Source organism: Struthio camelus, chromosome 2 (assembly GCF_040807025.1).
Source record: "Struthio camelus isolate bStrCam1 chromosome 2, bStrCam1.hap1, whole genome shotgun sequence".
NCBI lineage: Eukaryota > Metazoa > Chordata > Aves > Struthioniformes > Struthionidae > Struthio > Struthio camelus.
Window position 1 is genome coordinate 131,470,505 of NC_090943.1, and position 243,793 is coordinate 131,714,297.

The following is a 243,793-nucleotide window of genomic DNA, read 5'->3' on the forward strand; positions in this document are numbered from 1 at the left end:
GGTTTCCTCACGTGGACCTCCCAGAGCTTCATGGAAATTATAGATGGTACCAGTTCCTCCCTTCAGCCAACCTATTCATCACATATTCAGCCAAGCACATCAGGGTAATTTGGGGTCTTGGCTACATAAAGGAAAATGAAGCTGGATGCTTCATATAAATGAGTCAGTTTTTTCCCCCAGTTGACTATGTGACTGTCTTAGAAAGCTCTGATCTTGGTCACTTAACTCTGCAAAGTATCTTGTGTGCTTGAATGCCTATTTACCTTTCAAATACTGGGCCAATATCATGAAACCAGATGGAAATTCTTTGAAAACTGAGTAAAGGATAGAGTTACTCCGAAGTCAGTGCCCAATGAGCTGGGAGTTTAAGAAAAAGAGAACCAATTGAATAACTTTTTTCCAAATTTGGTATGTTAACAAAATTAATCCAGTATTTCCTCCGATCATCATAACCATATTCTTTTTATTTTCTATCTGTTATTAACTAAAAGAAAACAATGATGTAATTTGTCAGCCCATTAGTAAAAAGCACATTTTCCTTTGTCTGCTATTTTTTATCACCTATTTCTTTACACTTACTCCATGATCAAAACATAACAAAATGCAGTGTTCCACTTGGAGGAAATATTCGTGCTTAAACTAACAAGCAGTACATTCTATTCTGATGTAATTTTCTGTATACATTGCATAAACATACCCATATTATACATTCCAATGCAAAAGACATGAAAATATTGTAGTATCTGCTTTCCTTATTTTATACTATCTTAGCTTTCGTAGTTTCCAATCAACTGGTATTTCTCAAAACTTTTTTAATGAGGGAATGTTTAACTATCGTAATTTCCTAGATAAATACTTCACTAATATATACATATGCATGCATATTTATTCTTTCTTTTGATCCTCCTCAGCATTTTTATAGTACATTAGGAGCTGTACAAAATTATTATTTATGGCAGTAGGTAAACCTCTCATGGTTTTGTTTTAGGCTGCTATGTTCATTTCTATGTTCCTAATATAAACCAAAGATAGCTGAAATATGAGATAGGTGTTTTTTGATGTCTGCGTATAAAATCCAGTGCTACATGAAATCACTAAATGTATGACTATTGTAGTAGATGTAGTATCAGGAAAAAGAAACTTGCCTATTGCTAATGGTGAGGCTGTCCCAGTTGTCTATCAGAGCACATAAGCAAGTGCTTATTTTTATGCACAGAAGACAGCAGAACAAGCAATAGGCCTGAAATAAAGCCCATATTTCCATGGTGGATGGCAGTATTACGCTTCTTCCAAATGAAGAAGCTCTCAATGGGCGCTAAAAGGTACATGCAATAGGCATTACAGATCGTATACGGAAACAATCGTAATTTGCACATATATTGGTATGATTCTCACATCACTGCTGTATATAGGGAAGGTGAGAGCCACAACGATCAGTTGTACTGAGAAAACTGAAGGAACAGAAAAGCCACATCACTATATAGACTATATCATATCAGTGCTGCTGTTCTATAGGGCAATTCGGAGCAGAAGTCTTAACTGTAGGTAGTTTGAACTGACTTTTAGAGGAGCCTATACGGTGCTTTAGCCTACCTAGTCTACCGCTGGTCTTTGTGAATACATTCCCGCCTATCCATTAAAATAATACATTACCCAGATTACCTTGTGACTTTATCACTGTAGTTAGTCCTGTGCGCTGTAGTGCATTTGTGGCCATCTCCGATGGACTTCTCTTTACTTCTGAAATAGATATATTACATGTCCTGGTGATGTGTGTCTGAAGCCTGCAACTTTCTTGTGACTTTTGGCAACAGTATTGGTGTACAAACGTTATAAATCTGTGTGCTAGGTTTTACAGAACAGGACATTCAGAAATGATCACAGTATTGTGGGCTGATTTCAGCTATGGTTTTGATTAAAAGCTTGATAGAAACCTCAGAAAAATGACAACATGGTTCCATAGATAAGCTCTGCAACGTTTATATTCCACTTCACTGCACTGAGTTGATTCAGGGTGTATTTGCTTTTCCTGGCCACAGTTTAAGTGCTCAATAAAGTTATATTCTATTATTAAGTGCTGACTCTTTTTCCCCAGATGAATGGGTTTTGGTTGTCCGGAGAGATGAACTCTTTTGAAGAGGATGAAATATACTGAACTGAGTAACATCGCAGATATTGGGCTTTTGCCCTTTTATGGTATAAAGAAAAGAAAAGCTTTTTCCAGACCTGTGGCCTAAGATTATTTTATTCTTTGTGCAATTTCTTATGAGCCTTCAGGAAAAATCAGAGCATTTTTCCTAATGAAAAGGGTTAAATGTACCTTTCTTTCACAAATGCCCGTGAAGCAGACTTGACACTGTTAACACGAACCAGCAATGTAAATGAAAGGCTAGCTTGGTGTGATGATAAAGAGCTGAACAAATTGAAATTTCCTTACCCTATCATTTAGCAAATTTTGTGATTTCTAAATGATTAAATAATTTTATATATTCATTCTGTGCTGCTTAACTGATCACATGCTATTAACAAACGATGAATCAAACATGCATGATGTGGCTATGTATCTATAGAGCCACTCTAGCAGGATTCTGAACAGTACATTGCCTATCAAATAGCTTGGGATCAGGCTACTAAGTGTTCAATTTCTATTCGCTATCACTACATGACTATCTTAGTGCCACCTGATCATATTAGAAATGGTAGGGTAGCAACATTATCATCCTAGGCTTCATCACTGCATACTCATTGCATACTTATCATTTACCCATCTGAAACAGTGATACAGTCATTAGCCACATTGCACATTTAGGCCAGATATTGGCTATTATATTTTTTCTTTCTTTAACCAGAGGGATTACATATAAATATAAAACAGACACTGTTGCAAGAGTACTGGCAGAACAGAAAATATGACTCTATATTTGGAAAGACTCTCAGTAAGGAAAAATACATGTTGGCAATATTGTTTGATCTACATTTTAGGTGTGGGCTTGAGGATACACTTTGAGTGTAAACATAACATTCATGCAGGAATGTTCTCAGAAATAATTCTGTATGTCACATCTTTTTCTCTCCTCCTGTACTCATGCCAAATGCTGGACATTTCGGGAAGAGAGAGAGAGAGAGCGTACACGCACAACTAATACTTCCCAAAAGGCTCAAAGACTAAGAATAACAAAATTCCATACTCATACCTACAAAATGAAATTATCAGTGAGCAAATATCTGCCATCATTGAACAGGATACATCCTGAGAAAGCCTTCACCTTCCACCTGCTAGTGAGAGGACTGAACAGTCACAGGCCAATACTAAAGAGGAGTATGAGGACATCCTACTGACACAGAAACTAGCAGATGCTACTTCCTGTGTCCTTGCCATAGCAGCTTGTTTTCACCAGGAAGAACATTTACAGTCAGCTAGCTGTATGTCTTGCCCTTCAACTAGCAGGTGCAGGGTAAATAGAGTGCACATCTCACAGTCCAAACTATTGAAAGAATGACCTGTTCTCCTTCCACCTGGCCCTCTCCTTCGTTCCTATGTCTATCCTGCAGGACATCCTACTACCTGCAGGAAGGAAAATACCTCCTCCGGTTTCATGCTGCAGTCTTCCCCTCTCCCAAGGGATTTGTGACTGACAGCCTATCTCACTGAATTAAGCAGTAAAATTCCCAATTGCTTCCGTAAAGCTAGAACTTTTATCCTTGGAGTAGATCATCAGCTGGACATAAGTTTCAATTCAGTTCAAGGCAACTATTGTACCAGATGAGGATCTTCCCTGATATGTCTTTCCAGGCAAGAAAACTGTTCCAGTCCCATTTTACCTGTGCCTGCTGGGTCTTGAATTGCAGCAATCTGGCAATGGGAAAGCTAACAGCAATGGCCCAGTTTTATTATCAAATCTAGAATTCTGCACTGAGTTCATTCATCTGCAGAACATGACATTCCCCACTCTCTTTTGGCTTTTCAGCTGGAGGTGCACTTCTGCAAAAACTGATAGCTTGAGCATGCTGCTGGGAGTTTACAACTCAGTGCTGGCAAAGGCCAGAGCAGCTAATTTGTATGCAGTTAAAAAGGGGGAGGCAGCATTAGTGAGGTAAGATAAAATAGGTGCTGAGTCCAGTAAGCAGCAGTTGTAAGATCAAGTCATCACGTAAAACAGTCCACAGACGAGTAGGGGCAGGATCAGTGATCACTTTAGATTGAATCTGCAAATCATGAGGCCCCTGCAGGCAGTATAACAGCAATAACTATAGGAGGCCCCAAAGGCTGAAGAGCATACAAGCTGCAGATTGCACATCTGCATGCCTGACCCGCACACTTGCATGCATGCACCAGTGCTGCTTCAGCACTGGGATGTGCTATACGGTAGTGCTTTTGCTTCAGGGTGGGAGGAGGATCCCACTGACAGAAGATCTGTAGCATAAGCAAGCAACGTTTGTTTGTCTCCCAGCTTCATCATTGTGGCCTGAGAGATGACAGGCTGAAAGCACTAGGAAGTGCAAGCTGCTTTATGTAGGGGGAAAGACATTGCACAAGAAGAGGCAGGGTTTCTTTGCACACTTTTGTCAATACAGTTGCTTGTTGTTGCTTTCCTTTTGTCTTCATGCCTGGTTTTACCATTGCAGAGCGAAGGACAGAAGCATTAACAGCTCAGCCCTCGGACCCACGCCAAACTGCTTTCATGAATAATTCTTTCTTGTCCTGACCCTCCCACTACATGTACTCATGCTCCTTGCGGGCCAGTGAATTTTATCCTCACCAGTTACTGCTTTTACCAGTTTACGTTTCCACAGGGGAGATGGCCCCACCAAACATAGGCCTGCTGAACTGTTCTCTCCAGCTCTGCCAAAGGGACCAGTGTTTCTTCTTCAAATTAAAGCTAGTATCTTTTGCATCAGCATCAGCTCCTGTCAGCACTGCCTCTCTCCCAGAAACTGCCGGCAGTATGTGCACAGGCCGTGTTTGCACAGAAACATCTACGTGGAGTAGATTCCACGCAGATATTTGTACAGCCCCTGCTTTTATCAGTCTCTAGGGAAGATATATCAGTCCAGAAAAGAAACATCTATATGGATCCCGGTCCGAAAAAATATATGCATCTTTTCTGGGCCTTCAGAAAAAGATGCTGGAAATTCCGGGTGGCTGAAAGCTCTTTCCTGAGCACACCAGGGTGCTCTTAGTGGGTGCCTTTGCCAAACACAGTCATTGATACAAGTCTCGGAGATGGTAAATGTTTTGGCTCAGATTCCCCATGGCCTGTGTTATATTTCCATCTCAAAGACATGAGACTTGTATTCATGCTCCTAATCCCCTAATCAAATCTCATTCTGTTTGTCTGGATCATATCATAACATTCTGGTCTACAACAAACACACTTCTCAGTAACAGCGAACTTACTTCAGCTGCATTCGTGGGGCCCCAGCCCGGCTGAAGAATTGCTCTACAGTTATAGCAAATGGAGTGGTACCTGTGCCTGCTGCTATGAAAAGGTTTAACAAGGTGGATTGAAAATATTATTGGAGAATGTGGGCTGTAATGATTTTTACCTGGTGGGGAGTTTTTTGACTGAATGTTGTTTTATCATTTCAAATGTTACTTGTGGGAAGGGAATGTCACAGCTCGCCAAGAGCTACATTATGTCAGCTGCCATGCTCTATAAACAGATTACACACACCTTATATAAACAAACTGTGGTTAGCTAATTATCCCGAACAAAAATACACACATAGAGAAGAAAATTCATTTCAAAATGATTAATTATATAAATTTTAGTTTCACTTCAGCAACATATTTCCAATATCCCCATGTGTAGCTGCAGCTTAATAAAACTGCCTATAAGATTACCACCATCTAGTTGGTTTCACAAGTTCAGATTGTTGTACAGAATCATGCCATGTTGTGAATTCAGTACTAACCACATTATAAACTATGACCTAACTTGGCAGAGAGGATGTATATATTGTAAATAGATATTATGACAGGTGTATCAGCAAGTGCCAACAATCAACTATTTAAAAATATACAGTATCAAATGGCTATGGCCATAAATAAGCTAGAAAATTATAAGTGGCTTATTAAAATATTCAGCAAAATTTCTTTATTGAGAAGTTCATTTCTCATTACCCATATCATCAAGTAAAATTTTAGAAGTAAAATGCTAAGTCAGGCTAATGCATTTTACTCTCTTTTTCCACAAGTTATATGTGGTACATGGCCATAGATCCTTGGAAAAAATGGCTTGAGAGTACTACAATTACCTTTTGCAAAATAAGACAGAGATCAGTAGAAAACGGCACATCACTGCCTTGTATATGTCTTCCTTTAAGCTTTTAAAATCCGCGTTAAAGGTATGAAGACTAACACAAATATCACTTTAAGAAAAAAAAAAAAAAAGATATAACATCCAAGTAAGATCATAGAACTTTCTCTAAAAATAGGTTCAAAGCATGATTCACTGGACTTCCAGGACCAAGAGGCTCAAAGGAAGAGATTAACTAGTAAAGTTATTGATTTTAAATACATACTTCCCAGTGCTAATGTACAACATTAAATACAGCTAACAACTTAACTGATGTTGATATAGCCTACGAATGGTCCCCATATGTGGTTCCCAATTATGTGTATACTGGGTAGTATATTTATTTCAGCGGTAAATAAAATCTTAATTCAGCAACCCAGTGGTTTACCGATAGGACATGCGTGGATATCCAGCTTTTAAGAAAAACATTCATAGTGGTATTCTTAGCCACATTACAAAATCCTGCAGACAGAGAGTCCCTCACAAATTTCCATTGGAATTCCAGCCTAATATGGAACTCATGGGATATAATAAGGATTTGATTTTGTGACATCTAAGGCAAAGCATTGGTTACAATCTGCTAGAAGTTTGGCAAATCAGTACAGAATTCACATCATCAGCATATTCTGCAATATAATAAAAGTACATACCGGTCAGGTCACAAATCTCATGGAGTGTCACACGTTAAAGCTAATTGTAGCAAGAATTACGTCAATATAGCATACTAAGATCTTAGTTTATTCCAGTTATAGTTGAAGGCTAGTGTTCTCATGAAAGCATTACTTAAGAGAACTGAAGCACTAAATCTAATTATGAGGTACTGGAGTTATTCTCAGTTCTAAAAGTTTGTTTCACGTTGTTATACCAGGAAGTATTTACAAATACATAAGAAATTATTACAGAGGAATGAAAACAGAACTTTCCATTAACTTCTAAGATCACAGTTAGATGAGTATACTGCCTAATTTAGGAAACCTCTCAAAAAAAGAAAAAAGAGAAAATTATAAAAGGGGAAACATTACTTAAATATTAAAGTTGCAAAAATTAAGAAAAGTTAGGATAAGATTGCCCATGTGGCTAGAAGCTACTCTCTTTCTGCAAGTATATGAAGAGATTGTGAAATTAAAGACAATAATGTACTATTTTTTCTTCAGGGCCTCTGTCTGATTGACTGTGGAGAGGAGATCATTACCTAGTGCTAATCTGAATGTGGGTACCTATTGCTTGCAAAACCTCTGCTTGCATATTTGCTGCAGAAGTCAAAAGAAACACAGGGTATGGTGTAGTGAAGTGTTGGGAAAGAGATGTGGTTCTCACAGTAAGTTACTTTTATGCTCCCTGAATGACTAGATTCACCTGCCCCAAAGTTCCTAGCTGTTGCTCACCAAGACATGATATCCAAATACATCACGGTGGTCACTTGGTTGAAGTTGCTTATCACTATGTGTTCAAGTCATGACCCTGGAACTGGGGACCCAAAATGAATGCACTAGTTAAAAAAAATTTTTTTTAAATCCATCTTAGTATTTTAGTATTTAGATTAATACTGTTTGAAAAATCTTGACAATCTTTTTTACCTCATGGCATGTTAAAAAAAGCAGTGAGGTTTTTTTAAAGTATTTTTTTAATCTAAGTGATGAGTTTCACAGAAACCACTATGAAGGGAGTAGCAGGGTTTTTTAGCAAGGTAGTACACAGCAAGGCCGGTAGAAACACAAAGCAGAGAAATGATCAAATGGTTGTTTATTAAGGAAGTATTCCCTACACTGAATAAGCTAGAGATCTTGTAGGGAAGAGGTACATGATTACAGAAGTTACAGATAATCTAAAAACAAACCACTGGAAGATTAAATTTATTTTGAAAAAATAAACCTTAGTTCTGGTATTTTCTAGTTTACAACTGCGTGAGCTTGCATCCAAAGGCAATCTACTATGTCTGTAATTTATTTGCTTTGGAGGGATGGGTTAAATCTATAACTGAAAAACAAAATTCTCTCCTGTGTATTCTTAAAAGGTGCAATCCTAGGCAAGATTTTCAAGATTCACAGCTCGAACTTTATCTGAGCTGCAAGTGAAAATATTAGTGGGTTGTCACTTGTTACATACACCAGGTGGAGGGGACAACACCTGAAGTTTGGTCGATAAGTGGCTTAGATATATATCTGCTGAGAGCAGAGAACCAGGGAGACTAAGGAATCCCAGGCTCAATACTCAACAAGTTCCCTAGTAGTGATGGTTTTTTTCCTACTATTCTCAAACCCGCCCCAAATTTCACTATTTGTTCCATGTTCTTTTCATACTTAAGCTAACCAGATATTCCTTCTCCCACTTCATCCACGGCTTTCAGTGGCTGCTCCAGGGCTTTCCTAACAGGGGAGACTTCCGGGGGTGTAAACACAATACATTGGAGGCTTCAGATTTTATGGTTTTCTCCCTAGTAGTTTATAAATGAAAGGGAGTTTTGGATCCAAATCAAGGTCTGCTGGAGACTGCAGCTTCTCTTTTCCCTTCCCCACTTACTACACCACCTCAATAACTTCAGGCAGGAGTCACAAGGCTCCTGCACTCTCCACCCCATATCACTTGCACCCCAGAAGCTGTAGCCTGAGGATGAGGAGAATATGATGCACACTTCCAAACAGTACCTGAAGCAATCAGCTGCCTCTGTGGAGTGGCTCAACAGAGCAGAACATGAAAAGCGAGAAAAAACACACGAACTTGGGAGGCAGATGAACGAGGGTGAGCATGCAGCTAAAATACGTAGGGAATAGGGCTGGGGCTTGCAGCAGAAGAATAGAAGAGGTAAGGAGCAATGGTAGGATTTGTGATTGGAGATGTGTGAAAAGAGGGAGGAGGACATAAGGCTGATGATGGAGCAATGGACTTAACGTACAGCAAGCTATCTATAAACTTTACTTGGAGTCTTGCCCATATTTAAATGACTACTTTCTTGTTACCACATACTGCAACACAAAAATAAAAGCTAACCAATAACTACAAGTTACCAGTAAATATTCAAAGCAATGCACTTATTTTTCATGAGTTACTCCAGCAAGGTAGGCAAAAAGAGAAATGCAGAGAGGCAAAGCTCCACTAGTCCAGGATTTCAATGCAGGCTTGCCTGACTCCCAAACACACTCGCTCTTTCTAGCCCCACTGTGCTCTGGTTTTCATTCAGCATATTTTCTATGTCAGGTGGTTTCCAACAAAGCCATTTCATGAAGCTCTGATCACGCGTTATCATCTGCCAGCTGCACCATGCAGCATGTCACTGTTCTCGGCACAAGGAAGAAGGGAAAGAAGGCTTGCCTGTATGCAGTATTTTGGTCTTGTGCTGCAATCCTTTCTCACCTGTCTCCTATACATATATATGTGCACAGAATAGCAATATTTAAGGCTACTTAAGTTTATTGATTCATAAGGACAGAGAAAACCAATTTAGTCACGGAATACAACCTCCTGCATATGAGAGGCCATATTAAATCCTGCATCTAAGCAAGTGTTGGCCTTTCTAACAGTATTGCCTTACTAAAATACCCCAAATACCCTCCCTTCTCCAGCTGTTAAACTTCTACTGTGGACATACAGTGTATCATTTAACATTATCCAGGAGTAGCTTAAGGGTTAAACTACAACCTTTCCTTCTCCATAAAAGCAGGGAAATCTCTAAGCAACTGACAAAAATCTTCTTAGGAATTGTTATGTTCAGCAGTAACAGCTGAAAGCATTTAGTTTATGAGCCAGTATTCATCTTCAAAGACTTCATTCTGCCCAGAAAAGAAAGAACAAGAGATCAATTAAGATCTCATCCAGTGTGCTAGTAACAGTGGGAAACATACCTCACACAAGTAAAATAATCTTGGAATACATCCTAAGCAAATCAAAGTCTGATTTTCACTTTCTTACCTTTCATAGAGTGTACAGATGCTACTTCACATGGAGATGACCAATTTGGGGGAAATGTGAACAAAAAGAATTTGAGGTACAATTGTGAATAAGGCAATTAAATGTAAGTTTCATCATTATTTAGCACACATTGTCCAGGTGGCAGATGAGCAGTCCTTCTCCTCTTTTATAGTGAGATGTCATTCCTATGCAAAACCTACCATGTACAGAGCCCAAAAACTGCATGTGGGACACTTCCCCATTTAATCCGCAGTGCCAACTCCATGCAAGCTGTCATTTTTATGTTAAACATGGAATTAATTATAAGATTATAAGATTTCATAGCAAGGGTTATAAAACTACTGTTTATTCATCTGAAAACGCTTAATTACATTTATTTATAACAGGTTTTCATATTTTGTTTAGCACATTCCATTATATTCCATGAAGAAATACTGTTCCCTTTGACATGGGACCCAAGCATAGGTCTGGGAGCCATGCCTGAATTTTCCTGAAGATGAAAGTTGCTCAGCTTACAGTCCAGCTTGGCTTGCTGTAAAAGTTCAGACAAAGACTCTTACAGTGGCGAGAATTTCCTCTAACCTCTGAAAAGAGAGTTGGTATAAGCTCCTTTCTAATTTTAAAGGTAGTCAAGAGCTGGTTTTCTGCATGGAGAATAATGGGAACAGACACTGGTTTTCCACTGGTTTTCTATGTCAAATTCAGACCATTTGCAAAGGCGGGCTGTGTTTTTGGGGGGGGTCCATTTTACGGCCACTGTAAATTCTGTGTTCCAAAGTCCTGAGACTAAAAGGATTGATGTAAGAAAACGTATAACATGTAACTGCGGCCCTTATAAATCTTAGCTGCACACAAAAGAGCAAAGAAAATAGAGACAGTGAACAGACTTTAAGACCAGAGGAATAAAAGAAAGTTTACTTAGAGGAGGCTCACTACCAGACTGGTTTGACTTGAATGACATTTGTAATCTGTAAAGAGGCTATGTTATGTGAGGTGAATACAGAGAAATATTCCTCGGGGGGAGAGAATGCTTTTTAGAGCTTTCTTGTGACTCTAAAAGTACTTTCTACTGTGGACTAAGATGCACAGCACAGAATTACAATTCTAAAAGCACTTACAAAGATTGAAAGTAAATAATCCAATAGAGTATGCACCAACAAGCATATCAGGTAAATTATATCGGTCGCAGTTTATTTGGCTATTTTTAATGAAAAAACTTGGTTAAACTATTTAAATAAATGAACCTTTCCCCTCTCTGGTTCACTGTGCAAGCAAATGCTTCTGCTAGCACAAGGCAAGGGAAAAACAGGGCAAAAGAAAGTGGCTGGACAAGACATTTTCAGTCCTATCGTGTCCACTGGGTTCTATCAGCTCAAAATAGAGATGCGACTACCGCAATAATCCAGTTTTGAGTCCAGGCTTTGATTTTTCTTTTAGGGCAATAATTCAAACACCATATGGTTAATAAACAGCATAAACATCTCCATACTATTTTCAGACATATTCTTCCACAGATTTTTAGGAGAGATATACCTAAAGATCTGTACTTGTAAGGCCTTTTAGAATGCTCTTTCCAGTCCTCATACTTACTGCAGGCAGGCAAGATCCTTTTCAGCAATTCAGTTTAGACAAGCTGTGGAGAGCCTCTCACAATATTCTTCTGCAAGGAATAAAGTCATGAGCACATTTTGGAGGAAAAATGATATTATTGTGGAGAGAATTGATTTGAACTACAGTAGTTAACAGAAAGTTAATTCCAGAGCTCTGACTTTGCAGACACAGTTAGAGCTCAATTTGGTCTTAGAAATGAGGAAAGTGGTTAACCGTTTCCAGCTGGGCCAACACAACAAGGCCACTTTCAAAAGAAACTTTTACTTTGAAATTTTTAAAAGAAGTGACACCCATAGGTCTTACTTTACCAATTCTTCTGTAAGAGACCACCATTACATCTTATTTTTACATGTAAGTACATATAAAATCATATTTCTACTTGGGTCTGAACATGTTTACACAGTCATGACGGTTTTGGAGAAATACAGATGTTAACGTCCTGCTCAGTGCAGGTGCATTACAGTCATGCTTTTTCTTTATAATAGCATGATTCATCTCATTTAAGACACAAAAATGAAGACAAAAACCACAAGCAGTGATGTGCTACATTTCAGTATCCTGTATATAATCCCTGCAGGAAGAATGCCTGCATAGTTTATAAAACCTTCATCTTTTTTATCCATTCTAAACTTCCTGAGAGTAATTTTATTAAATACGAACAACTCCCAAAGAATTCTTCTCCTGACCCAAGACAACTTCTTTTTCTTCCCCAAAAAGCAGATTGATAAGAAATCCTACTTGCACGTTCAGCTTCAAAAGCCACTAGACATTTCAGCATGTGGGATGGGTTGATGCTTTTGGCAGGATATATTTCATTTTATTGTAAACTGTGGAAAAAGGCAACAGCACCTTGAAATGGAGCAGCTGTTAATATTTGTGGCAGCTATTGGTATGGTTTTTCACTAGTACATGGTGGGTACAGACTCAGATTACAGGGTTGAACAATTTGGTATGTAGATAATAGGAAACCGTGGTTGGATAATGTAATATGGTAGTGCCAAGAATTAGCATTATAAGATGTCAGCAACTTTTTATTGAATTATAACATGATTTTCTAGGTACCAAATACAGTGCAGTCTCAGTGCTACTACTTTACACTTTCCCTGTGTGCTTTTCATCTCAGAACTTCTAATGACACTTTACAAAATAGAAGTGAGATACAGAATACTCTTCCTCTGGGGTGAAACTGAGCAGCTGTTTAACATCACGTTCAACAGCACAGTTTAGGACATCAGTTGCTAATGTGGGAAAACACACCCAGATGTTGACTCCTTGTCATTTTAGGATCACATCTTGCTTAGATACTCATGCTCAGAAGACTGAATTTTTTTATGCCTTTAAAAAATCTCTTTTCCCCTCAAATTCAAATACAAGGGGAAGCCATTATTTTTTCTACACAAAAGAAAAAGATGCATATATGGCTTTACCGACATTTCTTAAAATCCCTGGTTTCAAGACTTTGCTTTCTCAGTCTTCAGTACTGTGGTGACCCATATATGAACACTGGCACCTCAAAAGGCATTAGGAAGGTGGAGGAGAAAGGATTTGTGGCCTTTACTTCCAAATATAGAAAAATCAGAAGGGATCTTCACAGGGGTCATGCAGATGTCCCCTGCATGACCTTAAATACTGGTCCTTAAATACTGGCAACTAATTTTGCTAGCCCCTCTAAAAATTGCCTCAAAACCAGAAACTGATTTTCCAGGCTAAAGCAATTTCAAATCCACAAAGTAAGGTAGTAAGTCCTTACTTAAGTCCTTTAAATTTTTATTTTGAGATTCTTTTACTCACAAAGTAATTTTAAATCATGTGCCCACATGCAAAGATGGAAGGAAGTCCAATATGCCTGTTCATGAACAATTCTTCCCCATAGATGCTGTGATTCAGAGACGCCAAATGATCCCAGGTGCTCTGCCTGACTAGAAAGGCCATAAACTGCTGCTTCATATATAAAATATATGTAAAAGGTATTTTATATCCTGAGCCAAGGGTAACCCCGCTACCAGGCACACAGCTAGAACAAGGCCACAGGAGCATGCAGAGAGCTGCGCTTTAGGAGCACCACTCCAGACTAGGCGGCAGCTGGCTCGGTCCTTATCGATGCCCCGTTCATTCAGACTGCCTGAAGACCTTCATTGGCTGTTGCCAAGGCACTTTGCTAGGACTTGAGCTTTGCCACAGGGGACTGTTTCAGAGCTCAGTACAAGCCTATCTAGCTAAGCAGGGCCTGGTTTATTGCATGTAAGCAAGTCTGGCCAGGAGCACAGTCTAGTGCTTGCCTGACCAAGTAAATATACCTTAGTTTTAGCCTGGAACCACACAGAATAAGTATGACTACAGAATAAGCTTAAAAGAAATAAGAAATTCACAAAACAGTGAAACTACTCCATGTTGTTTAACTTGGTGGGGCTGGGGGGAGAGAAGACAATTAACTTGAGTGTCTAATTTATGCATCCATTTTTGCCACATATTTTTGATACTTCATCACACTTCTCCAAAGCCCAAACACTAAGTATTCAGTTTCGTTTACCAGTTTCAGCTAATCTCTTATCTATGGGTTGCATTAGCAAGGGAACAACACTTCAATTGATAATGACATACCAGCACTGTCCCAAAGCAGATGTTACAAGGATATCACCCTTAAGGCATGGGTTTGGACAGGAGACTGATCCCCATGAGACTGTCATATAGTGCTATTAATAATCTTCCATTTCTCAGAGTTCTTGGCTCAGTCCTGGAAAGCTCAAGGATTGAAACAGACCTGGAAGAATTTCTCCCTAAGGACTGCCAGGAGGACAGCTGCTTCAGGGAAATAAAAAGGGGGAAAAAAAGCAGTCACCCACACTGCATAGTGGAAATGGGTGTAGTTCAGTCAAGAGAGAAATCACAAAATTAATAGAGAGTTCTGCTGCTAGCTGCGAAGTTTTGATACAAGGTGATTCTGAAGCTCTGAACAAAGTAAAAGGTCTTAGAAAAACCTGGCTACAGGGACTAAAAGGCTATGATTTCCTTAATGACATCCCCCCAAAATATTTTTGCATATGACAGTGGTTTAAATCAGAGCCTTGGAAATGATATTTTAACTAGAGTTAACTAATACAGCTAGATACAAATGCATACCATGTGAAAACTCAGGGCAACTGAAGCTTTCAGTGCAAAGGGACAGGCAGACAACCTGCAGACAAAACCCCAGGCAGACAAAAACGTGTTCAGCAAGGTAAGAAGGGAAAAAACATTTCTGAAAAATATTTTTTCTTAAATCACATCAATGATATTAATTTTAAAACATTTAAAAACAGCAAGCAGCAGAGAGCTAGCTAAACAAAAGCACCACTGTACCGGAGCAAATCCTTCAGACAGCCTGGGAGAACATATGATGATCCAAACAGTCTTATCTGTATTCTCCTAGTAAGAAGGTTTAAAGGAGGATAACAAGGTTAGAAGGAGGGTTTCAACTCTTTTTTCTCCATCACCTCTCCAGAAAAGAGCAAAAAAAGGGGGGGGAGGGGTTAGAAAACACAAAGACAGAAAAACAGTTTGCTGGGGAGAGGGGAAAGATTCATCCTTCAATTACATGAAAAGCTCTTGTCAAGAGGAAGAGAATCATCTGTTCTACTTGTTCATGGTGGAAAGAACAAGTAGTGACAGCATCAAAGGTTAAATATTAAGAGTGAGCATCGGAATAGATTTTCTGGGAAGGTCGTGGAAATGGAAATCATTGGAAAAGGTTAGACAAACATCTTTCAGGAAAGAATGTACATCTTAACTTAGGGACTTCATGACCTCATAAGGTCTTTTCCAGGCCTATTTTCTACAATTCAACAATTTATTCAGTGAGGACGAACTTTACAACTTTTCCTTTGAACTCCTCTAATGTCGTTAAGATTATCCAGACGCTTTATTCTAACAGTTCCTCACTACGCAGATAACCAAGACAGAGTTTGTAGGGAGAGATAACATATCTTATTTTTCCAATGACATCAGTTGGTCTACAAAGATTTGGGGGGGCTTGGGGGACATGTGGTTTTCTGAGGACAGGAGATGCTAAAGCGGTACACTCCCATTGTTTAAAAAGACTGTGAGATGCCACCTGGAGAAAAGTGGATGTACTTTGTGCTAGCTTTTAATATGAGATCATGATATTACATCCATTATGTGGAAATGGCAAAAGTTAGTAGGTTAAAGCATCATATTTAATACCAGAAACAGATTATAGTTTAGTTAGTTAGCATCTTCACTGCTCCAGCAAACAATGTACATTTACCTGCATTGTTGCTTCTAATCCATATTTCACGCTGAGATGGGGGAGATGTAAGGCTGCAAGGTAAAAAGTTTGCTCATGTGATTTGAACTATGATTTTTTTCCCCTGTCATTACCAGGGGAATAAGATAAGGGGCAAATAGGGAGAGTAGAGAATTCAGGCATCACCATCAGCGTATAATCAAGGTCTCTGGTGACATGGAGAGACAAGCCTCAGAATGCTCTGCCAACATGGCTGCTGCTCACATTTCTGTAATATAACTTCTAATATGTGCCCTTATATTCTGGTTGTGACAAATATTCACCTGGCTGTGCAAGCTCCATTACAAGAACAGCTCTTTCTTCCTATCATAGTCCGCACCTGAGGACATCAATGGAAGGGAGAAAGCAAACACTGGCAAGGATATTTCATGAAACTACAGTTTAGCCTTCTCTGTTCAGAGGAGATTACTACAAGAACATGCTATGCAGAAAAAGTACTCATAGGAAATTTTTGCATGTGATTATTCACATTTTCACTGCCTACAAGAAGTATAATCATTTCGGTCACATGGAAGATAACAGTGCTATTGTACAATACTGTACCTCCCACTTCACCTAAAATAAAACTAGATTCCGTCAATGTAAGCTGATGCCTGTACCCTTCTTTACAAATCTTTTATTTCCTTGGCATTGTTCCCTAGTACATAATCAGGCCCACACTTCACCCTAGGTATGTATTTTCTATTCATCTCTGTAGTGGTCAAATGAAAGAATTCAGGAGATCCTGCTGGAAACTGTATTCTACAAACTTTACACATCTGTTGAGACTGAATTTTCCTCAATCTTCCCTGAATAAGTTTTCAACAGATTTATTTTTCTCCTTTCCAGGAATACATACATTCTAGTCTGTTTCTACGTCCTTGGTTTCAGTTAGAAAAAGTCTCTATCCGCTAGATTTGTGCTCTTGTACTTTATAGGCCTTGATATGTGCATATCAAATATTTGAAACATGATATTCAGCAGTACCTATACCACTAGATACTAATTACACTACACCATTGCAGACCAGTCTATTGGATCAACTTTTAACTAGCCTTTTTCCTCTGTTACAAACACCATGAAAGAGTGGATACTGCCACTGAAATTCCTTTTATATGCAAATCAACAAGTCTAGAACACAAACAAATATAACTTGAATTGTAAGCTATAGCCTACAGACTCCGTAGCATAGGCTACAGTGAAGCATAGACTTCTCCCTGGTGATCTTCTCTTTTACACAGATCAAAGAGTCTAGCCTTTTATGGGAGCCAGGTTAAGAATTAAAAGATAACTCAGACTTATTCAAGCATAAGGCTTCCATAATACTGAGAATGGAATGAGAAAGCCTTAACAAAGGCCGTAGAATGGCATTTCCACTCCTCCTTTAAGCTTAGGATAAAATCATATTCTCAGTGAAAAGTATATTGAAAGAAAAACACTTCTCTACTAACTAATAAAAAATTTAAGACATTTTAGCTGTACTAAGTCTCTAAAATGTATATCTGTTTGAAGGAACTAAGCCTTCACTTCCAGATGGATCAAGTTCGGCACTTATTAAAATTACACCAAACCAGTTTATAGAACAGAAATGACGTCCTTATTTATTATCCAAGTATTTTTATCTATTGCTAGTGAATACATGGGGTCAGCTGTACCTTTGTAAGAAAATAAACATAGGAAAAAGATTCAAAGTGACTTCACATGCAAAAAGCTCCCATCTAAGCAGACTAAGTCATTTCTGGAAGACTTCAAGAGGTCTTCCCCTATAAAATGGCTCTGTATTAACTGGCTACAGCAGCATTTGCCTCTCAAAAGTGTGTCTTAAAGACAGCAGTGGACTTCAATGTCCATATCAGCCTCCTGCAGTATAGCAAGACATTGACTCAGCATCCTGAGCAATTATGCTGCAACAGAGAGACACTGGAACTGCTAAACAAGCACTGCAGCATCAGCGTGGAAGAAAGATATGCCAATAAGAGAAGAATGCTGCGGAACACTATTTGTCTCCAGCTCCAGACTCAGATTGGCTACACCGGATAATTTGATTACACCAAATGATGCAACACTGACTTCTGCATTCTCCCAGATTAGAAATGGGCTTTACATTTTATGAAAGTAGAACAGTCCTCTGGACCTCTATCCCCTAATTTATTTTAGGTATTACTAGTTAAAGTAACATCTAGTTACCAGGCATAATTAGCTGAAGGAAACAAATTTGTTAAGCAAAATAAGAAGTAATTATTTAGATAAGGTGCTGCTACATGGCAGTCTACAATTACTGGAGCAACACGCTCAAGCTGTTCTCTCCCCAGAATACACAATAGTTTTGTTTTGTTTTAAATTTCATATTAAGAATAGCTTATTAATTTAAACTTCTTCAGGTAAAAGAATAAGAGTGAAAGCTGTCTTTGGCTAATTTTCTTGTTGGCCATGCAGAGCAAATAAGATTTGCTTTACCATTTGCATTACCACATTGTAAATGCCCCTCAAAATCATAGGTAGAAGTCATGCTATTTCAATAATATATTAATGTATTTACCTAGCTAAATATTACTGCATATTTCCCACCATTTCCTTCATACTCCATATGAATACATATTTACGTATCAGTAAGCCCAGTAAATTCTTCTGCCAGAAGTTTGTTCTACAATATCCTTATTTATTACATACAATATTTCTGCCTACTAAGTAGGCAGGTCTGAGAGAAGAGAGGAAGATAAAAGAAGAGCAGAAGAAAGAGCAATATCCTTTTAATCTTCTGTGGGCTCTTTGTGATGTCAGTTACTAATAGATTTCCTCTCTCAAGCAACTAGTTGCAAAGATAGATCAGCAGAGAGCCACGCACTATGGGGGGGGGGAGGATGGTGAAACGGCATCAACCTCTTAAGACGGTATTCCCAAGCAAGCCAAAGCTTGCAGGGACAGCCATCCTTTGGGGTATCTGCAGACCAAACCACAGGACGTCATTTCTTCCTGAAAAGAGGCGTTGATTTAAAGTCAGATGCACAGAAAGAAAAAAAATTATTTTGTTCCCAAATACCTGTGCCAACAAGTTGCATAGCCCATGATTTTTTTGTTCTGCTGCCTGTTTATCAGCTGGGAAAAAAAGGCTATATTACCAAATGATAGTTCACAGAGTTTCTTCAGAGTGCAATCCAATAAGGTACTATTCCATTGCTGTTTGCCATGTTTCAAATGAGGCATTTCAGAAAGGAAAATGGACAGTGTAAGTGATACATCATTGGATTTGCCTTCACCTACAGAAAAATCTAAAGTTCATAGAAACACACAGTGTAAAGCCCTGAAAATCAAGATTGTCAGAGAGAAAACAGGTAGATGAAACACCGCAGAAACAGCCTGGCTGCTGTTTGGATGCTCCTAAAAGGTCTTCTTGAGCCCAGCCTCCCTGAATCCCAGAGTCCTCGTCAGCGACTGCCTCCAGACTTTCTCTCTCGGGAGATGCGAGAGAACAAGTTTGCCCTGAAGTTCAGCTGGGACTATGAAACAGGATATCTCTTCATCAAAAATGGAGCCAGAAAGGAACCCAGAAAGTTATCTAGGCAGTTCTTCACTCCAGTGCAGGATCCGCTATGCCACGCCAGTCCAGGTAGAATCCAGGCTGTTTCTTCTTGTGTGGGGAACAGTATTCAAGGAAGCATAGAGGACGGTTGCAATACGCACCATCGACAACATTCCTTGTCTTATTCTGGTACTTCATGGGTGGAAACTTGCTGCAATGGAACACAGGCTGAACATGATAAAAGGCAGGAATTAAGCTGAATTAAAGGGAAAGTGCCAGCAGCTAAGTTATTTCTATATTTTTACAATGTAGAATAACATCATTTAGTTTGCTGGAAGTAAAGGATGTCAAATCACTTTCCAGCATTCCCTCTCTCACAAAATTTCACTAATTTTCCCATTGATAACTACCACCCTCATCCCTCTTTGTAAATGCCCTTTTGTGATGGTCCTTGCTGTGATTTAGACACATTAGGATTGCAAACATGAACAAGTACCTCTCTTTTTTCTCATGCTATGTAAGTATAGCACATTTAAACTAATAAATGTTCATTCTTTCATTTTTTTAATAGTTTTGTTGCTGATAATGGGAGTTTCTGTACTTACCTGTTACATTTGCCAAGGCTCTTCTCTAGCAATTGATTTGGGGATTATATTTCAGTGTATCCTGGATTAATATTAACTTGTAATTCTAAGTCACTTTTGTCTTGCCTGATTGGAATCATTTAATGTCATTTTAAAGGCACAGCTTTGTGTTACATCATTACACTGCCAGATTTATAATAGCCAATGAAGTCATCATTATAGCTTCTCATAATTTTCCTCTTTCACTAGTGGTCTAATATCCCATTAGTCCTATTTTTCAACTATGAATCTAGCTTTTGGACAGGTAACCTTTACTTAGAATACAATATTTAACTCACAATAACAGTAAGAATTACTTTGTAGTGACATTTTGACTAATAAACCACAAATCAATATTAACAAATTCAAATATATTTCAGATGCAATGGAAATGAGAAATAGCATTAAAATATAAGGGTTAATGTTGAAAGTTTTGCCAATGTTTCTGCAAGAACTATAATTCTCTTCAATTTTTTTAATTATAGTTCAAAATCTTGTCATTTATTCTGTTTGTACCTATTTATAGCGTAGAAGTTTCTTGATATAAGAACTTGCATATGAAGTTAGAGTCAGCATCACATGGAAGAAAATATATATTGCATATTGTGTTTTCTGCTCTTCTACCCTTGTTAAGGAGTGATTCAATAGATTTGTGTTTATGCTGTTATGTCTAACATCACTGGTATATAGACCAGGTGTGAAATGAATAACTTTCTGTAAAATGATTAACTTGGGCTGCTCAAACAATTTGAGCTGTAAAGTATACCTTGGACAAACTGTGCCCTTATATCTTCATGCTTACTGTAGGCTCAGTCATGGTGTCTCATTTGCATTTTCTCAGTTTAGGGTCTCTTGGATGACAAACAGGGCCACGTTCATCTTCTTTCTGCCCCAATGTAGTGTTTGAGGCCCAAAATATTTATTTTTGTTTCTTATCATTTAGGCTTTTTAAATGTGTGTGCTGAATGATGGCACAGTTTTGATTGATGACGAAAGGTTCACATTAACATGAAGTAGGAGATGAACAGCTGACCATGGCTGTCAGATAGGACTAGGCTTTCCTCTAAAAGGAGGGTTCTTTGTCACAACAAAAACTAACAAGCAATATATCTGTCTGCAGAGATAATTTGCATAGATATGCCTCAGTGGGTTCTGAAATTAATTTCAGATCAACAGTCATGATATTGTGCCCTAGGCTAATACAGCCGTTGCGGATAGATTTTTGTTGTCATGGTTTCTGACATTTTTGTAAGTGAGGAAAAATAACTTATTGACAACCTAATCATGTGAACAATATTCTCTGTTCCAAACTTCAGATGTGCTTAAGAAATAAACAAGCATTTGTGTGTGGTCCTTCCCCCCCTTCCCTGCTTAACAGTGATTCTATCTATTTCTTGAGGGATAGAAAAAGTAAAATAATGGAAACATGGTGGCTTGGAAAAGTAGTAACAAGTCATAGAATGAAAAGAGAGAAGGAGGAAAAACATGAAGGACAAACCAAACTGAGTACTACCCTTCACCAAAGTTTCCCTGGATATTACAAAAAAACTATATGATACTATTACATACTTTTTCATTTATTACCGTTCTGCACATTCAGCCATCATCTCCACACATTAGAAATCCTCAAAGTTCATTTCAGAGCTCAAATGAGAAATAACGATGGAAAGGTTGCTCTTTGTATAGCACCCAGAGTATTGAGGGGCATAAGCGCTCTTCAGGATCTCTCTGCAAACTCTTCTGTTTGCCACTGGACAAACTGTTCCTTCCCCACCCACACCAATAACTATTGTCAATGTAAAGAAGAAACACAAGTTCCAATTTCTACATTTAAGTTTTTAGGTCCAGGATTAAATTTACAAAATTTCGCCATACATATTTTTGTATCCTTGCTTACCTTTCAAAAAAAAAAGGGGAAGAGTGGAGGATATAATACTCCCCCCCCCAAAAAAAAGTATAGCTTTCATAAAACAAAAAGTTGAGTATCAGTCACTGCTTTAGCTATATTTTACATGAAAAGATCAAATGCCCATAACCCTGACAACTTAAGATAATGAAAAAAATATAAACATGAGCTTTGTCTTTTGTTATGGGGTCAGGAGATACAATCACTCACTTAAACTATTAAGTGTAATGCATACAGGCATAGGGAGATGAAAAGTGCCAGTTTAAATTAGCTTGACCTGCAGTGTTGACTCCTGGACAGATGGCATAATATACCCTGACTTCATTGCCGAGGCATTAGAAGTACACAGCAAGAGTCCATTGTGATATTAAGAAAAAGCTCAGAAGCAAATTCAGACTGAGAACCAAAAACCTGCTGGCCCCCCATGAGGCTCTTGGCTTTCTTTTACCAGGCCTATTACAATACAGAATGAAGCCTTCTCAGTTTTAGCTAAAGCAACATAGTGCTCAAGCAATGAACAGTCACTTTCTACTTCGCCATCTAGTAGACTTTGAGATTCAGAGTCCTAAACACTAGGTTGACAAAGGGCAAACCAATCAAAGGCAATATATTCTTTCTAGGAAAAAGAAAAGCTAACTGTATCAGAATCCCACTCTTTGACAAAACTGGCAATCCGTTTAAGAACTACACAGGCATAAAAATTAGGTAGATCTGTCAATCTGCATAAAGTATTTCTAAAGTGACAGCCAGAGTCATCGAAAGAGCTGTTTCTACCCATAAAACTTTCTAATGTTAGCAGAAACTGAAGGAACTCCCCCTCCCCTCCCCATACACACAGGTCTTTTTAGTAGATTTTAAATTAGAAGAAAAACAAAGTGCTTATCCAACTTCCCTTTTGCATTCATTCTTGAAATTGTGAGGGATGTCTCTGAAGCGAGTAGGTAACTCACTGTCTAACATCCTGAGAAACAGAAGGAGGGGTACAGTGCAGTGCAGAGCACTAACAAAATAGCAGGGTATGTAAAAACGAAGAACTGAAGGCTAATGGCATCTCAGCAAGTGAAAGGCAGTTGGGAAAGAAAAGCAATTAGCCATTTTTGCAATGCGGAAAAGTTGGCATCATGAAAATGGTTGGCTCCAAATACCAGTGATTTACTTCCAGCAAAGTCTTGCTGCTACACACTTTGGGAATTCTGATATTACGGGATCTAAGTGAAAAGGACACTTCACAATGCAAACGCCCATTGCTCATCAAGCAAGGTCACCCACAGCTCTAAAGGTCATCTGCGATCTGTTTTGTTATCCGGTCCCTTTATAAAACTAGAGAAAATAATATCTCTGAAATCTCCTTATGTTGCCTATCCTGCAAAGGCAGAAAGCAGAAAGCATAACAAAGGGCAAAGAGAGTTAAGAAAAGGCATGATGACACTGTATGAGCCTTGCATGGAAAGGAGTCATGGGATGCTCTGTATGCCATGTTTGCAGTACTTTTAAGAGCCCTGCCCATGTTTCTCATTCTCTTTAGTCATTTTTTCATTTCTTTGTGCTGAGACAATCCTACAAGAAGCCAGAAAGTGATTTATTCCATAAAATGTATCCAATTCAAATTGTTCCTGCCAGTGACCACACTTTCCATTTTGTTTTGGAGCATAGCATAATCCTTCCTGCTCCCTCCTCCCCCTACCCTGCAAATCTTTATTATTTTAGAGACCATGAACTTGTGGAAGCTCCCACTTAAAGGAAGAAAAGGATTCAAAAAAAAAAAAAGAGAGAGAGAGAGAGAGGGGAGAGAGAGAGAACATTTTGTCAACTACAAATGAGCTTAAAAATGACCTTAACGTGAAACTACAATCAATCAGCCTCAAAGCCCCACAGCAATCTGTGGCTTTCATTACCGGCTTCGCTGCATTCTGTTGATTCTCCAGGCATTTGCTTTTTAAAATTGCATTCTACCTTTGTTGAATGGCTTGCAGAAAGTCTACATACCAAGAAACCAAGTATAAAATGTGGTTTATTTTCAGCACAGAACATCTCTTAGAGTGTGAACGGTTCGTCCAAAACTTTCAAAGTATATAACAAGTGAAGGACTTCTGTTTCCAAGTCTGTTTTTTCTAACTATATCTGTTAATCTAATAGAAGATATTTAATCTCACAGATATTGCCTTGGCTAAAATTACACACCTGAGTAAGAAGTTTGGGTTGAACCCTCATCTAACTAAGGCCTTCTGGCACCTGCTTCATTAACTTAAAGCACTAACTCCAAAAGGGTTGGGCAGTTTCCATGAGGCTCTGAAGAAGAAGGAAACAAAAAAATTATCTCCCTGCCTGAATTTAATCACGCATATTTAAAATGTTGGCTGTTATGACTAATGGAAAGTCAAAACACTTTCTTGGTATACTATTTTAAAGGATTTGCAACATAGTGGAGCTTTCTGAGCAATCACAGCACCGTGCAAACGTACGCTGCCTCTTGTTTATGTCCCGATAGCGCTGAGGCAGCCGATAATGGCCCCATTGTTGCAGTTACTGTACAGGCAAAACTTCTGCAGTAACCTTTGCCAAATGTACAGTTTGAACCACGACTGAGCTGGAGCTGAAGGTCTAATCAGAGAGCACTCGGAGCAAGTGAGGGAATATTAAAAGCTCCCTCGCAGTTCAGAGCAAAGGGAGGCCTCTAAGTAGGGCAGATCTCCATTCCCGGCTGTCAGAAGGCCGAGTTGTAACATGAGCTGGGCTCCATTTGCTTTTCCATTCATATAAAAACCTTTTTGTTTCTTTTGTTATAAACTTAGACCTCCAGAATAAAGCCTGGAGGAAGGGGGGCGGGGAAGGAACACTTGCTGCTTGAAAAATGTAGTTTGTTGTTTGAGCACCTTACAGAGCCTACAGTTCCCAGATAGACGGGGAATTTGTAGCAGCCCCTCTATACCAGCTACAATTTGCTAAGAAACAAAGTACTTTCCCTGTCTGGAGAATCCAGTCCAGTCCCTGCCTCCAGGACTCTACACTGCAGAGGAAAGACAGTAAAGCACACCAGGAGGAAAAAGCAAGCACGACTGTCTTCTTTTAAAATACCTTCACTTATGGAGTAAGTCCATCCTTAGGAGAGGTTTTATGATGGGAGGACCTTGGCAAATCAAGAACGCAAAAGCATCTCGGTGCAGAGAGGAAGAAATTGATAGGATGGGAACAGGGTAAGCCTATTCTGAAAGCTCTGAATTTAGGATTACTGGAGGCAGAGGAAACAAACCTTGGACAGGACAAGATAAAGTTGAGGGAGGACACAGGAAGACATCGTAGAGAAAAGGCTGTCTCCAGGGACAGCTATATCTGTCAAGCAAGCTAAGAGGAAGCAACAGGGTAATAAACAAAACTAATGTATTGACCATGCAAGAACAGTATATCTTGCATTTGAAGTTTAGTCACCTCGCTACGCTTCAAACAGATTAGAACAAGAAGAATAATAAGCAATAGAAGAAAATGAGATTACAAGAATTAACATGAGGGATGATGAGTGAAAGTGCAAATATAAGCATTTTAGTTTTCTGCAAAAAAAGATATATTTTCCTTTTGCTCATGCAGGGAAAAAAGCAACATGAGTTGTTTTCAGCATAGATATGTCTGGAAGGGAACTATAAAGAGACCAAAAGGCTTTCCTGAGCTGAGAATTATGCATAGTAGTAAACAATAGCAACTATGCTCTTCGTAAAAACTAATTTTCATCGTTGCTTTTATGAAAAGCACTTATCATTACTCCCTTTTTATAGATAAAGGAAATATTATGTATAGATAAATGATGAAAATCACCCAAAGTGGCTGAGAAGGGAAGTACGGAGGCAAGAATGGAAGGACAGATTTTAGAATATCACAAAGCATCTTACTCATGAAGCTCTGTGCCTGCTGAAGCCGAATGCAACTTTAGCCTGCAGCTAAAGGGAGCACACAGTGAAAACTCTTTCACAATAATTAGTGTGGGATGAACAAGCAGAGACAAGAGGCTTCCAGGTGAGACCTTCCTGTATGCCTCTGCATTGGACAGGCAGATCCCGGTATACAGAAACAACAAAATCTATTTTCTCCATAGATTCCATATATAGTACTCTATATTGAAATATTCTTTAGTTATTCAGTTACTCCTGCTGGAGTATCACTGGCCTGTAAAGACAACAAAAACACATTCAGAATCATTTTTGCTGGAATAAGATATTTTTATTATGCTTGACAAGCAACCAGATATACAAGCAAACTAAATAACCAAGCACCACAAAAACAAAAAAAAAAACAACCACTTTTGACACACTAAAGAAGAACCTGAATAACAGAAAAGAGAGAAATTATTCACCATTGCTTTCAGCATCCTAGGAAAGCATCATCTTAGATGAAGCACAAGAAAGTTATGTGTTGCAGTAACAAAGCTCAATGCTAGCCACCTGGAAGAGAGGGAGCCACAATAAATAACAACAAGTTATTATACTCTTTAGGACTGCACCTGTTCTACTACTCTAAACTAAAAGTGAAAAAAGTAAAGATGGATCTCGTAAAAGACTAGCTGCAATTTGGAAATGACTACCTCTCTGTGTTTTGTATGAGCTCTGTAACTTCAGCCACTAGAGGAACAAGGTTTTAGATTTATCAAATGCATACCAATCATGCTTTACGAAAGATAAATAGCCAGCAATTTTCAGAGATCAGCAGAGCAATAGGAACTTTTATTTTTCCTTTATTTCTACCATCACATGGGTTTTCTCATTTAGATATTATACTGGAAAGTTCCTCATCACAAGGTCTTCAGTCATTATGCATATCGTAGATTTGTAGGGCTATGTGTTTGAAGGGGAGGAGGAAGAAGCAAATGATCTGGGAAATAGCTGCCATATCTGAAGGTAATATTTAGGGTCTCTTGAATTAAATATACACACACGGCATGACATCTCCTACCACACTCTGCAAAATCCACAGTGCTTGCAGTAAATATATGGGCTGTAAGGTTTGAAAGGACTTAATATGGCAACGGTGAAGATAATACTTGGATGATAGCTCTTCCATACTCTGCTCCATTTGAACCTCTCTGCTTCCCCCATCAATGGAGCAGAAAGATCTAAACAGCTCCAGCAGGGTTAGGGGACTAAAAAGGTCTGAGGTAAGAGGAAAACATTGGGAGAAACCAAGCTCTTTTTTTCTTTCCCTTCTATAAATTCCACAGGGTCCTAGAAATCACATTTTATATCAGTTTTTGAGGGCTGAGTTTTCAGCCAGTGTTCTGTAAAACATGCTTTTTTATGTTATAAAAACAGAAAAAGCCAACAGCTTTAACATTTAAAATTCTATTCTGCTAAAACAGGGTTATTTCTATATTGCCCTCAGTTCTCTCTCTCTCTCTCTCTCTCTCTCTCTCTCTCTCTCTCTCTCTCTCTCTCTTTCTTTTTTTTTTTTTTTAATTGTTCCAAAGCCTAAAGTAGCAACTTTGCTAGCTGGCCAAGTTTCAGCCTGAAATTTTATGGCTGAGATAATATAAACTTCTGTAAATTGAAGTACCCAAATGCTGCCAATTAGCTTTAACAATAACTGAAAAGGAGAACATTGCTTCTGAAATAAGAGCCCCTTTCCCCTATTTGTTATTAACAAGTACTGAAAGAGATTACTCTTTTATAGGTACTATTCCTCTTCTGCTTCTCCTTACCATTGATTTATGAATATATAAACAGATATATTAAAAACATATAGAAGTAAAATATTGAATAGCATAGCTATATGCAGGCTAAGTCTCAGAGACTTCTATCATCCTGTTTTCCAGTAGCACAGCTCCCTTCTTTTAATTGACCTATTCCTGATTTGTAAGCAACAGAAGGAGAGCAGAATCAGATCTACAGAGCAATAGCATCTTTTTCTCTAAAATTTGGTTTTAAATGTTAAATAGTCAGGCCACAGTGATCAAAAGATGCCACAACAGTAGCAGCATCTCTGTTATTCTGAAATTTTCTTGCTTGTAAACTTCAGACAAAACCTCTTTTTGTTTGTTGATGTGAGCATTTTAACAGGAAACAGGAGTTCAGCCACTAAAAAGCACTTTTTTCCCGACACAAATTTCACCATTGTGCTGTGATTGACAGCCATCCCAATGTCTATAAACAACCTACAAGCCTCCCAAATTGACCATTCAGTTCCTGCGTCCAACATTTAAACACTGAGCGGTTTTTGCGCTCAATAAAATTCCTTTTCATTTCACCCTGGGTTGCCATGTCTCTTCAAACAGAGACAGAAAAGCAGTGCTCTGTGTCAGACAGATTTTAATTTTCAGTCCTCATCCATTCGTACAATGTAGACACAAGCAAACAAACCCTACCCAAAGCCTAGCAACCCACAGTTTAAACAGTCAATGCGTATGAGCTACGGGATGAAGGCCTGGACCTGTTCACACATGAATAAAGAAGATTAAGATTTTCTTTCAAAGACATGAAGCCTTTTTGACAGCCTGTGTCAACAGCGCTGTCTGCCTCTCAATGTGAAACAGTCTTCTATCACAGGTTCCCACAGGGAGGTCTTGCTTATTAGCATGCTTTACACTTCCATTCCTTGTCAGTATTTAATTTAAGAATAAGGGTGCAAAGTTTTGCAAACTCTTACTTACTCACAATGAAAGGATAACTTACTGGAGACGCTGAAAGGAAATACCAGCTAACATGAACACCTACAGGGTACGTTTTTAAAAGACGATAACCTAGAAGGAAAAAAAGCAACGGATACGGTGGTGTTTTCTGTTAGCCACTGCTGAAATGTGCCAGTGGATTTGTTGACAAAGAATATCTCTTTTAGTAGGTTACTCTCCTAGAATTCCTGGCGGCCTACGTTTTAAATGTAATACACATGTTCTGTGCAGGGCAATATTTCAACTAAAATTTGGGATATAAAAACAAAAATCCCTCTCCAAAGAGCAACAATAGTACTGACTGAATTCATATAGAAGCGCAGGACTGGGAGGGATCTCCAGGGACATCACACTGGGTCCCCTGCTATCACAAGCAACATGTCGTATAATCCTTTTCATAAAGTGATCAAGCGCTCTTCTAAAACAACTGCCTTTCTCACAACGCTGTGCACCTCAAAAAGTCAAGAACGAGATTTTCACTGAGGAGAAAGCTTAGTCCTAGCTGAAACAATTTAGATCCCGTTTTTCTAATGGAATGACAGCATCAAGTCACCATTACGTACTGATGTTATCATATTGTTTAAAATCAAAATATTCTAAGACTGTAGTCTTCCAAACACACTTAGGGAGCTGTTTAGATAATGGAGTGAGTAGTTACAGTGAAGGTAATTGCAATATACAGATGTAGAGCACATGCAGCTTTCTGGATTAGGATTTACATTTCTTCAGAGCAAAAAATAATAGGAAAAAAACCATACCTCCTTCAATACTGGCATAACTTTTGTTTTCAACAATACATAAGCATGTGTATTAACTCTCTGCCTAGCTAACACCACAAATTTGTTATCAATTTAATCATTTAGCATAATATTAAGAATTTATTTTGAAATTCCAATAGGAGAAAGTTACAATGTTCAGTGTAAAAAACTGTTTCAACAAGGAACTGATTATGCCTCAGTGAAGTAAGTGGGAAAAGCTCCAATTTATCTCAGTGTTGGACTTAAAACAGCAAGATTAAATGAGTATAGTCCTGAAAGCCAAGCCATAATCCATATCAAGGGAAGCAACATCTCAAACAAGAAAATGACAAAGATTTCTTTCCAGAATTACTAAGAGTTTTGTTAAGGCCCAAAAAATTTTGCATCTGGATTTTAGGGGGATTTTTATTTAATCTTACAACTGAAATAAAAGGAAATGACTTGTTCCTGGCACTAATATAAAATTCAACAAGTGAGGTACAGGAAAAGAGCAGAATGACCTTGTAACCAGAAATAAATTGTTGAGACAAGGAAGGATAACTAGGATTACATGGATCAACATTAAATGCATCAAAAATCTTCCTTTAAAACTATGTACTATATACAGTACTGATTCACAGTCTTTCACAAGTATCTGCGCAGCAGATGCTTTTTAATAGGACTCTTGATTTCTTCTTCACTCTCTGAAATTCGTAATTCAATGTGTGAAAGCTAATAGAATTACACCAAAGATTCACTTCCCTTTTATCCTAGTATAAGACACAGCAAAGAAACAGTCTAGGTTTTTTTAATTAGTTGTTTTTAAAGCAGTACACTTTGAGTTCTACAATTTGAGTCTAGCAAATTAAAACTTCAGCCAACATTTATTTCTGTCAAGCAAATATGTGACTTAGTGCACTGCTGTTATAATGCATAACATATTTAGCTATGTTCTCAAAGCTACATATTTTTTTAACAGAAATAAACATCATCTCCAGTTTTAATTTTCTAAAGTTAAATTTGGGTAGACATCTAGAGAAAAATTCCGTAGGTCAAAACACAAAGATAATAAGTAAAGAACATATACAAATACAGTATGTGTGTAAGAGTCTGGATTTTATTCTCTCCAGTGTCAGTTATTTATGGGTATTAATTTTTAGATGGAACATTAGGTTCTAGCAGCAGTTAGTGGCAGGCCTATAAATAAAGCACCATTTCCGCCATGAAAGTAAAAAAACAAATGAAATTGTTGATTTTTATTTTTTGAACAGATTTTTAAGGTCCTAACATAACAAATGAAAGCACACATCCATTCCTTTGTTGAAAACTCACGTAACTTTTTTTGCATCTTTTTTCACAACTTAATTCAATCGCTGTCTTCCAGGATCTCAGGGTGCAGTCTTTTGTCTTGCTTGCTTCATTTGAGACAGATACATTATTTGCAATAAAACACACTTTTTAGGGTTAGACGTACTATTTGCAAGAATAGCTCTGAAAACACTTTGGAGAGTGCTGTGTAATTTCACTCATAGGGAGGGACTCTTCAGAGCCTCCATATTTATCAAAAATAAAAGTGCTGAAAACCCCTTGAGTTATTGCAGGTTATTAGAAAGAAAAATTTAGAGATTTCCTCTCATTTTTCTATTAATTTCAATCATTAAAGAGGCTGAATAGTAAGGTGATTCAAGAGAGTAATTTCACAACGCTCTGTGAAGTTCCCTTTCAAAATGGCTGGTATCTTCCCTTGCTCTTTTGCAGTCAGCCTTAGTGGGCTCTGATTTTGCAAATGGTATTTTTAACCTTTCGTTCTTATGGGATTCTGCTGTCTCGCATCTCCTAACCAGACAGGAGATCATCCTTTGCCCTGTGGGCGTTTGGCTTTACTGTCATTGAGTACAATGGGAAAGAGCCACCCTTCAGGCAATTCTGAATGAGTTTCTCTGCACGATTTGAGGGAATAGTGTTTTTGCTATTTCATAACTTCCAGTACAGCAGTAGTAAATGTGACATCAAATACTTCTCAGTCACGCTAGATCCACTCAATAGAGTAGGCAAGAAAGATGAAAAAGTTAATTTTAAGTGTATGCCTGAGTGATAGAAGGGAAAATTTAGGAATATGTGTCAGGGAGCGGGGAGCTGAGAGAGACAAGGCAAAAGCTGGCAGATGGAAAAGAAGAGGAGATAAGGGTGTTGCTTATCTGTGAGCAGATACTCCCAGCCATTTTATCTGAAGTATTTTTACAAGGTCAATGCTATGGCATATAGGAAGAACTACTGGTTGCCAAAGGCAAGAGTGAGCAAAATTTGTGCGTGACTGAAAAGTCCTGGCAATTTCAGACACTTCAGTCATCAGAAAGAAATCTAAGCCCTCGTCATTTAGCAGGCATGGGCACCTATGCTTCAGCTGCTCACACTCACAGGCGGCGTTGTGGCACAGAGGTGCCAGGCTGTCTTGGACAGCCACAGATACTGAAATTCAGTAATCATAATCCTACAGTTACTGTATGAAACATGCAGGGCAAAAATTAGATTGAAGTGGCTGCTGTAATTCTATATTTCTGTACTTTAGCAGTTGTAAAGCCCAGTTCCAACACTTCGGAGTATATTGTCCCATGTGACCATAGGGCCTCTCCATATTTTAAGCCACATGTGTTTCCCTCCTGCAGACTTGGAAAATCACAAAAAGATACATGTCCTGCCAAAGATTTGGAGTTTTTTTAGTGAACTGTCTAAATGGTGATATATTTAAACTGAAAACTAAAATTGCTTATTTTGGAATGCTGTTGCTGTACCTCAAGCCTTTTCTCATATGCCTGGTCTCCTGGTCAAGCCATCACTCCCTCTGGAGTTCCATAAATGCCTCTGTTGGCACATAAGCTATGAGATTTTAACACCCACTGGCAGCTTCTTAGGAAAGTTTGTTTTGAGGACTGAAATGTTTCTGTACCTCAAAATGACATTTTACAGATAATCACTAAATGTCAAAACTGTAGCAATGTCGAGGTGTTTAGGATTGACACCTCTCAGAGCTAGTGCTCCAAGACATTTTCAAAGTTAATTTTACAAGCAAATGTATTTCAAACATATTTTAAATGACCCAAAGATTCTAGAATGTGTCACTGTATGTATCATTGATGAATTGCATACTTTTTGGGGTACTTCAGACTGTGTTCATAGTCAATGAAAAGCTGTTTCTATAGAAAGCAATTTTGCTTTGGAAAATAAACTCTTCTGGAGTGGCCAGCTACAGGAACATGATATGAAATGTGAGACTGCCATGTCCATTGTATCATACGACAATTTCAAACCTTTACTGATCCTTCTTATTGTCCTAATCAGGCTTGTTCAGGATGTGAATGTGGCCCAAATATTTAGAGTACCTACCTAGTTTTCTCTTTTGTAAGCAAATGGACAAAAACCAATTAGGCTGAAATCAGTAAAGAGAAGTTCTCCACCCCTTTTACTGTGAGGCTGACTGACCAGACCCACAGGGCACAGTAAATTACTTCAGAAGATTTTGGTGCCCCGGAGCAAATCTGGGAGAAGGAAAGGACACTGAGACAGCAGTGAAGGGTGAGAACAATCCCTTAAAGAAAGGGAGAGCAGCAGCTGCTTATGTTGGCATTGGCCATGGAGCCATGGCCTCAGATATCATCTGAGCACGCCAGGTACCAGCTTGCTGTTTAAGCCACCAGTTTAAGCCTTCTAGTTTCTGAATCCCAATCAAGAAAGGGAGGAGCTGTTGCTTGGACCCAGATGCTTGGACTGGGGCAGTTCTGGGCATGTGAATAGTGAAAGAACCTCAAGCACACAAGAAACATCACTGAGGTCCAACAGGATGATACCTAGTGAACAGATGAACAAGGATTTTGGAAAACAAATTTTAGTGTTGGACTCAATTCAGAGCTGGACCTTAATCCACAGTATTTCAAAATTCTACAAGATATGTTCACTGAGCAAACAGATTCCCAGTTGTCCCAACACTTTTATTAGCCTCACAGCAAAAACAAAGGGAAAAAACAGTTGCTTAATGTTTTCACATTTTATAGTACATTCAACATCCATCCAGCTTACCCATGGTGTTCATAATCCTAAAATACTGAGCTTTAAAATAGGGTATTTTACAGATTTTTACAACTTTAAAGCATCTGCACCAAATATTGTGGGATCAAAGTTCCAAAATTACATACTGTTTAATAAAAGTTGTTTATGTTGGTTAAATAAGAGTCAGCTATTGAAAACAGATTCATGGAGGATAAACAGCTCTAGTATGTGAATTGTTTAGGTTTATTGCATTGTCCTTAAGTATATTTAGATATAGTAAGTTATTAAATTAGTTTACTAAGCTAGCTTAGCATTATAAATCTATACTTGGGGACTTTGCATAGCATTTGATTATGACAGAGCTTTAAGCTACTTATTAGCATGTTTACCTGTTTAAAGAGTAACTAACAAACAGGAACAGCAATAACAGGAAATGTTAAACAGTTATTCATATGTTTTCCTGAGAAATTTTCCTGTCCATTTACAATTATACAACTGTTTTTGCTTTGCCGTTGATGATGACTCAGTATGATGAGTTTATAACTTTCATAATTATGGCTTCTTTTAATGTGTGTTTATTCTAAATCCTGCAGTAGAGCATAGATGTGCTCACTTTAGTATCAGAAAAGTTGAAAACTTATTTAAGGTCCCAAAAGAAGTGCAGTGAGATCTATCTTAGTGAAATAATTTATCTTTGTGGATGTTGCTCAATGTAAACTATGTTTTCTCTGCTATTTCAATGTAGTTTTGAGACACCATAGTAAAATGCAGTTCTTGCTTCAGCATGCCTATAATCTAAACTACAAGAAATATATTGGATAAAACAAGCAAATAGACTAGTTGATATTGAAGTATCAACAATTAGTGACTTTCTTCAACAGTTTTTTTTGCATATACTCTTCTGCCAGTAGCTAGTATGATTGCGCTCCCCTAATGACTGTGCACAGTCCATAGACTAGTGAACACACAGCTCGCCTTTGCAAAGCATTGCTAGCAGATGGAAAGTAAGGAGTAGAAATAAGGGAAGGAAAAGAAGAGGAATGAAAGGGAAGAACTGCCATTAGAAAGGCATCTTGGAGTGTATTTAAGAGGGCAGATGTCATGTGTTTGCCCGAGTACATGTTCTCTACTCCCCATCCTCACATCCCAAGAGGCAGCTGGGCAATCCTTTACCTGGAAAAGGAGAGCTTAGCTAAGTTAACATTAGGGTTGGGAATTTCCCTCCAGTGTTCGTTTTCTGTGGAGCAACATATTCCTTTCTCCTTCAGCAACACTTGGCTCACTAATAGGAGAAAGTGACAAAACCTGATTAAGAGGGCATCCAAGGTTTCTACAGGGAGCCAACTCTTTCCACCGCTCTCTGCCAGTCATCTAGCAGATGTTACTCTGCAGGTAATGCCAGGGTCCAATAGGCTGCTCCTGCTGGAAAAAGCCATCCTGCTCACCTGCTGGAGATGGGAGCTTTACTGCGACTGTTTCTGCAGGCAGCTCACTTAAAGCAAACTAGAACAATCCAGTCTCCCCTAGGTTAAAGGACTCTGGGCTGTAGGAGACACAGATGCCTTACTGGATAGTTGAGACCTGGGCATGGCTAGACAGGGATTGCAGCCATCTGGTTTGCACACAGCCCAGCTTTCCTCCTGCCAGGGAGACAGGCTCGATGCTCGCTTGTGAGAAAACATCATTTCATAAACTCCCAAACACCCTGCAGTGGCACACTTTCTTCTTTGTTCTCTGTGGTACAGAAAAAATGGTTTGATTTCTGCCTTTCCATAGGCAAGACAAACTATCTCTCGGTGTATCTAAAGAGCATCACCAATCTGTTGAGATTACATATCAGACAAGGTAAAAGCAAATGGAGGAACACTGATGCCTCCATCCCAGCAGCCATCAACACGGACAGAGATTTGAACAGTTCCCTCCTAGAACAACACTGAACCTTGTATGGCATGACTACAACATGCCAAATAAGTGGTGAACAAAGACAGACCCATGCCCATTCAGATTATAAAAATATAATAATTACAAGTAATTATTCTCACACTAATGCCATTAAAATCTTTGGCATTACCACTTATCACAGCTTCTTCGACACCATGCATAAGTTCTTATTTAATATACACAAAAGTCTACCTCATATTGAAGAAATAAAACCAACCTTTCACAGTTCTGAAGTTCGTTCTTTCCAGGTTCTGACAAGACTTGACCATAAATTATTAGACAGGATGGGACACAGTGTGACTGTAGGCAGTAATGGGAAGTCTTAAGTTGTTTAGTAGGTCTAATAGAATAGCAACAAAACACAGCTGAAGAATACAGTACCACAAATCATAAAGCCTTATTGTCAGTACTGGAAAAATCAACTGTTATGTGACTAGCCCCACCTTTAACAAAACATTCACTTTTTCCACAAGTGAAATATTGGGTGATTTAGTTGTTGGGAGTCGGCTGAGGTTTGATATGCCTGGTTAGTCTTTGGTGGGTAATTCATTTGGATCTTGAACACCTAAACCAGATGTTTGTATTTAATAGGTCAGTGAGTCTCATAAGCAAGTCATTATTTAATAGTAGAATTGGGTATTTCAACATCTCTCTCTCCTTTTCCACTACCAAGCAGACATGGTGTCACACATACATACTTTTATCGCTTGTGTGCAGCATTCTGTAGGTATTTAATAGCTTTAAGAGTTGTACGTGGAAGACTGATGTAATTTTTTAGCAGTTTATGGGAGTTCTAACTGTAGGTTTATAGGATACAAAGGTTTTCTGGGGCAGATTCAGAGGTGAAACAAAAAAAAGACAGACATGTTTGGAATATAATACAGATATGATCCAAATACCACAACAGTACTCTGACTAATTTGAATCACTGCTCATGCAATTCATTTGAATGAAGGACTAATTTGAGTCTGTCATATTCATTAAATTGCATTCACAGCTAGATACTTTACAGAGCTGTCAGCCTTTCTTTAATGTGAATCTGGAGTGAGTTTATTGGGGTAAGTTTGAGTTCCAGGTTGAATGCTCATTTTCTTTACTGAATTATTTTGGATTTGCTCCAGAGTAACAGGGTAGGGTTTGGCCCGTCGTACTGTGTTTCAAAGATTCCAGTAATTTCAAACATTGGCTTATAGGCAAATCTATGATATCCATAATCTATGGATATATTTTATTACCAGCTTCATTCCGATTTAGAAAGAAATAAGTAGAAAATATGTAGAAAATAAGTAGAAAATGGTCAAGATAGGTAGGCAAATTTGAAGATTTACCTTGCCTCTTTTTCTCCACTCTAGATGGTGTCAGCTCACATTAAATATAAGCTCTTTCCAAAGTGACAGGGTAGAGTTTGGCCCCAAAACTGCCAAAAGACAAAATAACCCCAATTCTTAATCCCAAATGTCTTTATTTTTAAATGTTAAATGATAAAAATCACATTTTGAAGTTTGTTTATCCAGAAACATATTCTTGTATAATCAAGAGTTTTAGAGTAGGATAGACTCCTGCCAAAATGTCATTTAAAGACACTTTTTAAAATCGAGAAATGGTCCATTAATATAAATAATAAAGATCCTTATAGGTAAATGATTTAAGTAAATATTTAAATCTAGTAATGTAATTGTAATAGATAAAGTTTGTCATGGTACAAATGAAAAATTAAATGTTGAAATAAACAGTGAATTAAATATGGAATAAATTCAATAGAATGCCAAAGTTTGCTGCGTGCTAAACAGTAGTCGTAACACTGCCTAATTGCCTGAACTTTTTTCAGTAAGTATCTATTTTGAGTTGTTTAGAACTTTGCCATATTTAAATTATTCATGCTGAAGTATGTCATGCTGTTTGCTTGCTTCTTCTAGAGCATTTCAGTAAAATGGTTTACTCATTTCCAGAAACAACAGTAAGAACTGTAGTGCTATCTACCCACAAATGCTTCCAGCTGTTTCATTAAGGAAATCTAGTATCTTTACAGCTTGGAACAGGGGCAGGAAACTGACCACTGGGTTTCTCCCTAAAAAAAACTTGTGATTAAAGTTGAGGTAGACACTATCAGAAAGCACATGCTCAGGAGCTGCAGCCTGGCAGCTAATTCTCCAAGGATGCTGTGTGCCTTGTGCATGCCTCATTCTCACGCAGCTCCTGCATGCTGGCCAAGGGACAGAGCTGTCAGTGCTCCTGGCTCTAGCCAATCTCTTGCACCATATTATAGTTTTTTTTTTTTAATGCCAACTTCTGAAGTCCTGCTGAGCTTAAGACAATTTTAACTGCCAGCATTTTTTTAGAGTAGGTTTCCAGCACTCACAATTACAATGAAAAGCTTGAGAATATGGTGCAAGTACATGCTAAAGTCTCAGAAAAAGATTTTTAAAACCCTCAAACCCCAAAAACTCTAACAAAAAGAACAACAGAAGTGTTTTTCTTTTTAAAGTCTTACGACTGTAAAGGGAGTGTCATGATTTGTTGTGGTCTGCCTCATGATTTTTTAAATGCTTGTGGCTGAGAATGCCTAGAAATAGGCATGCGCTTCCCTGGGAGAAGAGCTGCAAGGGCTGCTCTAGTCTTGTGCAGTGACTTCAGAAACCAGTTTCTAATGGGCATGCTGTTCACATTAGTGCATTGGCAGAAAAGGAAGAAACAACCTGATTCAAAGGGAAAGACAGATGGATGAAGAAAAGAAAGAGGTGTGTTGAGGGGAGATTGAAAGTAGAAACCAGGGGCCTGGACTGAAAGCAAACAGAGCGGGAGAGGGCTGGAGAGCAGAAATGGACATGTCTATAGCTAGCAATGAAAATACTCTCTTCAGAAATCTGGGAAGAAATGCAGCAGTCCTGAGTCTCATATTCTGCTATTTCTTAGGATAGTGAGACCCACTGCTGTGAAACCCACTGCTAAAATGTGTGGGTGGTCTACATACTAGATCATAACCTACAACTGCAACCATGGACAACTCAAATGGCTGACGTCTTTGCTGAGTTTTGACGTTTCCAACCTTGCTGTTGGCCTTGTAGTTGCTGATTCCTTCCCCTCTGCCCCCACTTCTCTCAGTTTACTTGGTTAAAAACACATGGAATTAAACCCAGAAAGCAAAATAGCCAACCTTAAAACTAAAAAAAGTCAACAATTAAAGTTGTTACAAATCAGTTCTTTGCACGGCTTCTTTATGACAGTCTTTAATGACAGAATTGCCTATTTTATTTCTTCCATAGTATCCTTTATGTGATTACAGACTGTTGTCACTACACGGTTGGCTGGTCTATATTTCTTCTCATATCTGAATATTCAGTATGCTAATTTAACATCTAGAAAAATCGTGCTAAATAGAAGATAACTATTTCCTTCTGGTCTTTGACTTCAGTCCTAGAGTTGGTTATATTGTCATGCTTCATAAATAAGTATTTTTTCCTGAAGGATCACTCTCTCCATTGTTTACAGCTAATGCTAGATTTGGAATATTTAGCTGTGAAATGGTTAATTAAAAAGATTTGATCACCATTATGTGAAGAACTCCGTGGCAAAACCAGAGATAAGTTCTAGTTCATCACTGCAGTATTTTCAAGCTTCTCGTAATACTAATACTACCCTTTCTCTTCCTGAAAGCCTCTGTTTTATTCACTGACACCTTTCAGCTTCTGCAAAAGTATATCAAGTGTCCCTACAAGCAGATTCATGCAATAAATCAAGTGACTAAACCTCTGTAGACACAGGACTAGCTCTTGCTCTTGGGATTTCTTTTAGCAGGTTTTGTTGGCACCATGATTTCTGACTTTAAGCCTGGCCATGCAGAGAGACGTTTGTCTCCCACTTCCTCCTTTCACAAGGACATCATCAAGGCAACCTCTCAAGTCTATGCATCTGGGCAGGTAGACGAAAAGCAATAGGCTGGATGGAAATATCACAAGCCAAAGCTGGACTAATAGTTTGATCTTACTCTCATAAACACAGTATGTTCTACACACTTAATAATTAGTGCATTATCGTGTAACTAAAGAACACCATAACATTTGCATGTAAGCAGGCTGAATTAATTTGCTTAGGCAGCCTTAACCCCAGCAATTTTTAACTTCTGAGTGCTTGACTGATAATCTTAACATTCTTTCAACATAATTTTCTGGATGTAACAGTCTCTACATATCTGAAAATATGTTTCATGCTTCATTTGCCAGAAATGTTATGATCTTTGAGTCAACACATTAGGAGTATGTCGCTGTTTTCAGTGGCAAAAGGCCAACTTTTAATTTCATTTATTTGCCATTAGCTAAGCTTTGTCATTTCCTAAACATTTCTTAATTTTTAGAATAAATTTCTAACCAACATTGCAATATACTAAAATATAAAGTTCAAATGACTGTAAGCAAGAATAGAAGATATTAAAGATATTAAAGCATTATATATAGAGGAACTCAACGTTTCCACTACATTTTTATTTTGATAGCATAAAATGAAGGTATTTGTGTATATTCCTCTCTGTTTCAATTTAAATCTTATTTAGGTTTTGGCCCTATTCTACTTTAAGCAGCATTCTGTCTAATTGGCTTTCAGTTTTGCGTTCATGGTATATAATGCTAGAAAATAAAAAGCAGTCCAAACTGCAGGTAGTTTGGGTGTCCTCAGAGGCATGGATTAACAAGATTTGGCTGTACCTAATAAAACATTTGGCTAAGGATACATAATAATATTAAGTCAGATGATTTTACTGTAAACAGGTCTGTTGGAGATTGTACTGTTGTAAGAAAATGCACATGGCTGTAAATAAGCTCTTAATATTGCATAGAATTCACAATAAAATAATAACATATGCCTTTTCTCCTAAAAAATGAAGAGAAGTTTCACAAGCTAACATCTACAGCATACACAGGGAATGTGGAATACAGCCACTACTGAAGAGAAATGTTGGGATTTTTTTAATCCATTGTTTTGGAGAAAATATGAAGTTAAACCTGTCAAGAGGACCTGATGACAAATGGGATGAGAACAATGTCAAAAATTAAATGTGATCTGTAAACAGAATTTTCACCTGGAATAGCAGGAAAAATATTACTACCAAAAGTGCACCAGATTTTCACTGAGTCATGTGAGAGTTTTAATTTTCATCTGTTGCACTTTCAGAAAAATGGACTTTTCCTTCTTTACACTAGATTACAGTTTTGATTTATTACTGACTTCAGCTATTGAGGTTTCACCATCATCATTCCCAGAAGTCACTCCCAATAAAACACAGGTCTGTTTGACTTTCTCCAAGCTGACTTTTTAATTAATTTTAAGACTTTGATGTATTTAATTAATTTTAAAATCTTAAGTCATCACAAATAGTAAATAACTTTAAGGAAGATCCATTTCTGCTACAAAAGAAATGGCATTACTGTTCTACAGTTAAAGAATGCATAGTAGCTGAAAATAACCTGTAGCAATTGTCTTTTGTTATCAGCATGGTAGGTAGAGGAAAGGTATTGAGCATTAAGACATCAATGAAAGTGTCCCAGACAGCAAATAATCATAATAAGTGATATCAGCAATTCCTCATGACCTTCTGATTTTATAGCCCTTTATTTGAAATACTGTAATAAAAAACCTATAAGTCAAATCCTGGAATGTGATTAACGTGGTCCTCCTTTGAAAAGATCACTCCATATTTCCATTGAAATTTCCATTTCATCTTTTCGAATACCCATTGCATTAATTCAGACCTAGACCTAATGTTTCCATACTGTGGGAGAGAGACAATTTACTTTAAGTATCCATTACCTGTATTTTTAGGTTCTATTTAAAGCCCTCAGGAAATGTATATGATATCCACTTGAACACCAAATTAAGTCCTTAAGGTAAGCACAATTTCGTTACTGTTAAATCAATATGTAGTAAAAGGATGCTTTTTTGTACTGATGATTTATGGAAAGATTTGACTGTTATAGCTCCCAGAAAATCCTTACTAGTGTGTCTGTAATCTTACTATGCTGAAAGTGTTACAGATGGTAAAAAAGATGTTTAGGTATCATTCTTAGAGAATATAGTTTACCTTAAGGCACCATGGAACATTCATCCTCAACATCATTGTTTTTCACTTTAGGGAACTTCCAAAATGTTTTGCAAACTAGGCTCTTTCTTGCCTTCTGCTAGTGCTGTCTTGTTATTGTATTATGTGAACCTTCCACTGAGAGGAAAAAGGGGTACCGGAGGGATAAACCCAATAAAAGATATCATGCAAAGGTTTTTTTTTTTTTATGAACTGTGCCACAATTGTTTCTATTAACTTGAAAAATATCAGTGTTATCACAGTTCACATTTTGAATATGAGTGAGTGTTTTCCAAAACAGGTACCAGATACATTTTTTACTTAAATTTTACAGCCTGTGCTCTTAACGGCTATAAATCAATGCCACTCTATTTGCATTAGCTTGCAGTTCCACTGCAGTGTAAACCAATTTAAGTCTGGATTATCATGGTGCAGGATGATATGCCACCATACTCCTTGCACCAGTGGCAGAGCTGAGAGATGGCAAAACAAGCTGCCATAGGGAGCTGACTTGCTGAAAGCAGCTCCACCAAAAATATTAGAATTGGGTTTTGATCTACATCAGCTCACTGATCCACCTCACTGGGTAGACATTTGGGCAGAACGATGTTACTAAAGACAGAGGCTATGAAGGACTCAAGAGAGGGCATCCTGGATTTCAGTCAGCTAAAGCCACCATGGAAATGCACCTCTGATATCTGTTACTGAAACATATCAAATCACAATCCCAAATCACATTGCTTTTGTGCAAAACGAACCTTGCCACTACCAGAATGGGGTAGTTTTCCTGGTAAAAAGTGTTCAGATAACGTATAACTGGTCTCTAAAACCCCGAGATCATGATAGCTTGAGACACTGACTGAGCAGGGCAGACTGATGCAACAAATCTTTTCAGTGAAATTTTTTAACAGAAAACACTAACTCAGCTTCATGATTCACTGCTAGAAAAAAAAAAAACATATCACAGAGTTCTTCAGTGCACAGATGTGCAACAGACGTGGGTTTACTGCTGAGGTTGCAGTTACAGTTTGCTTTGTAGTAGGATCGTGAGGAACATGATATGTGGCTGTATCTACACTGGCAAGTACTGCAGCCCAACATGAGTGGATCTGGAAACTGAAACAGTTGGTGCCAAGGACCAGACTTCCAAACTATCTGCGTTCCAGGGGGGTGGGAGGGTTAGTTCAGATAAGCTCTAGTTTGGCCTTGTGGAATAAATGCCAGTTAGAAGTTGGGGTACTGAAAGCTCTTGGAGCACATTTTCGGGCTTGGCTTAATCCAAAAGGCAGCCAGTTTGTGCACTCTGAGAGCACTCTGTGATATGAACTCATGGTAAGCAGAGATGATCCTCTTCAGAAGTGCTCTCCTGCTCCAGGCTAACATGCTAATAAAGATGTACCCATATATGTGTACAAATGCCTGCAGTGATGGAGCATTTCTAGAAGGAGAGAGTCCATTAAGGAAATTGGTGAAAATAATATGTGTGGAAGAAGGCTCCATGTGTTCTCCTTCACTTTTAGATATATGTATATATGAGACAAAGTTCAACTTTGATATCTGTAATTGCTTTTGTTAATAGTGTTTTTTTCTTCATGGCCAAATGTTATATAAAGCCCTATATATCCTCCAGCTTATTTCAGGATTTTTGCCTGAGTGAAGACTTTAGGATCAGGCTATAGACTTTAAATTCCTATGATCCTTTGGGAGACGTAAATCATGACTGCACATAAGTTGGTTGATTTAAGTGAAAGAAAATACATGTAAGAATGTGTACTTGTTAGAAAGATATGTTTAAAAACCAAAAAAAATCAAGTCCTGTTGCACTGATGTCATCCACAAAGGTGGGGCACTGCCTGTGAGGTACTTCAATGTTTTGTGGGTTCCTATAAAACTTGGCCAAGGAGCAAAGGCATTTCAGTTTAACAAGCTAATAAATAGTTTTGAATAACCCACCTTGTGTCTCATAACATCTGGAATTAAAACATAAAGCAAAGTTAGGGAGGATAGAAAATAAAGAAACGCAAGGCTGCCCTCTGCCTCTTACACTGGTAGGATTATAGGTGATAGTGATGGAAATGGTCGCTTTTGGACATAAATCCTCCAGAGCCTTTTCTGTTCTTTATCCTCTGCCTTAGTAAATGGCGAAGTCTCTTGTATTAGCATAAAATTAAAAAGCTATTCTTATATAGATGGAAAATTTGCTAAAGACAAAAGTGCTGAGCGGAACGGTTTTCAGGGAATTATTCTCCACAGGCATGCTATTACATTCAAATCTTGCACAAGGCAATCACGCTCTGTCTTGAGATCCAGCCTAGAATTGACAGGCTTGATTTACACCCCATATTTTCAGTTGAGCTGGCCCTTTTTTAGGACTTTTTATGTTCTTTTGGGTTTGTGAGAGAGTCACCTTGGTGATGGGATTACAGAGACCCCCAACTGCTAGATAACCTGTTAATGCCAATATGACCCAAGCAGATATCTCTACGGTGTGAGCGGGAGTGAAACAGGAGGAGCAAGGCCACATTCATGTGGGACAAGGGCATGTGAGTGGATAGACCTAGCATATTACCTCTGGCAGTCACTATAAAAACCAACAAAGTGATTTAGCTGTAAAACAAGGATAAGTGAAAGGAGCATTATCTCCAAAATTGTCATTGTTCTTTTCATTTATGGTTGCAAATCAAGTGTTTAAGCTGAAAAGTGTTGGCTTTTAGCCTGTATTTGAGAAACAATGTTTATTTGTGGCTAGTATCTAGAGTAGAAGGAATAAGAGAAGTAGATGGCTAGGATAATACAACTCAGTGGAAGCCCTAATTATACTGCAATTGCTTTGATCTTTAACAACTTGTTTTAGCTATGTTTTATGAGAATCCTTAGATTTTTGCATGTAGAATACCAGAAAAAAAAATAAAAATAGTAAATTTTAAATATCATTTTTTGTATATGAAGAATCATGCCATGCATCTACTTTTTAGCTTCAAAAGGGGCAAGATTGAATCCGCACATAGAATTTCAATTAGTTCTCCTTATAGCTCATATAAGATCACATTAGCATTATGTGACCACTGTGGGACCATTATGCAGGTTGGACCTACAAATCTTTAGGTGTCTGCCACCTTTCGTAATATCTAAGTGCCCTGATTTAAAGCAGGGAATTAAACATGTAGCAAATGAGAATCACATGGGCAACATTTAGAAAATAATTACAATAAGTATGTTGATGGAAATCATCCAAGAAAAGCTTTGGGTAAACGAGCCCTGAAGTACATTTCATCTGTGTTTACATTTTTAACATTAAAATACAAAGTTTATATTGTTCTCCTTTAGTCCACCTGGGAAACGAGGGATATTTCTCTTCTGTAGTTCCAAAAAAACAAAAATAAGATTGGAAATAAATGTTAAACTGCTAGCTTAAGGGCATATTTTCATCTTATTTGGAGCAATAATTTGTAATAGCATTAGTAAGAGGCACACATATTGGGAGAATAAATCCATCTGGGATAGTGTGTCAAAGGTAGGTGAGCTCAGTTGTGCATATGTCTCTGGCTGTGTGGAGCTGATCCAAGCACACTTGTTTCTGATATGCACAAGCACATCAGTGACAGTCTTTGCCAGTTAGTCACTGCAGAAGTACTCAATAATTTGTATTACTTAAATTTATAGTACTTCAAAAATATACAATATTCATTGCAAGTTAATTTTCACAGTGGAAAACACTTACGGAAAAAAATACTTGCCAAAGCCTGCCTCTATGAGTATATTACAAACACAAAGCTCAGAAGAGTACGAGATCTCAGATGAAGGTCTGTACGGTTTGTATTTATTTCTCTCCTAGAGAAGCATGTACAACTTTCAAACAAGGGCCTTAGTAAACACTGTACACTGTACATAGCCCAGACTTTGCCCTGCAGAGACCTGAAGGCCACCTCACATGTGTCCCAGCTGCTCATTAGCACCTTCCAGTGACCCGGGAAGAAGGCTATGCAAGCACAATGCACTCAGTTTCACTTCTGCTGTCCAAAAAAATTTCAGAAAAGTTAGTTAGGGGCACAATGGACAACTTCAGCTAATGAAAGAAGGTAAGACTTCTCAGCCAGCATAATCTGAGACAGACCATAATCATGACTCGAAGAGCTGTTTAGCTGATGAGTTTACAAGAACAGCCGATGTTTTTACTCACCTCTTGCTAGTGCTTAGTCTAGTAAGCTAGTGCACTGCCGTTCACTACAGTGCTCTGCAACTTACTGCTAGTGCACTGCAATAGAGTGGCAGGATTTCAACAGAATAGATGGGGGCCTGCCTGCCTGGAGTTTTCTTGTGGAAGCATGAAAGCAACAGGAGATGACTGTTGAGGCTGGCAAGACTGGCTTTGCCAAGACAGAGGTCAGATGCTGGATAACCCAGCAGAAGCTAAGCAGTGTGGGAAGGCTACCACAGCCATGGATAGAGTCAACAGACAGATATTAACACAAAGTGGAAGGGAAGGAGAGTATGTGCTCAGATTAACCAGCTAGAAAGAGGATCCTAGGGATAACATTTTGAATTCACTCATGTTCATAGTTAGCATGAAAGCATGAGGGAATAGTTTACAGGAGCTGAAGTTATGACTTTCTGTAGCAATTAACCACCTGAAACAGATTAAACAAACTTTCTTCTGTGACTTAAGCAGGTATAATTTACACCTCCAGCAGGTAAGACAGCTAAGATACAAGCAGACATAGCTTTTAATTACATGTACTACTAAAGTCACTGTGATTTAAAATAGCAAAAGGAGCTATCAGCTGCACTGAGCTTAGTAAGCACAGACCAAGAGGCAACAGCATAGATGACATCATTCAAATAAATTAGCGGGAAAATAAACAGAAGTAGCCTCACTTTGTGAACTAGGAGTGGCATTGCTCTTGCAGGAATATCTCTGTTAATACACAGTTAACTTTTGGGTAAAATAATTAAAGCTAACCTATATAATTCCACCCTCCAGTATTTCACTACAACCACTCAGTCAAAATCAGCAAGACAACTACAACAGAGTCTTCACAAGAGGGACACAGTTTTCCTGCACAAAAAACAATCACCTTCTAAACAACACTTAACTTCTGAATACAATTAGAAATTAAACTTCTTACAAGTCTCCTCCCCTTTAATTCTGTAGACTTGCCCTGGCAGATCACCCACACACACTGCAGAGCCAAAAATTCAGAAACGGGTCTGTAAAGTTCACTCATAAATCCTAGAATCAAATGCAATCACAATGACTTAACACTGTCAGCACATGCAAGCTTCCTCCAGTGTCAGCAATGGGAAAACTGTATGAAATGTAGATTAGACATAGGATTTGCAAACTGATAACAGTTGATTAGACTCTTAGCCCTCAGGCTTAGCTTAATTTCAGCTCAGCACATACCTAAAGTACCAAATTGTCAATCAAAGACAATTGACTAACAACAGTTAGTTGGTCCTAACTTTCATGGTTCACTATTCTGGACAGAAACAGCAGCCTGTGTACTCCCCGAATTTCAAAGTGTCCCAGTGCAGACATCAGGCTTCATCCTTTCTTTTTCAGGCTTTCTGGGTCATCAAGTAAAGGCACTGCTCACCTTGGCACAGGAAAGAGGTTCTCTTTCCTATTTCAACAGAAGTGCAACCAACAAAAGTTCATTTTTGTTAGTAGTAGTGGCAGACGGTTTTCTTCTGCTCTACCATATATATTGAGGCCTAGTGAATTAGCAGCTACGTACTTAGGATGAGAAAGTAAAGCACAAAGACAACGACAGGAAGGCATTTAGGATTGCCTAGATTTTTCGATGCAAGTGGAAATCTTTGACATCTACTGAATTATTTTAATTGTCTTCTTGCTTGATTCTCCTGGAAATCGTTCCAGAAGAATGGCAGGATTTAAGCTCCTGAAAACCTCCAAAAAGCTGGCCCCAAATGACTTGACCTGGAAAGGTCAGGGCAGGTCAGGTAACTCAAACCCTGTCTCTGGGTCACAGTCCCATCTCTCAATTCATTTGCATTTAAAATTATATAACATGTCCCACGGCACTGTGCGTCACAAATGTAAAGCCGATTGAAAAGGCTTTGAATTTTTCTTGTAATTTTGATGCTCTGAATAATCATACGTAGGAACTTTTGTTTCTGCATTAGCTATAGAAGGACCTGAAGGAAACTAGCCATGAAATTCCTCACAGTCTCAGGGAGACACTAAGTTATCACGATTTTTGAGGACAATAAATGAAGAACAACACCGGTGAATTAGCACAAATTATCTGGGTGACAGCACAGTAACTACCTCTGCAGCAACAGGTGATACATTTAAATGTGCAATGCATAGCAAATAAGAAATAACAGATAAGATGCGTCACAGTCCTCAGACAGACACAAACCATAATTTTCCTTATATATGCAACCACATGATGTAGAATATCTGCTTCAGAGAGAGCTGAGCAAATGCCTCATAAAAATATTCATGAATCTTCCTTAGAATGTTTAAACCAACCAGCTTTGAATGTGACTTTTCTTGGATTCCCATCTGGAATAATTGGAACATTCATGGAAATAGGCAGCCAATTTTAAATCAATACTGGACATTGTCAAATAGAGGAAGAAAAGAGAAAATTTCAGCTCGGTATGTGTTGTTGAAACCAGAGTTAGAACTCAGCCGGTTTGTACCTCTACTGTTCAGCTTCAATAAGTTAGTCACTAAAAAACACAGTTATTCGCTATTATACATCCATTGACTGTTTTACCCTTTGCTCTTTGAAGTATGCACAGGTTTATTGCCCTTTACAGAGAAAAGGTAGGAGTTCAAATTCCTGAGGGAAGCAAGGAAGGTAAGTGGCAGAAAAAGGACCTGGATTTCCCAAGAGCTGACTTTGGCTTGTGGATAGGCAGGTTCCCCTGGAAGGCTGCCCTGAAAGGCCCAGGGGAGCCTGTTAATCTGCATGGAAAATCTCCTCTAAACACAGTAACAGTCCTTTGCAATGGGCTGGAGGTGGCAGGAGGCTGGTGTGGCTCCTAACAGAGCTTTAATGCAAAAAGAAAGTGCCCAGGAGGTGGAAGCAAGGATGGGCTATGCAGGAGCTCTGTGGGTATTGCCCTGGTGAGCAGGAGAGGAGCTGGGAAAGCCACTTTTGAGATGACTGAAGGTCAATAAGAAAGGTCTCCAGAGGTACAGCAGCAGCAAGAGTAAAACTAAGGAAAGTGTGGGCTCCCTGCTGAACACTGTTGGGGGTCTGGTGACAAAGGACACAGGAAAGGCTGAGGTATCAGCATGTGTTTTGCCTTTTGCTCTTTCCTGGCAGGGCCTGCTTGGTGACAGAGTCTGGGGAAGTGAAGTACTGCCCACAGAAGTTGGGGAGTGCCTCAGCAACCTAGACCTCCTAAGTTCATAGGACCTGATGGGTGCCTCCAAGGGTGCTTAGGGAGCATGCCAGTGTCACTGGGAGGCTGGTCTCTCTCACCTTGGAAAGGTCCTGGTGATCCCTGATGAGCGGGAAAAAGCTAACATCACACCCATCTTTAGGAAGGGCAATAAAGATCATCTAGGGAAACACTTCAGCTTAACTTCCTGAGAAGATTTTGAAGCCATTGCCACACAGATGAAGGATAAGAGGGTATTGGGAACAGCCAGCACGGGTGGGATGAAATAACTCCATGCAGCTGCTCAGCTGTTGGGGGTCAAAAGCACAACATTTGAAAACCTGAAGCCTGATTAGCTTCTGTAAGTCCTTTCCAACAAAAAATATTCTCTGATTCTGTGACTCTCACCAAGGCCACAGTGGAGATTACAGTGGACATGCTTAAATCACAAGGCCTTTCCTGAACCACTTATCAAAAGCATTAGTCACCCAAAACAAAAATCCACCCCCTCAACAAAAACCCTGAACAAATGTATACCTCCAGTTTCTGTAAAATTGCAAAGATGACTTTAAAAGGCAAACAAACCCTATCTGGTTTCATAGCTGCAAACTAATTTTTAATGAGGATTTTTTGGGTAAAACTTGACTCTTGCTCCTTGTCCAGAAAATTCAATTTCTATTATGATAAAGGATGTTTTGACTTTCCTGTTTTAAGCAGCAAACTCAAAGCCAAAGGCTTGTTTATAGCACACATGCCTCTAAAGGTAGGTCTATGCCACAGGTAGAAGCCTGCATGCAAATACCTAAAGATATGTACGTTATCTTTAATCTAGCTTTCTGGATACTTTGTGAAAAGTTTTGACAAAGTTTAATAATAATAATAATAATATCCTGAATAAGCACGTTCCTGGCCTACCCACAAGCCCTGTAACTACACCTCTAATTGCCTCTTGAATATATCCTGAAAACATTCAGAACTTCTAGTACACCAACAGCCGGGCTAAACAGGAAATTTGGCCACACCAAGAGCTATGCTGAGCTATTCTCATTGATTTTCATTCTCAAATACCACTTCCAAAGAGATATCCACATGGAAGGTTCAAAAAATTGTGTTCTACCTTATGTGTGCTCCAGCACGCCTTATATTTTGCTCTGTTATGTTGTACACTTACCTTGCAAAGTAACTAGTATGCTGATTACTTCACATGCAGCCTCATAGCTGGCTGGAGTATTCTTTCTCAAATTTTTTAGAGCTTTTCCCTTTATTGCAACTGATCTGGAATGAGTTCGGCTAACACTAGAAACTATTCTTGGAAGATGTGGCATGCTGTAAGTTTTTTTTTAAATTGTTAAGATGGTATCAGTGCTGATGATAAATATCAGTATGAGGGACATACATGAAATTAACTGTCTCTACTTTCAACATCTTCCGGGACAATAAAAGGACAGCAAGGTCATATTCGTCAAATAATTCACGGCTCTTTAGCACTCTTTGAAGTGATCTATTGCTCAGTAAATTGATTTTCTTCCACTATTGATTTTGAGCAACAGATATTTTGCGGAATCTTTCACATATTTCAGGAAAGGGGCTTCATTTCATCACCATGAGAAGGCAACCAGAGCCTCTGTGACAGAAGAACCAGAAAGACTCACACTATAGGAGACAGATTGTATGTTTGAAAGCCCTTTGAGATAGGTTTCTGTCATAAACAAACTGTTCCCACTGGGCTAAATTTTACATGCACATAGAGAATGTTACAACGCAGAAAAAAAATTAAAATCCACCAAGCTCTCTTACTGACTGAGGAGTATACATTTTGTTTACTCCGTGTACAGTTTATAGGAAAGTGAATAGGAATGAAAATGTGTTTTTAAGTTGCCAGTTGCCAAGATGATTTCGTGCTTACAAACAAATCACAGTCTTCTTCATAAATTAAAACCATCATAGATAATTTATCTAACAAACTTGCCAAGCTTTTTCTTTCTGTCAGTTTAGATACAGTAATAAAAATCAACTTGAAATAATAGAATGGTTTATGAAATGCAGCTACTGTCTGTTCTACATTTTTATTTTTAAGTAAACTTGTGCCAAAACGAAAGCTCACATAGAGCCAGAAAGTCTGTATGAAATCATTTATTACCCCCAAAAATGCACTGAAAAGAAATTAAATTCTGAACTTTCACTAATCTCTATTAGGCCTCCCTAAAAGAAGTTTATTGTTCATGGGCCAACACTAAAAATGTAATTAATTCCAATTTGGAAAATATGCTTTGATCATAATTATTACATCTTTGAATGAATCTTTAAAAACCCTCTTGTGAGATGGGACTGCAAGTAGATTGTTCTAAAGCAAGGTGTAAATGGGGTGGGGTGGTTAGGAAGAAAAAAGAGAGGCAGCAGGTAACTTGCAAAACAGGATGGCGTGACTTTGCATGTACTAACGCTGATTGCAATAAATCTTTTCTACTTCAAATCAGACATTCCAGGGCTCTATCACTGATCAAATTCAGATCTCAAAAGGTTGCAGCCAGAAAGCCTGGTTTCAATCCACCATTGGAATGGGGGCACGGGTGGAGGGAAGGAAAAATGAACAAAACTGAAGATGATGAGATCAGCTTTTAAAATGCTTTCATGTACTGTACAACATAGTGTATTTTAACTGTGGTTTAAAATATATAAATATATAAATTCAGGATGTCAACTGTCACGTTCAGAGAGACAGTATGAGGTTAGTCCAGTCCTGGCTGGTGAAAGTGAAACCCTAGCTGAGCAACATACTGGAAAAATAGAATTTGGGAATCAAATCATATTTAAAAAAAAAGAGGTGATTGATTCAAATTATGTTCTGAGAAAACTCAGAGAATACCAAACAAATCCAGACTTTGGACTGTTCCTCTCAGAGTCCAAAAAAAGCACAGGCTACAAAACTACAGCAAACCTTCAGCAAATATTGATTGCTTCAACATGACATTTTGGCAGACTAAGGATAAGGTGGGCTTGTCTTTGCCCTTAGTGCATTCAGCAGGAATGCTGGATTATAGTAATGTCTTGGGATTGGTGGTACTGCAGTGATTGTCCAAGATACATAATCTGTTTGGAATAAGACCTAGACTCTGTAAACATCACGGCATTAATCATTGCATGTCTGATTTTAATGATCAGGTGCTCCAGGGAGATCAAAGGAGCCTGATTACAAACTTAACGTGAATTAAGGTGGCGCAATATATTACAACTTTGAGCATTTCAGTGGTAATAGAGCTGGGACCAGCATTCTGATCCTAAATTAGCTGGGAACTGAAAGAGATGATGTACGATTAGCCAATATCTCCCACCGGTGTGCTAGCCTCCATCAACCAAATTAATTAAAGTACAAGAGCTTGGGAAAAAAAAGTCTCCAAAAGTCTCTTCTATTCCAAGAAAACATTGCTCTGAGACCAACATTATCATGACCAACAGACTCAAACAGGAATGCAATAACCACTACCCACTTAAAACTAAAATTATGAAACCTTTAAAAAGTCATGAGATGTTTAATTCATTTGGGGAGCAGAGGAGAGGTGTTTGAGTTCTTCTGAATATCATTAATGACAGTTTTATATAGTGACAGATTAAGGTCAAGTCCCATTTGGTAGCTGCAAATGCTGCATAGCAACAGCAACCTAAATAACCATTGATGGAGGAGCAGGTGTATTGTTATTTACTCTCCTCCTCTGAGTGTGTGCTTCCCAGTTCATGCACCATTGCAACTTTCTCAGGAAATAAGCAGACTTTGCAACGGCTGTCTGGCTTCCTCCATCCTGGCTGCTGAAGAGTCTGGTCTGTCCCATTCATGCCATGGGAGAGGGATGCTCTCCAAGGAGAGCAGGATGGAGGAGGGTTTGGTTTCTTCAGGTTTTTAGGAGAAGAAGGGTTGCCTGTAAAATAAAAGGTACTCAGACATGAGGAGGAAGGAGGGGAACAAAGGCAAATGAGGAGGAGAAAGGGAATTCCTGAGGCCTGGACTTTGCAACTGAATAGATGTCTGCCTTGATGGCCAGGGCAGGTATTTTGAGTATTTTGGCCTAACGTTTTACTGAACCCAGGTTCCATTTTGGTTTAGTTTCTTCACAAACAACCCACAGCCTCTGTCGCTCACAAACTCTTCCTGTTGCTTACTTCAGACTAAGTTAGGAGAGTTTTTCAAAAGCCTACAAAGATACTCTAATAAAACATTCAGAAAGCATGGCAGGGTAGAGGACAGAGAGGGTAAAATGAATTTCAGAGTAAAACAAAACAGAAGTATAATGTCCACTACTTACAAAACAATATAAAAGGAACAATTTACCTTCTGCTCTTGGAGGACGATGACAAAGTAACAAATTTAAGTCCTGGCTATAAACCCAGTGTTGGAAGAGGTTCTCACCACAGTGATGGGTACAGCTTAGCGACCCAAACAGAACAGAGCATGGTCCTAGCATTCCTTAGGAAAAATATGGTGTTCAGAGCACACAATATCGCGCAATACTGCAGTCCATCATAGCTGGCATGTATTTCTGGTGTGTCAGGTGGAAAGTTTAAAATACAGCAGCTGAATACCATTTCTAGCTCATCATAACTGGTTTTTTTTAGTAAACTGCTTTTAAATGCATCTGTCTGAAGTACCAAATTAAACTTACCTCTTTTAGACGTTTATACTCTTAGTGTCAGTGCCAGTGATAGTAATTTTTTCACAAAGCTACAGTAATTACATCTCTTTCCAGCACATTACTAAATCAAAGGACATTGCTTTAAAAGCAGCAAATGAGATTTGAGATGTCTAATTGTTATAAAGGGGTAATTTTATTAGTGCAGTTATACCCCTTTTAAGTGCAATATATAATATAGCTACATGAAGGGAATTAGCTCCATTAACCTGTCCTGTCTGAATGATGTAGTTTGCGATAGGCTTCCCATACATACAGTGCTATATACAATAAGTAATATATAAAAGTCATTTAAATTGTTGCATAGTGTGGAGCTCATCTGAGACTTAAGAGAGGTCTTAGATGTATGTAACAAATAACGCAATCAGCTCCAATCCAGGTGGAGATTACTTTTATCCCAGAAATTACAAACATTTCTGAGGAAGAAATATTTACAGCTTTGGAACAGACTAGCCTGCACCCCATAATGAAACAAATGACACAAGCCCACTTTCCCCCAAACCACAGAGGCTAAACATTGATACTCTCACTAACCAGAAGAGTATAAATATTTCCAGAAAATGCACTTAGCTCAACTGTGCTTCCTAAGCGATGCTTACTTCTTCCTGGTCTGCTTCTCAAGCAGAGGTCAGCACGTTCATTAGGCAGGTAGCCTGCACTAAAAGTACAATATAAAAACAAACATTTTACCTGTGCTGTATGTGAAGCCTTGCCATAAGTTTTATGGTTAACTTAGAGACAGTCATGCAACCTGCTATAACCTGTGCTGTAACACAGTATATGTAATGGAGCATGGACATGAGCAGCACAGAGCATGATCTCTAGATGAGAGGACTTTTGAGATATTGCTGTAATCAGTGCTACAGAATTTATCTGTAAAGGATATTTTAGGTATTTTGTGTAAGGAAAAGTTACAGTGGTTGTGACAACTGGCAAGAACACAAGAGCAAAGGTCTGCAGGAAAAATACCATGTTCAGAGTTAGGCTTTAACAGTGTGATACATTGGACACAAGGAGAGGAATGGTTGACCTCCCCTCAAATAAATTATGAAGAAGTACGTGTTGCTGGATCCAAGCTCTGGATATCCTTCCAGAAGCTGGCACGTCACCACCTAATTACGAGGATCTTGATATCAGTAGTAGATTTGTTCTGAGTAAGATTCCACCTGCAAAAATACACGGCGATGCTACGTGATGCAGGTCACAGACTGTGTGATAGTGCGTTGGACTGAATAATAGCTCTTGAAGCGCTTACAAGATGAGCTGAATTGCCTTTCCTTAGTATAGTCACAAATATTTATATCCTTATGAGAATGATTGGCCTTTACAGTTGATTAAGTGAGTAAGCTTGTCTGAATAAATGTAAGATCTGCAAATCTAAATGGTTTAACATGTCATCCACTGACTATCAGTAGGGAAATCTGTATTGATTAGGACAATGGTGTGATCTAGAAATGTCATGTAGTAACAGATATACTAATAATTTCTAAATTTTACATTGCCTTGACATTAGCAGAGCTGTTTTTGGCTCAGTGACAACACATGGCAGAAGGCAGTAGTGCAGAATACAGCAGAAACGTAGCTAGGTGCTGGTTTTTCAGCTCTTCAAAACAATTTAAAGACTTAAGCAATTCCTTCACTGATGCACTCAGAAGTAGAGAGGAGTCAAGAATTTCCACTGAAAATTTTCATAACTGGAAAATATTAATTACAGACTTTCATGTTGGAAGATACATAGCCCTTCCAAGAAGGTTGGGTGGTCTCTTGAAAACATAAGAGTGAGTGGCCATGAACCCATTCAAGTGTGTGTCCTCACAGCTAGAGCACTGACTATTCTGAGTTGGGTCTTTTGCCTTCCAGGGCAGTTACATATTTCATAAAAAAATCAGTATTCACAAGCACAGAGAAAGTGAATGGCAAAGCCTAGTTCTGTATCCTGCTGCCTGAAGATGGAAAATTGCATTCAAAAATCTTACTCTGAATCAAGAAGAGCAGAAACATGCAGGTCTCTGTCTGTAGGAAGTATCTTGAACACCAGAGAGAGCTAGGGAGTGAACCATATTGCTCTTTCCATCTTTCAGTTTTTGAAAGACCATGATACAGCTCCTATCTAAAGTGCTAAATACTGTTTTTCTATTTGAAATGATTCAGGACATTTAGTATTAATTTTTAAATTGGAGCAGCTAAAATTCAACCTTTATGTGTGTGCTCACTAAAGTGGAGTCTGTATGAATAACTTGGTGTACTCGGGATATGACTGAAGCTACATCAGAATAAGATTATGATAATTCTGAGACGCTCTACATACACACTTAGTGACATCTATCAAAGGAAAAATGCATTCTTTTCATTTGGATTACATTGCCTGTGTGTCCCTGTGTAGCCAGAAATAAGTCTAACTGTTTGAATTCCCTGTTGCCTGAAAAGACTGGAATAAAACAAAGACAAACAAACAAACGAAAAAGGTAAGAACTAGTGGTTTTCCTTAAACTGTAGGGCTGCGGGAAAAAGCACATGAAAATCTTAATGCGTTAGGTTTGATCCTCCATCCATATCTCTCCTTGCTCTCAGTGGAAGTAGGAATACCTGCCTTAGAAAATTAAAAGACAAAAACAAAATCCAATTTTAGTATAGCTGAAAAATGAGCAATAGCTTTGCTGTGATCACTACAATTTCACTTGGCAAACGCTAGCATTCATGTCACAATTGAGAAATAACAGCATAGTTTAAATGCTGGTTTGTATTTCTAATGCTCTAGTTTGTCTGTGTTCTGTACAGGAAAAGTGGCTGAACTATTAAACTTTATTGTTTTATAATACACTGTTAGTATAAACGGAGCTGTTAGAAGAGATTATTTAACCAATATCCACATGAGACTTGAGATAAACCTTTTTTAATTAGCTGTCAAGTTAGGGTAGACATAGTTTTGATGTTTTTATAAGAAAAGGTCATTAAAAGTCTACCATGATCTCTGTTGGATTTTATTGATAATGGGTAGGAAAAGAACTAGTGCTATAATCCAGCTAGGTTCCATGGGGAGCTGAATAACATGCTACTCAGAAATATTTCACATAGTGATTCATCATATAGCTATTTTCCATAGATTCTATATGAACAATATCAGAGAGACCACAAACTCTAATTATTAAGTTGGCTCAGCTTTAGAATAATCATCTTATCTGCTCTATTACTATATTATTCACACTTTGTTGTTAATTAACAATAAGTTAGATCATTAAATAGTTTAACATGAAAATGTGAGATCCAGCACAGTCTACAGAATTCTTCATTAAAATCACACATGAATGCACCAGTGCCTTGCTGTAAAATATTGGTTGCCACTGTCAGTTATGTTTAGACTATTAATGGAAAAGTAACTTTGAAAAAAGATCTGATTTTGGTTACAAATGCTTTCAAAGTCTGGCATTTGAATGGACTTCTTTGTCACTGCTACAATACTGATTTAATGTAACCAGAGGTATACAGCAAACTGACTGCAAAGCTCCTCTTTTGGTTAGGTTAGAAAAACATGGTTTAATTTAGTTTGAGATGATGCCGTATTTTATGCCCTGAAGTCATTGATCAAAAAAAAAAAGAAGGAGCCCTCAAAATGAGGCCAGGCAAAAATGCTCTAAACAGGAAGCATTCTACATGTTTTAAATCCCACTGGCATTCCTCTTATGGTTGTCTTCTTTGAATAAGATAGCATAGACTGAGCCAAGAGTACATGCAGTATCAGCTGATATGACCTGTCAAAATCTCAATATATATACAAAAAACATTTACAACCTAAGTATTAACCATAATGGAATTTAATTTAGCATTTGGTGATTTATCTGTGCCAGGACAGTAAGAGAAATCTCTTTCACAGAATCACAGAATCACAGAATGGCCAAGGTTGGAAGGGACTTCTGGAGACCATCTAGTCCCACCCCCCTGATCAAGCAGGGTCCTCTAGAGCACATTGCACACAATCACATCCAGGTGGATTCTGAATATCTCCAGGGAAGGAGACTCCACTACCTCTCTGGGCAACCTGTGCCAGTGCTCTGTCACCCTCACAGTCAAGAAGTTTCTCCTCAGGTTCAGACGGAACTTCCTCTGCTTCAGTTTGTGCCCACTGCCTCTGGTCCTGTTGCTGGGCACCACGGACAAGAGTCTGGCCCCATCCTCTTGACACCCTCCCTTCACAGACTTGGACACATTGATCAGACCCCTTCTCAGTCTTCTCTTCTCCAGACTGAACAGGCCCACCTCCCTCAGCCTTTCCTCACAGGACAGATGCTCCAGTCCCCTCATCATCTTCGTAGCCCTCCGCTGCACTCTCTCCAGGAGTGCCACGTCTCTCTTGTACTGGGGAGCCCAGCACTGGACACAGTACCCCAGGCGAGGCGTCACCAGGGCTGAGGAGAGGGGCAGGATCACCTCCCTCCACCTGCTGGCAACACTCTGCCTAATGCACCCCAGGACACCGCTGGCCTTCCAGGCCACAAGGGCACATTGCTGGCTCTTGGTCAACTTGGTGTCCACCAGCACTCCCAGGGCCTTCTCTGCAGAGCTGCTTTCCAGCAGGTCAACCTCCAGCCTGTACTGCTGCAGGGGGTTATTCCTCCCCAGGTGCAGGACCCTGCCCTTGCCTTTGTTGAACCTCAGGAGGTTCCTCTCTGCCCAGCTCTCCAGCCTCTCCAGGTCCCTCTGAATGGCAGCACAGCCTTCTGGTGTGTCAGCCACTCCCCCCAGTTTTGGATCATCAGCAGACTTGCTGAGGGTGCACTCTGTCCCTTCCTCCACGTCACTGATGAATACTTTGAACAAGACTGGACCCAGGACTGACCCCTGGGGGACACCACTACCTACAGGCCTCCAACTAGACTCTGTGCCACTGATCACAGCCCTCTGAGCTTGGCCATCCAGCCACTTCTCAATCCACCTCACCGTCCACTCATCTAACCCACACTTCCTGAGCTTGCCTAGGAGGCTGTGATGGGAGACAGTGTCCAAAGCCTTGCTGAAGTCCAGGCAGACAACATCCACTGCTCTGCCCTCCTCTACCCAGCCAGTGTCATCCCATTGCAGAAGGCTGTCAGGTTGGTGAAGCATGATTTGCCTTTGGTGAATCCATGTTGACCACTCCTCATCACCACCTTGTCCTCCACACGCTTAGTGAGGACCTCCAGGAGGAGCTGTTCCATCACCTCCCCAGGGATGGAGGTGAGGCTGACGGGCCTGTAGTTCCCTGCCTCCTCCTTCTTGCCCTTTTGGAAGACTGGAGTGACGCTGGCTTTCTTCCAGTCCTCAGGCACCTCTCCTGATCTCCCTGACCTTTCCAAGATGATGGAGAGCGGCCTAGCAATGACATCTGCCAGCTCCCTCAGCACTCGTGGGTGCATCCCATCGGGGCCCATGGATTTGTGGCTGTCAAGTTTGCCCAAATGATCTCTAACCTGATCCTCCTCAACCAAGGGAAGGTCTTCCTTTCTCCAGATTTTCTGTCTTGTCCCCAGGGTCTGGGATTCCTGAGGGCTGGCCTTAGCAGTAAAGGCTGAAGCAAAGGAGGCATTCAGCAACTCTGCCTTCTCTGTATCCTTCGTTATCAGGGCACCCACCCCATTCAGCAGCGGGTCCACATTTCCCCTAGTCTTCCTTTTGCTGTTGATGTATGTGAAGAAGCCAAATTTGAGGAAGCCATACTTTTTGAGGTATGATTACTCTTGGCATGAGACTTTTCAAATTTCTGTCGCATTTTGAAAACTTGTGTTTCACCTCTTATTTGTATATGTTTTTTACTAATGCACAAATCCAAAATAAACTTTTTGCATTGATAGAGAAAGATGCTGATGGATGAGGCTGCAATGCATTGCAACAGCACATCCAGTTGGGCTTCACCTTTAATTTTTATTGAAGCCACAATGCATTCTGTATTTCTTTCAATTCTGCTTTTAGCAGTCATCCAAAGTCAAAGATTTTATAAAATGAATATAAAAAGATAGGAGGTAATATGAAAGACATCTATCAGACGTACGAAAAACAAATAGACTTGATATGATGTGATTTTCTAGTGGTAACCATTGCTGTACCCTAGCCAAAAACATAACAGCAGAGAAGTCAGATGCTGTACAGTGAGCAACAAAAACAGCCATCTTATTAAATTCAGTTACATTCTCAAAATATTCTTACATTCAAGAATAAAAGGTAAGTGAAATTTGTTTAGGACTCATTCTCCAAACATGTTTATGAATAGAAAATGCTATTGCTACTGTAATCATATAACCTTTATTTGGTGTTGAGATGTAGTCATTTATAGTGTTTTAAATTAATTAGAATATAAACTTGAAAACAAAGGAACATATCCATCATAGATAAATCCTGAATCTCTAATTAAAAATAATCTTAGCAGATCATGACCTATTTTCTGGACATTCTTGATTAATTGCCAGTTTTGTAAAGAATAACTCACTACAGTATTATGTTGTGCCATGTTAACAGCATGATCTTGTACAAGTACTTTTGGTAATGTACCTGGAGAGTTTCCCAAGAGGACACAATTTGTTACCCCCTCAGTTTGCTCTTTTGTTATGGGGGAAGGGAAGCATTACCACTAACCTCATCATCTGAGTGATCTGCTGTGGAGCTTGGATACATACCCTTCAATGCCCTCACTGTACTAGCAGGGCTGTATCCGGAATTGCACCATGAATCAGATCTGTGTGAAAAAACACACTATTTTTTGTTTGCTACTTTTTCCTCCAGCTGGGAAAATTTTTCTTCAGTTCCAAACCAGCTCACATTGCAACCACCACAAACTGTTATGCCAGCAAAATGAAGAAGGGTAGCACACATCAGCTACGGGAAACATATAGTTAGGGGAGGAAGGGCAGCAATACTTATACCAGTACTGCTGTAAGTGCTCATTGATCTCAAACCAAAGCAACAGTCAAGAAATGCCACACTTGATCCTTTTAACAGTAGGAGAATCCCCACAGAAAGCTTGTGGGTGAAACTGTGTAGGGCCCACATTTTATCTATTTGACACGTGTCTTTGTTCCATGTGTCTGTCCTTCCTCCTGCAAGTGAAATAATTTAATACAAAGCCAAGAACTGATTACACAGGTAGTCAAATTATGTTTCTTTCAAGCACCTACTATCAACCAGATAAATAACTGCAGATAGTAAGAGAGATTAATAATAAGCAATGAATGATTAAAAAGATAATACACTGAATGCATCAAGCTCTTTTTATGATTCATTGATGATTCTCAACCGCAGCATGGGACGGTTACCCACGTCCCCAGACTCATGCACACGAAGTTCTTGCTGAGGCACAGCCTGCTGACAAAAGTAATGGTCCACATTTTGTATTGCCCATTTAGTTCAGACAGAGGCACTTAAGTGCAGGGAAGCCACACTAACAGCAGTCAGTTCCAGGAACAGACAAACCAGGCTATAATGATTGCACTAATTTCCAGCTCTGCTCTTCCCAAGTGCACAGCCTGCGTGCCAGAAACGCCTTTTAGACATACAGTCCCTGGGCTCTGGGCCGAGCTCCCACTGGCAACTGTGGAAGTCTCGTGACTCAGAATTGTTTGGCACGTTTCTCTGGTAAAGTTGTAAAGCAATACATATGAAAGTGTCAAGATGAATGTGGAACAAGCAAAAGGGTTAATCTGAGGATCCTATGTGAAGTGAGAAACATCACGGAGGTGCAATGTACTTGACTTTAGTTTTAAGAATTATTTTGGGAAATGAGTTTACAGCTCCTGATAGACTATTTCAAAACCTTTCCCACAAGGTACACAGTGTACTTAGTGCTTTTATATCCAAGAAAAGTATGTTTTGAGTGTATTGGATGACACTAGGCCAGAACCTGCTTACGACGCCAACATGTGAATTCTCCACAGTTTCAAACTGACTATAGTCATGAGCAAGGGAAGTGTGATCAAGCACATTAATTGGCAACTGGAACCCTAATGAAGAATAGTAGGGGAAAAACATCAAAAACTTGCACGAAGAAATATAGCACAAGTTTGTCTTGTTTGGGCAACCCGGAGTTGCCCAAATATGAAACTATCATGTGATGTGGCTACTAGTAGCCATAGCGGTATGCTACAGGAATGGAAGAAGATGCACAGATGCATACCCAGAGGCATGGTGATAAATGTGACCAAAATGTTCCCTTTACAAAGAGAATGTAAGGATATGTTATGCACTTAAATATTGGTTTTTAATGTGCACCATTTTAAAAATACAGAACCGGAGCACATCAGCACAGCACATCTGTACGCAAAGGACCATTAACAGAAACAAACAATAAAATAAACCAGAGCTTTTCCCCAAGACATCAGCATGCTCAGGACTTCCCACCAACTATTATGTGCTGTGGAAGGCAACAGGCTAATGAAATAGGGCTATCATAAGCTACTGAGAGGGTTATCACCAGAGCAGAGAAGAGGATGTCATGGTAATGTAATGGCAGTTTAAAAATTTAAAAAATATTTTCACCTTCACACACCAGAAATACTCCTTCCTTCATCATTCCTCACTTGCCTTTACATCTAGAAAACAGAACTGGTAAGAGACACCCGGTCCAAGTTACAGAGAAATCATTGCTACCTGTGCTCTTCTTAGTTGTAATCAGCCTTCTGAGAGAACTGCTTTACCATTATTTACACTTGTGTTCTGCCACAGAGTCAGCTCGAAAATGATGCTGCAAAACATAGGGAGAGTTTCTCGCACTTTGATTCAAAAATAGCTCCAAAAGTGACACGTTTTTGCCTTCAGTGATTTCTTACATCCTTCCCCACCATAAACAGTCAGTGTATTAGGAATTTTGGCTATTTGCTATTGCTATTTTGGTTATTTGCTATTTTACCATCACAAAAACTGCTAAAGTAGAAACAAGTCCATTTCATTTTAAAAAAGTCAGGCATCTATCAAGTCTCTTGGAAAAGTTCCTATTTGCAGCCTCCCACTGGTACTGGCGAACTGGTGGCTGAAGGAAATCAAGGACTTCTCACATCAGAGTAGCACAAGCAGAGAAAACTGCTTTTCTTGCTGATTAATTGTAAGAAGATAGTGTCATGTTAATATTTATTAAAAATAGGTGGCATTAGTTCAAAAAAAAGCCTGGAGATTTTCCAAAGAACCTTTTAGCTAATCTTTCAACTCAGTGGTTTTACAGCTAAAGGGAACTAAGAAGTTATTCAGCTAACTGGCAACTGGGTAAAGTAACTTCTCTTCCTTTCTGTCTCAGTAGGAGTCAAACAACTTTGGGAAGTTTGCATATGTTCAATGAAATCCAAAGTATAATTTGTCTGACTTCAGATGCTTCACTTAAAGATTTTTGAAGAAGATCTGGACTTCTTAATCTGCTAAAAAGAGACACAAGCATGCTGTTGGTATCATTTTAATTGCCACAAAATCGTTACTAAAGTTTTAGAGGTTTCAATTTACTGCCTATAGTTTGAAGTGTCTCATCACTTCAGTCTAATAACCGAATTTTTCTAATCAGTAAAGTTCCTTTTTTTAACTGTGTTTTCATCGAAGACAATAAAAAGTGGGCATACCTGATTGCACATGATAGTTGACTGCAAAGAACAAGAAAGAAAAAATAGATTCCTTTATGCATTCAGTTTCATCATGGTCATTTTTTTATTTCTGTATCCAGTAAAAATTGGTGTTTAGCTTAGGACAATCTAATATATGTTTGTGTTTGACATTTATATAGGCATATTTGGTATCATTTACATATTTACTTGGGCAGAATTTAAGATTCTCTTTCCAAGAATAAAATATTATTTGTCTGAAAAATTAACTAGTGGAATAGGCAAGAACAATGAAGAACATTGATGACTTTCCATCAGAACTGTGCTAAGGAAAGATTATATTCTTCATTAGTATATCATCGTAATCATCATCATCACCATCTCATTTTATTTTCATGTCAATTCAGGGAAATGTATCCAAATTAAGGGCTTAACAATGAAAAAAACTACTGTAGAGGCTCTATTGGATCTGCACTAACTGATACGAAATGCAGATCTCCATATTTCTTTTTATACAGAGACATAAGAAATGCACCTCAAAATCCAAGCTCCCAACATGTAGGCAGAATGCCTTAAAAATGTATATCATCTACATTAATATGACACAAAACATGAGTAAAATTTCAAACTGTACACACTGATGAGTCATATCTTTAGGAATCTGAAGAAACTGACTAGTTCTGCAGAGTACCTAGGTACTTTTAATGAAGGTGCTCCTTCATTAAAAGGTGCTCCTTCATTTGGTAATAAAATTACTAAATTTATACAATAACAGACAGTAGTAAACAAACCATTGTGGTTTGATGTAGCTGAAATGAATACACAAGCAACTGGGGTGAGGGAAGAGGTAAAGAAAATACTTCAGTGAATAAAAAAAAAAATGTCAGGAAGCCATTTAACATCACTGAACAGATTAATTTATGGAAGTTTCTACATAAATGTTCTGGAGAGATAAGGAGCAGGAGTCCAGGGAGGTGCTCCTCAAATGACCTACTTTTAAGTAATCATGAATGTATCCCCTCTGTGACATCTGATAGGAATGTTCAGAAAGTTTTGATGAGACCTATCATAAAAGGATACTTATTCAAAATGAAATTCCAACATTTTGTATTTAAGGTTAATAAGTATTTTTGTGTGAAGGGCCTGCAAAAAAACTGAATGTTGGAAAAGTGTACTGTGAGTCTCACTGAGACCTCAGCAGTGTCCAGCCAATCCTTCCTTATTAGCATTCTTGAGGCAGGAGTTGAACATATACATTATTTTTCTACCAGGTTAATCCATTTTCCCTCTCCTTGACTACAAAAATTATCACTCATGTCCTTCCCAGAACTTATTTTTTTCCACAGTTCTAACATCACAGCACTCCATTTTGATCGCAGATACAGAAAATGTGTTTTCAGCTCACTCTCTCTTATCACTTCATTCCATTTTCCATTATAGAAGCAACAATGAGATCAGAAAGCACCTGACACAACTCCCAGCAAAGTCAATGGAAGTTCATAATTCATTGCAAAGGCAGCGTGGCCTAGAGGAGAGGTTGAAGTCTCAGAGAATGCATTTTCACCACTTTTGTCAACATGTGGTTTTACTGTTTGTTTACTTATTGGATCAGCATTCCTCCTTCCCACTCCTCCCCTCCCCATATGCCTACAGTGTAATCTTGCAATTTTGCATCTCGGATCCAAGATGGGACTGAGGTTTATAGAGACCTGGAGCTAGTTCAAATGCAAATACCAGTACACCACGTTAGTATGCAAATCATGATGCCCTAATGAACCAGATCCCAGAAACAATCTGTCTGAAGGTGACTGACAAAAGCCAATGCTTCGTTTTCAGATCCTGATCTTTGTCATCACACAGCTACGGAAACATTAGTCTGGGCAGAAGGGAGGGGGTAGTTTCACAGCAGTAGTTGGCATGGATCTAGCATTGAGAGACCAGGCCCTGATGACCAGAGGATGCTGCTGGCAACACAGGGGCAGAGCTCTGCATGCACTATAATAGGAAAGCCGCACAAAAATGTTGCCAAATGGGGACAAATATGTTGAGCAGTATGGCTCTGCATAAAGATGGTCTAGGATGTCTAGCGGCAATATCACCAGACAAAACAAAGAACTTCCATTTTTAACTAGCCACAAGGAACCAGTGTACAAATAAAGTGGGTAAAGTTAGACACCGGATTGACCTCCCTTCATCCGTACCACAGTGCCCTTGAATAGTCCTGCATGTTAGCAGTCACTGATCTCAGTGAATTCCAATAATGGATATTTTTACAAATCAAAACAAAGCCTTTTCTCTTCAAATTCTAGGTCAAGTTTTCATACCTCCAGTTTTGCTCCAATATGCAGCACATCATTTAGAACTTTAAAAATAAAGAGAAATTACAAGGAGGAAAATTTTTATTGTCAAAGATTTGGGGTGTTCTCTCCAAAGAGCTGAGGTATAGTGTTAAGGATTCCTGATATGAACATTTTCCCCAAACCCACCCCCATTTCTAGCATAAACTAAAATTATCTATTAATATAAATTAAAATAAGAGTGCGGATTATATTATGAAAATTTGTTCTGTGACACGTTTTGTCACCATGTATTTCAAAAACACAGTCTGAAAACAAGCTGGCACATTTGATAATTCAATAGTGTCAGAATAATGCAATGAAGTTCAAAAGCCCAGAGCCCAGTAATAAAGCATTCGGAGTGATCTAATTATCAGTCCTTTCTGCTATCAATCAATATGCCACAATGCATCATCCTCTGTCTTAGTGGAATCAGCTGGGAATGAGGTTCATGTCTTTGTGTGCTACTGACATAGGTTTTCAACAGTGTAGGTGGTGAAAATTGCCATATGGTGAATATTAAATGAAAGTTGCTCTGCTGTAAATCAAAGAATGGTGCTGGCTGTCATCACTGGAAATACACAACCACTTTCCAGCAGGGTCAAAGGCTGCTACTTTTTTTTGTTTTTGCACTGGGCTACATCTCAAGAACTAATTTCCCTTACACAAAAATATATTAAATTTTACAGTGGTAGATTAAACATTGTATCTGCCTGCTTATTCTACCTGTTTCCATAGTGTCCTCTGTTATCCCTAACTAAAATCTCATTGCTCTGAAATATGCCAGTATTCCAGACACTGCAAGTTATTCTGTACAACAGAGAACTCCATAACCGCACACAGCAAAGGGGAGTATTTTATTAAATCAACAATTTAAACTTCAATACAAGCAGGAAGAAAGGTCTTAAATTCCGAATAGTTTACTACAGGGCCGTTAAATCTTACCAAAAAGGAATTTTTAAAATGCAAAAATTGAAAGTACGTAATAAATTCAGAAGCATGCATAACACATTGGCAAATATTCCTCCCCTTTGTAGCATACATAAATTTTCCTTTCCACTCTTACTGAGTGGTTTCTTCCTTCTGTAAGGGTATAGGATCACTAAGCATCCTGAATAATTTCTCCCTCACAAAAAAGAAAACCGGTACCTCTTTGTAAAAATGCACAAAGTAAATGGTAGGTCTGAAAACTCTACAGGTCAAAAATGCATCACAATAAATACTGTCTCTAAGTCAAGTTGTGGGATTGGGTGAAAGAGTTTCTGCAGTGCTTCACCACACAAATATCTGACCACTCACAAATAGATGGTTTTCAGAAAGCATTTTTAAATGTCTTCTCACACTCCTGTCCTAAGCTATATAGATGCTTCTTAGCAGCATGGGCAACATTGAATTTTATCACCTTAAGGATACGAACAACTTCCTTCACTTGTGAATTTAGCCTGTTCTCAGGCACTCCTGAGGCAGGAACATCCAGAAAGTTTTGAGGAGACCCATCATAAAAAGCACTTTTAGGAACATTCATCTTGGGACAGTAGCAGGCACCGTCAGGATACACCAGTGTGGGATAACCATAGAAGATACAAAGTGCTGTCAGTGAGGCAAGCAAACTATGAGAGGGCCATCAAAGGATTTCACTGAGGATTTTTTTGTTTCCCAAACTGATTTAGTAATGTGCTTACTCGGGGGCCTTCAGTTCACGGTGATGAAGCAGCCGAGCTAGCAGCAGTGGCATGGGCCCTGTGGAAACGTATGGCCATGCGCTTGGGCAAGTCTGGACGTTCACTGTGAGCAACATAGAGACCTTCTACTCTGCTGCAGGGAGATTCCCACCCAGCGCCACTTATGTCAAAAGACAGAAACCACAGACATACAGAAGCATCCATAAACACATACAGCCCACAGTACATATTTATCCATAGCATGCGCCAGTTCTGCAGAGCTACAGAAACACACATGTAAACTCGCTTCGCTTCCCAGCACACATACAGACCTTTCCACTCCCATGAACACACAAGTTGAGGCCATTCCCATACTCCAAAAAGCAGAGCTACAATGGCAACAGAGCAGCCCAGCGTACATACAAGGAAAGGCTTCAAGTGACTACTTACTGAAGACAGAACAAGAAGAGCAAAAAAAAGGGGGGGGGGGGACGAGGCTGCATAAAATGCCATTACAACAGCTTTAGAGGCTTGCAGAACAGGGAGCCGTGGTAGAAGAAAAACACATTTATGGCCTTGAGGAGCTCAGGACAGATTTTCACTGTGCTCTATTCTCTGCCCTTGAGTCCTGTACACCTGGCAACACCCTTACTAGGCACTCTAGATCTGTGAAAAACTATTAGTCCCTTACAGGTTGCCATAATCTAAGTGAGGCTCAGCTACATATTCCATGTAACTAAATGCCAGAATTTTCACCCTAGTAACTGAACAAAACAAAAGAAAACAAAACAAACAGCAATGTCCCCTTCCCTCCCAGAAAGTTCTTCTCACGCGGAAGCATGTGATAACCTACAAAGAAGGTTAATCTAAACAAAAATATAAGTCAAGACTACTTCTGTTTCATTGCAGAAGAATGGAGAAGATCAGTCTCACTGAAAATTCACACTAGCCTATGAGAGTTAAATGTTAGTTAGCTGTGGAGAAGCCTAAATTTGACACTTAACTGAACTGTCATCAAATTTTTCCAGTAGTGAAAAAGGATGAAGACTGCAAATCAGAACACTATAAAATTCATGTGAAAACATAAAATATGAAATTGTGTGCCAAGTGTTTGCACATAGAATGGAGAAATGAGGGTTTTTGTCTATTGATAGATCTTTAGGATGAAACAAATGGAAAATAATGGCATACTATTCTTATCTGTGGTGTATTAGCAGCATTATAGTTCAAGTCTTAAAACAAATGAAGTATCTTAAGCATTCTTATAAAAAGTTTGTGATAGTTCTATTTAGACAAAGAAGTGAAATTGGAAAGAATAATCTCAGCTTCCCTTTGGAAAAAGATATCCTAGGGTTTGGGGGGTTTTCCTTCCTTGCCAAGGTTCTAATGAAACACAAATCCATGCAATCTACTCCCTTGTGCTGAAAGAAACAAACATCTGTGTTCCAATTCAGTAAGTACTATTTTAAAAGAGTTAGAGGGAGGGAGCGGGGAGACCTAAAGATGCCCCTTGCCCCTAAGCACCTTTAGTAAATTGAGCCAATTTGAGTTTCAAGTCTATCCCAGTCATCGCCCTAACTCTCCCTCATATCCTATGGTCCTGAGAAATTACAATCAGACAGGTAAAACTAATATTGCTTCCCAGAAACAATCAAAAATGCTAAATTTTAGATTGAAGTAGCCACCTCATTAAGTCCTTCAATCAGTATTTAGTATGAGGACAGTGGGAGGAAGGAGAATAGATACTCTAATATCTAAATGGAAAAACTGTAGCTGTATAATTAATCTGTGTCAAAGTTCTCCTATCCCCAAAAGAAATAGTTCGGAAAGTATGATTAAAGCTTTCAGGTGACTTTTAATAAATGTCCAAGAATAAAACTGGATCACTTCCAAGCTCATAAAACACAGGGACTGAAAGATTTCACTGTATAATGTAGAGTCTACTGCAAATGACAGCAAGAATATGGATAATCCTTCAATATCACAGAATCACAGAATGGCCAAGGTTGGAAGGGACCTCTGGAGACCATCTAGTCCCACACCCCTGATCAAGCAGGGTCCTCTAGAGCACATTGCACACAATCACATCCAGGTGGATTCTGAATATCTCCAGGGAAGGAGACTCCACTACCTCTCTGGGCAACCTGTGCCAGTGCTCTGTCACCCTCACAGTCAAGAAGTTTCTCCTCAGGTTCAGACGGAACTTCCTGTGCTTCAGTTTCTGCCCACTGCCTCTGGTCCTCTTGCTGGGCACCACGGACAAGAGTCTGGCCCCATCCTCTTGACACCCTCCCTTCACAGACTTGGACACATTGATCAGACCCCTTCTCAGTCTTCTCTTCTCTAGGCCAAACAGGCCCAGCTCCCTCAGCCTTTCCTCACAGGACAGATGCTCCAGTCCCCTCATCATCTTCGTAGCCCTCCGCTGCACTCTCTCCAGGAGTGCCACGTCTCTCTTGTACTGGGGAGCCCAGCACTGGACACAGTACTCCAGGCGAGGCGTCACCAGGGCTGAGTAGAGGGGCAGGATCACCTCCCTCCACCTGCTGGCAACACTCTGCCTAATGCACCCCAGGAGACCATTGGCCTTCCAGGCCACAAGGGCACATTGCTGGCTCTTGGTCAACTTGGTGTCCACCAGCACTCCCAGGTCCTTCTCCACAGAGCGGCTTTTCAGTATGTCAGCTGCCGCTAGTATGCCAAGAGGATGGAAGTACTGGGATTCCACTGTTTGCTAGGACAAATTTGCCCACCAAAGAAGTTTGCCTACCTCCTGTTTAGAAGATCAACAGAGAAATCTGGATGTGATGCTTTTCACAATTTAGAAGGGAGTTGGTTTTTTGAACACAGAATTTATTAATGTTATGAATAATGGAAGGCCATTATAATGGATGTAGCACAAACCCTGTCATGGAAGAAGTGAACACTTTGCACACAAGGGTTAACAGTAACATTTCCTTTGCATCAATAAGTAAAGGAGAAAACTTTATTTCAGAGTCTCTATGATAATAGACCTATGCATTTTAAAAGATAATATGATAATAGACCCAGGCATTAATTTAATAGACACATTTATTGTATTTTTCATTTATTTTTTATTTTATTTAATAGATGATATAGTTAATTTAACAGATTATATGATAATAGACCTAGACATTTTATAAATAGACTTACTTTAGGGCACAAAAGTATCACAGGGCAGCTAAACAGCTTAGCTGATTAGCTAAAAGCAAGACATGATCAGGAGAGGCTGAAGTCAAGCAAAAATCCTTGTCAATATCCTGAATACACCATTCAGTTTATTCTTGGTATTGGTAATCTATCATTGTATCTCTCTGAAGAGCCAACTTTGAATGACATTTGTCATGAATTTCAGATTTTGGAATCACCAGTGAAGATAGAATTAATGTTAAAAGTATATTAAAGGTCTTGGTAAAGTGTATCTTATTTGCGTGAATGTGGTTCTAATGGAATGAATCAGAGAAGGATATTGCTTTTTTTTTTTACATCAAGTTAGATTATGCCCCAGATAAAACATTCTGACCACAGCTATCTGTTTTGTATTTAAGAACAAAAAAGTCTACATTCCTGAAATTTATTCCTTTATATTTTTTAAACCTGCAGAGTACAAAATTTACTTTTATTAAATGAGTTAACCTTGTTCTGACATTTCTAAAAGCTGAAAATCAGTATGTTCCAACATCTGAATTCAGTATTGTCCCCTGCAAACACTTAGCATCCAGAACAGGGGATAGTAGATAATATTTAAGTTGGCATCATGTGAACTGATTTTAAAGGGAAATAGCGAGCATACATCTCTATCTGGAGTTTTGGCTATGTTCTGACCTGAAGAGCTTTAGCTCTGTCTTTTAAATAGCTCACTGTCTTTGGGTAGAGCAGGCATAGAATTATGGATGAGGTTAATGCTGCAGTCTCTCCCAAAAGGCCCATGTATCACAATACCACAGACAAGCCCATCAGATGTTTTCAACGCACAGTCTTAGTATTTTAAATTCTGTAAGATCTGTGTCCAGATGAAAAGTCAGTAACAGATAATACGTTCTGGACACGGAAACATAGCATCACCTGAGGGGATAGGAAGTATAAGTTGCCTTGGAATCTCAGCTACAGGGCCCCACGTTTTATTAAACCTGGAGTTGTGAGTGTGTAGGTGTTGGATTACACACATCAATCGGAAGAGAATGATTTCTGGAGGCACTTATGGAGAGATTTTGAATTATGGCACTTGTCAGGCCCCAGGGAGCATTTTGGCGAGTTTTTGAAATGCACTTATGAATTCCTGATGTACTTCTTGGAGACAGTTACGATGACTGAAGTATGGAGCCTTGAACAACCCTTTGCTGTTTCATCACATGTGATTCCCTGTGCAAAAGCCAGGCTTCTCAGAGCAGCAAAATGTGAACCCTGCAGACCACAAGTCCTTGTTGTCAGTGGCTGACACATCTCATGGCCTGTAATAAAGCTTCTTCAGTAACTGTGTCCATGCCACTTGGGTGTAAATCTGGCCAGATTTAAATCAATGCAAAAATTCAAAAGATTTCATGGGACCAGTATTTCAACCTAATGCTTTTGGGTAGCTTCTGAACTCAATGTTATCTGAGCTGAAACAAGATGAAAACAATTAGGATGTGAAGAATCTCTTCAAGGGGAGATCTTGTCCCGAGAAAACACTGTCAAGCAAAAAAATAAGCACATGGGTACATGACTTTTTAAAGGTAAGGAGAGGGAGGCATGAAATAGATTGCCTGACTGTGGATTCTCCATCTCCAGACATTACTCAGAATAGATTAGACAAACATCTGTCAGAAATGGTTTAGTTGGAGTAAAGCTGCCTTAGGGTTAGAGACTAGATGATATCTTGAGGCCCTTTCCAGCCCCATATCCTATTACACTTTCTCTGTAGGCAAACACATGTGTACACTTACGGGAGAGGAAGTCCTTGGTTAGAATCTGCAGCTCGGCATTCAAGTCACAAGAGGAGCTATTTATGCTAGCTTCCCCGAGGTGTCTCTCTACTGCTGTGCTGTGGTTGTTTTGCTGCGCAAAAAGAAGATTCCTTGTGTCTATCTTGCAATTTAGAACAATATTCAATCACTACCATGTTCTCTAAAGAAGGTCCAATCACCTAATTGTTTCAGGACTAGACTCATTCTCCAGAATTGGCTGATGATTAATTACATTATAAGAAAAATAACACAAAGTTAAAGAAATGTAAGAAAGATTCTGCTCGTACAATATGTATACATTAGTTGGAGAGTGTTTCAAATTTGACAGTGAAATTTCTTCTGGAATAGAAGACGGCATAAATCTTAACATTAATCTTTAAATCACTGCCATTTTCCAATAACAAAGATAGATATAAAGCTTTGTAGATGAAATTTTAGTTCGCAACGAGGCCAGATTTACAAGTTTGTATTGTGTCTGGGTAAGTGAAAACACTGCTATTTCTTTGCCTATTAAACTGAACTTAAGCTCTAGAACAGTGTTTTCACTTCACAACGCATCTTGACAGGTTTAGAGTTGTCATAGAGGAATCTTGTATGGATAGTATGCATCGTAAAACTTGTTGCAACCAAGTACACAGGCCAGATAAAAGAACACCTACCTGCCTATACTATCCAAAGGGTGGCAGGGGGAGGGGTCAGTAAACTGGGTCCTATTTGCTTATAATTTAATTTTATTCAGAATATCATAAAATAAAACAGCAAGCAAAGTCATAGTGAACAGAAATGTATCAGAATTCTAACTTATAAGGAAGATATAATTGGTCTTCCTTTAATTAGCTATTGGCTAATAAAAATACTTAAAACTAATTTGACTAATACTTCAGATAATATGACAGTGATACCTCATTAAATTACCCAAGGCTGCCAATCAATGTTTTGTTTAAAACTTACTTGGTTAATCTCAAGCTTTGCAACTTTCACCTAAAACTATAAAGGACAAAGACAGCTACAGAATTAGATATTAGATTAGGCATTGACTAGTTACTGTCTAATCCTAATGGAGTAGAATCCAGGGCCAAGAGTGAAGGGGCACCGAATTTTCACAAGCATAGGAAGAACTACTTGTCTCAGAACATGCATTTTTAGATAGTCCTGTTTGGTGGGACACTGCCTGGAACTAGTTGTAGAAAGCTATTGAAAGTGTGGTTCTGCAGCCTCGTGCAGCCTCTAGCATACCTGCTGCAGCAAACTCCAGGTTGCTGTAAGCAGTCCCAGGAGAGCTTTTCTGTATTTATATTAAAAGTTCATTGGATTAAATATATAGCATGTCCACATATAGTCACAGCAATGAAACAATACAACACACACATGCATGTGAGTTAGCTTTAAATTAGTGCGTACACCTCTATTAGTTTCGCCACTGTAATACAGAATTTCCCCTGCTCTTAGCTCTTACCTTTGTAACTGAAATACAGACATACCCGAAGGAATGCTGCAGGGAGCAGGAAACAAATTTCCCTTTCTCTTTTGTAATTACTGACTCAGGAGAAAGAGATTTAAACTGCGAATAAAGCCAGATTGTTATGAAGCATATTCCCACAGGGCCCAAAGCCTTTGTTAACAGTATATGTGCACAGTGCAGCTGGCTGTTATGTAAGTGCTTTTAAATATTGCTTAAGTTTTGCAAGATAGGGATATGCTCAGAGAAATCTTCCAATGGATAATATTTCAAAATGGTTTCATTTTAATAACTTCTGCAAACAAAAATTTTTCTCTAATCCTCCCTCAGCTGCACATACAAATCCTAGAGCTAGACACTGTGGTAACAAGAAGTCATTCCAACAAATCTGCCCAATGATGAAATTATTTGATATGGGGCAGTACTGAAGGAAAACTATTAATATTATTATGTTATTGAAATGCATAGAGATACATTAAGGTTGCTTTTATGATTTTTCGGCTAATGTGTCAACTGTGTGAAACTTTTAAAAGGGAAGCAGCAGAAACATAAGGTAATAAAAATCATTTAATAATAAATTGGTATTTGAAAGACAGCTGTTTATTAGACAAGCTATAGGCATTTTCAAATATTGGGACTATAATGCTTGTATTTTTTCATTAACAGGTACTACTGAGAATAGTATGTCCTTACATTACCGTATTAGAAAACGCTTAAAAAATTAAGATGTAAATGTAAGGCTAGAAAATTTTATCTGTTTATCATGGCTCTTTTTCCATCAAAAGCAATAAATAAATAGCATTAGCAACAACCCATGAAGGATCTTTCTGAAAAGCACTAATCTACTCTATTCCATACAACTAGAAGGAAGCACATTTCTATATAGCTGACAATGAACTTTTTGCAATGGCTTTGAAGTGCTGCCTGGTGCAGAGTCAAAAACAAAACCAACCAGAAACCCCCCCACCTTGATACTCTTGCCAAACTAACTAGAGCAGCATTGACTTGCACAGCTGACTCTCAATTCAATTAGGCACCACGGAGGCAGAGTTTATTCCATAAGCAACTGACAACTGGAAACTGCTTCCTGAAGCCAAAAAGGTCAAACAGAAAATGAGTAAGGCTTCCCACAGCCCAAAGGTGAAAACAAGTTTATCACACCTGCCTTCCACATGGCCTTCCCAGCTGCTGTTTATCCTCCCCAGCCCCCAGCTGCTTGTTGCCTATTAAGCGCATCTCAGCTCCTCCTTGGAGCTCTGCTGACTTCTTATGCTTCACTGCCAGCATGCTTGCAGTTAGAGGACCAGCTGGCTGCTTCCCTCTCCAACACCAACACTGGTTGCAGGGCTGAGTGCTAGTAGCAGCCAAGACTGCTTGCCATATGCTTTAGAGGGAGTAGTGGCCACCACAAGTATGAAAAAATAATGAGATTGTGTCAAAAATCATGAGAATTAAAAAGAAAAATGACTTTGGATTTTTTATGCTTTATCGTGAAAGTGAAGTCATAGTTTTCATGCTTGCATCCTCTACCCTTCAGATAATAAAGTATGCTAGAAAAATACCCTAATCCCATAAAATGAGAACGACCAGATCTCAGGAGCCCAGGGCTTCACAAATTGTTAGAAGGAAGATGTGTAGAACTGGGAGCCCTGAAGAGTCAAGCCATCCCATCACACTTCATGACCCTTGCACACAATTTGCACTTGTTGAATTATTAGTCATTCTAATGAAAGCTGATGGTACACCCTGCATCTGTACCTGAACAGAAAAGTTTGTGTGTTCAGGGAAGCAGAGCAAAATTTATATTCTACCTACCTGCATAAAGCTCATATTGTGTTACTGGACATATAATAAAAAATACAAAATCAGACACATCCCTCACCAAATCACTCTGCATTACCCTAGCTCAAAGTGTCCTTCAAGTTCTCAGATGTGTAAGAGTTTCTAGAATCAAGAAATCGCTGAATTCTAATTTCTTTCTCAACATGTTGTGGGCAGTGGTAGTTCCATTGAAGATGACGAGATTTTTCCCATGATTAAATGTGGTCATAATTTCACCTGGAATATTTATGGCAGGTGATAATAGCATGAAACACAAAGAATGGAGCTTCACAAGATGTTCAGTGAAACAACTGGAAGAAATAAAAAAGGCAAACCTACCTTACGTTTTTCAGTTGTGTCAAGGTAAAATATGAAATGCAGGCCACTTAGGAAGAATAAAAGCCATGAATAGGGGATATTATTTTCACAGGAATATTCTACTGAGCATAACTGACTGAATATAATATATCTATGAAAATTTATTCCCCCATATTCAAATGAGTCTTCAAGCATATTTGAAATAGACATGACATAATACATTTTCTTCCCTGATGCCGTATCAGTGAAGCCCCTTCCTGCAAAGAACTTCAAGGGACTATCCCCAAGGGGCTCCAGTCTGCTGAGCATTTGACATAAAGGAAGTCTATGCTGCAATGATACATATAGCAAGCATGTGTTCATCAGGATGCTATCTTCCAATTTACTTGTTTATGACCAGGACAGACCATACACTTTTAAAAATACATTTTAACTGCTTTCTGTGCTAGTGCTGTATGTTTCTGAGACAGGAAAAAAAGTTCACACTGTGGAACATTCATGACAGAGAATTCATTTTTATTTCTTAAACAAACAGATGGTTAGTTATATTCTCTTTTTAATACTTGCAAGCAATTTCATTATATCATTATGTCTAAGATACAGAAACCTAGCATACATAACTGAAGACAAAAGAAACTGAAAACACACTTGGCAGAATTAACAGATAAATGAAATCAGTAAATGCAACTGCCACATCCTTTCATTTGGTATCGGTGCAAAAGCATCTTCTAAAATTCCAAGCACATAGCATATACCAGTTAGCTTATTGCAAACAGCAAATTTGTTTCAGTAATCCATATGGGTAATACAAATAATGTTTTATCATATATATGAAATTCCTTTAGGTGCTTTATTTTTGCATGCATGCTCCATTCCATACTGATATGCACCTTTTTGAATAGAGTCTATTTGTTTTACGGATTAAAGTAGATCAACTCAATATAAAGCTACGTGACACAGGCAACACCTGTTTCGACTACCCACACACATACTCTTTCACTCACTCCCCCTTCTGACCTCTCGCTGCAGGTGACTATGTGTGAACAGCTAGTTCTCTGTGAGACTTGAATGGGACATACATATTGGCAGATGTGGGGAAATATTCTAATGTTTATTAATCTAAAAAAGAGTAAAGATTACAAAAATATAAGGAGTAGAAAACCTTAGACAAGTTAAAATACATAAAATCTCTCGGTAAAGTTTATTTTGATCAGGCAGAGTTTAGTTTATCAAATGTCAATCCAAAAAAACAGGGGTATAAACTGAACAAAAACATTATAGTAACTTTATACTAAAAGGCAACAGTTACCCTTCTTTCCTAAGGCCACTGTACCACAGTAAATACTCTGCTTCAGTACATTACAGCATCCACATATTAGAGTGATTCCGCTTACTTACTGCTGATACTAGAAAAATAACTTGATTTGAAATTATTATGTATAAACTAAAGCAAATTCTCAGGTGCAGTTTTGATCACCATTATTATTATTTTGTTTTAACTAAATTGCTCTTCAACAATCCCACTGATTTCACAAACCTGTGAAATCAAAAAGAAAAACACAGAAATTAGAGCTGAATTTTAATGCATACAAAGACTGGATAAAAGGGAATGCTGTGTTTGCATTTTGTAAAAGTTTTCCATAATGCTAAACTCACAATGAAATAAGCAATCTGGGTCAATATTTTGATGAATCTGGATTCTTTTTCATTAGAAAATGTTCAGAAACAAATCACAGCTTCTTTATTTTATTTCTTTTCAATTATTTAGCGGTTTGGAGGGTTTTTCTGCCACCTCTTTTTTAATGTTAGTAATAGTTTGCAAAAAATGAGTGGTGTTCTTAAAAGAATTAAACACACTAGGCAACTGAGATTAATCACATAAACTGAATGTTTTCATTTCTGATTATGTGTTCACATATTGAAGGAATTCAGGTTGAAAACCTTCTCCAAAGCAAAATGGAAATTTAGCTTTTACAAACATTTACATATACATACTGAAGTAGATGTTTTGCAAATGTTGCTGACTGTAACACAAACAAAAAAAAAACCCACAAAAACTTTGTAGAAAATAAAGTAATGCTGCAATCGGACCCAGTACATGGATCCAATTAGAGAACCTGGGTTATAAAAGGGAAATAAACACCCCAAGCAAATTAAATTACACAGATGAGGCCCATTAGTTATCTTAGCAGTCTTCACCTTGCCCTTTTTAAATACTGAAGGAAGCAGGCACAGTGACTTCACGCTCATTCACTCCTTTTGCATACACAAATACGTAACCTCACTTTGGGAGATCAAAGATACTTGTTAGCAACAAACTATTCTAATTATCTCCTGGTAATCAGTTAAACCCAATTGGAACAAGATCTTTAGTTTCATTTTGCCATGTGATAAGCCTCAGTTTTGTATCTGATACTGTACTATATTGACATACAACAGAATAAGGTACCTACCTTGAAAACCTCTGCATCAAAAAAGAAATAAAGCCTGGGAAATTCTAGCAACATTTCTTATCCTTTACCAACCTTTTTCATCACTTATGTTTTATGTTTAACAACTGTTTTCCCTCGGGGCACTTCATTTAGCAGAGATTCAAGCATTGTCACAGTTTGATTTTTGAGTAACAAATTTCTCTTAAGAGGGAAAAAAAGAAAGCAAATATATGTAAGCCTAGTTCATTTGCAAATTCTTCTCATGACTATTACCCACAAAAACTCCAGGGACTGTGGTCTTAGCTGCAGAGGGAAATGGCATCCCAGCCAGAAAATACGTTCCATGCCACCTCATAGCCATTAGAGAATTCATGACTTCTCACCAGCAGAAACGACATTAACAATATATGAGATAGAAAAGGGTCTGGCTTGAAATGCAAGAGATGAAAGAGACACCCTGAAGGGGCGAAGGGATTCACTGCAACTATCTCAGTCCCCCAGTAAGAAAAATATCTAGCTATCCTGTGAAGTCCCTTTGTTTCTCTCCTGACTTCATAGAACGACCAACTTGGACTAGATTCCCTCACTTTTCAATAGCTGAAGTTAGGTGAGACGAGTCATACCTGACAGCCTGATTTTTCCAATGTAAAAGAGAATGACAATAATTTAAAGGTGGTTAATACAAGAAGGAAGCCACCACTGTTTAGAAAAAATAATTGAAAAACTACAGCAATTTTAAAGTTATTGAGATCAAACCAAAGAGATGGACAAACACAAGAACTGGGGCCTACAGTCATGACACATTATACAAACTTTAACTGGCGATTTCTCACAGTTTTGCTGTAAGTTATCATATTTTATTATCTTACTTCACAGATAAGAAAAATGAAACACAGAGAAATTTAGTGTTCCCAAAATTCTACTGTAATATACACACTGGTACTATGTAATGCCAAATAAGATTTAACCAAAATGAGCATAAATCTCAGATCAAGGATCAAGCGTCCTCTCTTCTCCTTTCCTCCAGTCCCTATACTCATGGGCTTGCTTACTGACAGGGTCAATAACAGTCACAGTTATTATGAATTCATTAAAAAATTTTAACCTTTTCCATTACAGACTTTTTCCTACTTGAATGTAAAATCCTTCCTCTTCATGATAAAGAGCAATTTCTATGGTTTTGGCTTAGACTAATCTCAGTTTTGTAAAATACATTTACAGCAATACGATAATAAGGAATGTTATACTTTTTAGAGCATGAAGAATTATGGGCCACCGAAAGAAAACAGATTTCTCTCATAGATCCTTCACCTCCTGGTCATTTTTGTACCCTGGGATTACAGTCAAGCATTCTACATTTTTTTTCTAGTTTCTGCAGCAACCTGATCCCTCTGGTGAATCAATCACTCAGCTGTGGAGCCAAGAGCCTTTCAAGGACTTATTTAATGCAAACCAATGTGCTCCCTGCTTGCTGGTCCCAGGGTCTAGCACTTCAGGGGGTCATGTGTATGTAAAGTGAGTGAAAAGTAGGTGTAGGATATGAACAATGTGCTTTGGTTGGATTTCACGGCTACTTCATGCTCTCTCTTCACTGTTGTAAATGACTAAGCAAGGCGCTGGTAAAAAGAGTACTGGGTTTAATGTCTTTTGAAAGAGGCTGTTACAATTAAGACTGTGACAATTAAATGGAATAAATAATATACAATGGTTTGCAGCAACATCCTCTTTGTCTATAGTGAAAGCATTCAACCAGTGTAGCAAAGAAAGGAATCAAGAAAGGCAGAAAAGGAGCTCAACAGTGTAACTTTGTTCTTAGTTTTTTCCAGTGTTCTGCAGTATGAAGGACACATGAAACACAGTTCTTTCCAACTGGAAAGTCTGTACAGTAGCTCGTGGGCAGAATAGCTTATCGATTTGCACCTGTAGGCCAGATACAGTCCCACAGGATTACTGCACACCTCACAAGTTTCATAGGGTTATAGTCAGTTGGGTCTTTAGTAAAACCCTAAAGCTATAGTTTCATGATTCATTTTTCGGTTGAAAGGCCAGTGGAGGCAGTCTCAGCCCACCACTGCCAGACTCTCAGATCTTCTCCATACTTCCTCCTGACTCACACTGCATAGGCATCCATAAGGCTGAACCACAACAGAGGACTGAATAGCTGCATAAAAACGTTCTAATTTTGCTAAGTCATTTTTTTAGCCAGATCAGTTCTCTGCTTTGCTGCACTGCGTGCCTTCATAAAGAGCTACATTTAAGCTAAGTTACTTTTACTCATCAAATAAAGTGTTTTAGAAAACCAAAGTCTAAAAGTGGATCAATCTGATTTAACCAAAATCAGATCAAGTAATTTAATTTCCTTCAGCAACATGCAGCAAATTAGGCTGCATTACCATTAAAAAGTTGCATTTCCTTGCTATAACAGCTAGCCTTATTAACTGGCTGTCACGGATTAGTTAATGAAAGCTTTAGTTTATTTTATTCTCTTCATTTCTTTAATTATTATCAGAGAAGAGGTTCCCTTTCATAGAAGATTATAGTTTTTTGATTATGACCTGTCAGACTAATCTTTTAACAGCACAATATTAAACAACAATATTAAACATAGACCATACTTTGTGACTCAAATTAGGGTTGCTATATCAACATATAGCTTGCTATATCAACATATACCTAGATGAATATTTTTTTGTGATATATGCAGATTGTAATACAGGTCTGTATTGTTATTCTAGGATAAAATTTTAATATGGTTCAGTAGGGTTTCTAGATGATCGGTACAGATAATTATCTGTTGCATTTACCTGTATAGCTATCCAGACTGGTTTATACAAGACACAAATTCTGTGGAATGCAAAAAGTAAGGACCCTTTAGCCTTTCCTAAAAGCTTAGATTCCACTTGCAAAAGCTTTTTTAAATAAGTAGAAAACCTTTTAAAAAGCAAAATATTGTTATCACTTAATAGAGGACATTCACTTAGTTATAATTAGGATGAATATATTTTGTGCTTTGCAATCTACAAATTTGCATGACTATCTAGAACACATTAAAGCCTTAATATTTTATAAATATCTTTATTACGATCAATATCAATCCAGCATTCTCATACCTTGTATTTTCCACGGTTACTTTATTTTAGACTACTGAAGACATATTACTTTATTCAGAGGCACCCTGCCATCTCCAGTAAACGGTTTTTATAAATATTTTATATTCTAAGAAACAAATTATGATTGTAAAAACAAATAGAGGGAGCTTTGCAGTCTAAAATCACTATCATAAATGTCAGCATAAAACACCAAAGTGTTTATACGCTATGTAAATATGTATGCACATGTATATACATATGTATATATATAATGTATATAGGTACATATAATGTACATATAGATATGTAATATAATGTGGAGTTCATATACATGTGTAATATAATGTACATATACATATGTATATGTATGCATGTTATATGCATTTTCAAGGGTTTGTCAGAAAAAAGACATTTTTCAGTTCTAAAGAATCAGCTCATTCCATTTGTGACTCAGTGTAACATTCACCTGCCTACTGTTGGCAGATTAAGAAATTACCTTGAATGTGTCAATTGAAGTTCACATATAAGGAAGCTTTTGAAGAAATTAAGTCAACATAAACGTAGACTCATATGAACATTATATCATGTTCTCTTTTATCAACGCCTAGCAAGCACTGCCCCGGAAAGCATCTGAAATGGCACATCTAGATGGGCCTTTATGAGCATAAATAAGTATATTCATAGACACTAAGACAAAAAATTCTACTATGATCATTTAGTCTGAGCTCCTGTGTAAACAGCACACAGAATTTTCCCCTGGATTAACGCCTATCATTTAGAAAAACACATCGCCTCACCTTAGTAACTGCAAATTCATTGCCATCCTTAACTTGCAGTTAAAATTCTTAAGGCTCCTGATTGCTAGGAAATAGCATTTAATTTTCTTTCCCATAGCTTGAAGAATTGCATCTTTTCCATTTGAATATCTGCACGCACATCACAAGTCATCTCCAAGCTTCCTAATTCAACACCTTTAGCTGAGGTGAACATCTAACAGGGTTTCCCAAGCCCTAAATCACTTTTAGTCGTCTGAAATCTCTCAGATAACTCCAATCCTTCTTAAGGGTTGGATATCAAAACTGCAGTTTTTTACTGACACTATGTGGAAGCGCTACTTTGCTCCTTATCCTTTTAGGCATTCAAAGAATGTTCTACCCTTCTCTGTGACAGGATTATGCTGAGAGCTCATGCTGAGATAAAGTTCCATGATGATCCTAAATCCATTAGGTTACTGTCTTCCAGGACAAGCCCTCATTATTTTGCAGCAGAGACAGATACATTTCTCTGATGCCAGTTATATTTCATTTGGTTCAAATATATTTCATCTGGTTATAATAAAATGCATTTTACTGGAATGTGGCCATTTTAGCAGCAGATTCATATGACTTAATAACTTCAGCTTCTCCTTCCCACCAATTATCCAAAGTTATGAGACCCTAATGAACCTCATTCATCTACATCTTCCTATTAGAAACTCTATTTTTGATTCTTCAGAGTCAGTTTTTAATCTACCTAATGTGTGCCCTGATAATTCCATTTGTCATTTTTAAAATTATATTGTCATTTATTATTACATTAGATGTCTTTGGGAATCCAAGTTGACCATAATGCAAGTTGCAGGAAAACATATTCTTTGGTCTGGGAAAAAAAAAAAAAGCTTGTAAAAAAACTTCCTGCACTGATTTCTTTCTCACTAAAATAGTTCCTTTCCAGCCGTCCTCCTTCCCCCCCCCCCACCAAAAAATTCATTTAGTTCAATGAGAACTTTTCCAAGATGAAAAAAAGTAGTAGTCAGAAGAAACAAAGTGGCATAAGTTAAAGTCATAAAAGTATAAGGAGAAAATGACAGCTTTGGATTTAAGAACATCCATTCAAATACAGGAACCCTGAATCTGGTTCCAACATTTTCTAGCCGTATTTGAACCCCCTCTCACATACATATACACTTTCCAAGATGACTTAACTACTAATAGAAATAAAGTCAGTCTCTACTTTTGTTTCATTGCCTATAAATTATTATATCCAAGTGTCCTATTCTTGGGCAAGTTTCCAAGCTACAAAATTGTTCTCTCTCTCATTTTCAGATTCAAAATATGAAATGGTGCAGCTTCACCAATGAGTATACAAGATATCCAGCCAAGAATATCCAATAGGCCTGGAGAAACACCGTTTAGAGGTAAATAATCCGGACCGGTATCCCATTTCCTAAGTGGAAATGGAGTTGGCTTAGGCTGATATGCCTAGCCAGACACTGATATGGAGAACGAAAGAGAAAAAACAGCTTTTTACCCTTGTGGTGATGCTGTAGTCTCTGTCAAACATGTATTTTTTAATATACATACCCATGGGAGAAACTGGGAAAATGACTTGTACCCCAAAGCAGACCAAAGCCTGAGGACACTTCCCATAAACGTTATGTAGGTTGGGAGATACAACTTGCTGACTTTTCTCTTCCAGTTTATGTTACAACTCTTGAGATATTTGATGCAAGGAAGGTACTAGTAAGTTTCTCCATAAGTTTTGGAAATGGAAATTATGCAGAAGTTCAACCTGGATTCACTTTTGGGACAAGAAAAGCACATTTTTGGTGAATTTACTATTCAATCTGAAAAATTGCCAAATATAAATATTATGTTCTTATTAATAAGACCTATAATTGAGCAATATCTTTGGGCAAAGCCTTACAACTAGTTTGCTCCCTAAAGAAACCAAATCTGGTCTTGTGCTAAATTCATACTCACTGAAAGAGATGTTTCCAGTGCTCATATATTACATCAGAACAGAAAGAACAATACAAGTAGTTGAATTGGACTAAAAGAAATGGAATGTGTTTGTGCTACTGTCATAAATACTGCAATCAACTCTTGCTGCTCTGACCGTGATTCTGTTGCTCTTCCTCATACTGAATAGTACACGGCTTCAGTGAAAGTAAATTTTCTCAGTAAAAATGTTTTCCAGCAGTATCCTCTTCTTTATTAGCAACTCTGATCAAGCAGTTTTCTAAATCTTAGAAATACTAATTTGTATAATTAATCAAGAAAGATAACTGTCTAGCCACAGGAATTTGCTCACGCTAAGGAATTTTACCAATGGGCAAATATCGAAAATTTCACAGAATCACAGAATGGCCAAGGTTGGAAGGGACCTCTGGAGATCATCTAGTCCCACACCCCTGATCAAGCAAGGTCCTCTAGAGCACATTGCACACAATCACATCCAGGTGGATTCTGAATATCTCCAGGGAAGGAGACTCCACTACCTCTCTGGGCAACCTGTGCCAGTGCTCTGTCACCCTCACAGTCAAGAAGTTTCTCCTCAGGTTCAGATGGAACTTCCTCTGCTTCAGTTTGTGCCCACTGCCTCTGGTCCTCTTGCTGGGCACCACGGACAAGAGTCTGGCCCCATCCTCTTGACACCCTCCCTTCACAGACTTGGACACATTGATCAGACCCCTTCTCAGTCTTCTCTTCTCCAGACTGAACAGGCCCACCTCCCTCAGCCTTTCCTCACAGGACAGATGCTCCAGTCCCCTCATCATCTTCGTAGCCCTCCGCTGCACTCTCTCCAGGAGTGCCACGTCTCTCTTGTACTGGGGAGCCCAGCACTGGACACAGTACTCCAGGCGAGGCGTCACCAGGGCTGAGTAGAGGGGGAGGATCACCTCCCTTCACCTGCTGGCAACACTCTGCCTAATGCACCCCAGGACACCGCTGGCCTTCCAGGCCACAAGGGCACATTGCTGGCTCTTGGTCAACTTGGTGTCCACCAGCACTCCCAGGGCCTTCTCTGCAGAGCTGCTTTCCAGCAGGTCAACCTCCAGCCTGTACTGCTGCAGGGGGTTATTCCTCCCCAGGTGCAGGACCCTGCCCTTGCCTTTGTTGAGCTTCAGGAGGTTCCTCTCTGCCCAGCTCTCCAGCCTCTCCAGGTCCCTCTGAATGGCAGCACAGCCTTCTGGTGTGTCAGCCACTCCCCCCAGTTTTGGATCATCAGCAGACTTGCTGAGGGCGCACTCTGTCCCTTCCTCCACGTCACTGATGAATACTTTGAACAAGACTGGACCCAGGACTGACCCCTGGGGGACACCACTACCTACAGGCCTCCAACTAGACTCTGTGCCACTGATCACAGCCCTCTGGGCTCTGCCATCCAGCCACTTCTCAATCCACCTCACCGTCCACTCATCTAACCCTCACCTCCTGAGCTTGCCTAGGAGGCTGTGATGGGAGACAGTGTCCAAAGCCTTGCTGAAGTCCAGGCAGACAACATCCACTGCTCTGCCCTCCTCTACCCAGCCAGTGTCATCCCATCACGGAAGGCTGTCAGGTTGGTGAAGCATGATTTGCCTTTGGTGAATCCATGTTGACCACTCCTCATCACCACCTTGTCCTCCACACGCTTAGTGAGGACCTCCAGGAGGAGCTGTTCCATCACCTCCCCAGGGATGGAGGTGAGGCTGACGGGCCTGTAGTTCCCTGCCTCCTCCTTCTTGCCCTTTTGGAAGACTGGAGTGACGCTGGCTTTCTTCCAGTCCTCAGGCACCTCTCCTGATCTCCAGGACCTTTCCAAGATGATGGAGAGCGGCCTAGCAATGACATCTGCCAGCTCCCTCAGCACTCGTGGGTGCATCCCATCGGGGCCCATGGATTTGTGGCTGTCAAGTTTGCCCAAATGATCTCTAACCTGATCCTCCTCAACCAAGGGAAGGTCTTCCTTTCTCCAGATTTTCTGTCTTGTCCCCAGGGTCTGGGATTCCTGAGGGCTGGCCTTAGCAGTAAAGGCTGAAGCAAAGGAGGCATTCAGCAACTCTGCCTTCTCTGTATCCTTCGTTATCAGGGCACCCACCCCATTCAGCAGCGGGCCCTCATTTCCCCTAGTCTTCCTTTTGCTGTTGATGCATTTCAAGAAGCCCTTCTTGTTGTCCTTGACATCCCGTGCCAGATTTAATTCCCAATGGGCCTTAGCCTTCCTTGTTGCATCCCTGCATACTCTGACAGTGTCCCTATATTCCTCCCAAGTGGTCTGCCCCCTTTTCCACACTCGGTAGACCTCCTTCTTCTGCTGGAGTTTTGCCAGGAGTTCCTTGCTCATCCATGCAGGTCTTCTGCTCACTTTGCTGGACTTCTTACTCAGAGGGATGCACCCGTGTTGAGCCTGGAGGAAGCGATACTTGAATATTAACCAGCTGAACTATGAATTTGGAACTATCCTGGAGCACAATCTGAATTTCTCAAGTCTGCAAAAAAACTGTCTTTGATTTCTTCAATCTTTTTCTTAGGTATACATTTGTGCAGAATGGGAAATACGAAGGTTTCTTTCAGTGCCTGTTGAATTCATCAGCTTAGTGCCTTTGACTGCAGTGTTTCAAGATCAGTACAGGAATGAATGTGGTGGAAATCCTATTTTTCTCCGAATACCTAGTTTTGATTTTTCAGCAGTAGGCCTTTCACTGCAAAAACTTAGAAAAGAGTTTGTATCTGTAGAATGGCAAAATATTTAATTTTCTTGCCACAGATGCGTAGGTGGGAGTTCAAGCCTTGTTCCAGATGCGTACAGAAATATTGTCCATCAGCCCAGCTAGAAATGAGTATGTAGAGCTCCTGCTGGCAAGCTGAAGTTAGGATGAAATGACAGAAGCCACATCATTTGTGTGCCAATAACTACAGAAATTGTAGTGCCTTAAACAGACTAGGGCAAAGGAATATATCTACATCAATATCTATATATTTGTGTGCACATTAATATGGATTAAAGAAGCAGCAAGTTCTCTAAGAGTTCAGGTTATTCACCTTTCATGCACATCTGACAACTGGATTGATTTCAGGTAGGAAAACTCTACATCTAGAAAGCTGCTTTGTGGGTCATTTGTAGAATTAGGCAGCTGAGATTCCAGCAGAATCTAGCCTTTGGGCAGTTTGTCAAATTAGTCTATTCCAGAGCTACAAACAGTAGATCAAATTACCCTAGAAGACTGTCTTCTTTTCAAGGTCCTAGCAAATCAGTGCTGCATTGGAGAATTTCAACCAACAATATTTGCAGGACTCTTCTCAGGGCAGAAATGAAGGTTGACTCCTGCAAGTCCCCTGAAAAACTGAAGCTCATCTCATAAAAGCTGGCTAACTAATGCTCTGGTGACTGGAGATGCAACTCTTGTTTCTTCACATCAGTATTTCATAAAGAAGAGAGCTATTTTGCCAGCTCTAAGAACACTCACCAAGTGGAAGTGGTAAATATTTTTTCCAGATCTCTCTGTGAAAATAGTGATCTTCATGCATCCGCTGAAAACTCTCTGGGGATAATCAGCAGACAAGTAAAATACTAAAGGTAATAATGGGGAATTGTCCTCAGAATGACAGCTGAAGAGAAAAACACATGAGGCCCCGTCTACCGAATATACTGTTTTTTCAGTGACACTGAAATCACCAAAGAACCACAGACTATAGGTTTTGGATGAGAACAAACATACTGCCTAGATCATTTTCACTCCTCTGTGCTCAACATGTACAGAATATCATAGCAAGCAGAAGAGACTTAGTTATTGTATGGCATTTCCTTAAAAAAAAAAAAAAAGTGTTGGTTCTCATTTTTTAATCACAAAATTTAAACTAAAGAGTACATAATTCTCTCTCCCTCCCTCTCAGCCACAGACTTAATTAAGCACACAAAGAAGGAGAGGGTTTGCTGAAAAATCAACGTTTCCTACAAAGTTTTTCTTTCCTTCTTTAATAATGACAAATCCCTTTTTCTCTGTATTAATTTATATCTTTTATATGAACACCTATTTGATTTCAAATTTTGTCATGGAGCTTTAAAAATGATTACATTCCAATTATCTTTGGATGTTTCTGGTGAGGATAAATTATTAAAATGTTCTCAGAGGTCCTAAAGGATTTAGAAAGTAAAATCTATTTAAAGTCTATTTTTTTCAAGAAATGAAAACCCCATCAACATTTCCATAAGACAATACGTGCGCTCCCATCTCTCTTTTGCAAATGATGCATGTTGGGAGATTCTGAGTTGTTTAAGTGACCTAATTCTGTAAAGCTATCATTCGCTTTGAAAATAGCCTCCTACATCTGACTACATTTGAAACTATTACCCCCAAAATAAGCTTCTCATTAATTTTCTTGTAGAATGTTAACTGAACACAAGGTATTAATTTAAAAGAACTCATGGTGACTCATATAGTTTCTCTTTTCACCTTGTTAGTTTTCCCACTACCTAAAACTAGCTTTACACCTGGCTGCTATTATCTCAAAGAATGTAGTATATATTATCCACATATAATTTATTAAAAGCTGAGTCAAAGAACAGGTGTTGCTATTGTAAAGATTAATTTTGCAGATCTTCTGCTCAGACTCATAAATTATGAGCTCCTGGGACCCTCAACACTAAAACACATACACAACATCCACATAAATTTATTAAAATTAGGTAAAAAACAAAGTATAATCTTGCACAACACTGAGCCTGCAAACTCTGGCATCAGCAAGTATGCCAAGCCCCTCAGTGACTCTCCACTTTACAACCATTTCAGCACCTGGGAATTTGCAGCTTCTCTTTGCCAGCAGCAGTAGTTCTGAGCTTTGTGCTTGTGTCCAACACCAGCATTTCCCCTCAGATGGCCATGACAAAAACATTATTATTGTTATTTTTTTCCAACACCGTTATCATTATTAGATTTCAGATACAGGAAGCATTGCTTTGACCAAACATTTTTGTTACCTTACTTGTTATATTAGTAGAAATATTGAGCTGCTATAAATGGTGCTGCAGGTGACTATGCAGACTTACAGGTAGTCTCAAAATCAAGACGTAAGCATGCTTAAAGCTGTAAATCCTGTTACTAAGGAAACTATAGTTTACAATTACCTTCTCTGTTCTCTGTGCATCAGATTCAGGTAGAACAATTATTATTAATTAAGCATCAATAATAAAGTTGTGCAATAGGTAGGCACTTGATTAAATGCACATCTATAATCTCTACTGATTTGGAGGGAGGACTGTTCCTTCTGTCTCTAATCTTCCACCATGTCACACTGGGCACTGGCAATGATCTACCACAATTAACTACAAATCATTAGACAAATGTAGAGGCAAATTCATGTCCACAGAAGGGGTAGGTACCAGGCTCTCCCTTTGGCCACCTATGGTGAGCTTCAGCCCTAAGAAAAGTGAAAGGTTCAAGTTTAAGCCAAAGTGGATTTACTAGCTTTGGACTAAACATAGCTGGAACTTGACTTTAACACTGAAAAATTAATAGCCATGCTTTTGAGAATCTCAGTATGTAAACTGAAATGTCACAGTCATCATGGGCTATTTATTTTAATATATTACTTTATATTATCATCTTCTTATTCTTTTATGTTATTTATATTATTTTATATTGTTTACACATATATTTTATGTATATTTTATCATGGGCTATTTGTGAAATTGGTATGCAAATAGAAAATTCTTAAGATTTTTAAGTGGCATAATTAAAAACTATATTCTGTTTATCAAGTGTGACTATTATTGATCATTAATCCTTTACACAACTCTTCCATTCCATTAGGAAATTGGCTTTTTCTTCTTTTAACTCTGCATGTTTAAAGTGTTTTTAGTCTCATCTATCAAGTTACAGCTAATTAAATGGCTTGTTCTTTTTAAGTATATCATCTAAAATACGTTACAAAATAGTTCACACATTCACCCTTGCAGATCACAAACTAAACTACTGTGAATTAAAAAGAAATTGCAAAGTATTTAATATTTTCGACAAAATTATTTACAGGCACTGTGTAGCCAGATACAACTTGTTACAGTTTGAATATATTGCAATTTATAGCGTGTTCTCTCATTTAGGTATAACCTCTTCAAAGAGTTTAGGTTATTAAAAACTACTTGTTTGTTTAAGAACTTTTTTCATACAGAGGAATTCAAAAGATTGTAGGCAAAACAGATAATGGAGTCACAATCCTGCAAAAGAAGGCTGGAGCTTCCAGAGCTACTGGGGTTTTTTTGGTGTTTTTGTCTGTCAAAGTAGATTTCCTACACAGAATATCTATTTCTATTTCATGCTATTTTTCTGGAACAGCTACTTTAACACATTCCGTACAAATTGTTTCACTTAGTTAAATAAGCTGTGGTTTATGATCATCTTGTCAATGTTCAGTGACTGTAGGAACGCTTATGTAAATCAATCCTGTTAAGTTCAATATTTCAGCCCTTGAACGAAAGAGTAATTCGTACTTATGAGAACAGCTCATCTGAACAGGCATGACTTCTTTGCAGGGTTTGGTGATAAGAAAGAGAGAAGCTAAAGTCTGAGCTGTTTTGACATATTATCAGCTCCTAATACGCATACTTACATTTGTCTTGGTCAGCTTCCACTCCTTCACTTTCTGTGTCACTTGGCAATATCCAAGGTTGATGAGCAAGCTGAAGCTGTTGTAAGAATTCATCCTGCCATAAACAGATCTATTTTAGATAAAATGATACAGAATCGTCCTGTATAACTACAGCAAACACTATAGCCTCAGTTAATTGGAGAGGCAAAAGCCTTTAATAAAAAAAATTTTCATTGACTTTCATTGACTTCAGTCCAGGAAGAGCAAGGACCTACAGCCTGATTTAGAACCTGTGGTCTTGTTGGAGAAGGTAAAAGCCTATGAAGGAGAAAACCTATGGTGACTTTTGTCTCCAAGATACCACAAAACTCTCAGCATCAAAATATAAATGTTATACACACTTAGAGTCCATATACAGATGAGTACATGGCTTTTTTTTTTTTTTACAGTCAGCCCCTTTTTATATAATGTATGCATATATAGAAAAATAAATTTCCATACACACACATGCATGCAAGCAGGCACAAACACACACACACACACACACACACACACACATAAATACATATATAAAATACTGTCAGGTTGCTTTGCAATATTCAAGGTGAGGTGAGACTGGAATGTATACAGATAGCTTCATTTTCATTAGCTGTCCAAGAATACAGGTCTAGTCTTTAAAATTTAACTTAAACATTGGCCAGATGTTTATGATATCAAAATACAGATTCTTATAGGCTCCAAAAAGAAAGGGGAGAGAGCCCTGTTTCATTTCACACCAGCTACAAATCTGAATCTATTTATTCAAAGTTAAATCGTAAGACATAGCACTGAGGCATAATTGTTGCTGGGTTTTAAATTGATGATCTGGTTTAAAAATATAAACTGGGTTTGTGTTATTAAGTTCTTGGAAATTGAGGACTGTTCGATAAAGGGCTAGATTGCTGGTAGTAAATTGTTAATTTATTCAGATGTTAAAAAAAATACAAGACGACTGCTGCACTGGCCCAAAACTAAGCTCAGGGAGGAGGTGCAGGCCTTAGGCTTGTATTGTCACTTGAAATGGTCCCAGTGTTAGAAAAGGTTGCTGACTACAGCACTGAACTGGGCAGTTTTTTGGTACATGGAACATGATTCTTGCAGTCAGAGCAAGTAGCTCTCACACCGATCAACACACTTTTTAATCGTCCACAACACAAAGCAAAGAACTGAGCAAGACAGCAGAACAGAACGGAAGTATCTGACCAGAGGCAGAGTTCTCATGACATTGAGTTGTTTTCTATACTCAGTAATCAGGGGGAAAATTTGTGTAAATCGATGTTGCAGTAAGTTAAAGCTTCCTGCTGTTAATGATTACAGATCGATAAGTATTACTGAATGCCACTTTAAAACTCTATGGATGAATAAAGGGTTTGTAAAATTCCAAGTGTTCAGAAAATGTAACGGCAAATGAGGGAATGGGTAGTATTTTCATCTCAACAGCCATTGAAAAGAACTGTCACAGAATGGTGTCACTTTAATTGAATCTATCCAGAAGAGAGAAGCAGGATTCAACTTTCCATTGTCAAGCTATACAAAACACCAAAGGAGACAGTAAATGCAAGAAAGTATCTCTGCAAAAGGATTTAGATCCCTGATTTATTAGTTTTATAGAGATAATAAAACTATTTCTCTCGGTAACGTTTCTTTGCTATAATTCAATTCAGCCTTGAACAGGGCTGATAACAAAACACACCTGTTGGAACACTGTGATATTGTGTGTGCCATGAGGCAGAAATTCATGCAGAAAAACTCCGATCATTAGAAGTCTCTAGCATTATTCTTAATTCTCAATAAAAATTCTTAACAGTTGATATGTTAAGTACTTGCTAAATTATTTAAGAATTTTGCTATGACAAGATTAAACCATCTTGAGCTAGAGCATAGACTTTACTAAAAGTTAAGAACTCTCCTTGAATTGTATTTATTAGTAGTATTTTTCTATTTTAGATTTCTTATGCTACTTTGAAATACATTGCAAACAAGGAAGCATACATCAAGCGTTAAGAGATATATTAAAAATCCTGAGAACTGAACTAGTGACAGCACAGAGTAAGTCCATGAAGATTCTGAATTCTTTAATTCAAGCTCCTTATGATAAAACATGCTCCTTGTAATCAGCCACCGCATTCTTGTCCACTGACTCATTCTCCTCAAATATATACCAGTTCGTACTGGTTTATTCCACTAACGTCAGTAGATATTCCTGAGTTACACCAGAGTAAGAAAGCAGCAACTACTTTTCAAAATTTTTATCATAGTGTCTTGTATAGTATTGGCAAAATAACCACAGTGCATTCACATAAAATGAAAATTCTTCTTTTACACCATAAGTAGCCTAGGCAGAATAAAGGCAATTTCCCTTCTTTTATTTTACTGTATTTATACAGGAAGGGGATACAAAACCTATAATGAAAGTTGCAAAATAATAAACAGTATCAGCTTCTAGTTTTATATGTTTGTAATCTGTAAAAGTACAAAGAAAGACAGAGCTTTGTTTTTCTTCACCTACCCAAGTCTCCCCCTACTTCAGCTTTTTAAAATTTGTCTCCATGGTCAAAGAGAAGCTGTGATACAAGGGAACAGAATCACATGGCCACAAAAAGAAGGACACTTCTAACAGCCAAAAGCGTCACTGAACTGAGACACTTACTCAGGATGTTCTGTTCATACCCTCTTCTCTTTTTCTAGGTAACCAGGAACTGGGGTGGGGAAAGACAGCTTAAAAGAGCTTCTAAAGCTCACAGGATAACACTCCAGACATGAGGCCAATTGGCCAGATCTCCATTAGCTACCTTCCAAGAACTGAGGGCCTTTACAGCTTGGCAGAGGAAGATCTTGAGCATGAAGATGTCATATCAGCAGTTTTCCCCTTCAGATAAGACCTAGTCCCAAGATGAATTTCTGTTAAATCAAAGGTCATTTGTGTACTTGTCAGGAAAGGATAAATAGCCCCAGCTTTGGGTTATTTATCTACCAGTCAGTGTATTGTTGTGTCCCACAAGAAAGAGAAAGAGAATTTATCACTTCTAGAAGGCAATAAAACAGAGTATAAAATCATGGACAGAATCGCTGAGATTTTACATCAGCTTTACAGCAGGCTTCCTAGATGAAACTGGACATGTTAATTATCTAAAAAAAGGGTAATAATACTGCTCTTTTTAAAAATATATGAGACATACATACATTAAAAAGAACTTATGACGCTTACTGTAAGAGATCAGCAAAGTTTGGTATTTAGCAAACAGAAGTAACAATTGTTATAGCAAATAAAAATCAATCTCACTGGTTATTATTACTATAACTACAAAAGGCTGTGGAAGTAAGCATTTTTAACTGCCTGCACTATTACAGAAAAGATTAGAAGTGAATGAGAGATTGGATAGCACTTGGTGGAAATGCAATGCTTATTACATGGCACTTTCAGGATTCTGTACAGAATTAAAGCTGGCATCACATGACCATACATCAGTTAAGAGCAGGGCTGGTTAAAAAAAAACGTAAAGTATTTAGCAGGAAACAAAGAAATTATTCATTTGTTCTGAATATTTTTAGTTAAAAATTAATTTTAACTCTTTCAGGTTCTAGTATGTGAGAAAATTCTAACATAAAAACAGATACACACTCCCTTCAAAGAGAAGATTGAAGGGTTTTTATTTGTTCTTTCCTTTTACATATTTTTTTTCTCTGAAAATTTCAGGTTTGAAAATACATCAACTGTCAGTTGAGATACTTTCAACAGAATTGTAGCCAGCTTCACTTCTCATATCTTTAACCCGGATGTCCAGTTCAGGCTGAAGAAGTAGCTTCAGTGATAGAATTAGAGCAGTGCCATTCAAAAACAAAAATGAGCGTATTTTTTCACTACCAACTTTGAGGAAGATTTCCTCCACAAATTCTATGGTTTTAGAGTTATGGGTGCCTCCTTTCCTCTCTCTCGTAACACATAAAGGAGGTCACATATGCAATTCCAAGGTTATTCTAGGTAATGACTCTAATTCTCCTACAATTTTCTCTGAGTAATATTATTATATAAAGAACTTTATTTTTACTTTAAAAAAATTGTTAGCCTGATATAACATACATTATGTCAAATGTCACACCTAACACATTTTTTGAAGTATTAATACATCTCAAAAAAAAAACTAAAGTATTTTTTTCAGTTTTGAAAAAAATCAGCATAGACTTTCACAAAGAGAGATAAAGTTGGTAATACATCGTGGGAACCGACTTGTTTCACCTTAGCTGTCTAAAAATTAGGAATCCAGACATACAGGTCCTTCTCAAGTCACTGGAGAAAGACCGTCATTTCCTGAGATTAACTCACACCTTTGTAAGGCAAGTATGAGACACAGACAGCAGGGTACAAGCTAAAGTTATCTTTAAAGCAGCTAAGGTTAGTGAAGAAGAATTCTACTCAAAATTCACAAGGCACTTTAATTTCTTTTTTTAAACAAAAACTAATCCTGTAAAAGCCATTAATATGAGACAGGAAGTTCCTATAATCTGAACCAGGTTAGTTAGCATGCACAATAGTCCTAGACAGTGACTCAATAACATCGGACATTTTCTTACTGCAGGTCAGTTTTCTGTTTTGAAAAAATCTGTCAGTTTAATGGTGTCTGGGTAATCACTGCAATGTGTCAAATAAATGAAAAAATAAAGCAGATCAAAGAAATCTTATGCCTTGTCATTATAGCAGGAAAAAGTACCCCAGAATCATAGAGACAGATAAAGTTGTGCTAAATATTCCACACATAGGCACCTCTTAGAAAGAGTAAGGCTAATGACTGCTATCTATTATGCAGTCAAAACCCTACCAAGCTCATGAAAAATCTGGGGGGGAACGAGTGTTTCAGGATGATTTCTGTAATAATCCTGACATTCTCCAACAGCTTGACAGCTTGAGTACCTCTCATAGCTGAGCAGTATTTCCTTGCTAATTTTCACATCATTAGGTTTAAAGTTCATCTGAGAGTAGTAAGTTATATTAGGTAAATTGATATTACTTTAATGTAAAACACAATCCAAAACAACTCTAGTCTTCCTGTTACAGTAGTTCTTAAATACAGCAAAAACATTAAATTGAAATTCTTACTTCTGATAAACTGCTTCTCTGAGTAGTGACAGTTCCAACAATGTCTCCACTCATTTGCACAGACAGCCCTGAAGCAGCGCTGAGGGTCCTCCCCAATTGGATCTTAGATGTCAGAGATCTGCTTCTCTGCATACTAATGATGCCTTCTTTATTTCCCTGGTTGATAGGGGTAAGAGGTCGTGACAGCAAGCTATTCGGGGTCACAGGTCTGCTTCCTGGAGTTGACGGAGTCGGAGGCCTATTGGTTTGTGTGTTGGGCATCAGAGGCCTACTGTTTGCGATACTGGGCACCTGTGTTCTGCTGTTAGCGGGTAGTGGTGGCGATTTGTTTCCTTGGAGTTGAATGTTTTTCCCTATTTGAGTTGGTATCTGAGGCCTTGGATTTTGGCCTTGTGTAGCTTGAAAATTGCCTTGATGGTCAGATGTAACTAAACTAGGATGCTGGATACTAGGGCTTCTTGAAAGCCTTGCTTCTTCCCACAGCGCTAGGTCCTTTTCAATATCTGCGCACACACACACACAAATATGAAAGCAATATTCATTATTTAAAAAATGAAAGTCACTTCTATTTCTCTCTCATTTTACACTCTTATTGACTTTCACCAATATGAGTGACAAGTGCCCAAATCTCAAGTTAGGCAAAGAAAATCTATTCACTTTCAAAAATTCAAAGGCATCAGAACTGATAGTTCAAATACGTTTCACAGTCAACTACTCAAAAATTATTTACCTTTAGTGCAAACACAGCTATCCCACAAAAACAAAATAATATCACTGCATTGATACCTATGAATGTCACCTTCTTCCACCTATGAATGTCACCACAACCAACAAAAACCTTTCTCATTTCTTTCATGTTATCTCTCTGTAACTTTTAAATAGTTTCTCATTTGTATCAAGGAAAGATGGAGCAATGACCAAAATCTGAAATCCTCAGTTGCAGGGAAGGGCAATCTAAAACTGGTTCAAGATGAGACTCTTCACTTCCAGCCTCACCACATTCTGCCCAACCAAAATCTGGGATCAAAAAAACCTTGAACTCTGGCACATCTGGATCAGTGATCCTGTTTGGATCTGAGTTTTGTACTGTGGCCTGCCTTCAGTGTCGCAGTAGACGAAGTGGTGCCAGTGCCTAGAATCCAAGGGAAAAAGTGGTCTTCGTGTGCTGCTCCAATTCCTACCCCTAACACAAGTCAAAACTCTCAAGAAAGGTCATTGGAAGTTCACCTTTGTAAGCTGTAAGGAATAAGATTGTATTTAAAAACAAAACAGTTTAGAGACAGTGATGAAAGCATCTTCTGAATTCATATAAAACATATTTTTGCTCCTAATGTATTAAATCAGATATACCTCAAAAAAGTTAAGTGAGGGTGGTTCAGTATTTAGTTTAATATACCTAGAGTACTGAAAAGTCCTTACGAGTAAAAATGTCAAGAAGCTTAAGGAATAGTTTACTCAAGCTTACTTTATTTTACACAATTATTATCAATTTTTCACTCCCACTGACATGGACCCTACTAGAAGTTGGGTTTGATATGGACAGTTGGCTCCCTTTAGGAAAGCAGTACTACCTTGCATTAGACTCTATGAGCCTGCATGTAACAATAATTCAGGTACGAAAAGTTCTAAAATGAACACAGTCTGCTTTTCCGAAATATAGTTCAGAATCTATTTCACTTGTGTTTACCAGTAGGCATAAAAATAATGCTCTATGTATAATAATTAAATTCATAATAATAATTAAATAATAATGTGCTGCCTTTAACATTAACTTATTTTATAATAACGCTTTGGAAACATGAAAGTAAGCTGTGACAGTTTCATGTTTGTAGTCTAATAGAAGATATTTCACACATTTAAAATGCTATTATTAAAAAAGATGCTAAAACTGGAACAGTTGTGGAAGCCTTGAATAAAACTCTCTCTCAACTCTTTAAAGAACAAATGTTTGCTGCTAGCAAATTTTGAAATACAGTTATTGTTTTTAGCACACAGTTAAGAAGGTTTCTAATTGCCACTTTAATCTAACTAAAAACTGACCTCACAAAACCAGCTAGTTATTTCCATTTTAAAATAACTATGTCTCAAAGTACTCTCACACTATGCACAATCAATACACATCACTTTGGAACTTATATGATGCCTGGTTAAAATCCAGGGGCCAATAAATGATAATGAGAGTTACCCAATTTAAACCAAACAAGGAATATGTTCTTCTAAAGATTAAATTACGCCTGTGTCTTTGCAAAATTACAGATCTCTAACTTCTCTATGGTGCTTCAGCATGCTAAAAAATTATCTGAATATCTAATGATTTAATGAGCTCAATAAACATTTTATTTTGGCTCATATTTCTTAATTTCATATACTAATTGAGTCTGCAGACAAACTAGTTTAACAGTTTTTCCACATATAATTAACATGTTCTCATAAGAAAATTGTTCAATTCTATTTAGCATACATTCTCTGTCTGATTTTGCTTCAATATCAGATTTTCAGCTAAGAAAAAAAGCAAATCTCCAGTCTTACCATGTTATCAGATGTACAGCAAATACCAGAACTGAATTATAACTTAGGATTTTTAAAATACCTTGTCAATGCCATTTAAAGAAAAACAAACCACAGACAACAGAGCAACACAAAGGCATTTTCTTGCCTATAAGAAATACCAGAATAAGAATATGATTCATAACACATTTAGAAAATATTTATGCATTCAGAAGTTCTTCTTGTGATAACATATATTCCAGAAGTATGCAATGACCACAGAATGAGTACTACAAACCATATTGGCAAGTTGCTGGAATTAATTACCAACAAAAAATAATTGTCTGCTTTTTTGTGATATAAAGCAGCCACAATAACATAAGAGATTGGATCTCAAACAAAAGCATTATTGAGCAACATGCAGAGAAGGAAAAGAAAACTGGCTGCTTCAAAATCTGAGTCAGTAAAAATACTCTTTTCAAATATTGGGGTGTTTAGTCACTTGCTGACAGTTGGTGCTAATGCCCCAATCAGCTTTAGGCACCTACCTGTACCTATGTTTCATCCAGCATGTAGTCCATAAAGGAAAGGCAGACTCTTTAAGGAGGCATTTGGGAGCATCTGAGATAGATGACTACTTCTCATCATTATACAGCTAGCCCAAATCCTAATTTAGGCATATAAGTGATTGCCTAATATTGGATAGAATGAATAGGTTTCACTGCATTCAGTAAAAGAACTGAAACAAGAAAATTTGCTGATATCAGAGACACTGGAACTTTACAAATGTACAATGAGACAGATAAGGCTAAACAAGAATATGCCATTATTATCCGAGGTCCTCTGAGTTGATGCTTCATTGGAAATTATGTAATGGTTTTCTGTCAGGGGAATAATTGTCTCAGGCAGCACTGGCGTCATAATAAGAACTCAATTAATTAATTAATAGGAATAAGAGAGTCTAATATCTAATGACTGGGCCATTTTCTTGTGAAGGTCTCAGGTAGAAAAAAATTAGAGGGTGGTAAAACAGCTGAACCCCAAATGCAATGTAAGTTAAATAACAGGCTTAAAGCCAACCGACAACAACAGTATTGATGTGACAGAGAAGACCTTGCAGGTTGTACAACATCACACTGAATCTCAGAGATTATGAGAATCTAACGAGTTAGCTTATGGTTAATTGTTAAATATTTAAAATTCCATGTTGTGCTGAATATGGTAGTTATTATTGTCAGCTTTGTTTATGGACATCTAAGGAACCGCATGCTTAAGAGCATCTGGTATAACCGTGAAAGAGGAAGCAGTTAGGACATAACCCAAGATAAGGAGTTCTTCACCAGACCCCTGCAGAGTGACAAGCACAGGAAAACATGGGAAGGAGAGTGCCTCAATGGCAGGGGCCCATGGCATTCTCAGGTCCCTGCTGTGCACCCAGATACCTGACAACCATAGCTCAAGCATGGTGGTCTCCCATCTCCACATGCCTCACAAGGTAACTAGATGTTCCTGGGATTTTCAGCTTTCAGAGAGCATACATGGATTTTCAGCTTAGCTCTGCAGTGGTACATCTCTAATACCTATAGTGACCTGAACCTGACAAAAAAATTGGATAGTAGCATCTCATGTTTTCAGAAATGAAAAATGGTCAAAATTTCTTCACTTGTGGATGTCATAATTTTTAGTTCTTGTTCCATGCCAAGTGAAAACCTTTTCTAAATGCTGGTGCTTCCTTCATTGCACTTACAGCTTTGTCTTCTGCCCTGACTTCAGCTGCAATAGAGCCTAGACAGAATTACAACAGCTATACAGCTCCCAAGGCTTTCTGATCAACAGCACTAGTGCAATAAATGACTAAAGTCTTTTAGAAAACGACACTGAAAAGTGTTATTTGTCTCACTCCATGAGTGATTTGCAAGAAGAGTCAGGAAAATTTCATTTCTTCCTCCACCTTACATATACACTGCGTTCCAGTTCTGTATTACTTTTCCTAGATTTGGCCCACGAAGAGTGACTTTCTATATGGTCACCATGATACGACAAATAACATACAATATGGGACTACCATGCTATAGGTCCGTGTCACGCCATATACTTAAAGCTGAACACAAGAAAACAGTGATTACAAAGAACAACAAAATGCAAACTAGGATCCAAATTACCTTCTTTAAAAGTCCTGAAAGATATTTTCATTAAAAATGCATTGGGTGGTTTTTTGTTCAATCCTTTAGAAACAGTTGCCCTGTCAGAGATGTTGCAGAAATTTCACTGTACACGAGTCAACAGACATTGCTCAGCCAGAACTCTCACGACTCAGGCGGGCTCTTCCTGCAAAGCAATGCTTTCTCAATCTAAAGGCCCACTGCACTGTCTTTTGGGGAGACTAGTTAACTGTAGGTGAAGCATCAGTAATTTCTTATTGTATATGTCTTGGCAAAATGTGTAAAACAAATGTGCAATTAAGTTGTCAGGCTGTAGGACATTTAAAATACTTTAACTACTGTTTATTCACCATATTTACTGTAATTACACTACAGTGTAAAATATTTTATCCACAAAGACAATAATTTTATGATGTTTCTCTTTAATGAAGAGTGGGAGAAGTTTAAAGTTTTTATCTATTTTCATCAGCTTCTGAGATGGATCATCTTCTCCTTTGTCTAAACTACTGACATAGCTAGTTGGATGAGCTAGGTGTTTGCTATCATACATACCAGCTAGGTGTTTCTCCATGGTCTGAAGTTCTTTTGCTGCTAAAGAGTCCTTTAAGAGTTTCTGTCTTGGGGAACTTCCAGTTCTGGCACTCACGGCATCCAGGGTCCAAACGGGCTGAGACTTGCACAGATAAAAAAAAAAAAGGGGGGGGGGGGGAATGTATCTAAATCTACTTTTAGATTTGTATGCAAAACAATAAAAAACAGTGGAGTAAGATGCTGTCCTCATTTTGAAAAGTTAATCTGCTGCTTTATAACTAGAATTAACACATAAGGTTCATATGTAAAATATTACAAAATACCATTTTTACCTTAATTAACATAAATAGTAGTTGTTAATTAAAATCAATATTTCTAGTCTAAAGTAATTTAAATATGTACCTGTACAAAAGCTCTTGTTTCAAGCTGAGGTAACATAACAGGACAAATTATTCAATGATTCACATTCTATGCAGTTCCTTTTACTTAGTGGGGTTGCACTCAATTTAAATTACCACAACATTCGGTACAGTATCTCTGCAAAGCAGCACTCCTGGGAGTATCAGAATTTCCTAAACAAAATTGCCAGTGCTGTTTTATCACTGCAAGAAGTATTCCTTTTAGGAACAAAAACTAAATCATGATGGCAATACAGCAGCATAGAAGGCATGCTGGCAAACAGACTACCTACCCAATCACTTGATTATTGAATGCTGTGGTATTCAAAGTTACCTATATTTTCTGGAATCCATTCAATATGCTTTCAAAAAATGCCTTGAAATACAACACTATAAGGTAAACTTGACAAGTTTTTGTGTGTTCACTTGAGATAAACAAAAACATAAGACAAGCTGGGTGGCTGCAGACAGCTGCAGCATTGAAGTTTTTTTTTCTAGTTGGACTCTCAGGACATAGCGGAAGGTGTACCGTAGTTCAAAGGATGAAGAAGGAAATACAGGTTCGATAGTCCTTTGCTTATAAATACTTGCTTTAATAATAAAAACTCATTAAAACATTGTAGTTCCCTTTGTTTTTGGAAAACTAAGTGTAATTTTCAGAAGTAAACTTACATAGAATATACTTTATATCATTTCTAGATTTGTTCCAAATAAACAATGTCTTGTATGCAGCTGATCATTATGAAGCACAAATCTGTCAAGTATGTAAACAAATACTGTAGATTCATTTTTATAAAACAACATCTATACTGAAAAGTTGGACATTCACACATAAAAGCCTAGTCATATTTAGCAGCATATCAAACACTTCACAGATGCTGGTATTAACTCACACCATTGTTATTAACTCACACAATTTTTAGAACAGTAATGATATTTCTTGATGTGCCAGTTGGCTTTTACAGTAGTTCTGCTTTGGTTAAAGTTACCCATATTTAATCCCATGTAATTATAAAGGAACAGCTGAATAAAATAGTAAGTTATCCAGAAGTGGAAGTGACCCTACAAATACATTTATCTCAGATGTATCACTAGACCTGATATACTTGTTTCCCCAAGGGATTTTGAGCATTTGCCCCTTCAGGCTGAGTTGTAAATTTTATGCCCATGTCAGAATCAGGCTGGCTGAAGTCACTAAAGAGTATTTGCTCACATCACTAAATGTTGGTTTCTAATATATATTAGTTACTCAATATCTATCCCCAGATGGAAGATTATTTTATTCTGTGAGCAGTTCCTCTGAAACACATAAAACTAAGTAAGACATGGAATAGAGGGAATAGAGTCTGTAATAAAACGGTAATAAAACTCTGATATTTTAATTTTTCAATCAGTTTTTAAAAATACTCTGGTGCAGAGACTTCTATAGGGGCAACGGGCCTTTTAAATTAGGTTTTGTAGTGTATCTTCATAAAGAGCAAAACAGTAGGACTTCAATAATCACTATAGGGAAAAAAATCTTCAAAGAATGCAGTCTTTTGAATATAAAATTTCATGTGTTAATATAACTCTAATGTAGTAGGGAATAAAAATTAGTCAGTTGTTTATGGTAATACTTGAAGATCAAGATTCTTACCATACTAGTCAGGTTTATCACAAAAGAATTATTATGGGTTTTCAATAACCCCTAGTAACCCAATCTGCTTAAAATGCAAACTTCCAGTCTTAGTCTGGTGAACGGGTTTCACTCTCCCTCTCCCAATTTCTGGAGGTAAAATGGAGTTACCATCTTTTTCATCTCCTCTACTAGGAAACTTCTGCTGTTTCTTACCTTGTGTTCTTTCCTATACCTTATTTCCTTTTCTTTAGGCACAATAATGCAATACATATATAACTAAGGTGACTCTGTGAGTAAAGGCAATATAGCCTACTGCCTATAATGGAAACTACAGTAACGGGACAAAAATTATTCTTTATCTAAAGGTAAAAATCATAATACTGCTGAAGAAGTTTATAAAAACATAAATATCATGAAAACACGATATCTACATTAAATCACTTAAATTAGGAGACTTCAAATCATGACGATCATCAAATATAAGTAGTATCTTTAACACAGATTTTAAAATCTCATATAAGTTCATGAAAGACATAGATATGCCTGCGTATGAGCACAAACAGGCAAATGGAGACATGCACACACATACATTATATAAATATTTGTGTCTGCCTTCATCCTCCTAACATACGGCTACAGGAGACATTCAGAATTTGTGATAGCTTCTTGATGTAACACAGACATATACATTCTTTCTAAAAATAAATATTAATCTTGCATAAGATTTAAAGGAAATAAATTCACATATATTCACTTTCTACCATTGCATATTGTTACATGTTCAAATTCTCTTTCAGATATACAGTTTTAACCCTATAAAATTAATGAGGTTACTCACGACAAATCAAACAGTGCACTTTTGTGCATTATGCAATACCATAAGTTCATGCCACTAAAAAAAGCCAGAATAATATTCCACTACTAGTAACTACACAACAGATATTTAATATTTGTTTTTTAATTTAGTAATATGTAATATGTATACAGTAGTGTCTTACAAATAAACTTTTAGTTGTTAGAAATAATAATTATCAGAAAAATTAGAAAAAAAGAATTAAATTAATTAATAAGAATTAAATAAGAATTAAATTGCAATAAAATTAAATAAGAATTAAAAGGGCAAGAAGGAGGAGGGAGGAAACTACAGGCCCGTCAGCCTCACCTCCATCCCTGGGGAGGTGATGGAACAGCTCCTCCTGGAGGTCCTCACTAAGCGTGTGGAGGACAAGGTGGTGATGAGGAGTGGTCAACATGGATTCACCAAAGGCAAATCATGCTTCACCAACCTGACAGCCTTCCGTGATGGGATGACACTGGCTGGGTAGAGGAGGGCAGAGCAGTGGATGTTGTCTGCCTGGACTTCAGCAAGGCTTTGGACACTGTCTCCCATCACAGCCTCCTAGGTAAGCTCAGGAGGTGAGGGTTAGATGAGTGGACAGTGAGGTGGATTGAGAAGTGGCTGGATGGCAGAGCCCAGAGGGCTGTGATCAGTGGCACAGAGTCTAGTTGGAGGCCTGTAGGTAGTGGTGTCCCCCAGGGGTCAATACTGGGATTTTACTTATTCATCAGTGACGTGGATGAAGGGACAGAGTGTGCCCTCAGCAAGTCTGCTGATGATCCAAAACTGGGGGGAGTGGCTGACACACCAGAAGGCTGTGCTGCCATTCAGAGGGACCTGGAGAGGCTGGAGAGTTGGGCAGAGAGGAACCTTGACCATGAGCCAGCAATGTGCCCTTGTGGCCTGGAAGGCCAGCGGTATCCTGGGGTGCATTAGGCAGAGTGTTGCCAGCAGGTGGAGGGAGGTGATCCTGCCCCTCTACTCAGCCCTGGTGACGCCTCGCCTGGAGTACTGTGTCCAGTGCTGGGCTCCCCAGTACAAGAGAGACGTGGCACTCCTGGAGAGAGTGCAGCGGAGGGCTACGAAGATGATGAGGGGACTGGAGCATCTGTCCTGTGAGGAAAGGCTGAGGGAGGTGGGCCTGTTCAGTCTGGAGAAGAGAAGACTGAGAAGGGGTCTGATCAATGTGTCCAAGTCTGTGAAGGGAGGGTGTCAAGAGGATGGGGCCAGACTCTTGTCCGTGGTGCCCAGCAAGAGGACCAGAGGCAGTGGGCACAAACTGAAGCAGAGGAAGTTCCGTCTGAACCTGAGGAGAAACTTCTTGACTGTGAGGGTGACAGAGCACTGGCACAGGTTGCCCAGAGAGGTAGTGGAGTCTCCTTCCCTGGAGATATTCAGAATCCACCTGGATGTGATTGTGTGCAATGTGCTCTAGAGGACCCTGCTTGATCAGGGGGGTGGGACTAGATGGTCTCCAGAGGTCCCTTCCAATCTCAAACATTTTTGTGATTCTGAAACCTGCAGCGTAGACAGTTTTTTGTTCCTTCCTTGAAGCTAAACATTTCAGGGCTTTAACCAAAACCATTTTAGTTTTTTATAGGCAAGCTGAGGAAATGTATTTTTTCTATATACCTAAACAATATAGAATACAAAAAGTATTTTTTAACATTTTGAGGCTGTGAGTTCATTCATCTAAGTGAATACTACACAAACATTGACGGAGGTCCTTGGCATCTCCAGCCTACAACCTATGCAACAGCCTTATTCCTAAAGAAAAAACACAAACGGAAGTAGACAGCAATAGCTGAAAAAGAGGATGTTAACAAGAGGGTTTTGGTAGCATGCCAATTCAAGTGCTCTAGCAAGAAGATATTAATTTATACAGCTCTAGCAGAATTCACTGGTGCCCCTTCCCTCCGTTGGATGCCTGAGAATGAATGGCAGCAGTTATATCACTTAAGATATATACTCAGGCTTGCAAGCAATTTATTTAAACCTTCTTATTCCACTTAACCAAAAACTATCCTTTGTCTATTGGCCAGGTGTAGCAGAGATAAAATACAAACTTCAGTTAACTCTGACTTCAAAATGTATAATGATGACAATAGACAACGTAGGTGGAATAATCTAGTATGTATGTATAAAGAATGTACAGAAATAGTCGTTTTCAGTTCTTTTAATATCTCCCAACCTCCAGCTGCCCTTATTGTTCATTAAGCTTTATAAACAACCTATTTAAACTAACATAAATTTTATAAATGGCCTATTTACATTAACAAGTTTTTAGATCTAAATATGAAGATTTTTCTGAAAAACATCCTTGTTTTTTTAACTTCTGGGCCCGGTTCACCAACTGTGAACTCTGAAGGTAAGGCAACGTCTCTTTACATCAGACCATCCGGATACAGCTGTCAACTTTTAAAATCAACTATGTGCACAATTTTAAACTGTTTTCCTTTGCATATCTTCAATATTTCTTCACATACAATATACTTATTATTGCATTCTTCGCTTAGATTACATAGCCAAATTGTTCCCGAAAGAAAAATTACAAAAGATAAAACTAAAGGTAATCTCTTCCATTACTGCTTCCCTGAAATTTTGGAAAACACCATAACTTAATGGGAACGCCACAGTCAAACACAACATACAATTAAGGAGATTACAAATAAGGAAGTTTTTCCAAGATCATAGTTATGTGCTTCAGTCTGCAGCACAGCATTAGTTTGATGGCATACCTCAGTATAGCTTTTACTCCTAGAAAAAAAAATACAGAAGTGAACACCTTGATCTTACCATCAGGCTGAACTGATATGAGCTGTCATATCTGTGTAAATACCCCCACCAACTCCTGAGCAATATCTTAGAATATCTAAGCTCAAGAGGAAGGCCTTAAACTTCCTAACCTATAACAACATCTGGAAATCAAAGGCTTGTTAGAAAAGAAATTATTCTTTGCTGGTGGCCATAAAAAGAATTATTAAAGACTGTGGCCTGTACTTCTATGCCATTTTGGCCTAATTAAGATTCAAACACCCATGTATTCAAAGGTGCATGAATGGACACACATACATCCTCTTTTCAAGCGCAGTTTCAGGGACTCTTTAAACAGAATCCCCAGCTCGCAAGAGAAAGCGCATCTTCATTTTTAAAAACTTCTAACGATGAACTGCATGATCATTGTGAAGCATGCAAGAAATTGCCATGGAAAAGAGAGCTATGCTAGTTTCACCTAACATTGTAACTCATTTACAATTCAATCATTAGTTTCTGATGAGTTGCAAATATAGAGTGAATTTTGATTGAATGTTGTTTTCTACATAGTTTTGCTAATCAAGTGCAAATGTTATTAATTTGAGGAGATATTACTGTGAGAAAGACAACCATTCTTGGTTTTCTACATACACTCTACCATTTCTTGGCTAACCAAGCTTAAATATAAAAATTTGCCAGTTTCCTTCAACTAAAAAAGAAAAATTTCTGTTTGTTCAATAATTCATTTGTAAATCTCCCTTCCATTTAATTCTGACCAAGAAGCTGAGGACAATTGTTATTCAAGCATGTGAACTTTTTGTATAATATTTTGTTTGAAGATTCTTCATACGACAGTCATTTCTCCATAGGAGTTCACCAAATGTTTAATCTTTCAGTTTCCACAATGTGTTTAGGCACATGCGGTGAAGTAGTGAACTTGTTTTTTAAAGTACTCTATAAATAAATAATCCTCCTCAGAGTTCTGTTCAAATCTGCCATCTCTAATCCCTGTCTTCCACATTAAGCCCTGTTCTTGAAATATCATGTAATTGAAATTACAAGCTTTCTGCTTCCCATGGCAGTCAGCCAGGACATTTTACACTAAACCTACATTGAAAAAAAAAGTATTGAGCTAGTCTTCTCCACACAACAATTCGGGTTAACTTATACATAGATTTCCTATTTACAGGCAAGAGAGAAAGAGGAATCTGTGGGCAACTGGGAATCACCTTTGTTTTCAGCATCTGAAATGAAACCTGAATAGTTGTTTTTTTTTTTTTTTTTAATAATTCAGCCCTGTTTTATTTACTGTCATTTGGAGTAATATTTTTGAATCTGTCAGGCCAAAGATACCAAAGTCTTAAAATACTGAATATGATAGGTAAGAACAAGACACTACCAGATTTTTTTTCTAATTTTTTTAAAGCTCAGAAAATTCTCTCAATTTCAGATTACATTTTAGAAGATTAAATGTTTTAAAATAAGAGTATTTTCACTCCAGAACACATTTGTCATTCTTTCTGAACCAAGAAATTTTGAAGGTTTCCTTGGAAGCACTACCCACAATCCGCATGAAATGTCTGCCAAGGGTGCTGATGGAACTTGGCTTTTGTGGGGCCAGTGCCTTTCTATAAGCAGTCTTGACAAGGACGGAGCCTGGGTCTCAACAGGGAGACTGGGCAGCCATGCCATGTGTCACAGAAATAAGGTAGGCATTTGGATGGACTAATTTTTCCAATTTGCAAAACAACATCCACAAAAAGAATATCAGCAGATAAGAAGTGAAAAAGTATTTTAAGCACTACAGCTGCTCTCCAAACCAAAAGATAACTTTAAAGGTAAGAAATTACTGTTTTGCAACTCTCTCTCTCTCTATATATATATGTATATGTACATATGTATATATATGTATATATGTATATGTATGTGTGTATGTATATGCGTGTGCGTGCATGTATATATAAAATGTTGTATTTATTTTATTAAATTTATTTCACTTAGATTAGGTCAAGATCAAAGAAATTCAATGTATGTAATTCAAACTATTTGCTTAACTACTTGCAGGAATTTTTTCCTATTTCTCAAGGACCTTGACTTTATATTCTATTATAACACTGCAGTGTTAATGTAGCTACAGTAATTACAATTACTCACTTACAGTTTTTTGATTAGTTGTAATAATCTAATATTATTATTTAAAATTTAAATTTAAGATTAAAAGGAGAAAAATTTTAACTTTGTGTGCTTGAATTTTCAGAGCTAAATCTATATACTTGCAAAAATGCACTTGCATTTGAAAACACTTGTAGCAAAATTTATTAATTTTGCATGGATATTATATAAATATTACCTTCATAATTCATACTACCTAATAGGCACACCATTGCTGTTCCTGATGTGACACTGGAAGTCTGAAATATTTATTTTAATGACTAATCTGCTAATTGCTAAATAGTGGCCCCAATCCAACAAATAATTTATATACTGAGTTAAATATCCAGGTTTAGGTGTGTTACAGTGGTTGATTATGCTCAAACCTGTACAACCACTAAGTTACTTCCCACCACTGTTCCCAGAAAGAATAGTGAGAAAATAATGAGAAAAGCTAAGTCTCTAAGTCTCTAAAGCTAAATTATAGTTAAAATTAAATATCACTGAAATACAGCTGTATTCAACATAGATGAATAGCGAGAGCTAAAAATTTAATTTTTCCGTGTGCATGAAGCCTCAAATCATTTCACAGATTTAATTATCCTAAGGGAATTTCTGTATTTATCACAGTAAATCTATGTATGTTTGTATTCTTACTAGGAAAGCAACTGAAAAGTTCCAAAAACAGTAGGGGAAGCAAGATAAAAAATACTTAAAGGAAAACACCTCTATAAAACAATTTTTTTTTCACAAAGAGCAACAACTCAAGGCCAATTCATGCAAAACTGCAGCTGGACAACTTTTTTCCATAATTTCTGTTAAACACTTGGATTAGATTGGGTTACATGAATAACTTCCAAAGAAAAATATATGGTTTTTTATGCACATATAAGGCAAGATGAGAGAGTGCAAAGAAGAAAAAAGCAATAACCTTGAGTCCAGTTAGGTGCAGATAAAGAAAAAAAGAAAAACAGCACAAGTGAAGTCACAGCCACTCAATAAAAGTTCCCAGTGCATGTCTACTGCTTCTTTCTGTTAACAGCTGTAAATTCAGTAGCTTCCCCTGACAGTATACTTTGCCACTTCTCCCAGAATTTCACCTTGCCATCTCACTTTTCCTAGTATCACTTCAGCATTTTCCATAAAGGTTGCTGGCAAAATATTTATTAAACTTTTATCTTTAGAAATATAAAGCAAATGAGGGCACTGAGTGCAAGCCACAGCAAAAATCTCAAAGGAAAAAAAGCTTTGCATTTTGCCTAGCTCCTTTGTTATATTAAATATTTGTCATGAAATGAGCCCTGTAATAAAGTAGGAATAAAGTTTTGAATGTTTGTCCACTTTGAATGCTGGCAAAACACTGGAATCTGGGAAAAGTGCTGACTCCTGTAAATACTTTAAATTGCTTTCCACTAGCACTACTTATTTATTCAGTAATCACTTTGTTTGGGATTATGTGGTATTGAAAATATAAGATCTAAATCCCCAAGTGTTTTTTTTTCCCTATGACTAATCCTACCAAAGTAATGAAAACTCTTAAATTGAAAATAATATGAAATGTTAGTTAATAAAGACAACTCATAGTAGAAGATATTAAAGCCTGTAGAAAACATTTGCAGGATGGGGACCCAAAAAGCAGATAAAGATGGGGCAGTTGGAGGAATTCAGAGTTTCATAAAACATAGTCAATGCCTTGTTCGTTTGTTTACTGAGGATGGATTAATACATGAATACCTGGAGCTAAACCAGTAAAAAAAAGGTAATAATCTTTACTTATGCTCCACATTTTACAATATATCCTTTCAAGTTTGACATTTGGGCATATTGCGGGAAATACTTCAAGTGCAAGTCTTACAAAAAGTCTTTAAGGAAAAATGAGTCTAAAATATTAGCACACTTTCAAACTTAATAACTTCAGATATAATATGCCTATTTGAGTTACTGCTATGATCTAATTTGTCCAATTATAAGAAGTCTACAATGAACATCATATTTATTCTTTTTATTTCTCATTTTATATATATATATATATATGTAAAAAAAAAAGATATAGGCAAAGCATATATAACTGATACAAATGTATTCTGCATATCAATTCTGAAGTCATTCTGCAGATATACATTTCTATTTTAAAGAATTTGTAAGAATACATTGCAAGAATGCATTTATCTGCACAACTTCCATATAAGGAACCAAAATTCTATCTCTATATTTTATATGTGAGGATTGAGAAAGAATAAGTCTCAGTGGAAAACATTAGGGCAACCATGGAACGGATCCCTGCTTCTTCAGAAGCTCAGATTTCTAACACAACACAACTAGCTCCAAAGTTCCTATTATATCCATTTCTGAAAATTATTTAACTGCTAGTTATGCGTTCTGCAAACTGTAAAGATTTCCTTCAACTTCAAAACAAGAAATACTGATGAAAATATTAACAGACATTTCCCTATTTTTTAAAAAAGTTAGTCAGACCTTTTAATTAAATACCTCTTGCATACTAGTTCCAAACAAATGTAACCAAAAGGCTACATTATAGTTGAGATGTTGTAGTGTCAAATTTCATAACCAAATTTAGATTTTGAATTATTTGGTTAGTGTTAATTATTTTGTTGATGATGATTATTAATAATTATTAATTTTGCCAATTTGAAAATTATCAAACTAGTAAAATAGATTTTCCACCACTAAAAGAACATACAAAAATAGTCTAAAATAACTGCACTTTCAATGGGAGACATGCACATAAGTCATTGATAATGCATGGTTTCATGTGAGATAATAACAACAGATTTCAAAATACCACTGTTCGTACACTGAAAAAATTAAAATTGCCTTAGAATTGGATATTAAGAAGTGACAGGCAAATTAAGGAGTTTTCTTTTCTTTTTTTTTTTTTTTTGGATGACAGTGCTGGTGAGCACAACTTTTATGTTTATGCAAAATCCAATTTTTATCACATTATTTTCATTATTTTCAAAAATTGGAACATTATCCATAAGAGAAGATACTTACAGATCCTGCTACTTGAGAGGCACTCTCAAATTCATCAATATCTTCCATTAGTGTTTCAACCTCAGATACTCCAGCTGTTCCAAAGTGGTAGAAGAGCAGTAAGTCACTCTAATTAATTAAGCATAATTAGTCACCTTGAAAATAAAATACCTGTAAGTTAACTGCTAGGATAGTAAATGTCTCTACCATGCAAGCACTGCTTTTCAGTTACACTTGGACAGATTTTAACATATATCTGGGCTCAAACTCATGAGCCTAATAGAACATGGAATAGTGTCTCTAACACTACTACAGTGATGACCAAAGCACCTTCAGCTGCTGAGATGTCTTGTAAGTTATTATTTTTTACTGTTAAAACTGAATACTGTTTGTCTTTGACACCATAGAGCTCTTCAGCTCTGATAAAAGCAATTTAGTTTAATTTAATTCAGTTAAACCCACTAGAATGTAGTTAAACACTCTTGAAATAAGCAGTTCTCATCATTTTAGGAAATATTTAAAAGCCATGCAGGCCATGATTTTTTCCCATGCTAACACAAGTGTAAAACAATATGACTTCATTAGAAATCCAGAATGTCTCTTTAACACACACAGAAAAAACTTAACACAGAATTTATGTGTCTACATTAGAGAAAAAAATCTCTAAGTAACATGCTAGATAGTGTCACTGCTTGCCTGGCAGTCTGCTGGCACTTAGATGCTGTTCATAAGCAGCCTAAAAAGCAAGGTACCCTGATCTTCCCTGAGCTCTGCTGTTATACAGACACTAGCAGGGAGGTCCTTACCTTTCCAGAATGACCTGATTCGTTACATATCTCAGACTATGCTTGACATAAAGATAGAACTATGTAAAACTACAGCAGCCATGGTCACCACTTTTATTGCAAACACAACTGAAAGAGGAGGAGGAAAAGGTGACGAAGTTGCAAACTCATAAAGTGGTCAAAGAGAACTGTTTACAAATTGGGAGATCTCTTCCTTCTCTCTTCCCCCTGCTCCTTTTTTTTTTTTGGAGAGACGTTCTACGACGTTTTTAGTGTTTTCTCCTCGCTACACCTACCTACTTGCTGAAGATGCAGGTTTTCTGAAATACCTTTTGGAAGGGCTATGTGGCTCTACAGGTGAGCCAGTAACAGCCTGCTGTTGAACGAATCCAGATTTTTGCCACTGTCACGTCTGGTTCTCATCCCTAATTTCCACATATTGCCCCCACTTACCAATTTTTTACTCCGGTCATAAAGTTGCATCTGGAATAGCACTATACATGTTTGATGCAATCCTTTTTCCAATGAACATCCCCAATTTCAAACTTTTCCTCTACATCCAAATGCCTGTTTTGAAGTTTCTACTATATTGGTACTTTAACAGAAAAAAAACAATTTAGAAGCTATATATCATAGCCTTTTCAAACATACTAGGTAGAAATACAAGTTAGTTAATTGCCAATAATAAAAACCAACAACTGTTTGATTCATGCAGATAAGGATGGAACTACTGATGTGAAATTTGCTTGGTAAAATTTACCCAGCACGCTAAATGTAATGTATCACAAAACAATCGGTAGACCTCACAACACAATAGAACAGGAAATACCACATGTACACTGTGCATAGCACCATACAATCTATCATTTTCAATCCAATTATGTTATTCCACGTAGCGTCACAAAAGAAACAAATCTTTTCCCACACCTCCGAAATATATGCAGCTGCATACTGTACTGCAAAGTAGCTCATTTTACAAACAGCTTTTTTTCAGATAAATTGGGCAGTGCTTTAGAAGCGCTATGCTTTTCCTTTACCCAGCATTAAGAGTTTGTTCCCTAATTAGATACTGTTTTTCACACTTCCTTCTACAAGAATGCACTGACTGCAAAGAAATTAGTTACAATAATTTTTTTTCATAGTGACATTTGCCTTCTGCCTTAATATCATGGCTTTCATTTGAAGGGTAAGACATTTAACAGCAAAAGGGATGGAAACATGCGCTAATGCCTAAGTCCCTATGGCACTTCTAAGCAATGGGGATCAAATGAACACTTGTTTGTAGTGACAATATTTCATAGTATCCAAACTGAAAAAAATACACATTGGTAGACCAACTCTACTCTTCCACCCTAAAAAACAGAGTGCGGGCTAACAGCAGCAGATTCCTACTGGAACAGTCCTGTTGCAGCATCTATCTTCTGGAAATCATTTCCTCACCCCTTCCCTTCATCTATCTGTACAGAAGAGGAGAAAGGCATCATGGAAAACGTTCAAAGACAGAGTAAGAGGCTTAATGGAGTACTGATCCATGAGAGAAATCTGAGAGGCCTGGCATCTACAGTGCAGTCACACAAGTTCTAGTAATCAGAATCAGAAGCCTAGCTATTAAATTCTTCACTTAATTATTTTCTGTCAAGATATATGGCCCTATGAGAAAGAAAAACAGTTTTGAAAGACTTCATTTAGGATAGTAAAGAAACTGCAGTGTTAAAAAGTCTTATGTTTTCAGATCTCAAAGACTGATTCTCTTCTCTCATTTTTATTACTTAGATCAAACACAATTCTCTTTAATTCAGCTGGATTACACTAGAGGGAAATCAGCATGGTGGTTAATTAGAAGCAGGGCCAGATTGTCAGTGGAGTCAGTATAGTGCCTGACACTGCAGACGATCTTTTTACGCAAGCTATTGCATTGACTTTATTAGGTGGAATTACTTTAGTAAGGCTTCTTTATAAGGGCTGTTAGGTCAGATATGCAGCCAATTACTTCTGAATCTAGTTCATCCAAAATCCACAAGAGAGACATTCCAGGTCTAACAGTTTAACAGTTTGCCCACTAACCTAGGAACAAATCATTATCCACGGAGAGATACCTCAACTTTCCTGAGCATCAGCACCCTGCATGAATAGTCCTGAATCACTGGTTTGCACCAGCACTTCTCAATGTATAGTTTTCTCTCTGTAGAGTCATTGGTACTGGTAAGCAAGAGCAAAAAATAAATTCAAACAGCCCTGGAAAACCCGGGTAAGTGAAACCTATTGGTCACAATCTTAGAGGACATAACTCAAAATTTAAAGTGCTACATGATTCTAGGTTGTTTAGGCTTTTCTAACAACAGTCTCATTTTACAGTCTCATTTATCATCTTCTTCACATACATAATACTTTTGGAAATAAATATCAGATATGCAGAAAACAGATTAAATGCTGCATTTATAGGAAAGATTGATAGAACGGGCAGCTGCCCAAGGTTTATGCCTGTTTCTAGGCTGTGCCTACTTGTAAAAGCCAGCTGTATCTTTTAATCAAAATGTATTGCAAGCCAATATTTTAGGAAAAAATATATATATATATTTTAAAAGGCAGAACATTTCTGAGTATGCTTCTTGTCAGAAATTTGGCAGTACCTCACCGCTGACCTCAGTCTTTCTGCCCTAAGGGCTATGCTATTTTCTAGCTATATGGCTAATGGGTTCACATAGATTCACACATGTGAGATAGATGTAGGTATAACAGTATGAATTTTGTTGCTCCACCTATCTACCTTTCCCTCCCTATATTTTTTTTCTCTAGGAAAGAGGTACTTCAACTTCTGTATACCCATACTGACCAGAGTCAGAAGCATATGAAGTGGTCAAAGTCAAGATGGCTATACCACTCTGCTCCATACTCTGTGATCATGATAGAGGCAGCTTTATTATTACAGAGCATCCAGCACCTCCTGACAGTTTCCTCTTCTTCCATCCTGGTGTCTCTGCCCCTTAGCATCAGTGCCAACTTTCTGCTCCCATTAAACAAAAAGAAGCCTACAGTTTCAGAGGGTGGCACGGTAAGGTGGATATGTTTCCCCTTTAGGAACTTAGGGTATGCGGAAAGGAAGTTAAAGCACACAAATCCATTTAAAATGTTTCAGGAACAGTAGAACTTTTTTCTGTCTTACACCTCTATTTTTTTCCACTGCAATAATCTTAATTCTCACATATACAATAATATATTCCACACAAATCACCAGCATTTCCCTTCCTTGGGATCACTCTTACAACAGAAGAATTTTGCCCTCCTTTCACTGGGCTTCAGTGCAGTCACCAGTCTGGGTCTCTCTTGCTGCTGACTTTCATAAGACTTGTAAGAGCAACATATTCTGTGATTTTGAGTCCTCTATCAATTTATTTTTGAAGTGACCAACAACTGATGAACAGAAAAAAATGCATTAAGTCATGTATTCTCAAGAAATCAATTCAAAAAATTTATCTTTAAACATACACCAGTTACTAATTTTGACATATGTTCCTTTACAAATGAAAAGAAAGCAGCAAAAGATCAGACTGCTATCGTACCTAATAGCTCTAAATAGCAGACATTTAGTAGGATAATTACAAATAATAAAAGTTGGCTCTGATTTGTTTTGCTTTAAGTAGATGAAATGGCCATCAAAATCTCTGGTTGCTGAAGACTAAATTGTAAATCAAATCTTCCTATTGATAGACTTTGCTGGTTCTGCCCAGCAGTAAGGGAATGGACTGAAAGATGTATCTTCTTAGGAATCTCTGGCGAAACCTCTGTACTTCTGTCTCCCTTTCAGTGACAGTTAAGATCAATTTAAACTTTCATAGGAAAGTAGGACATTCTCTCCCAAGATAAGCCTTAGGAAGGACCTTTTCCATTAGATTTTTCCTCATCCCCATTCAAATTATTCCAGGTGCTACTTTGTTCAAAAACTAGAGCAGAAATTGGAATAAGGCTCAGTGTCCTGACTGCTGATTAGCATAATATGCGACTAGGCTTGTAGAAGGAGAAGGAATGTTTTTTAGAGCTATTGAATAAACTTCTCTTTAGCGTCCTTTTAATTCTTGTCAGTGGTGCTCTGAGGGAGCAGAGAAGCATTTTTTGACACACAGTTTAAAAACAGAAGAGAAATTCTGTAACTATTTTTATTTTTACTGTATATTATTTGGATCCTTTAGATATATCTATACTATCAAATCAAATGTTCCAAAGAAGATTCTTCAGCAACTTGCAAGGAACAGCCCATGTCTACCCTATTAAAACCTTCTTACATCCAAAATAGCATGGCCATCTACAAACTGCCTACTAAGAATGATTCCTGGTGCGAGGCAGCTCCCAAAATTTGCCTTGAAATTGTTTGAGAGCGCTAATTGGCCAGGGCCAAAACAGCAGTGGGAACTCTTCTAACAGATTTAAAGTGTAAATGATTGAGTTCAAATGGGAACTCAGGAACATTCTCTGGAAGCGAATCTTCCTATAGCCTCTACTCTTCAGCTTAAGATGCTGGTAGTTTTGATGGCAAGCAATATGTAGCATATAACTTACCATCAGAGTCTGACATTGCTGGCTCACAAGTTTGAGATACCAATGAGACATCTTCTGGTCTTTCTGCCAAGTTATCTCCTTGCAATCTAAATTATGAAAAATTGAATGAAAACATATATAATCATATTCCATAGATAAGACACAGAAGGAGGTTAGCTCTGTGATACCCTACTCACAACATTGTGCTAATTAAAAGGGTAGCTTTGTTGAACATTAAACATACATGCATAATCATATGCAACCTCATATGTAATTCTATTATATCATTCCGGATATCTAGTAATCAAAATTATCCTCTAAGAGTCAACTGAATCCTAGCTTATGTATTTTTGTAGGATTTATTTTAATAAAAGTGGGCTTTCAATGGTTCCATGTACATATGAAGCTTGACAAGCATCCTTCACTAGATTCAAAATATGTTAATAGAACAGGAAATACATGCAAGATTCTTTCCTATTGCTTTGTTACTTTTTAAAGAATAATCCAGTATTTTTTGCAGGCTTGCTCTTCAGGCTTTCCCCCTGCAACTGCTGACTGCAGTCAACGCCTTGACAGCACTTTACAAAAAAAGTCCTTGTATTTGTTCTTTCTGAATGAGTATCCCAAGAGTGCCATCATCCTTTTTCAGGTTTCTATGCATCCAGAGTGCAGATCTCGTTCTGAAGAAACAGTTTGTAGCTCTTAACACAATATAACTGTCATTTTCATGAAGGTTATCTTAAGTTGAATTTATTCAGACATGAAAAGAATATGAAACTTGGAAGTGAGTTTTGCAGAACCCAAGAATCATAAAAATACACTGAAGTAGAACCTTGGGGAAAGAAATAACTCACATCTTTAAAAAAAAGTTCCTTTTACTCTCTGCTCTCACTCTTTGCAGCTGTTTTACACTAAACTTTGAATTAACCTTCGAAACCAAGCAGAACCCCTATATCTGCCCCAACTATCTGATTTTCTCATTTTATGATTCTCACAGTCATATGTGGATCTTAAATCATTTCCTTGTTTGTCTGTTTCTCAAAAAGAATGTATTTTCCCAATAATTACTTTATTTCCCTTTATCACCTCTGGGATAGTTAATTTATGACAGAAAGCTCAAAGTAAATTCATGACTCTTACCTGATGAGGCAATTCCACAGAAAACAAAATTCCTTAAGGCAACAAAAGTGTAAAACTCAGAAGCTGTAAACCTAACTTTGAAAATAATTTCTGTGGATCTTTCATAGATCTATAGCTCATTTATAACGCTCTAGTTACTGACTCTTCCTTTCCTAACTCGTAAAACAGGTTCTTCTAAGGATGAACATCAAAGAGAACCAAATAACATTGTATCATTATCATAAAGATATTGAAGTAGGGAGAAACCAACCTTCAAATGCATGCAAAAGAGGAATATCTCAATAATTATGTTATTTCCATTTGCATTAAAATTGACCTGCCCTCCTTCATTACATACCTACACACATGCTTACTGTAAACAGTAAGCACTGTACTGTAACAGTATATGTACTGTAAACAGTACATATGGAAACCCCGGAATTAGAAGTGAGGTACCCTTCTCTGCAATCATGAGCTTACCCATGTTTAATTAAAAAGGAAAATCACCTAACCTTCTCTTCTCAAGCTGCTCTCATGGAAAATTATCTGTAGAAGTAGGTAGGAGCTTCTTCTTTTGGATCATCAGAATTTTCAAGATTTTGTACGACATTTCCATTCTGAGCTTTCATAAATCCAAACCCCCCAACATCAGACATGAAAAACTGAAGCTATTCTTTTATTCAAGAAACTACATATATTTAAGTGGCCCAAGTGCCTAACAAAAAATATGCAAAAATTCTGTTAAATGGGTACAGTCAGAAAACCCATTTTGTATTTCCCTTTGTAGGAGGAAATGAGTGGGTGAATTGGGTGGATGGGTGAATTCGGTGGATGGGTGAATGAGATGTCTGACAAATCTAGACTTCACTTTCACATGCAATTTTCAACTTATTTAAGTATTTCTTACATGTGGATTGGTGTTCAAATAGATTCTCATGTGACTTAAGCGAGAGAGTCACAAACTTACTCACGCTCGCCATGAGAATGCTCTTATTAGGACTATTCTGATCTCTTCTTCAAAAGTAATACTTATATAACACCTCCATAGTAAAACAAACAAATTCTCAAAAAATAGACTAGATAGAAGCATGCATCTAGAAGAGCTTCGGAAGCCTTCAGAAGCTGACTATATATTCAGAGATATATTTTCAAATCTATCCTTTTTTATGCTAATTTCTTTCCAAGTTCCTTCTTGTTGAATGTCTTCTAAGGAAAGTGTGTTACACCGTGCTGCAAATGTCATTAATGTTGGAACGCTTAAACTATGAGATCTGCTTCTCCAGTCTCTGGTCCTATGAACACATTTTCATCTCTAACTCTTTCTTGAGGAGTAGTTGCATAGAGGAGTAAGTGTAAACTCCAAGATAGACTTGATTCTTTATTGTACAGACGGAAATCCTTTTGGCAAATAAAGATAAAGTGATATCAAATTGTTGAGTAAAACTTTCCATCCATTACTTTGGAAAAGGTGATTATAAGAAGAGCAATTTATAAAAGATTTACATTCCTGTTTGCAAAGCAATCTAAAAAAAGTCAAACTTTTCCAGATTGGTGGTTGGCTTTGAAAATCTTGGCTGCTTTTTCAATATATATTCTTTTAATAAAAAGTTAACAAGAGTTTCCCTAAAACTTATTATCTTACTAATATTTTAGGGACTATTTCTTTTAATGGAAATCTAAACTTGGTACCTAATAGCCAACATTTTTCTAGATACATTCTGTTTATAGAGGCATCTCTTGCTTAGAGGCCTCTGTTTCACTTATATTCAACCAGCTGCATGTTGCACCTCCAAGACCTACAAAGGCAAAAAACCTCCAGGCATTTATTTCAATTTCCTTTGGCCCAAATGTGTATACTGTAGGACTTGTTCCGAGAAAACGTCCATGGACTCCATAACTAAGGTTATCCTGAATAAGACCTACAGGATAGGTGTAGTAGCATTATACCAGGTATAATGCTGCAAACAGGCTTGTGTGTGTGTGTGCGTGTGCACATGCACGCAACAGGGCCATACTGCTAGTATGATGAAGAAAATATTATAAGAGTAGGCAAAAAGGAGACAAAAATATTTGGGGCTACATTTCTTCACTGAGTCATGTATATTAAAATCTTGTATCACCTCATCAAAGGAAGTAAACAGCAAACAGGAAAAAATAAAGTCAGGATATTGCAATTACAAAATTTTTTCATCCACTACTTTGAAAAGGTCTTTTCACACTCCTAAGCAATCTATAAGCACACACACTACTGTCTAAGAAATGGCAGTGACCAATGTCAGCAAAAATATAATGTGGAATAGGTTAAGAAATAAGGAAAATATTTCCTCTTAATATCTTTTGAAAGAGCAATGTTTGTACAAATATTTAAGACTTATCACCTTCTAAAATATTTGATATCATTTACACATAAGTGGCCTTTACTATGTTAATTATTCTGTTGGCAGAGATGCAGTATTTGAAAGTAGAGGTAACTTACCTAAAAAAATCTGCTCTTTTTCCCTGTCTGATAGTTCAGCTTTCTTAAGTTGTCACCAAAAAATGAAAAATTACTTCTGCATGCACAAAGCTGATATAAAACAAATGTTGTAGCTTTGATTCAGCAACATGCTTACCTAAATAGTAGGTATCCTCAGTTTAAAGTTATGTGCATTGCAGACCTGGAGCAATTAGAATGATTTTCTTTCTTAAAATATAGATTATTAGAAAACTGTGCGTATCATCATGATAAGGATTACAATAAAGTCCACCCATTTCATCCAGATAAAAAAAGCCTAAGATGAAATCATTATTTGTACCCTAATTGCTAAACTAAAATGAAAATGGGGTAAATGCCAGGCTTTATGCTGCATAACCTCTCACCAAGTAGACAGTGTGAAACAACCTACATAGGACTTCATTTCAAGCAATATTACAACCTCTTTTTTAACATCTGCAAAATTTCCCTGGCAATTCTGATGGCCTTGTTACACCTCAGAACACATTGTTACATGGTACTACAATCACCAATAGTCTTACTGAAATACTTGTAAATCCCTATGACTACAGAGGTGGAAAAGAACTGGGGTATTCATTTCATCCTGCTTGTAGTGCAAGAAGCAGTACCCTAGAGAAGTATCAGATACTAGTCCCTACTCTAGTTTCATTTGTTTCTAAACTGTGAAATAAAACAGACTAAGAGTAATAAATGTTTCAACTTGGATCCATTTTCAAGATGACAGGATGTTCCAGGGGAATTTTACAGGGATTAAATTGGAAGCATTTAAATATTTGTTACATGAGTTTAGTTTTAGAGGCATTCTACACACACATAAGTAGGCTAAGGATTCAGTGCAGACTGCATTTCCTGCCTGGTCAGTGAGCTCTGTTGAATGGCTGCCTGGTGGAGGTCAGCTGCAAGAGACTGACTGAGTTGCAAACTTCTGTTGTGACTGGCCATTCAGAAATACCCATTCTTGTATTCAAAGAAAGGTTCTTGTGCTTCTCTGGTGGCATAGCTTAATACAGAAAATGCCTCCGGAATACGTTTATTCCCCTTCCTAGCCACTCCTTCATCCCATCATCCTGTTTTTAAATGCACAGTAACATCCCCGTGACAACCACATCAGCACTATCAACACAAAATTCTGAGAGCATCTTATCTTTCCTCTAATATTAGTTAGCAGCTGGAAAGAAAGATGGCACTGTATGAGCAGTCATTCTGCAAGACCAGCTTTGCTTTGAGCTTGAACAATCACCCAACATACTCATTTCCAGACAATACAGTCTGCTTGAATTAGATCATAGAGTCAGATTCCTCCATATATTTGTATAAAACAAAGAGCATTCCATCAGCACTAAAGGAGGAATAAGGAAATACGAATGAATACATGCCATAAGGCTTTTTTAATCATGAGTGAGATTTCCACAGCAGCAGCATGTGCCCCGTCAGACATCTTTGAAAACCTCAGATAGCCTCCTTTTTATTTTCTGAAATTTACCAGTAAGTTTTTTTGTTACTATAACACTTCATACTTTGTTATGCCAAAATATTACACGTAGAGCTATCTATATAATTTTATGTAATTACAGCTATAAAGAAGTAGAGACAAGAGAGGACCCCTATGTAAGGAAGGTCCATTCTTCGCAATTTGAAATGACATCTACTGTTTCTAACACAGTTCACTAGGACTTAATTCCAAATGAACCTTTCTTCTAATCAATCTGATATTACTTACATTTTACCAAATGCTTCGAGCTTCTGTGACACCATAACAAGATAACAAAGCAGGTTGAAGAATCTGCCAAACTTAAGAATTAAAATTAGTTCCTAATATATCTGTTCAGTTCAGGAATTGGGTCCATAGTAATTAGTAACAACTGTCCAGATGTTGATATACCATGTGTTCTCACACAGCTTTACAGTATGCGCATCAAACTGTAAGAAAGCCTGAAAGGGTATGGAAATACAAGAAGAAAAAGGAGGAAGGAAGAAACTTAGACTAATCTTGTATTATCATGACAAAGAATATCGCAAAAGAATCAAACCTTGTCATGGCTCTGGCACAGAACAGCCTGAAGCATTAACAGAGAAAGATTTTTCAAAAAAAAGACATACATTTTCTGGAAATATGTGAATATTTTGGTCATATTGGTCACTGGTGAATACCATTCTCACGTTAACGGATAAGAAGAAAAGAAAATTACTTCATAGAAATAATTAAAGACATTTAGCCACAAGCAAGGTACCTTTTAACATCAAGGCCTCACTAGAAGGAATACAATATTTTGAACACAAAGAAATGGAAATGTTTTTGATGCCTGAATATTGAGATATGCACTCTCTACTATTTGCTGCTTTGTGTAAATCACTCATTAAAAGTATGTGCATCACAAATTGCCTCATGCTGCTAGTGCAGGGTAAAAATTGTCCTTTGAGAATTTTTTTTTATGTCAAATTGAAAGGTAAATAAGAGAGGAGATTGACCCTCAGAGGAGGGTCGCGGTTCATGCATAGCCAGAAGAACTGGAATTATATTGAGATTAGTACAATTCTGACAGGTAATCTGAACTACCCATATTTCACAAATTAGTCTTTTCAAAAAAAGTAACTAACGAAATTCCCATTCTATTCCTCCCAGAAAAGAAAAAAAAAACCCAAACTGAAGAAGGGTAGGCATTTTTGAACAAGCCTTCTTCAATACCCAAAATAAACAACTTTAGACAAGTATTACGAAATTACTGTGTACGTGGCAGGCCTTTAGATTCGGGGAAGCAATTAAGGGACTTTTTTTTCCTTTTAAGCACAGCAAGCTAGAACTGGACAAATCTGCTCAAAATTCTGATACTCCCTGGAGGTGAACAACAATCAAAATTTTGAAAATTGACATCGGCAGAAATCCTGAAAACCTGTCATTTCCAGACAATTAAAATGTTTCTGTTGGCTTTTTCAGGAAGCAAGCAAAGCTACTACAGGGGCTCCAAGACGGGTAGGGCACTCCCCCAGGAGGCAGCTTCACGCCTGAAAACGCCACCACCAGCCATTCCCCCTGCTCTGCCCTGCGTCAGCTAAATTTTGTTGAATCTGGATAATTCCTGTAAAATAGTTTGGTTTCTACGGAAATTTTTGGTTTTCTATTCTTTCCTAAAGAACACACATTTCACTGGAAAATTCTGGATCTGCTTAGCTGAAGATTCAGCTGACTTCTTTTAGGTAAACATGGCGAGAGTAGGTGAAAGTTCAGTGTTAGATCCTACAGCAAAAAGAGCAGTAAAGCTGTTTTTACTTTCATCCAAGGTCAGTGTATGTTTTTAAGGCTATAATGACAAAGTTGTCAAGGTCTGAAAAAAACAGGTAACGTCACGTTTGTATTAGAATCCCAATTAAGGGGATTTGGGTCTGTTGAATCACTGATTTTGCATAAATTATTTCAAAGTAGGTTAACCATGCTCTTGAACACATCCCAATGAATATTTCAATGATTTTAACATTTTTTCTTAAGAAGGAATTACTTTTAAAAATATCTCACTTCATGAAGTAGATATTAATTTGGTTCAAAAAATCCCATAATACAGACTTAATAAGGTTAAAGAATGTCATGAATTTATGAACAAAACAGACACATAAAAATATAACATGATGATTTTTCTTTGGCAACTGAAAGGAATTTCAGTCACAGATTAGGAGAGGGGTAAGTTGGGCTCTTTTTTTTTATCATCTGCTTCCTTTCTATAGTTTAACACACTATATCCCCATCTAACATGTTTCTCTGATATCATTGTAATACTGAACTATAACTTCCCTAAAACAAACATATACATCGTTCCAGGGAAGTTATAGCAACAGAGATCAGAGAACCAACGTCCTGAAAGCCCGTGCTTGCTGCTTTTAAGTTACAACGAACGCTTTCTTTTACTTTTCCCTAGCAACCTCAACACCATACAAGTAACACTGTTTCAAGCTTACTAATCATTTCTTGTCCTGACTTGCCTATAGAATAGTGAGTTTTTTTCGCTCTCTGTTCCCCAATATGCTGATCCAAATTCTGATCTCATGTATCTTGATTTATTGTCTCCATAAGTTCCACACACAGTTATACTAGTGTGAAATGCAAAGCTTCTCCAGCACCTAAATATAATGCCAGGAATTTCTGACCTATTTCATTTGTTCTACTAATGTCTTTTACAAAAATAAAAAAGTTAAGTATGTGCCAGCTAAATCCTTAGTGCATTCACAGGTACAGAGGAAAAAAGATGGCAGTTTTCTGATACAAACTATGTCAGTTAATGGTAAAATTATATTAAATAATAATTATTAAATAATATACACACAAAAGCACTCTTTTGCTGGTAAAACTCTCCATCTCCCTTAGCTATACTCTAGTTTCCTAAGGAAGATTAGGTTTTAAAAGAAGTTTATACAATTTCTGATCAATAAACTACAGAAAAAAAGTGCCTTAGACCTACAGGGGCAAATGAAATAACAGAGGACTGTGAATTCAGTGAGTAATAGGAGTGGCTGGCACTTCTCAGGCATAAAGCAATAAATGGAAAGCTCTGAAGTATATTGCCTTGTTTTATCAAAAAAAAAAAAAAACCCAGTATCATAGCTTTTATTTTCATAGACTAAATACAGGAAGCATCTCCATTAAGCAGAAATGAAGGAAGAGGACTGCTGCGTTATTCTGCAGAACACTATCCGGGAAGGCAGACATTTCTAAAATTAAGTCATAAGATTAGATGAAGAAATATAGATCTTTAACAACATTCTGAATAAAATGCAGAAAAATAAGTAACACATTTAGCATGCTCTCTTACTGAGATATATAATTCCTTTAAATACGTTTTAAACGGGGTAAAGTGTGCAAGCAGGAGTGTACTATTACCACCATCCGTTCTATTTATGTGAGATGTATAGCATCAATATTCTTTGAGCTACACCCTGATATGAGGTACAGCATAATCTAGAATGAACTCATTTTCACTGATACTAATGGCAGATAAATCTGTCTTTTACTTTTGCACTCGCTTTCAAAAGGACATTATTTCTCAGTGGTTGCACACTGAAACACAGCAATTGATTTGCAGATTCATAGTAACCATAGTTAAAAATGGGTTCTGGTTGTAGTCCATTCTTTCTGCAAATTAAAAGCATTATTTTCCAGTCACTCTTCAAATTGGATTTCTGTGGAAAGTGTATGCCACCAATATATACTTCAGAGCCATCATGTTTTCAGCCGGCAAAACTAGAATATTCACTTGCTGAGAAGAAGTTATACATTGACACAGCCTGAAAAATAATCTTTTCTGTGTGCTGTGTGCCTTTTCAAAATGTCTGAATGCAAGTCTTTGTGCATTTAAATAAGTACATTCTGCAGCTATTTCTGCGAAGAACCAAAAGTTGAAATGTATTTCCCAGAGTAAGGAATCCATAAAGACACTGAATTATCTAATCCTTTTACAAGATGAGGAATTAAGCCATTCTTATGGCAATCTTTTATCTTCTGCTAGTTTGAAACCATTATCTCACAGGAGAAAAATTACAATCTTTGTCAGCCTTTTCAGACTTAACACTCTTTCTTCCCCTGTGAACCATTTTTTCTAAAATTTGTAAAAGCTTTGTGTGTGTGTGTGTGTGTGTGTTTGTGTGTGTGTGTGTGTGTGTGTGTGTGTGTGTGTGTGTGTGTGTTTAAAGGCACATTAAGCTGTTATCCAGAGTCTCAAATTCTGACCAACAATCTTCCCCAAGCTCATGAGCTCCTTGCTATCTTTGCAGTATAGTTCACATCCAGAAGCAACTGTTATTGCTGCTGTACACCACAGCGTAGCACTAAATAGAAAGAATCTATGAACATTGCCATGAAGAATTAACTTGCAAGGCACACATCAAAGAGGGCAAGGGAAAGGAGGAGGAAAGGCTTGGGAAAACATTTTGCTTCTAAAGTTATTAGAGGGGTTAGATGTGTTTTGTTTTGCACTATGTAAGTACTGAAGAAAAAAAGAGGTATCTTGATGACAACTACAATTGAAAGATAGAATGAAATGCTTTTTACCCTCTGTTAAGTGGAAGACACCATAATAATTTTCAGGACAAGGTAAACACAAAGCAATATTAATCTCCTTTTCAAATATGCTCCTATCCATCTCAGTATTGCACACCAAGACTGGTACATTCAAAACAAGCGAAAAGTCCTTTAAGTCTACTCTCCAGGATTCCTGAACAGCATTTGTTGAATGTTTAGAACTTTCTCCCCCCTAATTCTTTTTTTTTTTAAACAAGCAGCCTGTGATATGAAGAAGTCAATTTAGCTATAGTTGAACAATAATTCTTAGAGAAGATGTTGTAGTGAGATGTTATTAATGCACTGCACTATACTCTATTTTTCCTTAATAACCAAAACCAGAAACTAATTCCTAGACACTAAAGTTACAGTGTCTTGAGACTAATTTGGTGCAGTAAGTGCCACATTTCCAAAAACAGTCCTATTAAAAGAACAATACATAAGTGTGTATGTATAACATACAATTGCATGCACAATCAAATTTTATTTACACAGGGTACACATGTTTACAAGTACCACTGTCCATTTGCACAAACATATTGCCGAATATAAAGTGCCTCTATCACTCTGAAATTGATGATATCTAAATTATATACTGAACTTTTAACACAGATTGCACTCAAGAGCATTCTAATACCTCCTACCCGCACAATACACATATATATTTAATTTTGTGAGTGCATATGCATAGTCATACATAGATGTGTGCGTACATACATAGAAATATTCATCTTCCTTCAGAAAGAGTTCTTCCATTTTTCTACTATCAACTGACAATTGTTTATGTCAAAAACAATTCTACCCTATGTACGCAGCCTTTACAAAAATAATATATTTGTAAAACAAAACTCAGTGGGAAAAGCTTAATCTCTAAAAATATTATGTAACACAAGGACACAGACACTTTTCCTTTTTCACAGAGATAGATGCTTCATCTGGAAATACCGTTTTCTTGACAGTTTACTTAACTTTTGTAGCAGAGAACGTTTTGATTATCACAACATTTCATGGAACCTCTGAGAGGTCTGAAATTATTACTTGTTGGATTTACCTAGAAGGAAAATCTGGTAAAAGAACAGGGTAAAAAAGTCTGTGCCTCCTGGGATTTCTGGCTGAACACTTGATATAAATCTCCTGTCTTTTATTGTTCCTTTCCCACAACAGGGTTAAGTTTCTGAAAATAAAGAGACTGGTCATTCTTTTAAAACAAATATTCATGAGGACTTTGCCGTTAAATTCATTAAGGTTTAGGATTAAAAATAATAGTATCTTGTGCATTTTAGAGATCAGTCTTGGATCTATGAACTCACAAAAATAACTTGAAATTACAATAGCTATTCTCCATTTTGCATATAGTAAGATGTTCAAAGAAAACATTAGTCAGTGAAAAGCTAGGTAATGTTTACAAAAGAGGAAAACTAGCATGTTACTCTGTCAATTCAGCATATCAATCAACTAACTCTTCAAAATTCATTAATGTTCTTTCTCTGTGATGACCATTAGGACTAGTAAAAACTTCCGACTTATTCTTTTTCTTCAGTGTGTTCCTATTCTTTGAAAGTACTCAAATAAACATAATGCAAGCAGAACAAATAAGAAACCAAAGTGGCAAAACACCCCAGAAGGAAAGGAAAGGAAGGGACAGAGTGGCTTATTTTAGCTATATTTAATAGTTAGGAAATCAAGAGAAGACAAGAAGGGCACTATTACGGTTATTCATGGATCAAAGCTGAGAAAATTGATCACTGCTCAGACTCAACTCATCCAAAAAACTAAGTAAAGATTTTTTGACTGAATTTTTTTTTCTGCCAAAATTAAGGCAAGTCAAAGTGCTTTTGCATGAAAATTATATTTACAGTGATGAAGAAAAAACACTAAATATTTGCTTCCTAATGATACATTTAGAAATTGTCTCTTTGGTCACTGAATACAAAATAAATAGCAGTCAAGGGGTTCAGATCCACATCATGAACATGTATACACAACACACTTCCTTTTCCTTTCTTTCTTTTTTGCAATTTTTCTAGTGTTTCTACTTTATAAAAAAATCTAAGCAGCAAAAGGAAAAATACACTTTTTTCTCCACAATTTTACAAGGTTGAAGGAACTTTTTTTAAAAGTTATACAGCACTAATTACAAAGTTTCATTTGCTTGTTTGCCACTCTTTAAAGGAAATGATGCAAACAAAACACTGAAAAAAATTGATTTGTTATTATTAACAGCTGAGTAACAGGTATTTCCAATTCTTTCATTCTTTAAAGAACTAACAACTATTCCTTTTTCCGTAGAGTGCATACGAGTCCATCACTTTTCTGAAATCCACTGCATTATTCCAACATGCTTCACATTCTCTGCCTGATAGCTGCTATCGCTAAACTTAAGGCTGTTGTCTGTTAAGGAGATATAGGATAAGATTTGTGAAGCTGGTACAAACAAATATGAGGAAAATCCAGCCCTTCAAAACAAGAAGTCCGATAAAATTAAGACCACAAAAAAGAAACATGAAGGAAAAAACAATTAAAAATAACGACACAAATCACCCGCAATGTTTAGCACTTTCCACTCTCTAGCTATAGCCGCTTAGAAATAGTACACAGACAGAAAGCTAATAAGAAATGCAAGACAGAATAAAAAATATGTATATATAATCGAAAGTTTTGGTCAAATTTGAAGAAATAACATTCATGGCTTTATAACATTCTGTATATGAAATCCAATCAGAGAATTTTCCCCAACTAAGAGATTTCTGTAGCAACCACTTTAATTTAGAAACATTTTTCCCCTGGTACATTGAAGCCATTTGGCCTCAAATTTTAGGAATATTAACAAAGCAAAAAATTTCTATCAGAAAGACGGAGTCACAAAGCCAGCTTTCCACTATTGCACAGACCTACAAAAACTATTCTTTATGCATACACATACAAAAAACCACGCATGCATCCATATTGATTCCCCATTATTATACTACAGAGCCAAACAAGGGATTATATGGAGAATTTGCAGGATTATTCTTTCTGACACATCTGTTTATTATCAATTAATTATAAATGTAAATTGTATGACAGGATATCTTCATGTTTCCTACCTTTCTGCTGCACAACTACAGGTAAATTTGACTGTTTACTTTATACACTTCCATGTGTCAAAGGTATTTGCACAATGAAAAAGACAGAAAACTTTTATAAAGACAATAAACAAGCAAAATTCAAATCCTGGGGAAGGACAGTGGGTTTCTGATACATTTGTGTTTAAAAGGCACAGATATGTATCAGATAAAGATACATTTTTTGTGGACTAAGTAAAATCCATTTAAATGTGCAAAAGAATAAATTAATGTCTTAACATTCACCACAGAGAATAAAGCTAGTAGGGAAAAAGGGACTATAGTGATTCAAAATCAAGAGGTCAGTAAAAAAAAAAAAAAATTGAAGGTTACAAAATGGAACTTAGTAGGAAATAGAATAAATGATTAAGATACAAGTCATCTGTAATCTCCGCACCCTCTGTGCTGAAAGAATACTCACTATGATTTACACAAACATTTCTTTCGGGAGCAGCAAAGAAAGCCAGTAACAAAAGGAATCAAAAGTATGGTCGAGGTCTAAAGAGGAGATGTTTAGATTTTCCAAATGGATATGTCTTATTATATCATGATTTTGATATCAGAAATTTACTTTCCTTAAATTCTCAATTTCTAGTCACTTGCATTCCTGGATCCACCGTTTCTAGGTTACTCCCCACAAAACACTAAAATTACGAAGTTTAAATAAAGTCTACAAAGAAAAATGAAGCTTTATAAACATTCTTTGCAGTCACACATGCAATGTTTTACTACCAGTTCTATTTAGAAAAGATCATTTTATATGCCTAGTGAACAGGTCTTCTTCTACCTAATTCCATAATCTCTTGGTTTAGGTTATCACTGTTAATTAAAGAGATGAGTCTAATTTCTTTATACATACCTGAACCACCTTTGAATTAGCTTCTGCAAATATTATCACTTTATAGTTCTGAAAATTTATGTAACAACTAAGGAGCTTTTAAACAAGCAGGAATCTCTATCCCAGGTTTCTAGGTAGGTTTTCTTTCTATCATCTCACCCATACTGTTACATATGCATGGTCCATGATAAGCGGAAAATTGTTTGTGGACTTTCAATGTCTATTAGTCCTGTACATGTTTTCAAGGGACTACTGCCTTTGGAGCTTGCTGAAAGGGGAAGAGAAGGGCTAATGGGAATGGCTTGGTCTAATTTAGCAAAGCATAAACCTAGACCAACTGTTAAAACACACGCCAGTAGTAAGACTCTGCATTCTCCCTTCTTCCAGGATCTATGACATCAACATGGGATCGCAGAGGCTGTTCTTCTTCACCCACCTGATCAGACTTTGTCCCAGTGCTGTATGATGCAGCACCAATGGCACCCTGGCAGCCTCCCATCCCCAGCTGCAGAACCAGTTTGGATGACATACATGGACAAGGCAGGAGAACCCATTTCAAAAGCCAAGTCAGCCATCCTGATAGCGTCTGCCCAGGGAACACAATGACCATGAGGACAAACAAACAATAAGGATGGGTCTGGTGCACAGCTCTGATTGAGGAAGCATGGTTTTCTCTTACTTCCTTCCTTTGAGGAAACCTTCCAGGAGCCCAGCATCTTTAACTGCTTTTTAAATGTAGTCTTTTGTTAGTATTTATGTTCGTTCCTCTTCACAGAGACAAGTGCTTTCAGTAATTTCTCTCTTTGTTGTCTGGAGTTTCTGTACTGCTGTCTGTGGACAGCATATACAGTAGCATGGCTTGTTGAACAGCAGTCTCTTCTCTAATTACAGTCATCAGCTTTTCTGCTTTTGATAGTTACATAAGATCCACTTGTCAAGCTTCAGACACTATTGTCTGCATAGCTCATTATCAAATTTTCCACCAAATGGCTGCTTAATGACCTCAAGTCTCATTAGTACCCTTATGGCTTTGGGATATTCAGATAAAGCATTGCTATACAAATTTTTCCTCTGTAAGAATCTGAAATGCCAAAGTTATATTAAAACTTGGCCAGAGAATTCCCTGACCAAACAACTAATTTCTGTTCTTTTCTAAGGAGTTGTATCATGTTCATTTCAGACAAGAGTTCTATTCTCTCAACAGTTATTTTGCAATTATGACAAATTTGTAGAAATTAGTGTCTTTGGCTGATGTAATTGCACTGAACTTTTAGGTAAGTTTCCCATCAACTTTCCTCTAGCTGATCCCTTTAATTCTCTTCTCTCCTTCCTCCACTTTCATGGTCCTCATGACACTCTGCCATGAAGATTTACTTAAAGGCTGGCTGTGTATTTCAAAGCATCCACACATGGTTCTTAATTTCCACACAGTACTACTAAGTTTATTTGACTATGTTCCAAGTATGCCTGGAAGCAGTGGAGAATCCATCATAGAAAACACAAATTATTAAAACGTTGCAAAAATCTAGACAATTAAAGAAAAGTTAACCAGCCGTGGTAAATAAGCAAGCTAACTTGAAGACTGGTGGGAGGAGAAACCACCCAAAAGGACTCAAAGATGCACTTACAGATCAATTATAAATAAGCTCATTCTTAGATAAAATAAATAAGATGCTACAGGAAAGGTAACTGATATGAGAATTCTTGAGGATTTTTTCCTGACTAAGTTTTCATAAGAGCATGTGGAAGTGGTAGCATGTACAGAACATTTAATTTATGCCACATTAGCAACTCAAGTACACAAGTTACTAACCTTTAACTGTATTTCACATCCCAAAAGTGTCTCTTAGAAAAGCCATGTTTATCCTCTTAATGTATCTGTATTTTGTTTGTTTATTTATAAGTATATATTTGATTTCTCTAATATGTTAAAAATCCTTAGGAAGTTGTGCTTTTGCTCTAGCTAATCTTAGAGCAAAATATTAATCAAATATAGTGCATCTCAAACCTACATTTGTATGCAACTAGCACTCCTTCTCAACATTCTTGTTCAGAAGCCTTCAAGCTTGTGGCACGGTATGTTTTCTATAATCCCATTTCCTTTTTAATCACATGCATCCCCTTTTTTGTATTCTATTGATGTTAAGAAGAATGAATGCAGCCCTTGCACTATTAAAAACAAAAAGCTTCTTACTTCCAGGAATGCATTGGCAAGAGTCCACAAGAACAAGATTTAACTTTTGAGCATGGCAGTGGGCATACAAGGCTAACGGGTGGTCCTTCAAAAAAAAAAAAAAAAGCCTTAAATTCATTCAAATGGCAATACTACATTAATTTTATCTTATAACTAACAAAACTCTTGCAAAACTCTCAATGCACAAGTCACAAAACGTGAAAAAAAAAAAGACAGTGCTGTCTAGTTTTACATACTGTCATTTGGACCTTTATTGTTACCATATGAGCTTTGCTTGTGTGTAAGGGTGTCTTATTGGCTATATATGACTCATCAGCCAAATCTGAAATTCTTTCGCTTTGCCTGTATGTGAGAAAGGATTCACAAAACCATGCTACAGAATCAGTCACTCTCTTCTCCAAATCAGTCAGAATAGTTATGCCCTTAGATGAAAATGGAATTTTTGTTGCAAATACTTTACTCAAAAGAGATCTAAATCCAGCTTTGTTGCACTAAAATTGCTTTTGCTAATTTTCCTGACTAAATTGTAAAAAGTAAATCTTCCAAATACAGTTATTTGTATAACCCTTTTTTTTTTCTGTAAACTATGAACCTTGTTTTGTTCCACCTTGTGGATGATGTCACCCTTTTATTTAGGTGACTTAATATGCTGCTTAACTCGCACTGTAGTCCAAGACTATCTATGGGAATAACATTGTTCTATAGCTGCTTTCCCATTTGAAAAACCTCTTAAAGCTGTTATCCATCTGCATTTCACTCACCGTGTGTGAAACATCTATACAGAAAACAGTAAGCTCTCTGTTTCTTACAGCTATATTCCAGTCAACAACCTCTTTATAGTGCAGGAGAATTAATCCCTCCTTTTATTTCTCTTTCTCTGTCACCATTTTTTTTTTTTGATTATAAGCTGTACAGAACAACTTGGGGTGATCGCTTGAAAGAATCCTACATCTTCATCTCCTAAATGTCTGGGTGGAGAACTTTACCTTTTTTTTAAATTACTGACCTGGGCTCTGATGATTCTATTTCTTATTTGAAGAGGACTGATGAAATTATCAGCATTCAAAGTTAGATACCAGTTTCTAAAAAACTTAAAGGTTTTTTCATGCTAGTTCTAATTATGTCCATTCTGAGTCTCATTTTTTATAATTACTGAAAAAGCTCTTTTGTATGAGAGATTTAGGGCAAGGGAGAATGTTCTGCCAAATACAGTGCCACAATCCCCTCACAATATAAACTGGATTTTATTTGAAGTACAATAACTTTTTAACAAATTAATTTTAAAACTATATCTATATTCATTCCCCTTTGGCATTCCTTTCGAAGATCTTCCTCTGACACTGTGTCAAACACTGCATCAGAAATAGCACAAGTGAGTTTCAAAGGGAAGATGTATTACAGAGCAAAATAACTGCCTAGTGAAAAATCACAGAAAACCAACTACATAGAACATGTAGTACTAACTTAAACTAAATGAAAGTTATTACAAAAGAAATAAAGCTGCACTGACAGAGAAAGAGGAAAACAGCACCTGCTCATATTGTCCTCTTATCATTAAATTCTGGAATTTGGGTTCTGATTTCCTCATGTATTTGAGCAGTATAAAAGGAGATAAAAATGAGCTAAATGAAATCAGATGATAAGTATTTCAGCATGGGGGAAACAGTTCATCCATACCACTATTCTCACAAGTCAGTGTATCCCCATATTTGGCCCATTTGTAGGAAGTTACAGAAGAGATAAGACATACTGCTGCACCATACTCTACTCCAGGTGCTCTCAGTGGATATACAGAATTAAATCAGCACTCGTCCCAGGCTAAAGAAACTCACACACTGCCACAGAATAGTTCTCTCTACTTCTCAGATAGTGAGGGAGCTATAATGATCTTTAAAAAACAAAGTATACACATGATAAAATTTACCTATGATTTTAATGAAGAATTAGGGTGCAAGTTTTGTAAGATTATTTATCCTTTCCAAGTGCCACCAAAGAAGTTAATAAGAAAGACTAGTTAAAAGTAGCAGCAAGGAATCCTTCAATTATCTAAACAAAACCCTCTTGGAAGAGCCCCATAACGTCCAAAGAAATGACCTCTGGAGGAGGTATCATTGGCTGGAAGTAATTTGGCTAGAAAGTACAATCAGAGTGGAGCACTTAAACAAATATGCATACAGCAAGGTGAAAGAACTATATTATGCAATTCCAAGAGTAAAATTACACCTTTGTCTGAGCCAAGAAGCCCATTTCCTAACATTTGGAACTCTGCCAATCAAATTGCAGGTAAAAAGTCATATTCACCCTACAGAGAGCCAAAATACCTGCAGCATAAGTAACCTGATTTGACAAGCCCTATTATCCACACAACACCCACTGTCATTAATAGGTCCACTCATTTCAGGTTGCTATATACACCAAAAAAAAAGAGCTAAGTTAAGAGGAAAGACAACTGTTTAATTGTACCTAAAAGTATGCCCAATAGCAATTCATACTGACTTCTATTTCTGCTTAAATTGTATTAAAATACGCCTACTGTCAAATCCCATGGTATTTATACACAAACAGTACAGCACGTAAGTCTACAAACACTACTTAGAGATAACAATATGAGAAAACAAAAATATCATTTTTAAACCTCAGCCAAAGTCCAATAATATAAACAAATCAATAAATATATTAATAGATTCTTTATTAGGATTTAAGATAAATGCTAGGTTTTGTGATAATAATGAGGAGATAAATGCAAACACCAAGGAACCTTCATAGCTATAACCCAAATGCTCAGCCAGTGGTTTCAAAATATGAAATTTTCACTAGCTGTTATACTGAGTAATAACATATTGAATTGCATTTGGAAGCACACAGGAAAAAAATCTGCATGCCCTTGGAGCCATTTGCTTCATGCAACTCTCTCTAGCCACTACTTCAGCTGCTGAGGGTAGAAGACATTGGAAAAATCCACCGTGGACATACAAAAAGACATAGCTAAGTGCACTAACAACTGTATCTTGAAGTAAGAGGGGAAAGACCTCCTCAAATAGAGCAAGAAGAATGAATGAAAGCTCCAGAAAAATCAATAGATTTTATCGTCTCGAAGAATGTTAGTTCCTCACCACTGAGTATAACAGCAATTCCCATTTTTCTCTTTAGACTTCCCTTGTTATTGTTCAGATAGGACATTTTTAATTTCCTCAGAAGTTTAAAGAAACTGCTCAACTAAAACAAGAGCTAAAGGAACCACAGTCAAGTAGAGATCATCCAGTTCCTCACTAACTCCATTAAATAAAGTAGGGAATGAAATAAGGTGAAACAAGGCACCACTTTGCATTCTCTGAGCATGAGTGAAGTAAGAAAAGGGGATTTTATGAGATCTTTCTCTCACAATTCATATTTTAAAAGTGATAGCCAAGGCTGATAGCTTTGGCTCAAGATCTGAGCCCTGTATTCCCTGGTGTGCAGGACTGAATGGATATATACTATTTTGGTACCTGCTGTTAGTGGCTACCTCAGGGAACTTAGAATTTAATTAACTTTCATAGTAATCCAAGCGACATTTTAAACAAGTTCAAAAAAAAACTTGCAGAAAACTAAAAAATTCCTTTTCTTTACCTTACTACTTGTTAATCCATGGATAATGAATGCCAGATGAAAAAAAGGTGTAACACTTTCATGCAGCTAATTGTTTGGAAACATTTTACAACATAAGCAATTTGTTTCTTGTGAATGGAGTGGGATTCCATGACTAGCATGTTTGCTCTTTTCTTAAGATATAAGGCCACACTGCCAACAGTAAAAGTCCCTAGAATTACAAGATAGTCTAGATACTGCTGCTGTTTTAGTACTGTGAATTGAAGTCTCCCGAGCCATCACAACCCAGTAGCATGGCTGAATCAGCATGCCTGTAGCTATGTTCCCAGAGCATTAGAAAGTGTTTTCAAGCCCCTCTTCCTACATAAGTGCTTTTTAAAAGTAGTAGTTTTAAAGCAAAATGGAAAAAAAAAAAGTGTAGAGTGGCATACAGCCAAAATTTGACTTAATTTCACCACAGGTTGCTTTTTATTTACAAGCAGCTAATCCCCTCTCAAACTATACAATAGAGCAGCCATTGGCAAATGCAGACAGATAAAATTGGCATGCCTCTGTATTGTTCTTTCTAATCTGTACCATTAAGGGAAGGGTGAGAAGGCTAGTTTTGTCATTTAAACAGGCTTAAATCCTTTCTCCAAATGAGCTTTTGTCTACACAGAAGAATGCATCTAAGAAATTTAAGGGGTTTCTGTTAGTGTTGCATGCTCAAGTCGACTTGGCTACAGGAATACCACCCTGTTTATTTGGCCCTCCTACTGTAAATGCAAGAACGATTTCCAGCTGCCAAAACCAAAAGGGGTTCAATCTCATTAAATTCTTTCTCAGAAGTGAAGCAGGATGAGATTATGAAGTGCTAAGAAGCAACTATATGAAATTCTGAACTGCACCTGTGCAACTAAATCTCCATTTATACAGGTGCTTTTTAAATTGGATTTGAACCTTTAAATTCCCTGATTCATCCCCTGAAAAGCCACAGAAGCTCAAATAACTAATGAAATTCAGAGACAGAAAGGCTTAAAAGACTTTCAAGCTGTGAAGTAAGGCCTAAGACTAGCTATATTCTTTGATTCACTGTTGATGCGACATATCAAGCATAAACATAAGTTGCACAACCCAGTTGCCAAAGGTCAAAGGGTAGCTAGTAGCTAAGTAATTTTCTGTTAGCATAGGAGAGGTCATCACCTGGCCCATAACTAAGAAGAATGCATATCTGGAAACTTGGGGAAAATAATGTATTGGCTAGCATGATATGGTTCCACTTTGCTTTTTACCTGGCACATCTTGCGCAGATATTCAATGTGACCTTTGCTTGAGGCTCAACAGGATGAGCACTTCGACTTTGATTGAATTTGCTCCCAGAAGACATCACACTTGTTACTCCTTCCATTCTTAGATCATCAAGATCCTCTGCAACAAGATAGAATTACTGGATGAACACAGTATTAAATTTTTTAGCAATAAAAGTACTTCCTTTGTAGAATTACTAAGCAATGGAACAACTCAAAAATCTGGAAGAAAATATCTACAGTTACTTGTGTAATAATAGGAAAAGACATTTGAGAGGATTTTATTAGCATTGCATCATTCTGATACAAGGGGTTTCTTTAAAAATATTCAGTACTATTTCCATTTAAAACTGTATTGCCTATTTTTTCAAACTTTATTTCCAATTCATTTATAAAGAAACTTGCAAAATGCTTTGTCAAGGAATACTGTCCAATAGTTCCATTTGACTCACATCAAAGAGGACATTCAGTTTTGTGAGTGTATGTCCTTCCTCCGATTTTTTTTATTATCTATTCACCTAGCAATGAAAAGTATTGCTAAAATAAAAGTGCTCTACTAAATCTGGAAAGTGTGAAATGGATACATATTTTATCACACCAAAGGTGACCATAATATGCATACTCACCACATTGTTGTAATATCTGAGCAACTAATAATCACCACTGGATTTTGCACTACTGGAAACTCATTCCCATTTTGCAAACAGCTGAGGCTCACAGAGAATTGGTTACCCAAGATCACACTGGCACAGTGTGACTGAGTGAGGCTGTGGATCAATTCTCCAGGTTTACAATCAGAATATTCCTTACAGATAAACTGTTTATTTGTTACTAACAAAAATGAAATACGCAAGTTATATATACCTAGTGTATCCATAAAGCACCATTTCCAACTGTTTATAATTTGGTGAGGTTCCAGCTGTTTGAGCTAATATATTCCAGGCTTGGAGGTGCCTTTTGGGAAGCATTTTTTTTTATTTCTTGCTATAGTTTAAAATAATTCATAAACTGAAAAATAAACAAACAAAATACTAACTAGCTACTACTGAATGAGCAAAACCCACGTACTGACTGATGTATGTGGTTTATGGTATACAGTATGTGATTAAAATGTGTTTCAGATAATGGGCACACTTTTTTTCACATATTTATATTTACAAAATAAACTAGACATTAAAGGATCTGAGTGGAGTAGGAAATATATAAAGGCAGACAGGTCCTGACATCAGAAAGGGAAAAGTCATGGAGAACTTTAAGATCAGAAGACGCAATACTGAATTAGAATTTAAAATACACAAGAATATAACCATATGGATGTGTGGTGGAGTACCAGGCTCCTCCTCATACACAAAACAATAAAGTATACCCCACTGAATCACTGCGTGAAATGCTTCTGGCTTTCCTCAGCAGTTCATACATATTACTCATATCACTGTGCTTCAAAGTATGGGCAGTATGGTCAGAGCGACAGGATGATGACATGTCAACAATACTCTTCTGGGGAGACATGCAACTTAATGAGCAATATCTATCCAATGCAGTGATAAAGAAAAGAACAGCAACAACCTTAAATGAATCTTTAATGAATAAAGCCTGTCAACTAGCTTTTCTTTACTGTAATTTCATTTTTCTGCCTAAGAATATCCCTCCCCCTCCCAAAATTACTTGTCTTAGTGATATAAATTGACATAGTTTCACCAAAGTCTCTGGCATCATTTTACACCATTTCCTGACCTTTTCCTTTAAATTTTATCTATTGTTGATATTGCTGATGCAAACTAATTCAAATGAGTTGAAAGTCTACATGATAAAGAATTATAAAATCAATCCTCTATGAATCATTTCATAAAAGGTATTACATACATGGAACAGATTACGTATTAAAATAAATAGTGTTTAATTGTGGTTTAAGAGGTGTGAAAAGTTACGTATTTTTGAATAGCTGTAAATCACTGGACTAGGGTTTAAATGAAATGGAAGCATATGCCTCAGCCATCCCCCCCCTCCCCCAACAGCTGTTATTTCTTTAAATGAGGTTTCCAACAATTCTCTGCTTGATTAATTTCTGGCTCTCTGATGACTAACATTGTTTCAACAGAGCAATAACATAAGCTACCTTCCATCATACCTTTTAGATTTAGCTTTTTTTTTGCGCGTTTGTAACTCTAAGTGCCATTTTCCTATAATTATATACAAACTTTTTCTCAGACAACTGATTCACAAAAATAATTTCACACAGCTGCAATCCTCATGCATTGGCATAATAATAATGCATGAAAATGCTTAAAAATGAGAAAAATATCACAAGTGTAATACAGCATAGCAGAAAAACAGATGTTTTCTATATTAATAACAGTGTCGCACTAAATTAAATTCTTTGTGAATTTTTGCTGGGCAAGTTTCATCAACAAGGGGAAGGGGGAAAAGATATCTATTTCAGCTAGTAAGCAGGTAATTGCTTTTAAACAGGACACTGTTTCTAATTATTTACTTACTTTCCTTTTGGGGCAGGGGAGAAAGAAAGAGGTAGTAATGCAAAGTTTTCTAGGAACTGTTCAAGACCGCTTAACATCTTGGGATGAGGGGATGTAAAATCATCTTACTGACTTCACCTACAAGACTCTCATACGTTCAGGGCCAGAGCCCTTCTTATGCAAAACTCCTGTAAAATACAGTGAAAGTTCAGTTGCACAGAAAGCTTGTACAGTCAGGCTCTGTGCTAGTATTTGACATGATCCAATCACTTTTGTCAATTCCCACCACTGTAAAACATGTAGTAATTTCCTAAGAGCAATTTTAAAACATAAATCAAGAAGTTCAAGGTGTAAAGCTGGTAAAAGTCCTGTTCATCTTTAGAAAGGTTGCAACTCCTGAGAGTTTTTCTGTTCAACCTAATGCTAAGACGAAAACTAAATGTTTTCATTTGAGAGTGAAAAATTCAGATAATGAATCCTGATTTATGTTCTTGCAGGCCACTAGTCATTTATGATCCATCAGTAAAATAATGGCTCTTCTTTGGAAGCAGTGAATTTCTAAAGGCAGCCCTTCTTGATAGACATTGATGGATTCTGTATACATAGCATTGATTTGTCATGGACTGTTGACTGAGGCCCAGACTCTAGTGTGCTCTATTACTCTCAAAAAAAAAATTCTTACTGCCTATAGCAGCTCTGCATGTGTTCCAGGAATTTCTGCTGCCCTGGATGTCATACCTGTGTTTCTTATTATGTCCTCTCTGTTTTAAATGAATTTTCTTACTCATATCAACATATATAGCCTATAAAAATTACACCTGAACTCCAAAACAACTTCTGGGACAAGCAAGAATTAAGCTTCAAAGCAATGAAGAAGCATTAATCTAGAAGGCCTGATCCTTTATCCATGAAATAGGTGTTTAATCATTTACTTCAGCTGAAGCACAACTGGAGTTATCTTCTGCTATACATTAGCTGCAGGATATCCCCCTTTGTTTCCTCTTACTCTTCTATCATTTCAATGCTATGAAGTAGACAATGCCGTTAGTCCGGTATGTATGTTCTAAAATGTCTTCCTATTAGCATCATTGAAACATTGGGATTTGACCCAGTCCAGACTTCACCGTAGACTGCTGATGCAAATATGGTCCTGAGTCAGACCCACCAAGAGATTTTTGCTTCTAAGAGCCATTTTAGACTCCTGAAGCCACTATTCTGGAGACATCTTACTTTATAAGCACCTAAAATTGACAATAAATTCCCTAAATGTTTGTGCTTCCACTGACAGACACATGTAAAATCAATTGAACCCTGATGCTGCTGAGTCCCTGAGTTAATATGTCCTCTTCTGCTGAAATCATTTGTCTGAGCCAGTCTAGCAGAATCCTACCCCACATTAAGAAAAACCCAGAAACAAAAAAAAGAACCTGGGACAACAGAAAGCAGCATTGTTTGGGTATGATGGTACATGCAATGGATCCCTGATAAAAGTTCTCACCTTCAATCAGCAAAGTCTTTAGTTTCTCCATCTGCCTGTTTTAAATCGGGACTGGAATTAACATAGGAGATAGTATTTTCCATTCAAGTAATTCTATTTTTCTTAGAGCACACACTTCAGCATCTTAGACAACTACACTAAGCTGCAGGCCACAAATGTAATCTCCTGCTTACTCTCCCTTTTGCTAGGAGAAGGAATATTTGTTTACTACAGAAAACAAAATACTTGCAACAAGCAAGACTGATGGAGTACTGCCTTAAGGGATAAGAGGGTATGTATAAAATGCAGCATCTGGCTTCAGGCCTTTGGTCCGAATTAGGCTGATGAAGATTAGAAAACAGGCTTCTTGTTTCCCAAGGGCTCAAGCCACTGACTGGATGCAAAGCTGGTCTCATTTTATGTAAATGAGAAAGGTCATAACTACGTTTGAAATGGGTTGGTATCAGGCCCACTTATCATTCCTGGTTATTCTAGGACAAATGATCTAATATTACCAAATAACCATTGCTCACCATTCAGCTAAGCAACAGTACCTGACTGTTTAACCACTGTTACTCCACTCCAATAGCAACTGGAAACACACTGGCCCAAACTGCCAGCCAGGTAGGTTCATTCAGTACAAAAGAATTACTTCAGACTCTGTGCTTTTACTATAATCAATAGTAGATTCCCTTTAAAGTATGTTAATGTTTTCTACATTTTCAATAAGATAAAAACTAGAAGTGTTTCAGTTGCATTATGTCACATTCCACAATGCATTACTGCAACTCCTGCAATAGTGCAAAAACACTTTTGCTTTAACACAGAATAACAAAAAGGTTACAATGAGAAAATTCACAAAATAAATAGATATTCTGGAATTCAGAAGATTTCTAAAGGAATTTCTTCTAATGTTTTTCATTGTAGAGCTTTTTTTTTTTTTTTACATTTTAGCTTTGACTAAATTAAAAACAAGTTTAGATCAATATTTCTAATCAGTTTCACCTTTGATATCATGTAGTTACTCAACCGCTATATTTAATTCAATATGCAATTCAGTCCTCAGTCAAAATCTGCATTCTTAAAGAAAACCAACAAAACAAGATTTGCCATGATAACAGAGTAAGCCATATTTAAATTAGCTTTTTTTAAAGCAATTGGAATATCAAAGTATAGGAAAGGAGTATATATTTAAAAGGTTTCTTTGTTTTCTCTTTTAATTTCAGTTTGTTTTTCATCTCCTACAGCCATAGCAGGCATTTCAGGCAAGTCTGATTAATGTTGGTACATATGTTGTCTAAAATATAGTCAAAATATTGAATTTCACATGACGTCACTGCTTACATATTTCTTCATTACATCAGCTTTGAATGAGACAGATAATTTGCAAGTTGCTTATATAAAGTTTTAAGAAACGAGCTAAGATAAATAATAATTCATTAATTCAGTAGTACTGCCCATTAAAGATAAAGCAACCACAGTGAATTTTTTGCAATTTTATAGTTGAATTTTACAGGCAGAGAAGATATCAAAGAACTGTTTAGTTTTGTATGAATCAGTTTTTGCACTGAGGGTCACATTCTTATTTCTTTGCATCCACATAGTTTACTCTACCAGCCCCTTGGCAGAATCAAGCTTGGCTGGCTTGTCAGGAGGCCCGTGGCAATTTATACACCTTTTATTGAAATGAAAGTCGAGGCAAAGTACGAAAATCACAAATAATCCAATACCAAACATTTGCAGTAACACTGGACCTTCCAGCAGCTTTCTCCTAAAAAATTATTAGTACAAGCATTTCTGGAATGCCAGTCACATCCCCATCTCTGTGCTCTCTTTCATAAATTTATCTAGCTCAGGGGTTTCTACAGTGGAAATTTCTTTCCTCAATATCTTTTTTTCATAATTTTTCATTAAAATGATCGGTATACAAATGTAGTCAAACGCCTTACTTGTTCTTCAGAGAATCTTCTTCACGAAGACAGAAGTACTGAAATACACTAGGCAAAAAGCAACCTGCTTGTATAGCTTATATTTTTCTGCTCAGAAACTACTGCATCTGCCATTTAAGAAAGTGCTTCTCAGGCATGTACTACAACAAAATGCAGACCAAGCTCCTGTGTTAGCAATGCCCAAGTTAAATTAGGGTCTCAAAGATGAGTGATCTCAGACAGGTCAATCTGGGCAGGCAGAGGGAGGCAGAGAAATCTCAAAATTCTCTCTGTCCTGACGCATTTAGCAAAAGATATATAGTATGTTGCACATGAAAGTTGGTTTTCCTCATCAGATCTAGATGTGTTATAGACCTCTCCGAGACATTTATGTATCAATAATTCTACGATGATCATCAAAAAAACTTAGATGATTAACTAGAAGATACAAATTGTGGCTCTTTGTTACTGCTCTTCAAACTTCTAGCTGTCCCTTTGCCTAGCTGCAAAGGGACAACTGCCTTCCTTGTTATCACTGCTAACTGGGACTCAGAGATAAGACAATATGACTGAAGCTCTGCCATTTCTTCCAGCTCCATTGAGGAATGGAGCTCCATTGAGGCTATCAGCCTGCATCAGCTCTGCTTTGCCCTAAATGAGATAAGACCATCTGGTTTGTATCACTATCCCTATTTTGGCCAGACAGGGACATCTGGAAGACCACACTGTCTACACTCGGAGAGGCAGACATCAGCATACCAATGGCATCACAGCTGGACAGTACATGATCCTCCTCATTCATTGATTAAATTCATACCACCAAGGTCTTTCAAGAAAGGGTTGAATAAAAATTTTTAAACATAATTTTATCTCCCCAGCTAGGTCAAACAGACAAACTAGCAGGTATACCAAAACCATCACACACCATTCAGAAGATTAGCCAGAATACTGAGTCAAATAATATGGTTCCAAATAAACCATGTGGTTTTCTAATAAATTTTTACTGAAGAGGGGGATATGCTTTTTTAAGAAACCTTTTGGTTACTGAAAAACCTGCGTAGCTGAGGGTCCTTTATAATTGCTGCTGCTTCTGTTACATTGTTTGTGTAACCTGCTAGTTCAGTGCACTACTGGGTTATGTTTGCTCATGCTTTTGGTTTGGATAAGAGAAAACCGGAAGGGTTTTGGCTTCCCTAAAATGCTTGTGCAAGCATACTGCAATATAAGGGAGAAAGCTGGCTGCAGTGGAACATAATCTATAAATGTGGTACATATAATAAGTGTGGTTAGTACATTTTCACTGAACACTGCAGGAGAGGGTTATTGCATTAAAAAGAAAATCAGTCGTTGCAGCATGTTAGTTCTGGTAATGTTAGTTCACGCTTACAATATTATATAAATTATAGATACATATGCTTTCTTCCACTATCACTCTATCTTCTGAATTTGAAATAAAATGCACATTTTTTTCAGATTATTTAATTTCAGAACTATTCAGAAACAAATCTGACAATATAAGCCGAGAATTCTGCTTCTCAAGACATCTAACTTAAATCATGATCCCACTGAACTCAAGCAGAGTTTGCCATGGACTCCAGAGTCTCCAAAATTTCATCTAAAATATTGTGATATTCTGTCTCTTGGGTTTTAGCTCCTTACTGTAAGACTTGTGAAACTCTCATTGATCTTGAGATGCGTTTAACCTTGGGGTCAACAGCAGTGGAACAGAACACGAGCCGCATCCCCCGGTGGCCATTGTGTGCCATCCCCTGCAGAGTACAAAAACTGCAGGCTAACCATTCAAAGCAATTCTTTCAATTGAGTGGGAGGAAGAGATCCCAGAATGAAAAGCCAGTTGAACATCAGATAGCAAATGTTCCTCAGAGAACTGTAAAAAACAAGGATGAAGGAAACACAAAAACCTTAGGAAGCACAAGCTTCATATGCTGGAGGGAGGCAAGAGAAAAGATTAATTCCTATCACAGAAGACAAACGACATGTTCAGTATATTTTCCTTCTCTAAAAGAAGCATCAGTGCTAAATTCCTGGAGTGCAAGCAGTTTGACTGATAGATAACCTAACAATGAAATGAGGTCAAACTTGCAGTACAAACCACATCGAGAGGAGGAATAGACAAAATCAGAAAATTAAGTATAAATGAAAAGTATGTTCAACAATATATAGCAGAAGAGATCTATTTCAAGCAAAAACAAAATAGGTCACACTGCACCAAGAAGAAAGTTAGAGCAATACAAAAGGACAAGTGAATCACAGTTTTTTAGTTTTCAGGATAAGTAGCAAAGCTCTTTGGCTCAGAAGTACTATTAGCCCAGATGGTGGATGAATGAGGTCCAACTCCAAGGTGCTAACTAGCACTCACTGAGGGTGCAGTTCTGTAAGCTTTTTGCCACTGACAGGGAAAGTCTCACTTATTTTCGTCCTCCTTTCCCTTCCTACCATTCTCAATTGAGATGGTCCCTTCCCATCCTTGATTCCTGCCTGACCCTGCTGTGAGCTCATTCAGGGGGAAAATATATTCTATTATTTGCTGGAATCATTTGCATCTGGTTTAGTGAGCTGCATTGGCTTACTGAAGGACCTCTCAGTGTATGACCATACAAGCATACAAATCATTTTAAAGGAAACAGCAGGTGCGTACAGCCCTTGGTGGAGGAGAAGGGGAGGAAGTGGGACCATCTTCTTCAATGAAGAAATCTATCACATTCAATTAGGCTCAGCTCATCTCCTAGAACCATATCCTAAGGAGTAAAACATTAGGTATGTAAACAACGCTAACAATGCAGATACCAACACGTTACTTCAGGACTCTAAAGCATCAGAGAAAAAAATACTTTAGATGTTTACCAAAGTATCAGAGGTAAAAGTAATCAAGATATCATTTTTACACTGATGGAAGGATATCCCATCTCCAGCTCAGTTCTGTTATTTTTAAGGACCTTAAAACTTTGGAGAATTTTGCTTCTTTCAAGACTCAAGAGTGAAAGTTTTTCAAAAATGGTATTTTATGAGAATATTCAAATATGCATTCACGAAAGCATTCTTAACATATTATTAAAATATGATTCTTAATATTATGTGTTACAGCATTAAAGATATGATTTAGAGTTTTTTTCTAAACAAATGTATTACATTTGCCAAGTAATCGTTGCCCTTCTGTTTTCTCTAGGGTGGCACTTAACAAAGTAATACCAAGCTGATGTCATCTATTGTGATTGAACTTGTAAATGAGCTTAAACTTGACAAGCAGGTTAAAATCTCCAGCTATCAAAATGATGTCTTATCATCTCATCACTTTTTATTCATCTACTTTTTCTTGAGTTCCTGAAATATGTTAATATACAACAAGACATGATTTCTGATATTATGATGTATCTGTGCAAAGATCTTCTAAAATAAATGCAGATTTAACTCTGATGAGCCTTGCTGTATCAATATGTGAATGAAAAAATAAATTGCAACTACTGTGAAAGTTATCACAAATTAGACTGGTCATTAGCATACTCTGAGAAGAAACTTTCAAAGCTAACCCAATATATCAGTTTCATTATTACAGATATAAATACCATTCTCAAACTAATCTACAGCTACTTTTGCATATCCATAAAATGATGTCACACCAATTCAACTGCATTCTTCCATATGCACCAACCAAAATGCAAGAAATATTTTGTAGCACCTGATAATGCCTCAGCGAGTCCACAGAAATCCCATTTTTTGGCTTCTGAATGTTATTTTTAATTACCTATATGCACTCAAAAGTTCCCTTTCAGATGAGTGAGCCTCATACAACTTTACCCCACAACAGTCCTAAGCCAGAACCTAAGCTGTCAAAACCTCCCACTATCCCCTACTACCTGAGCAGCCACTCTGCTCAGCTTGCAGACGTTCTTATAACCCTTTCAATAAGCAACCTGGGTAAATACAGGTAATATAACTTCCCATCACACCAATGAAAGCCTCCCATCTGTTTAACGTTCTCTTTCAGGTATAACTTAATTTATAAATGTGAAGATTGAAGATAAAGTGAAAAAGTACCAAATTATTGCTCATTTGGAAGTTAGAAATTATGGATGCATTATCCAACCTAAACAAACAAATTTCCAAGGCAATGGTGGCATAACTACTACATTTATAGAATTTAGAAGTTTTAACAGAAGAATTTTGATTCCTTAATCAAATACATTAATTGAGCCCCTCCACCAGTACTTTTGAACAAATTAACAGTCAATCAATATTCAAAGAAATAAAAATAACAACTGCTTAGCAGTCAGATGTTAAGAGTATGTCTTCTCTGGCAATACATATATTTAGAGCAAAGCTCACAAAACAAGAATTATTCTTCCAGATCATTATGTGAATATTCCTAAAAAATACAACTATAAATTCAGACGTTATTTGTGACTGGAATAATCCAGTTGCAATCTGTTTCCTGATAAGTAACAGGAAAATGAGTTCCTTTCAGAGATACTCACAAACGTCAAAAGATTCTTTTTGCCCTCTAAGGACATGCAAGTATGCATGAAAAATATTTGGTAACATCCCTTGGATGACGCATCTCCCTACACAGCCAAATAGAGAAACAGGTGTGCAAACTATTGTCAGACACCTTGCCAAACCTTCCCTATTCCAAACACTACTTATATTGCTTCTCCATTTAGGCGATAGTGATTGAATAATTAAACCTGTGATATTCTTACCTCTGCACAGCCATTACTTCACAATTGCCTATCGTCTCATATTACAGCAATTAACTGAGAGTCAGAAATATAAATGTAACGATATATAAAATGCCTTTGAGTGTTAAAATGACAACCATTCAGTCAACCTCTGGGTATCCTAAATAAGATACACAGTAATCTATATATCAAGAAGCAGCTGTTGGTTTTGATGTTCTGGAGTAATCTTCCAGAGGTGTAGCAGATGAATGAGAGGAAACAATTCCACAAGTAACATTCAATTTGAAAAGTTATGATTGTATTCTCTGTGCCATGGAGAGAAATGAGGACTCTGGTTCACAGTTCTGTAGCCTTTTGCAAGGCAAACGGGAGACCGCAGATGAGCCTAGCTGACTTGCTTTCAGGTGCTCAGAACCCCACACACACTAAGAGAATTTTACTATGTGAAAACTGTAAAACCTGCACAAGACAATTATACTTCTTCAGACTCAAAGCTTCATGTCTTCAGCTGAGTTTAGTTAGGTAAAAGAATAAAAATGGTAATCCTAAACCTGCATTTTATATAAATCATAAATACCAATTTATAATAATATGATGCATAACAATAATTTATAAATAATGACCATAAATACAAATGCTATATAGTATAAATTGTTACTTTTTCCAGCTTATTAGAGAAATAATTCTCTGAACAATCTTGAAGCTGAAATTTCACATCAGCAAAGATCTGAAGAAAGACTCAAGAAAGGATTATACACATTAGTTCTGTACATCAATAGCACCACTTCTAGTTTCAAAAAATACGAAAACATAGAAATCAATAACATTTAAAAATTGTGCAATAAGGCAGGGATGTTTTGAACAACAAAGAAAGTATGTTCTTTATGTTTCCTGAAAGGACAAACATGTGACTATCACTTTTTTGTTATGTACTATGCCTTTAGGAACAACTTATATTCTTACTGTTTCATTTACAACATAATTTCATGTTTTTATTCTCATTATGTTGAAAAGAAAATATTCACTTTATAATTTATGGTTTTCATAAAATAAGAAGAGAAACCTTTTTGAAGTTACAATTAGATTTGCCTCTCTTTGCATCTGGTTAAAAAACAAAACTGAAAAATTCTATTATTTGCACATTTATTTATATTTAATTATTCCCAGGACTGCAAACATTCCCTGATGAGAATTTAAAAAAAAAAAAAAAAAGAATAAATATAATCCTTTTCACTTCTATTTTATTCCTCCATGACTGGCTCACTCTTTGTACAGAGGATAAACTTGGACTACATCAATGTTTTCCAGAAAACAGTAAATCAACAAATGCCATCTTCTTTTTGTGCTCAGACCTCCTCCTTCTCTCACAAATGAATATCTCAGTTTTTCAGTCCAGGAATCTATAAAATTTAAGCATTTAACATCACATACATACATAAATATCCTATTACACTTTAATTTCTCTTCCAGCTATTTGATATCTCAATATTTTGCTAACCATTTCCATCTTCATTTTTATACATTCATCCAAAGATGACTCACCATCTCTCTTCCCATGATCATACTCTCTTCCAGTGAAATCTTAGCTTTATAGCATCAATGGCCAAACCCTTATTTCATTACAATGAAGCCAGGATTTACCTCTTTAAAATGTGTTTCCCGGTTAGCTTACTGTTCCAAAATAACGATGATTTAAGATGCGGTTTCAAAATCAGTTTAAGCTGCTACTGAAAGAATCAGGCCTACCTCTCTCCCACTACAGCTGGCCAACATTCTGTGGCCAACAATTAGCTGTGTCAAGGAGCTGATACAACTGAAAGTTTTTTTGTTTTCCTCCAGGTTGATTATTGGCCCAGCCTAGCTGATTGCCTGGACATTTCACAGAATGATTGAGGTTGGAAGGGACCTCTGGAGATCATCTAGTCCCACCCCCCTGATCAAGCAGGGTCCTCTAGAGCATATTTCCCAGGATCACATCCAGGTGGATTCTGAATATCTCCAGGGAAGGAGACTCCACTACCTCTCTGGGCAACCTGTGCCAGTGCTCTGTCACCCTCACAGTCAAGAAGTTTCTCCTCAGGTTCAGACGGAACTTCCTCTGCTTCAGTTTGTGCCCACTGCCTCTGGTCCTCTTGCTGGGCACCACGGACAAGAGTCTGGCCCCATCCTCTTGACACCCTCCCTTCACATACTTGGACACATTGATCAGACCCCTTCTCAGTCTTCTCTTCTCCAGACTGAACAGGCCCACCTCCCTCAGCCTTTCCTCACAGGACAGATGCTCCAGTCCCCTCATCATCTTTGTAGCCCTCCGCTGCACTCTCTCCAGTAGCACCATGTCTCTCTTGTACTGGGGAGCCCAGCACTGGACACAGTACCCCAGGCAAGGCCTCATCAGGGCTGAGGAGAGGGGCAGGATCACCTCCCTCCACCTGCTGGCAACACTCTGCCTAATGCACCCCAGGATACCGCTGGCCTTCCTGGCCACAAGGGCACATTGCTGGCTCATGGTCAACTTGTTGTCCACCAGGACTCCCAGGTCCTTCTCTGCAGAGCTACTTTCCAGCAGGTCAGATAACTCTGAAAGTTTTGTCATGTAATTTGTTAAGAAGTCAGAGCACTTAAAGGAGAGAAGCAGGTCCCCTCTGGAGATAATTCAAATAGTAGGTGAGCTGAACCGTTGTTTAGAGGTGCCTTTATTTATTTCTTCTTTCAATCTCTCTGTCTCTTTCTTCCCATTTTATCAAAGTTTTCCCAAATTACAACATCTGAGTGAATGTTCTGCATCAGAAGAGTTACCGTTCCGAAACAGCATTTGTCCCCTTTCCACTTTGCTATAAATTAAATTTTACTTTATTAAATCTTCTGCATATTTAGTCTTTCTCCCTCCCTTTTCTTCTCCTTTCACTAATTAATACCATTAAAAAACATTTCTTCCATTTCAGTTTAATTTTACAAAACAGAACACTCAGAATTTCTTCAAGTTCAAAGCACCATTAGAAAAAATGGTGGTTAAGTAACAGTCTTTTAATATACGTTGAATCAACTGTCTTCCAGTAAGTAAAAGTAATAATCTGGATTTTGTCATATCACTTACTATTAAACAATTTAAAATTACATTTATTTTGCAATTTTTAAATTGAATATGGCATTTGATATCATGTTCAAAGTTAAGAATACAGACCTTGCAACAAAAAACAAAATTAGAATTCTGCCTGGTCATGGAAAGAAACAGAAACAAAAAAGAATGCAACAAGACATTCTGTAAGCAGCAAACCTGATGAATTCCTACAGATGTGTTACATCCCAACAATTCCTTCATGTTAATTTCAGCTCTTTCTCTCCACATCTTTTACAGTCTCCTCTCCCTAGTAATGCCACTGGTCACTGCCCCTCTTCCTTATCTTCCTCTCCTGCATTAACTCCAACAGCATGTCCCAAATTACTTGGGCAAGAGATAGTAGATGCTTTTGTTGATTCAGAGCCATAATATCAATCAATCAGCAGTAGTACCTCCTTAGTTTGTACTGAGGAAATTGGAAGAAATTTCAAATATATGAGAATTCAATTTGAAACCTATCACATTTTGTTGAAATTGGTCAATAGATTTAAAAGTTACTAGGATTAGAACTCAAAGACAGACGGACACACTGAACAAATTATATAAGCTGCCAGAAAATCAGCCTTACAAGAACCTATAGGCTAAAACCTTAGAGGGAGCACAGCAGTATAGAGGGGATATCACTACTGGTCTACATCTTCCTAAGGCTTTGTCTCTGACTGAACAGTTCAACCAGTTAATTTTATACTGGATAAAACAAGTACTTCCCTTTATCAGATTCTGTAGTTTCAACACACCTTTATTAGCTTTTGTCCCTGAAATATCAAATGTGTGAAGTAAGGTCTCTGGCAGACTCACACTGGCTGATGTTGCTACCAGCCAAAACCATCTTCCCCTCCTCAGACAGACATTGCTGCCCCTATAGGCAGAAAAAAAATTTCCTTAATGCACTGGGCTGAAAACTATAGTGGTTTACAAGCTGATTTACAAGTACATCAGATGTCTCTTCCCTGAGGGCTTCCATATCCACTAAAGGTGCGGGGTAGGGCAGACGGCTGAGGGTGGCAAAGCTTCAGCCAACAATCTACTGCTGCAAGTCTGTCAGAGCCTTAAGAGGAACCAATTTATTCTCACTACTGATTCTGGATTTCCTTTTTAATTCATTCTCTCTCTAAACTGGTGTGTACAAAAACTCTCTAATTCCATTGTGCATCATTTTCACACCTCCTTCCTTTCTGCTGTACCTTTGTCCGTGGTGATTAGAACGGGAGGCCATTATTGCAAATTAGGCTATCTTATAGGGTACACATAAGGACAACCAAAAGAGGCTTGCAAGAAATCAAACGGAAGATGCAGTGCAGACAACGTTATACTTCGAGCCAACAGCATGGATCGAAGATACTTGGTTCCCTTTTTGTTCATAAATGTTTGGGGCCCACAAACAGCTCATCAGAAGAGTTGACGTTAATTTAGAATGATTTGAACTCCTTTACAGTTTTCAGGATACTTTCTCATACATTCCGTTGCATTTCTCAACAAGAAAATTAATCTACTGTTATGTTGCTAACTTTTAGAAAATTCTTCATTAGTTTTCGTCTTGACTAACTTGATTAATTTTGTGTAATTTGTAAATGTCAGCATTTCACCTATCACCCTCCAATACAGAATACTGATGTATTGAACAATATGGTCCTAACAGAGGTACTCCACTTTTCAATTACCGGATTGTTAAAAACAAAAAATAAAGAAGCATTCTGTATTTATTCATTTTTATTTTTTGCCACATAGGCAGCTTCTAATCCATGACAGCCCTTTAATTCTCACCTTACGACTACTTCGTTACCTTACTATCCTCCTGTGAGAGATTTTGACAAAGGTGTTTTTATGAAAGTCCAAATAAGTCGTACCTACCAGTACTCCTTAGCCAATATTTTGTCAACACTTTTAGAGAATTATAATTATACACACAAAAAGGAAAGAACAGCTGCGCTCAAGCCTGGTGAATAGAACAGTTCCCTTTTTATAGCTTTTCAGGGAGAAAAATAAACTTGACATCATTATGCACCTCCACCTTCAAAAAAGTCTCAAATTGAAAGGAAAAGTAGGGAATGTTATTCCTCTTGCTAAAATCATTGGTTTACGAACTATCTGGAGAAAAGAGAAAGCAATGATTAAGTATTTAGGGTTTGAGCCCAACATTAACATTAGAACCAATGTTACTGCTCTCATCATAACCACTTATTTCTTATCAAAAGCTATAAAACTGAGAAATGTTTATACAGAAAGTCTACTGATGTCTTTTTTTAAAATCAAAATTGGTTCTGATAGCTAACTAAAAATTAATCAAATTGCATAAGTAAATGCACAGAAAATTTTTAATAAAAATTTTTCAAGTGAGTCACAGTTAAAAATATAAAATGTAATTAATTAGAAAATCTGTTTCAATATAAAATAAGCATTTACTTTCAAAAATAAATATTTTCTATTTTGATTACACAAGGTGTTGGTTAATAAATGAATGTTGGGCTCTGGAATATTTCAAGCAAAAGTACCTGTAGAAAGACATTCAATGGGAGTTAACAGCACTGCAACATTATATACCAGCTGACAAACAAACCCATAAATTTTCTGCATCTCAAAACTGATGCTAGTAACATACAAGGCACTACTTACATTTTCATAACCCTTGACAATTCTTGGAATGGTATGGCAGGGTACATTTATAGGCAACAAAAGTGTTTTTATTCATGTTGATAAAATGCGTGGGTGAGGGGAGGTTAACAAGCAAACAAAACAGAATTTAACTGACTATTCATTTATTCCCAACGAGACATAGAACACATTAAAAAACTCTCATATATTGCAATTGGAGAGTCAGAATTAACCATCATACAGAGAGGACTTGAAATATTGTATAAACATGATGTTACACCACTAACAGTAAAAGCCTAACTTACAAAGTTTCTGAAATTTTATTCTGTGGCAAAGATATAAATAAAGAAATCTATATTTTCATAGCGTTCATAGTTCTATTAGCAGGACCCTTCCTTGTACTTCATGATTTGATAAATTCTGGCAGTTTCCCCTTTAATGTAGCCACATTAAACCAAGAAAATATTATGTATTTAACAGCCAAGATCATTTATTTTGTACTGGGCAGACTGCCTTCAAAGAAACAGTGTAATGCGTAGGAGGTACATGTAGTGCTTATTCTCTATCCAAATTTCCGCTCCTTTTGTTAATTGACACGCAAACAGACTAAAACTGGGAGCCCTGCCTCTTAAAAATATGTAGGATCATGGAGAGAGGTATGGGTGAATTGTTAGTTAAGGAATGCCTCTCTACACGAGAAGAGGATCAGCTTTTACGAACTGAGCAACTATTCTGGACCATTGCAAACAACAGGGTAGTTCCATGTTCACCAGCAGTATTCCAGTATCTTATCCTTTTTTTTTACAAAAAGTGCTTTTAAGCTGATAATGAAAAGATAAGTTTGGTGTTACCTTTTACATATTTCTTACATGTTTCATACCAGTATTTTGTTTAGGTATATGACACTGAAAGTATCTCAATGATAAATGTATTCACACTACTAGAGGATGAATGAAGTTCAGAGGTCCACATTAATCCTTTTGACTATATTCAAAAGTACTGCATCATTAAACCTAAAAACATTTCTTTCAAAAATATCATGTTTCCTACACTCCTAATCCAGAGCAGATTTCAGATGAGCTGTGATGACCTAATATGCCTGGCAGGTTTACTCCAGCCTTCCTACCCCACAGTAATCCTTTTGGTAGGTCTGTCTCAGAAACAGTGTCATTGGAAGCTCTGGTTTCTGATCCAAAGGAATCTGCCAGATAGTATCACATACAGTTGAGACCATCAGAGGTACTCAAGCCCAGGAAAGCTTACCTGGCACAACTCAGGATCTGCTGCTCAGAGTACAAGGCCTTGGAGTTTTCAAGGAGCTGGGAGCCTGCAGTTTCAAGAAGCTCTAACTTTAACAGAAGATCAGAATCACACACTGTACACCGAAGCCAAAATGCCATTATAATCCTGGCTCCTCACTGTACAGTTGGGACATATACCTTTCTTGTAAATCCTCAGATAGGCAGACCAGGTCTGTAACTTTGCACAACTGACACAGGAACTGTCCCTGAGCCACAGATCTTGGCAGTCCCAATGTGGCCCCTCCATTAAATTGACATTCTTGTTAATTTCACAGCTAATATAAGCAAGAAAACTGACAAGAATGTTAATTTCAACAGACAGCTGCAGGGATTTAGGCATTTTAAGATAAAGAGTAAATTTCAAAATTCCCATTTCAAACTTATTTGGAATAAAGTAATTCTTTTGAAAAATAATTTGCTATTCAGTCCACTCTAATACTAATCTTTTTTCTTTCATGAACATCTAAATAGTCAAATGAATTGTAAAAGTTATAATTTCAAAACTGAGCTGAACTGAAAAAATATCAATGATCATCAAGGTTCAGAAAAAGAGGAAAATAAGGGAAAAAAAGAAAGAGATGTAACTAACTATCACAGCAGATGACCTCTGCCTTTATTAAAAACAAATTATATGAGTGCTATAACATTCTTTCTTAAACCGTAATTCTTCACCTCACATTTATATTCTTAGAACAATCCTCCCCTTCCTGCCAATGTCTCAGAATTAACACCCTATCATCAGGGAAGAACAGCAAATTCTGTGCAATCATAGCAAGATGAGGTATATACATCCATGCATGCATTACAGACTGCTCAGATTACTATTCCACTCATCTTCCTGAAAAAGTTAGTTAAGATGGAGATGTTAGCAACAACTACAGCTGCAACTGTTGACCTGTTGAACTCTTGCACTTTCCCAGTATAAGACTATTTTTCAATATCCTATGATACTACTAAATATTAGCAATTTCAGCTCATTGTTTCCATACCTCTTGTACAACACTAATGGAATTTTTTAAATTGTTCTGTTAAAATGTTTCATCCATTTCTGAGGGCAAGGAAGAGAAAAGTATGTTCACCCATATTAAGAAAATCAAGTATTTTACTAAGGCTTTCTTAGAACCTATGGTTTAAAGTAGGAATTCAAAATTTCATGGTAAATCCCAGTAAACGAGAATTACTTTGCAATCAGGAATGTTACTGCCACTTTTATGGAAAACCCAGCCAATTTCGCATCCTTATAATTTTCTTAAAAATTCAAACTCATCTACACTTAGTAAAAGCTTTTAAGGTTAGCAGTTTACTCTGTCCTCAGTATGTGAAGATGAACAGTGCATCTCATCTGGTGAATGCTTCATCTCTACAAAACAAACTCTTCCTGAGCCCTCTTCATGAGCGCTCCAGTATTCAATATGTATTTTCATGAAATTTTTCCTCCTGGATGCTTATCAGCATTATTCTACCAAGCACCAGAACTGAAACTATCCCTTCCAGGCAGCACAGAAAAAAGAAAAGATGAAAGCAAACTCGAATCGAGAGAAAAGTAAAGGATTGGCTTGGCTGGGAACAGGCATGGAGAACAACAAAAATGTAATCATGCATCTAAAAATTATCTTTTAATATAGATGCACAAAGAGTTCAAATGACATACAGCTAGTTGAATGTTTCTTAATTTCTGAAAATATGTCCTGCTTTTTCACACAAGCACATACACATTTTTCTGTTGTCGTTATGTCTGATAACCCAGTTACTAACGGCAGAGCTCACAAAGTTCTCATGCAGCTCTAGGTACATTTCCTATAAATGTACTTCACTTTCTGCACATGAAGTTACAATTATGCCTTTCTTTTCTCTTGAATGCTTCTCCTGCTCATTCCAACTCATTCCAGTTAATATATGGCAGGTCCTGGAAAGATAATTCACGCTCTTCTCTATTCTGCACTCTTCTCCCAAGGAATTACAGTTGTTCTGCATCAACAGATGCAGACAAGTACTTTATTCTCTATAGCAAATTTTAGAGTCAAGCTACTGACAGTTTTCAGCATCATTTCCTAACCTTACACCTGTTTGAAACTAACAGTCCTTAGCTTATTATTTATGATCATATCAAAGAAAAGATGAACAATGCCTGTGCTATAGAAATAGAAACTATTTAACAGCATCTTTTGAATAGTATTAGCGCGTTCTTTCCTCTAATCTTCTGTGAAGAAACTATCATAAAAGGTCTATCAAGAGTGGCTTCCACATTTAAGATTGCTGAGCCTTTCAGATTCATAGGTCAAAAGTTTCTATTAAGATTCTCTTAATAATTTGTGGAAGCATCTCTTTAAAATATAAATAATTACATCTCCTGCAGGTACCTTCTCATTAGCAATGCTGTATTTCTTTTTATAGAATAGTCTGTGCAAACTATTTTTTCCACTTACAATAACACAAAGGGCAGTTTTAAACTCTGATCTCTCCAAAAACCGCCACCTTTCAACAGCCTTAACAATTTCAAGTAAACTACTGAAAACAGGCTTTTATAGAGACAACTCAAATAAGGAAAAACCAGAAGCTAAAATATTCACCCAACCATTTACACAGCTCTCCAGAAAAATAGTGGCAGGATGAGAACCACTGAAAATTTGATTTCTTTACATGATAAAGCCTGAAAAAAAAAAGCAATGGGTACATAGTAAAAAATCTGCTTTGCCAAAGAAAAGGAAACCCTTCAATATCTCAGGAGAAAACAAATTACATGATCAGCTGCTCAGTAGGAGAGATTAATTATTTGACAGCAGCTGTATTAGTAACTTCAATATAACAACAGTGATAAACATACTCTTAATGAGTTTATCACACAAAAATTGCTTGTACTTCACTACTTTTACTCAAGTTTAAAAATTAAACTGCCCCTTATTACCTGCCCATATAATATGTCTTTCCAACACTTGCAGTCGAGCAGAAATCCTGTTACCAACAAAAACATGTTAATTTTATGAAAAAAAGTATCAAATTGGTCAGAATTCTAAACAGCTGAAGCTGGAGATACTGAAACTGGAGATACTGAACCACATTTTTCATTTTGATACATTCAATTTTTCATTCAAAGAGTTTATTTTTCTGGGCTTTACAGAGAAACTATTTTTAAACCTTATTCTATGACATTGTATAGAAATTATACCAATTTCATCCACAGGAAAAAGATACCATAATCAGTGTAGCTACACAAGGGATGAATTCAACAAATTTTGAAGCTGAAGGATGAATCAACGGTGACCATTTCGATGACCAGTTTTCATTTTCCACCTCCTTCCACCACCCAACTTATTTCAATTATTCTGACACAATTAACTGTACTTATATACTACATAATGCTACATGCTAAATTAAGCATATGTTACTTCATATGCAATGTCAGGACCTCGGTTTGTAAACCATTTTCCAGCACTAGCTAAATGTCTCAACTGAGAAATCTAACATCAACCACATGCCACATTAATTCTAAAAATGTTATAAAATGAAATTAAGAAGTGCAAGTATTTCACACCAACAAAATCCCATTCTTGCAAAACATCACAACTGGTAGCTGTGTATCAGCTGTTTCTTCTCTTCCCTTCCATTTTTCCCCCCTGTTTTAGCGTCAGCAACTATTTTTCCACTAGGTTTACAAAATTTGGAATAAAATTCATACATAAGCGGGCAGCAGCAGTCTTTATGAGCAACAACTGCTGATATGATACGATTCTGCTATGTTTTGACAAGTGTTTCTCTTTGAATCCTCTTGCCTCTACATTAACCAGGACGACACAAGCCAGATATTCACAATTTGAATGATTAGATGAGTCATGCAACAGGCTTATAGGCTCACTGACCTAGACTTGGAAAATTTGGCAAAAAGAAATATTTTTTTTTTAAAAAGACAAATCTGGGCAGTTTCAAATACAGCTACTATATCACAGGCTATATGGAGGTTTCTAAAGCCAATTTTGTTGCTGCACATTACAGCACTTTTTGACTGCATAGAAAAACAAGCTGTTTGCTTCCTTATACGGAAATATCACATCTTAACTTCAAGGAGAAAAAAATAGATCTGCTTCTCATTTTTTCTGCATTTTTTTAAATGCTACAATCACAGGTTAAAAAATTATACACACTGTAGCAAATAAAAAAAGACATTGTAAAATTATTACAACAGTGAGCTATAGAACGCTAAGGTAGTTTAAAAATTCTCAGTAACTGCAATCACATGCAGTCTGCAGTATGAATTTACTGTAATAAACACCTATTAAACTTCCTATCCTTTGAAAAGAAAAAAACTCCACAGATTTTTCTTCTGTTTTCTTGTAAACATGGTAATTTTGCTTCTGCAATGCTAAGCACTTTGTATGCCTTTTAAATCAAATAAATCTAATCTACGTTTAGATTAATCAAATCATTAAAAAAACATTAGCGCCCTCTAGTGGGTACAACTTCCTTTGGACAATATAGTCTTCATTATCCAGAGATTATTTCATAAACTGTTGCAAACCCAAAATGAAACAGAGCACAAAAGAAAGACAGGCTAAGAGTTCAATCCTTTTGTACACGGACACAATAGTAAGACATCCTGTAGGGGCATTAACGTAATAAGAAATAGTCCCTTTGCTTTAGTAAGGTTGTTCGCAGGATCAAAGCCTAAGTGTATGAGCAGTAAATGATTGTATATGGCTTTTAACATTGCAGAGCCATATAAACTGTAAGGCTATCATACAAAAATCTCACATGAACATAACTCCTACTAATATTGTTGGGAACATTAGGGCAAACACCAGTCACAACATCCAAATTACGATGCTTGCAGAGCATAAAAACCCTGGTGCAGGATATCATTGTAGTATCAATGAGATACAGAATGCGTTGCAAAAGTGCAACAGCTCCTGAAACCAGTATGCCAAAAGCAGTTATTCCTACTTAGGTACACATTACATCACCCTGTAATTGTATTCTTCTGTGGATAGAAAGATGTCACATCCCAAGGTTCTTAGTGATACAGTAAACCAAGCTGTTCTATACATTATTTCCAGCATATTATAGGAAACTCTCTTCTGGAACCACAAGAAAACTGTGCCAGCACGTCAGAGGATTACATGACATTAGCCTAAGACAATACTGAAGAGTACTACACAAGATTTAGCCTATATCAACCATCTTCAGAGAAAACCATGACTTTCTGAGTAATGGATTTATTGCCTATGCCCAAACACTTGTGCTAGAGGTGATGCTCAAGTTACGAGGTAACTTTTCATTCAAAGTTTCTCTTGTCTTTGGGTTATTTCATTTCTTAATATTAATCTGACCAAATTTCAGATATTTAAATCCATATTAAGGACTCCGAGGGGGGTAACAACTATAATAGCCTGTAATTATTTGTCTAGATAGTTTTATATTAACTTTTATCTGTATAGCTTTACTTTTACTACAGTGTATCAACTTCTAAAATGTGGCATTATAAAAGTATGTTTTTTCTGCTTACTTGTTCGTGATACTATTCTTTCTTTTTTTTTTCTTTCTTCCTTCATCTATTTTTCTTGCTCTTTTTAGCATAAATCAACATTTTGGTTCTGAATCAGCTTGCAGCTGCTTTTTGGCCTCACATTACAGAGATAATCATGAGGTGTGACAACATTTTGGCAGCACCAAAGGGAAGCTAAAAGACCTAATACAATTCTTATCAATAAATGTACCTCCATTCTGGATGACTGAACTTGTAATCAGCTATCGTTTAGTTAAAACCAAAACTTGCACCTGTTGCACTGTCATCAGATTTAAGATTGGCATTTGAGATTAAATAATATAGATTATGGAAGGACTGAGGGAATAGAATAATCATTTTATGTTATTAGAATATGTTTCCATGACAGATATTAGTCTTTTACAGTTTATCCAAACCATCTAATATTTTAAACCTTTGTGCATGTGTTGCAATCACACAGAGAGTTTCCTATTTTGTTACCTACTTCACTTTTTCATCCTCCTGAACTCCAGTTCTAATACTTTTGTCTTAGCCCGTATGTTCTGTTTGGCAAAACGTTTATTTGCACCACTGTCTCCATGATAGTTTCCTCTAATCAGATATAGATCAACATTTATTTTCTAATGGCTTCATGGCTTTCAGTGTGTTTTACAAGTGGAGTACAGTAAAATTACTTCTCAAGGGACCCTGCTCCTCCTGAAGCTAGCAATTCATAGAATCATTCAGCCTAGAAGGGATCTGAGAAGGTTCCTAGCTCAATTTCCTGCTCAAAATAGGGTCAGCACTGAATTCAAATCCGGTTGCTTAGGGCTTTGTTCAGCTGGGTTTTGAAAACCTCCAGGTTTTTCACACAGTAACTCCACAACCTCCCTAGGCAACCTGTTCCAGCAGTTAATTACTCTCACAGTGATTTTTTTCTTTATATGTAGCCAGAACCTTGCCTCTTTCAATTTATGCCGTCTCTCACTCTCCCGCTGTGCAGCTCAGTGAAGAGCTTGGCTTGATCTTCTCAGAAACCTCTTAGGTTATAGGTACTGGAAGGCTGTTATTATGTCTCCTCTAAACCTTCTCTTCTCCGTGCTAGTTCCCTCAGCCTCACCGCATGGGTAGGACCCCTACTGTATGAATGCTGGCCCATCTTGAAGGGGACCTTTGGCTGCTAAACCTCCTCTGGCATAACTTCCACAGTATCTTCGCTACCACTAGTTACACCCCATACAATACATCATGGAATTAACTTTTTTTAGAAGGGCTACAGAAAACACTAGCTGTAAGAACAGGGTGAATTTTCCCATGAAAAAGGCAACATCTCTGATCCTTTACTATCATGTCATCTCAAAACTGCCACATCACATCAGAAGAGACAAATCTGCGGCAGTCAGTGGAACTTCAAGAAAGCTGAACTTCTCATCTGACCCACCTTTCTGTTCATAGGTTTTCCCATGTTTCATTCTTCTGTAGCCTAGAGCAAGAAGCAAGGTGAGACCTTATTTTTCTATTCATTCTTTTAACTGCACTATCATTTCTTTTCTAGATCATGGATACTTCCTCCGATTTCTTTATTTTAGCCTTAGTAGACCATATTATGCTTACATGAGATATCAAATGTTTTAAATACGAGCTCATTGTGGATTTTATTAGGAGTAGTTTTTATTTTGAAATATCCATGCTTTTGCAGACAAATTTTTTGAGTAAAGCTACAATGCTATTCCCCTGTGCTGTTATAGTGCCTGTCGGCTTCAACTTCATTGTGCTAGGAATCATACTACGTGAATGTCAGAGAAATTAGTTTTTCAGTCCTAGCAGAGATCTTATGATCCAATTGCTTCCTCTCAATAAAATTACCCATATAATTCTCTTTCTCATACTTGTAAATCCATATTGCAGATTTGTGCATCTAAAAACCAATAATTAATTCCATTTTAACACCTGAAGTGATCAGTCTTCTGGGATTAATTACATCAGCAACGCCCAGTTCGATGTGAAAATTTCAACCCAATTTCCAAAATCATACAAAAATATCTGAATCCTATAAGATTTTCTTTCCTCTTCTAACAGCACAGTAGCTTGTTATTGTTCAACTTCTGGTCATCCAATAACCTTAAAGTAATCTTATTCAGTAATTTAGAATGGGGACATTTACTTGGCACTGTCAAAGAAATAGGAGAATAAGTCTTTTTTCACTGCCTACGTTTGCTCTGTGACTCAGAAATTCCCTGTGTATCCTGTGATTTTGAAGCAATCATACATTCATGTAGATATGTGCATATGTGCTTGCTCATCTAAATTGCCAGGTGGAGTTCTCCCTTCTTCTTGGAACTACCAAGTGGGTGCAACTCTATCAACTTCAACGGAATTCTGTCTAATATGCTAGCAGTTCCATTCCTTGCAACTGTTAAAAAGGACAGTATCAAAAGCAAGAGGAACGAGGGAAATATACAGCACTTGATTGAAAAGATATGGAACATCATGAATCCTGTGGCTTAGACTACAAGAAATACATATTACTGTATATTTTATCAGTGTCTTTTATTAATGTCAAAACACTGATTGTGTAACACAATTAGCACTCCACATCTGAAGACCTCAAAGCATTTTGTATAGATAGCATTATCACTGCTTTTCAGAACTGAATCACAGAGGCCAAATATGGCCTAACTGAAGTCATGGAGCAAGAACCAGTTTCACAGCTTCTCACTTATTTTTTCAGTATCTACCGACCGTTTGGTAGAATTAACTGAAAAGATAATAATATATATATTAATATATATTATATATTAATGTATATATAATTATTATATATTAATTAATATAAATAATGTATACAATTAATTATATATATAATTAATTAAACATTATATAATATATGTAACATATATATATGTGTTATATATAACATAACATGCTTTCTTAAGCAGAACATTCTCTGGGCAATTGCTGACCCTCCACATATCTGGATTTACTCTGTAGTTTGTAAGATGGTCACTAAATCTTCTAGTTTTGTAACTTTTTGATTTAATTAAACATTCACTCTTTTTCCCACATATTTTAGGATTGATCAAAATTGTATGAGAAAATTCCTCCCTTCCATCTGCAGTCTATCCTGCTCTTATAGCTGCTTTGCTGGAGTTAAGGATTGCTTAGTCTCCTGAATGACATGGAATTAGCCTCCAATGAATAAAATCTTGAGCAGTCTTTAAAATCCACAATACTCAGATCAACAGAGTAGTAATTAGCTGAAATAATCTCTCTGTTGTGTTTAACATTAGTATCATTATAAGACAGAAGTAGTTTAAAAGTATCACATTCATTGCTTTATAATTGTGCAGTCTCCGCACTTATCTTCTAAACTATGTAATTAGAAAAGTGATAGTCATGATATCTTGGCCAAACTAATACAATGCACCAATTACACCTAGACATTCAAATGTAGCTTGACTGCATGTACATTTTACCTAAAAATACTAGTTACTGATCATTTCATTTCACTGAACAGATACTGCAACTCAAGGCTTTTATAACATGTCAAATGCTTCCTGAATAAAAATACTGAGTAGAATCGTTCATATTTTGTTCTTATCATCTTAGGAAAAAATAATAAAAAGGATGTTCACTACTACCTTCCTTTAATTAATTACATAAACTTGTGGCAGCAAATTAAATTCTCTAAAAATCACATAAGCAATGGTCAGAGAAAGATGCAGAAACACTGACATGAAAAAGCAATCAGAAAGCTTGAACTACCCTGTACGCTAATTTTTTTCAGTTTCCTCAGCTCTGCTTTTGTATCCAACCAAGCTGAGACAACTATATGTAATGTTAGAGCACATAAATGGCAGCAGAGCTAATGTATTGAAATTATCTACAGAATGCCCAATATACAGGAACCTACCATGGAAGCATGCTAATTTTAAATGAGAGAAATCAATGCTAAGATTATTTCAGGTAATTTGAGGGATGTCTTCATGCAGAGCCTTTCATATCTTTGCCCATATACCCTAGTTGTGTATTACTGGCTGAGTTTGCCACATGAGACATATGTGGCCATATGGGCACTGGTTCTTTTGATCTGAAAGGAAGGTCACCTTAGACCCTAAAAAATTCTAGGGTATCTTTAAGATCCTTCCCTCACAGAGCTGTACTCAGATAGGAGATACTACAGTGCAGAATACTAGCCTTATCTTTTGTGGCTATCAGTAGGTTGCCATTGCAACTTTTCAGCAACAGGCTTCATCTCCATGGTCACTTTGGTTGCAGAGAAGGTATGGGCACTGCAGTCTATCAGAGAGAGGTATCTTAATTTTCCTGTATTGGTCCTTCTCATACCACAGGAACTGGGTTCATTAATGCCAGCATAGATGAAAAAAATACTACGCATTCATGCGTTAGTTTGCCAACATGAAGACTGAAAACGTTTAAAATGAAAATCCACAAATAGCCTTTAATAAACAACATCCCTATCGAAAATTGTAAAATGATAAGGCATAATTTTCACAGAGATCCACACTCTGCATTTGTTCTTTGAGGTTTGTATGCTCCAGCACAGATTTGTCTGTGCAGATGAATGGAAGTCAGAATACCAGACAATCTGGTGAAAGTCTTTGTGCGTGCTAATCTTACAAACCCAAATTAAGGATTGGCTTTTAGTAACCAGTTGTATGGATATTTGGGGTTTTTCTCCTGGCAACCTATTAACATTTATTGCACACTGCTTTCTGGGTTTTTTCGGTTTTGGCAGTTGTTACATTACCAAGTTATACAATTTGCTACCTATAAAACTTGGGAGAGGCAACATTGTATCCTGTGCTATCAAGCTAGATTATGAACAACTATCCTGTAAATAGAGGCCAACTTAATTTGAATGGCACAAAGCACTCTCTTTAAACGATGAAAAAAACATGGAAGGGACTAATGGAGCAACATCCACATGGCTTTTAGATCAACTTGCCTTTAACTAAAAGCATTTGAGGTGGATGAAGTGGGAAATCCTGGAATCAAACTGTACAGAGAGCTGCAATAAGCAAGAAGCAATCCCTTTTCTGCTCAGAGAGAGGACAAAAATATTCACAGCCCCTTTGCTTGGAAGAAAGATAGGGAAGCAGCCCTATTAGCCTGCATCATCTTCCCATCCTGTCAGCAAAATAGGAATAATTGATGAAAGGATGAACTCATGAGTGTTTTTCAGGCAGATAAATACTACCTTAACAGGTAAACAAGCATAGAAAAGACACTGCTTAACCTCAAACACTATAAGAGATGCTTTGCATTTCAAGAAGAAACACACTTGACTGCTGCTCATGAAATACCCACAGTTCCACCAAGTACTTAGAGAGTAAATGCTACATTTCACATCAAATGACAGTAGCTTGTGTGAAGGAGAGTGAGAGGACAGTGATGTATTAGATACCCAGGTTCTCATGACTGTGATGCATAAAATCCTAGCTGAAGGCCCCATTCTAGCACTATCACACTTAGGCTCAACTCTATTAAATACTATCCCTGAAATAGAAACAAATTTAGCTGATCTACTGACAGATAGAGAGAAAAGGCACAGCTGAAGCAAAGAATGGGAAAGTGAACACTGCTGCTGCTGTCATAGAGTCTTCTGCTTGTGCCTTACACTATTTTAATTCCAGATATGAACTTCAGTCGCATGCATGCTTAGATTTGACAGGACTTTTTAAGCAAGAGGCTCAACAAGAACCAGTCTTTTCATGGCTAGTCACCTAAAAGCTAACTCAGGCTTTGAGACTAGGTCATGGTTCTATGAAATTTGTAAGCTAGCAACTTGAGGATATGATGTATAAAAATACCATTCCTTCCCTTCTAGAAGCTATTCATCTGCGGTACACTTAAATGAAGTTCTCACATAAGTGATACTTGGCAATATTAACATATAATGACTTCGAATTTACCTCCTCTACGCTATCTCTCCTTTCCTTAATGCCAAAAATTTTCTCTTTATAAACCTCTCTTGGACGCTACTGGCACTCATAAGAGCTGCAAGGCTCCTAGCAAAAGAAATATTTGATTTCTTGTCTGAAAGAAGGCAGAGGAACAAGTAGCTTGAGCACTCAGTCTAATGTAGGAGAGTTACTAGTTTCTCTCAAAACACTGCTGAGGGCCACAATCCACCATATGAGAAGGAAGTACCCTGAAGTTTTGAGAAATGCCCATACAATTTCACTATGTTATGTAAAGATAGGTTTACAAGATTATGAGTGCAACAAAAACACACATTTTGGTGTTCATTTTCCATGATATACATCAGTATTGGAGAGCAAATCAGGCTTAGTAGAAGTTCCAGATTTAACTATAAGTCAAGTGACTTCTGTTCACTGTACAACACAAACATACTACCTCTTCCTCTGCTGCCACCTCCTTAAATTGTACTGACATCTCTGCATCAATCCTATTCTCCCACCACACACATAGTGATTTCACACCTGTGTACAATGAGTAATGAGAAAGCCTCAGCAGAGCTTGCTCTGTTCCATTTCTGCGTTCTGAATCTCCAAGCAAAGAAATCCTCTCATTTCTTACTGAGGTACTAGCCTGACGGTTCTAACTAACTCCTTCCTCTGTGCTTCCTTCTCCTGCACACTCCAAAGAGAATGAGATTGTTCAGGAACTGAACATGTTGGTGCATCACTCTTCAAAAACTGTTTAAATTTGCTAATCAGCTATGCTGAGCCTGAAAAATTCAAGCTAGCTTGATTCTGATCAAGCTAGCTGGAGCATCCCTGCACAACCTAAATTACCTTGCCCTTCTCACACGTGACCTCTTATTGTATCTATTCCTATTGCAGTTGTCCCAGTCTGTAAAAATAACGAATGTTTATCAAAACTCTTCATCCACTTTTTGGAAAAGCAGAGCAAGTTTCTAAACTGGGAGTGTCTTCCACATCTTAAATCAGTCCCCCCAATCCATTGGCAGTCAATTACTGGTTTCCCTTGAGTGGGTCTTTCTCATTTCTCTCCTCAAAACTTTAAGCAGTTTATTTCCAGATGAAAGATTTAAAATAGCCCTCCAGCTAAGAAGGAGCACTGAGGGCTAGACAGATACTTGCACCTCAGGTGAGTACTGCTCAGCAATTTTGCACAGACAACCAGAACAAGGTTCCCCCTTTCAAAGGCAGAAAATTACTGTTGCCTAACCTGAAACAAGGCCATCCTTGGTTGTCTTGTATTAGGAGCTGAGCAGAGTTGCCCTCTTTTTTTTTTGTTTGTCTGTTCTGGAGTGAAAATAAATGATTGATCGAGCATTTTCCACAATCGAGAAGTCTACTGTGTGGAAAGAGTCACAAATCACCTATACCATGAAATTAAAGGAAAATAGTTTTCATGAAGGATAGTGGCATCAAAAACACAGTAGGTGTCAAATGAGAGAATGTTGAAAAGATCTATTTTAGTTGGTCCAACACTCTAGCTAACTGCTGCAGAAAATAAGCCAAAAGATTTGGTCATATAATAGTCCACAGAAGCACTAGAGGAACAAACTACTTTTTACTGCATTTAGTTGTAAGACTCATTAGTGCCAAACTCAGCTTCCATGATTCAATGAAATTTATCTTACATTCCCAGCTGTGTGTAACTGGGACTTCTTAAATAGAGTTTAATTAGTGTCACAAAGTTGCTTGACATAAAGAAGAAATAACATCTGTTTCTCATTAATTTGCACACTATTCTATTTTCAACAGTTTCTTTTGTCAAGGTCTTGAACAATTTTGGAGAACTCTGTTCCAGACAGCACAAACATCTACCACACTTGAAAATAAAGATTCCTGCTGAAGGAAAATTGGCCAAGCAAGATGCATATAATCTAACAGAATATCACCACAAACCTGAAAAGCAGATGACAACAAACTAATACCTAAAGTTCAAAATTATCACAACTTTTTGTGGATTTTTAAAAAGGTCAGTGCATTTCATGTAATTTCTAGATGCCAATAATGTAATGTGGAAAGGAAAACAATACCTTTTTGCCAAGACTACAGTTACATTTGCTGTCTAGATTTATAAATTTCTATAGAGGGCTTTCACCTCCAGACACTAAAAGAACAGCAGGTGGGCAAACGTTGCAAAGGATGTTTAAACAGATCTGACAGGATCTAGTGGGAAAGTACGAGGTAGTGGTTTTGATGAAGATTTTGATGTCATGACAAGACAAGAATTTAGGGACCATAATTTCAAGAAAAGATCAGCATTATACATGATGCAGTCCTCAAATATACAGGTTCAGATTATGACTCTTCAAGTGATGGAGACACCAAGGTACACAAGTATTCATATTGGATCAGAGCTGAGGAACACGTAGCATAGTATCCTGACTGAATGGTCAGCAGCATATGGAAACAGGAGCATAAGTAAAGATCCTCTCGGTTACCTGAAATTTCCGAATTTGGGATTGAGATAGAGAATGCACCAGAATCAACTTGTTTAGTAAAATTTTGTTGATCTAGCTTCCATGAATTTACCTCATCTTATATACTTATACTTGTAGCCTCCACAACTGTTGCAATGCATTCCACAAACCAACTATGTGGTACTCGCAAAATGGTACTTCCTTATACCCCATAGCTTAAAATGTCACTTAAAATATGCCACCTAACTCAGCCATGGCTCTGTACTCTTCCCCTGTCATCTGATGTGTTTGACACATCTGGAGGTTGGCAGAGGGAAGACAACTGGAAAACAGAGAGAGTTGGTTGCAAGAATCACCTTCCTCTCCTTTTCATAAAAGGTGTTGCAGGGCAGGGAGGAAGCTTCTTGCTACAGCTTCTCTCAAGGAACCTCTGCATCTCCATAGCCATCAAACATAAAAATTGTGAACATTTCCAAGCGCATACCGATAACAAGCTGGTCCCATGAGACCTGATATAAACCACAGTGCCGTGTCTCCCTGCTTTCTGCGAGAAGCAATCCCAGCCATACAGGTCATAAAAAGTCTATGTTAGTATAGTCATTTAGGCCTCTAACCTAAACAACCAGGGGACTAGCATTGTGAGGAACGGTACACAGTGTCCCTGCTCCGTTTCCTAGGTGTACCCTAAAATAAGGTTAATAACTTGGACTTGGTTCCTTGTGTAAAACTGTAAATAAATGGCACGCATTTCAGCCTGCTGCACATCATGATATTGAGTACACATCTATTTCTTGAAAATGATTCACTCCATTGAAGATTTTTATCATCTCATATGTAACTGTTTTCAGCTGAAAATCTATCATCGATTTTCTCTCTCCGTTTTCCCTTTTTTCCCTTTAGTAATATTAAGCACAATCAACTTCACTATTAACCCATTTTATGCTTATCAAATCAGAAATAACTAAGCAAGTAAACGGCAGCGTTGCAGTAAATGACTAATTCACTTTATAATTTCTTCTAAACACTACAAATACCCTCTTAACCAAGTTGTAAAATTTATAAGCTTACTAAAAGTGACTATGAGCCTAAAATTTTATTTAAATATCAAACACCTGAAGTAATTTGCATGCCAGAGAAAAATTCAAGGGTAGGATTCTGCTATTTTAAGACATTAAGTATCAAATCCTGCTCTTTGAATAACTCGTTAGTTTTGTTTAAATTCAGATCAACAAAAGATTCCCACTGATATTACTGTATTTTAGCGCACAGCCACAAGACGAACCAATGTTAATGAACTCAATGAATGACATGAAACAGATTCGCAGGCCTTTATTACTTCAACAACTTCATATAATAGCAGAAAGAGAAAAATATTGAATAATATGGTATTTGTTAAATTTTTACATAGATATTCAGTGACAGGTATAATAGCTGAAAATATTGTTTTAAAATTACTAGCTTTCAAGTTTACAGCTTCTCTCTAGACAATAGTCCTGCAGAGGAAGGAATCTGGTAATAAATACTGATGACTGTACCAGCAATTAGGTCATAGTTAAGATCTCAGTGAAACACCACACATGGTCAAAAACCACCCTTTGAGGTTACTTCTCACCTTAGTTGCTTTGTAAAAATGAATTATTGCAACTGATTTACCTATGCTAGCATATTTTTGTAGACTACAATTTACTACAGATCACCATTTTATTAATTATATATTATATATAAAAATAATATAGATATATTTAGCAAGCTAATCACTGTAGTCTGAACAAGATAAAGATATAAATTATCTGTAATTATCCATTTTTAAAACAGAAATTCCTTTTCATAATCTGGATTATTTCTTTGCCACTGTCTTTCCCATACCCCTTCCACTAGACTTCAATATTTACAATACATTTTCAAGATCAGATTCTGTGTATGGATCACTACAAGTAAACTCCACATAACCAACGACACAGACCCTCACTGACATCAGTGGAGATCAGGTTAGTTTAGGGTCTATTTGCATGGGTCACATTACACAGTCCACTGCTGTAAAAAAAATGATAAAAACACTGAAGAAATAACTGAATACACATTTTAAAGAAGGAAGACTGAGGGACAGAAAAAGTTACTACAAATACAACTGCCTGAAGGAAAAGATGTTTCTTTAAATAAGTCCAGATAAGTCCAATAGACCTCTGAATTGTAACCATAATGCTCTTTATTGAGCTCTACAGCTCTGACAATCTTTACCACTCTGCAATTAAGAATCCCAACTGTATACTTTCACTTCAAAAGTGAAATTGTACCCTCTCTGACAACTACAGTAACTTCCCAGGGCTATGCTAAGGCCTACCTGCACAACAAAGACTAGTTAGGCAGCAAGGAACACGAGACATGGACAAAGGGTGAAAGATGTTCTGGAGTCCACAACTACGAACCAAAAGACCCCTGGAGAGAACAGAATCAGTTCTAGGCAAAAGGCAACATAAGAAAGTGGTGAATGATGGCAACAGACCTAACCGTACACTGATCAACCTATTTAAGGAGGAAAAGAGGTGCCTATATTTAACAATGTCCCTGGAGCTGCCAGACAGGGTGGTTTTGCTTTCAACTGTTAGTTTTCTATCCAAACCCTAGACCTTTCAGGAGTCTGAAAGTGCCTGATAATTTAGATTAGCAAAAGTTGCAAATACACATTGAAGAAAAGACCTTTTAAAAACTGTGACAATAGTAAACTCCATTTATTGATGTTTTCCCTAGCATCAAACAATTCTATTCAACGTGGGAAGAATAATTATATCTTCCACACTAGATTAGAGAAGAAAAAGTTCATTAGTTGCCACTACACATCAGATACTCATCACTTAGACAGTCAAATACATTTCACAAAGGTAAAGCTTAAGATGTCTCAGTCATGCTAGCCATATTACCTCATCATTCACACAGTAGTAACAGTATGACGGCTCCTGCGCTAACCCTGGTTCACATCACATAGTCCTCCTATTCCTCCACTAATACCCATTAAGAAGCACAAAAGCATTAAAACCCAAATTATGTAACATTTTCCACACTTTGGGACATAATGGAAAGGAAAAAAAAGCAATTACAGAGTTCATCTCCAAGAAAGGATATTTAAATCAGTACCTAACAAAGTCTAAGTGCCTTTCTCACTGGGCTCTATATCGATCACTTGCACCTGTGCCACTGAGGGTTTTGCAATGGATAGTACAGCGAAACTCTGCATGCACAGGAAGCTTGCTGCGCCCCCATAAAATCAGCGTCTGTGCATGCACTACACAGCAGATGCTCAGAGGTAATGCTGCCTATTTCTCAATGGCTTCCTAAAAAGAAGAATCAGTAAAAGCGGGCCATGACGAGCAATGCACGTAGCTCCCTCCTAGACAATCATTCTCCTTAAATCCCAACAGAACAGGCTGTGGGCCAGAAAATTGTTCTGTTGGTCATAGTACAACTTATATGCCATATTTCCCAAGGCCTTTTGGCCTTTATTCTGTTATATGTTGTATTCCAGTGACATAATGGAGGAGAAGTTTTCATCCATTTGGAGAGACAATAAAGCAAGGCTACTATTAGAAAGGTTCAGGTCTTGACTCTGTTTCCTGTCTGTTGCCAAAGACCTCTAGGATACAGGGAGATCAAGAATGTATGTTGAACCAGAAAAACTGTAATGAAAGGGCTGCAGATTGGGTGCCCTTTCGTTAAGGTGCTTAAAAGACTTACTGGAAAAGTAGTAGAAACTATAGAAGGGATAGACTACCACACACAGAGTTACTGTCTTATCCTACAGGTGTGGACAACCAACATTAAACTCTGTTTATCTTCTCTTGCTATAAAACGTAAATACAATCACTTGCCAACCTTTCAGGGTTGCTACAATGAATGAGTCACTAACGTTTGGGAAGCTCTCGAGGAAAAAAAGCTTTCAAAGATTAGCAGTCCAGGGTTATGTTAACACTGTTACGTTAACATACCAATATGTTAACATACTGGTTCTGTTCTCCTCAGTTAACATACTGTTATGTTAATAGCACTCTTATATATCCTGCCTTGTTATATGGACAGCGATAACTGAAATCACAATGCAGCCCCATAATATTCTTTCTCATCTTTGCAAATATATTTATTTTGAAATGGATCCTTCCCATTAAAAATGTAATAGCTTAATTGACTCCTTTATTAGGAATGTTTCAGTCAAGTTAAATCTTCATTGACAATTCTGATACGACTACTAGGAGGTTACTAAAAGAAAATACATCAACAGTTAATTTCATATTTTAATAGCTAAATAAATCAGCTAAACTCTGACAAAAATTCTCTTGAACATACACAAAGACGTAGAGCTCTTATTCCAAGAAAATCTGGATTATTAAGAAGGTAGGGATTATAAACATCTGTTATCAATAGTGGAATTTGTTTTCCCAAAATTCAAACTTAGGGGCATGAGGTTTTGTAGTTTTTCAAGGAAGGGCTGAATAAGCAACAAATAATGAACTCTAAAGCTATTGTAGCTATATGCAACAATGCCCTTCAATTCAGTGATGGCAGAAAGCCGTGACTAGAAGGTAGTTATACTGCATGTGTAAAAAGCATCAAGGCAGTTAATGGATTAATGCAGTATATAACATAAAAATTCAATCCCAATATCATAGAGACACTGATCTGGAAAATATAGCAATTAAGGATATCTGTGTTTCCTGATAAAAATTTAAGTTCTCTATGTTACCTTCAAAAGAAAATAAAACGCTTTTCACGTCACATCATGTCGTAGACTCAAGTTTCGAGAAGTCCTGTGCAAATTCTTACAATTACATAGAATCTAAAATATGTACTGTCAGCAAAACACAAAATGAGATTAAAATAAAAGCCAGTGTTTCAGAACCACAGCAATTCCAAAATTAAGATATATACAGTGAACTTTCTATCAGTGGTAGTTACTATAACATGGCTATATTATAATCATTCTAACCATGGTTACTCAAGGAATATGATTTGCTTCCAAATCTCAGAACTGCTTACATAAAACTCTGTCCTAGGCCAGAGGTCCTGTTTGTGACCCTTTACAGTTTTAAGTTAATTTTGTATAAACTCTGCCAGTTTTGTTTAAATGTAGGATAAACAAATATTCTAGCTTTTGCATGACACAAAACCTGGATATACCTCAGGATGGATTTTTATAGCTGCATTCTTACAAAAAAACACTTGTTTGCATATGGATAATATTCTGGCCAAAGCTCAAGACACTAGAAAATAACATTTTCTTTATACTGCCTTTCTAGTTCCTTATATCTTGAGGGATTCAAATGCCAGAGGGAAAGACCTAGACACAGGAGAAGCAAACCTGCCTGGGTACCTTTTCCTCACTATCCCCACATAAGTTAAGAAGAGAGTCTATTCCATTCATCACACATAAAGATGCCAATAGCATCAGACTTACCTACTGTACCTTTTGGATGCCACAGAATCCTACGTTAGAGAAATCCTGTGAATTATGTCAGATCAAGATACTCATTCAGCTTTCTTTATATATCACACTGATAAAGTTGAAAAGATTTATAAACTGCAGGAGGAGATAAGGAGATAACATAGCTACAGACAAAAACAGTTATGGCCTTCACTGGAATCCATAGATTAATTCCGGAAATATCAACTCATTCTACAGAGCAGCAAGCCTGCAGTCACAAATAGTGCGACTTCCTGCAAATACAAAAAACTAAATTAAACTCGTGTGGCGTTGGAGAGATCCAGACCCTTACACCTTCTTTCTTTTAAATACAATCGCACGCATCAAACTTGAAATTACTGAAAAAAAGTATACGTTAATGCATGATTATTTAATCATAAGAAAAAAACTTGTTTACGGTGAGGGTGCTCAAGCACTGAAACAGGCTGCCCAGAGAGGCTGTGGAATATCTTAGGAGATATTCAAAAGGCAACTGAGTAGCCTGCTCTAGTTGATCCTGTCTGAGCAGGGGGAGTGGATGATTTCCAGCACTCCCTCCTAACCTCATCAGCTATACTACGACTCTGTGATTCTGTTATTATATGAGAACTGCCATAAGGAAGCAACAGAAATACAACTACACTGAAATTATGGAACCACACTAGAGCATCAGATGTTTTTCTATTTTTAGATTAAGGTCCAATCCGGAATTCAAATTCTCTATCAACAAATAATTTGTGACAGAACTCCTAAACACAAGAATCTTGAGCTATCCTTTGAGATTACATATTTCATGTGCTTTGATCCTACATTTTGCTTTATAACAAAAACCATAAAAAATGAAGTCAATGACTACTTTTCAAGCGTTTTACTTTGGAGCTTTTAAAAATGGCAAAAAGAGAGCATTAATTAACTTTCTTCAACAACTCTCCTCCTTTCACTCAAGTGATAATAAGTAGTTAATTCCAGGAAAAGGAGAAAGCAGTGAGCATCGAGCCTGTCATGTACCTGGCAGTTTCTTCACAATATATAGTGATCTTCATTATATTCACTGCTGAAACTTATCAATTAACCCCTATTAACTTTTAAATAGCTGCCTCAAAGAGAGGAAGCAGATTCAAACTAATTTGTTTTTCACTGGTTATTATATTTTTAGATTAATCTATAATAAAAAGTATTAGAAAATACATATAATTTTTGCAGTTACCCAGCAGTTCCATTGCATCATCTTCATTGTCAATATCTTCTTCGGTTACAGATGGAGCTGTGCTTTGGGCCGAATCAAAGGAGTCCTGAGAAAGCATGGCAGCCAGCAGTTTCTTATGTTGCTGCTGTTGCTGTTTTAGTCCTTTGGTCTTTGGCTCCATTTTTAAGCTGTGAGGGAGGAAAGCACAACTTTCTCTTACTAGGACTCTCTACAAAATATGTCAGACTTTTGTCAAATTACTGTTGCCCGTGATGCCTTCCAGATTTGAAGATTAATACCATCAGACCACAAACAATCAGCTAGTTATCATTTATTCCAGATCATTACACGTTCTATGTCACTTCATCCTTTCAATTCCTACCTAAAATTTTGATCAGACAGTGATGGGAAATCTTCTATTGACTTTATAAGCACTTCGTCAGGTCTAAATACATTACATATACAGAAAAACAAGATGTCAATTACTAAGCGCTACTGTTCCTTAACAATAGTAACTGGGAACTAAGAACTGCTGTGCGTGGTTTTATTATCCTAACCACTCAGGATTAAGCACTGCATAGAGTTATAAAAATCCTCATTATTACTTGTTGACTTGTGCTCCCAACCTATGTAACAGATAACTGGAAATGCACAGAAATTAGCAGAAGGGTCTAAAGCAGAGATTGCTGCAGCTGGCAATTTTTATGATTCTTTACACTCCCAAGATAAAGACAACGGGAGAGAAGTTCAGTGCCCCTCAAGAGGGTGTCTGAAATGCCTCAGACTTTTAAATCATACTGCAGGAACGTGGATCTGTTGCAAACATCTGAAAACTGTTGCTAAAATTTAACTCCACTTCTTTTTAAGTAAGTTCGCCTGATGTTCAGATACTCAACATGTCAGCTTCCATTTCTCACGACCACAAAAATGTATTTTCTTAAGGAGACAACAGTGGTTCTTTCCCACTGTCCACTACTAAGTGGAGTAAAAACTGAGGCTCATGCTTGCAATGACAGAAAAAGCAGATAGCTCACAGATTTACAAATTTCATGTACTATGAATACTTGCTATACTCTGCCTTATGCTGAAAAGAACTGTACTGAAAAAGGGAATGCGTAATCAACAGAGCAGCGGTCCACAGAAATATGCCATTCTATTTAGTCCCCTGTAGAATGCGATGAATTTTTTAAAGAACCAGGACTTCATTTTCCCCTAAACAGAAAAAAACTTGCAGCCTATGCTTTGTGAGAACAATACACAGACAGAGTCCACGGCTTAAGGCACCGATGGCAATTACCTTACCAGAGATGTGACACACTTACTCTGCTATTCTACTCTTACTCTGTAGTTTAATTAGGATTAGTTTTGAGAGCTTGGTGGCATATCACATAAATCATGATAGCAAGCAACCAAAACTATCACTTTTTATTAAAAGTGTTTTACAATGTTGATAAATTAGATTTTACAACACATAAATCACAAACATTTGCTGTGAATTTTGAATTGCTCCATCTTTTAGTTGCCAGATAAAAATCTAACTGAATTATCTGGCTCTGTTAGCTATGAAATAGATTAACGAAATATAAATGAGGTAGCCAAAAACACTTTGTAAGTGGTAACAACTCTGCTCTTTTGAGAGTTTCATTTAGTGTTACAAAAACAATACTCCTCCCATTACTTTTAAATGTTCTGTGTGTATGCTACATTAAAACTAAATTATTATTACCTACTACTTGTCTCATATTTGGAGTATTGCCAATTCCAAACTCTACTGATAGTACTTTAATTCCCAGTAACACTGAATCAGACCTTGAAGAAATTGCCTGTTATTAGTGAACTATTATGAACATTCAGATGAACCTTGGTCAACATGGGTCTTTTGAACTTCCATACATAGGTGGCATCAGTTTCCGTATCATCACTATTTTGAAGTTCTGTGATTTTGTATGTATTTTGTAAGACTGCCAACATGATTTTTATACATGCTTTATAAAACCTGATGTAATGCTAATGAAGCAAAGAATTATCCCAGACAAACTGGGTCACCCGAATATAAATCCATATGCTGCATGTAATTTAATAGTTATTCATTTTCACTGAAAATCAGTATTCCCACTTAATGACACATATTTTTCAAAAGCTCCTCAGCACTCACTGCTGCTAAAACAAGAGATATCAGATTCCCATGATTCCTTTCAGACATCAAGCACCACATGTTCTCCTTACTCCATATGAGCAGGCAATAGTGATCTTTTCATGGTACTCAACAAAGCTGTTCAAATACTTTCAAAGCCATTAACCACAGTCTTTCATTACATTACTAGCTGTGAAGTTTCTCACAGCTTGTAGTGCTATCTACAGAGAGAAAAATACTCGGTTTTGAATCTTTGTTACTCTCTGTGCACCTTTTCAGAGATCAGATATGCTTACTTCTGTTCCTTCCTATTGAGAGGAGGGATACAATATTCACTATGCTCTCTGCAACATGGATCAGCTCTTTGTTCAGTTTCCTTATTGGACTGCTGAATAAGGAAAAACAGAAAATCAGGCCCCCACAATCAAGCTGCAGTACCAGCTGCTGACTACATTACTTTCCCAGCAATAGCACTAAACAGACCCAGTGTTCCAGTTCTTTTGGTTCCAGTCCAAAGTTTGGCTGAGGGATTATTACTACGCACTGCTACTTCTTTGAAATAGTAGTAGGTGCAATTTATCCCACAATAATCTGATTAAAAGAAGAAGTGCGCAGGGATAATGAATGTTCCCAATGTGTGAGGAAAGTTAATGAGTGCAGCCTGTAAGAGCACAGCAAATGACAGGCTAGTTTCCTGTTAAGAGGTGAATTCCAATGTAAAAGACACCTCAAGGACATAGTGAAGGAATTTCTTGGACCTTTTCAAAGGGAAATTGGAGGGTTTGTGCACTCTTAAAAGAGGAAGAAAAAGTTGTCTGTTGCATTCAGGGTACTAGTTACAGTTAAAGAGAAAGGCTACAATATTGAGGGAGAACAATAGGTGTTCAGGCAATTAACAGAGGCCCTGCACAAACTTTACACTTAAAAAAAAAAAAAAAAAAGCAGCATGAATCACTTTTAAAGACAGGCTGCATATATTTCGCTGTCTGTAAGAAACAGGCATCTTTAAATCGTGGAAAATGTGCTTGTTGGAAAAATGATTACCTCTTCTGTGTAGCTGAAGCACATAAACAAACAAACATACTCAGCCAAGTTATAATTGACTACAGTGAATCATCAGAAGGTATTTACTGCAGAGAAAACAAATTTCTTTTGAGAAAGAATTACTATTAACACCAAGATGCCAAGTTTAAGAACTGAAGATGAATTTAGGAAATCCTGTAAAAAATAACAGACACTGTTTTCCTTGTCTATCTTTCCTTTAAATGAGAAAATCAGATTTATCACTAACGTATCAAGATTAATGAACAGCTTCTACCAGCCACTGAAAGACAGAAAGGCTTGATGTAGCTGACTAAGGCTATACATCATAAAATTATTAAGTAATAGGTCCCAATCTTGTCAACACACACTTAGCTTTACACACAGGAATAAAACTATGGGATTGCAAATGAGCATAAAGTTAATCATAGGCAAAAGCATTAGAAGTCATATTAATGACTACCATACATTTTGCATGCTGCCACACTCCATGTGGGAATTTAGAAGCCCTGTGTTCCACTCTTAGAAACAGGGCACTAAAGAGCAACCTCTTTTTCACAAATTATAAGATTTCCAGGCAAAATCAAAATCCCACCTTCCTCCTGGACTGCTGCTATCCTCACTGTCCCACTGTTCATTTTTACTTCTTGGTATCGGTGGTTGCAACATCTCAGCAGCCAGTGGATCAGCATCATTCTCCTCACGGCCAATCCACTCTCCAATCACACGAGGTCTGAGAAGGGGGGTGTTAAAACCTGTTGTGTCCTGAAAAAGAAATAAAGAAAAATTGTGCACTGCTTGTTCCCAACCACGCATTTAAGCAGGAAAAGAAAAGAAAAAACCTTGAAAATAAAATTACTCATTAAAATAGTACAACACACTACAATTTCAGATTTCTAATGCCCAGAAACAGTCATGGACTAATGAAAAAATTTCCACTAGCAAAATTCCAAGAGATTTGCCTATCCTGATGCTTTGCATCTCTCATCTTTCTTGCTTTTCAAAAGTAACTGTATAAATTTGGGCTTTTTTTAATTCCTCTTGAAAGATTCTGTTTTGTTGTTGTTGTTGTTGTTTTTAAATAAATCCACAACTCCTAGAACCAGCCCTGTTTCAGTTATGTTAAGCAACAGATGAGGTCACTTGCATAACGAACAGTACAATCATTATGAATTAATGCTAAATTAATACATAAATCTGCACTGGACATTTTAAAAGTAACCCTTCTGGGATTTTACATAACGTATCTTTCAATTTTGGAAATGCACTAACCTCCTAATAAAATGCATTTCTGAAAATAGTAATCATATTTTTTACCACTTACTGGAAGAACATAAGCGGAGAAGATTACAAAAAGCAAGTAAAATGTATCTGGAATATTCAAAACAATAGATTTGCATCATTATATTAGGAATTTAGATTAAAGAAACAAACTGTCTCTAAGTTGCACAGTAAACCTGTTCTGAAACAGTAGATATTCTCTTTTTTCATACTGTTATGGTTGCATGCAGAGGAAGGCCACGTACAACAGCACAGTCAAACTCTAGGAAAAGGCATTCCCACCAAAAAAATGCCATAATGAAATGATGGGATAGCAATATTTATTCTTTTATTTAAATACATTTCTAGGATAGGAAAGACATTTCAAACACCGTGTTCCTAATTAGAAGTGATATATATTCTATTCCTATCTTTTAATGAGAGAAAATTTTAGGAAGACAAATCCTTTTGGCTCTTATCTAGCTCAGTGTCTCATTAAAAATTCCTGCCATAACATAATGCCTTCCAAACAAAGAGCATCTGGAAAAACTACAGCACGGTGGTTACCTAGCCTAGCAATAATACTTTCTTATCTTCCTAAAAACAAATCATGTTTGAAGTCTCTTACTAATGGTTAAATTCATTCAGATCATGCTGAAAGCACAGTTTGAAATAGAGGCTTCTACTCCTGAAATGGAAAAAAGGAATTGCGAAGTATTTTTTTTATGAATACATTTATCCCACTCTAGCTAGATTCTATAACTTCCTTTCACTCAGTCGAACCTCAAGAAATTTTATCTGACAGAACTAAATATGGAATAGGCCCTGGATTAGGCTCATTCACCCTTGTTGTTTTGTTCTGTCTTTTTCTGTGATGTGCTTTTGTGGGCATGACCACTCCACTCTGTGTATGCTTGTCCAGAGTTCCCCATCACTTCACTAAATTCACTTTTTACACAATGTCGATTTTTTGCAAGGTTGACATGAGACAGCATGACCACTGAAAATTGACTGAAGCTAATAGAAAAGAGAGAAATCTGAGGAAAACAGCATGGCTTCAGAGGTTTTAGAATTTCTAATCATTGGTGTATTTCTTTTATGTAGTTAAAAATATACATTTTACTTGTCTGCTTGTGCTGTGTCATAGTCAGGTTAACGTAAATTAGATGAGAGTGGTCCCTATCACTTGATAGGCTGATTACCATCACATGCCTGCAACTTGGGAAGACTATTCCACTGCACAAAATACAATCACTGCGGAAGATGCCTGAACTAGTTTAAGTAAGAACCCTTTGGCTCCCTTTGAAGTTTCTTCCTGCTACTCTAGTTCTTTGCTCTCCTCCTTTTCTTCCTGGGATAATTTCTACTAATGAATAAAAAGTAGCTGTTGGTGCTAATTAAACCTGCACCTACTTGCTGTTTCAATCGTGCTAAAAGCTGTTAGCCTCTTAGGTGGAAAGTGAAGAGCACCTAAAGATTTGCCTTTTTTCAGAACAACAACTTTTCCCTGACACTACACTATGCTATCAGCATATGAATAAGTAAACTATTAATGCTGTGTGTACCCTTGTTATGCCGATTTCTTTTCTAGACATTGTAGGGACTAGACCATCCCGCACAGTAGTGTTTTCAAGCTCTATTTAACAGAAGTGTAAAAAAGCCTTGACTCACTGTATTCCCTTGTCAAGATTTTAGAATCTTGTTAGATTAATACTCCACAATTTCAATGACCTAATATATTTTCCTCCTTTCAACTATATAAGCAGCCACAGTGAGAACAGTAAACAGAAAACCAGAGAAGGCTCTATAGAGAACACCATGCCATTAGTTGGCAGCTTCCTTCATAAGCTTGAATAATTTCACATGACATATTCTGTCATAGTCAAGTTTATACATGCACTTCTATATAAACCTTAGAATCTTAACCAATTTACAGTTCATATCCCCATAAATACCAGAAGAGATTGAAAGTCACATTGCTATACGCAAAAATTTCTTTGGGACAAGGTAGGTCTGCACTGAAATTAATCTAGAGGATTATTTTATGGTGCACACATCAGTGGCTACCAATTTGATATGCTCAAGCTTCCTTTACGTGGAAATCAGAAGACAGCTGAATCTCATCGCAATGTTGGGTAGAGGGTATGCACCCTACTCCTGGGAGCACAGTGACCTTTGGGCATCCCTTGATTTAAGCATAGCTTAAAAAACTCCATGTTCCTAATCTCATGCGTGCATTTTGAGGGAGCCTCCACAGTAAGAAAAACTTTTGTGTGGGCATAATTTTGTTTTTTGATGACTTAGATATTCTCTCTATTTTATTAATTAGCACCAGTGTTCACTGTAGTCCTACCTACTTACTGCATACAAGAAGAAAGTACTTCCTAGACACAGGATAGAAAAAACGTGTTAATATTAAGCTTGAGGGTCGAAATGTGCTATGATTTATTAGATCACATTAATGTGTCTCATTCTGGATCTCCGATACTTTGGTATCTTCCCATTATTAATGTTTAAAGTGACTGAAAGAAAGAAATGGTTTGGAATTCCAAACCAATCTCACAGTAGTACGACAGGTCTCACATTACATGGTATTTTCAGTGAAGTTCTAATACATGAAATATTATGATTATGTGAAAATCTCCTTTTTTTTTTTTTTCTTTTTTTTTTTTTAAAAAGAACATATGCCTGCCCTTTATATTTGCAGGAAAAAAAGGGCTTGGAAAACATTCAGAAAGTGTTCTTTAGACACTCAAAAGCTAGAAGATGAATAACCCTTCCCCTACTCATACCGTTTTACATTTGTTTAAAATATCATTAATTTGGTCAGTCTCTGTCAAGAGGTAGGGGGTTTAACTCCATATTTTGATGGTCTGTTTCAGTAATATTGCTAATACAGGTACAACTGTATAAATCTCATTTGAAACATATTTCTGCACTGCAATAACCCAGCTACATTTCACTTTTATGTATCTTATAATGCAGATATACTACAATTTAATGAGTGCTACAATTTGCTTTGTAACATATAAACAAACAGGGTCTTCCAGTGGCAGTGAAATCTAGAGGCGGCATATCTTTGCATATGAGTCCCCTAATTCAGTAGTCTCATGGTCAGAGCATTCACCTAGAACGTAGGAACTTCAGTAGTATGGCACTTCTACACTTCTGCGTGAATTGGAACTTCTGCTTCCCAGGGAAGCGTTCTAACAGGCCTGGGAAACTTCTGAAACTTATCACAAATTTCAATTTTTTAACCATAGTAGAATTTCATTCATTTTCACATCAAGGGTAACATCCTAGCTCAAATTCTTTATGTTTAACAGAAATTCTTGACATTACTGAGGAGTTTAAGGAATTGTACGCTTTCACAAATAGTTCCTCCTCAGTGGTAAAGAGGGTGATTCAATTCAGGAGTTTGTATTAACACTAACTCTGCACTTTAGTCTTAAAATCTGTGAGTCACAAGTCATCTCTCCCCATTTTCTCTCTGTACCCACAGTACTTGTAGTGCCAGCTGCTGATTTTATATGGCTTCCAGGGTGTAGAGAAGGGGGCTGAATCACCAGAAACATGGAACACCAGACAATAGAAGTCTAAAGTAAACAAAATGAAGAAGGAGGGAAATGATATAATAAATCGGTTTTAACTGCAGTAATCATAGGGATTTTTGTTTGCAATGATACCAGTGACATTCTGAAATGTTATGAAATTGTGTCAAATTGAAAATTTCCCTTCTGACTGAAACACCGACCTCGTCTTCCTATATTTTCTTTGTCCTATATTTTTTTCTGCCTTTAAATGAAATCCTAAGAAGCACTGGCACAAAGCTAATAATAGCAGCTATTTCACAAGACTCCATTTAAATGAAACACCCTTCCACAGAAGGGATTCTAATTGAGAGCAAACTGGTTTTCCAAATCCAAATACTCATGTAACTAAGTAACTAGTTAACTGGATTATCTGGAGGAAGAGGTACATCAGTCAACACTATTGATTAAAACCCCCCTGACAAGGGCAGCTAGAGTCTACTGCAGCCAGAAAGAAGCTATTTCACAAAAATACATAACAGGAAACAAAAATGAAGGAATGTATATACATATTCTCTGTCTTCTCTGGGTTTAGAATCTAAACTACAAGACAGCAACACTATAGGCCCTGTCCTGACTCCCAAGAACGTTCCCAACTGTCAGAAAAACAAAGCAAGAGTGTGCAGAAGAATTTATTATTGTATTTAATTTCATATCTCTTATGACACCTAAGCAATACCAATTTTATAACAGAATCCAATGTGAAGTTTGGGCATGCTGTTCTAAACCAATCACATGCACCTGAAGGGCCAAACAATGAATCCAAAACACAGATTAGAATGTGGTTTAAGAAAAGATTCAGTGCTGCTGCAGCCTAGATAAGGAAGATGTAGTATCAGTAGCTATTTCTAGGAAGAGAATAACAATGAACTTGGCTACATTTATACCTGAAAAGAAAAATATTGCCTAAGACATGTTCAGGTGAAATTGTATACACTTAAATCACTGTCAGGTAGTCCCCAGCTCCTTTTGGCCCACACCAAATAGCACTGTTACAAACAAGGAACATGCAAGGGATCATTCCTAGCAGGCAGACTGCATGTAGCTGCCATGTTGCAAAGGGCGCTTAACAATATGAATTTAGGCTGTTCCATTCCACAGAATGGTCCTGGCTATGCTTATTTCTCAGTACAGAAGTAGCCTTTACGTCTATTAAAAATCCCTAAGGGAAAGGACAAGAAACAGCAATGAAGCTCCCCTAAGACAATGGAGACTAAAAATTAAGTAACTGAAAAAACAAGAATGTTAAGAGCTCTATATTTAATTTGTTTATTTTCCAAATAATGTTTGATTTCAAGCATGTTCACTTTACCCGTTCTCATCAGAAATTGATGCTAAAGTAGATGCACTACTGTAAAGTTGTCAGACAGTATATGCTATTAAAACACGTAGCTTAAGTTTTATAATAAATATTCCCATTTTGGATTATAAACAATAAAATAATGTGGTAACAAAAAGAAAATTCGCTCTTTGCTCAAAGTGGTTCCTTAGGAAATTCACCAGCAACGCTACCCACTTCAATTTTCTAACAGAATAATTAAACTTAAAAACATGGGGTTTTTTTGAGCAAGACTATCACCTTTTAAAAAGGGTTTTAACACTGAAAAAAAAATCTCTTAAAAAATGGAAGCACGTTATCGCAGGCTCTAGCCCAAAATGTCTTTTTCCTCCCACAAAACAGCGATATTTCATGGTTTTTCACTAAACAAAACCAAATTAAGATGAATTGTTCGTAATTATTCTGGAAGGTAAGGGTTCTAATGGAAGGGCTTTTGTAATTTTATTTTTCATACTCTTCTGAGCAGTTAAAGAAATGGTAGGAAGGAAGGCTTAGATTCTGTTATCCACTTAATGTGAAAAGTGAAATATAGCAAGATCAAGGCCAAAATGATGAGTCATCGTTTTGAAGCAGCAGCTCTATATGCATAGGATCACATGGTAGCAGTGATCAATCTTCTCTAACTGGCCCTTCCTGAAAACCCACTGGAGGTACTGCATATGCATTGGTGTCAGAAAGGACTGCACTCTCGTTTTACTGGGAGAAAGGAAAGACAGGGAAACAAATTGTCTCCTATATTAAGGATTAGTCCTGTGCCTTTCACACTTTTTAATCTTCCTTCTCTGATAGTAACGATTTCTGATACTAAGAAAATTACCCAAGTTTCTTGGTACTAAAAGAGAACTGCTGTTCAGCGGTGAGAGCAGGGAAGAGAAGGGTGTTCTGTATCCTTGGAACTTTGAAAAATTAGCTTAATTAGTCTTTCAGCATAGAGTTCATTACAGCTGAAATTTAAATTCACGTTAACTATATAACTTTTCCAAAAGGGCCAAAACAGAAGACACCATTATATATTGCATTCAGCAGGGAAATGAACATTGATTTTTATGGATTGTGCATTCCTAATCAAATCTGGAGACCAAAGAATATTTCTAAAGATTTTCATGAACCGTAACAGTTGAGGTAAGGTAATTATGCAGAAGCTGCCCAATAACCTGACTTCATGAATTAAAATTATTTAAAGCTAAATGTTCCCAACAGTATACCATTAAACTCACTCAACAGATTATATCACGCATAGATGGTATCAAGCTCAGAAGCATTCGCATGGCCTCGTTAAGGGTCTTTTAAACTGAATGAGATTTTTTTCCACAATTGACAGCCCATTCTAGATTAAGCTCTTAACGTATCCAAATGTACAATACTTACCCAACAGCCCTTCATACCCAAATTCCCTCTGAACCCAATAGAACTGATGTATGGCAGGACAGGGAGACTTAGTTCTCATTGCATAAATTTACCATTACCATCTGTCTGTTTTTATGGTTCATTAGGCATACAGTGAATCTTACCTTCTCAAGTTCATCAGAAATAGCAATGCCTGAAAACAAAGCAGATTTAAAAAAAAATTTAGAAACATTCCTTTTGGAAATATTTTGTTACAGTAAATAAAACTAATGTTTACTCTGAAAAGTTTACACATTGTTCTCTGCACACAGCTGTACTATGCAATCTATCATATTTTGTCCCATCAGTAAAATTGCTCACAAACAATATACTCCTAACTTTCCTCAGCTGCAATATAATCAAAATGAACTTTCAAAAAAACTATGGAAATGGAAACAGCAGATGTGCTAGTAAAGTGATGATAAGTTTGGGTATATCTGTACCTGCTTTCAAAAATTAAAGAAGCCATTCAGTATTTACAAATGGGCATAAAATTACGCAAATCTCACTCTGACCAGCATACGTAATGGTATCCTGCAATTACAGGGCAACATGGGCATGACTCTTCCGTCTTTTCCCATGGTTCAAAGCAGAAATAATTGTATGAAAACCAATAGAATTAAAATGAAAGAGAAGAAAATCTCAAAGTAAAATTTCATAACAAAATGCAAAACAGTTGTTCTAAATCTGCTAAACAAGACCTTGTTTATTTGCTTTTCTTTTGTCCTTTCTGCTGATGCCTGCCTGAGGCTCTCCTGTTTGCTTTCATCAAGTCACATAACGTGCTACAGAACAGTCGCTTGTAAAAATGTTAGATACGCACAGCTGGTCTCAGACCTCATGACACATCTACGTGTCTCTCCCATGTCACATGGCCTCATACAGTAATCATATATTTCATGCTTTCACATTGAAAATTCTGACTTACTGAAAGCAAACCATTTCCCAGGTTCCTATCAGGTTTGAAAAGAAAAATTTCTAGGATAGAACTCCTATTCAAAAGCAAAGCAAAGAATCTCCTGATGGTCAAAGTAAAGAGGGGAAGCACACAGGCACAGGAAGAACATGTTCTTAAAAATTGTTTTCTAATTCATATGGTGTTACCAAGACATCTTGTTCCAAGGAACACAAGAGATGACATTACAGAATATGTAATATCAGCTGAACTGAGAGTTAATCTTTCTAAAATCATACTCAAGATTGCAGCAGAACAAGCTTACTTCTAGAACATTTTTATTCCTCATTTTTTGGAATACCATGAATTCTTTTTTTAATCATTGTGCTTTTCACCATTTGCTGCATGTTGTTAATTCTCAATTTAGATGACTTCTTTATATTGTTTTTTGTTTTAGAAACAGCAAAGTGCTAACAAATTGCAATCAGCATTTTAAGACCTGATCAATACAGAAGAAATATACCAGTAGTTAAAAGAATATTTTTCACTCATCCAGCATTTAAAGTAGGCTATATTGAACAAAATACATTTTGTCGAATCCTCCCAGCCCCCTCAGCAATTAATCTGTTTTTAATAACTTTAGAGTTTTATTTAGTCCAGACACTGCACTAACATCCATACAGTATGCCCATCAGCACGTTGCACCAACCTGAGTCATTCAAGAGGACATTAATATGTTATGAAAGCTAATTTCTTCCATCCCCAAAGTTGTATGGGCATTTACAGATGAGAGCAGACAAATGCTCTCTTGGAGGCAATGAAAACTTAATTTGAGGTTCTCTCTATCTCATGCTGAATACCTAATTTACATCAACCGGATCCTCATACCATTGGGTGTATTTTGGATAATCAAAGTCGATCCATTTTACAACCACAGATGTTGCCTCCAAACAGGCAAACTATCTTTTCTGAGGAAGCTCCCATAACTTTTAGAAGGTTTTTTTTTGTTTTGATATGAGTTTTTCCTCACATTTGAAGTCCCTTTTCTTCTGCTTTCATTTCCTCCTCTGGGATCTTTGAAACCTAAGAGGTCATAATCAGACTGGTCAGGAAAGACGCAGACTCATTATAGTACATAGAATGACTATTAAAATTTAAAGTATAAATAGCAAGAGTATTTTTTTTCCTACTCTGATTAACTTGCTAAAAACATTTATTTTCGATTCTGGCAAAAGAAATCATGCTGAACTACAAAAGGTAATCCTACCATTTGCAGGCGCTCCTCTCCAAAAAATGCCAAATACTTTCACTATTCAACAGCTATATTGGTAATCAAAGAACAGTACTGAAAGACCAGAATGTCAAATGGGGAAAATTATATCTACCACTATATGCTTTGACCGAAAGCACTAATAACTTCTCTGATTAAAAAATCAAATTAAAAAATGTCCATAATCCACAGGAATGCTTTTAATAAAATGCTTTTTTGTGCAAGTTCCGTCAGTACCCTAGAAACTGGTCTGAATTTTACAGAAAACTAAGCTGAGTAATTGAAGAGTCCAATCAAAACTAACCATATTTCATAGACAAGCATGTAGACAGATAGCAAGATATCTGAGAATATCTTTTCCAAATAGAGTAAAAGAAAAAACTAAGTTTAGAAAATTTTTATACTTGCAATCATAGGACCAAACCTGTAACCTCTTTTTACATATCTCTTTCTGATGTGGTATCAAGATAAACGAAGCAGGATTCTAAGGAAGAAATTTCATAAGAAGCTTGTTACAATGATCTTGGCATACTGATTCTTCCAGAGGCAGGATTTGCCATGCTGTCAGTCATACAGACTTTTATGTTACGACTTGAGCCCCATTAACATTAACACAACTCCATCAGCAGAGACCAGGATAAATTAGCCCATTAAAAGTTACGAGTAGAAAAACACATCTTTTTTTTTTCCCCTAAGAGTAGTGCGCTAAGCTTCGTGTGTGCCTACTCCTATCAATGGTCAACTGACAAAATACCGCTGGTGAAGCTGAGAGGAGTGAGGACTTGCACCTTTGTGCAGCAAACAGAATATCACAAGAGTAAGGTCTCTTTGCGGGCAGATCACAGGTGAATAATACCGGCTTCAGTTTTTACATGGTGGTTTCTCAAGTAACAACCTGAAATGACTGCAAAGAGAATATAATATGAGAATGAACTGCAGAATTTAACCTGATGCTACCCATTGCATATATTACCATAACAATAAAAGAAGAAAAAAAGAAAAAAAGCCCTTAATCCAGAATTCTAGTAATACAGATGCAAGCAGAGAAATTGACACCCATAATTATCATACAGGGTATGTAAGATAACCGTTATTCCCTTAACTCTTGGCACACTCTTGCCTTTTTCATAGTACAATAGGTTATTGTCAGTTATTTCATTTTATGGTAATAATTGACAATTTAAAAATCATTAATTTCTACAAAGTAATGATAACTGGTTATCATCATTGCTATCGCTGATTCATAGAATCTCTAATATATAAACATATATTATAAAGTTAATAAATATGTGTGCATATATATTTATTTTCATATATTCTAAATAAGGAAACATCACTGTAAAATCACAGGCTGTTACAGAGACAAAGGGACAACTCATTCCACGAAAATTATTTGAAATGCAAAACGTCCATACACTAAAAATGTGCAATCAACCTTTTTGTCAACAGCTTAGCCCACTTACTCAGACCGTAGCCCTTTTTTCATTACAATTTAATCCTAATCGCCAGCAAGCTCTCATACCACAAAACCTGACATATCTGGTTTGCTCAAGCTTGAATCCAATGAATTTGTTATATTGTAAGTTATTAAGAACAACTGTTTCTGATTTCCATCATTTAATGCATTTAAAGTTAAAATGCAAACAGCTAATGCTGAATGTAAAGGATGGAAGTTTTAGGGTTGCTTCATCTTTGCCCTGCCTCAAGCCACTGAGCAGCAGATATGGAGGAGATGGTTCCAAAAGTTCTCCTCCCTCTGCTGGCAGTAAGTTTTCTGATGACAGATGTGAATCTTTCAGATATAAATGAGTGTACTTTGCTCTTTCTCTTGCAGCAGCTATACAACTACAGACATTTGCTGTAGTTTTATATCATACTATATGATTAAAAACTACAGAATAGTTCTACCATTCTTACTTTTTGCAATGACAAATTGCAGTGTTCTGATTAAGTGGAGGTGTTTTGCCTGCCACCATCAACTAAGGCTCACAAGCAAGATTTACAGCAGGAATTAGTTAGGCACCTAACTGCCAATGTTATGTCTTTGAAAATCCTCTCTTTTACACTTAATTAACAGCGTTGAATTGTGATCAGGCACCACAAGTATCTAGCCCATTTAGCTGCCTGCTGAATTACACAGAGAGATCCAGGACACTGTTTCTGCTTTTAAGCGTAATGACTCTCTGCTCTATAAGCGTGCTGAAACAATAAAGTAATTGGTCTGAACAAGCTCTCACAGTCCTTTAGAAATACTCCACAGCCACAGCTACTGCCATCTGTGATCAGTAACAAATATGGAGTGGGCTGTTCACGCTAGCACAGCCAGTCTTGTTTGGAACGCTTTTACCTTGCCAATAGCTTGGTTTTTGAGGAGATGTGGAAGAAAAGGATACTTTCTGACTGCCAGAAAAATTTGACACACAGCAAAAACGATCTTGTCCTTGGGAAATACTGCTTAACTCCTAATGACTGAGAAGCTTTCTCAAAAGAAAAATGAGTATTTTTAATAACAATTCTATCAGCCTTAAAGATACCTAGCTCTTTTATATACAGGCATCAGCAGAAGAGTTTTATTTGTTGCTGCTCTCCTGCAACAAACAGAACTAATGTAGTACGTAATGCCTTTCCACTCATGGGCAGTATTCATCGGTGCAGAGTGATTTTCAGACTTAGTTAGCTCAATGGGAGTTGTGCATAGCTGATGCATTTTCCTAAACTTCCAGAAGATGGCCATAGAGCTCCCAGCAGCCAGTTCTCCTATGTGCCAAACAAAGCATTCTAGTTTTGACATAAAGAGTTTTGGAACTAAGAAACCCCAAGAGAACTCCAACTAACATAACAAATTACATTCTCAGGATCAGTGTAGGTGAGGGCCCTTGTGGATGGCTGGATTCCTCAGCCTCCTAGTGCATCACAGGTTCTGTAACACACTGCAGAGAGAAACGAAGAGCGTTATTGTCCAACCGTTATTAACGCTGTAACTTTGAGCACGGACACAGGAATACTTTGCCATATAAACTGCCCCACAGCTACTTGCCCCTATGCGTTCTCCTCTACATTGTAAATGTGGGGAAGCTTATGTTTCTTTACTGGTGGGACAGGCCATCTTAGATGTACTTGAATTTCCAACAGCCAAACATTGTCCGCAAGATAGTTGCCATGCTGCAGTTAACAGCATGTGAATTACTAGCCCCATGCCTGTGTGCACAAGCCTATTTTTGCCATGCAGTAAACACAACTTATACTGAGATTGCTTATTCCACACCATCCTTGGATTATAAAGGATAGAAAATTGTTGGCCCTGTTTGCACCAAACAAAGCATTTCTCCAGATTTGGGAAAATAGGTACACAAGAACCAGTTCACTCTCTTCTGTGTATGAAAGCTGTAAGAGATTTGTCACTGACTGCATAATAGCCATTCTTAAATTATTTAATCTATATACATTGAGTCATTTACAATTTTCAAAGTAAGTGTTTTCTCCAATAAAAATTCAGAGTTTTTTTTGTGAAGGTATGTTGAATAGAAACCTCAATGTAGTGCTAGAAAAGAAAGGAGTATAATTTATTAAACAATTAAACATGTTATTAAACAATTTTTTACAAATTTTTGTATTGAGCTTCTGCAGGGGTTTCCATCTTGAATTAGGACAAAATTTTTCCCAACTTTTAGCCACACAATAACAAGGGAAACACTTGTCATCTGCAAGGCATCATGCATTAAAATATCATCACATAGCATAGCCACTGTCCAGGAATGACATAGGAAACATGGATTTAATCTCTCCTCTCCATGATGACCCAAGAAAATTAAATTAATTAAATTCCCAGCCAATGTGTAATTTAGACTGCAGCATCTCTACATTCACACTTCTGAGTGGCTCCAATGGAAAATACAGGTTTCAGGATTAGGTTTACGGAGTAATGAACTGAGAAACAAAGAGAAACAACATGCAAAGGAGTCATCGAATATTATTGCCCAGATCCTCTCCTATGCCAAAGTCCTGCTTGTCTCAGCAGAAAAGAAGCAACACACTAGGATCTTCCAGACTTCTGGATTTTAGGGAAAAGTGCGCACTGCAGTAGGTTAGATTAAGGTGGGTAGCCCACTACAGCTGGCTGCCATGGATGGACTCTACCTCTTGAATGCCAATCCACTTTTTCTAAGGAATAGAAAGTCCCATCTGTGATGCCAGCTACACAAGTCCTACCTCTGCAATAGCATTAAGGAAATTTTTAACAAGCCAAATACTGTTCCAGTAAAGACCACCATAACTCAAAAGAGATTCTGGTTCTGCAACTTATGAGTAGGTTAGAGCAAAATGGCAAATACCTCAGCAAAGGTAATTAAAAATTTAAAGTATATAGGAAAGAAACACTTACAATAAAAGTCACAGTGATCCCCCTGCCATATAAGCCTTACTTTGTAAATGAATAGCAATAATTATGTCCACATTCTTTCTGTTTCAATCTCAGAAAATATTATTTTGTATTTTTACTCATACATCACACTAAAAGTAAATGCATATTATGAGCAAAGGCCGTATCATATAACAGCCGCAGTACTGAGATAAAATTATCTCTTTAAAGGTTTGATTGAGCTTATCTAAAAATGTCAATCTCAAAATAAATCACAAAGATTGATCGCACACAAGCATAACTTTATTTTAAAGTTCAGCCTAAACAGAAGAAAGGAAAATAATCTTTACAAAATGCTGTGACTAGTTATGTGGTTCAATTAGCAGAGCACACTGAGGGCAAGATGTTCAGTTGATCATGGGTAAGTCATTTTTACAGACTAAAGTGCATTTCAGATGAAAAACCATGGGTGTCCGGAAAAAGTATGTCTTCAAACAATGCCTCCAGCATGAGGTGACTGATACAATTCTAGTTACATGTCATGCAAATGTGCATTTACAGTTAAATCACCATCAGAAATGTCTGATTTCAATGAGAAAATTCAGACGTCTCTGATAAATGTTTTTGGCTCTCCACTCAGTTACATGTTCCATAACCTGTATGTATTTCATTAATAAGCTCCCATAGCATAGAAGTTCATTAGTGGAGGAGTTCAGAAATTAGTATAGGGAAAACCCATCCTAATGCGTTTCAGAGAGAGCTAAATGTATTGAAGCAGTACATGATGCACATATTAATCTTCTCACACCCCACGTACTTGTGGATTCATCCATAAACAGAGAATGTGATTTTAGGAGTCTGTTTATATATTCTCATCAATTCTTGAACTAATTCTAACCTTATTGCTATAAGAATTTTTACTCTTGTTGTCAAAACTTATCTTCTTCCCTACGCGAGAGAAATCTAATATATGGTCCTGGGTTTCAGGATATATTATTCTTTTTTTAAAAGGGGGTAAGATCACATTTGTCTGTATAAACCAGACAACTTCAGCTGATTCTAACATTATGAGAAGTACCTGTTAGAGATACTCAGGAGAGATTTCCAGATCTTTCATTCTTTATGCTCCCTTTCAATATTTCCTACTAGAACATAGCTGGCTTTCCTGTTTACTGACTATTGATTTATTGATTACTATCCTTTCAAATTAAAGAACAAATAGAGTACTTTTCTCCTATTGGTTATATCTAGAGACCTTTATTTCTGGGGTTCCCTCAAAAGGACTTGGACTGGTTTCCAGCTATTCTTGGTTTATGTTAGCTTACTAATATTCTTCTGACGTTAGAATGTCCACTGAATTGACAACATCATAAACTTAGGTCTTTCTCTTTAATTTGTCAAATACACCTGGCCTCAGTTAGGATTCAAATGTTACTAACAAAATGCTGGGGTTTTGTGTTTGTTGAAAGGCTATGTGCAATCATGTGGAAAAACATAGCTGTCTCACAGTACAACGCATTACATGTCATCAAATGCTGTTAACTGTGTTTAAACAGGAAGTCCAATGTGCATATTCAATATGCACTCCAGTCCTTAACTGTTCAAATAAAAGATGTAAAGATGTTCACAAAGCACTCAGACATCACATTTGTTTTGCAGGAAGCTTTCACTGATTTAGTCCTCAATTTTCCCAACACTCATAATTTACTATGTTTCATCTCCTTTTATCCATCTCTTCATCCTAGGAAGACAGGGGTCTAAAGGAAGACAGGGGTCTATTCATGAGCAAGATCCTTTAGCTATTTAGGAGATTTTAACTCTCTTTTAATTCCTCTTTAAAAGGAATTTAGCCCAGAACAGGAAATAAGAGCATGCATTTGAAACAGGGTGGAACTTTTCTTATTTGTGACCAGCAGAGTAAGAAGGATGATGGCAATAAAGGAGACAAATTTTGCCTTTGGAGAAGACAATACATGCACCAGGGAGACACAGCCACATGCCTGTATGTTGTTTCATAAATCAAAATCCCTCCTAAATAGTTGTAATGTATTTTGAGCCATCAAATCAACCATCAAAGGTCACTAGAGAAGTAAATGAAATACAAGTTTCCCACATCTCTGGAGCTCTGGGAAATGGAATACTTAAGTCACCAAGCTCCAAGGCACATAGCCTATAATTACAGCAATACTTTTTGCCAGTATTTTGATACACTTAAGATAATTTTAACACTGAGTGAAGTCACTCTTGGCTTCTGAGATGTACTGGACTTATCGGAGCACAGAATTACTCAAAATTAGTTACATATTGTCTTGAGAATTGTGCGTGGAAGGAGGGCTCTAAATATAAGTAAGTCCAGTTTCAGTCACTAGAAGGACTGAAAATATAACAGACCAAACATCCAAGTGTTTGAGTCTCACCAGCTAAAGCTTTCAGACAGTTCTGGTTTTCTATGAAGCACATAGGTTTCTCTAAAAGCAAGATCTACACACATAGAAAATGAAGCAAAAGAAACTGGAGTTTTAAATCACAGGCTGTGTCAGCTGCATAGGAGGCAATGAAGTCGCTGGAGTTCTGGAAACTTTACAGCAAGATCCAAAACGTACCTTAAAAATTGAAATGAAGTGCAGGAGTTGATGGAAAATTCACTTAACTTCAAAAGTCTGCCTTTATGCTGCACTCTTTCCTGTTCAGATACTGAAGAGTGAGATCACAAGATGCTGTAAAAAGCCATTGACGCTATGTTGTCATCATTCACGCTCTCAAGCATTTGTTGAGCCAGCTGCCTGTCCCATACTGCCTGGAATCCAGGTTAGTACCAAACATAGCATTACACTCGTATGCTTTACAGACATACTTACAAAATCAAAAGGGCTGACCAACGTGCCTAAAGCTATCAGCAACACTGGAGAAGGAAGCTGTGAGACTGTGTCAGTCTTTGCAAAATTCAGCATATGGGTACTTGCCACTCAGCTGTGTTTGAGTCCAGCACAAAATTAGATTCATATGCCTTAAACTTCTTAAAGTTCTAAAAATGTCTCTCCTTGAGCCTCTCTAAGACATTTGTTAGGTGGAAACTCTATTGTACCTTTGCGGGCATAGTAAGACCAGATTTATTTTCAAAATTACACCTTCTGTTTCTTCAAACTTTTCATATTTTTAATTTTGAATTTTTATTTTATATCATCCTAGTATGGAATAATTGACAGCACAGACCAGATTTCTTTCTTGAAATTATCTGAAAAATCAGGAGTACAAAAACTCAGTAACAAGGACATATGATTTAGAATGACTCTGATGCAAATGTTTAAGTGATACAATCAAAACAGCTGAATTGCAAAGTGAGTAACAACTATCAAAGAACAAAAGGAAGCCACAAGAAAAGATATTATAAATACACTAGGAAAGAAGAACAAAGTAAAATGCAGAACTATTACATCAAAGAGAAGGAAAACAAATAATAGAGGACAAAAAAAATCCCAGTGTTGGATACTTTCACTGCTTCAGTCTTTGCAGAAAGGGTTAATTGTGACCTGATGCTTAACACTTCTGATTTTAAGAGACAGAATTGCAAGCCAGATGAAGAAAAGAATAAGTTGAAGGATATTCTGAAAAGTTAGATATATTCAAGTTGGCAGAACCTGGTGAAATTCACTCTAAAGTACCTAACAAACTAGATGAAGAAAACTCTGAATCACTAGCAATTGTATTTCAGGAATGAAGGAGAATGGAAAAGGGCAAATACTGTATCTTTCTTTAGAAAAGGGAAAAAGGAGGACCTGGGGAATTACTAACCAGACAGCCTACATCTGACAGCAGCAAGAATATTCAACAAGACTGTCAAATAAACAATTTATAAACATCTAGTGGATAGAAAAGGTGATAAGAACAGCAGACAAATTCATCAAAAACCAAACACATCCAACCAGTCTAATTGCTCTCTCAACTGGGAAACTTGCCTAGTAGATTAAAGGAAGAAGCAGATTTACAATATTTAAACTATATTAAGACTCTGTTTACTGTCCTAGATGACAGTCTGATAAACGTATTAGAGAATTATATTCTAGGTGAAATGATTACAAGGTAGAAAAACGTCTAGAGGGAAAAAAATGCACTTACTGGATTCTTTTCAAGGGCTGACTGTCAGATGTGAAACGGAATCATGCAGAGGTCTGACAATATTTCCGTTAATGATCTGGATGAAGAAATAGAGAGCACACTCATGAAAGTGAGGGTAACATCAGGCTGCAAGTGGTTTAAAGCACTGTGGGGGATAGGATTAAAGTTCCACATTATCTTGACAAATTGGAGAAACAGCCTGAATGCAACAGCTGAAATTAGTAAAAGCAAGTACTACGTCTCACAAGCAAAAAAAAAAAAAAATCATAAAAATATAAAACTGGCATAACTGGTCAGTAGTAGCAGTGAAGAAACGTATCCAGAAGTTAGAGTAAACACAAACTGAACATGGGCTACAACACAATGCTACTTAAAAATAAATAAATAAATAAAAGCACCATTCCTAAATTCCTAAAAGAGGAAGTGTCACATTTAAGACGTGTAATTATTTCTGCTCCTTTTGGATACAGGCAAAGCCTCAACCGCAGTGATCATCTGTTCAGTTTTGGGCACTAAACTGAAGAAATATGGAGGCAAACTGGCCAAAGAACAAGACAGTAAGAGACAGGGAAAGTACCACTTCCACAGTTGTTATATGCAGCTTAGCCTACTTTGTTGATATAGCCTTAATTCACCTTATAAAAGTTAAATCAAAGCAAATCGTTAGGGACAAACCGACAGGAAAGGACAGTGAAAGAGATAATGTATCATCAGAAAACATCAAGTACTAAGCAAGAGACAGTGAGGAACACTTCACTTGTGAAATAACTGCATAAGAATCTGGCTCAAACAAGACTGACCAGGTATATTCACCTCCAGTTCAAGTGAAAGACTCAAAAGAACTGCAGTGTTTTGCACTCCAGTTGGAAAACTCTTTGACAAACAGTGGTACAGAATGCTGAACAGTACTTTAACTGTAAGGATGCCTGAGCTCAATGGACGCTACACAATAGCCACAAGGGAAGACAAAGACAAAGGATTAAAGATTGGATAAAGGCCTTTATTGTTGAACACTTGCCTCTGACTGCTTTGTATCTCCAGTTCTGAAACTGAAAAAAGTTGGTTCTAAATCTGTATGGACCTGGTTACAAGTCTCTAAAGGAGAAAGGCTTGGGGAAATGACAGACTCATTTGTACCTGTCATGGTATTATGGTCGGGCAATGGTGGGGCTGCAAACTAGAGATCCAAACCAGGAGTGGTTTCAGCTCCTTACATAACACACGGCAGATAGACCAGTTAACTAGAAATGCAACTGAGAAGAGCCCTGTAACTATACTACTGTAATTAATACAAATCAGAAAATTGCTCAGAATATAAATGATCAATCTTAAACATTTGGGGGTCAGGAGAATTTTGACAAAGGTTTTTTTTTTTTTTTGTTCCCTCAGTTTGGTTAAAATGCCAAAGCTCAAAATTCCCCACAAAACAGATATTGCATCCTTCATTCAGCTCTGTTTCTGATGACATCATCTGGAATTTCTTCCATGAATCAAGAGGTGCCAGGGATAAAATTTAATAAGAGAAGAAAGAAAATATTTCTCATTCAAATGTCTGCTCAACCCAGCCTCACAGACCACACCATACTTTCATGTACCATGGAAAAGTACTTTTCACACTTTGCTAGTTGGTACTAGTGTTTACTCCTACCAATGTATTTCAGACTTCTCTTTTACAGAGAAAAAAGCTATTCCTCTTCATATTCTATCCAGTAATTCTCAGAGCTACTCCTTACATGAGTATGCTATTTTGAAATACTGCACCTGCTTGACTGTCTTTTAAGGGATAATGTTTATTTTTTTATGAAATAATTAGTAACCATATTTTGAGTATTTATTTGAAATGCTTTAAGTTATTTAAATTGCTTTTCAAAACTGTAAGGAATTAATTGGGGTCAAAGCCATAAAATACCTAATTGTTCTTCAACGAAAGCTCTGATCCCCATCAATGAGGTTAAGGTGTCACAAGCAGTTAAACCAATCTAACTGCTACCACCCAAAGGAACAGTCTCAATGCTGCATGTTCCCATCATTTTCCTTATACCAGCTCTGGTGTTTGATCTCTTTGTGAGCTAACTCAGCTCCCTAAGCTGACAGAATATTAACGTGCCAAAAAAAGGAGGTGGAGGGGAAATAGATTCAGTGAGCATTAGAATTGCTAAATCAATCTCAGACATTCTATGAACTCATCAACAGGAATGTAACTGCTGATGTCAGTAAACTTAAATGAATGGAACATCACCTTCTCGATATATACTTCCATATTACAATTCAGGCTGCACTGTTACATTAAAATACTAAAATCAATCAACTTACTGCGAGATAGATTCTCAAGGGCTTTTCCAAGTTTTTTGCTCTCTTGAAGAATATGATTTAGTTCATCAAAATCATGGCTCTCCGGTTTTGTCCTCCAATCCCAGTTAGGATGCTCTATCGACCTTGGCACTAAATATACAGATATATATATGAAGTTTAGATTTGGTAGTTCAGACACCTACAGCAGAAAAAAGCTGCACAATGAGTTTACAAGCTCAAGAATCTCATAAGTGGAAAGGACTTATTTCTCTTCCTCTTTTACAAGCAGAAATATTTTCTTTGGTCAACAGGAAGTAAAAATAAAAATATTTATGAACAAATGCATACACAGCATGACTCTTGTGACCGAATTAACTGACAAACAGAAATAATTAATATTGACTAGTATACAGTAAAAAAACATTCTAATAAAAGTATTGTATTTGAAGGTACTTCATTTACATTAAATAGAAGTGTGTGTCCTAGGGGCTAAATTAGGATAAAACGACACCACGAAAACAGATAGCAGGTATGTTCAGCTTTGCTAGTCATTTTATCCTAAAGATAATGCTTTCAAACCAACAAGTAGAAACAAAACTTATTAAAAAAATGCCATAAAGTGTAAATAACAGTCAAAAACAGTGAAACAAAACATGTCCATGGTGTTCAGACTGTATAAACCTATGATGTCTATTCTGATACTTTTAAGAAAAGAAACACTGGTCTTTGGGAAGCACAGCCCTGAGCTCATAGCCTTTTGCACATTTCATATTACAAAAACTTCCGTTTAATTTTAAAAGAACATTTCTCAGCTGCTGAGCTAACCTCACCTACAATGTCAGAGAATGAAGAAAATAAGCTTCTGAGCTCTTTCAGATCCACAATATACAGAACTATATTGACCAACATGAACATCTTGAACAATTCATAGAAATGAATATAAAAATGATGCTGACTCTGGAACTCATTTAACCTGCTGTTTTTTCCAATGTTCCTAAGTGATCTGTTGCTATATCCACAAAATGTAGTTGTTAGGCTGTCTCTAGGTGTAATATTACAGTGCTGAGAACTGCACATTCTTCTGTGAAGATGATGTCTAATAACTTCAAGAACAAGGTCTATAAGGATAGGACCAACGTCTCTTAGTCACTTTTAATGTTTTTAATTTTAACAACTGTCAACTAACTTTAAGCTTGCAAACCTCATATTTATCAAAAACAGAGATGAAAACTTGCTGACTTCTTTAGACCGCGTAACAACAAGTAGTATTTTACGATCATTTGGAATTTCAGGGTACCTGTATGATTACATCGGGAAATTCTGCTCCAATTTTGAGTTCTGATAGCCATTACAAAACGCAACAGCTGCTATTGAAATTCACCTAACTGCTGACCGCACTCTGGAAATATATGCTCTACTCTACTTTGGATCTGCTCCACAAAACAAAGTTGAGGTTAAGCCATCAGCCACCTTTTCCAGGCAAAGGCCCATGGAATAATGGTTTATTTGAGTGCTTTTGTCACAGGGAATGTGATTCCAACGTCTATAGACATAAACCAAGCTATCTTTAAGGCTATACAGACTCTGACTAACTAGAATTTATCCTGACCTGTAAAATCCACTCAGGAACATGAGTAAATACCAGAGAAGTTACTAGCTTAGACTGCAATTACAGATGTGCTCAAAGAGAGAAGACAAAGAAGCCATTAAAAAGGACACACAGAGCAAAGAGCAAGAGGAAAGAGACACAGGAAGCCCTGGGAAGAAGGAAAGAGAGGGGAAAGCTTCTAGTTGGAGTGAGAATGTCAGAATTTGGTTCTGCTTGTGTTCAAAGAAGACAAGTCATGCATTTCCTTTTGAGGATAATGGAAATAATGAGCTACGGTGTTTTCTAGTGAATAGATATATTTCATAAGCAGAAGCCGTAAGACACTAGGCAAGGCAGTGACTGGACTCTACTCAGATGGACAGTTCGTAATTTTTCTTGACGCTTTTAAATGTTGATCATCTACTTCACAATTCTTAGCTTTTGGAATCATAGTGTTCATTAAAAGCTATCTAAATTTTTGTGTGATCGAAAATTGCCTCCATTCATAGACCCTGGCAAAATTAAATTCAATTAGATAGCACAACTTCAGTATTTCTCAACTTTTTTCTTATTTTCAGGGAGAAACTAAATTTTCCCTTATAATATTTTTTCTAAACTTTACTAAATATATTAACAATTAGTAAAAGTAATAAAGAAATTCTATCATGAGTTCTTTCCGTTTTTGCTCATCTTTGGTTTACAGTATGATCACATATGCCTTTACATCCTACTTTATCAGTTATCTCTCCTTCTCCCTTCTTTACATCACTCTAGCCTGCTATCAGTTTGACTCTTTTCTTTCTGGGTTTGTTCTGAACTCACTGGAGCACAGACTGAAGCTCCTCAGCACCACCAAAATACAAACAAACTGCGAATAATTTAATACAGTAAAACCATGCACAAAAACGGCCAAATCTTAGAGCTTCTGGTTTGCAGGAAATTACAAGCTGGAATTGATATGACATCAATTTGAAATAAAATATGTATTTCAAAATACTAAAGGGACAGAATTTTTGAGATATCATAACATTTCAAAATAAAATTCGTCTTGGGACCCATGATAGATGCTGAATGAAACAGACATCATTTCCACTCAATTGCAGTCAAATATACCTTATGGAAATCTGCTCTGCATATTGGTTAGCACGGTCTGTGTTTCAGTGAAGTCTTTGTATTTCAGTGAAAATGTATCAAAACAGATATGCTGCCATGGAACATTGCTGTTTCAACAAATCTATTTTAACAAATTCTATTGAGTCAAAACTGAGGGAGGAGTTATGCAGAATTAGAACTGACTAGAATTTTGTTACTTCTAGAAAATATATTTTTTCATACTTACCTATTGTTGGTCCAAATAATGAACAGACACTAAAACTAAAATCTACTTTGTTCCATCATATGACATTTGTCTCTTCTTTCAAGGTTCATTTTCAGTTCACGTACAAAAACTTTCTAAACGCAAACTTGTATCTTCCCAACTATGAGATCAATAAATACTAGTCATTTTCAAACAGATGGCTTTGCATGAAGCATGCAGAACTGTACACAGATTATATAAACCTTCCCTGAGATCTTTTGAAATACAGCATCTAATGAAAGCATTCTTCTGTATAGAGTCCGTCATACACCATTTCCACCCATATTTCACTACAGATTGAAGTAAAATCCCTTCGTAATATTCCAGCCTTCCTTTCCCTTTATTATACTCATTCCTCAAAATCAGGTCAGTATTTTAAATCCCTTATCATATTACCTGCTTCGACTTCTTCTCTGTTATTTGAGAGATTCATACAATACTTTGTCTTGAAATTCTGTGACTACAATTCAGTAGATTTATGACATCTACTCATACCGTTTGTATAGAAATATTTAGCTTTTATCTTTATGGAGCTAAGATTTCATACCAGAAATAGCCCAGTTTTATAACCTCTTCTTAGAAGACTGCAAGAATGCATTTTCCAATATTTCTGACTTTCTGGTTTCCCACCCAACGAATGCACACCAACAGCAGATTCATTCACAGATTTGTTATGAATTTTCTGTCACAAATCAACAGACCATTATTTTCTATTGAATAATAGTATAAGATTAGTACTGTTCCAATCTACATACACCTGACTTTGCAAGACATGATTTGGAGAAAGAATCAGACCAGCTGCTCAATAAATCCTCCAGCAGTAGGTTCAGGAGAAGGTTATTCCCCATCATAAGGCACCTGGCTGCTTACTCATGCACATACATGCTCATGGCAGTAGAAAAGTCCTCCTCAGTTCTGGAGCTACATTTCATGAGTATATTCTATGGCCAGCTTGCATCCCAAAGAACAAAAATAAAGGTGTAATTATTGATCATAAAAATACTCATGTATTTAAATCTCACAGTAGCATTCAGATTTGAATTCTTATTGTGACCATATAGCAAAACTGTCTTACAAAGTGTTTGGATACTACCACAGTGAGAATATATAATACTAGACTGACCATGGGCATCAAAAAAGTACCAAACACCGTAAACAGCATATTGGAAAATCTGGAAAGAGAATGGTGAACAGAAGCAGAGTGAAAAAGTGATCTGTGGTCTGATTTAATATGGAGGTGGTGAAGGGATCCACCTACTAAGCCTAAGAGTAGCTAGCTGGGAAGCAAGAATTCTGTTTCACTAACTATTCAGAAACTGCAAAATTCATTCTTCTTCAAACATAGAACGTGACGATCTAAAAATGTCATTGAAAAATAATACATAATAAGCGGTAGAAGCCCTAACTTCAAGCCTCTTCCTTTGTCAGACCACAGCAGAAGCATAAACATGTTTTTGCACACACCACGCGAGTACTCAGATCTCTTAGATACTAGGGTTTTGTTTGCTTGTTTGTTTGAGGAGGGACTGAGGTGGTAACAGGGAGAAGCAGGGACTGGAGGAATCTTCCCAGTAAAAACATTGAAGGAATTCTAAGAGACAGCCTAACCAGGGTCTTCTGGTCATGTGCAGAAGGAAGAGTAATCTGTGCAAGAATAACATACACACTGCAGTGAACATCAGTTCTGCTGAAGGAAAAAATATTTTCTGTTTAAATAAATTAATTCTGATGTTCCCAATGCTTCCCCTAAAATAGGGGTTCTTCTCAGCACTGAATAGAGTTTCAAGTTCAGGAGCATTTGAACAAGATGGTCCTAAGACAGGCTCTGCAACAGAACATGGAAGAAAAAATATGGGAAAGGGCATAAACAGAAAGGCATGAAATCAGGGAATAATTTAGGCTGGAGGGGACCTCCAGAGGTCTTCTAGTCCCAATTACTACTCAAAGCTTGTCCATTTATATAAGGTTGCTTAGGGTCTTGTCTAGTTGAGTTCTGAGTATTCCATAGCCTCTCTAGGTACCGGTTCCGGTGTTTGACACCCTCACAGTAAAAATGTTTTTTGCTGCCTCTTGTCCTTTCACTATACACCTTTGAGAAGAATTTGGTGTTTTCTTCTCTGCACTCTCCTATCTGATAGCTGGAAATGGCAATAAAATCTCCCCTCAGTTTTTCTTTTCTTAAAAGGCTAAACAAACCTTCAACCTCCTTCAGCCTCCCTTCATGCACCATGCACTCCAGCCCCCCCATCAGCTTGATGGACCTCCGCTGGGTTCACTCAAGTAATCCCTGCTTTTAGTGTGACATACACCAGTTGTCATCTCACAAGTGCCAAGGAGACAAGAAGAACCACTTCTGCCAGCCTGGTGGTTACACACTTGCTACTGCAGCCAAATATGCAGTTAGCCTTCATCACTGCAAGGGCACACAGCCACCTCTGGCTCATATTCATATTCTTGTCCGTTGGCACCCCAGGTCACTTTCAGTAAAGCTACTTTCTAGCCAGTCAGACCCCAGTTCACAGTACTGCATGCAGGTATTCCACCCAAGATGCAGGATTTTGCTCTTTGTTGATCTTCATTAATTTTCTGTCAGCCAATTTCTCCAGGCTGTTGATGTCTCTTTGAATAGCAGCCCCGCCATCCAGCATATCAACCATTCCCAAAAATACAGACTCATCTACAAACTTGGTGAGATCACATGCTACCCAGCTCTCCAAGCCATTAAGACTTTTAATCACTATTACCTACCATACTGGTCCCTTAAGGATACCAGTAGTGACAGGCTTACAGCTGCACTTTGTATTGCTTATCACAACCCTTAGAACCCAACTCTCCACCTGCTTTTTGTCCATTTATCCAGTTCATATCACAACAATTTAGTAAGAAGGATCCTATGAGAGACCAGGTAAAAGGCTTTGCTAAAGTCAAGGTATTAAACATCCACTACTCTTCCCTTGACCACAGAGCCAGTCATTCAATCATAAGGGGCAATCAGGTTAGTCAGGTATGATCCCAATCACCTTTTCATCCTTCTTGCATCTGAAAAGCTTCCAGAATTTGCTTGATAGCTTTCCCAGGAAGTGAGGTTAGGCTGATCAGTTTGCAGTCCCCAGATCCTTCTAGCCCTTCATAAAAATTGGTATGATGTTTGCCTTTTTCTAGTTATCAGGAATCTCCTCCAATCACCATGACTTTTCAAAAGATGATAGAATGGCCTTGCAATGACATTGGCCAGCTCTCTTAGTGCCCTCAGAACAAATTCCATTGGTCCTATGTATTTATATATACCTAACTGCCTTAAGCACTTCCTAATTCTATCATCCTCTACTGTGGGTAAAGCTACACTTCCACAAACTCTGCCTGAAGGCAAACCTTAATAGTGAAAACTCAGGGGGAAAAAACACATCAAGTACCTTAGCCTTTTCTATGTTCTCAATCACCAAGCAGCAGATCACCAAGCAGCAGATCCACATTTTCCTTAGCCTTACTTTTAATGCTGATATATTCACAGAAACCCTTCTTGTTGCCTAATAAGGAAAGAGATGACTTTCACTGTTCTGGAGAAATTCAAGACCTCTATCTCCTGGGCGTAAGGATTCAAATTCAGAATCCACAGATGCCCTTCAACCCACAAACACAGATCCTCGAGTCCAGTCTTATTATGGATATATAAATTATTTCCTTGCCTGATACGTGACCTGGCAGCTTAAAGGGCCCATACCCTTCTATGTCTCTCCTACATCCTCCTATGGGTCAATGCAAGGACAATCAAGCACGAAGCTTGTAGTGGTCACTCAAATAAAGGAAGTGGCATAGCCCTACCTAGGATGAAGGCTGAGCACTTGAGACCTTTTGGAAATGGCATGGGAGTTACTTGACGTATACCACAGGTTCTGAAGTACAAGCACTGTGGAGAGGAACAGAACACTTCATATGATGACCGGAGAAGCTCACACCATTGTAGAGCATTGTTTCTAACACTATACCTCCATAAGTTGCTGTCATCCAGCACATACTGTTAGATTATGAATAGGTGTGTCCACTTCTCTGAAAATCCCTATTTAATCTTGAAAGTTCATTAAAATCCACACACTTACAGATTGGCTTAAAAAAAATCATGTGCCTAGAGAGAGGTAGAGCAGAACTGATGATCAACTTTGAGCCTTTTCGAAGCAACGAATGTGCCTCATGGAGAAGAAGCTGACACACAAGCTCCATTTCCAGGGCAAATCAATAAATCCCAGGAGCATGCTGAAACAATACAGTCCTGAGAAAATCTGTGTTATGGGACACAGCCATCTCAGTTTTCTATACTTGTATGATTATTTATGTATTCTCAATTAAAAATGGTAGGCTTCCTAACTTTACAAGATTGTTAACTACCCAAAAACGCAGTGTCTGTTTCACTCATAAATCTCTCATGCTTTTTTTTCCCCCATTGCTCTGCTATATTTTAACCATCTGAAGACACTGGGAGATCATCTTCTGTTGACTCCACTGAGGTCAAAACTTTCCTATCTTGCTTTTAGAGGAAAAACAGCATACTTTCTGCTGCAAATATACAGTATATCTGTTTCTCTTCTGCCTTTTCTTTCAGTGTACATTTAGATTCCTTCAGCAGTTCTCAGAACAGTACTGCTATTCTGCTGACACCAACCCCATATCTGGAACAAAATATGTTGACAATTGATGGTCTTGTATCACCTGACCCACTGAAAAATCTGTTATTAGAATCAATATCTGAAGAATACGTTACACAGGTTTAAATGACAATGCAAAGAAAAACATCAAATCAAAACTAGCATCTGAATGTAAAATTGCACATGACAGCCCAAATATTCTTAATTATATCTGACATCATAAGGAATGATTACAAATTCATAATGCAAGTGAAAATAAAGTAAGTGTCAAACTCTTCTAATGTGGAAATCTAGCCATTTCAACTACTCATAGTTTGCTTTTCATTTTAATTCTAATTCAATAGAAAAATACACTACAGATTTGGAAGGATGCACCAATTAATAATGGACTGAAACTTCCTTACATGACTTGGACTCCGGTGATGGTGGAGAAATGTTGGACACAGCAAGGTCACTCTTTGATTTTTTAGGCTTCTTTGCATTTACCTGCCAAGGTTTATCGTAACTTCTGAAATCTCTCCTTGTTCCTTTACTTTCTGTTAAAAGAACAAAATCAGTCAATTATAACATTCATGGGGTCATTTTCAAGGATCAGATAAACAACTAATCCAGAAAATAATATGTCCTATTGACCCACAAAGTCAGCTATTTTTGTTCTCCTGTTTCTGATTTATGCTACATTTCGTATCGTTACTTCTTCGATTTCTTAAACACCAAACTTGAGAAATTCATTAGCATGTTTTTGGTTAAAAACATAATAGCTTCTTTTTTGTTATGAAAAAGTCCTTAACTTCTGTTTGTTCTGTACTGTGGTTGAGTGCCTATGCTTAAGACTTAAATTTTCCTATAAATAAAAGGTTGATGTGTCAGGTAGTTAACATTTTGATTACCAGCAACTGAGGGGTTATTATGTTTTCAAAAAGACTATCAGTCATTTTCTTAAATACAAAACCAACTTTCTAATAAGAGCTTATACCAGAAGATCAGCTAAAATTTCTATTTAAAAAATCAGAGCAGATATTACTTAAGAATATTTTTTATGCTTCTGAAGATCTCAAAGGTAAATTATTCACATTAGGATTCATAAAGTAGTAATAAATATTGGAATGATGGGGTGTCAAAATGTGCACTATTAAAAAAAAAAAATCTATATAGCCTAACCTTAAGCACAAATAACCTTAAGCACAAATATACCTTAGGACTGAAAAGGAGAACAAAGAAAAGGGAAGAGGAAAGCAGAAAGAGCAGCAGGGGAATCAAGGGAAATTTAGATGCACCTTCTTTCTCATTGAGACTGGTGCTGTTTCCATCCCTGTAAGTCTTATCCACACTCACATCATATATCCACAGGCTGAAATAATCATCAACAATATACATTAAATCCAGTATATGCTGGACAAACTGGATTTATTGTGCATGCTCAATATTGCAGAGTAGTAAGTGTACAGGAGGTGTGCAGGCATCCGGGAAATCAAGAACAAAAGTATGGGAAGATTATATTGAACATTAGCACTTTCCAGCATACAGAACATAAAAGCATTTAATATATACCTGATGTTTCACTCTCTGCCCAAAGGGCAGCAGATCCAGACAATGTTCTCTGAAGCTGACTGCGGTTCCCCTGTTTGGACTGAAGATGATCAATTAGAAATGGGATTGGCTGGTCAGGTGTCTCTGTTATCAGCTTGGTCATCAGCTCCTTCAGAAAATTAGAACAAAAAAAAAATTAGTGAAATACTGCACCTAACCTTATACTAGCCAAAAAGTGAAGGAGTATTATTAAAGGGAAAGCCTCTTTTCAACTTTTGAGAAAACAGCTGAAAACAGCAATTTCTTAAAAAACTACAGCTAGATGTGCCCTCTGAAGTATCCATATATGTAGTAGTCTTAGCCTGTACACTCATTTACCTGCTAGAATTTACCTAAATAACCTGAATCCCACTCATCGAACCATTCAGAACAAGCACCCTTCATAGCAGCGAGCTCCTCTCTGACCACCATAGCCAAGTTTCTTTTGTATGGAAATTGGTAGATCAGGAGGGCTGGTGCATTTCTTGATCTCACCCAGGCATGGAACAAGTATCTGTTCAGAATATGCATTCAGATCCAGGAACTCCTAAGTCTGATCAAATGCGCACAGTCATTTTTTAAAGTTAGTCCTCTAGAATATGATTGTATGTAACTGAGCAAATTTGGCATTCTTTCTCATGGACACCCTTTCTGAAGAGCATTTTATTACACCACTGCAGAAATGGATGCAACACCAAAGTCAACACAGAATCAGACCCAGTCCATGTATTCACACTAACTTATTGCTGTTGTACCCTCTGGTGCTGCAAGGTTGCAGAAAGAGGCTTTCTTGCTCCTTGTTGCTGCTGGGGACCTTCCTGGCTCCCTACACGATTCATGGATTAGGAACGTAGAAGAAATCTGCAGTTCTGTGCTGGGCATGTACTCTAACTGGAAATCAATGACTAACGTGGGAGGGCACCCTGATATTCATATAGTTCCACAGGAAATCTGTGGTTGCCACTACAAAACAAAACAAGCTCCACTGAAGTCAAAATATTACAGCAATATAAAACAAAACCAGGACCAAAAAAAAAAAAAAAGAAAGGGTAAGTTACCAAGAGCATTTATTCTGTCTTTTTACCCACACATAAGTCTTACCATAACTTCCATAATTCTGTCTCCTCTTCACGTTTTTCATATTTTATTCGTCACTTTATTTAATGAATTTTTTTTAATATCAATAGTTACTTGGTGTAACAGTTAGTTGCGATGTGTTGGAAAAAGATAGTTAAAAGGCAGTATAATGAAGGTTAGTAAACATGAGTAACAGGATGCAGTACTTTAAGGTGTAGCAAGTTATCTTAGTCTACTTTAAGACTTTTTGTTCTTTTTTTTCAAATAGCTGTGTAAAGAATTAGACATAAGTGAAAAGAATAAGTGAAGTGAATAGAAATAAGCTTTCCATTTGAGAGAGACAAATTTAATTTTAGAAAATAAAGAGGAGAAAATATGTCCAATCTCATGTCTTAAAAACATTCAATAAAGATCATCTGTTATGTGGTTTTTTATAACTAGCTACAGGGAATCAAAAAACAGTGTCTTTGGTTTTGAAATTGAAATCCACAGGAAGAAATGGAGCTACTAATCTTAGAAATGGTAAAGCTATAGAGTGTAACTTCAGCTAGGCTGTCTCTCACCAACGTAAGAGAAATCCTCTGATATATATCACAGGGAGTAAAGTCCAGAAGTTGGAGTAATTCATTTTTGGTTGCTTGGTAACACTCTTAACAGCAAACCTTTTTTTTTTTTTTCCTGCCAAAATGCAAAATTAGTGACAAGTGGAGAGACAGAATACTGTGCTTGTAATGGACCACAATAGCAGCAGGAATTCCATTACACACAGAGGATTCTATTACGAGTGGAAAAGTGTCAGTCTGTAACAGGCGACTTGTAATTTAAACTGTTTCTCTGAATGATGGTGTGAAATTCTGAATATTCCATCTTAGATTAATAAATATAGGATGATGAGAATTGAGAGATACACATTGATACTGTTAATTTTTGGAGATGTATGGGTGACAGTCTGTTAATAATACATTATGAAATTAATGTAGCATTAAGAAGATAACAGAGCTGAAAAATTTTAGAATGCCTACATGTCAATGTAAGAACAATGCTACCTGATTACTGCTATCACTGACATATTTGTCATGGGCAGAAACAGTCTTTAATTAACAAAAATAAACCTAATAAAATAAAGCTGATTACAGGATTCTTTACCTTATACTGAAATATAGCACTGAAACTCAGGAACACTATAGTATGAGATAAAAAAGTGGTCCTTTTGAACAGAACCTAATATCACTTTAGGAAATCTTGGAGTAGCACTTTTTTATCTACTATTACATGTTTATAATGGGGCCTAAGTGATATAGAGACTTGTGCTGGTTTGGATCATTCTGTGAGAGCAGTTAGAAAAAAATTAAAAGAACTACAGATAGAGACTATTTTCTTCTATCCGAACAAACAAATAAGCTGTGCCAATATTGCACTTGTAAACAGACAAAAGAAAACATTGCTTGAATCCTCATAAATTGAAAATAGTACACGGTTCCCAAAAAATACAATTGATTTGCGTAATAAGTCTCAATCTGATTTGCCTCAAGCACTTCCAGAGATGGCATTAAAAGTAAATATAATTTAAAGTCAATATAAAAAGGTGGCTCAGATATTAAGCCTAGCATTATAAGCAAGACATTACTCTTTACTATGGCTCATTGTAAAAGAGGAGCAAAGAAACTGCTAGGGATTTGCTTCTCAAGCTGCTCAATTTAGGATGTCAGAGAGATCTCCTATTTACTATAGCAGTGTTTCCAAACTTCATAGAAATTGCATAGAGTATCCCCACCACAACCAGGAATAACAGCAGCAGCGATAATAACTTCAGCTATTACTTGCAAATCCACATTTGCATGCAGCTCCTTGCACGTCCTCCTGTCACACACACTATCGGAGATCCCAGAAGTAGGATCACAACTCCACGAGTCCCACTGCCTTAGCCCTCCCACCACATTCTGCCATTCAGGCCAACAAAAGACCTAACTCCATCCATTCAGCCCCCCTAGCCAAAACTCATCAAGGCCATGTTTCCACTGAGATTCTTGTCATCTCCAGCAGATAGGCAATTAGCATGAGAAATATTATCTGCCTGCATTTGGTTGCTTGGCTAAGTCACAGGAAACAAAATGAAAAGAGAGGGCAGGGGAGAGGGCAGGGGAGAGGGCAGGGGAGGGTTTATTTATCAAATAAACCCCAGTTTATTTGATGTTCTTATCTGCTACTCAAACGACATCTTACTAGGCAGCTGGAATAACGTACTCTATGGTGCTCTAATTATACTCTTACAACAGTTCAAAAGAGATGATAAAAGTGAAGGTATTACATAAGAAAAACTAGAGTGTACAACAGGTTACAAAAATAGAATTCCTTTATGGTTAGCAGCAGCCTGATCTGACTCACAAGGTGCTAAGTAGGTAAGTCTTCACAAAAAAAAAAAAAAAAAGAAAAAAGACCAACTAGTCTCAAATGAAGCTGCCTCTGCATTAACAGCACGATAAGAATGGCACAAGCTCATTGAAGCTGCCTGAGATTCATTTCTTGATGCACAGTCCAACAGGTAAGTTTCAACAATTTATTAGGCATATAAACAAAAATTCAAGATGTTTATATGTCCCTAATAAATATTAACTCAACTCTTTACCTTCCAGCCCAAATTTTTACATTTTCTAATTTTTTCCAATTTAATCTAGTTCACATAAGAAGAAAAATAATTTTCATCTACCTATATAACATATTCTTCCAGATACAGTAAGTAGCATCACAACAATGAAAACAGAATCATATGGCAGATTAGGTCTCCATGCTGCCAGATGAACTGGTCATCATCACGCATAACCTCTTTCCTCCTATCTTCTGTCCATTATTACCTCCACCTTCTGCTCTAAAACCTTTTGCCTTTTCTATGAGTGCAGCTCCCCTCAGTTTCTCCCTTCTAGTTGTATAATAGGTGAAGCAGCTTGGTAGCTCAAAGGTCTGCAGATACTAATTCCCACCAGAGAGGCCGCAGCACAGAAAAGGAGCGAAAGGGAATCCGCATGATAACTACAGGCTACAGCACTAGGGTAAATACATTCATTTCTGCTGTTTCCCTACTGTATCATCCCAAATTAGGTGCTGTCCTCAGTAGAATGAGGAAGAATAGGCAAAAATGTGATATGAGTTCCAGAAAAACTGGCAACTAACTTCAAGGATTGCACCTTGCACTGTGCAAAACAGAAATAAAACCAGTTATTTTTAGTTTCTTCTGTAAGGGTATTTTCGTATCCTTTTATACTCACTAATTTTATTAAACTACATAAGTTAGACTGTTTTAAAAGAAACTTGCAGAAGTTGATCTGTGGATATTTCTAAGAGAGGGATTCATGCACATATTAGTAAGGCTGCAAAAAATCTTGAATCAGCTCTGAATCAGTGACTTAATAAATTAATTCCTTATAAAGAGGTAATCTTTCTTGACTGTGCTATCCTGAGGTGCTCTATTAGTTATTCAATGCAGGCTCAAATTTTAATTTTCCAGTGACTGTCCTTGCATTTAATACAAATGAAACAGTCTTCACAGTCTATTAATCATAGGCCCAATTACAAGAAAGCTCTAATTAGCTATGTCTAAGTGTACCTATCAGGTTATTAAGTTAATTAAGAGACATTCTATCTTGCTCTGTAATTGATAACAGTAACTACAGAACAATCACAGGTTTTATTTTTCACGATATAGACTTCTACAGACTATGGTACAGTGGGCAGAGATTTTGGCTCTATTATGCTATCATTTCATGGTTTAAATTAGATGTTTGAAGCAAGCAGAGTGAACTGCCCTCAACAGATGCCTGTCTCTCTCCTGACCAAATAAAGAGACTAGATGACTTAGCTTAGACTACAAGGTCTGGGTGGTATTTAGTTCAAAACTGAAACAATTAAATATAGGAGTCTTCACACAGATGTCAACAGTGATCCAATCAATGAAGTCAATGGAGCCTAGAGAGCTGCTCAGTTGACTAGTGAATGTTTGTCCACGTAGGGTATGCAGAATTGCTCTCCAGGCTCCACCGACTGTGTTGACTAGACATCCATTGACCATAGGATCATCCATAGCATCCATAGGAGCTTAAACACTAGAATACAGGCAGACATCTAAATTTAGGTTTGCTGTTCACTTCATACAGGCTGTGTGAACAAAGATGATGTACAATATGTAAAATAGAGTGAATAACTGTGTAAGGAAAAGAAGTTTAATAGAGAAATTGCCACCTCTTGAATTCATTTCCGATTTATGCAGTAATAGCCCAAGGAAACTGAAGAAAAATATTTATCAATTTTTAATTCACAATGGCGAAAAGAAAAGTTTCCAATTCTGAAATGAGAACAGATAGACAAAAAGAACAAACCGGCTCTACCCCAAAAAATATATTCTGTGACAATGAAAAGAAAAATATCACTATCTTTATTTCAGAAAGTAGCTAGACTTTAAATCTCCTTGAGAAATCAGAATTAAAAGAAGAAATTCACATTGCAAAATATGTTCAGAATGGACTTCCAGCAATTCTAAGTGTTCATGAAATTATCATCACTGTTCCTCTCTATGAAATAAATTATTCAAAACAAAACAAATCTCTATATAAACACTGCTCATGTTCCTGTGCTACACTACTTGTTGCAAACTAATCAAGAGGCAGAAAACAAGTCGGGAGCAAACCTCCAAAGGATTTCTAGTTCTGTTCAGATTCAGTGTCTGTGAAAACATTCAGACATTTACCTGGAATTGACTAAAAACTATTCAAACAAACTCTTCCTTCATTCAAATCTCCAACATTACCCTTTCCTGCCATTTTAGCCCTAGCTGTGCAGCTAAATTTAATGTCACAAAACTGCAGTACATATTATGGCACATATCCTGCAAAGAAATTACTTTAGAAGTAAAACTAAAGAGAAAGTACAAAGCTGATGCTATGGCCCTCAGAATTCTCGTGCAAACAAAATTCCCCCAAAGGCGATGCTGATAAGTAAATCCACAATATGGAACTAGCAGTAATGGCTTCAGACATAGGATACTACCATTCTCAGTCTTAAACTGACTTTTTTGTATCTCAAATCAGGGTGCATCACCAGCAAAACTCAGACAGAAGAAGGAAGTCTACCGAATGTAGAAAATGGTAGGGACATTGTCAGAGTGTGCAGGGATGCAACAAGGAAGGCTAAGGCCCATTGGGAATTAAATCTGGCACGGGACGTCAAGGACAACAAGAAGGGCTTCTTCAAATGCATCAACAGCAAAAGGAAGACTAGGGGAAATGAGGGCCCGCTGCTGAATGGGGTGGGTGCCCTGATAACGAAGGATACAGAGAAGGCAGAGTTGCTGAATGCCTCCTTTGCTTCAGCCTTTACTGCTAAGGCCAGCCCTCAGGAATCCCAGGCCCTGGGGACAAGACAGAAAATCTGGAGAAAGGAAGACCTTCCCTTGGTTGAGGAGGATCAGGTTAGAGATCATTTGGGCAAACCTGACAGCCACAAATCCATGGGCCCCGATGGGATGCACTCACAAGTGCTGAGGGAGCTGGCAGATGTCATTGCTAGGCCGCTCTCCATCATCTTGGAAAGGTCAGGGAGATCAGGAGAGGTGCCTGAGGACTGGAAGAAAACCAGCGTCACTCCAGTCTTCCAAAAGGGCAAGGAGGAGGAGGCAGGGAACTACAGGCCCGTCAGCCTCACCTCCATCCCTGGGGAGGTGATGGAACAGCTCCTCCTGGAGGTCCTCACCAAGCGTGTGGAGGACAAGGTGGTGATGAGGAGTGGTCAGCACGGATTCACCAAAGGCAAATCATGCTTCACCAACCTGACAGCCTTCTGCAATGGGATGACACTGGCTGGGTAGAGGAGGGCAGAGCAGTGGATGTTGTCTGCCTGGACTTCAGCAAGGCTTTGGACACTGTCTCCCATCACAGCCTCCTAGGCAAGCTCAGGAGGTGCGGGTTAGATGAGTGGACGGTGAGGTGGTTTGAGAAGTGGCTGGATGGCCAAGCCCAGAGGGCTGTGATCAGTGGCACAGAGTCTAGTTGGAGGCCTGTAGGTAGTGGTGTCCCCCAGGGGTCAGTCCTGGGTCCACTCTTGTTCAATGTATTCATCAGTGACATGGATGAAGGGACAGAGTGCACCCTCAGCAAGTCTGCTGATGATCCAAAACTGGGGGGAGTGGCTGACACACCAGAAGGCTGTGCTGCCATTCAGAGGGACCTGGAGAGGCTGGAGAGCTGGGTGGAGAGGAACCTCCTGAAGTTCAACAGACAAGGGCAGGGTCCTGCACCTGGGAAGGAACAACCCCATGCAGCAGTACCGGCTGGGGGTTGACCTGCTGGAAAGCAGCTCTGCAGAGAAGGACCTGGGAGTCCTGGTGGACAACAAGTTGACCATGAGCCAGCAATGTGCCCTTGTGGCCTGGAAGGCCAGCGGTATCCTGGGGTGCATTAGGCAGAGTGTTGCCAGCAGGTGGAGGGAGGTGATCCTGCCCCTCTCCTCAGCCCTGATGAGGCCTCGCCTGGAGTACTGTGTTCAGTGCTGGGCTCCCCAGTACAAGAGAGACGTGGCACTCCTGGAGAGAGTGCAGCGGAGGGCTACGAAGATGATGAGGGGACTGGAGCATCTGTCCTGTGAGGAAAGGCTGAGGGAGGTGGGCCTGTTCAGTCTGGAGAAGAGAAGACTGAGAAGGGGTCTGATCAATGTGTCCAAGTATGTGAAGGGAGGGTGTCAAGAGGATGGGGCCAGACTCTTGTCCGTGGTGCCCAGCAACAGGACCAGAGGCAGTGGGCACAAACTGAAGCAGAGGAAGTTCCGTCTGAACCTGAGGAGAAGCTTCTTGACTGTGAGGGTGACAGAGCACTGGCACAGGTTGCCCAGAGAGGTAGTGGAGTCTCCTTTCCTGGAGATATTCAAAACCCGCCTGGACGCAATCCTGTGCAATGTGCTCTAGAAGACCTTGCTTGATCAGGGGTGTGGGACTAGATGATCTCCAGAGGTGCCTTCCAACCTTGGCCATTTTGTGATAACAACTCGTAATACAGAAAACCGGTAAACTTTTGGTTCATACAATGAAAATAATAAGAGAATTCTGAAAAGAAACATTTTTTGAATAACTACCAGTCTTCCCTAACAGCTCATGTATTCCGTTAAATATCTGAAAGTTTCTTTGCCACTAGCTCAATTACAGCAGAACTATTTCTGGGGCTATGTTACTAACCTCACCTTTGGGGTGACTCTGGAGAGCAGAATGAAAAGTGTATTCTTTCCACTACAAACCCCTTGCAAATCATATGATACTTCTCCCAATTGGATGAGCTAGCCCTATCTGATACATACACAACTGTTATATGTAATGGTTGATGAGATATAAATCATTCAATCACACCTGGCAACTCAGGAACAAAAACTTTTTGCATAGATGAGGTATGGTGGAAAATTCTGAAGTTTCAGTGAGTAATCTCATGACAGTTTATCAGTCTCCGCTCTGCAGATCATACCATGAGCAATCTCTGCCTAAACCTCTTACTGTATTTTTGTGAATTTCTTTCCTCATATTTTATGTTTGGTATTTCAAATATCTTTGTCCCAGATGTATTATTACCCCTTTTGAATTCACAAAACAGCTTCAAACACCTTTGCTCTCTCGCTTTATTATCAAAAATTTTCTTTCTTCCACTCAATCATCTTAGACAAGAATGCTGTCAAAATAGAGGTCACTCATAACAACTTACTCTAAAATACTAACTACTTCATATTAGAAGAACAAAAGATTAAAGGTATATATCTCTCAGGTATGCTGTCAACAATTTCACTTTTTCTCCCACCATTTTTGAATCGCAAAGATTTTCTATGACAATTTACATTTCTTTCAGTAGTCCTATCTCTCTGCATAATACCACATATCTTTCTCAATACCACAGTTGAGGTGCCTACCATATCGTTACCTGAACTTTAATGATTTATCAAACAAGGGTAGCGCACTTTAAAGGAGAAACTCTGTGAGGTTTCCCTAAACCATTATTCAGAACTCTTCATCAACCTTCCACCCACTCTATCAACCAGTGGAAATTCTACCCTGAAGACAAAGCACTTCACAATTCATCCAAGAGAAAATGAAAACTATTGCTCTGGTTTCTGGAAGGTTTGTAGGATCTACATTGAAAGGAATATACTCACAGATAAAGGCTAGGAGAGGTTGTTACAACCTAGTTTGATTTCCTTAAATTACAGGCCATAAGACTTTACTCGCTGCTTGTCACTGCCTTTCCTAAAGCTTCTGATCAATTGAAGTGATCTTACTCCAATTTCAATGTCTAAGGTAATAGAAAAGCCACTTGTTCCACTTAATTCTATGACTCATTATTGGAAGTGTTAAAAAATTGCAGTTTATTTCCAGGGTAAGCTTTGCTGATACAGCTTCAACCTACCCAAAACAGATGGGTTTTTTGAGGGAGGGTTATACTAGGAACAAAGTAGTAGGTATCTTTTGTGGGTACCACTATAGTAACAGTTATTGAGGCTTTATAATTGGAAGTGAGAAGGATAAGTTTGTATTTGAAAAAACAAATAGTATATGAAGGATTGACTCAGTAAAAGACTTAAGCTTAGACTGTTTTTACACACGAGAAGTAAACGAGTATAAAGCTAGGTGCATGCTTAAAATGTCATGATGAATTAGATCACTGCCCTGTAACTAAATAATTTTATGTATTTCCTTCCAGGAGTTTATCCAAAAACATATTAGTCCTTTATTAAAATCTAACTGTATAAATGTTTGGAAGATGAAAAAAAAAAAAAGCCCTTCAATTGCATCCATTTCAAAACTGAGAAAATACACATTTTCAAAATGTATGCAATAACCAACCATTCCTGTCAGCTTTTTTTTTTTTTTTTTTTAACTGGATCACTAATTCAAGTAAAGTCCAAACACGTAAATAAAGTTTCAGGATTGAATTACATATTGGATATACTGCTGATAAATTACCAGAAGAAAAACTTACCAGAAGTACCTGTTACACATTTATCACCTCTAATGCTTTTTGCTGATTCCCATTTTCACAATTTAGGAAAATTAAACTGACTGATTTGCCAATCCTGAAAGAATATCATTAAGCAAGACATAATTTTATACTTTTTTCAACATGAGTTTCATTATTATATCTAAAAACACAGTACCAGAAGTATGACATTGATAAATTTGGTCTAGGTATTAAAAGTTCAAATTTCATATTAATTAAAATCCTAGTTTTCAACAAGTTACTCTTAATTTTCTCTGGCATAAGAAAGAACAGGACATAAGTCTGGAGTTTGGCTGCACCTCATGATCTGGTGCAACATTGGTGAAAGTCCACCTGAACTTCTCTCACGAGAAAGCTGCACACCAGTTGCCTGAAGCACTGTTGGTTCAATCAGCAAAGGAACAGGCATATCTATAGGACAGAAGGAACATTCCCTAATCCCCCTGCTTTCTTTACTTGCTGTTGCTCCAATAGCAGCATGGCCTTAAAGTAGGCATTCCCAGGCCAATTTTTAAAGCAAACTCTCTTAAGAGCCAGAGGTCCGATAACCTGTTGCTGTGCTCCCCTCTCCTCCATTTCACATGGCTCTCTACTACTCTTCCATCTCCTGGACACATATAGCATACACAGTTGAATAAGATTACATTTTTGCCTTGTGGATCATCACAAAGTACCTAGTAACAACATGAATCTAATACACCACTCTAATACACCACGAGAGTCACCATTCACGTGAACTTCTAGTTCTTAGTTGGCTAGATAACAACTCCTCACTACAGAATAGGATTTTCCGCTCTTAAGCGGAAAACATACATAGCTGGAAACACTAAATATATTCAATATGTTTCTTTAAATTATGGGTACATATGCAAAAAGGTGAAATACAGTCTTTGGTTTATGCATATATTAAAGGGAATGCATTCATTACCACTGCAATGGCTGGACAATTTAGGTAAATAACCACTCATTATTCATAATATGCAATCCAAACTCTTCCTATAAGCATAAAAACATTAATTCCTTCTGTTTGTGTAAAATATTTATATGCTGTAAAATTATGTTATCATAAATTTGATTGTATAGGCTGTGCTGTATCTTAGAAGTTACAAATGTGTATAGGTCATGAATTTCTCACGTAAGCTATTTATCAAGTTAATACAGTTTATACAGAACACACAGTGACTCTTAACATACATGAAACGCTGATGTTCAAAATGAACAATCTAAAATTTCTCCCCTTTGTATTTCATTATTCTAAATAACCACCAGTCAACATTCTTGTTGTATAACAAAAACTGATGATGAATAATCACATTAAAAAGGTCTAAGATTTTACTCAAACAGTCTTTTTTTGGTATAGTTGTATTGGAGGGAACAGAAAATGACAATATGGTATTTACATATCAACAATTAATATTAAAAAAGTAGGTTAAAATCAGCTTTCCTACAAGCTTTTTACATTTCTGTTTTAAAAACTACCAACTTTATGCAAAATCATGGTGTTGTGTGATGGAACCTGAGGTGGAAAACCAGCAGAGCTCTGCAGCTCTCTTTTCTGAACAAAGATTTCCTGAAGAACTTACTATGAGTACATTAATATTACATACCACAAGAAAGAAGAATACCCGACTGGTAACTACTTGGCAGCTACCAATATAGCAGAAAAGAAGGAAAGAAAATCACACTCAAGATTCACCAGTCAGCTCTGGGCACGTTTCAGAATCCTTCAATAAGCTCAGTCATGTAGCTTTGCCTACACAAAGCCATCAGACAGTCATTTGTCCAAAGAATAATTTACCAGAAGGCACGGGGAAAATTCCTAAATCTATTCTCATACATAAATGACAAAAGACAACAAAACAACAACAAAACAAATTAGTACAATATAACCACCATAAGTATATTAATATAAATACAATTATTTGAAAGTGCAAGTGTAAAACAAAACTCCAGGGTCATAGGCCTAAGGTTTGAAACAGTGAATCTTACTGGCCATCTCTCATATGTATGAATATATGCAGAGATTTTCAGTATTTAAGTAATTTGCGACTCTAGAAACACTGGAATGTCCACGGGGCAAATTTCAGCACACCTCTCCTGATGTCTTGGGTCATTTTGAGGCTGGCACCCAATTCAGACTTTGAACTAGAGTCTAAATCATTCTCACTTTGTACATAGAGGTATTTAGGTATTGGCTTTATCATACAAACAGTTTTGAAATTACCCATCAAATTAAAATACTAGAATCATAAACTGGCCTTACGTTTAGAATTAGAAATAATGTTTCTTTCCACTTCTATATACACACTCGTTCTTTAATGAAGCCCATTACAATAAACTTATATCTGAAGTACGAGCACAATCTAATGGATTATTATACTCTTTTTTTTTTTTTGGACTGGGTACCGTTTATTACAAAAGAGACCAAGTAAATCAGTTTAATTTTCAATTAAATCACTTAAAATTGAAGTTATAAGTTTTATTACCAGATTTCAAATAACAACATCCAAGGATTGCGGGGTTATACAAGTTTGCACTAGGGCCACTACAGGCCAATAAAAGATTTAATTATCTAAACTGAGAGTTAGGGGAAATTTAGTTACCCAAAAAACAGAATTCCATCCTCACAATCCCTGTAATAAAGATACCACTAGTTTGACCTAAAATTACTCCAAATACATAAATTGCAATTTGTAATAGAGTGAACTTTCGTAATCTGATATACCTAAGGAATTTTAGCCAAATGCTTCAATATCAAACAGAGCCAATCATGAAGTCGTCATCAGAAGTCAGGACTGCTTTTCCAAGGTACATGCCTGAAAAACTATGCTACAGGCTGGTGTCACTCTCCTGGGAGGTAGGAGATGCAAGTCTGATCCCTCCAAGGTGAGCAGAACACTGAAGTCAGGATCTCATAACTCCTTACCAAGGGAATAAAGGAGGGGTTCTGTGACCATCTCTTCTGACTGCATTTTTTTGTTGTTTTTTTAAGAAAAGGAGACTATTATCAGTGTTTTTTTAAAAAGATAGCAGCGTTCAGTCTTCAAGAGAGGATTCAGGGCTCTTAAATCTGAGCAAATTGGTCCTTTGCCTACCTAGATAGGGTTTTGGATGGTGCTTTGTGATATAATACTTATTTGTTCATGACATTTATTAACTTGTTCTAAATAGTTCCTAATTGTTCTGTGAACTGCAGAGGGATATTAGCATCTCATGCAGGGTTCTGAATTACACTCTAATGCAGACACCAAAAAATCTGGAATTACTACACAAAACTAAGTCCTTTACATAATTTATATCAGTTTGCTATATGATCAAAGATCATACGATATTGATATGATAAGATCAACATATCACCACTACAGGAGACTTTTTAACGGAATTCATTACCAGCATCACTGGTACAACATCCACTACTCTGCCAGACAGGTACAGCCACGTGTGCAGCAGCTATACTCGACAGTATCACGGAGAGGAAGGAACAGCTTCTATGCACATATTCACCACATCTGCAATACTTGCGGTCTGGTCACAAATTTTATCAAGACTGTCCTAGCTCATGCCTGAAAAAAGTGGAGATACACATCTCCTCCTTCAGTGCTAGAGCTCTAATAAGACCTAGCACTGGATACACTGGATCGTTTATCTGCTATCCTATCCAGCACCATAGGGGCTTTATTTTCTAATACGATTTAGCAGTCTGGACTCAAGATGCCCTGAACATATGATTACTCTTTATCCAAACATTTACCTCTGAAGACTGGTTCCAATATTCCATTTTTAAAAGAGCAATGGTTTCCTAACGTTTTTACTAATCAGATCCAGGCAAACCTGCCAATAGGAACTGCTTCTTAAAATGTCTGAAAATAAATAATGCTTTTCCCATTGGATACAAAAAACAATTAGGCTCTGGAGGATTCAGAATGCTTGGTAATGAGATACTACGAAAACAAACACTAGTAAATGTAATGAGATACGTGGGGAGAAATGCTATGAAGCGTAACGTAAATAACAACACTGAATAGGCAGCGTTGCACTGAATGAAATTGCAGGTGGAAAATACCCATGAGCATTTGGTTAGCATAAACAAAAGTCTGTATCTTTGCTGCACACAAAGGTATGGCGATCTCACTTACAGGAAAAGAGCAGCAAGAATGATACAGGACTTCAGTTTTCTGAATAGGATTGGACTCATACAGATTAGCTTGAGCTTCTCAAAGTTGAAGATCTGTTAAATACAGATTTTAAATTTTGAAGATTTACAGAACATTTAAATCTCAATTAAAGTTGTAATAACACAAAAAAAAACACAGAATGTTGGTTTTACATGGCCAATAGAGGATCTTCTGTCCATGTAATAAAATCTTTGGATGTAAACAGTTGTGGAGATTAGACGCTCAGGTGCTGGAGAAGATAATGGCATCTAAAAGAGATCAACAATTGTTGGCAACACTCAGTCTAACTGAAAGTTTTATTCATACACTTCGAATAGATGAATAACTATTCAGATATGCATCTTAATTTCCTATTATTTACCTGTGAGAAATTGACTTGGTCTCATGAGACTTTAACCAATGTTGTAGTCAGCTTTTAAATAGAACTGCATGTTTACTATGCCCTGATGCAAGAGAAGTTTCTGAACTGGAAAGGTCAGAATTTGTTGCCATAGGAAAATCTGGAAATTCATTTTTACCACAACAAAATACAAGGGGTGCTTTCATATCTGCAAAATTTACGTATTGCGTACGTGGCTGGAAATCTTTAAATAAGACTGAGTATTGATCAAGTTAGTTTTAATATAGCATGTTAAGAATAGGAAAGGTTATTTTCTGTATCAGCAGTTACTTGACTAACTTAAAGCTACTTGCATCCTTTTTTTCTCCACAGTAAAGGTCATGCCGATTTGCCTTTTAAAGGTAATGAAAGATATACAGTCTCTTGTCAGAATACTCACCAAAGCCATTGAAGAATATTTGCAGGCAAGATATGTGATAGTTCTCAAATGCCTATGAGAACAGACAGTCATGTTGAGTTTGGTTCTACATAACTCATACTATGTGCAAAAGGCTAATAAAAAAAAATCTCTTCACTTACTATTTTAAGTAACACTTTTACAGCAGCAGTTATTTTAACTTATCCGTTGGCATTCATTACCAAATTGTTTACTTTTTTTTTTTTTTTTTTTTTTACAGCCATGGGGACCTTCCAGCATTTTATGTACTACCATGTATTATATGCTACCATGTGGTACCAGCTAGCGTCGTATTTCTGTTGGGTATCAATGTACCTGCATTTATCTTCAGCCCCAGTTGGGAATACATGTTAATAATTCCAGCTCAATCTGAAATAAAATCCACCTGTGATTGCTTCCACATGCACTTTTGATACCCATCAGTTAAGCTGGAATACGTGTACAGTTTTCTCTATTAGCAAGTGAGAAGACAGAGAAACTGCTTTAATGGTATCTTTGTTTTCTTAATATTATTTTTAAAGTTCTGACAGATTACTAACATTTTCTGCCTTCATGGATAATCTCTTCATTTCAAGCCAAACTAAAATAAGATACTTTTTCTGCTCAAAGCAGAGAGACTTCTGAAAATGAATATCCCATCATATTCAAACTAAAAAACAAACTGAAGATTGGGTACAGCTATAGACAGAGAAAAAGCCACACAGATGTCCATTTTGACCTAAACAGTGCAGGCTTGAAGTATTCAGGTTTAGAGTACAACATGAACAATTAAGAATCAGGTATGAGAGATGCAGAACCAGAAATGCGAAGGAAAGGAAATGTTAACCCTGAGCCTGGAGTCGTCAGTGTACCATTCTCCCTCAGCCACCCTTCCAAAGTTCCCAAATCGAACCTTCCAGGGTTCCCAAACTGGTTCCCACTGGCACTACCAGGTTCATTGCTCTGCCTGAGGCCTGCGGAGCTGCAAACAGTTGCTCTCTCATGCCTCTGTCTCTGTTCGCAAATGGCCCAGTATTGTAGAACAATCCCCAAACCATGCTCTTGCATTCTCCTGAAAAAGCAGGCACTTCGCTGTCAAGGTTTGAGTACACACAGATCTGGCAAGTTTAAGGCTAGAACCCTACAGAATAGATGGTCTACTGAAGATGAACAGCAAGCTGCCTAATTGACTAGTCCTACAAAAAAAAAACTAGAGCTGCAAAGCAGGCACCCAGCTTATCTTCTGAAAAATGCAAGCACATGCTACTGTTCCTCCAAGATCCCATCACCATATTTATTTGCTTACCTCATCTACCTGCTCTGTGCTGCCTTGAAACAAAACTCTAAAATCCTTGGGCAAGAGTTCTCTTCTGTAACGTGTCTGAACAATTCCTAGCCCAAGATGGTACCTTTTCCTTGTTGAAGCTCCAGCAGCTGAAAATACAACATCAAGATAGTGGAGTTCTTCACCGCTGTATATTTAGTTTTATATAGGAAGGAAAACCTACTACATTCCTATTGCACAACTGAAAACACACCCAGAGAAAGCCACCATTATATTCCCTAAAAGGCATGATAACACAAGAATGGCAGGCATAACTCAGCAGCCACATTAAGGACAGCACTGATGTCTAAGTAATCTTTCATTTTGTTCATATAAGAAATATTATGTTTTATTTTAATCCTGGAAGGTTCAGTTTGAACACTTGTATCAGCACAGTCTTCCATTAAAGTAATCATCTTACTTCCATATCCAAACATCAATTCTCTTTGCCAAAGCACAATTAAAACATCTTGCATGCAACCGTTCTTTGAACTAATTTTTGACCCAGGTTTGGCTACCGGAATCAGAGTCAAAAAATACCTCTAACCAGCACTATATTCCATTTATATAAGTGATGCTACAAATCACAGAGAGATCTAATGATTGTCATCAAAGGAGACAGAAGATAGGCCTATTACCTCACCCCTGCTGTTCAGACTCAGCATACTGCAAAGCATGTTTCTCTTTCTCTGGAGCATCACGTGGAAGAGCAGATCCTCATATAACTTCTCAGGAGAAAGAAAGAGTGAAAGAATTGCCTCAGACAAGACACTTCCTCCTCAGGACTAGATGTCCCATGATTACACCCAGAAAAGAGTGCCCCAGAAAATGACTCCTCTCTTCAGCAAAAAAGAGAACCCATGCGAAAGAACAGTTTATCTGTTGTATTCTACACAGGAAAACATCAAACTTTGCTGACAACACACGATGGACACTGCCAGGCATAGCTTTAACAGAAGAGATTGCCCAATGGCAAATGCTTGTTATAAGCACTCAGCACTGTAAACCACCTGAACACTTGCTGCAGACTCCTCTTCAGGCTGGGATTCTATTTGTCCCTGGTTTACAACTGCACGTAACTAAGTTCTGTCCTCTTCGTTTTCCACTTGGATAAATTTCTTGTTTGTTTGCTTCAAATCTTACTTCCTATGGTAAAAAAAATTAAGCTTCAAAGTAAAAAAAAAAAAAAAAATCAGTTAGGTTTATAAACTGCTCACACAAACTTACTTTGCTTCACTTTTTTATATTTAACACAGTAATCTCTTATTACTTCTAAAACACATTCTATAACATTCATACAATTTGAAGGAACTGTGTTTTTCAACAAGAACAAAAAAAAAAAATTTCTGCCCAGATTTAATTTGCACATTGCTGCTCAACTCACTACCTACCAAAAATGATTACTATAAATTTCATTTTCTTAGACCTACTCTCATCTGCTCAGCAGCATGTCATTACAAAGGAATTTGAAGTGGTATACATTGCATCCTAAGCACACAAAAAGTGCATACAAAGACATTAACATACAAGTGACCCAACTATTGCTGATCAGCTGATTTTATCTTTTTCCTTTTTACCTCTTGGTATATCACCAGCACTTCACGACTCACATACTGAAATGACATTCACTGAGATCTAGATTTGTATATAAAGCTACTGGAAAAAAGATGAAGCATGTAAATAGTTTTATCTTCATGATTTTTCTTGTGGATTACTCATGATTTGAGCCTGCAAGTAACTTCTGAATGGAACAAGTCTTTACAGATCTTCACCTAAATAAGTAATGTGAAAAATTTCGCTCACACTAGCTTTAAAGAACAGTTGAAAACTGAGAACTATGTCAATACTGAGCTACAAGAAGTCTCTCAAATAAGAGGATGTTGTTTGGCCTTCAGGAGAGCAAGCACATTGGCTGCACAGGCTGAAGGCTGACACCATATCATGCCCACAGATAAAGTAAATCAGAGATAACGCAGACAGCTAAATAAATATCCGCTTACATAAGCGGGATGTACTTTCCACTCTCTAAGTTATAGGTTAACTAGGCTACATATATGACAGCAATATTAAAGCAATACTTATTCTATGCAAAATGCAAGTATGAAATATGGGGGGAAAAAAAGAATATAGGGCCCTGTAATAAAAATGTAAGTTAATGAATAAATATTTTTGATAGGAGAAAAAAATTGCAATAAAAATCAAAAACTATTTTAAAAGAGGTCATCATAAATAGTAAGTCCTAATATTTGAATCACATGGATTCACCTTTTAAAATCACTTTCCTGCCCAAGCAAAGTAGCATTAGCATATAAACAAAACTAGTACATTTCCAAAGTGTCATTTGCACCTTTGAGTATCCTCCAGGTAAACTGTCAGAGATATTTAGGCAGCATGCCCTCACTAAGCTACATAGAACAGTAACTGGTACATCCGTGAGCCGTCCTCTGGATTAGGTTCTAAAACAAAAGACTAAAGGAGCATATTCTCCAAGAAAGCTACAGCCTTAAGTGATGCTTTATTCACGTCTTTAAACAAGTATTAGTGTACTAACAATTGAGGACTTTCAATTGCTAGTGAAAGTGACTTGGGGAGAGGAGGGTAGTTGAACAGTACTTTTAACTGTAGACAAGTTCATTATCTCACATCTGGTATTTCTACCATCAAGACTGCAATGACTTTGGCCGCTAGCACTCCCTTCATTTCTACAGAGATCTATTTACTGACGAAGGTAATTTTATAGACACTCTAGGCTTTTGGGATGTAGGGCTGTTTTTAATACCAGTCAAAGCATTGTTAACTTCATTTTCTAACTCTCTTTATTAAGAAAACAGTGCCTGCAAAACACTAGCGTATATTTTTGCTTGTTTGTTTCTGACACAACAAAGTAAGTTCCCAGCCCTGACAGTGATTGTCCAATTAAAGCTTCCTGATGATTTGATTGCTGTAATTTTAATGGAAGACCAAATCTGCCTGGTTAAAAGTTAAGGCCTTACTCTTGTAAATCTGGGCCTCATTGACTACACCAGAGCTTCCTGTGGGAACAGAACGTGCTCACATAGACTGCATTGCAGCCTTGAGACTTCCCAGTGTTCTAAATGGCCACACTAAGCTGGGGAGAAGGGAAGAGAAATCAATTTTTTAAAGTGTGTGGCAGCAATTAGTGGGATTAATAGCACTACCAGGCATTGAGGCAGCACAAAGAAAGAACAGGAAGCATAAGTGCCATAATGAGCTCAGGGCCTTGCTGTGAAAACTCCTAAACCATATGAAAACTGTGAGAACCAGAGCAGTTTGCAGACTCGTGCTGATAAACAAGACAGACAAAGGAAAGAGAAACACAAGCACAGAATAATACATCTAAGCAATGCAGCAGGATATCAGTAGCAGAAGCAGGAACAGAAGTCAGATAACCAATCAACCACCAGTCAGGACGCTGGCTACTGTATATTCTATTTATCGACCTCTTAAGCTTTTCTGCAGTATTTAAGTAAATGTTGAGTTGATCTTCATTTTGATCAACTTCATTCTTCTAATCTTTTTTCTTTTATCATAGGGAAACACAGAAGAAAATAAATTCTCTTCAGTTTCTTATTTACCTTTGTTCCTTTTTCTCCTCTATCTCTCTCAGGTATACTTGCTTCACAGGATAAGAAGTCTAGATTAAATCTGTTGCCCAGGCAATTTTGTCTTCTCTTTGTGTATCCTCGCTTTCCTCTGTACTGGTAAGTCTGCGTTCAGCCCCAGTCTGATAGCTTCACTGTCTTACATATTGTAGTAGACTGTACCTACAGGCATTATTCTGAACTAAGGTGCTCTTAGGAAGAGCTTAGAAGGAGCTCCAAAATAGAGTTCTTTTCTGGGGGCTCTACATCATGCACTTTACACTGAGTGAGTTGTAGCTTGCCTTCTCTTCATGGTTAGTCACATGCAGAGTTGATCCTCAGAGTAATTATGGGTAGCGTTTCATGATAGCAGACGCAGAGGAATCTGCCCCTGCTAAAAACACGTTACTGTCCTCAGCCTATGCTTCCCTGGATGTGCCCTCTTTGCTCTCATTAGAGCAGTAAGGACAAGAACCTGTAAAATATTTAGGAAGATACGTACCCAAGTTACATTGGGTGGATCAAGCATGTCACGCCCACACGCGCGGTTAAAACAATGTGGCTGAATAGGAACATACAGCACCTACTGCATTTCTACAGGACCATTGCACAGCACACATGGGATTCTCAAGTGTGTCCTGATGCTTCAGAGCGCCTACATACATGGCATGCACACTTGTGCACACACTCAAATATTTCAGTCTGAGAAATCCCAGGAGTCCCAGTTACATAAATCCAGTAATCTTGTCCTCTCCCACTCTTTTCTTCTTCTTCAAATTAAACTCTAGCCTTATCTACACCCTTGCCCCGAAATTCTATCTCTGTCTACAAAACTGTCAAAGAATCCATCTCATTATTTCTTCCTTACCTGCTTATCCATAATTGCTTGCATATGTTCTATCCTAAGGTTATCTCCAGATGAAATTATCCTTCCTTTTCAATTTTTGAATCATCTCCCAAAGCTTCAGAAGAGCCATCTTAACTTACTTAGACTTCTAGGAAGAATTCTGCTATCAACAATATAGAGCAAGTTTTTTTCTGCATTAGTGCACCAGAAAAACATGGAACTTAAATATCATTCAGGTTTTCTTTCTTTGAGATGGTTATCTGACCAGAGAAATCCTTCACAATCATCAGTTTACCCCTCTACTCGCACAAATGTCACAACAGATGCATACCTTCCAATGGAGTACAACACAACCTGTGATGGAGGAGTTTGTGTCACAGCAGCTGATGTTAATAGTAGTTATAAGCACACCTTTAACTGCCTGGAAAAATATATACTCAAGCAGTATGGCCAAGATCAATTATTAGAAGTATGAATCAGGCACTGCAGAACATGTGCATTTCTTTAGATGATAAAAAGTCGTAATTTCTTGTATTTGCTCTGTATTTCTCATCCTTCAGCTATGCTTTCAGCAACCACAAGCACTGGAATCTTACTTTAAAAAAGGAAAGAAGAGATTCCAGGTAACCATTTGGCTCTAGGGACCGAGATTATAAGCAAAAAATAGAAAAATAATGTCTTGGTAACGTAGCATTAATCTTTATCATCTCATCCCTTTCCATTTCCTATCATTTCTCACTTTCACAATCAGTGCATTTGTGTTGTCCATTTCCTCCTAATCCATTAGGTCATATACTCTAAATTATTAAATTCCCTCTGCTGCTGTGGTTCTCTCACAGAAGAGACCAAGCTGAGCTCCATGACATTCCCTTCCCTTATGGGGAACTGCACCTTTAAAAGGCATGACCATAAGAAGCTAGCTTTAAGCTGCTTTTTCTATACAGAAAAAAGCAGCTGTTCTCCTCTCCTCTCCCTCATCCTCTGGCCACATACTTTCACTTTTTCTCCTGATCCCAGTGGGGTCATCAGACCACATGCCGAGCCACTGAGCTAAACCAACACAACACTCTTCACTTTTTTTTGCAGGATTCCTCTTCTTCTCTTTCAAGTCTCCAAACCGCATAATGGTAAGATCAGACAACCACCAGTGCTGGAACAAGAACAGCAGGAACAGGCAGCCACAGTTGAAGATGAGCAGCACCTGCAGCAACTGGCTGCAGCCTCAGAATCTGTGACTCTGAGTACTAAACCACCACAGCACCTGGAGTAAAACAAGCTACCAAGGGAGGAATGATCCAATTAAAAAGGCTCCAGCACAGCTGAAAGACCCAAACTCAATGACTCCTGTTCCAGAAAAGAGCTTCTCCAGAAACTAACAAAAGAGCTTGATAAGCTTTTTGTTCCAGCTACTATAGAGAAATCTAGTGACTGAATGGAGTGATTTCACTCACTGAATATTGCAAGGAGCTGGCAGAAAGAGGAGAGAGAAAGAATCCTTTGCGTAAATAGACAGCAAGGTAACAGTTTCCAGTCTCCATATGGACAGCAGTTTTGCAAGAGATGCCTGATGGAGAAGAGTCCTGTACATATTACGGATCAGCAAATTTATACATATTTTTTATTTTGTATGGGCACTTCCTATAATTGTAACACATTTTCCTCACATTGCTAGGTAAGGTTATGTTCAAAACTCAGATGTTTCACTGGAAAACAGAATAAATGCTTAGTACAAAGATAAAACTTTGATTTTTTTTTTTTAAACAGGCAAAGAAAACTGCCCAAAATAGCAGAAAAGCAAAACCAGAGATACAGTATAACTTTTGTCTGACAACTCTGCCTGAACACCTTTGGATGGAACTAAAACCTGATGTCCAGTGAAACAGAGTAGCCACAAGAGAAATTAACACAGGGTGGCATACAGGTACCTGACATAAAAGTTAAGGCATTAAAAGGTGTCTACTGCAAGCTTTTTAATAAGGATATTGTCCTTCATACTGAGAGCAAAAATGGATGTTTGGGTGGTCTTGTCAAAGACATAGGTGTGCTTTTCAAATCATCATGCTCTCCTTGTACATCCTGAAATTAAACTTACGAATTTCATTCCTCCTGTCAAATGGGCGCCGCTTTTCATTCAGTTTCAGTAAGTCTGAAGCAGCACAGTGCCTTCATCAAGAGGCCAACGTTTTCCTATAGCAACTGTATTTGAAAATAATCTTCCCTCTAGCAAGGTTGTAAGTGTTTCTCTGTTTCTGGTAGCAGAGAAGATATCCCTCCCTCATATTTCATGGCTAGGAGAACAAGAAAGATCTCCTGTATACAAGAGGGAGAATACTGCATACAGTAGATAATACTTCATTTTTATCTGGATAATACAGACATTAAGCGTTTTGGGCAGTCTTTGGTCCAGAAGTTGCCAAATATAAAAATGCCTGAAGCCATCTCTCAAGTTCAGAGATAGTATCTCCATTAACCTTCAATCATACAAAAAGCACATATGCTCCCTGAAAAAAAATCACATGACCAATCATAATGACTTATCAGTTCCTGCCTCTTTGTGTTTGGTGTCTGGGAATGGCCTCAGCAAAGCATGGTTATGCACAAAGTAAAAGGAGACTGAGGGTATACAGAGGGAATTTCCAAGTTCAGAATGGAACACAGATAAAAGGAGAATATGTTAGAATGCAACAATAGAAGAAAATTGATGAAAATAGCAAAAAATAGTGGAGATAATGAGGACACGAGATACACATTCGGCCCCTGGAGGACTGGACATTTAGTAAAAAGATGTAAGAATATAAACAAGACAGAAAATGGAAGGGAGCAAGTGGGAAGCAAAGACATGGGAAAAAAAGGAAAGAATATGATTACAGCTTCAAAATTAGAGGCGAGATGTAAAACAACGTGATATTAAGATGCTCTTGAATATTACTGTAACTCAGTTATTTAGTGCTTCCACTTGCAAGGTACCACTCTAAAAGAAACAAGCACTAATAACAGGCATCTCTTCTGCCACACTGTGTGTGCCCATTTAGCCAATCTGTAAACCACCAATACCATGCTGAAATAAAGAAGCTGACTAAGAAACCCACTTATTTTGTAACAGTACAGAAGTGCTCTGCATGCAGTAGAAATTCTGTTTAAGGTACTGGCTGCCTAAACCTTTCAGAACTGTATTCCACCTAGGAAGTACAAAAAATCCGAAAGACCGAGACTGTGCTGACTCTGGGGTATGGATAGCGTCTAGCGCGCTAGGAAAAGCATAAACCAGTAACAACAAAGAACACACACAAAAAAATTTGAAGACTGAGTTACAGCCATTAAGGTCATTTAATATTTGACATTTATATTTGTCCTTTGTAGCAAAAGATTGGATTAAACAAAAGAAACAAAAGAGCTTAGTTCGGGTTTACTTAATACCATACATTAAATATCATTTAAACTTGGAAGAGATATCATAATGTGGTAAAAAGAAAAATGAATAGTAGTAATGGGCTTATTTTGATTCAGATTGATTCATTACTACAGTCATTGTCACACAAAAATTCAAAACCATCATTGTTCCAGTGCATGTCCTGCAGCAAAAACCTTAGTGTCACGGCATTTTATTTTAATTTTAAACAGAAACATGTGTTAGCTCTAGACCTTAGCACAGAGCAGCGAGGCTCTGCTGGTACATGATGGTGAGCAATTCCGTTAAGAACTACCCCTCGGTTTCCCAGCTACACAGCGAGAAAATAGTGTTAAATTTAAAATGATGTAATGTTGCAAAATTCTGAGAGTAAGGTGAATAGGGCCGTTTAAAATCAGCATGTAAATAATTACACATATATCCATTTATACAAGCACTCAGTTGAACAGTTCAAGACACTTACTTTATTCCTTCCCAAAAAATGCACAATACCTCATTTTTACAAGAACAAGCAACAAAAAATAACCGTAAGAATTTACACAAATGGATTCATCTGCCTAAAAAAATCCACATTTGTTACAATACTTTCAAGGACAATTTTTTTTTATTGTGACCTAGTTATGCCTTCTGCTCCTTCTCTCAAGAAACAACTTAATTGTCAATGTGAGGGTTTAAAAACGTTGTAAGTTTATATAACAGAAGGAAACTACTACCCACCCTCCACATTTTAAGTTAATTTTATCATTCTATATTTAGATACAATACTTAAAATTTAATTACTACTACTCATTTGATAAAGAAATCAAGTCAAGGTCATATTATGTGTCTATACAAGCCATCCAAAAGCAATTTAAAAAAGGGCAATTTTAAAAAAACACCTATTTTCAGTGGCTTTTTGCCACTGTGGAAACAAGACTTATGTGATTATCATGAGTGTATCTGTAACCATGCACATGCACACCTGTACCTGTAATCTCCTTCACCATCCCTTTCCACTAATTTTTTCAAGCTTTAGCTAATTTCAGCCAAATTCCCAGAGCAGATTTCTCAAAAATGCATGTTCTTTCAACTGCTATGCAATTAAGTAGTCAGGTAGCAAGAACAAAACACATAATTCTTCTCACCCAGGAAAAAACTATTTTCTTAAGCCCAAATTCCACAAGGGAGAAGCATTCTGAATGTCCTATCCACAGGAAAATTTCACTCAACTTTTGCATCTTACTGGTCACCACAAAATCCCAGCAAAAAGTATAAAGCCAATGCTGATGGAACTGTTTGCTAATGGGAAAAAGTCTGTCTATAGTTTTCATTAGAGTTTTTCACTCTTTGTTTTGCCTTAAAGACAACTTTGCTAAGACAATCATCTGAATGCATAGCCAATACTCTGAAAAATCAAAGGATATGTCTGCATCTCAGAGCATTTTTTCCATTTTGCTTTCATTCCCCTTAAGCAGGTCTTTCACTTCAGTGCACATGAAAACTACCACAAAGTCCTACTGTAGCAGGCAACAAAAAAAGTCAAATCTTATTTATGATTCTGCACCCCCCACTGTGTAACATTGTGAGCCATTTCCAGATCACTGCTGGTTTGCACGTCCCCTTCATAAAACATTGGCTCCTCTGAAAGAAGGAATGCCAGGCTGAAGTAATGTGAATTAGTAGTACAACATTCACTTTGTACCTAAAATTACACTCATGAAGTACTGAAAAACTTTGTCTTTCAAAGGCTACTTCTAGTTGCCTGAAATTAAATGTTTCTCTGTATAAATTCACATGATCCAGAATAGACTCTTTCATGCTAGGAACAGAATCAAACCAATTAAGCATAGAACTAAAATAAAAAATAATTTGAGCAAGTCCAAAAGAAAACAATTCTGTAAGAGCATCAGTATGGTCTACCTCAAGGATATTATACTTTAAAACAACGTGATACTCTAAGAAATCTTGAACTGGTAACTGAGACGCTCAACTTGGCAGTCTCTGCCTCCTTGTATCTAAGAACTGAGGGCAAAGGTTGCTTCAAAAAATGATCCAAACTCCAAGATCCACACAAACTTTGACTAACTGACTCACAAGCCGTACTACAAATCCTGTTACTCACTGAACAGAGGCATTAAAATGTGTCCATGTTTACATTTATTTTTACAGTTAGAAACACAGTTATTTTGGTTAAATTATCTACAGGAAGTCAATGGATAATATAAGTGCATAATACTGTCTCATTTAGGAAAAAAAAACGCACACTAAATATAAAACACCTAGTTTCCTTTTATATTTAATTCAGGAATTTTGTCTGCTAAAAGGAAACGAGCTAACTCTGGTAGTATGAACTTAGTCTTTATTTTGTTCAAAATGAAAAATTATAGCTCTAAGCCCACATTTCATTGAGAATACAGTTCTCAAATAACCAGGGTTTTGGTGTGTTTATTTTCAGAAGAGTTGTTCTGGCTTTTTATAGCTCAAAGGAATTAGTTTTCTGGTTTGCGTGACAACAATATACCTGCTTTTTTTTTTTTTAGTTGCAGTTCTATAAATAAGAAAATTTTTTAAAAACTAAATTTATCTTGGAGCTCTTGAAAATGTATTGCAATATGTTCTTAAGACTGCTGATCCAGCTTTCAAATTCATAGAAAAAAAATTCCCCAGGAGCACAACTGGAGACAGAGAGGTACAAAAGCCTAGAAGTATAGATACTCACAGGCATCAGGATTATTCATTGAGATTATTAGTACAAGAAAGGAATTTGTTGGATTGGATGCTTGAAATGCAAAGTGGGTCAACACTTCACTCAGACAGAAATGAGTGGGTGCTGATTCTGAATACTCTGTCCCAGCCAATTTTAAGCACACACCTCCTGTTCATATTTCAGAAAGATGGAAAAAACAACAGTGAAGATTATTCTCAGAAATAATTCAAATTTAGAATTCCTGCTACATTCCAACAGTTCACGTAAAAAAAAAAAAAAAAAAAAAATCAGGTAGCACTATGCTGAGTACTGCCACAAAATCCCAGAAGAGAGGCGTTTGTAAAGGGCTTTCCTCAAATCTAAACTAGGTATCTAACAACAGTATTCTCAGACACGAGTAAACATTTACAGGAAGAAAACTAAGCTTTCAAAATTAAAATGAAGAAAAAAAAAAAAAAAAAGCCCTGCAAACCAGGATAAGCTAAGGAAGAGCCAGTCCATGAAAACTGACAGAGTTTAGAGGGTTGGCTTAAGACAATGTTACTGTCAGCACTACCAACACCTGCATGGCTTGGGGCATTCAGAAGTTGCCTGTAGGTTCACAAGGAATTTTAGCTGCAAAAAACGTTAGGCACCAGTAAGCTGAAATAGCAGCTAAATAAGAATTTTGAAAAATCATGATTTGAGGACCAACATTAAATGGGGAGAAATGGTGCTGAAGGATTTAGGTTGTCTTAAAATCTGTCTTGAAGTCCTAAAACTGACACAGTCTCAGATGTACAACTAATTCCCACTCACCTCCCTTCCCACCTTTAAGCCATAAATAAGAATTCAACTGCTAAAAACGTTTGTAGTCAAGTGAATCTGGGCATTACCTTTTATAGCTGGCTGGACAGGGCTTTCTATGATCTGTTAAGAGATACTGGTAGTCAGTAGGAGACCGATGCCTGCTGAGTCAGTTTGATAAGTTCATTAATTCTTTTTCAGAAGGTTACTCCTACCTTTCATTATAGAGAGATAGAAACAACTTTCTAACACAGGAAAGGCCTATAGACTTTTTGCATCTCACATGTCAGTACTTCTTTTGAATACTTTTATCTTTCTAATTGTTGTAAAAGAGAAAACAAGTGTCAAATCACACAAAACTTCGAAGTAGTAGTAAAACATACTCATCTCCATAAAGAGCATATGTCGAAGGTACAAAAGGTGAAGTCCCAAAGAACAGGTAGATGCTGCTGGCTAATGAAGCACAGAAAGCCCTAACAACGGTAAAACACGGAAACAAATACAGGACAGAAAGGAGAAAAGATACATTATCAGAAAAACTGCAAGCAACTGTAAACAGAATGACCAAGTAACAGCTAACAGCATCTACAGCTCTTGACTATAACACAGGGCAATTATACTTCATCAGAAAATAGCCTAGTATTCCTGCCATTAGCTTACTATGCCAGCATAAACATCTAAGGTATATAGTGCTAATTCCTCCTGATCACTTATCACTCATTTGTGCAGGTGTACAATACGATCTATTTATGCATCACCACTGCTGCCTTCTTCTTAAAAAGCCTCCACGTCCTTTCCTCGTTTTCTTTCTTGTGATTGCGCTCAGTTATCCACTATTATTTTATGCATTCCCTAAAATGTTGGTTTGAAGTATGTATTGAACAATTATAGTCTGCTCAGCAAATAACACTGCAGAAAATTGAATCCAAGTCTACTCTGTTCTGACTTGGTATTAGAAAACTAGTACTGCCTGCAAAAGGAGATGGCTGTCATCTATGACAACGGGTGATTCATTAGCATCAAAATTAGAAGCGGGGTAAACCTACCAGAAATATTGTGAAGACAATGCTAGCTGTTTCTGAATGAAAGCTGAAGCGCAGGTCTTTTTTCATGACGTGACAGAACTTTTACAGACATGGAAAACTGTTGTATTATTGAATATATCTGACTGTGAACATACGTTATTCCCGATATACAACAATTCCATATGTAACAGCAATACTAATATACAGTATAAGCTTCACCCTATGCATAGTCTTTGATCAATTCTCATAATCTTCAGAAACATTCCTCCCCCTTACTAAGGGCAACAAGATCAAGTACAAGTTGTAGCTCTCCAAAAAACTGTGATAACAAAAACCACATTACCAAAATGAAGTAAACATAACTAGATTTTAGGTAGAAGACGTAGCTATTTAGGAAGTGGAGACGATAAGAATTAAGATCCTTTTTCTCGTAGTGTTATGGATTAAACTAACTTTTGCCAGCTGCACAAATGTAACAGGCCTGTATCTTAAATTCACTCCCTATTATTGAGGTCTACATGAATACGGAACAAAAAATTCTTCCTTGTATACGGGAGCATGCTAACAACCCGTAGGCAGGCGACAAGGTTTAAGGGATGTGAAGAGCCTTCCACAGGCTCTTTATACCAAGATGAAATCCCTACATCGTTAGTGATTAGTGATATATTCAGTGATCCAAGAAATGCTACAACAAATAAAAAAATGAAGAGGTTGTAACTCCACTGTTGATGACTAAAGCATCCTACTATTTTATGAATAGAAATGAGCATCTTACACTATCAAGAAACTAGGTTAAAGGACAGTGATCCAGAACAGTGACGTTAGGTAAAGTTTGTCTGAATTTTTATGTGTAAAACTTGACTTGGGTCAATGAGAGATAATTCAGAAATGAGAGCTGTCAAAGGCCTAGCTCCTCAAGGACATCAAGACACTTAATTTGCATTGTAATAAACAGGAGTCAGTTAGCTATATAGCCCTAGCAACTGCACTGATTAAAATGAAGTCTTTTGTTCAGAAATTGAACCACACAAATGTTTCAATTTCTATGAAAACTGGAACCACAAAACTCACTAACTGTTCTCTCGTATCCACTTACAGTTCTATCAAATGGGGTCTTATTTATTTCAAAATGAAAATATCTAACACCTGTGATACTGAACCAACGTAACTGGTCATAACAACTTTGGTTCATGCAAAATGTAAAACTTGACCACTGGCAATTAGTTCTTTAACAAAATCTGAATCTTATTAGGGTTTGTAAACGACACTCAAAACATGTACTGAAGAGAAAGTATCCACCACACTATTTTCTTCAGTACAGATGAACCAGCAATACACATTTCGTATGTAGTAAGCTTGTCTGAGAACAAGCTAAACCCTGAAAAAAGGAGACAAGTCTTGGGATAATACTGCAGAGTATAATACATGTGCATTTAGATGTAAAAACAGTATTAGAAACAGGATGTTAGAATAGTAATAATCATGATTGCTCTAGTACGTTTTCAAATCGTAAGTGCTCATAGTTTATGCACAGAAATAGTCAGTAAAATATGCACATCTGTGCATCTTTGTAATACCAAGGAAAACCTAGAGCAAAAATACTGTTCTCAAGCGTATGATTGCAGACAAAAATTTTACAAGACATCATCGCCACAGACTTTTCGTAGGACAGATTTACTCCCAAGTGCCCAGCTCAGGGTTTGCCTTCCTGGCAACGAGGTGTTCGCTTCTCCCTTCTCGCTCGCCTCAGGTCTCGCCCACAGGGCCGTGGAGTACCCATCCCCCGGGTGTCACCGCTCAGCGCTGCCCGCGGCTGTCTCCCCAGAGACAGCGGGACCCGGGAGGGAGCATTACCTCTGCCTCACACCGTAGGGGAAGAGGAGCCACCACACCCCCCGCCGGCGCCGGGTCGCCGCCCCAGCACCGCGCCCGCAGCCCCCTGCCGCGCAGACAGCTGCGGAGCCGGCGGCCGGCACGGGGAGCGCCGCGGGGGCGCCTGCAGGCGCCGGCGGTGACTACGGCCGCGGGTGGGGGCGAGGAGCCTTGGGGGAGGCGGAGGGGCAGCACGTGTGTGGTGGGGAAACGAAGCCGGGCACAGCCACGGGCGCGCCGCGGGGCAGCGCTGATGCGGCGGGACAGGGTCGGGAAGGGGGCCAAGGAGCATCTGTGCGAGGGGGAGAAAGAGGGGGGGAACAGGGAGGTCCGACGTTCAGAGGGGTGGGGAAGAGGGACAGGAGGGCTAAAAGGGCATCTTTCCTCAGGAACATGAGCGGTATGAGGGCGGGGGAGGAGGGCAGCGAGTGCCGAAGTGCCCATGTGTGTAAGGTTCGCCCTCCCCTTCCCCGCTGGACACACGCCTGAGGGACCCTCAAACTCACCTGCGCCCTGCGCTCACCTGCCCTCCTGCGGGGGGCTTCCCCCGAGGCGGGGACCTGGGGTCCCCGTGGGGGCGCACCCCGCCCCCACCGCTGCCCTCCGTGGAGGAGCCGGCCGAGATGAGCGCACCTTACCTCGAAGAGGGGCCCGATCTTATTCTTCTCCAGGTAGGCTTGGATCCTGGTCTGCTGGTGAGACGCCATGAAGAGCTCCGGAGGTGGGGGCTGAGGCTCCTCTATCCCGGCGACGGCGGCTGCGGCCCCTCCGGCTGCTCCCGGCTTCACTCCCCCGCCGCCGAAGGGCTGCCACAGCAGGAGCGGGGGCAGGCGCGGTGGAGGGACGACAGCGCAAGTCCCGGGGACGGAGCTAACTCAGGTAACTGGGCGCAGCGGTGGGGGGAGCGAGGTGGGTGTGAATCGCCCGCTCAACTAAGCACAAGCCGGCGGCGGGCGGCAGGCTCTCCCCTCAGGCAGCAGCGGGCCGGCGCTGCCTGGAGCAGAGCATGGTGCAGGCAGGAGAAGAGCTGCCAAAGGCGGCCCCCGAGCTCCCTTCGTGCAGGGTTTTGTGTGTGTTTGTGTGTGTGTGTGTGTGTGCGTGTGCCTGGCAGCGCCTTGGTTACGGGAACAGCAGCGGCTCCTGCCGAGCTGCCGCCCTGGCGACAGCGCCGCCCCCGAAAGCCAATGGCCGGGGGGCTCCCGTCAGCGCGCGGCCCAGCGCCGCGGCCGGTGGCGCCCGTTAACGCCCGGGCTCCGGCGCGCAAAAGGCGGGAGCGGGGGGAAGGGGAAGGGGGAGGGGAGCGGGCGGGGGGGTGGCGGCGGCAGCTCTGCCTGCCTCCGTCTTTCCGCCGCCTTCCCCGCCTGCCTCCCCCCGGCGGAGCGGAGTCCCCGTTCTCTAGGGACACTGCCTGCTTGCCCGTAACCCCATGTGTCGCCCCCTCACTTCCTCCCTGAGGCTGAAAGTTGTCCGGGGGGGGGGGGGGGGCGGTGCCACGGGCCTGTCGGAGGGCGCCCGCCCGCCGTGAGGGGCCTCACAGGCGCACAACCCGTGGGGGTCTGGGGGGAGGCAGACGAGCGCTTCACAGCGCACGGGGAGTGTTGGCTGGGGCAATAGCCAGTGCTTTTCCTTCCCTCTTCATCATTTTGAAATCTTAAAACGCTGCCTCTCTAATGATGCTGATGAAATTCCCAATTAGAGGCATTGAGCAGCCTAATGCAAAAATTCAACTAGCTGTGGAGGTGTTCCCTGGTTGCAGGTTGAGTCCCCTACGGTAGCCACCGGCCCTCCTCCAAAACCCATTGGAGGAAATGAGAAATTTCCCGGCGGCTTCAGGGAAAAGCGAGTTAATGTCTGCACCAAGGAAGCAGTATTTATTCTTTCTCCACCTCCAGTAATTAGTTCCTCACCTTTTCTGGAAGCAGGGTCAGACCCATTTTTTTTTCCTCTTCAGAGACGAACAAACAAAAAGACGCTTCTCAGGATTTGACACTTCCGTTCTTCTGCAAGAACTGATTCCACTGTACCACAATTCCCCTCTTAAAATATCAAGAATAAAAGAAGGCACGTCTTAATTTTTCAGAAGACTTTTTAAAAAGCACAAAACAGCTTTGAAGAATACCCAGGTACTGGAAGCGTTCAGGACATCTGCTGAATCAGGCTGCCTGCTCCCAGTCAAGCAGTGCTCTGCAAATGCCTTTTCCGATTCAAATACCATTAGAGAAAAGGATGAATTTTGTCAGCAGTCAAAAGATCATGAGTTCTGCTCCCATAGCCATTGACTATTGTCAGTGTTTGACTTCAAAGCCCTGGTTACTGACCTAAACCTTACCCCCTACCTAGAAGGAGGTCAGGTGTAAGTCTGCATTGTAAAGACAGTTTGCAGTGCACCCCGTAAGCTAAGCTACAGCTCAGAGAATTTTGGAGTGGTTTGGCTGGAACACGCTCAGTTTCACTATTCATCCCAGGCTCAGTGAGGCAGAGTTTTTATTTTCTATAGTAGCTGCTATTTGGATTTTTAATACGTTCTTAGCAAGCCTTCTAATATTCATATCAGCTCAGAGTTTTAGGGTACAGTCTCCTGCAAAGTACAGCTGCTTTGCTTGATGCCACTAAAATAATGCAGTCCTAAGCTGGTTTAATCAGCCTAATGAGGATCATGCAATCATAAGGGTAATTGCCAGTGATGAAGGTTCTCTGTAGTGGCTCTAATGATTCCCATCGGATGAGGATGTTTTTCATTTCACAAATTTTACCAGAACTCCTACTACTCCAGGAGATAAAAGTCTCCCACTTTCCAGAATGATGCCTCTCTTCCATCATCCAAAAATTAGAGTGTATGTCTCTATAACCCCACACAAAGAAGAGGCTTTTCAAAGCAGCAGTATTTCTGGACCTGCTGGGACCTGACTGCACCAGGAGCTGCAGAGTATTACTGCTCTATATAGACCAATGAGAGGACTGAAAAAGGAAACAAGCCAATCAACAATACAAATATAAAACAACAGAACTTTTTAAGGGAGATTTTAAAGACAGCATAACTATCTGTGATTGCATGTTGTGCAGTTTAACTAGATACTAAGAGCTCAGTGTTAAAATCTCAGTTTTAAAGGTCTTTGAGGTGTTTTGTTTGTTTTTGTTTTGTTCCTTTCTGGAATCTGTTGTCATTTTTGTTTCCTATTTCTCTGGACCTTTTTTCCCCACTCCTAATCCTCACCCAGATATATAATCTAGACTTTCCAGTTGGTCTGAGGGATATGCTAACAAAGCTGCTGTGGGTGGGAAAGCTTCCAAGGCCAAAAGCACTTAGCTTTCTCAACAGACACACCCCATAATCCCACAGTTCCCATAATATTTAAGAGACAGGTTATCCATTGATATGGACTAGGCAGTACAGGGAGACAAGAACACAAACAGTTTCTTAGCAAAAGTGTGAAGAAGGGAACACACGTTATTATTTTATACTTGAAAGTCTCCAGTGGCTCTCTAACAAGAAAGATATCTGAATGCTAAAGTATGGGAGTGCCTGTGTCTCCTGCAGAGAGCATAGGCTCAGTAGTGTGATAGAGTATTTCCAAATAAGCACAGAGATCTGGGTATATCCCCTGTCTCCTCAGCTGTTATGGGGAAAACCTTTAAATTCAGATACTTTGAAAGACTTAGAAATTTGATATTAACATAGCTCTTTTAAAATAAACTTTCATTTTAACATTGAAGCATCACAGATTTTTAAAACCTCATGGATCATAAATACTGATAGGGACACATATAGCTTTATATTACTCTCAATAATCTTTTTGTATGAGCTACTGCACATTAAATTACTGTAGAACCCAACTATAAAATATTCTCCATTTTGTGCTGTCCTAAGATCCTTGCTTTATTTTGTAGATATTTTTCTTTAAAGCCAAACAACATTATTCATAGGAGTTTATTTGGATATAAAAACCATATACAGCACGCACATCTGTGTAACACTCTGAACTGTGGAAACAGAAATGGTTGCAGGAATTTGCACACAGGGGAGTAGTGAGGCATCATAAAAAGCAAAATGTATGCAAATTTCAAATTATATGCACCCCACAAAATAGAAATCACCAGAGGACAAAAAAAATTAAGGGGGGGGGGGAGGGCTAATTTTAAAAAGCTTGTGGCGATACTCTATTCAGAATTTTATGTATGATGCCCACCTACTTGATACCTGAGTACCACAACTATTATCATCCCGTCAGTTGTTCTTTCAGCCTTCCCCTTCTCACCAAGGAAAGAAGAGTATGCAGTCACCTGTCCTGTTGTGGTACGCTGTTTGTGTTCTGACTGACTTAATTCAAGGACTTAGAGTAGGGGCCCATGAAGTAATTCCAACTACCATAGTATTCTACATAATTTCAGTCATGTCCTCTATTTTGTCAGGAATAAGATTGTTGCAGTTCAGACACTGAGCACTGAATTTTCAAAGTTATGGGCAGCTGCAGTACCCATTTATCACTGCTAGAGTTAAAATGCTGAGATTTTAAACGCAAATAAGGATTCTTCAGAAGAGTCAGCTGCCACTGCCTAGCAGAAGAGGAAACTGATGACTTGGCTGCCTGTAAAGGTACCCTGTGGGTCACAAATACACAGTGCCAAGTCAACAGTCTTCTCTCTGCTG

The 243,793-nt window shown here is 37.6% G+C and overlaps 1 protein-coding gene and 1 long non-coding RNA gene across 4 annotated transcripts; one reads left to right on the forward strand and one right to left on the reverse strand.

The window, feature by feature from the left end:
- Window positions 1-76,090: 76,090 nt before the first annotated feature.
- On the reverse strand, window positions 76,091-240,231 carry C2H8orf34 (chromosome 2 C8orf34 homolog). 3 transcript variants are annotated; one of them, XM_068932555.1, is made up of 14 exons: window positions 239,784-240,231; window positions 208,535-208,682; window positions 207,388-207,519; window positions 199,420-199,548; window positions 186,594-186,622; window positions 179,489-179,658; window positions 175,740-175,906; window positions 137,617-137,752; window positions 116,987-117,072; window positions 111,669-111,742; window positions 100,916-101,036; window positions 95,715-96,217; window positions 90,602-90,695; window positions 76,091-77,267 (listed from the first exon to the last, which is right to left on the reverse strand). In XM_068932555.1, exons 1-14 carry the CDS (start codon window positions 239,850-239,852, stop codon window positions 77,260-77,262), a joined length of 1,866 nt encoding a protein of 621 aa, XP_068788656.1. In that variant the 5' UTR covers window positions 239,853-240,231; the 3' UTR covers window positions 76,091-77,259. The 3 variants fall into 3 exon arrangements, with proteins under 3 accessions (XP_068788656.1, XP_068788657.1, XP_068788655.1); XM_068932554.1 differs by lacking the exon at window positions 76,091-77,267 and adding an exon at window positions 88,000-89,413 and having other exon boundaries at window positions 239,784-239,866; XM_068932556.1 differs by lacking the exon at window positions 199,420-199,548 and having other exon boundaries at window positions 76,231-77,267; window positions 239,784-239,866.
- On the forward strand, window positions 239,215-242,979 carry LOC138066030 (uncharacterized). Its single transcript, XR_011139191.1, has 3 exons — window positions 239,215-239,300; window positions 239,817-240,024; window positions 241,097-242,979. It is a non-coding gene; the product is annotated as an uncharacterized lncRNA (long non-coding RNA).
- The last annotated feature ends 814 nt before the right edge of the window (window positions 242,980-243,793 follow it).

Coding starts and splice junctions, on each gene's coding strand:
- C2H8orf34 (XM_068932554.1), bottom strand. CDS start 239,852: ATGGCGTCTCACCAGCAGACCAGGATCCAAGCCTACCTGGAGAAGAAT. Junction 207,520..208,534: donor GGCAGAGAGTGAAACATCAG/GTATATATTAAA, acceptor TTCTTTTAACAG/AAAGTAAAGGAACAAGGAGA. Junction 175,907..179,488: donor AGCAGCAGTCCAGGAGGAAG/GTGGGATTTTGA, acceptor CCTCCCTCACAG/CTTAAAAATGGAGCCAAAGA.